At 37.3% G+C, this 288,358-nt stretch overlaps 2 protein-coding genes across 3 annotated transcripts; both read left to right on the forward strand.

The window, feature by feature from the left end:
* The first annotated feature begins 581 nt into the window (after positions 1–581).
* GLIS3 (GLIS family zinc finger 3) lies at positions 582–122,145 on the forward strand. Of its 2 annotated transcripts, none has more exons than XM_066569683.1 (9): positions 582–727; positions 5,163–6,279; positions 76,607–76,768; positions 78,184–78,294; positions 93,637–93,778; positions 103,505–103,664; positions 111,101–111,279; positions 117,723–117,902; positions 119,104–122,145. In XM_066569683.1, the coding sequence occupies exons 1-9, from the start codon at positions 597–599 to the stop codon at positions 119,238–119,240; spliced, it is 2,319 nt and encodes a 772-aa protein (XP_066425780.1). In that variant the 5' UTR covers positions 582–596; the 3' UTR covers positions 119,241–122,145. The 2 variants fall into 2 exon arrangements, with proteins under 2 accessions (XP_066425780.1, XP_066425781.1); XM_066569684.1 differs by having other exon boundaries at positions 103,508–103,664.
* A 58,462-nt stretch (positions 122,146–180,607) lies between these two features.
* Positions 180,608–282,497, forward strand: RFX3 (regulatory factor X3). Its single transcript, XM_066568965.1, has 17 exons — positions 180,608–180,803; positions 232,222–232,346; positions 239,936–240,033; positions 248,581–248,839; positions 260,749–260,823; positions 264,853–265,034; positions 265,594–265,713; positions 268,193–268,314; positions 269,554–269,666; positions 270,456–270,571; positions 271,153–271,307; positions 275,726–275,823; positions 276,093–276,242; positions 277,721–277,929; positions 278,901–279,054; positions 281,140–281,182; positions 282,088–282,497. The coding sequence occupies exons 2-17, from the start codon at positions 232,230–232,232 to the stop codon at positions 282,324–282,326; spliced, it is 2,250 nt and encodes a 749-aa protein (XP_066425062.1). The 5' UTR covers positions 180,608–180,803; positions 232,222–232,229; the 3' UTR covers positions 282,327–282,497.
* Positions 282,498–288,358: the final 5,861 nt, after the last annotated feature.

Consider the following 288,358-nt stretch of genomic DNA (forward strand, 5'->3'; position numbering starts at 1 on the left):
GCCAGCACTGCAGTCTGCATGCATATCAGAGTCTCCTTGCTTTATGCATAGGTAGTGGTAGGAATGATGGAAGGGCTTGCAATGGATTGCAGCTGCAGGGTTTGGTAGGACTCAGGGCACGGTGCTCTTCTGGCAACCTCCTTGGGTTCTCCCTTCCTGTCTTCTTCATAGAGAGATGTCCTTCAGCTGAGGGCTTTTTACCTGGGGTGCTTATTCTGGTGTTTTTCCATCATGCCTGGTCTTTAGCATATGTACTTCAGCACATGTTTTACACATGCATAATCTATCAATTCCCCTGTAGAATATTGCTATTTATGTTTTGAGAAGTTCTCAAAATTCTTGTGTGGGTCCCCTGTTTTGTCCTCATCCGAAGATTCCCATTACTTTCTGGAGTTTGCAAAGTGATGTGATAAAAATGAGGGAGTTAGATGACAGAGTTCATGCGATGCTACAATGCGAGTTCTGTGCCTCATCATGGATTCATGAGAGAGAAATACTAACCTGCTTTGTTTATTTTAGGAAGTTTTGGTTATGGACACAAGGGCAAATCCATTGGAAAAGGCAGTGGCAACAATGCAATAGTCACCAGCAATCCCATGACAGTTCAACAACTGAGACCTCTTTCACCTTCAGCGAATCAGCTTTCAACAGCATGCAGCCAGATCAGCCCTAGCTTACACAGGTCTATGGATGCTTCCAGCCTGAGTGCCTCTCCATCAGATACAAGGTCCTCAATTACCTTTTTATATTTAATACTTTAAAAGGAGGGGGTTTTAATTCTGCTGTAATCGCAATGCAACATTTCTGGTTATTAAAATCAGAAAATCATTCTCTGTTATGCCATGGGAAATTGAATTCCCTGCAATTTAATTCAGATCAACTATAATCATGCTTCATGTTTGGGTCATTCAAATAATGGGTGAAATTTGGCCACACAAAATCTGTGTATGATAGGATTTTTTTATTAAATAAAGGCTGTTTTATAGTCACAAGCTAGATTTTTGTACTTGGTATAAGAAGTGTTATGGAGGATGGAAGCAAAAATAGTCCACACATTACATCTCCATAGTGCTAAGTGTGCTGTGTTAGTGTCTTTCAAATAACATCAAGGACAGACAAAAAAACCATAAATGCTCTGCACATGTTCCTCTCTCCTCATTAAATGCACTTGCTTTCAAATGGCTTGTTTACCATCTGATAATTAATCAGAACAAGTGTCCTTGAAAATTTGTTTTCCTAGTTCTGTTATGTAGGTAAAGAAAACAATGACCACTTCCTGTTGCCTTTTTATATCACTACCCCACAGATAAACATTTATTAATTAATTTTAAATGCTTAAATAAGTTAGAGATTATGAGTTTGAGTTTTGTCAGCAAACATTAATTAGAGGAAAACAGGTTTTTGAGAACCACCCTATAAGTACATTAGGCACATACCTGGATGTTAAAAATAGAGTGAGAAAATATTCCAGTGTATTATTTTGGAATCTACATTCCCCATTGCCTATTGAGTTGAAATGTAGTTTTTATTTACAAAAGACCATAAGAGTCTTTATTCTCAAAGCAGTTTACATTTACTGTGTTGCTTTATTACAAGCCAAGAGACATTCCTGAAATAATTGAAATTGGCACTTTGCAAATGGAATAAAACCTCCCTTTACTCTTAAGATAATTTTTAACATTTCTGTCACTTTAATTGTGAAGACTGAGCCCCCTGGGAAAATATAAAAAATTAATTATGTTTCCTATGTAGACATGTCAGCAAAAACCATTCAGTGCTAAGATGATGACAAATGACAAATCCAAATAGAGATGCCTTTCAGATCAAATAAAACTGATGCTAGAAAAATATAATTACATACATCCAATTGTTACATACTTAAGTTTTAGGTGTGCCTATGTGGTTCCAAACACTGAATGTGTGGTTGGATGTATCATGTCAGTACTGAGTTATACAGTTTTGATTTTATTTCAAATAAACATTTACTAAGGGCAAACTCAAGTTGAAACTCTGTCAGAATCAAGGCTATGGTGTCCCTAGAGTACCTTTTAATGATTTATCAATGAAGGTGTTATAAAATAAGTTTATCATACAAAGAATGTCAATTTCAGCAGTTTTTACCTCAATTTGTTTGATAGGGCAAAGCAAGTTTAAAGTCAGATTCTAACTCACACTGTCAAAACAGTGTGGCGTTTTTTTTCTTTGTGTTTTTTGGGGAGGTTGGTTATTTGTTGTTCAGTTTTGAGCTTTTTTGGGTTGTTTTGATTAAATTTCTTGAACTATGAACTGCTTTTGCCTAAGTGAAGTTGCCTGGTTCTTCCTGGGCAGAGCGCTTTCTCTAGATTTTATCTCTCAGGCACTATGAACTGTGTTCTGGCAGCTCAACCCAAACCAGATTATTTGTTGAATTTACCAAAGCTGAAGTGAATTTTCTTGATTTTTACTGATGGAAGAAAGAAATCAGTTGGCAAAATGAGAGTTTTGCTACACATAGCATCAGATTCTGGTGTACAGACCATGGGGGATAAAACCTTCCCCATATTTTTTGAGTTTCTGCAGACCTGTTTTGGAGTATTCAGTTGTGTTGCATCAAACCAGATGTGTATGATAGGACTTTTTTATTAGATAAAAGCTGTTACATAGTCACAAACTAGATTTTTGTACTCAGTATAGGAAGTGTTATGGAGGATGAAAGCAAAAATAGTCCACATGTTACATCCATGCCATTTGCTTTGATGCAAGTCAGAAAAAGAGCTGGGAAAGAGCAAAGTGTTCTTGGCTAGTAAATAGAAGACCATAAAAAGAGAGAAAAACATAGTTTTCCCTCTTCCATGTTTATGTTCAGGATTCTGATTATACTCTCACATTGTGGCCTCTGTACACAAAGGGAGAATACAACGTAATTGAAAAGTAATCTCTTGTGAATGTTAATGAAAGATCTGGTCCAAACTCAAGCCGGTTTGGTTTACAATAAGCAGATGCACCAATTAGTACCATCTGAGATTCTGGCACCCTGATAGATCTGGTCCCTCATTTTCATATTAGGTGTATTTATCTTCCTCCTATTAGAAAACTACTCAGTCACAGTGTTGGCTGAATTTTAAATAAATCTTCATTTTTTAGGGAGCCAGAATTTTTAGTATTTTCTGAATTTAGATGCTGAAGTGCTGCAGCTTTTTCAGATTAGCTGGCTCTTACTTATTGTATACTTGAAATTCTGGGCCAGCTTTTTATTTTTGTCCTATTATGATGAGACTTTTAAAAACCAGTTTTTCTTCAGATTCACCAATGGATATGCCCCTTTGTGTTAGGCATTAATAGCTTTTTGTATGACACTGGCCATACTATACATCTGCTTAAAACTCTTGTCAGTATAAAAATAGACTTTTATTAATGCACAATTTCTTTTTCTTTATTTATAGAAGAGAAAATAAAAATTTAAAGAAAAAAAAATTTAAAGAACACCCCTACCCTCTCCTTGTATTTTCTAGGTGTGAATGGTAGCATGGAGAAATCAAACCTTACTTACTTGTCTTGCTGTGTTGAAAACTGTGGATCTGTATTTGGGGTCACAACATACTAGCATGATTTAATTGCCCTATAATGGACTGTCCTTTAACAAAGCCTGTTGACAACAGCCCAAACCAACTTTTTCACAAACAGTCATCCCTTTAGATCTACATGGCACACAAGGCTGGCCTGATAGAGCAGTCTCATTCTTCTCATTTCTCCCAATGCAAATTGTAGTCAGCATGCTAATTGTGGTTTCTGTCTGTAGTCTGTTTTGCAAGTGCCGTTTAAACCCTCATGGAGTCACATAAGGTCCATGACAGTACCCTGCCCTGACATTGAATCAGAACAGGACGTTTCTTATTCTGACACAGCAGATCAACCATGCATTACAGAGCAAGTATCTTGCGCAAAGGGGCGTTTAACCGTCTCTCCCATTGGTCACCACAGCAAGGTTTGCTGCTCTTTTAAGCTACATTTTCCCTGTTTGTGAGCTATCTTACAGCACCTGCAAACTAATTCCTCTCTCTCTCAGGCTGTGCCAAGCTTCCCCTCCAGTGTCCTTGATCCGTCATTGAAATTCTGTGCTTCTTCAAAACTGTGTTGTTAAAATAATAAACCAAATAATTAATTCTCAAAACATAAGATGTAGAGGCTTCTGGGAGATTGTCAGGTTTATCTAGATACATAACCAGTTCTTTCTATTGTAAGAGCTCCTTAAAAATAGAAATTTATATACTGATAGCACCACTAGCTGGTAGGAAATCCAAATCTGCCTGGGTGTGAACTGGAAACAAAGAAATAAATCCCGTTAACCTTCAGCCAGCATTTACAGCTATGACTCAGGGCCCTTGATGCCCCTTTTATTTCCTTTTTATCCCTTTCTATAGAAAACAATACTTTTAAGAGCCTATATATTGAGGGTTTTCAAGCTATTCAAAGAATATTTGCGGGGTAAAGAAGTTCCATAATATCTCTCTGAAAAATGCTCGATAACAGCAAGATTACACTTTTGTGAAAAATTTTGATTGCTGACTTGGAGGCAGATACCTCTTTAAATCAAATCTAGAAAACCTCTTCAACCAGTTCTCCTACATTACTCATTTATTTTGTTTGTTTTGTAAAGCTAGATATTGTCTGTATTTGTAAACTAGATATATAAAACTTCTGTATGGAAGTATTTGTATGTATTACAATTGACAAAGTCATTGTAATACAGGTTGAATATCCATTCTCTTTGGATTAGCTTTCTTTCTGTTTTTTTCAAGCAAAAATAATAGATGACTTAAATCATTATGGGTTTCATAGAAGGCAGGAACATAATGCTTTGGCTTCAGAAGTCCACATCTATTTACACCACAACTGATGAAAAGACATGCAATAATTTCTGCAGTGGTGAATCAAGAATCTTTACAGTAACTTTCTTTAAAAATCTTGAAGTTTTAAAGTTGGCTTCCTAAGTGACCTTTTTACATGTATATTGCCTTTGTATAACTACTGGTACATTAACTGAGTGTGCTAAACTTGAGCACCTAGTATTAGGGAGAGCTTTTCTCACATGAAGCCTTTCCTTAATTTTAAGCATGTGTGTGAAGGTAAAAGATCTACTTCTGAATTGTCTAACTGCTTACTTTATTATACCTTTATTTCAGGTCACTTTTGTCATGTGAGACTCTGGCCTCTACAACATTAAGCTTGTCAGAACGTCACTCCCCTCTGAGTGTTGAACAAGAGTGGTCACATAGGTACAGGACACTTTCTTCTGTTCCTCCTGACCATGGTTTACAAAATGGCAGTGAGCTGGGGGACTTAATAAATTTTTTGCCTGAAGCATCTACATCCAGTGACTCATTACCATCCTACCTATATGGCATGGAAAATAAGAATTCTCCTTACTCCAGTCCTTGCCAGTCCTCAGTCTGGTGTCAATCAGCCCGCTCCAAAAAGAGAGCACTCTCAGTATCTCCTCTGTCTGACAGCATTGGGATCGAGTTCAATACAATCATTCGTACGTCCCCAACTTCTCTGGTGGCCTACATCAACAGCTCCAGGGCATCGCCAGCAAACGTCTCTCCACAGCCTGAGGTCTATGGACATTTTTTGGGAGTGAGAGGAAGGTGTATACCACAAAACTGCTCTGTTTCAACTGCCCAGAAAGGCTTCCACATGGCGAATGGCACTGTCACTTTTCCAGGATATGTTGAGAACGGGAGAGGTGAGTACCAGCGGATGCAGCAGCTGGAGCAAGCCAGCTTGCAGATGGTTGCCACAAATAACATGGTGATCCAGCAGGGTGTGCTGCCCATGGACAGCCAAGCAATGGGCGCCCTGAAAAACGAAGAGCTGGGTGACTTCTCGGGCCCTACTGTTGACATGCCTCTTTCAGCCCTGGTGCTGCCACCGCCTCCTCCTCAAGGGCCGCCCCCACCGTACCATGCTCACCAGCGCCGGCACCTGCACAGCCTCCCCAGCCACGTCCCCGCGCTGCAGGCAGTGTCTCCTGCCCCGGGCGCCCCGCTGGAGGAAGATGGAGAGCTGGAGGATTTCAATGGCAAGCATGGCTGTTGCTGGGTTGACTGTGGGAAGCTGTATGACCATCAGGAGGAGCTTGTGAGGCACATAGAGAAGATCCACATAGACCAGAGGAAGGGAGAAGACTTTACCTGCTTCTGGGCAGGGTGCCCTCGAAGGTTCAAGCCATTTAATGCCCGTTACAAACTGCTGATTCACATGAGAGTCCACTCAGGAGAGAAGCCGAACAAATGCACAGTGAGTCTGAGTTCTGTCTTAACAACGAAAGGCTCTCTATTACTTAAGAAAATAGAGTGAAGTTGTAATTTTGCCTTTGCTTCTCCCATTTAATGGTGCACTTCTTGAACTAGTCTGTGAGAATGAAATGACTAGTCTGTTCCATCTTCCCACCTAAACAGAAAGGAAAGGTGTTTTTTAATTTGGTACATACCAACAGATAGGATTAGATGAAAAAAAAAAAGTGTTTTCTACATTTATAAACTTTTATTGTAGACTGCAACAAGTAACATGGTAAACCTTCATAATGCAAAACTGAGGCACAGTCAGTACTTAGGTATTTGCATGAAGGATGCATGCAGGAAAAGTGCTGCAGAATAAATGTCACAATTTATCCTGAGAGATTCTAGCATCATGTGACACCTTTTTGACTTTAGGAATTTTCAAGACCTTGCATAATGTTACCACAAGAAACTGAGAAGAGTTGAGCATTTTTTTAAGGCAGTTGTTTGTTCTACTACAAAAAACCAAATCCACATACCTGTTTCTATTAGTACATTAGGAATAAATCCCATAATAATTTTTGTTTTCACAGATTCCAGCAGTAACCATCAACCCCTGATGTTGTATTTTTCTAGCAAGAAAGATTTCTTAGGGTCACTGCAAATCAGTCTAACACATAGGTAGTCACATGGGTTAATAATCTGGCTGTAATCAGTTTGTGCTTGGTCTCTAGTGCACCACCTATAATCTCTGTAATACAGATTCTTGAATTGCCTTACATATAGTCTGTATTTTGGATGACCATGAGCTTAACCTTACTAAGTGCTTATTTAGTGTTGTCAGACAGCAACCTCAGTTTTGAGTCTGCAGCATAAATTATGATGAAAAATAATTCGTTGGAATAACCGCTGATTAAAAAACATGTTTACATGTGGTGAAATTTAAATCAATGCTTGGAGTCTATATCAGTGTATGTGTTGTTGAATAATTTTTCAGCATGATGTAGATGTTTGCTTGTAAAGTTAAGAGAAAAAGTTTGTTTCTTTTATTTTTTCAAAGGGCTAATGTTCTGCAGGATAGAGTGGATATCTTTCCAGATTTCCATACTGCATTTAAAGAATCTAGTAGAGATTGTGTTGTCATGCTAGAAAGGCTTTTTATCCTTCCCTTTTGTCACACCAGAGCCTTAACGCAGGCTCTCTGCTTTCTGAATATTGTTAAATTCCATAATATTATTTTTCTTCTCTCCACATATATTGGATCAGGGTATACCATTAATTTCAGTTCTTCCTCAAGGATTTCTCATCACCTTTATGGGAAGAGAGAGAATGAGGAAAAAAAATTACTATGAGTCAAGAAAGTATTTTTTCAAGGGAATATCACATGTAATTAAAGATACGAAGACAGACATCAGTGGATGAGTAAGAACAGACAATAGGATGAAGAAAGAGGGTAGGAATGATGAAAGAGCAATGAAAAAGAGTAAATATCCAAGAACCCAAGGTCTTTATAATAGAAGAATTATGATGAAGGATCCTGTAATACTGGGGAAAACACTGTGCTGGTAACACACTAAACTCCCTGCTCTCCCTGTTCAGAAAGGGTGCTTACAATGACCTCCTGATTATAAAGCCTCCGTGAGGCACCCTTAGCTTTGAAGATCATTCACTGATGATAAATAATGTGTGAGTGGATAAGGTATTTCCTATGATAAAGTTTTTGAGATTACTAAGCCAAAACTAAAGTGCACACCAAGTCTTGCTGTGTCACCAAAATATAAGAGGTGTCTAGATCAATTTCTCGAAGAGTGATTGTTTTTTAAAGTGTGTTTAATATTACTGGACTGAAGCAAGCATTGCTGGATAGCTCCAAGAAGTTTGTGTATCAGAAGCAGTGCCCACATACTTACCTTTCTTTCATGCTGAGAATTATAATTAAATGTAGAAATACTGAGGGTGATATGATAACCTTCATAACATGAGTGCAAATCTGGAACGTACGTCCCCTTTCTTGGAATAAACAAGCAGAAACGGCATTCTTTAGCACAGTTTGAATGAAACAACTTGGTGCTTTATCCCTTTACCATTTCACAAATGGTGCGAATTTGGAAAAACGTATTTGGCTTTCTAATGTCCAGCAGCCATACTTTCTTGATATATTTAGAAAATTTACTTCAGACAAACATCATACCTTTCTCACCAAGAAGTGAAATTTGCAATCATATCCATGCCATGTAAGGTTTCAAACTGAGTGAGGTATTTGAGAGAACATTTTGGGCAAGATGATAATGAAGAATGACTTCCAAATTAATAAAAAAATTACACTAAAGAAATCTGAAAATTTTCACTAAACCTCTACGAATTTATGCTTTTAAGTACAAAATCAAAACAATCAAATTTATAATCTTTTTTGTCCATCTAGAGTCTTTCTATAATTTACTTTCTGGTTCTAGCTGTAGCATGCCTGTTTCTCTGAAATTACTGAAACTAATAGGCTCTATGTCCACTGTATTTTGCAGTCTAGTAAGAGGAAGTCCAGTATACCAAACAGGAAAAGGGAAAAAAAGTGGCAAGAATACAACTGTTACATTAATGAACCAGATTTACTGTAAAGAATGTGACAGAAGTAGTAAGCCATGGGGAAGAGCCATCTTAATGTAATCTATCAAGATATCCTGTAATCAAAGGCAGGTGGTTGCACCTGTCATTGTACTGCCATCACACTCTAATCTTTGTGTAAGCATTGCACGTGTTGATGGTTCAAGAACAACAGTTTGCAAGACACAATGTTCTCATTGAGCATAAATTGCAATGGGTCCTGAGCAATATACTTGTCATGTCAATATATTTACTTGTCAGTGTTGTTTATCTCTGTACTGCTGAGCATTGAAGGTGTATTGTTACACATTCTGCTGTGCATCCCCAAGGACTGCTGTGATATACAGTGATCTTTACATCAGCAAGATTCATGAGTTTCGGTAATATTTAAGGTGAAGGTTACTTCTATGTTGTATTGTAATAATAGTAGAGATAACATGAAATTAGATACCCAACTTCATAAACTGAACTTTGTAACATAGTTTTATTCTTCTGTGTTATTGTTTTGTGCCAATGAAATCACGTACTTCAGAATAGACTTGCAGAACAGCTAGGATTTCAATACTTTATATGTTTATCCTTAAAACCAGAACCATGCTTATAGTTAAAATCAGAGTCAAGTGACCTCAGCATTTGTTTTGCCACATCTGAGTTAATATGTATTTATCTATGTAACAAAAATTTAGGGCAATTTTAAACTAAAGCTGCAAGTGATATTTTACTGTTTAGTTCCTGCTTGTTCTGGATGAGCTGTCTTCTTTGAGTCTGGAAGATAAAAGTGTTGAAGGGTAAATAGTAATCAAATATCAGCACATAAAAACATGTGACAATCAGGATAATCAGATCCGAACTTAAAGAATTTGTTTGGAATAACAAGTCTTTAAATAGTTGTAAAAATGCATTGGGCTCCCTTACTGATCATTAAACATCTTGCATGTTCTATTCTAACTTACATCACCTGGGAAGCATTCTTCTTTTCAGTGACCTGGTTTAGTGACTAAAAAAATTATTAATAACATAATAATAATAATAATAATAATAATAATAATAATAATAATAATAATAATAAGAAGAAGAAGAAGAAGAAGAAGAAGAAGAAGAAGAAGAATTTAGTGTCTGCTCCTAAGCTTCTTCATATAAAGTAGATATAGCATGTTCTAATGTGTTGTATTTATCTATTAATCTGTGCATTAGCTTGTACTTTGTCAGAATAAGTCAAAAAAGAAAAAATATGAAGAAAAGTTCATATTGAAGTGCAAGTAGTAAGTACAACAGTAGCTGAGATATAATCTGTAACATTTGATAGCAGTTATTTCACATTGGCATTTGAGGCTTCCACAGATTTTGTTTCAATTAGGAAAAGGCTGAATTCCCATTTAGCTGTTGAAACCTCAGAGCAGCAGTTGGCAAATGCTGACCTTTGTTCTCTTTGTCTCTACCTGTGAGCTAATTTTCTACTCAGGTTCCCTTCTTTTATAGTGAACATTTTTACTTTTTAAGTTCAGCTTCAATAAGAGCTATTTAATTAGTCTTATTGTCCTGCTATGCAAACATTAAACTTAACACACTCATTCTGATGTAAGCAGCAACAGCATGATGTTAGAGATAAGTTCAAAGCTCACATTTCACAGCTTTATTCAGATGCGCTAAGAATGCTTCCCCTTTTGAGTCTGTTGCTTTTCACTCTTGTTGCTTTCTGTAAACGCTGAGCTATGCTACAGCCTAATGCCTTTAGTATTGATAGTACTACATGACCACATTTTTTAGTGCAGCTATTTGATGTCATATAAACCAATAAAATTGCTAGTATTCCTGTCAGATTTGAAGCAACATCCATTTAACATTTGCTAAATAACCGAAATTATCCCACAACACGTCTGCAAATAATGTAAAAGAGAATGTATGTGAAAAAAAGAACATTAAGCTTAAAATACTTTTTTAATGCTTTTTTTTATGAGACACAAGCAAACTTCCTTGGGTGAGCATGAGTGCTTGGATGGATGTGTATATGTGTTCTGTTTGAAGAACATGTCCTTGGAAAATGTGGAAATTTTGATTAAAACCAGAAATGCATTGTGTAAAAATGATTGGGATTTTTTTTCTATCTTTAGGCCTTAGCATTGTGTCTTCATACGGTATCTTGTATATGGCATGTGCAAATATTTTGATTACAGTATATGCCATGTTTCTTGATAAGACCATATCACATCCTATATTGCACTGAACTCTTGATAAAATAGAAACTATAAAAAAATTTGAATTCGTTTTTCCTTATATGCTTGCAGAAGACCTTTTCACTATGCTAAAGTAGCATTTGAGCACTTTGTCTTAAACAATGTCACAAGAATGGTAATTCAATTGCTGAGTCAATTTGCTGAAAATTAGAAAGAGCTAAATTTACATTTGCCTGTTGCTGATTCTTTCCCTAACTCAGTAAACAAACTGAAACAGAAAGAGCACAGAAAAAGCAGAGACGTATGATTAATTAGACTATATCATGGTGTATGGATACAGAAAGTTGGGCTTTAGCTGTCTGTTATAAAGCTAAGCCTCTCTCTAGCTCTCCCAAGTTTAGTATTGCACTAATAGTGCAATATTAGTGATCTTCTTCTGGTCATGGTTATGATGTCTTAGCTGTTTAAAGAAAAAGTAAATTATGAATTCTGGGTGTGCCTCTCCAAACAGCTCAAGCTCATGTGATCACATCAGATGGCAGCTAGTCCAAACTAATGAGTTTTGCTTCTCGGCACTTGTACTAATGGCCTTTCAGTATTGTCCTTTCAGTAGGAAATATATACTGTGTTCATAGTTCAAAATGTAATGATAGGTGCTTTTTCTTTGGCTGCTGAAGATGCACAACTTGCACTTGAGTCCAGTGGGGACAAGAGAGCTTCTGGTACTCAGGGTACTGAGCCTCAAGAGCAGAACATCTCTTTAAGCAATCAAAAATTGCAGAGCAAGCTCCTTTCTACATGTAAATGATGACAGTGAAAAATGGTAGCCAGAGAGCCCGTGTTTTAGGTTTCAGAATAAAATGTTTATGAAACATCTAACTACTTTTTTTTTTCTTTTAATTAATAATTGATTTTGATGTTAAGTATTTGAATCAGCTTTTTTTTTTGCCTTTTGACTTATAGAATTGAAAAATTTAAAACAGAACTTGAATGAAATTTTCCAAACCGACATATTTTTAGTTTCATTGTAATCCAGAATATGAATGTGAAGTATCCCAAAATAAAAACGAACATTCCTGATTGCAGAAACACTTATGTTTGTATGGAAGGGTTTCTAATTTATTACCTCTCTGTTTGTGGATAGGCACAAAACCACATTTTATTTATTTTTATTTTCCTGGAGCATAATTTTAATGAAATATAATTTAGATATTTTTCATTGCTGCACCAAACTATAAATAAATGGTAAACTTAAAAAAATGAAGAACTCTTAAATTTCATATACATCAAGTAAGGAATCCTAAAACATAATTTACATCTACCAAAATTTCAGCTACAAGAAATTTGGAGGGTGTTTTGGTGTTGGGTTTTTTGGTTGGTTGGATTTGGGTTCACATTTTGCGTTTTCGTTTGTTTTTTAAACTTAGGTTTTAAACTAGAAAATTAGTTGAATTCAAAGCTGAGAGGGGTGGGGGGAAGGAGGCTAGCATTACTGTTGATGGTTTGGAGCATCTTTGTGTGAAGATTGGATTACTCTCCAAGTCATGAAATCTTTATAGGTAACTTCTGCTCTTTCCTACTAATTTTCTTTTGCCTTTCCAACATCCCTGTTTGGTTGGTGACTGGACCTCTATCAGAAACAGAGTCAGTAAACTTTGAAACTTTCCATTTAGTGATAGAAAAGGCTAACAATATCTGACAGGAAAACAGAAAATGCAAGTTATGATACGGTTACAATAGCAACAGACAGGGGTCTTTCCTAAAAAACATGATTCTGTTTTAAAGCAAGGAAGAGGGAAGTAGAGGGAGCTAGTTAATAGATTGTGCCATCCATTGCAATGTTACTCCTTCAGAAAGGAAATACAGCTTTACTTAAAAGTAAACACACTGTCAGCTTTATTCAGGTGATTGACACTGATTTCCTGAGGATTAGGGGTTTAATTAACGCTTCTGGTGTTCGGTGGAAAACTTCCCAGACATCTAAGTCTTATGGTATATCTGTGAACATAGGCTTTAAATACAAGTGCTGAGCATTAAGCTGCACAGAACAATTATTGGATTACTTGTACGAGCAGTTAGGAAATGGAAAAATGCCAAATAGCTTTTTCACTAAGTATGTTCAGTGCACTACATATGTTCAAGTAGGTTGAAAGCCAAACGCAAATGTATGCTGAAGCGTTTGTACATCCTGAGGCACTCTTTGACATTTTTTCATTATTCAGATTTAGTATAAGATACTGTTACTGGCTTAATTCTTGAAGGACTCAAGGGAAGGGACTGGTTCTGTATTAATGGCTAAGTTGCAAAGCAACAGTCTTATAGACTTCAGTGAGATTTGTCCAGGCAGAATCATGCTCAGTTCAGTGATTCCACTCATTTCTATGTCGTGTCTTGAACCACAGAGCCATTTAGGTGGGCCTTTAAGATCACAGAGTCCAGCTGTTTACCCAGCACTTGGGAGACCAGAACAACCCTCCTTCATTACAGCATCCTTTTGGAAATTGTAGAGAGCAATGACTGCAGCCTCATCCCTCCCGCAGCCACAGGAGCTGACGTGTGCTGGCCAGCCGCTCCCAGAGTGGCCCGAGGAGACCAAGAATTCCGCTACTCCCAGGTTCTTCGCAAGAACCCCGGGTAGCGGTGCCGTCTGTGGCATGGGTGGCGCAGGTGAGAGCGGGACTACGAAGTTGTGAGGCGAAGGAAGGAGAGAGCGGACACTCGTACGGGTGCCACGGCGCTTCATCGCCCCAGGCGGCACCAGTGACGGTGCCAGGGAAGGACCGTTCAGGGAGGCACCGATAAAGGGGATGGGCGTGACAGGAGGAGGATAAACGAAGCCTGGGGAGGAGCAAGGGACACAACTGAGCCAATAAGGATTGCATAGGGGAGGGAAAAGGCTCAGGAGGCAAATCATATCTTAAGTAAGGGATAACTGACATAGAAGGTTCTCGAAACAAAAGGGGGGTGGTTTACAATGATGGACAGGGAACCTGGGCAGCACCAGGAGGGAGGAGATAAACTTATAAGGACATAAAGGGAAGGACTAGGGGATCGGTTACCTTGACAGACAGGCCACTGGTGGGAAAACAAGGGACAAACAACTCAGGGACAAACCATTGTGAGGGAGGAACATGGGGGGAACCACGGATCAAACCATAATCTCAATTTATAAAAAATAACCAACTTTACAACAAAACCTGTATAAAACACACAATGCTACAAATGATGTCTCTCCTGAATCTCAAGCACAGTAATCCAAACACTGAGAAGACAAAATTCATCTTGATTCACTCTGATCCTTGAAGCAATTCTCTCTTACTGCATTATAGTCCCAATTAGCTTAGGTGGCATTTAGCAGATGCTAAAATCTTGTTTCCTTTTACAGATACCTACTTGCAGGGTAGGTTTCCAGAGAACTTGGACTGAATAAGGATTAAGCACTGTTCTGGACACGATTGTAGTATCTGATCTCCCTGTAAGTGGTTGAAACAGGCACCTTGAACAAGGATGATACCACATACAGCCAGTGCATCGGAGTGCTCTGTTACAGAAACATGGTTGCTGTTCATCTTAGGCTAACAGGGTTTGAATAACTGTTGAACAAACTTTTCTGAACAGGGTGCATGGAAACAGGGTGGCCTTTTTAGAGCTAGTCACTGTGAAGATTCCGTCTGTGTCAGTGTAGAGTGCTGGACTACTTAAGAAAAGCAAATTCAGAAAGGAGCTAGTGAGGATGCTGTTGTGTCTAGAACTGTAGTGGTCTGTTGTAGCATTAGGGTTTGCTAAATGTTTTTATAGCCACCTGGTGATTGTTTTCTGATAGCACTCAGAATGTTTATTTTTCCTGTCAATTAAAGACTGTTTCAATTTAGGGTTGACATTTTCTTACCGTTGTTTTTACGGATATACAGCAAATTTATTCCATGAGTATTCAGCTCTTGAGAATTAACACTCACAATTGCAGAGTTCAAGGTCACAAGTGAATCATTTTAGAGAAATGTCACTGTGGTAAGAAATTTTTTTATGTGTTGTTTGTTCATGAAATGTTGAAATGTAATCTTACTCAGCTGTCCATGAAACAATGTGCTTGATAAATAGAGTAGTTGTAAATAATTTCCCACTATCTCTTTTTCTCTTTTTGAATGCTTTCTGTTGGTCATCAACTGGCACAAGCTCAAGTCAAAATCACAGCATGCCTTTATGTTTATTCTCGGTATAATTCTATCAATATGTTAAAACAAAATTAACATTCTTTTGCTCTTTACTGTATTCTTTACTGTTAAACATTTGCAGAATTGCCTCCAAGGTTAATCAGATGTTAACATCAAGCAATACCACTTTTCTTCAAGGTCTGCTGTACTGTCAATGGATGTCTTTTCCTAATAACATTCAAATTTCTGTTTTAAGAAGTTGCAGCTATGCAAACAAGCTTATCTGGGCCAACAATAAAAAATAATTTATTTTAATTAGGAGTTATCACATAACAGAAAAAGACAAGGCTGCTTTTGTTCTATGAAAAGCCTGCTTTGCCTGCTTGCAAAAATGCATGGATTTCTTTCCAATGGCTTTACATAATTGGTATGACAAAGGTTCAGTCCTGTGATCCCTAAAGTTTCCAAATGATTCAGACATACTTGTCCAACTTTGTTTTATGTATTTGATGGTAATCTGTAAGTTGGTAGATGGCATGAACATGAGGTCTGCTTTGTTTGTTTAAAGGAGTGGGATAAGCATAAACTGAATTAGAGAATATTTATGTTGAGACTGCTGAAATTATTGAGACCACATTTTAAAAATGAGCCACTGTTGAGAAACAAGGTTGCTCAGCTCTGACTGTGTCACAAGGACTCTTGAGTTTTCGATGACTCGATAAATGTGGTCTGAATCCATTATGTAAATTAACAATGTGAGCTGCTAAGTTGTGCTGCTGATTTTGTGCCTGCACCAGTGAAGCAGGTCCAGTGTCACATAAGTTGTCAAGGAGACATACAGACTGAGCAAATACTGTAGGAATCATTATAATTGATAGCCCTGTGAGCACGGTAACTGAAAATATGCAATACCTCCCCAATCAAACTCAGGCTATTAAGGTTAGTTAAATGAATCTCTGTGAAGCCTGGGTTGGGGAATGTGGCATTTCACTGAATCAGTGGAGAGTTTGGCTCCAAATTAAAAGCAAGCTGTTTGAAGGATTGTTGACCTGCTTTAATTGTGGGAAGGTTCTCAAAAGTCTATGATGCAAATTTGTGAGAGATGACATTTTCTCCAAAGGCAGATGTTCGCTGGTTCTAGTTCTGATTGTTACAGTAGCTGAAACACCACTTAATGCAACACTCATCTTGAATACTAAGTCTGAATCATCACACATCTTGAAAAATGGTGATGGCCTCTTTGGACATTTATCTCCCATCATCCTTCAACTATCTACAGTGAAAACTTTTAGATAGTATTTGTAAGGCTTAGAAAACAGAAGAAATAAACTTATCATAGCAGGTTCTGTTTACTAACTTCAGTTCTTATACTTCTATCATCATAATAGTAGTGGAGTACCTTATTTTGTTCCTTTAGGAAAGGAGAGATGGGTCACTGAATCCATCAACATGGCTTTTGCAGCTGAATTAAGGTTAAAAAGTTAACATTGTGTTATTTTATATTGTATTTTGCTGGTGTGATAGATCCTCTGTTACCATCAGGCAAAAATGCTATCAGCAAGGAAGTGGTATGTCTGGACACTCTTTGAACCTGAGGGAGATAGAGAAGGCTAAAGTGACCTGAATAAGGAGAATTGTATGATGCTTATGTGGAGGAGGACAGTGATCATCCAGCCCTTGAACACTTACATGGCTGTGAAGTTCTGATACAATTTTATGTCTAAGATATTAGGAATATTTAAAGAGGAATGAAAGATAGAAATGAACTGCTTTGGTAAGGGTAAATGAGAACTTATTCCAGTGAAAATACAATCTTTATAAAGGAAGGAGAGTGAGACAAAATAGTGCTCTATTTCTATTCCCAGTTGACGAAAACGCTAGTAGGTTATCCATCTCTCTGGCATTACCTTGAGATAATGTTTCTTTCTTTAATAGTGTGTATGTGATATAACTGAGAAGCATGAAGCCTTTAGTGGCTCAGAGAATGCAAAACAAGCTTGCAGCAGGATGAGGCAGCTGCATGTTTCAGAGGAAATGGTGGAGTCATGTCTTGGGTATGAATACAGAGAGCATGTCTAGAAGTGTAGGGATGTTGAATATTTTTGCAACAGACTGCTTGTGGCAGAGGCTGGAAACATGCTGTGATGTGTTCTCTTAGATAACCTGCTGCTTGCATGTGGTTTTTCTCCTGCTACTTGTTTCTCCAGAGGATGAGAGGAAGGACATGGTTGAGTAGTTTGACATGTTGTCACAAGGAAGAGGAGAAAATTAGGCTACCAGGCTTTACCTCATGTGTGATGAAGACAAAACACGAATTTGAGGCATTTGTGTTTTATGCATACTTGAAATTTGCATTATTTTTCTCAAATTTTAACCCTTATAGACAAGATTCAGTCACTTTTGTACTAGTTAAAAAGATTTTCAGTCCTTGTACAATTCTGTGTAGAGGAAGCAGGCCACAACGCTAATCCTGGATATGTGGTATTTGGATCTATTCTGGCATGTATCTAGCAAGCTCAGAGTTTAGGAAGAGTCAGCTCAGTTCTGCCTTTTTAAGACTGATAGGTACAATGTTAGTGATCCTGACAGCCTACCTCCGTGTACGGATAAGCCATAAAAACAACATCATCTTTAAAATGGTGGAGGAAATCAAAACACAGTTATTTTGTTTTACCTCTAGAGTGACTCTAGGGAAGATACAAGCAAAATTCTGTTGATGCTTTAGAATCTGACTCATTGCTGTGCATTTGGTAAAGATGCTGTGTATTCCATCAGTTTTCATTCCTACTGAAAGACTTTTTTTTTAAAAAGCAAGCATACCCAAACCCTACTTTTAAAAATCCCTTTGTGTGGAAAGAGAGGGCTGAATTAAATAGCTTGAACACTCTAATTTTCGTATGCTACTTGGGGTTCTTTGCATTAACTTACACAGTATTTTGGTTTCCTTGGCCAGTAGGTTTCCCAGAAACTGAACAGTGCAGGTGCAGTAACTTCATTTCTGAAGTTAAATATGTTGGCAAAATGCAATTTCTCTAAATAAAATGGGGACCTAGTTTGCTGACAGGTAGCCTTTTCTTTTAAAGTTGATTAAAATCTTTACAAAGAAAAATGTTTTTAATTGAGTCACAGAGAAATAATTATCCATTCTATACATTCACAGTAGTTTAAATTTTTCAAGGTCATGATCCCATAAAACATTATGTCATTGCTGTCACACTCTCCACTCCAGTCACCACTTCAAAAACAAATGTAGAGGAAGAAAATAATTTAAATGTATTATTTTATTTAAAGTTGCACAGGAAGTTGTGCAGTATTCAACCAGATTAGAAAAGGCACATATATTTTGGGAAAGCTAAAATACTAAATGGAGCACATGTGTCCCTGTTAAGGAGCAGGCACATTTATTAATTAATTCTTTATCTTCCTTTAGTATCTTCATCTAGATCTGCCTGCAGGGTAAGATAAAGTGCTCTGTTCTGAGGTTCTGTCTTCTGGTTGTGATCATACAGGTCTGCTAGCAACTTTTGGTCATTCAAACTTGTTGATATGAAAACCTGAAGAGCAACTTCTTAATTTAGGGAAAGTATTATAGTTTTCTTCATTTGCTGATAGCATTATGTGCAAGATTTTGTTGTGTGAGAGGGTGATCTAATCTACAGTTATGGGCATTCAGTTTCAAATGATTGTATTCCCTGAGCTTTGCATGTTCCTGGCCCCTGCAAAGCCATGGTAAATCATAGTTTCTGAACACTTAGTCTGTTACAGCTCCTGAGTTCACAAATACATTTTATTTCCCTTTTGGAATTTATTTCCCTTTTGCTGTTTGTATACATATAATACACAATAATTAATAGTTAGTAATTTGTGAAGTGTTTAGTACCTTTTTGCTTTTCAAGTGTACCTATTAACTGTGTAAGAGAAGGAACTGTCAGATTTGTATAACATCCTCTGTGGGACTCAGTAAGCCTGGTCTCTAAAATACTTGTAGTTCACAGAATCACAGAACTGGTCAGGTTGGAAGGAACCTCAATGGGTTGTATGCTCAAGCAGGGTCATCCCAGAGCACATGGCACAGGACTGTGTCCAGACATTCTTGAATATTCCCCCATGAGGGAGACTCCACAGCCTCTCTGGGCAATCTGTTCCAGTGCTCAGTCACCTGCACAGTAAAGAAGTTCTTCATGTTCAGAAGAACTGTGCATCAGTTTCTGCCCATTAGTCTATCCTCTTGACACTCTCCCTTCAAATACATAAAGACATTAATGAGATCTTCTATCATCCATCTCTTCTCAAGGCTAAACAGGCCCAGCTACCCCAGTCTTTCCTTGTAAGAGATGCTCCAGTCCCTTAATTATCTTCATTCCCCTCCACTAGATCTGCTCCAGGAGCCCCATGTCTTCCCTGGGCTGAGGAGCCCAGGACTGGGCACAGCACTCCAGGTAAGGCTTCACTAGGGCTGAGCAGAGGGAAAGGATCACCTCCCCATACCTGCTGTCAGTGCTCTTCCTAATGCCCCCCATTGGCCTTCTTGGCCACAAGGACACTGCTGGCTCATGGACAGTGTGTTGTCCACCAGGACATTCAGGTCTTTCTCCACAGAGCTGCTCCCCAGCAGATCAACTCCCAGCCTCTGCTGGGTTATTCCCATGTACAGGACCCTGCACTTGTCTTTGTTGAATTTCAGACAGCTGTTCTCTGCCCATGTCTCCAACCTGTTGAGGTCCCTCTGAAGGGCTGCACAGTCCCCTGAGGCCCGCTGCTCCCAGCTTTGTGTCATGAGTGAACTCAATGAGGATGCGTCTCTCCCTTTATTGAAGTTATTAATGGAACTGGACCAATTTTGAACCTTGGGAGACACCTCTAGAGACAGACCTCCTAACAGACACTGTGACACTCATTATGACTCTCTGGGATCTGCTGTTCAGCCAGTTTTCAATCCACCTCACTGTCCACTCATCTAGTTCACACTTCCTGAGTTTATCTTTGAGGATGTTGTGAGAGACAGTGTTGAAATACTTGCTAAAGTTGAGGTAGGCAATATCCACTGCTCTTCCTTCAGCCCTCCATATACTTGTTTCATTGTGGAGGCAAGCAGGTTGGTCACTGTCAGGGTTTTGCAAAACCACTAGTGACCTTTGCTGTGAAGACTGGAATGACGTTAGCTTTCTTCCAGTCCTCAGGCACCTCTCCTGATTTCTACAACCTTTCAAAGGTTGTGAGCAGCCCCACAATGGTGTCTGCCAGCTCTCTCAGCATTCATGGATGCATTGCATTAGGGCCGATGGACTTGTGGGTATCCACTTTACCTAGGTGATCTCTAACCCAGTTGTCTTTGACCAGGAGAAATTTTTCCTTGCAAAATTCCTTGCCCTGGTTTCCTGGGCCAGAGATTCCTAAGAGCTGGTCTTGCTAGTGAACACAGTTGCAAAGAAGTTGCGCATCATTTTTGACTCATGTATGTGATTAGCTGCATATTTTGGTGAGAAAAATTTTGAAGTGTATTATAACTGATAGAGAAAAGCAATTGTTGAAAACTGGGAGTACATTTTCCTAGTGAATTGTGGCCTGGAATCACTCAAATTTATACATTGGTCCTTATGGTGAAAAAACCTGAACCTTAGAATAAATCAAGTGTTTGGTCATGCATAAGAACTTTTTGACTGATGTGTGAAAACAGAGGGAAGAGTAGGGAAGCAGCAAAGAGCTTGATCACTTTCCTTATATCAAAGATACCCAGGGCATTTTTATTGTGTTTTCTGTGGGGCATTGAGCATTTGAAGCATTGAGCGCAGAGAAATGCCCCTCCTACTGTCCTTGAAGCTGGCCTCTTAGGAAAAATATCATTATCAAGTGGAACAATTTACTGGCTATATTCAGGAGGTCAGGTGGATTTTGTCATACCATTGTTTCATTATTTTAGGGAAATTAATGAGATGCATCCTGATAAGCCTCCAGGTGTATGGTGCATGGCCCATACACCTATATCCCAGGGTATGCATCTTAGGAAATGTGAAGTTTTTACTCACTGGTTTTCCCTGAGTCAAGAGATAGTTGCAAATTGAATTCTTATGTAAAGAAACTGTTCAAAACATGTTTTTGTTAGTTTTGCTTCATATTGTGTATATAAACAGACATTTTGATTTTTGAGAATTCCATTTTTCTGAAAGCCTCATTTTTGCTTGTTATAAATATCTCTTCATAAAATATCTCTTGTGTAAAACATGCTGGCTCCCTTTACTACCTGTTAGAACAGCAAACTAAGTATCTCAGTCTTGGCTACTTGACAAGTGTATGATCTTCATGGCTTGTGGTAATAAAAATATGATAGCCTTACTGTGGATGCCCTTTGGTTTAAGTGGTGCTGTATCAGAATACCCACATGTTAAGGAGAATCACAAGTTTCTTTCCTATCTGTTATGAGGAATTATACTATCTGACGTGCATGACAGAGCATGAATTAGATTGCTAGAGGTATATTGCAAAGTAACAGAAGTTTGAGCCATTACAAAATAGTTAAGTTACAAGACTAAGCCTTTCATAGGTAATGGATTTCTTTTGAGAAATTTGGGTGATTCAGAAATATTTGAACAGAAATCAATCAGAAGTATCACCACACCCTGTAAAAATAGCTAAAGCTGATTCTGCTATGGCTGTAAGCAAGAGTCTTATCTGGCTAAACTTGTATCAAAATTCCAGCTGGTAGTGGGAACTGTATATTTTAAATGAAGCCAAGTAACAAAACAGCATATGCTGTCCTGTCATTTGACTTTTTCTAATAAATATGGCTGTTATTGCGTAACATACTTAGGTTTTTATACTAATTCTGGAGTATCTGCTTAACAGCTCTTCATTTATTAAGATATTAGGCATATATTTTCCCTTAATTGAACACCTGTCATCAACAATATAATAGCACTCTGAAACATGGGTACGCTTAGCATTTCTGTAAACACTGTCAAATGTTTTTAAAATGCCTTTTTAAGTCAGTTGTAAATAGAAGAAAATACCTCTATGTTTCAAGGGCTGATAACCTCTCAAAGAGAGATGAAAACAGATTTCTCACTTCAAGCAGGAGACCATTGATGGGAATGACAGCAAAATGCATGATCAAGTTTTCCTCACCTGCAGTGTAGAACAGGAGCTACAAGGCTTGGCTGACTCTGGATTAGTATTGATTGCTGACTTTTTTTAAAGGCATGTCTGCATTGTGTTTTGTCTGTTGAAATAAGCACTATTAAAGACCTTAGTTTGCAGTCAGTAATCTCCTAAAATAATTTATTTGCCTGATCCTGTTGCCAGATGCACTATCCAAGTAGAACCACCACTTTTTGTGGTGGCTAAAGAGACTTAGGTGATAAAGCAGTTTGTTACGTTTCTCTGCTTTAAAGTACGTTTATCTTGCTCATGGAAAATGTTAGTATTTTCTCCTTTGTTTGAACTGTACCTCTATGTTTTCAGTAATTGTTGTCTGTGACTTAGATCTCATTAGGATTATGCCAAGGTCACTGAATGGCATGTCAGCCTAATTACAGCGGCTTTCAAGCTGAACAGTTCTGACTCACAAACAGGAATTCACAGTTAGGTAAATGAACAATCTGAAATCTCCCAGCCATATGCCATACAATGCATACCTACATGCAGTAAGATGCTGAGTGAAGACTGTATTCCTTGGCTCCAGAGAACAGCAGATAAATTTAAAAAGTCCTTGACTTGAAATGGGACTGAGCACCCCAAGGGTGGGCTGTAAATTGCAGATTTTAGCTGCCTTATTTTAAACAGGTTAAAAACGAACAGTTTGTTTCCCTTATGTTATCTCAGCTGGAAAGTCTTTCAGCAGCAGTGGTGTGAGATGTGTGGTTCCCTAAAGGAAGGGCATCTGCTAGCAACAGAGTGACTTGTTCATTGCAAATAGTGAACTATTAAATAGTTCTAAGCTCATCACAGGGAAAAAAAATAAAGACCATGTATCAGGTTAAAAGTCCAGTTCTTAAAAAAAGGCATAAGCAGCCTGTACTCATTTGCCCCAGAAGTTTCCACATGTTGAAAACCATATTATTGATGAAAACCTTCTTATAATTATGTCAGAGTATGTGTCATTGAATATGTTTTTGCACTAAAATCTAATATATTTCTGCAGCTGAATGATTCATGAGAATTCTGTTTGCAATGAGATGCAGTTCCCGTTGTTAGTGTTTTGTGCTCTATGTTTTACCAAACTGACATCCACATACCTTATAAATCTGACTGCCATATGCTTATAAAATATAATTGGCTTTATTTTGTACTTCAAAGGTCATTGCTGTGGTGCCTATCTACAAAGATATCAGATGCATCGAATAAAAAATGTCAGACTACAGAGGAAAGCAGAATACAGCAAGAAATAGAATCTTCTTTCATGCATTCCCAAGTAGATACATCAATAACTTTTATCATTTTGCTTCTAGTCAGTGTTTATTCCGATTAGATAAGATTAACTCAGGTGTTTTTGAGTACAGGTGTGACAAGACAAAAGTGCATTTTACAGTTAAAAAAATAAAATTGTAGTGTACCTTTCATGTTATCCCTAAAGTTAAAATAACTGAAGTGTCTGAGAAATTTCTGTAGATAATAGGTATGGTCAGTTCTAATGGCCAGACCTAGGCAATAATCAAGGGTAGAGTTGCATGCTACCATCAAGTAAATTATGGTCCAGATCAAAGAGGCCAAGAAATTCACTCATTCAAAAACCTTATCAAGAGCATCTGGCATCCATTGGCTCAAAGCAGCAGTCAGAAGAACCTGGGCAAAAAATTTAGATTTGGGCTAGACTGGAAACCTAAGCAGTCCATGAGTAAATGGTTAAAAAGCAGTAGCTATAACAGAGAACTAAAGACTAGTGATTTTTATCAGAATACTGGGGCAAGATTTAAGATTGAGCAGTCAGTGAGGATCTCTGCTGTATCCTAGGGGGAGTAACCTGGTTGTTCTGGGCTACTCTGTCAGCTTCACGGTCTTGCCTTTCAGGTCCTGGAGTACTAATTTATGGAAGCACAGAAGTGGCCAAGTGCATCTTGGTTATTTTATTTACTCTGAACTGTTTCTAAATCAACTGTTCCTGATCAAAGAAGAACAATTGACATGTGTAATTGGTTGCCTGTCTGGGACAGATAATGTCCTGAAAGGGAAAAGAACTTCTTGAGAGGCTCTTAAGTTTTGTGGCAAAATATAGCTTCCACCTTGGCCTCAGTTATTCAAGATGTCTGAGAATTGTGCTTTGCTGCAGTGATTTGCAGTCTCTTAAGTGACTAGTTAGGGGAGAGTGAAGAAGCCCCACAGGTCATGTGCCTTATCCATTTTAGAATGTTGTGCACATTTTTGTGTATTCTGTGAGATGTATAGAGTGTGTATACTGTAAGTACAATTACTGAACATAGTAAAAATACTAGGCCATTTTAATGGAGGGAGAAGAATAAGACAGTGGCTAAGTGGTTTTTTTAACATCTAATTTGTTGAATTCATTCTCTCTAATTAAACTCCTAGGCTGACTATAGAATGGAAAAGACGAATCATAAAATAGAAGTAATGTGACTTTTAATTTAAAATGTGCATGGCTGTTGACGCAGATATTTAAAATACAGAATTTTTTCTAGTTAGTTTGAGATATGAGTTTTGAGCTTCTCTTATGAAACCAAAGTGAACCACTAACGCATGAGTCATTACAGTCTCTTTTATCAAGATACTATGGCTTGATTTAATTTTCTATGGAAGTACATTGATAGATGAAAAGCCTCACAATTACTTCAATACAAATTAAATAGCTAAACTCCTCGTTAGCACATCAGATATGAATGGTTATTAGTGAATATATTTTGCTATGGTTGACTTTGCAATTGACAGCAGCAGTGCTTGCATGTATAAGGATAATGGTTGACCCCAATCAGCTTGTATAGTCCACAGTGACCTGATGCTTCCTGGGAGAGTGATCAAAGTTCTGTGACTCTTTCTAATGCAAAGAGTAACTCATTATACTCCCCAGGAAATTCTTTGAAGATTTGGGATTTCTGTAATAAACCTGAAGCATGCAGAACAACCACTGTCAGAGGTGGTAAGCTGTTATTCCTTCATGATGGTTTTAGGAGACTAATACTAGTGTTCCATGGAGATTTGGGACATCTTCATTTATTTTACATTAATGTAAAAGTACACTACATTACTTACATTATTGTAGTAGTCTATATTTCAAAAATCTATGTTCAAAACTTGGTATCTCAGTAGTATCTTTCTGAGAGTTCCACTATGCAAAGGTATGTAAGAGGCAAGGAGAAGTAGCTGATATTCATTACTGTTTTCCTCCTCTGTGTTTATGACTCAGTGTTATGAAATATTAAGATAGGAATGAACATTGCTTAAGACAAAAATCTTAAATTCTCTGAAATATTGTCACTAGACCATTTGGTTGGACATGGTTGGCTCCATAATTTTCCATCTGCATAAACAGAATTATTTAGAAGTCATTGTGCAAGTGTTGCAAAGAACAGGATATAAAATTTTTTAGAAACTCTTCCATACTTTTAAAGTACTTAGATTGGCTAAACACTAGGCAGTACCAGATGATGACACTTGAGGGGAAGATCCACTGTACACCTCACATCACTGCAAAACTTGGGTAAAAATAGATTAATTTTTAGCATACATCATTTTCTCTGTCATTCTTAGAATTTTATATTCCAAGTGAATGGAAAATGGTCTCTCCTAGGAGGCAGGGAAGGAAAGTATTTTGAATAAAACTTTGAAGTTTTATTCATATGGGCGAAACAATGACGTTACAACTGCACTACATACGAGGTAGTTCAGCCCGGCTGCTGCAGCTACTCCTTGAGATCTGAAGGCAGCAGTCTTCCCAGTGGAAAGAAAGGTTCAGAAAAGAGATCTGTGGTCATTTGTAAGCTCAGGGAATGAGCACATCTCCCTTGAATGACCTATAAACAATATATAAAATTTGCACCCAGGAGTCATAGTCTGTCTGTCTCCTTGATGCTGCTTAACTCTCTGAGAGGGGTTTGGTGCCTCAGACTCTAATGAGAGTCTTTTATCCGCAAAGACTTCTTTTGTGTACCTCACAACCAAAACAAAACCAAACAAGATATACCATCTCTAAGTAAAATCTTGCTCACATGCTTGGAAGGGCCTGAAGACTATGTTAATAGTGCCATCTGGTGACATTTTATGTAGCCCTATGCTATTTTTGAGACCATTCTATATTTTAACTTTTTTTCTTCCTATTTATATGAAAACATTTTCAGACATTTTAATGAAATTATCTGGACTAGATCCTCAAACAGCTTTTCCTCTTTAGTCTCGTGACTGCTTTTGAGTGAGTTTTCTCCTCTTGAAGGCAGTTCTTTAGACATGGTGACGTGACAATGGATCGGCAAAGTTGTTTTGGCTGGGGATTCCCCATTGTGAGAGGGATCTCGGACAGTATCAATTGGCAAGTGCTATTAAAATAAAAAAAACCTGCAACCAAACAAAAAAAGTTTCTTGTAACTATTTGCTACAGTATTCTATTCTTCAATTCTATTTAGTCTTGTCCTGGTTCTAAGCCCAGGTGGAGATAGAATGCTGCAGAGCTACTTGCTCAGTCTTCCCTCTCCTTCCCCCCACCCCAGTGGAACGGGAGGAGAATCCAAGCAAAAACTGTGTGTTAAGACAGTTTAATAGTTGAAAATAAAGTAAAATACAGTAATAATGGTAAATTATTATAATGATAGTAAAAGGGGAAAAAACAAGTGATGCACAATGCAATTGCTCATCCCCCGTGGACTGTTGCCAGACCCCTCTTGCTGACCCCAGACCAGCCCTTTCCAGGTATCTCCCCCCAGTTTATATACTGGGCATGATGTTCTGTGGTGTGGAATATGCTTTAGGTCAGTTCTGGTCACCAGTCCCAGGTGTGCTTCCTCACAGTTTCTTTTGCTCACCTCCTCACTGGTGGAGCAGGAGACAAGGAAAAAGAATTCCTTGACTTGGGATAAACACAACTTAGAAAAACCCCAAACATCAGCGTGTTATCAGGGTTCTCATTCTGTATCCAAAACACAACAGTGGAACAGCTACTTAGAAGAAATCATCTCTAACCTAGCTGTTACAGTGCTGGATCAGTTCTGTGAAGAGGAAGCCAAAGAATGGATGTTTTACTCTGGTGGGATACATCAGCAGAGATGCACATGTAATCAAAGATTCCCAAGATTATAAACAGCACTAGAGAATTTGCAATGAAGACACAACATGAAGTTAAAACCAGATAAACTGAGAACCTGTGTGCTTTTAGCACATTTTTTTGCTAATACCTACTTGCCTTCTAAAGGTCTTACTTAAATTTGCAACAGCATTAAGATTAAAGTCTGTAATTGTACCACAAAGTGGAGAGAGAGGAGAAATGCCTGAACTTAACAAACAGATGACTGTTGAATAGTATTCCTTAATGACTTTTTTTTTCCCTAAAGGGTTCAGACCGAGTTATGTTTCCAGACTGCTGAGTGTGTATTATGCTCCAATGGTCTAAAAATCCCCACTTTAACATCTGATGGCATAAGAGCATAACCATCTGAAAGTATAGAAGGGGGTAGAAATTGCTCTTTATGTTTATATTTCTCCAGTATTTGAAATTATTACTCTCTTTAAGTGCATAAGGAAGGCTATAAATCTTTACCATGCCTTGAACAGGCCTGTTACTGTTAACATTCAGTGAAACATGAAAAAGTTTCACCAACTAGGGTTTTTTGTGAGATCGAGACTTCAGCCGATGTGCTGAGTTCTGAGTAAGTACTGTCTCTGTGATACAGGCACGATTCGCGTGTCTGAAGCAATACAGCAGACTCTTGAATGAGTAACATATTTTGAAGACCACAGGACAAAAGAGACATGTCTCTTCTTTTGATGAGAGGGACTTTATTTTGAGATGCTCTTAGTCTGTTAAACATTTAGCCCTCTAATGGGGACTTCTATACTTTTTGCAGTTAAACTTTGAACTAGTAATTTATAATAATTGAAATATCCCTTACAGAAAGATATCTAATCTTGAAAACTTCAGGCAGGAGGAATCAGTAGTTATGCTAATAACTCATTTGCATGATTAATTAAAATTCCATTTTTAAAATGTGCCCTTTTACTGATTTTTGTTTGTATAGTTTCAGCTTTTGAGCATTAGATTAATGCTTTTCTACTACTAAATCAATCAAATAAAGTAGTAAGCCTGGTGTCCTTTAAACAGCAAATACTTAGAAATACTTGCAAATACAAATACTTAGAAAAACTGAAGACCAAACAATAAGCAGTACATTGTGTTATCAGTCCTGTATGATGTAGCTGTAGAAAAACACTTCTCATGCTTGCTCCAATAGTGACATAAAATAAATTTCCCGAGGAATATAAAAAATCAAGCTGATAGCTTCAATTAAATAAAATGTGTGGGCTACAGTCTGTAATTAAGAAGAGTGTTTCAGTTATTCAGGAGGGATAAGTGTTTTCTGTAATCTGTCACTGCAGATATTAAGTTGGATTCTCTTTTACTTGCAATGGTGTTCTGCTGAAAATATTGGAACATCTGTCTAAATACCTTCTTTTTAAGCATGGTTTAGCAATGTTTTGTCCTTAGCTATTACATGAAGTTGAAATCTAATAGTTTTAAAATGCTTTCACCTCTGAAACAATAAAATAGTTTTTAAGTGTTTGTAACAGGTTTTAAATGTTGAAGGAAAAGCTAAATGATCCTGAGGTGTACTTGTAAACGGTGTCAAAGATACCACTTTTTTTTTCTATGTGCTGGAAAAAATTGTCTCATAAGAGAGTTATACAGGATATGTAGCTTAGTGAGATTTGTCATAGGAATGAAAAATTGCAAAATCTTGACTTGAGAGACTAAAAATGTTGATTCTCCGGGTCAGATCTCTAATATGTTGTTCATTGTTCTTGTAGAAGGTTGATCTGTACCATGGCAGGAGGTGGTATTTATCTGAAGGACAGGGCCCTTATCAGCTTTGCCTTAGCGTTCTCTAAGAGGTGGTTTAGTTTCTGTACAGGCTGTACTCACAGCCTGCCTGTGAGGTGGCTGGATCAGCATGGGGTCTAATTAGCACTATGGTTTCTTGGTAATCTTCCCTGTATCAGTCCCCTTCTGTTTCTAAAGTTGTTTGCTGTATCCATTGAGCCTACATTGTAGTTCTCTACTTGTGGAGAACTCTTCTCCACTGCCATTTCACCTTCCAACTAATTTATCTGTGACTTACATGATATTTGCATCCATAAGCATCAGTGGTATTCTGTTTCTGCTTAGAAATGTGGTGAGAGAACTAGGTGCTTTGAGAGATGGTTCTCTGTTCAAAGTTTTTCAGGCCACATCAGCATTCTTTATCCAGAACTGATTTCAGCATGCATAATCATTTCCCTGCTTCTTCTGGTTGATACAGGTGAACTAATCCAGATACTGCAGGAGAACAGAATTCAAATGGGAATCAGGTGGGTGGGATTTTAAGTTTGGGGACATTTTGACTTCATTTGTGCAGTTTCTGAACTATATATGGATATTTGAGAATATATCTTGTAATTATTCTCTGTGAATATCTGTCTCTGCTAGCACATTGAAGCCTTTGTGGGTCATGCTTAAGAGTTGTTTTTCATTTAGAGAAGTCTTAGAGTAGCTTACCAGTATTGCATATAGAAATGGTTTGCTACATTTCATACAAATCCCATCTCTAATTATGCACAATCGTAAAAAAAAACTATTTCTGAGCTGAGTAATTTCCAGACTTCCTTGACAAAACAGAAGGCACAAATTGTAGATTTCTGCTAGAACTCTTTGTAGTGCATCTACACAATTTACTTTTGCTAAGGATAGTCCTGCATAAAAATAGGAGCTTTCATCTTGGCCTTTCTCAGTTTGCAATGAGGGAATTAAATCAAATTTTTAAGGTGAGGTAATTCTTTGATATGTATGCATCCCTATCTCTTGTTAATGAGCAAGTAATTGGACACTTAAGACTCACTTCCTTTGTGTAGTATGTTAGAAACCAATGCAAAGATGACTAAATGCTTTCTGTAAACATCTAAGTCTTAGTATATGTTTGAGGAGGTAGAACAAAACTATGTCTGGTGCTAGAAAATGCTAGAGAGAAATTGAAATTATGAGAAGACAGACATTAAAATTTATTTAATATGAATCCAGGAAATTTCAAATAAGAATGGGCAAGGCAACTTGTGTAGTTCACTTCTTTAATATTTAATACTGCAAGCAGAGGCACTTGCTCTTAGGTATGGCTGCTTCATCTTCCAAAAAGAAAGAAAAAAACCCAACCAAATCTACCAACCAACCAACCAACCAAAAAAACCACCAAACCAAAACAACCAACCAACCAACCAAAAATCAAACCCAGCTAGAAAGACATGGAGGAATGAGTAACATACAAGGGAGAAAATAATGTGAATCTTGAGAGGAGTCAGAATAGAGTCAGACCTTGAAAAAAGGTTGCTTTCTTTTCCTGAAAGATCTTCCTTACCTAGAAGAATTGTCTTTCTCATCCCTGGAAGTGTTCAGTGCCAGTTTGGATGGGGCTTTTGAGCAACTTGATGCAGTGGTATGTCTGTACTCATGGAAGGGGGTGGACTAGATGATCTTTAAAAGTCCCTTCCAAAGCATTCTGTGATTTTATGAAAGGCGTGGTTGTTTCCAGTGATGCGTCTTACTAACTGAAGCATTGCAAAGTTTTTATCGGAAAACCTAATTGTTCTTTTTAACAGTCTGTTTGATTGTGTCCTCATTACTCTTTTTCAACTTTCTATGTAATTAAGCATACCAACATAGATGTACATCCTAAATATTCCCTTTTATTCAGTTACTACATTTATCTCCTGTATTTTGCTTTTTGTATCCTAGAGGATGTCTTCTTTCTTACCGGTTCTAGAGAGACAAAACATAATTTTTGCATAAGGGGAAGGGCAGTAAAAGCTGAAGGAATTTCTGTGGCACTGTTGGCATTTTGTGGGCCTCCTGCAGTGAGTCAAAAGGATAGAAGCAGGAATAATTATGTGCTTGTTCATGTGCAAATGGATAAGTATTTTTCCATGGTTCAGTTTCAGAGAAGCTCCCCTCCTCAGGATGTTGGGGCATGTGAGTAAAGCAGATACTTAAGTGTTTGTTGCAGCCATGGATAATCCTCTAAATAAATAGGAATTGCATAGTAGAAATGAACTATTTTCTTTGAAGATTGATTAACTATTTCTACTTATAAATTTTAGAGATATTCACAAAAGATATTCTCAAAAATTTTTGTAGTAACATTTCTGCCTGAAGACTTCTGAGGATAAATTAAGTGCCATACAGTAGGATGAAGATTTATGGTTTGACTATAAGTCTCTGCAAGGGCCACTCTTATACCAAGAAGCTGTAGTTGTCCCATTTGCATTAGCCAGTCTTGCCCCAACCCTGCAGCACTTTGATTTTCTGTGATTTCAGTCTAGGATGCATCTGGGGCACATTCTAATTTCTCAGATAGGAGCCAAGGTTTCTCTCCTGGATGAGAGATCAGGATCTGAGGAGTGCTCATCTACCTTTGGCAAAGCTTATTCTTGTGGTTTACTTTCCTGTTGGCATTGAGGAAGGACAAGTAATGCCTAAGGGTTTTTCTGCCCTGGGTTTTCAGCATCCAACTAAAGCATCTTTTAAGAAGCACTTTTTTAATCATAGGATCATACTCTTGCCTCCTGGAAGTGGGGGTAATTTCTGATAACTGAAGCTGGATGACAGAAATCAGCAGTGACTCTGGGTAATGTTGTATAATTTCCTGCATAGAAATTCCTTTATTCTGGTAGTACTAGGAGCAATCACTGTGTTAATGTGGCATCTAGCACATTATGAAGCCATCTAAACTTGTGTTTTGTATGCCCCTGGCTTACAGTGAAGCATATCTGAACTGTTGTTCATTCAGTTTTCCTACTTCCCACCTCATTCTTTGCTAGCTCAGACTAGGTGTGACCTTCTGTGTAGCACATTGCTCCTGCCCCCCAGCAGCAAAAAAAACCCAGCAGCAGGTAAGACTGCTTTCTCTTGCACATTTGTAGATAGTATATGCCAGTAACGTTCAGCCCTTAAATATGTTTTGGACCTTTTAAATTGAGAATTTTATAACTCTCTACTGTATCTAGATAGTCCTTTTTCTTGTTGAAAATAGAAAAAAAAAGCAGAAGGAGTGGAAAAGTAGGAATGGACATGAATTACAAAAATTCAAGTTTTTCTGAAGCTAAATGAACTTTCCCAATTTAAAGCCCTCAAGGAAACCAATGTAATCTTTGGGTTGATGAGATGAAGCAGTTTTACAATCATGTCTGATGGAAATGAATAATGAATAGGCCAGAGAAGGAACGACCCTTGTTCCTTCTAATGGATGCTAGTTCAAGCATGCAGAGGCAGCAAAATAAATATGATAAAATTCATCAGTGATTGGAATATATCTAGTATGGTGAAACATAGTCTTTTAGAATCTCTGTTTCTGATTTCTGATCTTCCATAATGGAATTTCTGTTTTCTGTAAGGATTTTACCTTTTTTTTTTTTTTTTTTTTTTTTAATGAAAGAAATGTTTATTCTGTTTCCTGAATGAGGAAAAAGATTCTGGTATTTCAAAATGTAATATCAAATAGTTGTTCCTTTGTTATTGGGTTGTTCCTTTATTATTGTTCCTTGAGTTATTTCTGCCATTAAAAGTAAATCTTTTTGTTGAAGCTAAATGCCATATCTGGTTCTCAAGGTCCAAACTAATGATATAAAAAAACAAAAAAACATTGGTTCAGCATGGAATCATAGAATTACTTGGGGTGGAAGGGACCTTAAAGGCCATCTGGTTTCAAACCTCTGCCATGGGCTGGGAACTTCTGATTAGACAGCTCAGAGCCCCATCCTGCCTCGTCTTGAACACTCCCAGGAATGGGGAATCCGCTCTGCAGCCACTCTGGGCAACCTGTTCCTGTGCCTCACCCCCTTGTACTAATTTCTTACAATATCTACCTTAAAACTACTCTCTTTCAATTTGAAGTCGCTGCCTCTTGTCCTATCACTATGTGCCTTGTAAAAAGTCCCTCTCCAGCTTTCCAAAGGTAGGCTACCTTTGGGTACTGGAAGGTGCTAAAAGGTCTCCTTAAAGCCTTCTTTTCTGCAGGCTAAATGATCCTGGCTGTCTCACCTGTCCTTGTAGGACAGTTGCTCCATTGCCCTGTCAGCTTAGCTGCCTCTTCTGGACTCGCTCCAACAGGTCAGCATCTTTCTTCTGCTGAGGGCCCCAGAACTGGAAATGGGTCACACAAGGGCAGTAAAAGCATAACAGTAAAATCAAAAGCTTACAAAGCAGAAAAATATATATTTGTGTGTGCAATAAGGGCACTTTTTTTTCTGATCAGAATATGCCCTTTTTTTTCGTAAACATTGGAGGGATACCTTTTTCAAAAAAGATTTTTAAAAGTCTATTCAATACAATGCTACTGCCTTGGGGAATGTACCCCAAAAAAAAGATCTGATCTTTTTTTTTGGGATCTAATCACTTTTTTTTTACTTTTCATCATTATTTCCTTTGTAAATAGATGCTTCATGTAAGACATGAGTAAATGGCTGAGCATTACACTTTTCATCAGACATTATCTCTTCTGTTATCACTTTTTCCAGTTTTCCTGACTGTTTATTTAGTTGTAAACCTCCATTGACTCATGTAATTAGAAGTTTCCTTCAGTGTTGACAAAAGTAATCTTTATTGCTTGGTAACAAGCTGTGTAACTCTCTTTTGAACTTCAAGAGAAAGAGGGACTGAAAAAAAAACATTTGTGGAATGCCAAAAATGGAAGATACCATAGTAATTACTTCAACAGAAAATACTCTTATGTATAATTAGATTATGAAACATCTCTTTATCTACATGATTTATTAAAATCTCACTTTGAGTCTCACTTCTAGATTTGGACTGCCAAGAATATTTCTGAAGGCTTTTCTCTAGTCCCACAGTCGTATAGGTACAGTGATGCTCCAGCTGCTGTTGTTTTTAGTCAGGGTTCTGAGCATCAGCAGTTACAGGCTTCCACTTCCCCAGATTCCATAAAACATGGTTAGTGTTCCTGGAAAGCAAGCTGGATTTAGCAAGAAGCCAGTGAGCTGTTGGGCTTAATTGTGTGGTAACCAGTCAGACTGAGTGCTGTGCCTGCCCAGGCTCCTGGTAAGTTAACCGTATGTATTTCTGTTTAAAGTGAAGCAGAACTTGTTCTGTTTTCAAGTGCACACTAGAATGTACAGCCTGTCAGCAGTAATGGAAAGTATAATAAAGTTTGCAAAATTAACTCTGTGGCTGGGGATGTAGAAGCACCAAAGCCTGATTTCTCTTTAATGTCCTCAGGAGTGAGGGATAGAGGGATATCTGCATGGAAGCCTGTGTCTCAGCAGAACCACTCAGATGTTATGAAAGTAACATTTTTCCATATGTCTTTGTTCTTGCCAGAAGTATATTTGAAGCAATGAATCACAAAGAAAACAGAATCACTTTCTCTAATGTTCACTGAATTCTGTATTACAAGAGGTAGTACCAGGACTACCAGAACTACTGCTGGAAGGTAGTAGCCATTGGGGGACTAGACATTATTTTTTCTCTGTGTGATTGGAAAGTAATCCATAGGCTCTCCTACCATATTAGATTTTTCTTATCAGTTTATTTAAGTTTCAGATGCTGTCTCAAATTTGAATATATTTGTAGTATATCAGGCAAATTTCAAATGAACTTAAAATGTATCTCTTAAAATATATTCTGAATAGCAACATCATGTGTAGAAACAATACTGATAGTATTTTTAAGCTACAAAAATGCGTACACTTTGGCCTTTCTCCAAAGCAAATTTAAAAAGTACAGTGAATGATCTCGGAAGGTCCTTTTGGATCACTCTTAGTAGACAGATCTTTCCTTGAAATAGCCTGAATAGGAGTATGCTTTCAAACTTGTTTTGTATGTTTATCATTTTTACTCGCCTGTGCAACTTCTTCTGTGCAGTTGATAGCAGCCAGAGCTCTTTTATTATACAGATATGGAAGAAAACTGCCATGAAGATTTGGGGTCTGCCATTTAGCACTTGGTAGGTGTTCTTGCCCTGATTTCTGAACTCCATTGGTGGGATTTCACTCTCCTCAGGAAGTTATCTAGGCTCTTCAAATTCTGTGGAGGGAGACACACGGGCAGACACAAACATTTCCAAAGGGGCCATTCATCTGACCCTAAATCAGTCGCTGGATGAGATGCCTCAACTTTTCTACAGTGTCTCTAATAACTTTTTCTAGGAACAGATGGTTAAAGGAGATGTTGGCTGCTGTAAACCATTAGCTTTTTGAAGTCACTTGTTGCTGTAGTTTTCTCTGAGTATGATAAAAAAGTAACTATTCACTGGACACTGCACTTACAATGCCCATACTCAGACTCTTGTAACTTCTTACCTCTCTACTGATGCTTCAGTCTTTTGGCAAAGGAAAAGCTAAGAGGAAAAGTGCTTTTCTATTCTAGTCCCTTGCTCTTCTAACAGAGCTCCCATCCAAGCTGGGATGAAAATAATCAGGAGAGATTTTCTTTCCCGTCTTTTCTTGGTCGTTGTTAGCTGATGGTGTGATTATCAGTTTTCAGCTGCTGCCAGCTTTTAGAACTTTTTTCTTAGTAATTAGAACATCAGATTTAGAGTGCTGGAAGTCTCAGAACAGCATTTACCCTTTTCTGACGGCTGCCAATGCTTACAACAAGGGCTAATCTGGGGAAGGCTGAGATATAATGTGAGTCAACAGCACATCAAAAAGCTCATTCTTATATTCTGATTCAGTCTGCAGAGGGGATTTACAAAGGGAACATTCAACCCTCACTGACCAGTTGGTTTGATACTTCTTATTGGTAACTGAATGGGGGCTTGCCTTGTTAAAAGGCATGAGCTCCTGCAGAACTGGGTAAACATCCAGCTCCTCAGAGTAAGGGCTTGATGGTCCCATTTCCTTTCCAGTGCAGAATAGGGATCAATAGCTGCAATGAGTAACAAGATACTGATTTTTGCTTGTTTTGCAAGAACATTTTTGACTTAAAATGTATTTCCTGTCTTAGAAATGTGGAAGAAGAAAAAATCAAGTAAAATGTGAAACAGGAAGTAAGATGAGATGAAATATTCATTTGAAAGGAAAATTAACCTAACAGGAATGAAGATAAAAGTTAGAAGCTTGAGATAAATGTCTTCAAATTAAGAAAATTCTATAATTAATGCAGAAACCAAATAGGTTTTTTAGAACATTAACTAATTTAGAAAAAAATATTAATTTATAAGTAATTTTCATGTCTTGTAAAATTTCTGATGGATTGGTTGTAAATTGCCATTTTTCATGTATCATTTCATTCTTTAATGTATATGACTTTTGCAAGTGTGTGTCTGTGGGGTAGATGGTTATAGGCTCCCAAAGGTTTAGTTTAGGATTTTTTCAGGGTCACCTTTTATAAGTTGACTGTAACAGAGTTTTTAATTACTGTACTTTGTTCAGATGTAAAAGGTTTTCTCTCTACATGTAAACATAAAACCCCCCGTTAAAAGCTCTGTGCAAACTATTTTCTGCAAATGCTGCATCCCTTCTAAATTGAGGGAGATGTTTATTAATTTGAAGGCTCGTATCTTCACCTACTTTTTGCGTCCAGTGGCATTTTTAGCTCAGGTGAAAAGAAATATAGGCATGATTTTGTTATAGAAATAGGAATTTTTACTTCAGGTAGAAACAGCTGGGTAGTTGCTTGCAGTTGGGGAAACAGTGAGGTTATTCTATTCTTGTATTACTTTGTCTAAGTATATTTTAGTCTTTTGCTGTTTGTCTAAACTAGTCAGTGTGTGAAAGTTTTGGGGTTTTCTATGCTTCTCACCATTTCTTTATGTGGAAAATATGTGCAGTTTATTTATACATAACTTCTTCAATTTTAATGTAGCAATAATTAGTACCCCATTCACAGGACTGGATTTATCTTCTGTCTGTCACTGTGTAATTCAATAACCAGAGAGTTAACTCCTAAGCCTGACTCATGAAATGTCAAATTTAAGTACCGTAATGGAAGAAAAGGTAGGGTGGAAGTTGCTTTTCTTTTATGGATTGGAAATGCTGTATCACCTGTCAGAAGAAGAAACCCCACATCCCCACTGGCACCAGAGAGCTGTGAAATTCCTTATTGAACCTTATTCCTTATTACATGGCTTTGGGCAGGTCCATAAGCATGCAATTTTTTGAGCTTGAAGTCCCATGGGCACTTGCAGTTCTGGGTGACAATGTGTGCAAATATTTGGTGTTGACAGAGCTGAGTGACTCAGCACAGTTTTCATTCTTGACTCCCAGTCAGGTCATAAAATAGTTGTCTTTCTGTCTGTTCCTTGAGGGCTCAATGAAGCTGGCATTTTTGGGAAATACCAGTCGTATTTGTGTCTGATGGAAAATATGATGGCAGTAGCTTCCTTTGGCTCACTTTTTTTCCCTGTGCCCTGCATGCAACACAGAAAGTCCAAAACTTAGCTTTGTAATTGTTAAGGTATTTATGTCCCTTGTTGAATTTAATACTAAGTGACTTTCTCAGTGTCCAATAATATTTTGTTTGCAAGGCAAGGGTTGACAAGATTCTGAGTTTTGACCGTGCTTTCAATATCCAATTATGCCATCTCTGACAAACTGCTCAAATTCAGCTAATGACCATTTCTGTGAAAGAAAAACATGCTACAGGATATCTGAGATCTTATTATTTTTAATTGATTAAATGCACTACTCTGTCTGATGTACAGCCTTTATGGCAGATAGTCATATTACTGCAAGTAAAATGCATGACAAATAGTAACCAAATATTCAAACAAATATGGGGTTTGTTATTGCCTAGGCTAATATATTTCTCTCAGTTTTACTAAGAGAGTGTGTGACTTTGAAACACCCAAAAAAACCCACTTCTGAATAAAACAGTATTTCCTGAAGAGTGAGAAAAAGCTCTTGTCTGTATCCCCCTCAGCACTCAAGACTAGATAACATGACTGTAAGAGCAAGCTCATGCTCTTTCTTCAACAATAGAAGTGTTGCTCGTTCAGAGCTGTAGCTATAGATGATATCCCAGAAAATTTCCAGAGCTTCATTGTTCACCACAGAGACTTAATCAATCCTTCCAGTGTAAGTGTTTCTGTGTTGGTTGTGCTATGTGACCATCTGCCATCTGGTGATGGGATTGTAATGGCTTTGAACAATGTCATAGTCATCAAAACCCTCAAAGAATATGACAAATATCGAGTGGCAGTATTGTCCAGTGTTTCACTTAGAAAGAAAAGAGTGATTTAGGACTCCTTGTGTGGGAGTTTTAAAGTATGTACAGAACCACATAATTTTCAGGAAGGATGGGCTGTGCTTGAGTTGGGGGCAGTATAGGGGATGCTGTGAGCCCACATTATCATCTTCTGCCTACATTTTGCTGTCTCTCAGAAGAATACTTAAGCACAGATTTATTTAGGAAGGCTTAATTTGGTCATCCATCCTCCCCGTGTTTAATCCTTTAAATGTGGAAAAAAACAAGCTGCAACAAGACATCTTTATTTCATATATTTTGCATCAAGGGGTAAAATGACATGCTAATTAAAAGGGTTTTTCCTGAGTTTCAGGGTGAACAGTTACTCACAGATTTGCTAATAGGGTACTTGTTTCTGAGGGTTTAACCTGTGAGTAGCAGCACAGAAGCACAAACACATGCTTTTGTCTTAGCCATATTCTGCCCAATGTGACTGGAGACAGGCTATGCTGGAGTGACAGGTAACACGGGGCCAGATGAGGAGAAGAACCAGAGGAAAAGAAGGAAGGGCGTTCTTCCTAGGAAGACACAAGGAAGAAGATCCTAGAGTGATCATGTCTGGCAGTCTCCTGTTGTGCACAGGGGTGCCACAGGACAGGCTGAGGTCAGGGCATGCTAAACACAGTAGTGAGCACAGATGCTGGTGCACCCTTGGCTGAGCAAAACGGCCGTTTGCACTTTGATGGCTGCAGAACTGTGCCCTTTAGGTTAAATGGGAGATTATCCTTGTCCCTGTGAAAAACTGACTATGATCCCAGAATATTTGTCCCAACTGCACCTCAGATTCTCCCATAAAAAGGGAAGGGGTGGCTGAAAGCAAGACTTAAATGGCCCATAACTCTTGAGCTGAGACCTGTATGCAGCTGTTTATGGGGTAAGGCTTTATTTTTGTATTCTAGCTTTGCAAACATATTTTGTTTAACTTAATTTAGTATCTCTAAGCTGTCACAAGAAGTACAAGCCAGTAGTTTACTACATATGTGTATGGAATTGATCAGTAGATATTTGATGAGATATTCATTAAAGTTAAGATAAATTGATGAAGACTAGTTACAACTAGTGTGTCTTATAGGATGATATTGCAATTGAAATCTAACCCCAAAACTTGACTTCTCCAGCATGTGCAATGCATTTATTTTACCTTCTCTAGAACTCTAGAAAATCACTCTGAACTTTGTAGTAGACCTATAGGTTCTAGGGGCTGAGTATTTCCTTATGTCTGTTGAAAGTCTAACAAGCCTTCATGTATCATGAGCTCTTTCCCAACAACTAAAAAGAGAAATAAAACCTGCAGGTTCAGACCGAAGTGTCAGAATTGAAGAGAGGTGTGATGTAAGAGTGGCATGCAGCACTGCATTCTTTTTTTTTTAATGTGGAATTTGTTTTCTCATCAGGACAGCACCTTTTAAAGGTTTTTCTAAGAGGTTTTTGGTGGTGTCTGTTTCAAGTAGGATAAATTAGCATCATACAAAGTTAGTGAATACTTACTTCTTCAGTGCTTGATTGTGATTTCTGTAGCACCTAATATTTAACCTATTTTGCAATTCTTAAGCCATCACAATCTTGCCAAACTCAGGGATCCTAACATTTGTTTTTCCTTAGCAGAGTTTGCACACATGGAAAAAAATGCTAGGAGTCTGGGCACAGCAGAGCCACAGCTTCAGAGGACTCCTCCTGGAAACCAGATTTGGGAAGGGAGATCTAGCTCAGGGTATGCTTCTCACATCCCCATCTTTGCCAGATATAGTCAGTGGTTAAACTGGTGTTTTAGTCCACACCTCTGTCAGGATAAGGCCCTGTACTTAAGTCAGGAATGGAGCTGTCTGTCTGCTCTTTGATCTCTCCTGTTGACTTTCCAGACCAGAGCTGTCATCTTACTCATGTTCTCTGCCAGACATAACTTACAGCAGCACAGTAGCTATGATTAGCCTGCTCACAATTTGTGGCTGAGGTGACAGACCTTATGCAGTTTAGCCAATATGATTAGGTATGACATGGAAATGTAACCTAGAAACCAAGAGTACATGTTCCTTACACAAACAGTTCAGTACAAAACCTGTTATAGTCTATGTCAGACCATTGCAGATATATGTTTTTGCCAAACAGCTGTACCTGAAGCTTAAACAAAACATTTGGAATTCAGTAAATTGAAATGTTTTTAAAGTTTTAAAATTTCTTTTCATATTCTTATTTAGATGTATAATAATTTTATAGATGATAGTTTTATAGAAAAATGCTGCATGAGGATATGGAAATAGTGTATTTACAACTGGAAAAATAGGAGTTTCCACATGCATATTTAGTCAGACCTGTTTATTCTTGTGAAAAATTTGTTTGGGTTAGCTGGCTTTGCCTAACTGTTTATTCTTCAGTTTTTCTGACCAGCCTGGTTGCAGCATGAGATACAGCAGCTGTGTTCAGAACATGTTCAGCATACAGGACTAAAACACAAAAGAGACCATCCTTTCTAACTAGCCTTTTCTATTTTCCTATCAGTGGTTGTTTTAAACCAAAATGTACCTGACTATAGTTAGCCCATATTTTAGAGTTTGCTGTGTGAAGAGGTCATTCATTTACCCACCCACACAGCAGGAATTTCACCCAGCCTGTACTTGAAGGCTATATTGAGGCTCCTGCTGGGAAGCATGGTTGAGAGAGAAGGCTGAGAGAGGCAGAGTCCTGCAGCCTCCCCACTGCAGCCAAGACAAGCTATGCTGTTCTGGAGTGCCCTGGGTCTTCTCATCATTTTAGAGGACACAGGTCTCATTTGAGATTTGATTTTTTAAAGAAAGACAAAACCATCCAAACAACAGAAAATAGAAGTTGGGTGTTTTGGATGTGTGATTCACTTCAGGGAGGCCAGTGCTCCTCTGTGTTGCTGGCAAGGCTGCAATCAAGCCTGTAATCACAGGCTGAGGCAGTGCACAGGCTGTGTCCCCTCCCACGGCCCTGTCACCTCGTCCCCATGCCTGGGTGATAGCTCTGGGGACTGCTGAGGTCCTTGGGGTGCAACTAGGCTTCCCAGATGCCGCACAGGATCAGTTACTGGGGTATATAGCTCTTGCATGAAAATCTACACCTTGCTATATACCTTTCTTGCTTCTGTGTATCATGTTATAACCCGTGCATGCTCTGGGCAAAATTTTGCAGGGTTGACTATGAGGTAACAGGCACTTTGTTTTTATTTGTGGCTGTCTAACCTTACACCCTGCATAGTAATGTAAGGAATAGGTATATGCTTAAAATTTCTCAAAATTATCAGCACAAATGCATAGATGAGACTAAGTTACAGTGCAGATTTCAGACAAATCCCTAGAAAATGACAAATTGCTTTTTCTAAGCTTTGTGAAGAACTCGCAGAGTTTGGATAACGCAAACTGGAAAACACTGAAGATTGGAAAAGCTCAGTTAAGCAACCTGTGTATACATAGTGCTGTTTGTGGGATGTCAGTACTTTCCTTGAACTGCTCATTCCATGCTTTGAGTTTATAGACAGTCATTATAGAAAGTAGCCTGTGTGATATGCTGGATCTCATGCCTTTGCCAGGCATTACTGCCCATTCATGGTATTTGAATTATAGCTCAATGACTGCTTCAGTCATGCTTTTATTTCTTTTTTTTAAATAAAATTTCTCCCAGCTCTATGAGTTTTCTAAATTAACTTTATTAGCATTTGCTATAAGCTCTTTTCTATGTATGCCTTTAGGTGTGGACTAATATATTAAGATCATCTTGGAGATCTGCAGTTCTCTGCAGTTGCTGTCCTTTAATCTATGATCTGCTATGACTTTGATTTCCACTGGCATTTTTCTTTAACCTTTAGAAAATCCTGTATCTGAGCTTGAGGTCTCTTCTGAATTAACTTTGGAATAAGTAATTATTTAATTCTCTAGAAAACTGCATCCTAACTGCTTGATCTTCAAATTACTGTTGTAATATATTTGAGGTTCTAATGTTTAAAATATGGGCCTTTTGATCTTGGAATACATAAAAATTACAGCTTATTTGAATCTCAGGTAGAGTTTTCCAGCTCTTTTACAGAAGATGAATTGTCTCCTGAGTGTGCCCATGGTTTGTAGAGGATCCTGTTTAGGGGTGCTGACTATGGACCCTTACATCAGTGAGTGATGTTGTACTGATTCCAGCTGTAAGCTGTTTGCCAGGATAGGTACTACTCACCAGCAGTCAGCTGCAGGTTCAGCATATCTTTGCTTCTCACAGTGTGATTCACAATTTATTATTGTAACACGTAAAAACTACCTGGATAAAGCCCCTAATAGCACAAATTTAGCCACATTCATAGAGCAGTCAGGAACAAAATATTACTTTTTATGAGGACTGCAGTGTAGAAAATGGGACTATAAACCTTGCAGTCAATTCTGAACACTGTCAGTGCTGGACTTCAACTGCAGTCACTTTTCACTTTTTCAGGGCTTGCAGGTAGCACCTGTGTTTGATCCAAGAACCAAGAGTTGGGAGAACCAAGGCTAAGAAAGATGAAGAAATAGGGGGTTTAATACTTTCAGATTGTATGCTTTGGTAAAATTTAAAAAAAACCCTAACAAAATAAAACAAAACCAGTAATCCAAAAACAAACCAAACCAACCAAAAAATCTCAATAAATCTAAAACAACCCAAAACCAGCCCACAAACACAAGCCAAACAAAATCTCCACTATTACTAAATGATTGAAGGTTTAAAAGTATGCATCATCACATTTCCTTATGCTGAAACACCACAAGGGACATCCACTCCAGTCTCACGCACCATTATAAAGTTATGTCACAGGGAATAAACATGGATATATTTACCACAGAAATCATAGTTTGCCAATCAAAATTGCCACTTTGTTGTCTACTGAAGGTTTTCTTTGTCTAAGGGAACTGCTGATCTGTCAGTCTCCCATCTGTGCCTGGGAAGATCATGGAACAGATCCTTCTAGAAGCTGTGCTAAGGCACAGGGAGGTGATTTGGGACAGCCAGCACAGCTGCACCAAGGGCAATTCCTGCCTGATCAACCCAGTGGCCTAGAGTGGGGTGACTGCATCAGTGGGCAAGGAAAGGGCTACAGATGTCATTTATTTGGACTTCTATGAAACCTTTGACATGGTCCCCCACAACATCTTTCTCCCTTAAAACAGTGAGAGTGATTTCATAAGTGGACTGCTAGGTGGATAAGAAAGTGGTTGGTCTGGTCAGCCAGAGGGTTGTGGGCAATGGCTCAGAGTCCTGATGGACATCAGGGACAAGTGGTGTCCCTCAGGGATCCATACTAGGACCAGTGATATTTAATATTTTCGTTTATGACATAGACAAAGGGATTGAGTGCACTGCCAGATGACACCAAGCTGAATGGTGCAATTGACACACCTGAAGGATGGGATGCCATCCAGAGGGACCTGGACAAACTCATGAAGTGAATCTGTGGGAATTTCCTGTGCTTTAACAAGGCCATGTGCAAGGTGCTGCACCTGGGTTGGGGAAACCCCCAGTCTCAGCACAGGCTGGGGATGAACAGATCCCAGCAGCCCTGCCCAGAAGGGCTTGGGGTGCTGGTGGGTGATGAGAGGCTGGACATGACCCAGCCATGGGCACTCCCAGCCCAGAGAGCCACACGTGTCCTGGGCTGCATCCAGAGCAGTGTGGGCAGCAGGGCCAGGGAGGGGATTCTGCCCCTCTGCTCTGCTCTGCTGAGACCCCACCTGCAGGGCTGCATCAGCTCTGGGCTCCCAGCACAGGAAGGACACGTGAATCCAGAGGAAAGGCATTCAGAATACTGGAGGGATTGGAGCACCTCTCCTGTGAAGAAAAGAATTTCAGACTGTTCAGCCTGGAAAAGAGAAGGCTTTGAGGTGACTTAATTGCAGTGTTCCAGTACCTGAAGGGAGCCTAAAGGAAACATGGAGAGAGACTTTTTACAGTGGCATGTAGTGACAGAACAAGGAGGAATAGCTCCAAATTGAGATTAGTTTAATTGGATATTAGGAAGAAATTCTTTACTGTGAGGGTGGTAAGGCACTGGAACTGGTTGCCCAGAGAATGTGTGGATGCCCCATCCCTGGAAGTGTTCAAGGCCTGGTTGGATGGAGCCAAAGCAACCTGATCCAGTGGGACAGGGGGGATTGGAACTAGATGATTTTTAATGTATGATCTTTAATGCCCCTACCAAAGCATCTGAGTTTTTAATTTCAAAAACTCTTTCTTAGAAACAAAAGAAAAATTCACTGAAAATGCATGGAGTCCTAAAACAGGCTAGTAATTGTATGCTTTGACACTAAGTGAAAATAGAGAACTTGACTCATGTACTTGGTCACTCTGGATTTAGTCAGACATTGGATGTTGAGGTAGGAAAAATCCTAATGGCATGAATAATGTGCCAGCAGACTAGACAGACAAGGAGGCAGTAGAGGTTATCACCAGAAATACGTAAATAGAGTTGAGATGAGAGTTCAGGAAAATACAGTGAGTAGATCTATGGATAATGCCCAGCCAGGCAGAATGATTCAAATGATTCCTCCCTCCCCAAATTCCTTCATCGGTGAGTCAGTCTGTGTAAATAAGGACTACAGCCAGACAACTGAATAAATAATTTGGATTCTTTCAACTGAGCAAAGACATGTTCATGACATCATCTGTGTTCTCAAATACCTGTTCTGTTATTAAAGGCTCAGCTTCATTCTAAAGAGCAATTTCTTGTGCTGGTTTTAGTTTATATGTGACCCCAGTACTCCTTATTAGAGGAGACTTATGAGTACATAGATATTGTGACTGTTCTTTGTGAAAGCTTCTGCTGCTTGCACATGATACATATTATAAGCATTGGAGCAATGTAGTCAGAACTTGAGTAATCAAGTCCAGAATACAAAACTGTCTTTTTTCTTCTCCTTTTTTGTTTTTTTTTTGTTTGTTTGTTTGGGTTTTTTTGTGTGTTTTTTTGTTTTGTTTTGTTTTTGTTTTGTTTTGTTTTTTGTTTTGGTTGATATCAGTAAGAACAATAATAAGGGACTTAGGCAGTAATAATGAACCATGTAGGAGCTTAGTAACATTGGCTGAGTAACAGATTTTTCAGGGAAAAAATAATGGTCTTCAGGCTGAATATCATTAAATAATTTTGTTGTGCTCCAAGTGAGACTTTTAGGACACAGGGATTTGTAGGTGGTACTACTTCTGTATAACCTGAGATACCATCCTTAACTTGGTCCGGTGATAATCTCTCCAGTTAAACACTGCAGTTCAAGTAGACATGAACTAGTTGAAAAACCTCACTCCTAGATACCAAGAAGTAAATGTACCATTTTGTGAATGATCAACAAAACCTAGACAATACACAAGGGCTGTGTTAGCTTTAGCTAAGGAATAGAGTACTGAAGAAGAGTTCTTGTTCAGTCCCCCACAAATGTAAAGCAGCTTTTCCAGGCCAACTCTGGCAGAAAAAAATCTAATATGCCACTCATTATAATGATATAGAAGTTTAACACAGCCTGAAGGAAAATGCTTGTGAAATACGTGTTTCTAAAAACACTCCTTGTGGTGGAGAGAATGAGGCAGAGAGTATGACTTTTTCACAGAGAGAAAAGAGATTGAAAGAACAGACCTGAAAAGAACATTAAAATGTTGCAAGATCACATCCTGCAGTTATCCATATAAATGAATATTTGGATAACTCAGCAAGAAAAATCTAGCTGACGAAGTAAAAATGTCATTTGGGTTAACTGAATCTATGGAAGCTAACCCTAAATGAGTCATTAATGTGACTGTGAGGATAAAGGTGATGAAATACTTTACCAATGACTACTATATCTTCCAAGAAATACAGATTTTTAAAACCATAATTGGATAGCTCTCTGAAAGATATGCCTGTTTCAGTGTATAATTTTCTGGTCTTGATACACAGGATAAAGATCTGTAGACTGCAGATAACCCAAATGGTTTTAAGATGTATGTAGCACAAATACAGCAAATCTGATACAAATAAAAGGTGAAATTTGGGATACGTAATATGAAGTAACCTTAAACAAATCCAAGATTAAACTGAACTTTTGATCCTTTCTCTCAACTTTTCTTCTTTTATTGTTTTCTTCTTTTTGCTCTCTCCTGTTTGGTAGAGAAAATGCTTCCCTATTGCAGTTTCTGTCCATAAAGAGAAACAGAGAAGATAGGGTCTGTCCTGAAGTGCATCTGAAGTTCCTGTAGCTTGTGTGAAAATTGGTAACTTGATTCAGTAGGAGCCTAAATTATTACTTCTATTAAGGGAAATGCAGTTAAAATGCAATCATTCAGATTGGTGGAAACTCCCTGTCTAGTCAGTGCCCTTTATTCCAACCTTGCTGTGTCATAGGTTGCTGTTTGTCCCACCAGTGGCAAGGGGCAGATCCCAGGAGAGAGCTGGAGTTGCAGGAAGGGCTGAAGAGGCAAGGCAGGGTGGATAGGAGGGGGAACTATAGTGATTGCAGGCACAGGAAATATTATTGCAGTACTGAGAGAAGGTAAGGGGAAGAAAATAAAACCTGCATGGAACGTCTTGAAAAATGAGAACACTTACTTACAAAAACACTCTACTGGTCTGCCTGTATGAGCAATAATTTTTTTCTGCTGTGCTGTTTACTCCACAGTCCGTACTCCTGTGCTCAAACAGGACACTTGTCCTTTGCACAATAGCTATTCTAATGTCTCCTGCTTAAATTGTTACAAGGCCATGAAGAATTACTCCTTTTTCCCCATGAAGTAATTTTTCTCAATTGTATGAGCTAAATACAACCTATGAATTGATGATAAGATTGTATAAGATTATAATTCTAGCCCAAGATATGATCAAAGATATTTTATCACTAAGCTTAACTATAGAAATTTATTGTGTTATTCACTTTACTTTACAAATTATGCTTCTAATTGAAATACTATTTACTTTTAAGCACAGAGTTACCCTTTTATTAGTCTGACAGTGGCAAACCAATTACTCACCTGAAGCAAAGACATTAGAACCTCAATGTCATACCATAAATATAATCTTTAGTTTTTCTCTTTCTTTATGATGAATAAAGTGTTGATTTGTGTGTTTGTTGAATGAATTAAATTAAGATGAAGAATGCAGGTGATATTTTTAAATTTTATACGCATTAAAGATATGAAACACAAGGGCATCCTCAGCTGAGGAGTTGAAAGGAAAAGCTACACATTTCAGCTGTTGGCACTGAAGCAGGTTAGTTTGGACTAAAGTCTTAGCTTTAGGTAGCTACTAGAGAGATTCTTAGGATGCTAAAAGTAATGTGAATCCAAACCTGATGCTTACAATATTCACACTAACATGTGTAATGTACCACCAACAAAGTCTTCCCAGAAGAGAAATTCCTCAGTTGCTTGGAGGTTTTTGTTGAGCTTTTTTCTTTAATTATTATTATCTCCTGAATGGGTTTTATACCATGAGTGGACAGAAAGGCCCTCAGAGCAAATGGATAGATTGCCTTTATTCTGTATAAATGGACACTGAAAAAGAAGAGCTCAATTAACCTATTAGTGTGAAAGAACATGTCATCTTGCAAAAGTTTAAACCTTTCACTGCAAGAACAAATGGAAAATTGAGATGCTTCTGAAAGTGGTCTGTAATTAATATGCTAGTCTTTTTTTTAATTACTACTTTAGTAAGCATTTTTAGTTATATATGCAGCTGTATTAAAATTCAGAGGAGTCTTACCACATGCTGCTAGAGGCAGAACAAATTATGAGAAAGTGCATTTTTGAATGTCATGTTCTTTTCTGTAAGTAAATAGAATGGTTCAGCAACAAAACAAAGGAATTAAAGTGTGCTAATCTGTAAAGTAGTAATGAACTCACAGATGAAAATTCAGAGTAACTTAGAAAAACCCCCAACATAAACCAAACCAGTTATATTGTAGTTAAAATAAAGATTCACTTTCTTACATGAGCCTAGTAGTACTGATTTTGAAAGCCAGGTACTGGAACAAAACTGAAATGTTTAAATGCTGATCCTTCGTGGATACCAAATGGAAAGCTGTTCTCACACATGGTATTTTGAGAATGACTGAATGTGGAGTCTGTTCTTATTCCAGGGCTGATTTTGCTAATCACAGTATCCAAGTGTAGGATGTTTGTACCAAAGTTAGACCTGTATCACTGACTTTTTCCATCCATGAAGACAGTACTCCATTCATGTGGACTGTTTGCACCCTAAGTTTGGTTCATATTGACCCTCTTTTTCCACAAATGCTTCATAAATATGCAAAAAAATAAAACCGTTGTGTTTCTCTTTCACTCTGTCTCAGTTATAGTCAGAATTATGTTAAAATGAAAACCCATCCATGATGTATCCTATTCTAATAATGACCCAGGAAATACACTGGAAGCCTGTGAAGGTTTTTTTTGCTGAGCATGACTGCAGAAACTGGTTGTGTTTATCCTCTCATGGAGTCTAAGTATCCTGACCAAAGAGTAAAAATGCTCTTTTTTCCAAGAACTCAGTATTGACATAAAAGATTAATATATAACAATATCATGTATTTGTATATAAAATTTATCCAGAAGAAATTATTTTCAAGTATATACAGTGAGAACATTACTGTGATTTGATAAGGTCTGCATGATACATCGCTTCTGCTGTCTGGTTGTACTTTGGACAGCACGGTGTAAATAAACCTGTTGCTTTCAAGTCCAGTATATTAGAAAGAAAAGCTGCAACTTAGCAAGCTGCTTTTAATACTATGACAATCACAACAAGGACCATAACCAAAAGTTTTATGGCAGGCATACCACCAAAAGAACCAATTTTATCTGTTCAGGAGCATGGGAGCTCATTCTGAAAAGTAATTTAAAGAATTATAGCAGAATCTGTGTAACAAGATGCTCACAAGCAGAACATGTAAAAGAATTAATCCGGTAACTTCTCAGGTACTTATTTAGAGAAGCTGTAAGATCTATTTCCATTCCCAGAAACAACTTGGGGGGACATTGTTTACTTGTAGTGCAAAGAAAAAGAAAGAATTTTAAGGATTAAAAAATCTCATTTGTTGAGCTCTAAAATTGTTTGTATCTAGACCTTAGTCAGATCCTTTGAGACCTGAAAATGGTAATGTTTACTTTCTTGAGAAGGTTCTAGTTTATGAATGTTAAAGTTGTGGCTATTCCTTACTCATAAGTATGATTCTGCTAATGGCATAAGAGCCTACAACAATTCATAAGAAACTTTAGGACAATTTATCCTTAATTGTAGTAGGTTTGTTTATTTGTGTTTTTAAATTTCATAAATATGCAAAGAAATCTGACCAAGAAATTGGAAGTGGGATGTTTCTATTGTCTTGATTATTCTATCATCTTAAATTCCCATTTTTCTGATATTTTAGAGATTTGTGGATGGGTTCCCAAGGAGCACTGTTGAACACCAGGTCCCACTCAAAAACTGTAGGCAGCATATCTGGTTGGGTGTATCTGTGAAGTATTTAGAGATGTGATGTGAATGTGGATACTTCCAGGGCTTGGAACTTAGAAATGTGGTGTCTGAGGGCTGCAGGGTCTCCAGGTAAGTATTCCCTAGGTTTTCTACCTCTGCTTAGGTCACTGGTAATAAACCATGGCTCAGGCAGTGTTGTCTTTGGCTCAGTTTTGCCATCTAAACACATCTCTGCAGTAGACATATACCATTACTTTGGGAATGTCTTTTCTCCAAATTCAGTTTAGAAAACAATTTAAACAAATCTAGTTCAGAAAGCAGTTGCTTTCAAATACTCAACCTGATAGAAGCATCTCCTGAAACCACTAAAAGAAAGAACCTTTTTCATAGAGCATTTTCCCTGGGTTTTCTCTCCCTGCCCATAAATCAAAAGTTTCCTCCACTCTTCCCCTCTTTACCTACATTGTTGCTCCTTTACATTCTTTGATTTTTTTCCTCTTTAGCTTTTCTCCTCACTGAAGCTTTTCCATTAACTGAAAAGCATAACATTGACATCTTTGCAACAGTGGTGTTTTTTGTTAGATATGTCACCCCCTTTTCTTTGTTGCTTACTTTCTTTATGGCTAGTACTTTCAGGGGCAGTTAGCTGCCCTTCTCCTACAGAATGAAGTACAATGCCAGCCCATGTTTTACTGAGCCACTGGGCAGTATATGCAGAAACATGATGAACTTACTTCAACTGTAAAACGAGAACTTCTCTGATGGCTGAGCTAGGAAGCTGGCAAGAGTCCATGGAGCAATCACGTAGTACTCATTGAAATTCACTGTCACCACTATGGTATTTAATTAGCTGAGTGGTTGGAAACCAGCTACAGGGAAGTGAGAATAAAATTCTGAAAAAAGAAAGCAAGAAAAAAGAGAACAAAAGAGCCAGACAGTCTGTACTGATTCAGACAGAAGATAGGGTCAGTAGTACTTTTTCCATTAGCCCATTTTCAATAGCCTTGATTACAGAACTTGAATTAAGAAATATTTCCTACTGAACTGGTACACAAACACTCCACGAATTTTTACAGAACCCTTCTATTCATCGATATCAAGTACAAATCATGTTATGATTATGAGTCTAAATAATACTGTTATTCTCTCCTGTTAAAGCAGAGACCCTCATTTTTCATTCTAGCTGAGGTGAGAGTTAAACTGCTGTTAAATAAGATGTCCTCATGAATTTCCCTAAGCTTGCATGCATAATATATGCTAGAAGTCAAAAATGTATTGTGCTGAAAGCATCTTTTTATAAAATTTAAACATTTAGCTTGCAAGATTATATTCTTTTATATAACTGATAACTTGAAGAACATTTGTGTTGTGATGTTGAATAGGCTAGGCTAATTTCAGTTTAGCTCCATCCCAAATGCTTTGTAGCTATGAAGCTCCTACAAGATCCTGAATACCCCAAAAGACCTGCCTAATGGATGAGGGAAAGGCTGTGGATGTTGTCTACTTGGACTTCAGGAGAGCCTTTGACACCATCTCCCATGGCATTCTCCTGGAAAAACTGGATCCCCATGGCTTGCACAACCTGCAATGTGAGGTTCAAAGCTGGCTGGATGGCAGGCCAGGAGAGTGGTGGTGAATGGTGCTGCATCCAGCTGGCAGCCAGTCACTAGCGGGGCTTCCCGGGGCTCAGTGTTGTGGCTGGTTCTGTTTAATGATTCTTGATGAGGGGATTGAGAGTATCCTCAGTATGCACACAGACAGCACTAAATTGAATGGGATTTTTGATCTGCTGGAGGGCAGGAAGGCTCTGCAGAGGGATCTGGACAGGCTGGACCATGGGCCAAGGCCAGTGGTGTGAGGTTCAACAAGGCCCAGTGCTGGGTCCTGCCCTTGGGTCACAGCAAGCCCAGGCAGTGCCACAGGCTGGGGCAGAGTGGCTGCAAAGCTGCCACAGGAAAAGGCCCTGGGGGTGCTGGTGACAGCAGCTGAACATGAGCCAGCAGTGCCCAGGTGGCCAAGAAGGCCAATGGCATCCTGGCCTGTGCCAGCAATGGTGTGGCCAGCAGGAGCAGGGCAGGGATTGTCCCCCTGTACTGGGCACTGGTGAGGCCACACCTCAAATCTTGCGCTCAGTTCTGGGCCCCTCACCATAAGAAAGACATTGATGTGCTGGAGCATGTCCAGAGAATGGCAATGAAGATGTGAAGCGTCAAGAGAGCTGCTCCTGAGAGGAATCTATGGCACCTTATGTATTCTCTACATATTTATTTTTCACTTGAATAGGAAAGTGTGCCTCTCAGCACATTTCTGTGTTCTATGGATTTCTTGGATGTTCAATTATATGAGTTCATGTTCAGTAAATTTTGCTCTTCCTTGTACCTATTTCAGATTACTTTGCTGGTTGTGACCAGAACTCTGCATTTTTTAGGTTTTAGTCTCTGTTTTGTGAATTAACATTGTTTATAATTTTGAGTTTTCAATTATTCACATTTTGTTTACTTTTGACTAATGATAATTACCTAAGAATTTGCATTTTCAACTCTGTGGTTTTGTGTGTGCAATTAGTGCCCAAGAAACAGGTGAACTTCATTGTGAGAGTAATTTTGATAATTTCAAAGGTGACAGCTGTTAGTATGAATTTACCAAGATTTCTATTCCTTAGGTTTTACTGGATTTGAATGAAACACAGCAGTAGGCTATGATTTCTGAGAAAGGAAGAAAAATTTGTCTAAGAAGTGAAACAGTGAAAAAACTGAATATAGTGCTCACAGCAAAGAGCAGGGTTATTACAAGTCTGTTCTTTTTTGTTACTCTCCAAAAGCTGAACTGTTCACAAAAGCATCCTTTACTGCCAGTACCCTGACAGCCACATCACAATATTGAACCAGATTGAAACAGACAGAGGTGAATCAAAGATATCCTGATGTTGTCCACAATTTTTTTGTGCCAAAGGTGTGGTGGTTGTGGTAAGCTGTTTCAACTCCTGATTTCCATAGCAGCAGAAAAAAGAAGTCTAAAAGTCTACAGAAAGCTATGGGCTTTTTTGTTTCCTAGGTCTGCTAAGCTTCCACAAATGCTAAAAACTTTCTTGAGATGCATGCACAATGTGTGAAGTCTTTAAAAGTGCCAAGCATGTAGTCACTTATGTGGAAAATACAATTCATACAGATAAGGAAGGTGCTTATTCCTAAAAAAATATTGTTAACGTGGCTACAAGCACCCTAGGAGGAGGTTTCCTACCTCCATGGTCAGCTTTTCCTGCAACAGGTGGGAGAATGATGATGTTTTCAGCCTCCTTGCATTCTATTTAATTATCATGGTCTTCCTCTTTATCAGCTCATGAACTACTTGTCTCTTCTTGTTCTTGGGCATCTATCTTCTCTTTGTCCTTTGAAACTCAATTCAGTCATGAAAAATGAAGTGGTGAGGTAATTTTAAAAACTTATTAAAAAACTCATTAAATTAAAAAGCATTCAAAGAAGTAAGTGTAAAATAAAAAGTTTTGAAACTTTCTGTATGAAGTAAGATAAAACAATTTTAAGTATGTTTTAGTAGCAGAAATGCATTTTTGAATTGTTACTTTTGACATATTCAAGATTAAAAATAACATTTGTTGCATTTTAGCAAAAAATTTAACACGTGTTCATGCTTTTCTTGCAAGCAGCCAAAAGAATTTTTAAAATCAAGATTAAAATTTACAGGCTTTGTTTCAAACTAACCAGTGGCCCCAGAAATAAGCATACTACTGCATCAAGTCTAAAGGGAGAGTAGGGGCAGTGTCCAGTGTGACATCTGTGTGAGGCTCTGGCAGGCTGTACCTGTCACTCAAGGTACTGTAAATATAAATTATTGTACCATGCTTTGTGTTTAAATAACTTACTTCACATGGAATATTTTGCAGCAACTAACAGGAATGCTGTTTGCTGTTTTTCTCCAGCAGTGCCACATAACTGTAATAAAAGATTTCTCAGTTCATTTTTAAAGAAATTGTGCTTTTCCAGAGACTGCCCAGCCAAATCAGGCTGAAAAATGAGACAGATTTTGCAAAACTCATCCACCTGTTAATAACCTGAGCATGCACAGCCATAAACCTTGGAAGAAACTGTTTCCAGAAACTCTGTGCATCTGTAGGGGGTCATAAAGATAGTGGTGGACAAGGAAAACCAAGAATATTATTCGGAGGGACAAGACTACATGTCTTCCATCGTCAGCACTAACTTGTGGAGTTTTAGCCCAATTTTGTCTGCTAAGTGCTGTATCTTTTTTCCATTTAGAGTAATTTTTAATATCTGAAATGTACCTGATCAAGAGTTCATAATCCTTTTCTGTTACTGGGCCCTTACTTCAAGTAAATACCCCATTGCTTTCTCATTAGAGGGAGAAAATAGTGATTTGTAATCCAGCTCTGTGATGTAGCTGGCTGTAATTAGAAAATTCTTATGAGTCTTTGATCTATTGCTTGTAACACAATGTAATTTGAGGAAAATAAGATGTGTAAGTTATTATAACTCAGTTTTTGAAAAGTTAATAGAGCTTGTTTTAGTAATGATTTTCAAGTAGTTTGACATTGAAAAGACTGGAAAAATATACACTTAATTTTTCAAGTAAAGAGACTGCAATTAATTTACCCTAGGCAAGGTGAAATTGTTTCAGTAAATTAGATCATTTTGCTATTTATGTCCTTGGATTTTATTATGTCAGACATATTAAATCCCATAAACTGATATTCCAAGAACTCACTCACCTGCAACCTGCACTCTAGTTTTCCATACAAAAAAAAAAACCCAAACAAAACAAACTAACAAAAAAAAGGGTTCTTTGAAGCCTTATAAAAAAATCTTGTCCTAAATTCCCTGTGACTTCCTTTACAGGTAGATAAAATACATGCCAGGAAGTCCAAAGTGATTCAAATTTATTTGTTTTTCTTTTTCCACTTCTTCCAAGGAGCCTCCTTTGGAATCTTGTTAACTTGTTTATTTCTACTCTTTAGTGCTAGAGCATTGCTTGTGTTTAATGTCTTACTGGGAAAAAAAATGATGAATGTTTTCAAGTTACATTAACCAGCATTCTCTTTGCATTTACAGTAAAAGAAAATCAAAATTAAAGTTTACTTGCTGGCTCCTAAAGAAAGCCAGAGAGGGAAATGTTGATTATCAAACATGAAAACCTATGGTAAAAGCATAGAATTTCAACATCTAGTGGCATTTTCATAAATCTTAATCATGTTGATCACTACTTTAAAGGTGATCATGTTGATCACTTAAAAAAAATTAAAGTAGAAATTAATACAATTGAAGTGGAAAATAATAATGAGATATGGATTCTGTGAGACACAACTGGAAACCCAGTTAATATTAGTATATTAACTTCTGTTTATACAGGTTAGAAGTGTATAAGTCTACCTCATGCACTGGAAGGGAGGGGTGCAGGAACAGCAGAGATCAGTGGGCACTGTGGCTGTTGCACTGGCCATGGAGACTGGGGATGAATCCTAATCCTACAGGAGTAACAGGCAGTGCTCCTGAACTGTGGCCTGAATATCAAATTGGTTACTACTTCCACTGCTGGAGAAATTATGTTGTGAAACTGGGATGTCCAGTAAGCAGAAATATTCAAAGAACTCCTAAATTGGACTTCAACACTTTTTGTTTTCCTCAGTTTTAAAGGCTGAAGACCTCCTTTTCAAAACCCTGTCATGCATGTCAAGAGCTCTTGTCAAGAGCTCAATATTTACAGTGGGTAGGTACCAAGTAATTTGTTTGCATACACTACCTGTATGACTCAATATTGAATGTTTTTGTTTTGTTTTGCTTTGTGTTTTTGATTTTGTTTTGTTTTGATAATAAAGCACATAGGACACTACCAAGCCAATAATTAGTCAAAAACTTAACTGAGCTTTGACACAAAACATTGTTAAGTCATGCAAAACATTGTTAAGTCATTGCATACAGGTTTAACCAGCAGAAATAACACAAAAACCTAGATTCATCATTGTCTATGGCTAGGTAGGAGGTCTAGAGAAGAGGATCTTTGTAATAATTTCACTGCATTGATGATGCCAGGGTCCAGCTTTGAGTGAATTAGAATTTCTCTGCTGATTTTTTTAAAGATTACTTTTGAGAAATTCTCTTTTGTATTTGGATGAGTGAAAACTTAATAACTTACACTGAAACCTGAGGATGAATCTTAGAGTTTCCCTGGAAGGAAAATTTGCAGACTTCTCATCCTCCCTCACTTTTTCTCCTTTTGTTATCATCTGTAGAAAGATACCTGACATTCTAAAATGCCTGTGCATGAAGCTGTAAATTCACACCCACCAGAAAGTTGATGAAAAGCTCTTCTGACCTTGTCATTTGCTTGAGGAGGCTCCACTTCAGTTTTTATAAGCTGAAAAATTGTTGGAAAGCATGTGACTACAAAGTACTGAGGAACAAATTTGTATTCCTTTGTAATACAAGTATTAACAAATTGAAAAAAAATCCAGACTACTCAGGCACAACCATAGATACTGTGCTTTTAAGACAGTGAAATGGCACCATAGAAAGCTTTTCCCAGTAGCTGGTGTCTGCTGGCATTTATTCTTCCTCTGTTCTGCTGGCTTTGAAAGTTGCATAGTAGCATAGGTTTCCCCTAGTCGAGTGCTTATTTGTTAAGGCTTCTTGCTAAAATACTAATGATCAAAACAAACCTACCTGATTTTATGGATGAAGGAACACTGCAACATCATAGCTTCCATCCGAGGTGTTGGTGGAGCAATTAGGAGACCATTTGGCAGCAGTATGCAGTTAAAGTTGGAGTCACCTTTGGCTGGCACCAGTACAATTCGGTGACCTTATCTCACTGATTTGCTCCATATATGTCAATCAAGTGAGAACAATGTTAAAAACACCATGTTTAATTAGATAGCAAAGTATGTTTTTGATTTAAAGGTCTAGTCAGCTGGTTTCATAGTCATAGAATGCTTTGTGTTGGAAGGGGGCTTGAAGATCATCTAGTTTCAGTCCCCCTGCCATAAACAGGGACCCTTTCCACTGGAGGAGGTTGCTCAAAACTGTATCACACTTGGCCCTGAACAGTGCCTGGAAAGTGCAAACAAAACTTCTCTGGACAACCCTGTTCCAGTGCCTGACTGCCTTCACAACAAAGGATTTCTCCTAATATCCAATCAAAACCTACCCTCTTTCAGTTTAAAGCCATTTCTGCTTTTTTTTCTTTTTTTTTCTCCTGTTACAATATGCCCTGGACCTGCAATCAGCATCTCTTTAAAGAAAATTTTTTCACTGAGACCTTTAACCATTTCTCTGTGCAGGTCACTACTAAATGATTGATAATCTAAAAAACTCAGGTCTAGTTTTTCTTCTATAGCTAAGAACAGAATGCCTTGTAAGCATGTCTATTTCTTCTTATTCATAGAATAGCTCATTTCTATAGCACATGTAATGAAAATGAATGCAAAATGCCACTTCTTCTAGAGGTTCTTTTTTATCTTATTCACATTATTTTCTCACTTGTAAAATTCTCTGCGTAACAGAGAACAGTAGTGTCTCACAACCCTTAACTTATGTTGACGTACTGATCCTAACCTTTTTCATTGAGGCCTTTATTCTAAATCTTTATATTCTGATTGGGTACACAAGCTGTGTTTTATTATTTAAAGTTATTCGTGTTCTTGTACAAACAGCACAAATATTTATGAATACACTAAAAGTGTGTTTTCCCTGGATAGTCATCAATGTTGGTTTGAAATCAGTTTTTATAAAAGTGTGCTGAAATATGTAGATTTGCAGAATGCTCAGACTGAATAGACATGTATTTAAAACTTGATTAGAAACAAAACTTGGAAACCCAAGTCCCAGTCTTTACATGTAGCTGTACTGTGCTGTCTTTCACAACTTTGCTATCTTAGTCAGCTTCTGTCCATTATAAGATTTATAAAGCATGATTTCTGATAGAAGCCAGATCCATACAACAGTTAAGGGGATAGTTTTGTAGAAATCTCTAACACTGAAAAATGTGCTTTATTCCCATGAAGAAAAAACAAGTGTGTTTCTACAGTGCAGAAGGTCAGTTAGGTGGAGCTACCTGACCTTGAATTTTAACCTGACAAGTCAAGTTCTGGGATGAATGACTACTCTGAAAAGCTACTATCAAAATGCAGTTTTTTCATTGCTGCTGTACTTCTCTCACTCTGCCTTCAGGAGTCAAGGGTCACAGATTTCTGGTTGAAATTATGAGTAATCTGAACAACTCTGATTCTTTCCTGTTGCTTCCTGAAACAGTTACATATTCTGGGCACATTAAAGGAATTCTGAGAAGATGACATAGAAGATGTCACATTAAAGGAATTCTGAGAAGATGACATTATTTACATGTGGATGAGTTATTGTGTACTTTTTGCATGGTACATTTATTCCTTTTCTTTCTGTCACCTATTATCATTCTCTGACACCTGTTAGTGATATAAAGTACCACTTAGTGTGGTAAAAATCTGCGTTTGGTGGGCTTAGTTCTTAGTTTTTCAGAAAATAAAAACCATATAATAATGGATTTGTTTACCTATTCTTTTTGATGAAAATCTAAAAAAAAAAAAAAAAAACAAAACAAAACAAAAAAAACCAAAAAAAAAACCTGCTTTGCAACTTAAGGAGCTGCTTTCCCAACTTAGAATCTTTGTGGAACTGTTCATATGCATTTAGCCATTATTTTTGTATTGAATTTTTTGAATTTTACTGCTTCAGGCTGCTAGTGGACAATTATAAAAAGTTCTATATGAATCTTTCCTGATGTAAACTAGGAATACTGAGTTTGGATATTTACTTGGCCCATTCAACACTTTGACTCTAAAATTTTGAGGTACCACACATGAGAGCAAGAGTTTATCTGGGTGTGTGCAAATGCTAACCATTAAAGTAAATGAAAAGAAAAAACATTTTTCCCCTTCCTCTATATATACCAACGCTTAAGATCAATGTTGATCCATTAAATAAAAATATAAAAAATAGTGTGATTTGTTTTCCATGAGGAGTACTTCACTCTAAAAGTGATCAGCAGTTAGGAAATATGAAGAGTTTCATACCCATTTCTTTCCCTAGTCTTATTTTCCCTCTCCTGTATTCAGATTGGTTTCACCCCTGCCTGATTTTAACAACAAAACTTGCTAGTCAAGGAGTGTGCATATTTTAAAAACTTTTGTCTGCAATGCTTGGCAAGTTGCAATATTTGTCATTTCCACAACTCCTCATACCACAATGACCATTGCCATTGTTTTTTTTTTCTGCCAGTGAATATAATAGTCCTTTTTTACAACCCTATCCCAAATATAAATTAAAATTAGCTCAATAAAATTATGTTAAGCATAACTTTTTATATCCAGGGAGAAGGGATAGAGAAGGCTAGGAACAATTTAAGATTCATGTCCAATCTTGGCTTCGGATACAGGGCTTTGTTAATGTTGAATTTGCTTTCTTGCTGAAAGGAGGAAAAAATCCCTTCTTGTCACCAGAAATTAAATACTGAATGACATCATTAGGACTCAACAGAATCCTGGGATCCTATGAAGCACTGCTCTGCTTTTCTTTTTTCTTTGTCTCTTTTCCTCTTCTTCTTTTGTTTTCCTTTTTTAAATGGGAACAATGATGTTCAAAGTCATTACATTGCTGATGAACCATTAAGTCACTCAGCCTTGTTTAAATAAGTGTATTTCACATAGACATACAATCCAACAACAGTTATTGTCTCTTAAAACTGGATCCTGTTTGCTGAGCTACATTGCATATGCCTGCTTTCATTAAAAAGATGTATTTCCAAAGACTTTGAAAAATAACTGCTTTACAAAAAATACAGAGAAAATGTGATGGAATTTGAAGGCTTCTAGGGGGAAAACTGAACACATCTTGCTGTCACTGTATTTACAGAACTTTTCTTGTACTATAGGGTAGCATACAGGTGAAGGTCCTGACTCTGCGAAGATTTATTTATGGGATGAGCTTATGGCAGGGCAAGTCATCTCAACTGAACCAAGCAAGAGCTCTTATGGTATTAGGAATAAAAGCCCTTCCAGAAGTGGTGCCTTGAATAGTTAGGAATGTGATGAAAGAAAATATTCCTCTGAAACTTCTCATTTATTTCTCTTCTCCTGTCAAATACCCTATAGCAACTGAGGGCATGGTGCTAACTCCAAGTTACCTTATTAATCTGAAAATAATCACAGCAGTGGAGGAGTGGGTTATGAATCATTTGCCACCAAAATAAAGGGATATGGATAATTAGGCCATCATAAGATTCTCACATCTTGTACTTTCAGTGAAGCAAATTCTAGGTATATGTAGGGGGTTTTATGACAGATTTTACCCCACTGTAGTAAATATGATCTGATATTAAGTATTAAGTGGTTATTATTACATCAGATGAGGAACCTGCCACTGGCCTGATTCAGACATCATTTGGGTGGCGAAGAATATAGAGAGAATTATCTAGTAATGATCTGCTGGATTGGGCTCAAACTGCTCTACTTCCAGCTGCTGTGTGTGATCAACTTTCCAAAAATATGGTCTGAGTCAGCTGGTAACTTCTTTCACAGAGTTTTCTTTCAGACTAAGTGACTTGCATCATCTTTTAACTAAAATGAAAACAACCCAATGCTTCACTATTATCCATGTAGGTCATATACTGCCTTCAACTATTCCTTCTCTTTAGCTGTTGAAGCTTTATTTTCTTATTCTACAAAATAATTAGCGGTGTTTGTTAACCTCAAGTAATTTAGTTGGTACTGTTTCCACCTCTCTTGGAGTCAGAAGGGCATGCTGTGGCATATGGTCAGGATGCTTGGTGGGCTCTGATCAGTAATTTACTTTCTTGTAATGCAAAGGCCTCTTTAGTCTGACACTTGTGCTGCTGTCAAAAGCAATGAGGGTCAGCAGTTGTGGTGACAAACTAGTTTTGACAAGCTTAATGACCCCAATAAAGAAAAGTCTGCAGCTTGGATAGCAACTGCAGGATAATTGGTTAGCTCAGGCAAACAAGAAACATGTTAAAATCCCAGATCCTCTCTGGCAGGCCAATTACACCATTCAACAAGAGGTGGAAGGTTGCCATTAGCTTCTAAAGTGATACAAAAGCATCAGTAGGCTGTATTTCAATCAATTTAGTTTGCTGTGATGGGATATCAGGAAACTGAAGGAAACAACAGCCTTTCAAACAGTGTTCATGCTATACATTGTAGAAACCAAAGACAAATCTTCATAATAGCCTTTAGACTTTTATGGACAATAGTGTCTTGCAACGTTGCAGGTAAGTCTGTGTATGTTGATTCAGCTAGATGCAAAGGACTTATTCAGGCTTTCCCTGGGTTTTCAGACTGTAGAGCAAAGCAACCAAATTGAAGAAATTAAGTAATGTAAATAACAAATTACCAACTGGCATGCAGTTAATGGAGAGTGTTAATGTTTGATCGAAACATATCTTTTTATAAAGAGAACACAACCACTATAGGAACATAGCCACAACATCAGCATCTCATAATTACAGTGTATGCTGTCAATGAACATCAAAATGTCACTGCTAGCAGAGCTAGCAAAAGTTATCAGATCTGCAGGCTTCTTTTAAGTAAACACTGATGCAGGCAGGAAAAGAATCCATATGGCCATCTTACCAGCAATATTATCATCACCAACATTCTTCTTCATTTCTGGGTTCTAGTTCCCCCTCTGAGTTGCAATGTTGAAAGTAAATAAACGAATCCCTCACTTTTTCTGCAAATTGTCAGTTTTCTAGGGGATGCACAAGTTTCCAGTTCAGTGCACCCTCTTTGAGTTATCTTCAAGGTCTGAAACTCAATTGATCTTCAAAGATAAACCATTCCAGTTTCAATGCTTTATTAGTATATAAGATAGAAAAGGAAGAATACAGATACCACAGGTGTTTTCCACAGTTCTGCTGGTATGACTGCAGACAGGAAGTGCTAAGTCCAGCATGATCCATCCTGAGCCTTCACTTCAGCTTCTTGGTTCTTCCAGATCTCTAAAACCATGCCAGTTTTCCCTCACTCTTCATTCCCTCCTTCCCACACACTCTTCTTGTTACCTGAAGGTTCTTCAGGTTGTTACCTGAAAATAATCAGGCCTCTCTATTTATGGAGTTATTAATTACAAATGCTTATCAAATTTATCAATCCACTTAATATATTTGTAATATAAATACCAGATTTCCTTACCCTGCCTTTGGACATCTGTCTAGCAAAATGGTAACCTTTTCCATTAAACTTACTTTGAAACAGGAACTCCAAAGAGGTGAAGTGCAATAAAGCTCTTCTGCTGTGTTTTTAACTGATTTTCTGGCATACATCAACATGCACTTTTAGCATTTCACTTGATTAGGAAATGAGCATAATCCAGGCTCAGAGTTAGTATTCTCTTTCAATTAGCTCATGTAAGCTTCATCTGCTATTCATTCCCAATTAGTTCTCATGTTGTGTACTTATCTGCTTTTTATCATCTGGCTTTGTGTTAATGGTAAAAACAATTAAAATAGAGAATATGGTTTGTATTGTCAGTTAAGAAAAACCAAGCACAATGACTTTGTTCAACAGTGCAAAAATAGCTCTGTTGTAGATTCTCTAAAACATCCTTTCACTGTGGGAAAAGATGAGAAAAAAAATGCTTAACTTCACAAGGATAGTTACTTACTGAGTCATCCTTTTATTTTCCTTTGATGAATTTTGAAGCTTTTTTATCCTTGTTCTAAGAAAATTGCACAGCTCATCCCTTGTGCATCTGAATCTGCAGGTATTTGGGTTTTGTGTTCTCTTTGGCTGTACTCACAAAGCAATAAAACTTAGCCACAGTCTAAAACGTCCTCTGGGTGTTCCACAACCAGTTGTGGTGTCAGACAAAACACTTAAATGAATCAAGTCTAGTAACTCACTGATTGAACACTTCACTTGAAAAAGGGCATTTGTACTTACCCTTAGCAATTATGCCATGTGTACTGATCTTATTTTTCTTCCTGGCCCTGTTTTGTGCATCTCATTCTTCTGCTTGGCCCTGCATGTTTTGGACTGGCTTCTCTCATCCTAGCTTTGGATTCATTCCCAAGGTGTTTTGCTTCTGTAAATCCTTTGAAGCTTCCCTTGAAAATTATCAATTTCATGATAGGAACAAAATCATTACATAATATTAACAAAACCATTGCATTTATCAAGGCTTGTGATTATTCCACTGACACCCTACATTTATTGCTGAATTCCTGTATTCACTCTTTCTTGCCCTTCTTCTCTAATGATCACCTAAGGTTTATTATAACTGAAACCTCAGTTACATGGTGAGAACCACTTCTGTGTAAGATGTGTAAGACCACATCCCTCAACTTTTTTATTAGCTTATTCCTCAACTTTTCCCATATTAAATTTTTCATTGTTGAACAGCTTTTTTGGCTCAGCTGAGGGAACTATTTTGCATTTATTCCTCACAGTCCCTTCACCACAGCTGTTTTGTCACAAGGATTTTGTTTGCATAAGACAGCATCTCAGTAGATGGGACCAAAATCCCCTGTTTTATGAGTGACTCAAACAAGTACAGGGATCCATGTAGTTTTGCATTACCTTGTCTTCTGGTTTTGGAAACTTGAATCTTTTTATACCATCTGTGTGGCAGAAGAAATAACCCTGTAGTGAGTCAGAAAATACTGGCATTGGCGTTTTCTTGAGCCAGAAGCTGTTGGCTGCTGAGCTCTTTAGAAAAAAAAATCATATTGTGCCCTAACCAGAGTTTTAGCAGCAGCGAGTGTGTGCCAGCAGCTCTGCAGAGCACAGTCGAGCTCCAAGCCTTGCCTGGTTGTTCAGAGTGTGTTCTGTGTACTCAGCCTTGCTCTGAACCCCAAGTCCTGCCCCTGGTAACCAGACACATCTGTTGATTTAGATATAGCCCTGCCTCCTTCCAAACCAAGGTCTAACCCAAACATTTGTGCTCCCAGATTCTGCATCACATTGTTATCTCAGTCATCAGCCTTAACTCACTGGGGACAGTCTGAGTGAAGTGGCTGCATTTGTCCTGAGCACAGCCATGGTCCAGCCAGGCTCGTGGCCCTACCCTGGCACAGCCATGGTCCAGCCAGGCTCGTGGCCCTACCCTGGCCAGGCCTTGCCTGCAATACAGCCCCAAATACCTTCACAGTGTGATTTCTGCTGACTCCAAATGTTTTCCGCTATCTGCTGTGAGGGCATGTCTGCAGGAGGTTCTGGTGCATGTAAATTGACTTGCAGGTCGTGCAGGATGTACTCAACTTGTTGGAACCAAGGGATGAACTTTGCTGGCATTAAATGGAATGTCACAAAGCTGTAAACTCTAGCCATTACATGAAATTCATGGTAATTAATTTCTATGTTGTTTTTTGGGGGGGGTTTTGTTTGTTTGTTTCTTTTTGTTTGTTTGTTTTGTTTTTTCTTTTTCTTGTGTTGAGAGGGAGGAGGAAGAGGAGGAGCAGCAGCCTGGTTTTCTTTCCTGTTGTATGTACATATTGATTCTTTGCATTTGGGTACACTGCACCTAAAGGAGGAAAATAACATCTAAGAGTACATATTTTCTTTTTTGGGCTGTTTTTACTGTCATGGGATCTCAGAAAAAATCTTTCCTAGTTTGACAAGGCACAAACAGGCAAGAAAATTTGGTGTCCTCGAAGGAAGATGGTGCCTATTTCTGCTATTGGCATTCCTTTTGATTTCTGTCTTTCCCATCAAATTATCTATTAAATCCTTTCATTTTAAATTCAAAGCATAATATTTAGATTTTAGTAAATGCTCCTGCAAAGAAAGAGTAAACAGTAAGCAACACTTATACCTTGTCCAACCTTTAGCCTCTTCCATTGGTTTTCTTATCCCTAACTCACACCCATCAATCAGTTCTGTTGGTTATTTTGAAAATTATTTTGCTTATGAAGCCACACCACACTGAAGAACTGCATTGCCATTACATGAATTCTTGTCAGCATCTTCTCACAGTCATAGGTTGTTTGCTTCACATTCACATGGCCTTCTGTCTTGCCCTTTTGAATCTGGAGAGCTTGCTCACCAGGTGGGTTTCTGTAAGCTCTCCTAGTTCTCTTTTTAATGCACAGGCTTATAAAATGTGGGAGTATTGTCTGAATTGTCATGAATTTTGAGATTTAGTTGCAGATAGTCAAAAGCATATCTTCCACTGAACAAATTCAATGAAGCAAAAAAGCTTCTTTCTGCCTTTATTCTTATTACACTTCCCAGCAGGGCAGAAGATTAAGGAATGCATACTCCAGATTCAAAAAGAATTTCTAATTTATGTTCTTTCTCAATAAAATACATGGCTTAATCCTTTCTTTAAAGCTTTATTTCTTTCTTTCTTGCCTTTTTTTTTTAACTAATTGAACAAACAGGCCCTAATTGAAGAAAAGCTGAGAGTGTTAAGCAGTCAAGAACAGAAAACAGTTACTGGTCTGAAAAGTGCATTTTGAATGTTGCTGGAAATTTTTATGTGATTTACTCATGGGGCAAGAAATAAACCTCCTTGACTGTTTCATATTGTGATGGACCCCTGCTGATTAAAATGCAAGCACTTTTGCCTCATTTTCCACAACTGTTTTTTTTTCTGTGAGTGGTTTGTGTTTTGCCCTGAAAAGATAGCTGTGTAAGTAGCTCTGCTCAGAACAGGAGAAAGTGAGGATTTTAAATGTTGAATTGTATTATTGATTTCCCCTTTAGTGGGGGACAAAGAGGGAAGAAGAGGTAAGGCTACATTGCTAAACAGCTCAAATACATTTCACTCTAATATTCTGTTTTTTTAGTTTAAATTACCTATTACATATCAGAGTGCAGAGGCAAGTTCTTGATATGACTTTTAGTCTTTGATATGACTAGTTCAGCAGAATCCTGCTGTTAATGCCCTTAAAGGTGCTGCAGAGCAATTCAGCCAGCTACATTATGAGTTAAGGCTTTATAATTATCTTGGCTTATGACCTAAGGATTAAGAAACTACTTGTAATTCTACATTCCTTGCATATTCGGAATTCTCACTGACTTTAGTGAAAGTGGGGTATATTTAAGTAATGCAGAATTAGGACCTGGTTATTATGACAGAACTGATTGAGTATGGGCTGGCAGTAATGCAGCCGTGCTAAGATTGTTTAAGAATTCACCTTTGCCCCATTTTAATTTGCTTAAGCTTCTGCTGAATAGTAGATCTTGCAGAGTTTGCTGGTCCAGATTTTTTCAGTAGCCATAGATACTAATCTGGATACTTTTCAGTAAAGCACCAATAAATCTGATCTAAAAGTAATGGAGTTGTTTTAAAAGTTCTGGAATTCAGAAAATAAGCATTAAATGTGAATTTTCTTTACTTTCTAATTATTTAGCTTTGGGGTTTGTGGAGTGGCTTTTAGGTATTACAGAGCATATTTTGATTAGTTATGCTTCCGAGTGTTCCAGTGAGTGCATTACAACTGTAACCCCAAATGAGCCATTTCAAGTACCAGAAAATGTTGAATATTTACTGATGTATATAGCCTTGAATGTATCTTCAGTGTGATTTACTTGCATACGAATAGTTAAAAGTATCACAAGGTAATATATTCTTGTTTGCTTCTTATGTACAATTATCAGGATTAAAACTTCTCATAAATATCTGTGAGATGGCATTATCATGGTAGAGGGTAAGTATTAAGAAATAGAGGTAGAAGAAATAAGTATGCTTCATGACTCTTTTCCTTAAGGATGGAAATTTGAAATTAGTAATATAGTTAGAGGATAGCCAAGTAGTTCTTATAGCTATGTATACAAGTATACTAGATGGCCATAGCTATAAAGATTCACATGTTATATTTTAAGGGAAGAAATCTGCTAAAAAGCAGTGCAATAAGTAAAATTTTGAAATACTACCTATAAAGTTTTGGTCACCATGGCACATTTGTTATAAATCATAATTACTGGCAGAGGTTCTGCCAGAGTGTAACAGAAACAGTCCTTTCTCCATTATGAACTGAGTGGAGCATGAATACACCATGAATTGAATAGTTTGAACTTAGTAATTCCATAAGAAACATTCTAGAAGCACTATCTCTTTGATGGAAAAGAGTCAAATAAATTTTGACATATGAAATTTGCAAAAAATTCTCTCCCCTGATGAGGTTGTTGTTGCATAATGGAGAATATCAGACTTTTTGGTGCTTGAAATCAAACAGTGTGCTTCCCATGTATACTTATGCAAGAGCATACTTTGAGAGAGGTGCTTCTCAAACCATTACATACTAGCACAGTTTAATCCTGTTATTTTCACTATTAGGTATTCTACTTATATGTGTAAAAATTTTGTTTATGTTGGAGGTTACATATGATTGAGCCAATTTGGGAGATGAAAATAGTGCAGCATGTATGTAAATATTGTAGTAAAAGTAAGAGAATTGCCTTTTTAGTATATGGTTTGCTGCATTTTTTTAGTGAAACTTAAACTTCTAAATTCAAGTCCATGTTTGGCCATGCAAATTTCCTTCTACTAATGATGCCACTTCCTGTATACATTGTGCTTTTTGTCTCAGGCGCTTCAAGCTGAACATTGCTTAATGCAAACAAGTAACACATTAAATTATGCCTTATGCTTTTGCTTTAACAAAATCACTTTAACCAGGCCCTTTAAATTATATCAGTGTCAGTTTGCCAAAAGTGGAGCCAGTCAAGTTGTTTTTTTTCCTGGCATAACAAAAGTACATCATTTCTTTGCACATTAAGTTTGCATTTGCAGAGATGTTCCACTGTATCCTGGCGTATTTTCTACTGTATCTTTGGCATGTTTGCATTTGAGTGCAAATGCTGCACTTGGGAACTATCAAATGGATCTCTTACTGCCCATTTTGCTCTTGACAGTGATCTAGTAGTTTTTTTAATTAAAAAAAAACCCCAAAAAACAACCCAAACTAAGAAAGTTAAGGTTTGACTATTTAAATAATAGAGTTTACCAAGAGACCCTGTGCCAGATAGCAGCTGGCCTTGTGTACATTTTCTGGGACTAAAAAGAACCTCATACCCTGATTTATAGAACACTGTATTGAAAGTTTTACAGTATCAGCTGTGAGCTATGCACCATAAGTGAGAATTTACTGATAACTGTCTTAGTGCTTTTCTGCCTATAGTAATCTTTATCTCTGAAAAAGTGGCAACTGGGTGTTAATATTTTCAAATAACTGTAAGAAAAAATACTTTGTTAGTGTCTGTAGAACAGCATGCATGTTTGTTTCAGTTTTTCAGTCCTGATATGAATGTTTATAAATAGGATAGGACAGGATGGGATGTAATGGAATACTCTTATTTCTATGATAGAAATAGATATTTGTATGATGTTATTATTTATAGAAAACAGAATGAATCATATATGATAATCTTGACATGGAGTATGGTGAGGAAGAATCCTCAAAACAGTTTATTTCCCATTTCAACTTCCTGGTTTCAGAGCTTCCTGGTTACTTATTCCTTTTTTCCCTAGTGTAATAGAGATCAGATTTTAGTCCTTTGTGAAATTCACAAAGAGCAAATTCTAAACCTACAGAATCTTCTCAGTGAGAATGTGATTTACACTACTGCATCTCCATATTTGAAAGCCTATGGTCTCAATTATAGTGTATCTCTGACATGAAATCCTGTAGAGAACAGAACCACAGAAGTGAGATGTAGCTACATACCTGAAAGGAAATAGCTGGTTTTTTAGCTGACAAAAGGTTGTTTAGTTTTTGCATGTCTATACGAAGGAAAAATTATTCAAATGCACAGGGCTTCTCTGGGGCTTAATGATAATAGTAGCTACCTTAGCAGTGAACAACTTTTAATAGAGAAAGCTGCATGATTACAGATGATAGCTTCAGTTACTTGAGACTCAAAGACAACCTTTTAGAAAAGCCAAAGAGGAAGAGAAAGAAAGGAGTAAAACCGGGGTGGGGGTAGGGGGAAAGAAAAAAGCAAGCACATTCTTCTAAAAGGAAGCAAAGAAAGAATTCCCAAAATGTTCATTTTTCCTCTAATAGTTTCCGTACCATATGGTTTTTGAATCAGTAGCAGCTGATGTATTCAGTAATAGTTCCTTTTGAAGACACTTGTCATAATATTTACCTTCTCTACAGCAACAGAAATAGCTTCTGAGGCTGAAATGGCCATGCTTACTAAGACTGATGAAAACAAGAGACATTACCATGGTGAATGAATCTCTTGACACCATTCTTTCAGGGATAAATAACATCAATTGCACTGTGTTTAATTTCAACAGAGATATTTGTATCCTTAGGCATAGTGTTACTTAGAAAATAAGGTTACATTGTGCCACAGATCTCTAGAACATGAAAAGTATGAAGGCTTCTGGAGATCTGATGTGAAAAGGAAAAAAAGAACATGTTACATTTATCAAAAACACAAGAATAAACAAGCCATCTGTAAAGAAATAGTGTGGTAGGCAGGGACAGTTACTTACTCACATACCTCTTCTTCTTGCACTGCAATTTGATGCCATCCTTTGTCCACTGTCCTAACAGACCTGACATCAGAATACCGATCTCCCTGGAAAGGAGATTAAAAGTAAATTTTATTGAGACGCTCAAATAATCTGTCTATATACAGAAATAGTCAAGTGTGTGCAGTGTGACCAAAAAAGTGAGAATTCTTCAAAGGGAATGAAGAAACTAGCCTCTCATGTGCATCTGTCTGAAAAAGTAGCCTGATTCAGTTTCCCATGTGAACCATCTGTCGATTTTTGATCTGTACTGATATGTCCTCTTTTCCATTGATTTCATTGCCTGTATAGGAGCATGTGACTCTTCTTAAAAATACCTAAAAAGATGGATGCATTGGAAAACAGAAGTCAGATTAGGATATAGTCTATTAATCTTGTTCAATCCCTCTACACACACAAAAAAGCATTATGTCATGCTGCTTAGTCAGAAGCTCTTAAAATGTGAGCCTTATAGTTGTGTGCACAGACTAGTCCCATAAGTCTTACATCTGAATCTACTCATATGAACTTTATTCTACATCTATTGAGTATAATAAACATGTTAACTTAGGGTAGGAAGTACAACGAAGCTAAATAACAAATTACTTTAGATTTTGTCATGGTCTGTAATTATCTTTTGTTCGCATTTATATTTATGCATGCTGGATCATAAAATTTAAGGAACCTACCAGAAAAACATGAAGTGAGGATATTGTGGTGAAAGGAACCTTTTTTTTTTTTTAAGAGGAATGAAAAAGTGAGTAATTACCTATAGACCAAATTGTCATTGAAAGACTGGGTAAAGAAATATCTCCTATAATCTGTGTAACACATATAAACATAATCTGTCATTATTTACTGGAACAATAAATTCCAAGACATTGAATAATTTCATAAGTCTAACGGTAAAAGCAAAAATAAATGCCAGGCTGTGCATGGTTTTGAGGAAAATATATGACTTTCTATAAGCTAGTGCATTCACCAAAGCATTCAGATACCACATTAATGTTCTAACACACCAATGTGTTCTGTTCAGATAGGCACTAAGGTGAAGTGCTGCTCTGAATGCTACATTTTCCCCATTTAAACACTTCAAGGGTTAAAAGCACAATACTCATTTTGCTTTAGATGAACCTGGGCCTTTAAATCTCAGCTGTGGCTGCAGCCTCCTTCTCAGTGAGTGCCTGATGTCAGCAGTTTGAATGATGTCTGACACTAATTATGTGCATTCACAAGATTGCTAGGCTGGAGAGTCTAGGGATATAAAAAGCTTTTTAAAAGGTTTTCACATGAGGTCTTACTCTCATTTTTTTGGAAACACTTCTTTTGCAGAGCGGCACCCTGCTAATACTGTTGAGGAAGGAAAATGGTTACACGGCGATTAATTAATGCTTGAAATGCATTGGTTTTGTTTGAAAGCCCTATAAGGAACAGCTTTTACATCTGTTTTTGTGATAAATACAAAGCTGTGGAGAGATACCTTGTCCTTGTCATACCACCTGCCTTGATGCTGACACAGAAGAACCTATATGGTCAGCATTTCAAAGCATTCAAAATTAAGTGGCAGATGGACATTGCTAAATAATTAATATGCCTTTTAGCTGCTAATGAATCTTAGAAAATGCTGCATGGCTATTGAGTAATTCAAAGATTTGTTTTGGGACCTTATGTATACACAACTCTAGATTTATTTTTTCCTAGATAGTTTTTAAGAATACCATTCCTTCCATTTGCACATATGCATTCATGTATGACAGCATTTCCTGAAATCTAGGAATGGCTTATATTTTTATTGAGATATCTCCCTTCAAAGTTTAAGATTTAAAATTTCTGCTTGTCATGCTTATGGTCAGTTTACAAATATTACAAAAGTAAGCAAGTCAAGCAGCTTGTCAAGCCAATCTCAGACAGTGATTTGCTTGCAAACCAGGTATGGATCAATACATTATATGAGTCAATACAGTGTTCTGGGGTAGGTGTCCCTCTCTTCTTCCAAGTAACAAATGTTAGAATGAAAGAAAATAACTTCCAAGCTGTGCCAGGGAAGGATTAAATTTGATATTAGCAAAAAATTCTTCACTGAAAAAGTTGTCAAGCATTGGAAGAGACTGCTCAGGTCAGTGGTAGAGTCACCATCCCTGGAGATAATAAGAAGACTTGTAGATGTGGTGCTTGGTGACATGGTTTAGTCGTGGATTTGGCAGTGCTGGGGTAATGGCTGGGCTCGATCTGAAGGGTCTTTTCCAACGTAAAAAAGTCCATAGTTCTATGATTTTAAGTTTTTTGTATTAAATTTTATTAGAAGGGCACATACTAGATGTAGAGTACTTCACTTGTTCTCAGAATAGTGGTCCTAAGTAGTTAAACAAAGTTTGTACTTTTAACATGGACTAGTAGAGAAACAGATACTGAGAATATCCCATTGACAGAGATGATCTCATTGCTTTTCCTGGATTATCGCATTATCAAAAGGCACATAGTAAATCAGCCAAATGCAAAGAAATGTAAGCAGAAATGAAGTCATATAGCTTATAATTACAATATGAGAAATTGTGCCTAGAAAAAAGTCTGAGTTGGAATTTAATCCTACCAACTGTAACCAAAACCCTCTGTAAAATGCTATGACTTAAAGAAGGCTAGGATGATCCTGGAATAAGTAAAAAAGGGAGTTTTATTCATGTTACCTGAACACCTAACATTGGTAGGTCTCCACTGAAATATTGATAATGTATTTTATATCCCAGAAGAAGAAATATATGTATTTTATATGCAGAAGTAGTCAGAAGGGGACCAAATCATATTGTGTGAGTTTTTAGAGCATGTGTCTATGTGGTCATGTGCAATCAGTCCTGCATTAATGTGGGTTTGCCATGCATTGACTGGCAAAAAAAAAAAGAGCTGAGTCTGATTTGAGCTGTATATCTTTGAAACTGCTGGTTTTCTTACCTGTGTGGATACAAGGGGAAAAATCCAGTCCCACAGTTATGGTGCCATGTATCCTTGGACACCACTGGTGTCCATTGCGCTTAATGAAAAAGAGGTATGGAAGGTAGAGATGTGTATTATTTTCTTTTGGTTTTTCATGGAAAGTATTTTTGCTAGATTAAATTTTCTTATCTTGTTGACCTTTTAAAATCAGTGAGGAATTTCTCCCCTCTGATATGTATCTTAGTTTCTGGGTGCACATTTTTCTTCTCATTTTGCATCATGAAATGTTCCCCATGACTGACAGGTTACTAAGCCAAATGAGCTGGTATTTCCCAACTCTGGGCATGCATTTGAACCACTTGGTTAATATGTCCTCTGTGTGTACTTAGGGTTGGCTTGACTTCCCCCAAGTCAGATTGGCAGAGATTTGAAGAGTTCTTCACTGCTCCATCAAGCTCTTGCCATATCAAACTTTCTGAGGTCATTTGGATGTAGCTCATGTGTTTCCCTATACCAGAGCCTTTCGAAGGGGCTCTCAGTCACTTTTGCTTCTTGCCTGAGACATGCATTCAGTTTTACTGAAGAAAAAATAAATTCTGTCCCTGAAGTATCTAGGTTTGTTACTGAGATTTTGTGTGGACAATAGCTAGCTCTTGTACATAGAAAGCCAGCTGCTGCAATTTAATGGTTATAGGCAGACTAATGTTTAGCAAAATCAAATTTAAAAAGGAAAACTATCCCTCTCCCAGTAAGCTTAGAGACAGACCAGATGAGGAACATGTAATTAAATGTATTCATTGTAATATCCCATAAATATTTTCTCACACATGACAATGGAGAAGGGAAATGCTGATTCTTCACCGTTCAAAAAATAAAAGATGATCCTTTGCCACAAACAGTGATGCTTAGAAATATTTGCAGATCACTGTATAACTGTTTCAGATGAAAAAAGATATTAAAAGCCAAAACCTGAGGAGAGTAACATTATATTGTATACTGGATTAAACATTTCTGTAAAATGAAGTATTGTTCAGGTGTCAGTATTTCTAAAAGTAATTAATTTCCTTTCATTTTTTGGAGGTTTGGAATCAATTTTGAAGGAAGTCTGAGAAAGCATTGTGTATAGGGAGAAAGCAAATACTTTTGATATGTATAAATTGTTTAAGAGAAGGTTAAATTACTTGATAACAGAAAATACCTCGAATAAAAAAAAGTTACTTTTTACATTGCTTATAATGTTAATACAGCAGAAGAATGACAAAAGAAAATATACTGCCTTGGTGCTGAAGCAAAACCTATTCAGACAGGAAAACGTGAATATATTTAATACCTGATATTATTAGATACTGGATTAAGAAGAAGCTATGTTGACTGTGTTTCACTTTTATATGAAGGCTGCATACTTTTCAGCAAATGTATCAGAGCTCAGACAGATGTCTGCCAGAACAAGTTCTTCAATCCTTGCTATACTAGTGATCAACTGAGATAATCAGAACAGTTCCTTTTGCAGAGAAAACTGACTAATTTCTTTGTCACTTGGCCACTGACTATCTGCTACTGAAGTACTCACACAGGCATTACCATGCTGTTCTACAGTTCAAAAGTCTAAATGTATTACATGAATTCCAGTAAGGGCTCAGAAATGCATGGTGCATCCAGCAGGGCTTTTTGTGTTGCACAGATTATTTTATATAACTTATGAAATTATATTGTCATTTTACAGGAGGGTTGTTTGGTATGCTGAACATCATCTCTGTGTGAACAAGGATGAACAGTGCACTCAAGAGAACATGAATGTTTTAAAGTCATAAAACTGTGATTTTTTTCTGTTGATATGCTTTACCATTCCCTTTAAATATATTGTTTCTTCCTTTTCATAATTGTCCTTATAAAAGCAGAAAGTAAACATGAACGTATTTTAAAAAGGACTTTAGGAAGTACAGAGAGGAATTTTCCATATGAGCTACTTAATGGTTTCAATTTGCATGCAGCAGTAAAAATAGAAGCTCAGTAACTGATTTCTGTATTGCAGTTTAGGAAAACATTGCACAATTAATTTCACGTAAGATTTGCAAAAAGTCTGGTTTAATCAGGATATGTTTGGGATTGTTAAACAGATTCAGAATGCCAAGGTATGCCATATACTTAAGTGACTACAACAGTTAATACCTTAGAAAACTATGAGTCCCATTTCTAAAACATTTATCAACTACTTGACTTTTTTTCCCCCATAAGTGATCCTGTCTTGTCTGCTATACTTTCACTGAAATATTTTTATCCAGATAGAAAGTATGTTCTGTGTTGTTGAGAAGATTATCTTTTCATTCCTTTTGTCTTAAGGACCCAAGGCTTTAAGAAATTTGATTTATAGAAGAAACATTCATTAACTGTTAGTAAGGATGGTTGTCTTAATAATACAGGCTTGTAGATTGTTTTGCTAGAATGACCTTTCCAGCAATACACATCTATATATTGCCTTGTTAATAGGCCAGACAGTAATTTAAGGCTGTGGGGGGAAGAGGGAACTGTCCTTTCTTCCAATTTATACTGAGCAATGCAGAAGTCTTCAGAAATAATAATTCTAAAATCTGTATGTTAAGATTCCCCAGTTCTGCTTACTTAAACATTTCTGCCCATCTAAAATTAATGGTAATTTTACAGCCATATAAATAATATTTACATGTTTAAATTCATTTACATACTTAAAAATTCAAAGTTTAATAACCTGCAAAATAAACAAAACAGAATCATGTTTCTACAACTTGTTCTTTGGTCTGAGTTGTACCCTATAAAATTAATGACTTCTTGAGATACTAAAATTATTCTCAGGTACAGCATAGTTACAGTCATTAGAATGTATGTTTGTTCTTTAATGATGTTAATACAAAATAATAACTTGTCTGTATAAGATAGGCTAATCAGTAGATTTCTTTCTCATTTTAACAGATGTGGTCTTGAATTATTTTGGTTCTTGAGGGTCATTTTTTGAAGGCTCAAAACTGAAAGAGTGCAATTTTATTAGATGTTAGGAAGAGATTTACTGTGAGACCCTGGCACAGGTTGCCCAGAGAAGTTGTCTCAGCCCTGAAAGCATTCAAGCCAAGGCTGGATAGAGCATTGAGTAGCCTGTTCTAACAGGTCTACCTACTCCTGGCAGGGGGGTTGGAACTAAAAGATCTTTTAGATCCTTTCCAACCCAAACCATTCTATAATTGCACAGCTTTTGTGATTAATTTCTTATATCCGTTTTTTAGCTCCCATGTTTTTATGCCGTCTCCACTCTTTACTTTTTCCTAGAGAAAAAGTGATGTTTTTATCAAGGCAATTTTAAGATATATTGGTGTATCTTATTTTTTTTATCCTGTAATATTTTCTAAAAATATATCCTTAAAAGCAAAAATATTTCTACTGTTGCAACTATGTTTTGTATGCATGCTAAAGCTCTGTAAACATAAAGGTGACACTATTTAAAAGCATAAATTAATGTTCAGTGATCAAAACTGGATAATCCGAAAAGCACTGGTTTGTTTTGGATAAAGGGATGGAATATAAATAAAAAATTTCATGGGTCGAGATATTTTCTGAAGTGCATGTGTAGGAAGGATAAATTACAATTATGGTATAGCAGGCGTGGTTCATCCTCTGTATCAAGCTTTAATTTCTTAAGCTTAATTTTAATAGTGCTGGTTTATAGGTAGTGTGTTATACTTTATTCTTCGAACTTGTAATGCTTTTTTTGCAGTAATCCAAAAGATGTGCTTAAAATTAAGTGATCCAAATTTTTTTCGTCTTTTTTTGAGGATGTTCTGTAGGTTGGGCTGGTTCTGAGAGATGCCTCTCTTATGCTGAGTTGCTAATATCCAGAGAAGCCTGGAGCTGAGACAGGGATAGCTAGCAGTAGTCTTGAGAACCCCACAGTGACCATTTTGCTCTGTGTGCCACAGGGAGGAGATTCAGCTCGTGCTGCCTTTCCCAGGCAGGTGCTGCACTCTCAGCTGGCTGGTCCCTTTCGGTCTCAGTGTGCCATCTGCAAAATGTAGGACATACCCTCCTAATTCAGCCACACGCAAGGAGGATAGCAACACCCACCCTGAGAAGCCAGGCCCTGCAGAGCTACCCAGCCATAGCTGGCTGGAGGGCTCTGCATGCCCTTTTACCCTTCTTTCTGTTCAGTGTTTGCTGTTGCAGTTTACTGTGTGTGCTTTCCTTCCAAATAATTTTTCTCTTTTCTAGTTTGAGGGTTGCAAGAAAGCCTTTTCCAGACTAGAAAATCTCAAGATTCACTTAAGGAGCCATACGGGTGAAAAGCCGTACCTTTGCCAGCACCCTGGCTGCCAGAAAGCATTCAGCAACTCCAGCGACCGTGCCAAGCACCAGAGGACACACTTGGACACTGTAAGGACACAGAAGTCCCATTGCAGCCCTCTGAACATTAGAACATCTGCTCCTTTCCTCCAGCTTGGTGGCAGCAGGTAGCCCATAACCTTAGAGGCAGAAGGGTGGACAGTCTGATGGGGCTGTTGGAGCTGCCTCAGAGGTGACCCGGTCATCTAAGCATGCAAGAAGATGGACCCAGGCAGGTTGATAAAAAGACCACAGGTTCCATGGTCTTTGCTGCAGGTAGAACAGTAGCTTTCTCCCACTTAGTTGATCTTTAGGGAAACTGAAGCCCTCTGCAATATAAGGTGCTTTTCTCTGGTGAAAAGTTAAAGGTGGAGCATGTACCAGAAAGTCAAGAGAGAAAATTATTTCATAAATTTGAAAATTTTTGTGCCAACAGATTGTCCTTGGTAAATTTGAGTGATAGCAGAGATTTGTTTTAAAACCTCTGTTTCAGAAAAGAAATGTTGTGTTTTCTCAGAGATAGTATCCAAAGGTCGGAAGTCCAGAAATACAATTAAAACAATGCTATTTGAATTTAATGGCTGTTTAAAAAAGTAAATTATCCATTTTGAATAGTCAAAACTATGGCTGGCAACTTAATAATTTGCACAATGTGTTTTCAGAAATTCTTTATAGAACATAAGTGAATTAATTGCTGAATAGCTACTTCCAGGAAACAGTTGGACCTAATGTTCATTTAATACTTAGTATTGTGAACCTACAAGTCTTCAGGCAAGACAGACAGCTTAGAACAGGCAATATGAGATATTTATATGAGTTAGATTTATTGGGCATTCTTTTAAGAAAACTATAAAGGTATTACAGGGTATTTTATAGGTATTTTTCTAAAATGAAATATTATTAGAAAATGCGAGCTGAAGGAGTTGGTCAGTACTTCACATTAAAATGGGGTTTTTTTGTGTAATACTTTTGAAACTTCAGTATTCAATGCTTGGTTGGGGTTTTGCTTGCCTTCTTTGTAATATAGTAAACTAACACTTTTTCTTGTTCTCTTTTTCTGAAGCGGATCCTTCTATAATCCTAAACAGTCTTTCCGGGCCTTTACTGCAGTTTCTTTACCTGATTCACTAAAGACTGTAATTTCTGATTAAGTCAAAGATTGCTCTGAGGGTGGAAAAATTGTAAGTATATCTAGCAATATTCCTTGTACTACTAAGAAAAAAAAAGGTAATCATGAAAGGTGCTGTAATGAAAACTTTCCTTATGTTTGTCTTCCTTTAAAACTTTACTTCATCCTTTCCTTTTCTAACAAATTGTGAAGCTTTCTGCGTGTAATAATGTACAATGTTTCTGTTCTGTAGTAATGTGGTTTGTAGCATCCCAAGGCTCAAAAAGTATTCTCTTGAGTTAAAATAATCTGTGACATAACAGTAACTTTATCATTTTTTTCCTTTTTTTTTATTTAGAAACCTTATGCATGTGAGATTCCAGGATGTACTAAGCGATACACAGATCCCAGTTCCCTGAGAAAACATGTGAAAGCCCATTCTTTCAAAGATCAACAAGTCAGGAAAAAGGTGATTTTTCTGCTGTCTTGACCAGTTCAAAGTTTATGTGAAGAAAGCAGTTATAATATTAGATGTTTCAATGCATCTTCAAGTACTTCGGTTGATTTCAGGCTTTAAATGATAAAAAAGAGTGAATAGATTGGTGTGGTTTGTATGTAGATAATTTCATCTCTGACTTAATGGTTTAATGCTTTATGTTTTCTGCTGTAGTTGCTAATCACTTAACAAACACAACAAGGCAAGTAAAAATAATTTTTGCAACATAAATTCTTGGTTTCAAATTCTGCCACTTGGTAAAAACACAATATTGCAAAATAATGGCCAGTCTCAGATGGAAGGATGGATTTTGAGGGCAGTATGTGGGACTAAGCTCTAAATTGTATTTCATTATTCCAGATACTTCCAATACTACCAAGATATTTCACAATGCTGATTCCCTGTGGTTGTCAAGTCCATGAATCATCAACTGTTTATATGTATAAGTGCATTTCTAAGGAGCTGAGTTGCTACCTAAGGAAATTCTTTTTGAGCATTTTCATCATAGCTCCTATTAATCACTAGCATAATGTTTACAAGGTACAACATAGGTAGTTACTGGACCTTTGTAAAGTTATAATTACTAACTAACATTATGCTTTGGTATTTGAAATATTTCCTGACAGTAATAATTATGAAAAATAAGAACAACAAACATTTTAATGAAGAATTAAGGTTATTTATGGATTTAATTAAAAGTGAAAATTGGCTTAATGCCAAAAAGGTAGTTATGAAAATGTGAATTCATCAAAAACAACCATAAAAATAACCATAAAAATTCCATGGTGATAAAGGCACAGTGGACTAATACTTCAAGTCCTAGGGATCTTTTCTGTTGAAAAGAATGAAACCCTTTGCTGTCACACCCCGTTAGTCATGGATTCCTTTAATATATCGTGCCTGACTGGCTTTAATCCTCTCTTTAACCTCCCTCTGCATACCAAGTGACATTATTGTGTCATCTTAAGTTGCTGACTCTCCAAGACTGTACCTGTAAATGTATCTTTGATGTTGCCTAGACTTAAATAGCAGGATGAAGTATATTTGTAAGAGTAGGATCTTTTGTGCTGTGCTGATATTTACACTGAGTCTTCACCCTGGATTCTGTAGATGTTTCTTCAAAGATTTGACTCTTTCCTTGGCTCTCTAAGATGGGATTATGCAATGGGATAGAGGTAAATTTCCACCTCTGAATTATTTTAAGCAACTTCTGTTGGTATGTGTCTATGACTTACCATAAAAGGCAAAATTCTTTTTCTGGAAATCTGTAATGCAGTCACTGTTCCCCTTCACTTGCCAACCCTTAGTTATCCACTAAATACTAAATTTAATTGGGAATCTGACCAGGTAATGGCATGAAATCCAATATACCAAGAAGATCCCAGCACAAATGGATTTATTAAAAGTAATTTATTGGATACAATAAAATTTCATTTACTCTTCAAAGGAAAGCAGAGCCATGCGAGAGTAAAGATAGTCATGCCCACTTTAATCATCTTTGTGTATTTTTAAAAATCATTCATAAAAATTAGGGCAAACATCTACACAAATACCATGCAAATATCTGGGAACAGATGCTGAAAATATTTAGTAAAACATTTTAGGTATAATCTCTATACATCATAATATTCTGTCTGTCATTTTAAAATATTTTGGTGGGGTAAAAAGCAGTGTTTGCTATCATAGTTTTAAAAGGAAAAATTGCTGACTCTGCCAGGATTTCATCTTTTCATTGGGAAGATAGATGCATTTTCATCTAAGGCAGGAAGTCACTGAATGAAAGCTCCCAAAATGAGAGATTAAAGTGATGCTGAGAGGAATGTTAATGTACAACATGCCCCTCAACTACAATTACTTTTGAAATGTGTTCTCTTTTTAATCTTGTTCTCATTTCAGCTTTGAAAGGACAACAATTTACAAGATGTTTTTGTAAGCTGGCTAGACAAGTAAGCCTATTTTCAGTGGCTACAATTTTTTGATTTCAGTAAAGCACAAATGTCTTTCATCTGTGAACTGATGGTAGTGTATTGAAAATGAAGAATCCATAGCTCTTTTAGTTTGTAAAAACTAAAAACCTTTATTGAAGATAATGAAAATGAAATTATGGAACATTTTGATACCACAGCAGCTGGATAGAAGCTTTCTAACATAGTTTTGAGTATTAGGGAGCAGGCAGTTGCTGGACACCTGGAGGATCCTGTCTCCAATTGAATGCCTGCGTGTCGGGTAAACAGGGTGTTATCTTACAGAAATGATCACATATGCATTAGCTTTCCCCCCTTACTGGATGTGTATGTTTTACTTTATTTTACATAGTCTCATCTCTTGTCAAAAGTCCTCATAGGTTCCTTGGGGTCTGTCTTCAATGTCCCATGTCCTCTTGGGCTGTTCCTCAGGCCCCATTTTTCAGTAAGTGCAATATAATTTTTTTCATAACTTCAGCTTTGTTAGCCTTGCAGAGCTGAGCTGGCATCCTGCTTGTGTTTTGCATGGGTTCTATTTGTGAAGTTACATCCTTAATCTATTTCTCCAAGGCTGTGCTGTTCTGTTCTTCTGTCCTTGATAAGAGTAAAATGTTGCTCTGTTCTACGCATATCCTTAGAATAATTTTACTCATTATCTTGTCCATATTTTATCATTAACAAAATCCAGATCCCATGCTGCTGAATCACATAAGCACAGTTTGGAGGGGGCCACAGTGGTCATCTGGTCCAACCTCCCTGCTCTGTCATCCCAGAGCACATTGCACAGGATTGTGTGAGACAGTTCTTGAATATTCCCAACGAGGGAGACTCCTTGGCTTCTCTGGGCAATCTGTCCCAGTGCTCAGTCACACTCACAGTGAAGAAGTTCTTCGTGGTGTTCCTGGTGTGCAATTTCCTGTGCATCAGTTTCTGCCTGTTGCCTCTTGTCCTATTGTGTGGCACTGGTGAGAAAAGCCTCTGACACCCTCCCTTCAGAGACATACAGTGTTGAAGAGATCCCCTCTCAGTCATCTCTTCTCAAGGTGAACAGGCCCAGCTCCCTCAGCCTTCTTTGTGAGAGAGACCCAGGGGTTTGAAGTCTGTATAGAAGGTCAATACCACTGTTATGGTCTTCATGAAGATCTATTTGTTGTGTAAGATAGAACTCAGCCTTGTACAAGTATGGGATCATTGTCTTTTCCATTCAAGTATACCAGGAAAAGTAATTTGCTACTTCTGTAGCAGTCATGCTGAAGAAATCTGTGTTTGTAAATCTGAAGAAAATATTTAATTCACTTTCAAATACTGAAGTGCAATTCCCACTGTGAATGGAATGGAATGGACTCTCCACTGGCTTTGTAGATCTTGTCATGAATATCTATTGCCTTTCTTAAAGGTTTTCTCTTTTTAAAAAGTGCATTTTCAAACAGATGAGAGATAATTTTAAGAGGACAAAAAGTTCTGAATTTGTGGAGCTGTTAGGCAAAGATAAAATCAATTTAGTAACATTGACCTCCTCAAGTGAACAATGCAGTGGCTATGCTTTTGGATAGTTTTAATTTTATCTATACCAGTGAATAACCATTGTCATATATAACAGTACTTTAAGGCTATCTGTCCTGCCAAAAAAAACCCCCTGAAACTGACAGATTTAAAATATTGTTTCTTTGAAATTAAAAGAAAGTGAAATAATTAAAGATACAGCTAGTAAGCTCCATCTTTGTGAAAAAAGGAAGAGATAATTTGAACAGTTGACATAAACAAGACCAGCTAAAGGGAATGCAAAGTCTTAGTCTGGACTTTGAATTGAAGGATGATTTATACCAAATAATTTCTTTATTCAGCTGACCAGCTTGTGATTTCTTGGCAGTTCTATGTGACCAGATCATGTCTTGGTACTTTTATTTAATTTATTTATGAGTCAGATATATTACTTAGACAAGCTTTGAACCCTTTGAATGCTTACCTGACAACTGTCTCTAAAAGCTGTCTGTCCTGTAAACCTGTACTATCTTAGATCATTTAAATGGGTCTGGAGGAACCTATACAAAGATTCAACTGACCAGATAGGTTAACACCTCAGCAGATACTCAGCGATACTCCTATGTCACTACTTACTTTCAGCCTAACACAGGAATTATGTTTATTTTCCTGGAACAAAAATTTTTGTACTCTCTCTGACAGAAATAAAATATCATAGAGGCATAGCTTCAGGAAAAGCGGTCCAAAGGATATTTCTGAAAATTATCTAGACATGATCAAGATTTTTACAAATTGTAGTTTACATGGTACATGTACCAAATCACTAAGGAATGGAGGGAGTGGTGAGACTGAAGAAGATAAGAGCTATGTGCTGGGCTTCTAGATTGATTTATTTCTTCCTACATTGGTCAGTAAATGTAAAATGATGTCTGAAGAGACACTCTCGAGAAGTTAGCAAAGCATTATCCCAATCACAAATCAAGATGGATGCTACCTATGATATCTGACTGGAAGGAAGTTTTTTCAGGTGTTATTTTTCTGTGCAGGAATAAAGCACAGAAGGCAATCAGAATTTCTCTAATCCTGGTGCTATTTATGCATTATTTCTTCCCTGTTGCATTTATTGCTCTTCCAAGATTGATGGGCTAGCAATGGTAGGAAGTTTTCGGAGTACTATTCCTGATTACAATAAGAAAAATGGTGATAGACTGCACTGCTGAGATGAAGCAGGCAGGATGACACCTCAGCCATATCCACTCCTACTTCACACTCTGATAGAGGCCAGTAGCAGGGCAGACAGTCCATACTAGGTGTGAAGCACACTCAAAGCAATGGGATAAGGATTTAAATCATCTGGCCAAAGCAATTACTGGCATTCCCTTTCCAAGTGGTCTCTGCTGAGCTTGATGAGGGTTCCCATCTGAACTGAGGGGGCTTTACACCTTGCTTATAAAGATGTTATAGATATTCTTCTTCTCTCACTGTGCAACCTCCATATTAGCAAAAAGGGAATATAAAATCCTCACCTTTAGAGGCAGATCTTAATAATTGAATTCTTCTGAAGCCTAGTTATTTTATATTCCTTTTCTATAAGTTCACTTCTTCTCTCTTAGAGCCCTGTAATACATAATGCATATAGAATATAGAATGGTTTGGCCTGGAAGGGGCCTTAAAGAAGATCTAATTTCAGTGCCGTGCCATGGGCAGGGACACCTCCCTCTAGACCAGGTTGCTCAAAGCCCTGTCCAGCCTGGTCTTGAACTCTTCCAGGGATGGGGCGTCTACAGCTTCTCTGGACAACCTATCCCAATGTCTCACCACCCTCACAATAAAGAATTTCTCCCTGACATTTAATTTAAACACACTTTCTTTCAGTTTTAAGCCAGTCACCCTTGCCTATCAATACAGTTCCTGAAAGAGTGTCCATCTCCAGCTTCCCTGTAGGCCATCTCCTCTCCTCTCCTCTCCTCTCCTCTCCTCTCCTCTCCTCTCCTCTCCTCTCCTCTCCTCTCCTCTCCTCTCCTCTCCTCTCCTCTCCTCTCCTCTCCTCTCCTCTCCTCTCCTCTCCTCTCCTCTCCTCTCCTCTCCTCTCCTCTCCTCTCCTCTCCTCTCCTCTCCTCTCCTCTCCTCTCCTCTCCTCTCCTCTCCTCTCCTCTCCTCTCCTCTCCTCTCCTCTCCTCTCCTCTCCTCTCCTCTCCCCAGCTTCCTCAGCCTGTCTTTGTAGGGGAGGTGTTCCTATCCTCTGAGGAAATTGGTGGCTTCCTCTGGACTCACTCTAACAGTTCCAGGTCCTTCCAGTGCTGGGAGCCCAGAGCTGATGCAGCCCTGCAGGTGGGGTCTCAGCAGAGCAGAGCAGAGGGGCAGAATCCCCTCCCTGGCCCTGCTGCCCACCCTGCTCTGGATGCAGCCCAGGACACGTGTGCCTCTCTGGGCTGTGACCACACAATGACAGCTCATGTTGAGTTTTTTGTCAACCATCACTACCATGTCCTTTTCCACAGGGCTGCTCTCAAACACTTTCCAGCCCAGCCCGTAGTATGGTATATAAACCTGTCCACCCTACAATGAAAACAAGAAATGGGAGAAAACCCAATTGTTTTAAGACATGATTTTCTCCTATTGAACAATATTTCTCTGGAACTAAGACATAGAGGTGTTTTCAAAAGGTTAACATGGGAATTTCTATAAGGTTTTGAGAGATTTTCTGGCTTTCTATTATGGGTTATGTCAGCAATTATGTTATTCAAAATAATACAGACCTCTTTGCCTCTTACAGAGCTGCATACCTCATGATAGTTCATTTTTTAATTCTTTTACAGTACAGTAGAAACAGGGTTTTTATTGTGACTACATACTGGTTTTACCACACAAGGGACAAAGCTACCAGTTTGCTTAAAGATTCTAGAAAAAACCAAAATTTTATACTAGTCTTTAGATTTTGTGAATTACACAAGAAGAAAACAGTGTCTGGGGATTTTTTTTAGCTAGTATATTTTGTTTGTTAATTTAATGACAGCTTTCCAACTTTTTCTTTCTTTCTTTCTCAGTATCTGAACTAAGCTTTTTTGCAACTCAAGAAACATGGTGCTTATTGTGTTTCTTACATGAATGAAATTATTTTTTTAAAATATTTTTCTAACTCAGAATGTTTAATTGATGAGGAATGTGGGAGCCAAGGAGGGTTAAAGCATTACACCACTGGTTTTTCAGGTCATTCAGGCACTAAGCTAATTACCAGTAACAGTTTCCATTATGTGACTATATTAATCTGGAAGACCTGCTCTGTTTGTGAACACCATCCTCATGCGGAGCAAACATACGACATATGACATAAGTGGCTTCTGCATCTTTCAGTTTTTGCTTGACCTTATTCAGAAATCTTTGTTCAGATTTCACTGTTTAAACTGCAGTCGGGAGAATGGGTTGAAAGAGAAGCAAACCTATTTTCTTGCTTTGAGAGCAGTTGAAAATAAGGACATTTTCCCTCATTTGTTCTCTATGACATCCACTTAAAAGATGTCACCAATGCAAAAAGAAGTGTATTCAGGGCCACGGGGTCAGTGAGCAGTGCCCATGGCAACTAAGAAACTATTCTGCAGAAGAAAATGCAGTAAGGAGTAAGTGTTTTAATCCCTAACTTCAATCCCTTTACTTCCTGTCTTCAGAATGAAATATAAATCAGACACCATGGCGTTCAGCAATTTTTCATGAAAGGCATGTTTGCAAAAAGGGATTATGAATGGGCAGCAGTGTTTAAGGAATTTAATAATAGAATTTGCTGGAAAACTGTTGAGACTAGGAGTGACCAGTTCTTTTGAGCGTGGTCAGTGAGACACAGGAAGAGAGGCTCTGAAAGCTGTGTACCCCTGGCTGTGGCTGACCGCCCTGTAGCGGCAGCGGAGCGTGCTGAGGTGGGATGTGCAAGGCATACTTCTCAAGGAACACCCATTGTGGGGGACATGCTTTGCCAGCACTACATTTAGAACTTTGCTCACCAGGGAGAAGGAAAAGTTGAAATCCTCCAGTGGTTTTCCTGGTGTTCTGACAGCTGTGGCTGTTTTATAACCAGGAGATTGTTGGTTCATTTTATTTATTGGTTAACGTTTGTTATTCCGTATACTGATTCCTTCCTGCACTTGGTTTCTGTCCTGACCTTATACTCCTGTGAGCTCTGGCAGTGTGACATGTTGAAAAGTGCATAAGAAAGAAAAACTAAGTGCTCTCAACCTTATTACGTTAACACCCGTGACAGAAAAAAAGGAAGCCAACCCAGATTGTCTCAAAATTCTATAAACAATTTCATGCTCACAGCATTTCATGTTCTTCAGGTCCATTTTTGATATCAAACAATATCCTTTTCTCTATTTCATTGTCTTCACTTCCCTGCAACTGTACATGACTATATACATGACTATACATGACTATGTACATGACTATATAGAGCAGAAATCTTTCTTCTGGTAGAGAGACTCCGTGGTTGGGCTTGGCAGTGCTGGGTCTACACTTGGACTTGGTGGTCATACTGGTATTTTTCAACCTGAATGATTCTATGATTCTCATTAGCCTATCCAACTTCAGTCTGGGCTTTGAAGGCACTGTCCTGTTCATTATGCTCCTTAAGCAACACCAGGGTCTGAGCAAGCAAGATTTAAACTGTGCACAGGGTACCTAGGAGGTTGCAGTTCAGCACCCTGATACCAGCATATATACCCTTCAAGTCTTTAGTACTGTCCTCAACAAGGGTTCCTGTTCCAGGGTGAGATCTCTGTGATTTCACACTGCTGGATCTGGATTTGGGCAGCTGCATTGGCAGGTGCTGATTCTGGAGTCCTCAGTACTGCTCCTGAAGCAGCCATATATTGGCCTCACTTGCAGTGCCCATTTGATGAGGGCTGAATTATGGCTCTAACAACAACAAAAAACCCACCCTGACACAGAAGTGCCCCACAGTAAATCAGAGACAGTAGAAACTCAGAAAGTTAGCAGTGCTAGCCTAACTAGCACTTCACATCATTGTCTTGCCTGATAAAGACAGCAGAACAGAGCAGCATTTTACTCTGATAAGGAGAATAGAACAACACAGCCTTGAAGAAATAGATGAAGGATGTAATTTAGGCAAACAGAAGCCACACAAAATGCAATCAGTATGCCACTGAGCTCTGCTGATGAAGCAGAAGTTATGCAAAACAACGATATTGCACTTACACGAAAAAGGGGGTCGAGCCACATAAAAAGGATATGGAACATTGAAAACTGCCAAAGAAGGTCCCAGAGAACCTATAAGGACTTCTGATAAGGTGTAGAGCTGTGTAAAATAAAGTGATACATAAACATCTAGCCAGTGGGGATAGCTGAAGAATGTGTGATTGGTGTGTACAATAAACACTCTGTTTACGTGATGCTCAGGACACTCAGCTGGAAGAAGGATCCCCTGAGTGACCAGCACACTGCACTAAAGAATGCCTGTTCTCTAATAGTCAAATCCATGTTAGAAAATTCCCATTTGGCTGGTATATATTGTGCCATGTAGTACACTAAACAGACAATTCGCAGACAATGAAAATGTACAGGAATGCCTTGAAGAATCTTCGCAAAAGTAGAAGTCATATGGCTGAAGGCTAATGATTTTGACCTCTTGAAAGCAGAGTAGTAGAGCTTTTCAGTTCTAGTCCTAGACTCTCTTCAAGAGATTATTTTGAAGAGAGTATTTTCATGTATGACCTGGTACATGCATGCATTTACGTTCAAATGGAGATAAATACAGAATTCAATATTTAAAGTGAAGGCCAGTGTTATGTAAAGGATGCTGCAGTTAAAGAAAAAAAATTACAAACGTATATTTGTATAAACAATCTTTCTGTATAAACAATCGTTGACGTTATCAATCTACAGATTACCATGGCAATTTTCGGTAATCTGTGATAAGGAGAAAAATATGTTTGTGCTAAATGCAGAACCTGGTGGATAAGTATGTGTTTATTTTACACATTTTTCTTCTCATGAAGTGAAAATTTACCAAACAGATGTATTTTTAGGACAAGGAAGCAAATAATTTTGCAGTAGAAGTGTTTTCTTTGTCAGACTGCATTTACTTGGAAAAATGGATGCTTAGCAATATTGTATAATAGCTATATTCCCAAATCAGCCTGGCACGAAACAGTAGGTTTTTCCTGCTTTTTGAATTGAACTGGTCAGCTATTAGACTGATGTTCACATATAAAATCAGCTACAAGCTTCTTGGAACTGCCTGAAAAAGAGGATGAAATAAAAAGGGCCATAGGTATAATTTGTATAACATTTCAGATTTGATACAACTTGATGTGGGATAGGAAGAGAGGTAATATATGTGTGTGTTTGTGTGTGGGTGTTTGTGTGTGTGTATTTGTGTGTGTGTGTATTCAAACATCTGTATGACTGCTTTTCAATTTTCAACTGGACTGTGGCTTTTTTGTTTATTTTAGAAAAAGGCCATTGCACTCACTCTAACTGTACTTCCCTTTTTTAAAGTAAGATTTGCAGGGGTTTTTTTTTAATTAGAATTTCCTTTCAGATCTGTCCCAGCTGCAATTTTTCCCTTAAAGTGGTCTTCTTGGTAGTCTGTATTGTTTTAGTAGTGATTTAATGCAAAATATTCCTCAAATGAGAATAATACTAACCAAAAGAAAACTCTCTTTTCTATACATAATAAAAGCAGAATTCATTTTAATATTATCAATCTTAATGCAACAGTGTTTTCCTCTTATAATATTGCTTTAAAATCAGAATTTCTTTTTGACTTGAAATTTGCCAAGGTTACCTAATTGTGTAGGTTTCAGGTCTTTTTGATTTTTAATGCAAGACACTGAAACACATTTTTTATGTGTTTTCCTGATTTATGCTAGAACATGAAGATGGAAACCATTTTTATATTGAACTCAAATGTTCAATATAGTAAAACTTTGAGAGTAGCAAAAGTAACTATTTCTTGCATAGAACCTAACGTCACTGCTGTGCAGGTGGGCTAGTTGAGCTTGATTTTTATTGTTTTTTCCGGCCAAATGTTTAATTGAAATGGGATCTAAAGGCAGGGAAAAGTAGCACACACACACACATACACAGATGCATATCTGAAAGCTGTGGTAGACAATTAGCAGAACATTTATTTTTAGAAGTCTTGCACAGATGACTCCCTGAAAACAAAGGGTACAGAGAAATCCCTTCTGTCTGCATTGCTTCATTGCCCCAAGATATCTGTAGCCTGCAGAGGCAAGAATTAGGACAATTTTTATTGATTCTGTGCCAGTGTCTGTTGTCAGAAAGGTCTAGTACTTTGCAAGAAAGTGCTGGACCTTGAAGCTGATCTTTGTGAGTAAAAGGATGATCTGTATCCAGCAAGAAAAACCATAATATGAGTAAATACTGTCTTACAGCATCGCTTCATAAATTTAAAATTTTCTAGCGGTGACATCTGTGTACTCTCAATGTCATGATACCAGCAGGACATAATTTTACTCTAACTGTACAAGTAAATATTAAATTACAGGTACTCCTACAGAAAAGTTAGTACAATGTGGCCCTGTGTAGATAGGTTGTGCTTTGCTGTCGCAATGACAGCTTAAATTACAGACAATGAAAATGAGGAAAAACTACCTACTTTGAACTTGACTTTAGTAAACTTAATACACAGACTATGTGAATAGCAGAAATTCCTCCTTGTCTTTATACACAAAACAAAAACAGATCTATAGAATGATTACAGTTAGTGTAAAAAATTCCTGTCAACAAAACATACCAGTATTTAGGGGGTTTTTTTGCTAGTTTTAGACATGGCAGACACACATCTAACCTGCATGAAAATAAATAGACTATAACTAATGCCTCACTTACATATGTAAATACTTTACTCAGTATTTACACAACATGCATATATATTAAGGACATGTTTATGTAAGCAAGACTTAAAATGTTATGATTTGATGAGATAACTGGCATGTTTGAATGACTGACAGTGTCTAGACTTTACTGAAGAATTAATCGAATTAATCTGAATACATACAGGCAGGTTTTGAAGTTACTGAACTTTTTTGTGTGGTTTAGGATTTCTCAAGCTATACTGCTTCTTTTCTTATAAGTGCATTCATAAACACACCTATCGTTTGTTCTCCTTGATGGTGTTTGACTTCTCTTATACAGGAGCAATGCTGAAGAAACTAGTCAGGTGGTAAATAAACATGCAGATCTCAAATGAAACACACATTAGTGAGAGAAAAATTTTTTAAATTATCTTTTCTTGTAAGGAGACATTTTCTCTGGGATTAAGTCATGCATGAAATCAACAGCATGCCTCTGCTTTTGAACTCGAATGTAATGAAATTGAAAACTGAGGAATGAGAATCTTACACCCTTCGAATTTTTTGTGCTTGGTTCATTTAATTTGGGTAATTACTTATTCATATACAAAATGTACAGGAGTAGAACGTCCATCCATTGTTCTGAAAGGCAGTTAACATTAGCTGATTTTCACATAAGTTAAACAGTTGTAAACTATGACTGAAATATTACTTGTTTTGTATATTAGAAAAAACTTCCACATTGTGATAATGGAAGTGCTTCTGTATTTCCAAATACAAAACTTCACAAGTCTTACCACAAAATTGAGCTATTAAATTCAAAAACTATTATTTGGACCAAATATCAAATACAGAGGAGTTTTAGGTAAGTAAAGCAATTGATTGCTAACTTGCACTTGGATCAGCCATAAATTTAGGTTACATTCCAGCACACAGAAGGTGGCTGTGCTTACCATGTCAGACTTGTCAGTTATTGATTTCACCAGTCAGTGAGGTAACTCCATGGCCATACAGTTCTCAAAAACAGATTGCCAAGTTTTCAGTCCCAGCATGATTGTACTGGTGCTCAGCTGAGTGATCATGAAAGAAGCAAGATGGTCATGGGGAAGTGACATATTTCTGTCACAGTGCTGGGAGATCTGTGCTGGGGTACAATTCATATAGAAGTCAAAGAGAGTGTCAGCTTCCTTTTATACACTTGGATGGTAAGTCTGCAGTCCAGGCTGGAAAAGAAATACAGTGTTGTTAGAAGAGAGCAAGAAATGGATGGCAGCAGTTATAGCTGGTCAATTATTATTTCTCCTTTATAGCTTTTTCAACTGAAAAAAAAGTTTTACAGTTGCAGTGAACGGTTTGTGGTTTTTACTTGGTTTTAAGATAATTAGTCTTTTCCTTGTCTGTTCTGTATTTCTTGACATACTAAAGAAGAATCATGGCCCCAATTTCCCTGCATTTGTCACAATGCAAGACATTGCTTTCAGTTAAAAAAATTAATTAAGTTTAAAAAAATTAATAAGTTTTCTGTGAAATATGTAAAACTATTTGACTGATATAGTGTGTTGGATTATGCCCTTTTGTGACTTGTGATTGTATTTCTAGAGCTTGTGATTGAAAATACTAAGCAACCATAGCCAATGCATGAAATAGGAACTATCCTCAGAAATCAGATCACAGCTGTCTCACAGTGTTTCTTTCTCTATTTTTGGTATTCTGTTGATGATCCTAGGTTTTCTTCATTTTTATAAGTTTTGAAAAGCCAGAAAATTTATGCCAGCACAGATTGTCATGATAGATTTGTTCTAAATACCAAAGGATATGCAAATGTAAGATTCCTGAGCAGTGCAAATTAGAAAAATCTGTAAAATAGGTGGTTGCATATTTTATTTTAAAATAATTACTTAATTCTTGTAACTAATGTGTAAATACTTAACTCTCATTTTCTTGTTTTTCTCGCTGTTTTATCTGTGAGTGCCATCTGATATAGAAAATGTATCTGTTTCTTAAAATAATTCAGACAACTTTACACAGGCATCTTCTGTGATTGTGTATTCTGTAGGATAGAATCCTGATTCTTTTATAGAAGTCATATTTTTCATATTATATTCACTTTAGATTCCATAGAAATTTAAATTCACATAAGGCTTATTGATAATGTAGTGTAAGGATTTGAATGAGGATATATTTGACATTTAATTTCACAAGCATTGAGTTTCATGAGAAAAAGCCATGTTACTAGTGATAGCAGGAAACCTAGCACAATTACTGGATAACAGCAGAAAATGGCATGTACCAAAGTGGGAGAAATGTTTCTGCTTACAACAGATTGTAAATATGGATAATAAACACAATCATTTGTCAGGGTATTTCTTCACTTCTCCCTCTTCCCCATCCATTCTCCCCCTTCCTACAGTTCTAGAAGAGCAAATGTACCTCACAGAGGTAGTGTACCTCTGGGCTTAATAATGGCTGGTTAAGTTTTTAAGAGAAGAAATCTCCAGCATGCAGAGTGTATGCATAGGTATCACATGCTATCTCCAGCTACAGGGTTGGGTGTTTAGGAGGTGCAAGACCAACTCTTCACTCAGTTGCCATGGTTTTACAGTAGTGCATATTATCAAAATATTTGGTATATTGAGTGTTTGTTGGTAATATTTGGTAATTTCAGTGTTTATCAGCATTTTGTGGCACAAGGGTCATCTTGTGGCAATGGGTCTTTTTATAGTTGCGTTAAGAATCATTTCCTCTTACTTTTCTTTCTTCATTTGCCTGGCCCTGAGGTGTTCAAGGCAAGGTTGGATGGTGCTCTGAACAGCCTGATCTAGTGGAAGGTGCCTCTGCCTGTGGCAGGGGCACTGGGACTTGGTTCCTTCAAATGAAAACTATTCTGTGATTAATTTCTGAGTATAATATGTGCAGAAATTTGTCTTTTGGTTCCTCTTCCTCCCCTTAGGAGTTGTTTAGATGTGCTAGGCTGTCTTCTAGTTAACTGTTACCTGCTCAGCCCCCATGGCACCAGACAAGAGAGGAGAAGCCTCAGTGGCCTCTGTGAGATTTTCTTCTTGGAAAAGTGCAGCACATCCAAGTGCGCTAGGTCAGGGTTCTTTCCATCATGCTGCACGAACCTAGATGACGTGACAGAATATTTATGGGCATCTCAGCCATTGCAGTAGCCAACATGCTTGTAAGCACAGACCTTCATTTTCCAGGCTTTTAAATGGAAACAAAATGACTTAAAGGAACAGACAATTTTTTTTATATATAACATTAACATCAGGCAGCAGATCAGGACAGGCATAAGCCCCAGCAGCCTGCAGCAGCATCCATAATCTGTCCTAAACCTCAGGGTGCAGTTTGGCAGTACAGCCACACCATCCTTGTTAGGGTGCTGCAGCCATGACAGAGCACTCTCAGTTCTGCAGTAATGTGAAACAAATATAGTCCTAGTCTGTTTAAGAATGGTGTCTCAAGACAACTTTAGTCCATATTGAAGTGGTCCTATTTCCACTTGCCCGTATATTACCTCTCCTAAGTGGTTGCTCCCAGTCACTCATTTCCAGTGTTATGAGCACCTCTGCTCTTCTGGTCCTATGGTGAGGCAGTTCAGGGCATTAAACCAGCATGAAAATATTTGTATCCATTATAGGACCCCTCTGCTGGTACAAGCATGTCAGACATTTGATAAATCTTCAATACTCATTATCTAGGCCACTCCTCTCTTTTGCAGTCTGTGACAAAAGAGCACTGAATCCTTCTGTCCAAGATCCTACCTGTACAAGTAGTGCTTGTCCTAAGTATAGTCTTGTGTAAGCATCTGGAAGTGTTTTCTTCCTCAGATTCAAAAAGTGCCTGCTAGATTGAAAGAATGGTATTAATGATGATTTAAAAGGGAAGGTTTCTGATTGTGCTCCATTTCTTTCTCTAACCTCAACATTTCTTCATTTTAATTTTTCACTGTCTTAAGATTTTTGTGATTATTTCCTTTCTTTTGTCCATGTCCATGTTTAGTTATAATTTCTCCTTTTTTATCTCTTGTTTTTCAGTTGCGATCAAGCTCAGAGATTGGCCAGGACATCCTGAATGACTGTCTTGCAATCCAGCCCCTCCAGCCAGTCCTGTCACCACAGGATGCTGTAGATAATACCATGGGACACTCCCCAGGGTCTGCTTGTGATATTTACCCAGGTATAAAATAAGACAGATAAAAAGCTGCTGTATTATTCCTCACTTAATATTAGGGATAACTTTGTAGAGTTAGCAATAGCTGCTTTGTATTCATTCGTAGCAATCCCAGCTATGGGGGAAGAAAATAAAATATCCAAAATACATTAAGTTTGGAACTGCTCACTTATAACCTTTTCTTATTATATAATAGCAACTAAAGGCTGAGACACCAGTCATGCAAACACACATCTGCATAAGTCCCAACCACAAAAAAAAAAAAATGCATTTCTCTCTACAGGCATAACATAAACCCATATCCTTTAAATATCAAATGTACTCTGAATGAATGTAGAATAGAATAGAATGTACTCTGAAATGCATATCTATCTCAGAAGAAGGATAGAATGTGAAAAGCAATATAAAAAAAGATTTTGAACATGTTTTTATGTTTTTCGGAGGGAAGGAAAACTTATCATACTATACCCATGAAAAGACCTAATACAACATAGATGGATATTTTTGTTCTATGGGCATTTGATTATGCAACCAATTTACTTCTACCATTCCTTGTAAACATCTTGAATACATTATTTAATTTAAAATCACAATATTTTTCCTCTGCCTTATTCATGGATCACATATCAATTTTTCAATTGATCTACATTAAGAAACTGAAATGCTGCATTATGAGTATAAATATACAATTGACTGTAAATAGACAATAAACACATTAACACTATGAATGTATGATCCTATTGTATTGTTTCAGTTAAATATCTGAGATTTTCCTGCTAAAATACCTTTGTCATACATGCCTACAATGTTTTTGTTAACATTTCAAAAAAATTTGAAACTATCAGTAAGTTATGAGTGATAATAAATCTTAAAGCTCACGAGGGCAATGGGCAGGATGTTAACATTTTTAATGCAATATTTTAGTAGTTGTGAGAGCCTCTGTTTTTAACTTTCAGGCAAAATGCATTACATCTTTTGTCACTTCAACTTTTAAGTTGAATAGAGAACCAGATGTAGGAAGTGAATTAATTGGCTTCATTTATGTTATCTGCAGTGATGAAAATGACATTATATGAAGTGGCCACTTCAATAGGTGGTTTTATTTTACTGAGAGGTTTGTAAAACTAGCAATTCTATTTCATGCTTTTGTCAAGGCTGCTGTGAGTCACACAATAGTTAGTGATGATGTAGGTGTATATGACAAAATTTAGGACGTTTAAAGCTGTGATTGATTGTATTCTAGTTTATTAAGTAGTTGGTATTATTTGTATGCTGTTAACTTTTAAATGCCTTAGTCTGAGTACAGACTGAGTGTGATATTTACTATGCGAAAGAAAAGGGAAATTTCAGATTTTAAAAATGTGATTTTGGCCAGAGAAATTCTGGGAACATGTAATTGGTTATAGTTGTTTATTTTACATTGTGCATTGAGAGGAAGTTGGATAGTGAGGAATGTTGGGATTTTTTTTTAATTATTTATGGTTTTACCAAGTGTAACATGCAAAACTGAGAGATAACAAAGACTCAGCTTTTCCTTTTCTTTTCAAGTTCCTGGACAGAATGGAAGCTGGGATGGGACAGTGTGTCAGATTTCAGAAACTGAGGATATTCTCACAAGAGATGGCCACAGCAATCTGTTGGGCACGCCTCCCCAGCTTCCAGGCTACCCTTGAATGTCCAGCTCTGTTTGCTGGGTCAGTCCCAGCACAGGCTGACAGTGGCTTGAACAAGATGCTGCCCATGACAAGCTGGGTAAAGCTGCTGCCTCCAGCCAGCCCTCAGCTGGCAATTGTCTGCCATCATGGTGTTTCATAGACAGCTTCTGAGACTGAGACATTACTTTCTGTAGTCTCATTCGTGCATTGTCTTTCAATACTTGATGTTTGCAGCACTACTAACTATGAGCCTCCTTTGATATAAAAATATATTTTGGTAGTTTCTTTCCTGGCACTGCTTCCTATTGTATAGCAATTTTTATGGTAATTTAATTTTTATGGTAATTAATCAACGTACTCTTATCAGCATTAATTTCTGTGTAAGTAATAATCTGCTTTCTCTTACATGTCTTCCCAGCTATCCATCATTTGGCAAAGTTCTTGTAGTTCTAGTCACTTGTGTTGTTTCACATCAGTTAGAGGGTACTATGTCAGGCATAGAGCAGTCTGTGTCACTCCATTTTGACAACTACTTGATCCAGTTGAAATAAATTGTTTCATTAAGGACTCATCAAGGATGCTGCAGGGTGATATACTATGTGAACAAATGAGATAAATCTGACAGGCAGGAAATTATTATATTGAAATGGCAACATGAAAATTATTCATGTCCAATTGAGAGAACCATAAAATACACAAAAACCTAAATGTCTTGCCTCAGAGAAGCTACCCTTCAAAATTCACTTAAAACAATGTTTTTTTGTAAATACAGCTTTGAGACTTTGGAAAAATTAAACACATTATTTTTACTGGGTACTGTTTGAGACAGCACATTAGCTGAAATGTCTCTGTTCTACTTTTAAAGTAGAAGGAGGAATAGATTTTCATACTTCCAGTGGTGCCCAATCAAACTTTTCTTACCTGAAGGTGATTTCACTTATTATTGATGCACATTTAAAGGTTTTTTTCTTGTAGAAGAATTCTACAGAATAAGTGTTTGAAAGCAAACTGTTAGAAATAGGTAAGAAATGCCAGAAGTACATGTTTAGATGCAAGTCCATTTTCACTCACATAGTAGAACATCTGTAGTGACCACTGTATAGTTTCTCAGTACTGATAAAATACAGAATCTATAGACACAGACACATTTAAACAAAGTGCAACAATAACCTTTTTGATTACAGATCTATTACTTGGAGTTAAGTCTTCAAAAGAGTTTTTTCTTATCTTGTAGTTTTTGTAACTTCATAGAAGAAATCCAAACTGACTATTATCTTATTAATACAGTGAGGTAGCATTACAGCTTCTTTGCTTAAAACTAACACAAAATTACATTTATGGGTCTAAAGCAAACAGACTAAGGGCTAAGCATTATGATAGTATCTAGGTTTAAATTTTGAAAAATACCTAGGCATTTTGGTTTACTCGGTTCACAGGATGAAGGTGAGAGCAATACGCTCATAATAACATGGGGATGATGATTTTTCCTGCTGTGAAACAATATGAACTTACTTTGTGTAGAGCAATCTGGAACCACTAAATCCAGAAGAGTCATAAATAATGCAGCAGAAAAAAACCCCATCTTTTTACTGTGCTGTTTGGATAAAACTTGACCATTTCATATTTATGCATAAGCCAGAATGTGTAATTCATTTATGAGTAGTTACTGAATATCACACTAAGTTCTGCTCCAGAGCAAGCAAAGGATCTTTCTAAAGCTTGTCAACTGCATAATTTTCTTTGCAAGTTGGAATTTAAAAATTATATCAATTATTTGAATGCTAAGTATTTTTTAAATAATGTCTTACACTATATTGTGAAACTTTGACCTAACTACTTCTATGTGTATACTACTTTCTGTGCTTTGCTTGAGTAACACTTTTCTTTGGATTTTTTCCCTGCTGAAATTGTACTAAGCTGGGTGCTCTGTGCACATAATAAGAAAAAATCCAATCCCTCAGGAATTTGTATCTAAGGTAACAATAGGAAAGTAGGCAGGTACAATAAGCAGGTAGAGGTTAAGGACACATACAGGAATAGATTAATGAAATTATTAATTAATGAAAGAATTTTATTAAAGAAATTGTCCTAGTGAGTCCCTAAGAGGTGTCTGAAAAAAGCAACCTACTTTTCTTTTTTAAAAAAGTCTGTTCTTTTCTTTAAAAATAGTTTTTTAAGGGTGATAGGCTTGGAAAATAGTTACAGCTCATTCCTGTTAGAAAAAACAAGAATGGGAAGGAAGAACTGACATATGAATGGCCCTTGCTGTGAAAAACAGAATTGTATTTGATGTGTAGGGAATGGATGCAAAAGGAGCAGTAATGTAGGACTACCAATAATGAAGAGGATCTCTGTTTTCACCTTTTAGGCTGAATTTAAGTATTGCATACATGTCTAGAGCTCCTGCTTAATGTGATGTAGTCACAGGTAGAACCATACACACATTACAGGGGGCAGAAAGTGTTAATAATATTATCTTAATTTAAGGAGGATAGTTTGCTTCCCTTCAGATTTGCCCTTTTATTTACCAGTTTTACTTATGAGTTTATAATTTCTATTTTGAGACAACTTCATGGTTCTCCAAAAATTGATGTAATGTTTGGGTACGCATTTTTAAGACCATTTACCAATGGACTGCTACAAACATTGTGGGCAACACGGCCACTTGCACCATTTGTGGTTCCATTCATCATGATGAGACTGAACTTCAGAAACTGCAATCCACTAAAAGAGAAGAAAATGAAAGGCAGGGATGTGATCTAGAGATGCCATTTCAGGAATGGCTTAAAATACTGGTCCAGACCCTGCTTTATTCTTCAGTACTTTAATGTTTTCCAGTATCTATGATCTGCCTATAGAATACCTGAAAAGGCATAGAAAAGCCATCAGTGCAGGTGGTCCATGTGAAAGGCCAGCTTTGGAGACAGACTTATTATCTTGAAAATGCAATTTTTACTTCTACTGTACTTCTTAATGCATGATGGCTTCTTGAGTTTCATGTTCTCTGGAGACTTCAGATTTAGAGATGAGCTGAGGTTAACGGTAAAACAGAAAATAGGTTTTTAATTTGCTGGGCTTACCACTTAAAACTTAATACAGCACATATCCACATATTCCTGGCTACAAAATCCGGTGGACTTCCTAGGGGAAGAGAAAGAGGGGAATATATGCAGGTGATGCTTACAAGTGCAAAAAATATTTCATTTTCTTCTGTGCAATAGTAAATCCGTTGTTTTCAAGGACCTCATAAATATTCCTTACAGAAATAGAAGGCTATATTTAGTAATTAAAAATAAAGCAACCTTGCAAATGTAGGTATGTAACTAACTGAGCTACAACATTAAACCTTCACACTGTCTTACTTTACATGGTAAAAGCTCTCAGCCCTACTCTAAATTCATACTGTCAATAATTAGAAGAGAGATATTTTGGTGGCAGAAATTGTTTTTAAGAGTGCTGGTAGTAAGTCTAAGATGCTCTTCAATTAGAGCATTTTTTTGCAATAATGCATAATTTGCAAATTTCTGCATTTAAATATGTTCCATGAAATTACAGGTTTCTGACTCCATTGAAAAATAACTTCTTTTTGGCCTTAGATTCTGTGACACTTTCAATACTACTTTTTGGCTTTCTTTTTCTTAAAGAAACCTTATTCAGGATCATCCTTTTCTCTTGCAACCACCTAAATTTTTCCTATGCATTGTGAGGGTACATGTGAATTTAGCTTCTCATAGAGAACTGTTTACAGAAATATTCTCATGGAAAATTCTTATGTACTGATAAATGGATATGTGATGAGACTCCAGAAAAGAAAACAAGACTCCTTCCTCTTTTTGGCTGAAACTTTGTCCCTGTTGAGGTTCACAATCTGAGGTTCATAGTCGGGACTAAGTTGGGACTAAGCTACAATCATCTTGTAAAAAATGTTGTAGCTTGGACTTTTTAAGGGATACAGAGGAACAGCACTCATGATTCTTTGGCTTTTATTGAGGTTTTTTGGATTTTTTTCAAAATATCTGAATATGTTTAAAATTTCTTTATAGGTTTTAGTTTATCCTGAATTGATAAGCCTTCTCGTAGCAACCCTTTTGTTACATAATCATAGAATGATAGAATCATAGAATGGTTTGCATTGGAAGAATTCTTAAAGATCATCTAGTTCCAACCCCCTGCCATAGGCAGGGGCACCTTCCACTAGACCACGTTTCTCAATGACCCATCCAGCCTGGCCTTGAACACTTCCAGGGATGGGGCATCCACAGCTTCTCTGGGCAACTTTATCCAGTGTCTCACCACCCTCACAGTAAAGAATTTCTTTCCGACATCTAATCTAAACCTCTTCTCTATTTGTTTAAAACCCACTTAAAACTAACATTTAATTCTACATCTTTGTGTGTGGACCCATATGGTGGTACTACAATTGAGCATGCTGGTTGTCATGAACATTTCACAGAATCACAGAATCTCTAGGTTGGAAGAGACCTTCAAGATCATCGAGTTCAACCCATGCTCTAACACCTCAACTGAAACATGGCACCGAGTGCCACATCCAGTCCTTTCTTACACGCATCCAGGGATGGTGACTCCACCACCTCCCCAGGCAGGCCATTCCAGAACTTTATCACCCTTTCAGTAAAAAACTTTTCCCTAATATCCAAACTGTATTTCCCTTGGTGCAGCTTGAGACTGTGTCCTCTTGTTCTGTCAGTTGTTCCCTGGAGAAAGAGACCAACCCCACCTGACTACAGCCACCTTTCAGGGAGTTGCAGAGAGTGATAAGGGCCCCTCTGAGTCTCCTTTTCTCCAGACTAAACACCCCCAGCTCCCTCAGTTGTTCCTCACAGGGTTGGGGTTCCCAGTCCCTCTCCAGCCTCGTTGCCTCCTCTGGACCTGCTCAGGTGTCTCAAGGTCCTTCCCAAACTGAGGGCCCAGAACTGGACACAGCACTCGAGGTGTGGCCTCACCAGTGCCGAGTACAGGGGAGAATGACCTCCCTGCTCCTGCTGGCCACACTGTTCCTGACACAGGCCAGGATGCCTTTGGCCTTCTTGGCCACCAGGGCACACTGCCTGCTCATGTCCACTCAGTTGTCACCAGTACCCCCAGGTCCCTTTCCAGCCACACCGTCCCCAGCCTGTAACGCTGCAGGGGGTTATTGTGGCCAAAATGCAGGACTCAGCACTTGGATTTATTAAACTGCATCCTATTAGACTCTGCCCATCCATCCAACCATTCCAGGTCTCCCTGCAGAGCCCTCCTACCCTCCAACAGATCAACACATGACCCCAGCTTAGTGTCATCTGCAAATTTACTAATGAAAGACTCAGTACCCTCATCCATGTCATCAATAAAGGTATTGAACAGAACTGGCCCCAGCACAGATCCCTGAGGACACCTCTGCTGACTGGCCCCAGCTGGATGTGGCACCGTTCACCTCCACCCTCTGGCCCCGGCCATCCAGCCAGTTCTGAACCCAGCACAGAGTGCTCCTGTCCAAGCCGGGAGCTGCCAGCTTGTCCAGGAGTGTGCTGTGGGAGACAGTGTCAAAGGCTTGGTGAAGTCCAAACAGACAAATCCACAGCCTTTCCTGCATCCACCAGGTGGGCCACTTGGTCATAAAAAGGGACCAGGTTGGTCAAACACGACCTACCCCTCCTAAACCCATGCTTTGCTCAGATTCACACCATCTAAATCAGGTATTTAATGGACTGAAAAGACATTGGGAAGGTATTTACTGCCAACACTTTGAACAAGTAACTCACATGTAACACAGCCTGAACCAGCTAGAAAATGTGCAAGCATGGCTTACAAAATACTTGCATGGAATGCTAATGATGGTTGTGGAAGAGAACAGCTACATCAAGACGAACAACTTTTGCTACCGTGTGCTGAACACCTGGTCATAATCCAACCTTTTTACTCCTGATCCTGAAGAGGTTAATTTTAAATGCAAATATTACAGTACTGGTAAACTAAGCCATTGTATATTTTTACACAGCTTTGTTAGTTTTTGTCATGGTAAAATGCAGGTTACCCTATTTTTCCAAGGAATAATTTAAATAGTCTCTTTTTATTTAGATAATCAGGGCTTTCCTTTGCAGTGTCCTCATTCATTAAATATTCTCTGTTCTTTTGCTGTCAGAATGTGTGCTTGGTTATTTTTCAGTATTTTCTTCTGTGCTGTATGTAAGATAAAATAAGAATTTCAAAAGTTCATTCCTTTGTTTTTATCTTCTGCACTTGTCCTGATGCTGCGCTGAGAGACAGACATGGAAAACGTAACTTTTGAGGTACATGAGCAAAGTGGGAAAAAAAAAATTCCCCTATCTTACTAAGAAAATGTCCTCGACTTCTTCTTTGCAAGTTATTCTGCTGTTTTAAGTGATGTCTCATCTTCCTGTGGGACCTGCCTCCTGTGTTCCTCTTTAAGGTTTGGGATGTCTTCTGCTGTCAGATGTCTGTCATCACTTGGGTTGTTATTAGGAGGCTCTGGTCCACAGACAAGTTAACAAAGAGCAGAGCCTGGCACCAAGGCACTCCTCCACCTTTGACCACCAACTCAACTTCCCCTAATCTTTGACATTACCTCTACAGCATCTGCATTGGATGCTTTTATTCACAAAGTGGTTTCCTGTCTGTCATCTTGCACTGTGTGTCATTTCCACCAGCTGAAAAATGTCCAGGGCTGCTCCTTAATGGGGCTACAGTATAATTAGACTCCTGAGCATTTTCTTAACTCTGTCTTAGCTTGGTGAATATCCAGTGTGTCACAAAGGTGGGCTTGTAAGGATCAATAGAGTCTTTCCAAGAACATGCTGAGGCTTTGGGAGACAAGGTGAATTTTCACCTTTTTGATCTTCTGTAGCAGAATTCATACTTGTGAATGAAAAATGATGACCTGTGAAATCATTTCCTTGAAGAGTGATCTGTGGTGAGGCTTCCTCTAATGCAGTCTTTCTTCTGCTAGGATTGCAGCATCCATGGACATATTTCAGCCTGAAAGGTGTTTTATTAGTGACAGTGCCCCTGGGGAGCTGGTTTAAACTCTAGGATTTTATCATGAAACTCAAATCATTAGCATATTCAACATATTCACTAGCATAATGTAAATTTTATAGGTAGAAATTTACTCTGTAACTAGGCCTGAACAATACCTTTTTTTTTTTTTTAAAGAGACAGATATGACAGACAAACAGGAGAAGTAATTTTTTTTCTCTTAGACAGACTATCTAATTCATTCTCTGGGTTCATAAAATATTTAAGAGGATGCATTTGTCTGCCAGTCAACATCAGCATAAGCTACTTGACACAAATGTCAGTAGAAATAGTTGTGTAACAGGATTTTCAGAGATACAAAGATTTATATTTGTCTGATTTAAATTTTTTTTTTAAAGGGGCTACCAGAAAATAAGGTTTTAGGATTTGGGATGAACTAATTAGGACATTTGAACAAAGTCCTACATTGCTTTTTGTTTAGTCAGTAAGGAAACAGGCAGGAAATTTTCCTTATTAGAAAAAATCCAAGAGAAAACACATAGAAAATTATTAAGCTGGTAAAGATGGTTTAAAATTTTTGTATGTATTACTGAGGAATCTGGGCAAATGATAGTAATAATGCTCTTCAATAAATTTGTAATTTTTATAGATGAGGGGAAAACGTAGAAAGCATTTCACACTTTATGAAACTGTTCTTTCTGTTAACTAGTTCTAAAAATACAGATCTTAGGAATATTGACACATCTTCTACAATAGAAGAGTATAGAAGATTTGCAGCCTTATTCAGACAAAAAATTCCAAGACAATGAGCCTGGTTGTGATCATTCATGACTGGTTTTATGGAAATGTCATTTGGAAGCAGCAAAGAATACTTACTTATTTTCATGTGGTTCTTCTTCTTCTCTTTGTGAAAACAACACATCAGAAAACCCTTAGTTTTCTTAGTTTCTAAGAGTTGGCACTACTGCTCGACAGGAGGGGTTATATGTTGGTGTTTGGTCATTTATCAATATTATTGTTGTTTGGTCAGTTGTCAGCATTGTTTCCTGCCTGATGAGCATTATTTCTCTCTTACTTTCAGCAGCTGTGATCCCCAGCACACAGATAAATCAAAGTGGAACAGCAGCTGGGGCAGTGTCCCTGTCCCACCCCAGCAGCCATTCTTCCCCAGGACAAAACATACAGGGCAGTCCTCTGCACCCTCCCCAGGTACCTCTTCTCACAGCTGCTGACTCAGAGAGGTAAGAGCCTGTGCTTCCCAGCTTGAGCCTGAGGCTGGTCTGTCTTCAGAGCTGCCAAGGTGGGGGGAAATACAATTGTTGGTAGGCACTGGTGGCAGCCCTGGCCTAACAACTGCCCTGGGTAGGGGTTTATCAGGAGGAGAGGTGAAGTGGACCATGTTATTCCAGTCTAAGAGGGAGATTTTCCATCCATTTCAGGGACTTGCTCCAGTCCCTTCTTGATCCCAGTGGAGGGCCCAAGCAAGGAAAGTGATACCAGCTGGCACACTGAACTTCAGATGACCACAGCCATACCTACAGTATGGGGGCCCTGAGATTCATGTTTCTGTTTACTTGTGGGAGAAGAGTCATATTCTGTCAATATTCTCCTAATACTAAGCATTTCTGAAGGAAGACCTTGCCTTTATTTTTTTAATTGCCCTTTTATGAAGAACAACAGATAATGAACAAATTTTCATTTCACTAGTTTTTTGAGTTTGATTTATAGTCAGGATTTGTTTTATGACAGTTATGTATATTTTTACATATGCTGGTTAGGTATGGTAAATTATATGATTTTAGATATCAGTGACACAAAAATCAATTGCTCAGATGTGTCTTGATTTTCATCATTAGACATTCCATAAATTATTTTCAGCACTCTTTCCAATGATTTAGATAGTGTATGGTACTATAGATGTAGAAATCTACAGCTCATTAAACCAGAAGTCTATCAAATCACAAGTCTGAAGAGGCCTAAGTAAATGTTTCTTAGTGGAAAAGTCAGGAAGATAACATCATCCCACTAAATACTAAACTGTCACTATCTGCTCATGGATACTTAAACATTATTTTTAAAATTTCTTTTTCAGTGCTCTAAGTGATAAATTGCTGTATTTCACTAATGTATTTCAGAGTATTTAATTTCCTTGAGTGACAGATATGACAGTAATTTGAAGAGTACAAAATCCCCAGTGATAAACCTGAAAACAACATTCACTAGATTTCAATTACTGGTAAATGAGCATAATTTCTTTGGATGAAAGCAATATTCACTCTGCCTTGTATCAGGAAGATAGGAGAACATGTGGCATCGAGAAATTAACAACAGGTGAAAGTACATTGTTATTTCAGACTTCACATGTGAATTCAGCCAGTTCTGGAGCCACTGGAAGTTGTTGAGCTTTTTGTGCATCAGTCTGAGATGGAGCTTACTGCCTCATGATCACTGGAGCTCATCTGCTTTGTTCCTCCCTTCCTCCCCACTCCTGCCCCCATGAACCTGGTCTTTTTCCCTTGTGCTGGCTCTGGCCCTCTGTGCTCACCTCTGGGACTGTCCATGCTCTCTTGCCTGACACAGAGGCTCTTCTCTCCCAGTATAGTTTTCTCTTCAATGCATGGCCTGTCCATCCATACCCAATGATTGCCAGAGCACGAGGGGATAGGCAAGGACACATTAACAGTTGTTATAGGTATAAAGGTAATTATAAAAGACAATGATCTTATTAGCCCATTTCTGAGGTTCTTCTGCTGTAAAACCATAGCAGAGGTGCCTAGAGTGAGACTTCCTTCATTCAATTCATTGAATGCATTTCATACATGAAGATAATAGAGTACTCTACACAATAATAAAAAGCTACCATAGTATATTCCTTTTTCATTTGTTAAGTGTATACACCCTGTCTAAAAAGGCTTTAAGTGCTAATTCCCATGTGTGGAGCTGCTTGGGGTTTAAAAAAGTTCCAGTGTCTTCACTTAGGTAGTGTGACAAATGGTAATTTAAATTCAGAAAAGGAAAAAAGTATTGCAGCAGTGTTGGTTTGATTACAATACATAGGGCAGAAGTTAGGGGAAATGTTTGAAAGAAGATTTAAGGCAGAATCTGTGTATTAAATCTAACAGAGTACACTTGCCTAGGGGCCTTGCAAGTAGGCTGTCACCTCACTTCATCGGTGTGATGAGAACAGTGAAAATGTGAACAAACCTTCAGCAGAGAAAGTGACAGAGATAGTGTCTTTAAAAGGTGTGAATCATCCTGTTTATTTCAACCTCACTGTTGAGAGGACTGCAGGATTTAGGGGTGCAAGCAGAGCATTTGTTGCCCTTCATTTCTAAAGACTCTTAAGGCTGACGAGAAGAACTTAGGGCCAGAGTGTTCAGTTTAGCAGTACCATTATGCTATAATAAGTTCTGCAACAGTAATTCTTTTTGCTTATTTGAGTGTGTGGTTATATTCTCTTTATGATTTCACTGTAAAATAGTAAGTAGCTCAGAGCTAAACTCCCAGAAGCAAAAGCATCTGCATAGTTCTACCCAAGAAGCCAAGAGTTCCAACCTTCACGTTACAAAGCCCTTTGTATGTGTTATACAAAGGGGGCTGCCTCAAAGAAGGTCTGTAGTTAATAGTGTGGTTTTGAAATAAGTACATCAACTTCTTGCCAGGCGTGGGGCACTTCAGAGGATTGCCTGAAGTTTTCTTTTTAATTTTCTTTTTAGTGGGCAAACAACACCTATAAATGACAAATGCTTGTGTCGGAGATATTGGTAAGGCTAACCCTGAACTTGAGCCATAGAATCACAGAATCCTAGAATAATTTAGGCTGGAAAAGACTCTTAAGACCATCAAGTCCAACTGTTAACCCAACAGTGCCGAGGCCACCACAAAACCATGCACCCAAGTGCCACACACACATCCACATGTCTTTTAAATACCTTCAGGGATGGTGACTCCACCGCTTCCCTGGTGAGCCTGGTCCAATGTCTGCCCACCCTTTCTGTGAAGAAACTTTTCCTGTTACTCAGTCTAAACCTTCTCTGGCACAACTTGACAATGTGTCTTCTTGTCCTGTTGTTTGTTACTTGGGACTTGTTGTTTCTGAGTTCCACCTAGCTACAATCTCTTTTCAAAGCAAACCTAGCAAAGTTTGGAATTTTTCTCACACTTTTTTTTTTTTCCTCTTTGCCACATTTGCAAGAAACTTAGTTCTCTGATACAATATAGGCACAGAAAATACTGAGAGATTTTATAAAAAGTTACATAGTCTCCCTCCAGGGAGTCTATGTATTGAGGTATCTGCTCACAGCTCTCTTCCTTAAATTCCACTTTAAATTCCACATTCTCCTTTCTTCTTCTCACCAAAGAGAAGATGAGGTGCTGGTCAGAGGATTTGTTTGTTCTTTCTACCATCCCTTCTTTCATCTAGATTTTGGTTTTCTTGCCCAAAATATTTCTGTTATGCAAGAAGATTGCATTCCTTAAAAAAAAAAAAAAAAAAGACGACAACGACAACAACAAAACAACAACTAAACAAAACAAACACAAAACTACAAACAAACAAACAAACAAACAAAAACCCCCAAAACCAAAGCACCCACAAAACTTGTGGCAGAGAAATCATTGGAGAGAAACATGCATCATAGGTAGGTAAAAAATTGAGCTTTTATTATTTTGGTCAAATGAATATATTCGTAACTTTGGGAAAAACATCTTATTTGTTCAATTTTGTTCCTGGCAAAAGGTATGCTTTCCTTAAATGTGTTATTAAAACATGTTTATTTGATTGTCACTTTTAAGTAGCCAGACTAACTTACAGTGCAATATGCTGGGTTTCACAAACTGTGTTACAAGAGAATGTTTCCTTCACTGACAGCAGACTGAGGATCTGTAAAGACACAAAGACACAGCATAAAGTGTGAGTTCAAAGAATGTGAGTTCACAGAAAGAATGTAAGAGCAGAGAAGGGATACACCATCTCAGATTTTTTGGACTTTTTTAGAAATAGAATTCAGGCATTCAGGAAGGAATGATCATGGATTTTTCTTCATTTAACGTTGTCCGAAAGAGCAGCAGTGTACAGGACACTGTTCGAGGCAGCAACCTCTTACAGGGAGCTTGTTCAGTCCTCTGTCCAGCCAAACCTTCAGCTCAGCCAGATGAAAGCCTGATCACCTTACTGTGTGAACTGCATAACATTTGGATATGTTCCCAAACTGCTGAAGCCCAGCAAAAATGACTCAGCCGGTTAAAAGAGCAGCAACACAATAAATAGTTTTGACAAGTTGTAAGAAGAAAACTATGGCCTCTGAAGAAAAAAAAATCAGGGTTTTCAGCTTTAATGTTCAATTTCCACTTCAGCAACATATCTATAGCAACCATAAAGATTCATTTTGTCTGAATGGTGACAAATGCTTTCATTTACATTGCAAAGTTGAGGGGAAAAAAAAGAAGAATGAAGACAGAACTACATCCAACTTAGTTACATAGTTACTGTCTCAAATATTTAATGTTAGTAGCAATTTCTGCCATAGTGTAGCATGGATTAATGGTAGTAAATTATGTCTTTTATATGCAGGTGAAGTTTCGTTTCTTTCAATATATGAAGAAAAATATTTTTAAAAAATTTAAAAATACTTGGTTGTAGTGAAATAAATTGAGGAGTTGCAAAGCACTTGGGTTTCTAGGTGAAGAAACATCTTATATATATTTTTGCTACAGAGACATAAGAGGTTGTTTCCCCACTCAAAAAAAGATTTATTTGTACGTGGCCAACCATGATAAAATAAACTAAATTAAAGCATTATATAAATACATAATTTATACTGTATATTATGACTCTTTGATTTTCCTCTTCCCTTCCTTTTCCACACATTTCTTGGGTTGTGCATGTAGTTGTAGTGACTGTTTACTGGGCCAGCTCCAGTAAAGTATGTGGCATTTTATGTGGCATTTTAACTAATCTCATCAAAACAGATAAGCTTTGGTAACTCATTCATCTTGCTTACAACCAAATCTAGTCATTCTCCAGCAAGACACTTTTTCACAGCTAAAATTGGAAAAGAAAGATTTTCTTGTGGCTCCAGAAACATTTCTGCTTGGATTTTACATCAGGCATAGGATAGGGCAACTTTCTGCAAATCTGGCTGGTTCCTGATTGAATTGACACCTGGGCTTGACTATAGTTCTTGATTACAGTTTCCAAGTGGTATACAAACTGGACCTGAGTGTTTCAGAAACACAATTAAATTAGCTGTTCTCTCAGGAATATAATGAGATTTGTTCAGAGATAAATCTGGGCTGTGACAAGTACAAGTTTCTCTTGTTAAGCAGAAGGAAAGAAAAAGTAGAAAGCTATAGTCATGGATATGGGTAAGCCAGGTTGATTTATAAATAATTATAAAGATCATGTCTACTAAAAAGGAGTCCTGTCTGCCTGTAAAATATAATGTATTATTATTGGGAGGATGCTTTTTGGATATTAAATCAAAGGTAAATCTGTAAAACTGTGCTTTCCACTTTCAATTTTGAAAAGGATTTTTCCTATTAGTGGCTACTGGTTAAAATAATTTTTCAGAAATTAATTTTCCTAAATTAATCCTGAAAAGACAAAGGATGATATTCCATGATTTTTAAAATAATCATAATATTTAAAGACTGGTTGTGCTTGGCTCTCAATCTCTGGCAGGAGATAGCAGTCTTTCTATGTGACTCCTATGCAAAAAACTAACTCCAGTTTTTACTCAGGAGACATATAACCAGGTAGTTACAGCACTTTTTAAAAACCTCTGATATTTTTATCACAATATAACTACTGATTTCTCTTTCTAAAAAAAAATTGTATCTTAGAATTATTGTGAAATATGTGCATGCTTTCTTCTCTTCCTCCCTGGTTTGTCTTTCAGTCTACTTACAGCAGTTATCTGGAACAATTAAATATTTGACACATTACTCAATGGCTCAGTAGTAACATTTTTATTTCCTCCATCCATATAACTTTTCTGAAGTAATATATGTTTATGAAGTTAATATCACATCAGCACCAGGACCATCCAAACCCTACCTAATATGCTTAAAAATGTGCTTCTCACAGAAAACTGAATAGGCAGGATGCCATCCAGAGTTCATCTTGAGACTTCTTACACTCCAAATGTAGATTATGATTCACCAGAAATGTAGTAAATACCTTTCAAATGAAGTCAAAACCACATAGAGAGAGCATGTGGCAGATACAGATTCTTAGCTGCAGCATAAAAGATCTCAAGTGACTTTTATTTAAATATAGTTATAACCTGTATGATGACCCTACCCAGAGGTGTTCTGTAGAGCTGCTACTTGAGTTGCACCTTCTGTGATATTCAGGGTGTGTTAAAAACTTCCTTGACACTTCTTTAGGAAAAATATGCCTTTATATTAGGGGAGGAAAAAAAAATTATCTAGTATATTGAGGCCCAGTCTCAGGACAACAGGGACCAGATTCATAGTTTAGAACACTGGCAGACTGTGTGAACTGCAGGCACTGATCCCTCCTAGCAGCCACAGAGAGAGGATCCCTCTGATCCCTCCTAGAGCACACAGAGAAGGGTATTCCTCCTCAGCAGACTTGCAGCTTATTTTTAGTGATGGAGAGACAGGCTGATCTGCAACAAGATTTGACATGTCACTTTCCACTCACCTTCTTGCAGAAATGTCATGGTTCTTTTTTGGTGCTTTGGTGCTTGGGAATTTTTCCAGCTCTCCTCTCATTGAAAAAAAAGTGGCCCAGAGCCATTCCAGAGCCATTCATTAAGTAGCCAGATCCCATCAGTCTATTGGCTGGTTTGGGGCACAAACAGAATCTCTTTAAAAACCTAGCTTTCTGCCTGCAAAAAAGATTGCATGACCTATCTTCAATGTACTTTGAGGTATGCAGTTCTAAGGAAATGCAGAAAAAAATCAATAAAAAGTTAAATTCCATAAAACTCTTGTGTAAAATCTTCAAAAGCATTGCATATCCTTGTGCTGCCAGTTATGACAGAGCTGTGCAAAACATAGGGGATGAACCTCTGTGGCAGCTGCACCACCAGATTTGTTCTCAAGCATTCTCTTTTGCCAGTCTTGTAAGTTTGTAGTTTGAGTCCAGGTCAACATTTTGATGTGGTCAGATTCTGGAAGCAATTTAACACTTGCCCTTACCTGCTTTATATTGACATCAGATTGTTTATTTTCAAAAACCTCTGTGTAACATACGAAGATTTCTAGAGTCTGAAACCTGGGCCCGAACCTAATATCTAACAACTCAGTGGCCAATGACCTGAACTGACCTCTCACTGTCAGTGAGCAAGAACAGCTATCTATTGATAAATAAAGTTGGTACAAAGGCTTACAATAAACTGCTGGCAGTGGCTCCAACATCAGGTCTCCCTTGAGGCATGTCCTCCAATTATGGCTTAGACACACACACAGAAGGAGTGGATTAAAAGTAGTTTTCCATGATAAGGGGCAATTCAGCCTGCTAATTTCCCAAATGTCAAGTCTAATGATACATCACCATTTAAAAATATGTCATCTCTATTTGGGCTGCACACTGTTATTTTGGAAGTCTGTATCTGTGCAAATAACTAAAGTGATCTAAATAAAGTAAAAACAATCTTTAGCTCTTATGTGTTGGAGATCTTACAATTTTGGGGTTTTGAACTTCTAGGTTTGTTGCTCCAGCTCCTTCTCATCACATCAGCCCCCACAGAATGTCCATTCAACATCCCATGATGCAGAGACAGACTCCACAACCTCCTCAGCTTCCACAACTTGCAGGGATGCCTCTGAAGACATACCAACAAGCAGAAAGCCCTTCTTTTCAGCCAAATGCCCTTCACATCCAGGGTAAGAAGGAAGAACCTTCATCACTGATGTCAGCTGTTTGTTGCTATTGCAAATCTTCAAATTAAATGCTTCAGGGATTGGCACTGATATTGTTAAGGTACTTTTCCTTGAAAGACCCTAGAAGGTAGCCTTCAGGACCCTGCCTTCAGACTTTGTTAAAATATTTACCTTAGCTGGTTGTTATTCATCCTGGTACAGAGTTACATGTTTCTCTTCATATTGATTTTCAGTGCTGTTCTTGACACAGAATGGCAAAAAATCATGGATGGCTTTTAATTTTCTAAAGTTATGCTTCTAATCCCTCCTGATTTAGCACGTAAGTATTAACTTGCTTTTCAAGAGGTAGGATATTTTTGTCCCTTGCACTTGTGGGGAGATGGAGAATTCTTCCTGTGTAAGCATGGATGACTCTTGCAGCTGTGTTCCCACTTGTGCTGTGTAATCAACATCTACAAGACCTCTCTCTCTCTTCAATCCTGTATATTTCTTCTGTAGCCAAAGAAAAAAATCATCAGCTCGTGGGTTGTTTTGTTTGTTTGTTTTTCTTAGCTGGTGGAGATTGAATGCTAATTACTTTAACATTTCAGGAGTGTGTTGACAGCAGTATTGTTGTTTCCTCTCAAGTGTTTAAATGTATGATTTGCCATACTTATAGACACAATTACATAGCAGACTGGACTTTTAAAGGTCTTAGGAGTCTGCTTATCGATCAGGCTTCCTGAGTATTATCATTGTAGATATCATACGAAACATCCTGGGAAGAGCAAGGTGTATTGGTTTTGCACAGTTTGATTTTTGGTAGCAGAGGGGCCACAAAGATGGCTCCTGTGAGAAGCTGCCAGAAGCTTCTACCATGTCCAGCAGAGCCAATCCGTGATGGCTCTGGGGATGGACATGCTGCTGGCCAAAACTGGGCCAAGGAATGAGGTTGGTAACACCTCTGTGGCGACATATTTGAGAAGAAAATCAGAACAAAGTGGGCACTTCTCTAGTCAGAGAAGAGAAGAGGAGGAGGTGAGAACATGTGAGGGAAGCAATATCTCAGCACCAAGGTCAGTGCAGAAGGAGGGGAGGAGCTGCTCCAGGTGCCAAAGCCAAGATTACTCTGCAGGTGAAGCAGCTGTGCCCCTGCAGCCCATGGGGATCCACGGGGGATGCAGAGATTCACCTGCAGCCCGTGGGGGATGTGCTCATTCTGGAGTAGGTGGATGCCTGGAGGAGGCTGTGATCCAGTGGGAGACTTTATAGGAGAGAGAGGGCCCCTGCTTCCAGGGTGGAGCAGCCTGTCCTTGGAGGACTGTGCCCCATGGAAGAGTAACCACACCACAGCAGTTTTGGGAGGACTGTCTGCCCGTGGGAGGGGACTCACGTTGCAAGAGGTGTGATTTGGCTGCTGCTCATGAGAGTGGACCCACAAAGAGAAGTTCACAGAGAACTGTCTCTCATGGGGGGACCCCACAGCCTCACAGGGGAAGAACTCCTCTCCCTGAACAGCAGAAGAAAATTTTAGTGATGAACAGACCAAAACCCCCATGTCCTGTCTCCCTGTGCTGTTGGTGGGAAGGAGGAGGGTCTGGGCAGGAAAAGGTGTTTCAAGACCTTATTTTACTTCTCATTATCCTCCTCTGATTCTGTTAGTAATAAATTTCACTTTGCAACCTTAAGTTGAGCCTGTTTTGCCCTTGAAGTGTTTTCTCTCAACCTTTATCTCACTCATGAACCTTTTGTTAATTTTTTTCCTTTTTTCCCTCTGCTGCCCAGCTATAGCAGGGAAGGGTGACCGAGTGCCTCTTGTGGGTGCCTGGCATTAGGCCACTGTCAAACCATGACACAAGGCTTCTTTTTTCTATTTTCTTCCACTGATGTAATTAGTCTCTCTCTTGGCAAAGAGAGGAAAGATCTTCCTGAGTTCCCAAATGTGAAGGAGAGAAAAGAATGTGCCAATCCTGTTACATTCTTCATATTGTACTGGCCACAGAGAAGCAGGATCTGAGTCTGAGGCAGGTGGTTTTCTCCACAAAGTAGTAATTCTTTACAGCACTGATCAGTACTAGAAGAACATGAAATTTACCAATGGACATAAGCAGTTATAGTTGGCTTTCTATATTCCCTGATAGACATTTCACTAATAATGTATAGCCAACAGAGTACAGGGTGAAATTTCCTAATATACAGTTCATTGTCAAATGACATACATGAAGGAACAGGTCCAGTAAATTCCTAGTGCAAGGCTTGAAGGGGTCAGGTTAGCCCTTCTATTTCCACAGTACAAAACATTTTACTTGATTCCCTTTTTTGTTGAACATTTGGCAAGAAATCATCTTGAAAGGCATTGAGACATTAAGGTCTGTCTTTCTGCCTGGAGCAGAAATTGTCTTTCAATTATATGGATGGCTTTACCACCTTCTTCCTTTCATGGCAGTGGGAGTTTTATGAGTCCTAGAAGTTGAGAGCACAACCAGTTGCTCCAGAGTAGAAGACTTTCCAATGAGTCCTGCCTCCCAGGGATTCAGAAATCACCCTGGATTAATTGCTACTCCACACAGGACTTGCACTGGCTTGTGCAGCAACCTTCATATCTCCTTGGGCATCTTCTCTTCAGGGCAGGCCAAAACAATGCTACTGTGTTCCCATCTCCCTGTCTACTGTCCAAAGAGTATTTAAAAGGACGAAAGATGTAGGTCATCATTCTTTACAAGAAGAAGGCCCAGTAGAGACCCTTATCTGAGTGAATGTCACATTTGAATTGAAGCTCTGTTACATGTCCAAATTTAAGATACAGTTTAATACTATCTTCTGAGTTGAATTTCAAGGGCTTGGACCTTAAACCTGTACCATACTTAATCCCATGTTATCATTACTGTGTCTGCTTCACTCTCCTAGGAAAGCTTATTGAGAAGCTTTCCAAAGCCTGTTGAAAACAGACACTGCTGACAGGAATTATTTGCACACAGATAACAGCTCAAAGTTCAAATTCTAAACAATTTTGCACTTAAAACTAGTAAAAAGACAATGTAGACTGAACTCTTAATTCTTTCTTTTAGTATTGAAACATACAGTACAGTGCAATTCAATACCCACAATGTGGGTATTAAGTGTTTTTTCAAAGATCAAGTAACCTATCATCACTGTACAAGGTATTTGGTCAGAATGTACTCACTCCAGCTTAAGCACAGCTGTCTCATCCTATATGCTACACTGAAAGCATTGTCCTGTGTGCCTTAAGGGCTTACCTAAATTCTCTCTCTCAAAAGCAGATGTTTGAAGAGCTTATGTTTTCCCAGTACCAATACAAGGATTGCTGTCTTCCTTGGTCAATTCATTGCAATGCAGAAAAACACCCTGGAGTTATCTCCACACGATACTATTATGTATGCAAGAAGTGGCTGTGAGAAGTTCTGTTAGTTTCTATCTCCTGCAGTTCATAACCTGCCTTTTCAAGATTTAAAGCGCTGTAAATATAGCCACTTCAGCTCAATCTGCTAGTAGACAATGGTGACAATCTGCCTCAGTATGTAGTCTTAAACTTGTCAGTTACATGTAAATTTGCTTTATCAAGGAAGAAAGAGTTTCATTGCCCAAAAGCTTTTTGAAGAAAACGAGTTCTAAACAGACACAATTTCTGAAAGCCTGAACATCTTAAAAGACCATGGTGATCTCAGTGCACTATCCTTTAGAGAGAAATATTTATGAGATGCAAGACTGACAGCCTTCTTATATCTAATAGCTACTTGTATTGTGAAATGTCTTTTCCTTGTAAGAACATTGTCTACAGTTCAAGCTTCATTATTTGTTCTGAGTGATTTTCAACATACACAGTAATGTCAGAGAGGGCTTTCTATTGCCTCAGTTATTACATAATTGACTAAATATTCCCTTTTCTTGCTTGTGAAATTCCCACTATCCTTTGCTGCATGGAATGTTCAGAATTGATGTTAGATGCCTCACTGAGCTGTAGAAATGAAGCTCTTCTTTTCCTTTCATTAGATTGTAGTATCTTTTACTGTATTACCATAAATCTGAAACTATCCTGACTTGAAGACTGGAACTTCCCAGCTAGATGCTTTTGTATGCCAATGTAATATGTATTTATAGACAGAAGACAGTGCAGGTGCTGGAAATCTGCAACAATTTGTCCAGCACCTGTATTGTATTGGTGATTCTTTTCAACCATAAAAAACTACTCTCATGAGAGGTGTCTGAAAACACAGGCACCTACAGTCCTCAGGCAGCTGCCAGAATATGGTATTGCTTGCTCTGAGACAAGCCAGAAGAGATGTTCTAGCTATGAAAGGAAAGACAGCAACAGAGGCTACTTCTTCACAGTAGAGAGAATTTATTGTGCTGTGTAATATGGAGTAAGGTAAAAGTTCTTTGGGCATGGGTAAAGCTAACTTGCTTTTAGATGATACTGTAAACATTTTTGCACTAGAAATCTGGTTGTTCTTAAAAATTGTGTCTGTAACTCTGTTCACATGTCTTTGTGAGTTAAGCTGATGGCCAGAGCTGTCTGAATTATGGAAGAAATAAAAAAAAAAAAAGCAAAGTATTCATTGAAAGAAAATAAAAAGTTGTCATTTCTTTAAAAAAAAAATATGTTAGTTTATATGAGTTAGCTATATTAGTACCTCTATTCAGACAGGTCTACTAGTAACAGCTATCTTTAAATTAAAAATAATAAGATTTTAATAAACAGAAACATTTCTATTTTTTCACATCTGAAAATCTGTCTGTTAGTACAGTATGTGACTTGGATCTCTCTTGTACTCTTCCTTTTGTTCTTCACAGCCAGATGGTACCACATGATTACATGGTGTTCGTGTAATTTGCCTACTGGACATGCAGAAATAGGTATATTTCTGCATGAAATATACCTATATTTCCACAAAGAAATGCTATCTTGAAGTGTTTCAGACCAAAGACAGCTGGAATTTTTACATGCCATAGAAGCAAAGACTACTCAAGCATGGCATATATTTCTGAATGTCAACTATAATGATTTTCTTGAGAAAATATTCTCTCTTTCTTGTGACAGGCAGAGAGATGACTGAGGACAAAATAGATGTCCATCAGAAACTTCCAACCATATGGAAATGATAATTGTGGCAGTCATTCATTACATATCTATAATGAAATCTTTGTCCACAACAGTTCAATAGGATAAGGACACTATTACAAATGTATGTGGACCACAACTGTATGAGTGAATTTGAGCTGAGCTGTCTACCAGGGTTTTTGGCATGAGCCTTCAGAACAAGGCTCTTTATGTTATTAAAAAACAAGAACTTCTTGCTTTTAGAAGCAATTCTTACAGCTTACACGTCTATCATATTCAAAAATATTTCACTTTCCTAGGGAAGTTACGCTGTCATGTCATAGCTGTTTGTTCTGTACCTTGACATCATGAATCTTGGCTGTAGTGTACTGATTCAAAGAAACACAGCTGATGTAACCTTGTGCATGTGTGTGTTTTAAATAGTTTAATAAGAGACAAAATTTTACATTCCAGAGTTGCAGCTGAAATGTTCAGTTGCTGGAAATTTATTAGCCAACCTGTTTGCCTTTTTTTTTTTGTTTTTCAAGTGCTGCATGAAACACAGAAAACTGATGGTACAGTTAGTTCCCTAACAGATATCTCAAGTATGGTCAGGGTCTGCTGCCTGAACTGGATTTGGTTTCATGTTATCCTACATTCACCCTTATTGCAGATTATCTTGGGCATGACACTGTGTGAATAAAGACACCAAGTTAGGATATTTTGCTGTGTCGTGTTGGACTCCAGTTCTAAGACTGGCTTGATGCACTGCAGATGCTCACAAAGACATTTAGAATAGTGATAAATAACTGAGGGGAAGAGAACCACATATGTTTATTTCTTGCTTATGACTCTCTGTTCTAAAAGATGGATAATTGACACTGAATTGTGAAAAGAACTTTTACCTAGGAAAGTGACACTACTTTTCTGTGCTCTCTTTCCATGACAAAATTTTTTTTCTCAGAGTCTCTACGTATGACTCTACTATCAGCCAGCTGTCTTGGCATCAATGATAGATCCTTGGATTTTATTCAGACTTTACGTGCGTAATCTTCTTTCATTTTGAATTTAGTATTTTCTTAGATTTTCAGACAGATGCACAGTGTGACTCTGGAGAATACCAGTTCAGACACAGGATTGTGCAGTACAGGGAGAAATTTCCTGAAAAATTTCAGCTTCTAGCCAGTCAGTTCCTCTCACAGGTCATGATGGAATCAGGATGTCCATGTAGTAGCAACCTGAGGAAGTTTTAGGGAGCATCATATCAATATGCTTTATTTGTTTAAAATTATTGAAGACCTGGTGATAGGACAGTTGAGGTTTTTATCATTCTCATGGCCATGGTTCCATATACTCTCTTTTTTATCTCTGTCCAGGTCTTTTTCTGATGGCCTTCTTCTCATTCTAGGCATTTATGGGCAGCTTCAGACTTTCTGCCCTCCGCATTATGCTGACACTCAGAAGAACATACAAGACAGTGTTTCTTGCAATATGGTTCCTCCTGTTGACGGCTCAGCTCTCCCATCAGCAGGCCAGGGAGGGCTTGGCATTTTCCATGGAAGTTTTTCAGATCATTCTGCTATCAAAGGTAAATAACAGCTGGTCACTCCATGTATGATTGTGTAGAGTTTGTGAACTTCGGCAGATATGCATGAGCTGTGTATTTGGGTGGGACATGGCCTGACAGATTTGACTTTTTACAAAGAGGAGAGAGTTTTCAGACCTTCATGGAGCAGTTGGTGTTGGGAGGCCAGAACTCGCCATGGGTGACAGTAACTACCGGCCTGTGTGCAGTCTGAACACTGTTGAAGGCTTCTCAAGATTATAGCCTGTGGGGCTTACACAGCCTCTGGTTTGTGTATTTGAGCTGAAATGAGGTCCATTGAGCCCTCTGTGATATTTGTGCAGCCACTTCTTTCCACTGCACATATTGTGGCAGGGACCTGAGATGATTCAAACTGCTGATTTTGCTTGGTGCATGTTTGGTTTTTATCAGTCTTGAATTTCATTTATTCATGTTTCAGTGACAAAAACTTCCTGGATGCACACTCATCTGTGTGCACATAACTTATCTGTGCCTAGATGGAAAGTTCTTAAGGGGCTTGCATGCTGCTCTGGAAGGCTGAAAGATCTCTGTGCAAAGGATCAGTTCAAGACAGTGAGCCTACTCTTAGTGCTCAACTAATGCCCAGGGCTTTTACTGTCCTTCCACACAGGATGAATCCACTTAACAGTTATTGTTCTTTGAAGTCCCTTTTATGTCTTGGTCCTTCAGAAGTGTATTGCAAAGCCAGTGCACCTGTAATTACAAAGAGGAATCTCACAGTATGTAAACATGTTATCCAAAAGATGGGAGTGTGTCTGCAAACAGTTATTCTTGGGCTTACTATTACCACTTGTAAAAGGCAGTAATTTCTGTGCCAGAGTCTACTTTATGGCAATATTCTACAATATTTTGTTGCCTTTTATCCTGTGTTCAATATGATGAAATGTGTTAAACAAGCATGAAGTTTATTTTTAAAATTATCAAAATTTTAACACCCATTAAAATGGGGAGGTTGGTTGCAATGAAATCTGCTCTACTTCAGACTTGATTCTGAGAGAACTGAAAATTCCTCCATTGGTAAGCAGTAAATTGTGTAATTAATTTCATACATATGTTGGCTTGTTTATTTTATTTCTGTATTTGATTTAAAACAATTTCCAGTTCTATGCATAAGTATTAGGACATCATTGTATAGTTATCCTACTTATTAACTGGGGCTTTTTTGTTTTGTTTCTTCTTCCAGTGTATGACTTTTCAGCAGGGTCTGTAGATATCTTTGATGATTCAGCTTGCAGCATGCCAGAGGACAGCAGTTTCCTACAAGTAAATGCAGTGGATCATTGTTCCAGCCAGCTTTCTCCTGTATACAGTGAAGGCTAAGTAATATGTATCTATTTACAAGAACTTGATTCTGTTTCATCTTGCCTTTCTGTTATTTCCCTACAAATTTTTTCTCTCCATGAAACTGCCATGTATGTATGGGGATATGACTAGATATACATACATAATGGAGAGGAAAAAAACAATTACCAAGCATTCTTCATTTAATCAAGCAGCCAACTGGGAAGGAGAATGTTTGGAGAAAGCAAGCTTTGCCAAAATCTTAGCAATTGTTTATTTTCTTCTCATCTGTGGTACAGCAACTATACTTTTAAAATTATTTCTTCTTTTCATTTCTCAAAGGGAATTCAGAGACCAAATAAGAAAACTGGTTGTTGCCTGTAATCCTTTCAAGCGGAATGGGTGCACTTGCAGAAAAACACAGCTTTAGAAAATTCCTTTTTCAAACAAGGAAAAGAAACAAAACCAGAGCATACTACAAACATTTCAAAGGCATAAAGTTTTTGCACAACCTGTCTGCATGTGATAGTTCCAAAGTTTAACATACACCAGTGTCCAAAAGGGAGAGAGGTAGACATACATATAGGCACTACTATTGGAGGCATTGGTGTGGCTTCTTTTTGGATCAAAGGTTGTTGGTAGAGAATTTCTTACAGGCCTCATGTTAGGTGTCCTTTCCTTCCCTCTTTATTTTAAGCCACACAATACAGCTATTCTTGTTTTCCCAATATTCATTCTGACCCTTTAAACATGAATAAGATTATTTAAATATACAAGAAGTTACGTGGGCTTTGTGGCTATTTAGCAGATCTACCAGATAAGCATAAATGCATTTTAACTTTCAGTTGCTTTTTAATTAGATTGTAGAGCATTGTTGCTGTCTGTGCTATAGTCTTTGCCAGGAAGGTTTAAAATCTTTTGTAGGAAAGAATCTTCCTTAAATTCCACATTTTTAAAAAAAGCTATCTGTACCGATTCAACTAAATTTTGGTTGTCCTAATCTTTTTCCATAACACATTTTCAGAAAGAAGAACTACTTTTAAGTGTACTATGATTCCTCTGATTACTTAGAAAGATAAAACTATACTGATTTGGTGGTTTTGATTTTTCTGATCAATGTCAGGCTCAAGGTCCTCAAATTTAGTCCAGGATGCAAGCAAATTGGGTTGTAAAACATACAAGGTTATGAGTTAAAACCAGTATTTTGCACTGGAGATGCTATCACTGTGATCCTGCATGCCTTGAGAACAGCGCTTACATTAGTAAGATGGAGTTTTTAGGTTTTAATTTCTGTTCATACATTTTGTGGACTTCTTAATGTGTAGTGTACATCATAATATTCTCGTGACCTGATAGACTAAGGACAGAAAAGTTCATCCTTGCAGGCTGGACCATAACTATGCTTCAGAAATAACTCTTCCAAAAAGATAAAATAAAAAGATTTATACAAACTTTTTTTTTTTCCTGGCAAACTTTTGAGAGTTGTTAAGTCCAATTTGGGTCAAATTCATAACTTAATCTGCAGTTATGTGGAACAGATGAATTTGTGTCCAGATGTTTGTGAACATTGGCAATCTTTTGAGGTTTGTATTCATGAAGTATATTCTTATGTGCAGTTATATGCTTAAATATTTTAATGGAAATATTTTCATCTGATACATAGAATATATGGATAAACCATGCACATAAATGAAGTACAACAAGAAGCAAAGTGACTAAAATGTAGCTAATTCTGTGCTAAATTCTTCCCCCATATATTCTGCTTCTCACATCACAAGAGAATGTGTCCCTCTGCTCCTTGCACTAAGAGGTCTAGATGTTACCATATGTGATTTGCATTGCATTAAAAGACAGCACGCATTCTTCACAGCTATACATAGGCAATCAAAAAGACAGTCCTTTTGCATAATGTGCATTAACTGCAAGTTTCACTTTTTAATAAAGCTTTACTTTTGTACTACCTTAAAGCCCATTCTGTGGTCACTGCACAAATGTAACTTGGTTTAGTAGGAATAATTACTCACACTGAACACTTTAATTTCAAATGTGTGGAATTGTGTTTTGTTCCACCAAAGTCAGCAAGGGCAGGATCAGACTACGTGTGGACACATACATGTACCTATATACTTCCATATATATAAATCCCTCAAAATTCTTTTAAGCACATGATTGTCTGAAATTTGTCCATTGCTGTTTACAAAACTGAAATATTGTTGCTGTCTTCAGATCTGTACCGCCTTGACTTTTAAACTTTTTGAAATATTTTTTTCTAGTATCTGAATGTACAAGTTGTTCTGTAGTGTTGAGAATTATACTTTTTGAAACATGCTGACCAAAGGGAAAGTGGGAGTACAGAATTCAAAAAGGGCATTTTCAGCTTGGGGGTTCATCATTTACATTTAAAAAAGGAAACTTTTGCTAGTCATTAATTCATTCTTTCACATATATATGTATTTACAACTTTCCATGAGCCCTAATCCTAAAAAGAAGGCCCTAGAGAAGAGTCAAATCAAACACATGAATATGGGCTACCAGTCTGTAAAAAGGTAGGCCTATGTTTACTTCTCATTCAGAGACAAAGAGGATTCTTCACTATTATTTCATTATTCTCTTTGGAGTTGGACTGACTTTGAGGCATCAGTTTAATCACTGAGGGCAATTGCATAAAAAGCCCCATTGTAGCTCATGTATATTGGATATTTAAATAGGGAATCCTGTTTGTCACAATAAAAAATGGTGCTTGAGAAAATACAATTTTGTGGGTTATCTGCATAACTGAGTTATTTGCAAATACTTGTGCCTCCGTGAGTTTTGTGTCGTTATTCTACTTGCTGTATTAAGTTTCTAAAGGGATTCATATCTAAGAGATGAAGTTATTTTAGACTACAGACATTAATCAATATTGAAAATAAATTATTTACAGTTATTCTTTTATACAATGTAACTCTTTCCCGGCTCAGTGGTCTATTTATATCTGCATTAGAAATGGTTCTACACTGGAGTTTAAAATACAGTTTCAAAGTGCGTCTGTACAAGTGGAAGTGTATGAGAGTGCACATGTGGATTTAAGGCTCCTTTTCTACATGTGTGGACACACAAACATGTAGGCATTGTGGTTTACTACCACCAGATGCTGAAGAGTGGCAGTGCTAAGGCCATCTATCACACTGTATATTGTTTTCAGCTTTTCTTGAAAAGGTGTGAATGAGTATAAAAATTACATTTTAACTGTTTATTCCCTGTTATCCCTGTGTAATTTTATAGCAGAATTTTCAAATAGCACTTTTTTCTTGTCTGAAATTTTGTTCTTGGTTTGGGGCTTTTTGTATATATATATATGTGTATATATATATATGTATTTCCTTGAAGCAGTTAAAGCAAAAGACCACAAATGAAAATTAGCTGAGTTTTTATTTAAGAAAAAGGAATCCTTTTGTTCTGTACAGAAAGCAGCATCTGTACAGAAAGCAGCATCTTGTGTAATATTTTTTACACAAAGCACTTTGGTGAGGAGAGAAAGTGGGATCATGTTTTTCCTAAAGGTTACAGAGTAATCTACATATTTATACATGCTTACATATATACATATGATCTTAATTTGCCATACTGTATATCTGGCTGATATACCTTGCTCTAAAGAAATGTCTGTTGTATGTCATGAAAAAAACAAAAATTCAAACAAGTTACACCTTTTGCTCTACCAGCATGTGTAGTTTTGTGATTTTTTTACAGTTATTTTTCATACAATCATAAGTTATTTTTGTCCTGTTTCATAACATTCTGTTTTATGTAAAGTGAAAGGTGTATGTGCATGGTACAAAATAAAACTGGAAAATTGTAATTCCATTACATTACCTATAGAACATGTTATTGTGAGATGCCTTTAAAGAGAACTGCTCCAGGCACTGTCGTTCACCATAAAACTACTAATATTTGTATGATTCATAGAATTAGAAAGAGAAATAGGAAACAAACTCTTGGAGATTTCTCAAAAAATCCACTCAACTCAGAGTTTTAAGTCTGGATTTAATGATTGTTTTGGTGAGGCTAGAGATTTGTAGAGATAAATGAATGCCTGGGTGTGTGTTTACACCCCAGGTGGAGACACAAATAAAAGAAGAAAATTTAATTACATTTTTGTGCTGTGATAATTTTTAATTTTTATGGGTTTCTTTGATCATGTGATTTGACAGTACAACATGTCAAGGTATTTTGCTTTTTTGGGTTATTGTTTCTAACATACTCAAGGAATTAAACTATGTCAGAGCACTTAATATAAGGAAAAGAGCATTTTTAAACTGCTTTGGACAAAATGGAAACAAAAGGCAGAGACAGAAGTTGATGCATGCTTATGTCCAAAATACATCCTGAAAACCCAACATGCTTAGGAGATAAGAAATTACCTCATACCACACCCACATATTGGACTAGAAATCAAAGGACAAAATACAAAATAAAATAATTGAGTGGAGAAAAATCCAGTTGCAGAACTGTAAAGAGACCTTTGAAAATAAAGGTCCTAGTTGATCTTACTATGAAATTATTGACATGGTTGCCTCTGTGTCAACCATGAGCAGACAAAAAACTACTAAGCCCACAGCTGCTGACACATATGTGATCCCATAGAGTTTTGCTAAAAATAAGCTTTGCCCAGTGCAATCTTATTTACCCTGCATCTTAATTTAATGTAGGAAATATGCTCCATGGTTTAGCACATGTTATTAGTGAATTCTATAAGCTACCATGAAGAACTGAGAGCTGCTGAATTCAAGTGTTCCAAAGTTCTTTTTTTTTTTTTTTAATGGAGAGCTCTTAAAATGAGAAATATACAAGAAGTATACAAGTTCCATATGCAGTGGAAAGTAACATGGCTCAATATACCTCAAAGCCATGTGCTTTTTCCTGCGTGCTTGAGCTGGACCAGTGTTTCATGATGTCCTCAAAACTATCCTATAGAAAAATAAACATTATTATGTCATTACGTGACAGGCATATTCCTCCAAAGAACAATACTTTCTGAATGAAAGTTATCTAAACTTTTTATTTTATAAAGTGTTGGTGTTTGGCGTTTTCCTATTTCAGAATAGAATCATTTTTGAAACATCATAAATTCTTACAAGATAAAAATTTGGGGGGTGGGAGAGATTTTGTCAATTCATTGTGTTCACTCACAGCTGTGAGTTCTCCCATGCAACTGTGCCAAAGCCCACTGTATTTGTGAATTCATATCTTCTCTGCCCTAATGGAAAATACTTCAATAAAGCTTTATGTACAGCAATCTCCTTCAATAGGAGGGGAAAAAATAAACATAATTCTTCCATTCTGAATATGTATCTACTTGTATTTACTGCACCTAATAACACAATACCTTATATTTGCAGATAAGAGTGAGGATGTCTATATGAAAACAAAACTGACCATTTTCCTAGACCATGTTCCTCAGGAAAATTTTTCCCATGATCCTCAAGAAAATACTTGTCCTTCAAACTTGCTGTTTCCTACCTTGGATCACTTTGTAACTCCAAGTATCATATATGTTTTGAATTCCCTGATTTTTAGACTGTGTCTGTTACTCACTGTAAATATGACTTCTTGAAAAGCAGTTTTCAGATTTTTCTCCCATAATGGATAGTCTTAAAGTGGACAATTTGTGCATGACTGTGTATACTCACTGCAACAAGAATCAGAATGGTAAAATTAATCTTACAGAATGAAAAATGTTAGCTCTTTTAAGGTTCCTATGTCTTCTTCCAAAATGTTAGTTTATATTTTTCCTTCACCTTCCTTAAAACTATAATGTTCTCATTTAAAAGCTAAGTATGAAAAATCATTCTACCACATCTTCCCATGCCATTTATAGATTTACAACCAAAGTAAATTTACACAGCAGTCAGTATCATTAATGATTCACAAACGAGATGGGTTAGTTCAGTGAACTGTAACAAAGAACACCTTTCTATGTGTCTAGTTAAACACTCCAACATTCCTTTGTTATAACTAAAAAATGCAAACCTTATGCATGATTGCAGCTAGGTACACAGGATAAAGCATTACAAATACATCTAGGCAGACAGAACAAAATATAACCATTTCCTCAATATTATACTTTTTTCCCTTTTGATCAAAAATTATCAAACATCAAACATCAATAAGTGGGCAAACTTCAAGCTTGGCTGCATGTAGATCATCTAGCTTCAGCTATTCCAGGAATAGACATAGTGAAATTGATTAAGCTCAGGGAAGGGTGAGCTGGCCTTCTTTTTTCCTGAAAACTCTGGCTAAAATCTGTTGGAAAAATAAAAGCCAAAGTGGCTTCTGCAGCTGTGACTGCCCTATTAGACTGGCAGCATTGTGATTTCACTTGTTAAGCCATCACTTTGCACAGCCCACAGTTGAAATTAAGCTGTAGTTTTCTTTGACTGGAAGAAGAGGAAGGATACTTTAATGGAAGTTATATTAGTAGTATATGAGGGAAGTTCCTAGAGAAAAAGTTAAAACACTAGTACTGAGCCAGCTTATCCATTGAAAAAGTTGGAATAATGTTACATAGCTCCATTATTGCACAAAACCTTTATGCAATGAGGAGTTAAAACAGTTCTTAAAAGAAATTGGAAGTTTTTACCCTGGAAGTTTAAAATCAGTGAAGGCTGCATTCCTATCATTCACATTTTTTTCCAACCCTTCTGTAGAAGCCTAAAAATGCTTGGTAAAATTTTCTAGTTCCAATGTCAATTTTCTCTTTTGTGACTTTGTTAAGACAGCCCACAAAAGCATTGAATACAGTAGCAGTTACCTAGGTATGTGTAGAAGAGAAACTGTATTAAAATTATTAAACTGATTTTAGGAAACCTTCTAAAATAGAATCTGCACAAAGCAGAACTGTGCAGATTTACTCAATATCAGAATTACTCAAACCAAAGCTGAACCAACATTTATAATAAGGTGATTTTACTCAACTAATGGAAATGCTGCTTAAAGGTTGAACCAGAAAGAATGGCACTCATATCCACTGTGGTACTCTTGTTGCTACACTTTTTTTCCCTATTCGCAGCTGTGTGTCTCAGATACTCGAGAGCCCATTCGATTGTTAGGTGCAGAGTTTGTGCTGGCAGCTGGACTTTTTGTTTTGGTGGCCCTTTTTCACAGAAATCACATGCTATACACACTGCTGAACAAACATAGTTTGAGTAAAGGAGGAGGAAGTTTGCATCTAGCTAAAAGGGACTTATGTAATAGTAGCTTCACTGCATTTACTTTAAACTTTCTTCTTTGATCCTTACCCCTAAAATGACAGTCAAGGAGGCTACACTTAATGGCTCAAAGGACTAAAAGAATTGATCATGCCAATTCTATTGTCCTTCATTTTACTTTCACATCACTATGTGACCTCTAACAGGACATTTACCATACAGGAACAAGCAGTAGCCAGAATGCTTGTCTGATCAGTTTTTCATGCCTTACTGATGAAGTTGTTACTTTCACTGCGTGAATTATGGCCTTACAAAAGTCATCACACACAATGAAGGCTGTTAGCAGATAAACAAGGACCTTAAAGGAAAAGATAGCTAAAAGGAACTTGATGCTCGTTTAGACCAAGGGACCACAAGTGCTGCTTAGTGATGCAAACTGGAGGACTCTGATGGCAAAAGGTTCACTGAAGCAATTGGAGACCAATTTGGCCCACAATTGACCACAGCCTGCACCTCTCCCAAATACACCTTCTGCAAAGGTCCGTGGTTTTGGTGACTCTCGCTGCTTGAGAATCCCACCACAGGAAGGATTCTCACAAAGCTGGCCAGCTGCATTTTACACTGGACTTGAAAGGATTATGGTTATTGGGCAACACCAAAGGCACTGGATGTCATTCTGGCTGCCTGTCCTAGAGAAAAACTGGAGCAGAAACCTGATGTAGGGCGGTTTCCCAATTAATGCAACATATAGCATCAAATTAATCCCCATTAATACTGTCCTGTTATTACTGCTGTATCTTTTTGTTTAGTGGGTTTAGCATACTTTTTTAAGGCTAAAATCAGTACTAAGAAAGGAGAGGGGAAAAGTCTTTTTTCTGTTGTTGTCTCTTCTATATTTTTTCTCTTTTGTGTTCAGAAAGTCTTCCTGAAAAAGCACAATAAACATTTAAGACATTTTGGGGCTGCATAAATGTGAATGAGGGTAAATTTACCCCTTTCTCTTTGCAGAAAAAGGTAAGTAGGAAAACTGATGTTGTATGTCTTGCTTGAGAATCATACACAAGTCTAAATTTGAATTTAAGTTTGGATTCAAAAGCAAAAATAAGTCAGAGATAAGTTCAGGAAATGCATCACTGAAGGAAATGTGATATGTGAAGGAAAAAATAAAAGCAGTCATAGTACAACATAGTATGATATATCTCTATATATGTAGAGAGACAGAGAAAGGTCATATAAGAGTTGATAAAAGCATTTTCCTTTCAAAGCTCTCAAAGTTTTTTCCTAAACCAAGAGAAGAAATGCATCATTCGCCTAAATTTTAGTTGCCAATGGCACTTATAAGACTATAGATTACATATTTTCAATCTAGGTAAAGCCATTGCCAACATAATCAGAAAGAGAAATCATTGCTTACTAGAAGGCATAGGTTGCTTACAACCTGGAAAACCTTACAGTGGTGGGTTTTGCCTCCTAATTTTGCCTTACCTTGATTTTATGCCCACTGCACTTAAAAGTCTTATTTCAATTCCATGTAAACCCTTGAGCAGATTCTCAGTGGCACTTTACTATATGTACCTGTTAGTAACAAGTGGCCATTTTCACAAATACTATATCATCATTTTGGCATGGCAGAGTTGTACATCCACTCTTCCCTGACACAACCAACTGCATAAACTATACTACAGAGGAGAATTTTGCATGCACAGATTCCTGATCTTTTATTCCTCTATTCTTTTGTCTCACATTTTTGAGAATACCAGGTATGCAGTCTTCCTTGGTATTTCTGTGGCACTTACTGAATACCCTGAGGTTCGTTTGTAAGACAAGTGTGCCTATGTGGGAAGTACAGAAAATCTCATCCCAAAGTCAGGAAGAACCTCTGTGATCTTCTCATCCAGTTTTTTGTTGAAGGGGGATAATAGAAAAGTCTATGAAAGAGTGACATAGAAATGTTAACTTTAATCCAGGCCCCATTTGAACTGAACAAGGAGTGATTATCCTATACAGTCTATAGTTCGAAACCCTGTAATGAACATGAATACCAAATCAAGCCTAGCAAGTGCCACACTAAAAGCTCATCTAAATTTCACATACTTGGGTTTTGGTGGAGAGGAGAGAAAAAGAGAGTAGTCTACTTCTTTAGCCTCTCAAAGCTGCTACTTGCTAAACTATGTGTAGGTCTGTAAATGTTGGAATTAATCCTGTAGCCTTACCTCATCCCACAGGCATTTAACAAAGGCAGTATTCTTGAATGCTGAATTTCAACTAATTATCAGGAGTGAGAGAAAAATGGGACAAAGAGCACCTGACATGATGCCATGTTAATAATTCACTGAGACATCTAGGATAACATGCTTTCAGTACAACATTTCATGTGCTCTAGAAACAGGCTCGCTCTTCTCAGCAGAGGAGACAGAGCACTTGCTGAAAAATGGCAGCTAATAAGTGTGCCACCTGTTTGTACATCATTTAACCTGTGTAAGTGTGTAAAGGCTTGTTGCAGCAGGGTTGTATTTTACATCAGGGTTGTATTTTACATGCAGGAATTGGGAGGAGGTTCTTTGCTTCTCTGAATCTCCTTACAGCCTCCAGTTAATTAATCCTGAAAAATGTATGTTGAAATTTCAAACGTGCATCTTTGCACAGTAAGAAAATCTAATGGTGTGCAAGGGCACTCCAGAAACGGTGAAAAATGTTGCCTGACCATGCTTCTTAAAGGGGTCACAATCTTAATGAATTATTTGAATAACATAATTATGACAGCCCCCTAAAATATATACGCATGGCATATCTTGAAAAAAAATTGAAAAGCAGAATCAAGTTATGCCCCAGACCAAATTCAGAGCAAAGATAACACCCCACCATCCCTGCTCCCCAAACTCTCCTTTATGAGTGTGCATTTTCTAAGTAAGGATACATTGGAAAGATGCATTGCCCAGATTATCTCCTGGACTTGCTGTCTTTCTACAAGGTCATCACCATCGGGCATCTCTGAAAGGAACAAATTTCAGTGTTACTCATGGTATTACAAGGTTAGCACACGAGGAAAACTCAGGGATATTGGTGAGCCTAACTCCTCTTCAGCCAAGGTGAGCGAGTTCTGTTATGGAATAACATGTTGAGACAGTAAGAGCTGCTATCTAAAATGCAGCAATTGAGTGAAACAATCTTGAGGATTCATCCCTTTTACCTTCCTCTGTATGCAGCAAGAGGAGATGCTGACAAAAATAACAGCACGTTCTGCCTGGGCTCTGCATTTGCTGAGAGATCTAGGCCCCACACCTGCCTGTTCCCTTGGGGTCACAGGTATCTAGAATATTCTTGACAATGTCAGGGAAGGTCTCCTCATGCCTTTTTGAACTCAAGGGATTCTTTGTTGTGTAAAACAATTTACAAGCATCTAGAATGAAGAACAAAAGTTGCTACTGGCCACTGAGTTATTTCAATACCAAAAAGTAAAATCAGCAAGAGGCATGTTTCAAGCAGCAGAACAACTACAAGCATGTGTTTCTTCTACTATTCAAGAGACTTTTTCATCTGTATTATACCAAGAAAAATTATGTGCACAGACAAAAGCAACAAAACAGAGGAAAAAGTCTCTATTTGTTTCAGAGCAAAAGCCCTGGTAACACATGTGGCAGTTGCATAAGACAAGTGAAAATATACAAATTGTTAAAAAAATCCAATCTTATGCCAACCCAAATAATGTCGTTGAGTCACAGAATTCTAAGAAACTGTGCCATCACTCCTGTAACTGCTTATGTGCCTCATTCAGTTGGAATGTGATATTTCTAAATTTTTTCAGTGTCTCAGTCCCATGCTTGACAACATTAATTTTGTTCCACTTCCTTTCTTTATGTTTGATAGTTATGGTTTTGAGTTAAGTTTCTCAGATTTTGAAGTAGTGTCACTCTGTTTCCATGGAATTAATTTTATGCTGACAGTGGGAATACACAGAATGCTTGTGTTTAGCAGAAATGGGCTGTGTACTTAATTGATGTTTGAAAAGTTGTGCTGATAAAAAGATTTGGGAAGTTAATACAATGCCTATGACACTGAAACAACAGTTTTTTGTACAGTGGAAAACACAGGCAAGCTTTAAGAGATACCTTAAAATGAGGATTTTTTTCTGTTCTGTAGGAAGCTGGTACTGATCAGATATGTACTTGTGGAATGATGGCAGTCATAATCCCACAGCAGTTTCTCTGAAATTCCTGGAACTAGATTGACATAACTCAGTATTGGCAGAGTCAAAATCAGGTATTCAGCCTTAGAAGGTGACTGTGCTGGGAAGTGCATGCAGATCCACTCCCTTGGAGCCCTGACTCTAAAGAACACTCTACTATAAAAATATTTAAATGACCTTTGGTTTTTAAGACAGCTGGTAGCAGGTATATTTTGCTCCAATGATCTCCTCTATGATGTTCTAGGTAACAAGAGAGGTTATAAAGAAACTACAAACTATTTGCAAGCAGATGCATAGAAATTTGTCATTGGTGTCACATTCTTTACTTTTCAAAATCAAATCTGCCACACATGTGGCAGCATAACGTGTCCTACAGTTATTCTACTAGTCCTACTGTGTTCACAGTCCTAAAAGTGAATGAAGTTAGAAATTTATTACTTAGCAGTCTTAAAAAGTGAGATGCAGTGTGGATAAAATGGTCTCATTTCCACAGTAAAACTACAGTGAAGTCGGGATGTCTTTGTTTGAAAAGACAGGTGTCTGCTAAGGAAGGCAGGGGCCTCCCTTGAAATGGAGAACATAAAACCCTTCCCTCCAAATTATTATAATTGAAATTAAGGGGCTGTCAGGCAATATCTATGGGAGTAGGAATAACAGTTCTTTATTAGGGAAAAAATAAAAATAAAATAAAAATGCAGTAATACAAAACAACAGAGTCAGAATACAACCTGGCACCCTGTTGGTCAGGATGTCGGTAGCAGTCTGATAAAATGGTGGCTGCAGTCCTGCAGAGACAGGTGTGGTTCTGTAGAAGCAGTGATCCTGTAAATGGGTGTAGTTTTCCTCTGAAGGTCCAGTGTAGATGGGCCTGGTCTTCCTCTGTACTTTTAAAGTAAACGCAATCAGCCTCAGTGTAGAGTTTGGTACTAAACTTCCAGTCTCTCACTTCCCACTTTTCATACTTGAGTTGTAAGGAAAAATTTGCTGGGACAGAGTTTGGTGTAGTAACAAACAACAAATTCAGAAAGACATTTTGAGTTTCCTGATTAATAGAGCTTTAAAATGAAGAATCCAACAGCTATTAAACAAGTAACAAATGAATCTGAAATGTTGCAAACAGCAGAACAATGGTTTATTTAAAAAAAAAACAAATCCAGTGGAAACTCAAGGAGATTCTAATTGAAGTGCTATTTAAAAGCTATTTAAAAGCTAAGAAACATAATTGCCATAGGTTAACAGTAAACTATCAGTCAAAGAAGTCATTTGGGAGGAAAAACCAGCACAAGTTGGAAATGTACCAATTGCAATGATTACCTTAAATTACAACTTCATGAATAAACTCATGATCTTCAATTCTAAGTGCATTACTGCCAAGAAACTAACTCAAGAAACAGATAGGTGTCTAAATCTATTTGAAAGAAAATGCCTCAGAAAATTACTTCTAAATCCATTTTGAAACCTTTTGATTTGTCAAGAGTTCAACACCTTACTTAAAGTTATGTAGGAAAGATGGTAAGGATATATAATTCACGTAAAAATTTTCTGCTGCATGTTTGCCAGATTGTTAGCAGTCACCTGAAGGAAATCCAGTACCGTATAGCATTTAATGAGGGCCACTATATGGCACTTCAAGTAAAGGACAAGCAGAAAATAGATGGCAAAATTCATAGCTGGAGTACTAAAAATCTTCTCAGCCTTCCTCTTTCTTTAAAACCTATGAGGAAACTTTCAAGCCAAAGTTATAGATTTCTAATGGGTAAAATGAATCCATTAGAAATCAGAGGATGTTATAATTATTTCTACTAATAACACAGGAGAAAACAAAGCCAAAATGAAATAAAACCAACAGCATTTTCTTGTAAGAATCAGCAAAAATGGTGAATGGGAAATAGTACAATGACTACTTGCTGTTTTGTGCTATCACACTTACTACTGCTGTTGCTTCTGTCTGATATCATTCTTTTCTTTTCTGTTCTTAGCTTAGCTAGCCTTCTGAGGAGAACCTTTTCTTCTATTCTTTTAGTATAGTTTTAATGTAATGTATATCATAAAATAATAAATCAAGCCTTCTGAAACACAGAGTCAGATCTCTATCTCTTCCTTCAACATAAGACCCCTGTGAACACCATCACACCCCCCCTCACATTTTTTTTCTACACATTTGCATATAATTCCAGCAATTAATTTAGAGACTGTTTTTATGCTGTTCCTTACAGTTATGTTGTTTCTCCCAGGCTAAAAACAAAACCCAAAATAACACCCTCACCCCAAAACCAAAACAACAACCATAACTGAAAAACCAGAAAAAATTACTTATATGAAAAATAAAGTTGAATAATTTAAAGCCACGCTTTTGATGGCTGTCAAGGACAACAACACTCTTAAAAACAATATAAAATTTCCTGTCTGAATGGAGTTTAACTAAGAAAGCTAAACATCTTTATGAAATGGAAAAAATGAGCAGAAGATCTAAACAGCATTATTCTATCTGCAGAGCAATTTCAATTGTATTGCTCTTATGCAAGGCATGGGAAGGTATGGTATAACAGCTGTTTAATTAGGAGGAGTCATAGAATCACAGCAAGCATTATTCACTGTTACAATCATAATTTTCTATTTTATTTTCCTTCCTTTCTCCAGCACAGAAACATTTGTTAGTCTGGGGAGTGCACAGGGAAGTACATACTAGCACACACATTTATGAGAGGACATAAATGTTACTCAACTTTTTACAGTTCTTCCAAGTAGACTGAAGAAAGAAGTGAATACTGAATCAATTACATCTATTCCAACAATGGCAAAGGATGGCAAAGTGCATTCTCATACTTCAAACTGTCAACTTCAGTATTATAGCACTCCATATTTAATGGAGTCTACAACATATCCCATTGTTATAATTTCATAGATAGCACTGATAGCAAACCAGTGTGCTACTTTTGACTCTTGCAGTTTCATAAATGAAAGACAAGTAAAGATAAACTGCTGTCAGGAAACAAAAAAACCCACAGCAACAAAAAAGAAAACACACACTCCTACTCCTTCTCCTACAGCAAAAACTCAGATGACCTGTATATTTGTAAATTAGGAATGTTTTGTCAATGTCTATACTTATGTTAAATGAGTATTAATGACTTGCTATATATTGCCTCCCTCCTAGGAAAGTGTTATAATCTAATGATTAGAGAGATGCCTCTGCCCAAATTAAGGAGCAAAAAAGACTATATGCCAAAGTCAATGGTACAGAATTTATTAATAGTAAATGTTAGGTGAAGAGAGAAAGAAATAGAAAAGAGAGGACAGTAGGGGGGAAGTGAAGGGAAGAGAGACAGATTAAGCAGAAAGATAATTACTGCCCCTGTGGATCCAGTGGTGTGCTGTTCATCCTCTTGTTCTGGTCTACTCAGTAGTGAGGGTGTCCCATAAAACAGAGTTCAAATGGGTTCATACATGCTCAGGTATATGTAGGAACACCCAAGCATATTCCCTGTGAGTGTATATTTGGGCTTCTATGGTCACAGATTTTATACTCTTAGCCACAGCAGGCAAAATCCTTTGGTGATATTTACAGTGTTTAACAAAGTTATGAGAGGCAGCATTTGTTTTCCCAAGTTATTTGTCTCAAAGGTGGTTCCAAAAAGTAATATTATGTTCTGTCTTTGCTAAAAGATATTTCTAATAGTTGCCGATTGTCAATATATTGAATATAAAAAGAGGTGAGAAGGGAATACTTTATTGAAAGTGACTGTCAAGAATATTGTGCAGCTAGGCTCAGAGAAAAACTATCATCCATTATACTTCTGATTCTGAGAAATGCTCTTCCACAGTCTGTATGTGAAAGAAGTTAATTTAAACTTTCTTAGGTCCAACAGAAGGAGTCAGACAGCACAGGCCAAGTCTGACAGACATGTTAAATGATGAAATACAGTTTTGGTTTTGCTGAAGACTGGCACTATAGTAAATGTGGTGAGTCTAATGCTGCAGCCTGGCACACATGCATTTCTGCTCCTTATCTGTAGAAGTTCTTAGTGCATAAAATGAGACGGGGAAAGATCTGAGATGTGTGCAGATGCACCAGCAGCTCATGGCTTCCTGCCTATCCCAACCACCACAATGGAAAGTTGCAAAAAAGGTAAATCAATTACTTCTCCTAGGTGAACCAAGAAAGGCCTGCTTACAAAAAGTTACCTATCTATTTGCTATGATTCTTCCTCAAGAGGCAAAATTGCTTGACAAGTGTATAAGGAGTATTCACACTACTTGAGCATTTTCCTCAGTGTGGCCACATGACAATTTTGAGATCTGTGAGATAAAACCAGGTATAAGACTGATAGCAAAACATTTTTCCTGGGTGTAATTTTGGAAGAGTCCACTAGTCTTCTCTTAGTGTTACTATTGAAGACACTTAAACTTACAAAGATGCAATTGTCTAGCAACAAAGAAGTATCAAAGAAGATAACCACAAACTCTAGACAATTAAAGGCATTAAATGTACATTAATTTGTGCTTTCCTGTTTGGGAGTAAGAGAATGTATTAGTTCCACGTATATAGTTGCTATGTATGTATATATACATGTGTGTGTGTGTATTTTGGAAGAGTCCACTAGTCTTCTCTTAGTGTTACTATTGAAGACACTTAAACTTACAAAGATGCAATTGTCTAGCAACAAAGAAGTATCAAAGAAGATAACCACAAACTCTAGACAATTAAAGGCGTTAAATGTACATTAATTTGTGCTTTCCTGTTTGGGAGTAAGAGAATGTATTAGTTCCACGTATATAGTTGCTATGTATGTATATATACATGTGTGTGTGTGTGTGTGTGTGTGTATTTAAAGCACAGGAAGGAAATTCAACACAGGTAAGATGGGGAAAACTGTAAATTCTTAGGGCATCATTATACACATTGAATGTATTTCATGACATGCCAATCAGCCAGAAACTGTATTTGCTGAACACTTTCTTGCTTTAACATTTAATGACACACATTTCATACTGAGACAAATGAAATCACATTTAGACAATCTATAATTTTTAATTTAAATTATCTTTCATTGCCCTTCCAACAAAGGGATTATCTGTTGGAAAATTTTATTGAAATTGGTCTCAAAAAATAAGTATATAAATGTTGGCATTTCAATCACTGTTGTTTTCTACTTCAGCTTCCTTATTCTTGACCCAGACTATTAAATAGATACTTTCCCAAAAAAAGCAGTTAGTATTATTAATTGTACAGATCTACAAATCCTTTATTGAGTTAGGAATGGCTGGTCTAAATCAATACTGCTGCATTAATCTCTGCCAAAGCATGTACATTTTCTGTCAGGTTACCTTCAGCTCACAATGACCATCGTGATGGTAAATCAGATATGTATTCTTGGTAAAACAGAGTACATTGGAGAATGAAATCTTTTTGAGATTTCAAAAAAGGCTATAAGGCAACTTATGGAACACACAGAATCTATGGAAACTGTTAGGAAAGAATATTTTTGTTGGTTTTTTTCCATATTTTAAGTATTCTTTTACAACTGACTCTCTTATGTTACTGCTTTAATAATTTCTTTTCATCTATCAAGCTTCTTATCATAAAAGCATTTGGAGATTTTAGCAATATATGCAGTCAAAAATACATATAAAGACCCAGATAAGGAGATAAAAACCTGAAGAGCCAAGCATTTATAAGGTAATTGTCATGAACGTGTTACAAATGGCAGCACAGAAGTGCAAAAAAGATGGACACAAAAATTCTCTCTCAGACAATGGTGTGGCTGTGCTAGATGTCTCTTTCCTAAGGATATTTTCTGGGAGTAAAGGCAACAGTATGTTTTATAACTTAGCTATCTCTAAATATTTGTGTCAATCAAGTCTCCTCTGAGGATTTTTGAGTGCCTTTGATCAGTTTTAGGCAAATGTGACACGGGTGTCAATGATAACAGCTCTTGCAGATGCACATAAAATAGAGCAAAGAAGAGAAAACTAATCAGCACTCCAATGACTAACTGTCAGGATGCAGCATGAATGCAGTTTGCCTTTAGAAACTGAAAACATACACAGAATATTTCTCATTACAGGACAAATTTTAATATGAGTGCATCTAATCCAAGACAGAGAATAATACAAGCATGAAACAGAAACCATAGGAAATAGTGATTTGTTGCTCATGGAGCTGGATCTTACAGAAATGTGGAAATTCTGAGGGTGGCTAATTTATTAGGTGGAAGGTACATTTTAAAGAGGACTTAGAGGTCCTCTGGAAAAAGACAAATCCATGTGCCACAGGTCTAGTATTTAGTCTAATGAAAGTGAGGTGATTACTAATACACCTACCATGGGAAGCAATAATGAAGTTGAGACCACACAGTAGGTTACAACAGACTTTTAGGCATGATAGAGTAATGCCAGCACATTTATTACTGTCTGAACTGTGGTTTGTTGGACTCAGATCTATCTTTATCTACTTTATCTATCCAACATTCTAATACACATGCTTTAATTACACTATCTGACTATCCCAGCCTTTTAGAAATCATTTTCTGTGCAAAAAAAGTCCTGGTTTAGGGAACTGCAATTATTCACGAGCAGAAACAGTATGAAAAGCACCTCAGACTCAGTCTGAGAAGCTAAAGTTGCTGCTTTTGCTACTGTCACCCAGAAATTAGCTCTCACTGACTCTGTTGTCAGGCTTGGATTAGGAAGTACATCCTAAAGTGCCTGGCAAAGTGAGTTAAACTGTTTCCAGTTTATGTCCAGCTGAAGCTGATGGAGAACATGCTTGATCTGATAATTCAGCATCAACAAGCTTGGTTCAGCAAAATATGTACTTCCTCTGTAGTGTTTTAGTGACAAAAGCCTACAGGTAACAAAACTCATACTGACTTACACTGCACTGTTTATCCCCACCACTACACATTTCACCCAGAAAAGGAGTTACCAGAAGTGTTTCATTAGAAAATATGTATCTGCTTTCTTCCTTGTTGCTGCCTTTTGGAGACATTATAAAGCCATCAGATCTGAAAAGTAACTTTTCTGCTGTCAAATCAGTCCAGAATTCAGAGTAAGATCAAATTTTTACCTAATGCAAGCATTGCCACTTTGTCCCATATTTGCTTTTACAAATACTTGCAAGGAACAAAAACTGTTATGGTTCCTATATTTTCTAACAGTCTCATTTACGCTATTCAGTAACAGAAAAATAATACCACATAAAAAAGACTCTTGAAATAAGTTGTCTGCCAAAGCAAACACTGTGGTCTTAGATATCTGAAATAAGTCTACAAAATGCATTCTATAGCTACAACAGACTAAGCCATAGAGCTGTAAGAGGGTGCACGAACATTTTCAAATGCCAAGTCCTGAAGAAAGCTGTGAAATGTCATCATTCAATTCACCTCAGCAGACAAAGAAAATCCAGACCTTTGATGACCCCTGCTGAATAAACTAAGCACTGCATTTAAATTATAACTCAAGGTGTACTTGGAAGAATAGTTCAGTGCTCACTATCATAAAAAAACCAAAGAAAAGCAATACAAAAAGGACTCATTCTTTTATGACATGCCAAAGAAAACAGCTTTTTTGCAGCTGGACTAGCACCAGACCTGAGAGATGTACAAGATAGTCTAACATCTTGAACAGGTTTAATCTAATGAACTGTATTCCTGCATCCATTAAAAAAAACAGTGAAGCTATCAATACTATATTTCTTTTATGACCCAGAGAAGAGGAATCTTTAAACAGTACAGCAATCACAAGGAGAATCCAGACACCCTTCTGCACTGTCTGACATTGTTTAGGGCACTGAGAAGGTTCCTACTGTTCCTTTCCACAACAGCTCTTTCTGCAAACACTCTGTGCTAAGCCTGTTTTAAGTTCTTCCTTTTGGAGTCATGTACTAATGATGGGAAGCCCTTCATCAAACCAACTCAATGACTCTGCACTTCTCTGGAGAATAATTAAGGGAGATGTAGCATTAGAGAATTATTTATCTCTTTTTCTTTAAATACACTAAGTCCTACAATGACTATGATAACACACAATATAAATTGCTCTTTAAAAGGACAGCATGACGTAGGTTGTTGCATCACAACAGCCATAAAAAACATTTGGAATTTTTTTACACTGGGTCTGAAATGTTATACTAATTTTTTTATATTGTTTTAAAGAAAGAAGCTGGAATTTGTGAATTAATTGCTAACAACTATTATTTCATTATGGGCATGCATATAAAGTAGAAAGTGTCTAACTTAGACATATGCGTAAAAGTTATGTCTGTTTTATAGCTAAGATAAATAATTTATTACAGGTAAGCAATGTATGTACAATACAGACCAGCTGTAGATATTTCTCTACCATTCCTGGTCTTCTGGCAGTGAAATCTAGCACATGTGTGGGAGGCACAAGATAACTGCAAACTTAGAGCTGAAGTGAAGGACGTTTTTACAACCCAATGAAAAGGGAAGCACTAAATCACCAGAGTTTAGACATTACACTTCTATTAATCAGGTATAAAATTTACCAATAACATTCAAACTATTGAACAGACTGAAGAATTTCTTAGTGTAGTGTGACAGTGTTCACAGGGGTTTTCAGGATGGGGAAGAGACGTAGATCTGACTCCACATTTCAGAAGGCTTGATTTATTATTTTATGATATACATTACACTAAAACTATACTAAAAAGAATAGAAGACTCATCTCAGAAGGCTAGCTAAGCTAAGAATTGAATGGAAAGGAATGAAAACAAAGGTCTGTGGCTTGGACAGAGCAAGAGCCAGCTCTGCTGTGAGTGGTCACTAATTCCAAACATCCACACGAGACCAATCACGGATCCACCTGTTGCATTCCACAGCAGCAGACAACCATTGTTTACATTTTGTCTCTGAGGCCTCTCAGCTTCTCAGAAGGGGAAAAATCCTAAGAAAGGATTTTCACAAAAAGGTGTCTACGACAGTGTAGTGTAACTTTTTTTGCAGGCAATTCTGAGTTTCACACATGGTTTAAATTTCCCATCTCTCTCTTCTCCATCATCTTAGACCTCAGTCTAACAAAGCCAGACAAATTTATTTCTCACCAGGAATTTCAGAAACGTTACAGAAAACAAACTATTTCCTGGAGAATCATGATATTAATCAATTTGTTTAGAAAAGCAGGACCTGAGAAAATTGAAGAGTCACTGCAAAAAGCCTGGAAGATGCTGCTTTCTTCTACCTAGCAGCTCTTTTCAGGAGAAGGAATGCAGGCAGAACTGGGAAAGCAACCATCTCTGAAGTGGCAAGATGAAAGCATATTCACTTCTAACTCTGCTGAACCACAGAATGTGGTGTCAGGACAGCAAGACTCCCACATTTCCTAAGGAAGCTAGGCTTGCTTTGCACATTTCTTCTAGGAGTTCATCAATTAAAGGAGGGCAGCTCTAGAGAACACAAGAATCTTGTATTTCTTCAAAACTTATTACAATACAGCATTTTGGTCTCTGTTCTAAACAAAAGTGGCTTCAGATTCAGAAAACCATGGCATCAAAAATTAACACTCAACCCAGCTACAAATATAAAAGAAACTTTTCTCCATTTGGCTAATCTGCCAACTTTCATTAACCGTCATGTGTCCTTCAGTCGTGAGGGACAACTCGGACCAGCCTGTGATACTATATATATATATATATATATATCTTGGGCTGTCACTTGAAATTTTAGGCTACAATTACATGTGATCCTGCTACTATGTGTGAAAGTGCTACAAGAAAACCCTGCCACTGTTCTGACGAACAAATCAATAACATAATATGGGTGATGAAGAAACCTCTTGTCACATTTAATGGTTGTTTTTCCAACCTAAATCAGTACATTATGTAACTGAGAGCACTGACCTAATAGCTAGCAGTGCTACTAACATAATGAAAGGGGAAAATAAGGGCCTCAGGAAAGTATCCTTTCAGTCAAAACACAAAACTGTGTTATCATGTGGTCAGTAGTTTAGGATATAGATACACCACAGAGAATATGCAACCTGCATAATTAATTTACATTGCTAGATATTGGGTCACCTGAGGATGCCTGTGAAATCAGTGAAAATACAGATCTTTGCTGTTTTTTTTTCTACTAGTAAAAAAAGGTAAAATACTTCCAGATACGTACATTGGAAAAAACAGAGGGATCCAAACAGTTCTCATTGCTGTCCTCACCAAAATATTTCACCACATTTAAATTAGGTAAGCATTGCAGCCTGATGGCATGAAATAAGGCCTTAAAGACTGGGTAATCCTCAACAATAAACACGTATATTTAGATTTGTATCTGTATTAGTCCACACATAAAAATTTTCTTTGTGCTCCAAATACGCTGTGATCTGACTGTTATATAGACTGTTATACAAACCAAAAACTGTTTTGAGTTTCTCTGAGTAACAATTTGATGCTTCTAGCAGGAGGACTTAATATTATCTGATTGCTTGATAAGACAGCCATTACCCTGAACAGACCCTAGGCAAGAGTTTTTTTGTTGTAACTTGACAGTAGGTTTATTGAATTAAATGTGTCTAAGATACAAGGTATTTGTGTCACTTCATATGGCTTGTGTAGATCAGTTTTAGTTTTTTCTCTTTGTAGCCTACTGTGAAAAGAATAATAGTGTTCCCTGAATTTCTTTTATAGTGTGCCCTTCTTGGTGAAGCAAAGTAGAATATTTCAATCACATGGACAATTCCTTTCTCTGAAATTTCTGAAGAATCAGAAGTGGCAAAAACATAATTTTTGCAAATGGAGATCTACTTATCTTACTAATTGCCAGCCATCAGGGCAGTGTGAAAGATCTGTAGGTGTAAGAAATTTCTCTGCCTGATCTCACAAACTGAAAGGGACACTGTCAGGCTAAAACCTATGTTTTAAAACATCTTTTATAAAAAACTTCCATTAAAAAAATCCCTTTTATGTGGACCCATTTTTGATGGGTCTCTCTTTTTCTTTTTTGTTCAATTATAACAATAAAAGCAGACCATGCAGACTCATTTTTGGGTGCATTCATTTTAACATGCTGTTTCACGGTAATACTTGTGGATATTGTGGCATTGATCTGAAATCTCCTGCAGGAATATGCTTTCTTTCAATGCTCTCTACTGTACAAAATGTTTACAAACATTTTAAAACATTAAATATAACTTATAATTAATCCCCATATGTTGATGCAGTTTTTTTTACAAGAGTCATTGATTATCCTTTAAACTAACAAAGAGAGAAAGATTCCTTTTCACTATTGTGACATATTTCATCCTAATTTATTACCCTAATGCCCCTCATTTTTGGTATCAGTTTTTCCTGTTAATGGTATAAAACTTGTACAGAGTACTTTAAAAGGATAAGAAAATGTTATTGAAAAAATATCCTAATTAGATGTTTGCTTCAGTAGCTGCTTTTAGTACAAAAAATTACTTCATGTGTTTTCCCTTCTTCCCCTTCTTTTTAAAGCTTACTCCCTCTTGTGCCTTTCTTAAAGTATCTGGAATTTTTTTACATACTACTTAAATGACAACAAGGTTCCAACAAGACAGACAAGCAATGCAACTAAATGAATTTTGAGGTATCATGATAAGATCATGATGATGACTTTTTTTCCTTATTGTCAGCTGCAACATTCTACTTGCAGCTCCAGGACAAAATCAAAAGTCAGTTGCAAGTTATTCCAAGCAGATAAAGTAAATTTGCATATGCCAAACAATACAGATGAGGTCATTGCTTATGCAACAGGCACCTTAATACTCACATGCAACATTCTTGGAATACAGATAATAAATGGTCTTGTAGATCTCTAGGACATTGTTATTATATACATCAGTGAGAGATCATCAAGTATGTGTTTTCATGTCATGCACGCCAAATTTTAAGTCAGTGTCCTCTATACATTATCTAAATGTTTTTCTGAAATCAACTTTGAAATTTGATGAGATTTTTTTTCTGAAGAAAAAACATTCCAGAGATGCAGAGCGATATTCCAGGTAGATGTTTATTTTTTAGGTTGGATAAGATCTTGAGCAACCTGGTTGAGTGGAAGGTGTCCCTGCCCATGGCAGGGAGAGGTTGGGACTAGATGGTCTTCAAGGTCCCTTCCAACCCTTAACATTCTATGATTCTATGATTTTGTGATTTAGAAAAAGATCTAGATTCAACCTTAAACCCACATAAATCATTCAATGAATAACAATGCTTTAAAATGTCAGTTGCTACCATTCAGGCTAGTTTTCATGAAGTGTAAACCTACAAATATATGGCAGACTGTATGCCCAGTCTGAGAATTCACTACAGACCTATAGACTGCAGAATGCCCCAGATGCCATTGGATCACTGATGTCCATTTATCAGTATTAATCTCTATAAATTTGACCTGCAAAATAATGGGAGGATGTGAAGACTGAAGGTACATCTCATGGGTGAGACTAAACATCTTGTTTGAACCTCCCATTAAAAACTTTTTATCAATGAAAAAGCAATGTTCTAGATTTTAGGAAAAAAAGCTAACCAAACCATTACAACAAATTTAGAGATATCTGTGTCTTCTGAAGGCCAAAGGTGAGGTGGAAAAAGCATAAAAGAGAGCAACGATATACTAGTATTATTGCTTTGTTTCACCCTGCATAGAATACAACTGGGTCCCAAATCACTTCACCATTGTTTTCTTCAAGAAGAATGAAAATTTAATTCTTCATTCTTGTTTCTCTTTTCTCTGGTGTCCCTTGAAGGAAAAAGGACCTTTTAACTTAGACATTGCTATTGCTTTATCACTTGTGTTTTTCAAAAAAACTGTTTTAACAATTCTATTTAAATGGCTGGAGAAAGGAGCCAGCAGGAACCTCTTGCAGTTTAACAAATGGAGATTCCAAGCACTGCACCTGGGGAGGAAAAACCCCATGAACCAACAGCAGCTCACCCAGGAAGGCCCAGGAGGAACCCGGGCCGGTGGTGAGCGCCCCAGTTCCCTGCCAGGCTCACTGGGAGTGCTGCCAGCGGGACACGGAGGGATCCTGCCCTCTCCCCTGCCCTGTGAGGCCACACCTGGAGTGCTGTGCCTGCTCTGGGCTCTCCAGCCTACGAGAGATGAGGAGCTACTGGGGAGAGCCCAGAGAAGGGCCACAAACACGGTGAAGGAGCAGGGGTTTCCCTCTCCTGTGAGGGAAAGCTGAGGGAGCTGGGTCTGTTCTTCCTGGAGAAGATGCAGCAGCACCAGACTCACCACAGGACCTGACAAACTGAGGGGTTTAAGGCCACCAAAAGACGTCTGACACGTCTGAGTGGGGTCTTTTCCCTTTGGGCTGTTTGTTGTGCTCGCCAGGCAACAGCCGGGTGCCAGAGGCTCCTGTATTCGCACACTCGGCCCAGTGTGCGGCCTCCAGCAGGACCCGGGCCCTGTCCTGGCAGTGCCCCACAGCACCACTGAGGGCTCCCGGCCACTTCCTCCGTCCCGGACGCCTCCCGCAGGTACCCTGTGCCACTGGCTGGGCGGGAGCAGAGTGGAAGGGAGATTTCTCCTGCCATGGGGGGCAGCGTGCCTGGGGGAACGGAGGGGGAGGCAGGTGTCGAAGGCAGCTGAGGGGCTGCTCGGTCACTTTCCAGTAAAGTCTCCTTTTCCTGCAAGGAGACCCTTCGGGAGGCCCCCGTCTCCCCTCTCTGCCCACGCTCTGGGCCTTCTCTGCTGCCCGGCTCCCCAGAGAAGCTCTGGCTCCGGGCCCGTCTCTCGGCAGCCCATGGCGCACGGTGCCGCCGAGGCTCTGCAGGAGAGCGGCTCCGCCGCGCCGGCCGCCTCGAGCGGGGGGCAGCGGGAGGCGGCGGCGGCCGGGCTGTGCCCCATCTGCCTGGGCGACCTGGACAACGCGGCGCACGTGGACACCTGCCTGCACACCTTCTGCTTCGCCTGCATCCGGCAGTGGGCTGCCGTGCGCGCCGCCTGCCCGCTCTGCAGGCAGCGCTTCGGCCGCATCCTGCACTCCGTCAGGGCGGACGACGACTACCAGGAGTACGTGCTCGGCCCGCCCGGCTGCCGCCAGAGCGCCGCGCCCGGCCACAACGCGCTCGGCCCATCCCCGCACCGGCGCTACCGGCTGCGCCCGCGGCCCCGCCGCCATCCCCCTGCCAGGACAAGGGGGCGGCCGCCAGGGGCCGGACGGAGAGCTCCAAGAAGCTCCGACACCTCTGCCCGATAGGCTCAGGGCAGCGCCCGGCCCGCCCCGCCGCTGGACTTGCCATCCTCTCGCACGTGCTGGGGGCGCGGCTTACGGCCCTCGTGCGCTTGGAATGAACACCCAGAGCATTCCCGGAGCACGCGTCTCTCACAACCACTTGGTACACTGCATATGAATACACTAATTCGGTGGAGGTGTTATTTCATCTCTGTCTCTCTTTTTCATTACTATTATTATTAGTCATAATAGTATTGTTATTTTTAAAATTATTAAAGTGTTCTTATCTCAACCCAAAAGGTTTATCCTTGTTTTTCCAATACTCCTCCCCAGTAAGGAGAGGGTGGCAAGTGGGTGCATGGATCTCAGTTCCTGGCTGGAGTTCTCCAGCTGGAAGAACCCCAGCTTTCATCGGTGCTGGTGCTGGAAAATCATTGGCTTTGGACACAACAAAATTCCATAAGCTTTTCAGAGCATGATTCCCTCAAAACCAAAGGAAACCACTTCAGGCAATGCTTTCTAACAGTACCTTGTTAGTGTAGGATAACAAAAGGCAGAATGGCCAGAACATGCTGCAAACTTCTTTATATAAATGCTGCAACAGAGCCTCTTGAACTCCCAAAGCCTTTCCTCTCCAAGCACCACAACATCGCTGCCTGTAGTAGTGGGGAACAAAGTGACACTGACGCCCTTTATGTATCTGAAGGAGATCACTTTATTGTAAAAATTGTCCCCTTTTTATACCTTTAATCTCTACCTGACATAACTGAAACCAAACCAAGACTTAACAGAATTTAACAGAAAGAAGGCACCCATTGGCTGGCTCAGCTGCTGTGCTGCTGTCCACACGTGCAATCATCCAATCAGCTTCCTAGTCGTACTCTGTCCACGCGTTTCTCCAGCCAATCACAATCTGACTTCCAACTGTCACTCAACTGACTCTCTCCTCACTCATAACTGCCTCGCAGCCCACAACCGACTTCAATCGGCCTTCTGGTGAGCCTAAGCAATAAGCACTTTAACAGTTATAGCCCCATATCCTGCAGCTGCCCAAGCTTTGTGGCCATCAGCCAGAATGCCTGACCTGAAGCAAAGCCAGGTCCATGGACACAGGCCACGCTGACAACCCTCTCCCTCCTGGTGCCTCCACACCCAAATGGATCCGGTCATTCCCCTGTCACAGCCCTCTGAGCCTTCCTCTGACCCTTCCCTACAGCAGCAGCCCAACTCCTCTGGCCCAAAGTGGCTAAAATGCAGGAGAGAGCTGGTTTCAGGCTTCACAAAAGATATACTGCTGGGGACCATCTGTTGACCTGTACCCCTTGCCTTGGTGTTTTTTGCAGAGCAAAGCTCTAAACTCCAAGCATCCCAGAACTTTGGGAGCCACCCAAGAAGCAGACTGACATGCAAGCAAAGCATATCTGTGCCAGGGGCCAAAACGTGGGTTCCCCACCCCTCTCTATCTCTGAGTCTTACTGGGCCCATCCCAGTCCCCCACTTTCAGTCCTCTCCCCAGATACACCAGCACCATATTTGAACATTTCTATGAGCTCCACACAATCCCCTTTTGCTGGGGCAGCCCCACAAACTCTTATCCCACATCCCACATGGTTCCTCAGCCCTGCTGGCAGAGTTCCCATTGCCAGTGAACCCTCTGCACAGCATTCCTGTGGGACCCATCTCCATTGGCAAGGAAGGGTCTGGAGGTCCTGGGGACATGAACATACAAATGACACTGGTGGTGTGCCCTGTAGCCAAAAGGCAAAGAGGCTCTGGGGGGGAGACTGTAAGTGCTGCCAGCAGGACAGGGAGGGATCCCACCCTCATTGTCGGGTTCGGCTCTGTCTCTGCCCCGACACGGGTAGTGTGGTTCTTGGGTGGCACGCGTTTTAAAGGACGAGTCTGGACTCTTCAGCTTTTCGGTCTTCGGATTGTTTATTATTTCTTATCTACAAAATTTTCTGTCTGCCCAACAGAGGTCTGATCTGCAAGCAGTCACAGGCACTCTCTGACCACCCACGGGGCGGTCATGTCTTTTTATACTAATATCTACGTACATAATATTTACCTTTATTTCCCAATGCTTTTCACCCATGTTAGCAAGTGCACCTTCACCATAAACCAATCCCCAAGTGCCAACATCACCACAGGAGATGGAGGACAAGAAGTAGAAAGAAGAAGGACAAGACACGCCTTGATCCTTCCATCTTGTCTCCATAACCCCCCTGTACCAAAAACCTTAAAGTCTATACTTCACCTTCTAAATGTGTCTCTTTTACACCTTTTACTCTAAAGTGATTCTCTTGTCCTCGAACTCTTGTTATTTCTGTGGATGGATCAAAATCAAGCCACCAGACACTTCTGGCAACATTCCAGGATTTTCGAGACCCCCAAGGGTTCTCCTGGCATCTCTGGACATTGGGAACGATGTGCTGAGATCCCACACCTCATGACCCTCTTCTCTGCCTGAAAAAATGTGCAAAATTCCATTGTGCAAAACACAAGATGAAGCTTTTTACTGTGGTGGTGACCATAGACTGGGATATTGTTGAATAAGTTGTCTATACATTTAATTGCCATCTTTATACCTTGGAAACAGAAGGTAGTCTTCTTCCCTCTACCTGCTCCCTAGGTACTTGGTTGTGCAAAATTAACTGGTCAAAATAAGCCAGGAACCAACTACTGGGCCTCTTACACTGCTAAGAACAGCTGTGAAGAAGTTATCACTAAGTACAGATTATCTTCTATAAAATATGGAAGAAAAATGCATTAAAACATAGCATGAAGCCAAATTACAGTTCTTGGAGGGTGTGTTGTCTCTAAGTCAATGTTGTCAACCTTATGTATCTAATCCTGCGTGGGACTCAGCATAAGTTCATGTCTTTACTTTGCAGAAAAATCTAGAAACTGACTCCCACATATCTACCTTCCAATGTCACCTTAATGCTACTATGTCTGGGCAGAAAAACTTTGTATACAACTTAGCACAGGAAAGTAATAGAATTACCATTTTGTGCTTTAGGCAAGTCAAAAAATATTTTTGCTTTAAATTCAGGAACTCTAATGCAATCACATAATTAGATACTCTTTTCAAGTTTAAAATAGCCAGTGATCTCTGTATGAGGACCCAAAACTAATTTCCTTCAAGTGAATATTATGAAGCTTCAGAAGAGAAAAAAAAATCAATGCCCAGAATTTGTTTGAAGTGATACGTTTTGTTTTTAAAAATGGGAACCCCTCCATATAGTGAAAAGATCAGGAGAAGGCATGAAAGATTAAGTGGCAGATGAGATAATAGACAAGATAATTGCAGAGCATTAAAGACTCAGATTTATTTTTAAGACATTCAAGTTCTATTTAGAAAAGCTTTTTGTTAACTTTTGTGAATCTCAAAAGAATTATCCTAACATGTTGAACAATAATAGGACTAATGGTGTTAAAGCATCATCATTTCCTATTCCAAACCAGCCTATACAGTAACTGGCCACAGAGTGTTTTTGCAGCACAAATAGAAGATAACAAGACTAGAGGAGTCATAATGCAGCAAAACCTCAATATGCCACAAAGAGATTTGTCGTGCTCTGTGCTGGGGTAAGTGACAAGTCCTGAATTTTCTCACTGAGCTACCATGCACAGGGAAGTTGAGCACACTTCCCCTCACAGGCTCACAGGCTCTCAAGCACCATTTTGTTTCTGTGGCACCAGAAAGGTCATGCTAATTCAGGGTGAGAGCTGAGCGTGTGAAAGCTAAGCGGACAGTTCCCTGAAACAGAGCTGCACTAGTTGGATAGAGATAAAAAGAAAAGCAAACATAAATCTGTGTTGATAAGTTTACAGGCAAGCAAATGTGTAGCTTAGCAAAGAAATAGAGAACTGATTTCTGTATTGGTTTGGTCTTGAGACTGTGGAGCTCTCTTGAGACTCCCCTGGTTTTATTCCACCTTTCTGATACAATGAATAAAGAAAAAAATGCTGCCTATTGTCAAAGCCATCTGCATGCCTTCTAGTGATATTACACTTCTGCATTTATCACATATTTTCAAGAAACTCCTAGACTCTTCTGTTTAGGAAACCTATTCTCTGTGCTTTTACAGAGAAGATTTTCTAAAGAGCTACAGAAAGTGCTTTCCACCTATATTTTTCATCTCCTCAGATTAAAAAAATATTAAAAATATTCTTAAATTATAATTTTAAATATATACATGGAAAGGTACATGTATTTTACATATATACTCATACATACACTTGCTTGTTGATAAAACTACATACATGCATAGATGTGTATATATTACACAAAGCTATAAATACTCATGCCTGACTAAACACTATAGATTGCATAATGTGGACACCATCGTAACATATGAGATGATCTGTTTCCCTTCTATTACTACAAGCCTGAAATGACACCAGAATATAAATATACGTATTTAAGTGCATTTTTAAAACTATGACTGACAAAAAACAATTCTACAGAGGTTTTTGAAGATGTTCTTAGTTCTATCATTACACTTACAATAGAGATTATTTAACCTTAGATAGTTAGTGAGTTGTTTCTGACCTTAAGGAAGTATGTGAAAATGTTTATTTGTGTGTATAAATTACAGGCAACAAATACTACTACTATGGACAGATTAGAGGAAGGAGCCAAATTCCTGAGGGTGAAGAAGTAAAACATGGGAGGTAAAACTAAAAGAAGACATAAAAATGAAAATCAGTATTTTATGGTTGGTGAAAGAGAGAGAAATTTCCAGAGTGCAGCAGGGCATGTGTAGGTAATGAAAATTACAGTTTAGTGACAGTATGTTTGCATTAGCATGCAGAAGAGCTGTAAGTGAAACATTTTGCTTTGCTCAGAGATAAAAGAATGTTGACATAATTACTGTTGAAAATTAGGATGGCAGCTGAGCCCTGAAAGACATTTCTTATTTGTGTGGATAGATTAGAAAGACCTTACCTCAGATTTCATTCAGGAAGTTCATTCAAACATACAAGAGTTTGTTATGGCAAGAATTTGGGGATCTAGGCATAACGCTGTGTTGAAGATGATGCAACATTATACACTTGAATAGCAGTCAGTGTGATCATTTGTTCTACAGGAAATAAAATGTGCATAAAGAAGTGCTTCTCTTCTGAAAAGCTTCAATAACAGTAAAAAAAAAATAGAATTACCATGGCGACAACGAACAATCTTACATGCCAACATGGAAAAAATAAAACAGGGAAACAAAACAGAAAATCAATTAAGAATTTAAGCGATGATAAACTGCACAGTTTATCATCACAGTCTGATTCTTTATCATGTATTTCAAATATGATTTCAGATTAAACAAACTATTTTCATGTTGCTGGTAGTTTAAAGATCCTCAAGAAACTGAGGCCAAACAAACTGGCTGTAAACAATAAAACCATAAAATCTTATGTCTTTTGTGGAGGGAAAAGAGGCAGAGAAAACAGAAGCAAATTGATTTTTACAAAACTATGCCGAAAAAATTTTTATACTCTCACTTTCTTAACATGCCAAAAAATAACTCACAGAAGGTAAACTTAAAAGTCCATTCTTTTCCTCTTTTCCCATGCTAAATTTTCACCAATTTCGGGAATTTCTCAGCAGTTAATGACATGATGATGTACTACTCTGAGTCTTTTTTAAGTTGGTAAATGAAACTGCTGTGGACAATAGACTACTGTCCTCATTTTCATTACAGTCCCTAGCAAGGGGTCCACATTTTCTACTGGAGCAGTATCTTCTGGGGCTCAGTGGACCTAGAGTAACTTATCTCATATTGTGATTTCATAATGAAAGAACATATGCCAACAGAAATTTCAGGTTCTCAAGACAGAAGAGGAAATAGAACAGTAAGATTGCACAAGCGAGGACAGGGATAAATAACTGGAAGAGATATGAGGCAGAAACCAAATGAGAAATATCAGGGTATTATTTTTTCACAAAATAGTGTGTCTTGGAAAACATGCTAATAATTATATCCTTTATTCACATAACAGGGAATTTTAGAGATCTGCAGAAGTGTTTTCTGTATAGATCAAAAACTAGTGACACAATTTGGTAAGTCTTGGTGAAAAATATTAATTAAACTATACCCCTGTATTGTTGAGCAGTAGTGTTAGCAGACTCTACACAGACAACTTCTCTGGGAAGGAGTAAAATTTTGTTATTTTATGTCTAGATCCATGTTTTTTTACATAATTTTGGTAATCTCCCTGTCTGTCATCAATCCTCCTTTCTAGAACACTCATTTATTCCTGTGTTTCTTGGCTTGGATCCTTTCTGAAATTATCTGAATATCAGCCATGAACCTGTGAAACTGTTTTAAAAGCTTGAAAAAAGCCAATGCTGTCTTACTCATCTGAAAAGGAAGACCTTAACTCAGTGAATTGAATGCATTTATTGCACAGTTTTACAACTTCATTACAGAGGAGTTTCAACATGGTTATGTTTACTCACCTAACAAACAATGGAACAAATTGTTTTGCCTCTGAGAGCTGTCATATGGAGCTCCTGAAGCTTTACATTTACAACATGTGTAATGTGTCTTGAAAAGAGATGGAACCACATCTTCAGTGGTAACAGAGAAATTCTAAGGGTCAGTTTTATACTATTGAAATACTTCTGACCTTGGGCCAAAATGACCTTGGGCTCTTGTGCTGAGCACTTAGTAAGTTTTATTCCAGCATAATAATGAAATAATGCACATAAAGCTACTTAGCAAGAAACATCAGACATGATGTCCTGTGTTAAAGAATAGTTAGGACCCTAGGTTCTGAGGCAGAGTTGGTTTATTTCAGCTTGAGCTGTGTGCCTTTGGAAAGGCATCAACCTACTTCTCTGAGCCTTGGAAACAAGTGTTCTCTTCCAAACTTGGTTTTCAACAGCAGCCTAGGTGGACCATTTGCATGCTAGCCTGACAAAGGTTGTGATACCTCTCTGATAGAAGTGCTGGTATATTTACCTCTTCACTGTTAAAATTAGCACTCCTAACTGCCACTGAAACCTATATGCAGGCAAAGCAGCTTTTTCTCATATCTGATACCAGTTTCTGTGTCAAAACTCCATAATTTCTCAGATATTGGCTGAAGTTACTCACTCAATAACATCTTCACTGCTGCTGCTAGTGAAGCTCTCAGGCACCTGTCCTCAAGCCATAGAGCAGTTTGCAGTTTTGATATTTATATATAGATTCAGTCTGAAAACCAGTCTTTTTCTACATGGAACTGAGCACTATTCTAGTGATAAAACCCCCATATTAGTTTTTACAGTCAGGCACCACTGTTTTTCCAGCTAATACTTACACCACCAAATCTGCCCCTAAGGTACTCTCTTGTTTCTGCCTTTGCATGTCTTCACTGTAGCACACAAGGTTCTCTTGCATGTTGTGATCAATATTCCACTACAAGTTGCTTTTAGCTGACTAGCCTTCTACTGGATATGTTAAGGGACTGACCAGTTTTTATCACTAACACTGGATAGGCTAATTTTCACTTTTGTAAATGTGAATCAAACTAGGGGGAAAAGCCTGAGTTAGTGAAAGGGAATACACAGGAAACAAAGTCAGCAAGGCAAGATGGTTTGACTTAGAAGTTTACTTTTTCTAAGTGAGTGAATTAAGCCAAATTATTCAAAATTCTGCAAAATCTGGGGGCAAGGTTGTGCCATATAGAATTTAAAAAAATACTTTTTGTAAGAATCTGGGATGCATGTGTATTTGACATCTTCCGTTCCCAGAAAAAGCAGAATAAAGGTTGTGTAAATTCATTTCCCATCCACTCAGTCAGTAGAAATCAGGTCAGCTCTACTTACGGCTGCATTAGCATTCAGATCAAGCTCACTTCACTCACATTTCCACCCAAACATCTCATTACAGCAGTCAGTCTAGGCTGTTCAGGGCACAACAGATATTTTCATCTTTTCCACATCTGGCCACTTGAAAGGTGTGCTTTCAGTTTCTCTGACTTTAACTAAAGCAGTTAGAAGCAGTCTTTGTAAGGTCATGGACCAAGTTTTGCTCAGAAGGTGTGACTCATCCACTTCCAAATCCTGATACTGTCCAAGTGTTGTTTGCCTCAATGGCATTGACCATGCAGTAGATATTGGTACTGATGTACCAAGTACAGTAATGTTGCATCAGAAACAAACCTGAAAAAAGTTTGCTTTTTCTTGAAAAATCTTTTGAAAGACCTTTGAGGACTAATATGTTCTAGGTTGTGAAGATAAATATTTGAACATCTGCAATACAGAAAAATATGAGGAGATCAAAAGTGAAGAGATAGACTTATGCTGTATCAGGAGAGATCACAGTTAATGTTGAATTGATATCTCATTTTAAGTGTGTTAGGGTACTGCTTTGAAAGATCTCATACTATCAGAAAGTTATGTTTTAAGTAACTGAATCTACAGAATGATTGAGATATCCTAGGAGAGAAAATACACCCCAGTGTTGACTGCTAGCTTTACAGCTCAGAACTTAGTTTCCAGTGTTTTGGGAACAGCATTTCCTCTGGGAAATGAGACTAGATGCCACTTTTAAGTAATCCCTCCACCATTAAAAAGCAGACAGACAGAAATGTCAGTAGGTGGAGCTGCCTTTCCTGCAGTCAATAGAGAAGTTTCTCTGCAGAAATTGCATTTGCAGGCACCCAGTCAGCTTTTCCCAGTCCCTGGCAGATGGTACTTGAACAAAATATGAACGTGCAAAAGTGCAGCTTTTTTACATCATGTTACCAAAGTGCACAAGTCAGGAGAAGACAGAACACAGAACTGACAATGTTTGTCAGCACAAGCTGTTTATTTTTTCTTCTTCTTGGTTTTTTTTTTGGGTTTTTTTTCTTTTGTGTGATCCTAGTCATGATGAATAGCATTATTTTACAGTTATATGCTTTTGCTCCAGAGCATCTTGTTCACAACAGTAAAACACCCTATAATTCATACTTGGACTGAAGGTAATGCTAATGTAAATATGTCTATTTTCATCATCTTCAGCGCTGAGGTACATGAAGTACATCTTTGCAGATGATAATCAGGCTGACAGTTTTTTCTTTCATTATTGTTCTAGTGAAATAAATATGCAGTTCATGTATTTATTACTAAAGAGTACTTCCACTTCATCTCTCAGCTTGAAGATGTACAGTGTAATGAGGGCTGTGATCAACCCATTGTCTTTATTTTAAAAGGAAGATTCATGAATCTGATTAACTGAAAGAATGATTGTGGTATAAAAATTTCTCAGAATCACTTATATGAGGTGAAGAATAATCATGGTACAAATTTGTGATACATGTCTGAAGATTGGCTTATGTCATATGAAGAATTTCATGTCTGCTTTATTTCTGAGGCCTTGAATAAGTATGGCAAGGAAGGTTCTCTGACCACCATCTTCAAGTTTGACATTCCTGAGTAACTGGTTCATGTTTTTTCACATGGCAGGCCACAACCCAAAACATTAATCTTAAAATGAGTAATTTTGGTTGTGAATGAAGAGTTAATGCTTGCCCTGATAGTCCTAGATATCACAGCAAAATCAGCTCCTCTGGATGTTTACAAAGCACACAGAACATACATCATCTTCTGATTTTATGCACGTCCTTATGGCCTTCTTCAGCAATCCTAATCTCCAATCTTTTTTCCAATATGCCTAAAAAAACTAGCTCATATATGGGGTTTAGCCCATATATGTCCAGGTGATATGCTGGACAAAGGTAGTCTGTCAAAATCTGTGAAGAATTTTTCTAGTTTTGTGGTAAGGGCAAAATGCAAGAAAAATTTTATTTTGTGGTTATGGTGAGGAAAATATGCACAGAATGGTATTTGATTTCACTGTGCTGGTAACAGGTGCAGTGCCTTTGGGCTCATATCTCTTGATACCTTTCTCATTTTAAAATTTCTAAAATAACCAAGAAAGACACTTCTAATAAGGACCTGATTTGCACATGCAGATGACAATAGGAGGTGCTTGAAAGCAGCTCTGAGCAGTAAGGCACTTCAGTGTTCATTAGATGCTAGAGAAGCATGGTTGATATATTTATCTTCAGAGTGACATTTAACCATTCATCTGACTGTAAGATCTTGAAGTAATACACACTCCATCCCCAGTTTCTGCCTGGCCTTCAGATCAGAAGGTGGGGACAACAATGCAAGCTATATAGCTTTGTTTACTTTTTCCTTTCACTTTGTCTCAGTGAAAGGAAAAAAGTCCTCCTGAGCTACAGTTCCATGTACATTGTCACAGGTAATGAGCACTGTTTTTATATTGTCTTAATCTTAACAATCTTTTAAAATCATATTAGGTTTTAGCATCTCTTATGAATGCCTCAGAATCAGGGCCCTTGCCTCTTTCAGCAAAGAATCTCTAGCCAGTGCTAATTTAATCAAACATCAAGAAGATCAGTAGTTAAATGGCTGATGATTCCTTCCAGCACATGAGATAAAAACTTTTGTTTCCATGCATATACCAAGAGTTGCACAATTTCAAAAAGTAACTTCTTTTCCTCATTTAAGCTTGATCCATCTGCTAGTTACTAGAAAAGTATCAACTAAATAAACTGAAGATGGTAAGTCTATAGCCTCAAAGCGTTGTCTTGACCAGGAACAAGTTTTGGTTTTTAAATTTATGTGGATAATCTGTAAGTGATATTTACTTTAATTTATTGCTTGGCTATTGGTTAAGGGTGTATCCTGGTGAACTGAGAATCCTGAAGTAATGGCCTTGAAACTATTAATCTAAGGCCAGCAACAATTTAGAAGAAGAACATGGTGGGTGTTTTTCTGTATCTTGCAGTTTCCTCTGCTAGGAAGAGGTTGGACCTTGCAGCATTGCCCATCAGCTGATAACAAGATCTTTTGGAGACATGGCCCAGTCACCTCTGTTACACTGTGATAATACAAAGGTACAGGACGTGTTTAGGCTTATGTCAATTAACATCTGTATTACTGAAGACTAATCTCAAGAGAATAAAGTTTGCAGGGTGTAATGACTACTGAGAGAATTTCAGATCAATAAATTTTAAATTAACAACACAAAAATGTTTTTTGCGAGGCAAAGTTGTAAAAAAATAATACTTTGTTCCTATTCAGAGTTGTAATTTTTATTTTAACAATTGGAAAAGCAGATAGGGAAAAGTTTGGAGCCCTTTATTCACTATTGTTCAATAGCCAAGATTCCTCTGTAGAGCTGCTGCCTCACGAAAAGTAAATTTTAAATGTGTATATTATATGTTTCAGTTTTATAATGAGAATTGTCTTAAACAAGGGTGATATTCTTTAATACCAGATTTATTTGCCTTCCTTCTGTGAGAGTTTTTGATATGGCAGGATTATAAGATCAAAATAAAGCAGTAATGTAGAGCCATCATGCTGAAAAACTTCAGATAAATTTCATGCTGATATCACATAGCAGCAAGGATGGGCAGAAGGAACAGTCCCATGAGATTTCCATTTTAGTTGTCTAGCTTTACTGCATTAATACAAAAGCCTGATTTCTTACTCTATATTCGTCTGCTTATATCCCACTTTATAGTGAATGTTTTACTACTATAATTACTATTACTACTACTATCACTTAAGGTAAAGAGATAGAGTCTCCTATCCATTGGGGTTTCTTACCTTTTCTTTATCATCACCATAAGTGGAGATCATGACATAAACTGAAAAAAAAGAGAGAGAGAGAGAGATTTGACAGAGAGGAAAGATAATGTTTACTCTTAACAAAACATTCTTTAGCTTGGAGTTACACATGCTTAAAAGTGTAGTGCGTTCCAACTGTAGCCATACTACTTCGCCTTACCTGCCATTAATTTATTAACTTTTGTCAGGAATTAAGTTTGTTCTAATGTATTTACCCTTGATTTTCTAAGTCTTCATGTCCCATGTAGAAGATAGATAATAATGTGAGTTTTCTCCACTTACTGTGAGCATGATCTTTGAAAGGTTTCCATAATTTCAGTTGGCATGTGTGATGCAGTAATTTTAATGAATGCCTAAGCAGATTGCATCTAGTCCTTTTGTATAGTTAGGAATAATTAACAGTAATGAAAAAACTATTAGCTAATCTCTCAAAACAGTTTTAGATTGTACCTTTGTATATACACATCCTCCAAAATGCCTCAGAAATTCTTTAAATTCCTATTACCTAGAAGTGTGTTTTAAGATCAGTTCCTTCTAAGATCAGTCCTTCTATATATACTGCACAGTATCTTTGTTGATTTAACCATTAGAAAAGTGTAAAATAAGTTTCAAAATTTTCATCACTGCTTTTTGAACAGGTAAGAAAAAAACATGATAAATAGATATGGTAGAACAGATTTCACCTAAACAAACAAATTTCAAGTAGAGCCAGATTTACCTATTCCTTATACTACAGAGTATATTTTAGAAACGATACCTATCTCAATATATTAAATGCACAAGAACTTCAGATTTTACCTTTAGGTCCCTTGTAACAAAGCTCAGAAGTATTATCATATCGTATAGAGGAACCTAATCCATGTGAATATGTTTGGGTTTTCAATATCAATTATCTAGATTCCCCAGTGAGGATTTTTACATTTTATTTAACTGTCTTTTTCAGACATACCTGTATATAGTGTGAGTGACTCTAACATGTATTTCTTTCCCATATTTAGTTTTGTTTGGGGATAGTTACATGAACTAGGAATAATATGGTGTGTTATGTAAAAAGTGAACACTTTTTATGAATATGATACTGTAAATTTTAATAGAATTGAAAATTACTATAAATATTTCAAGTATAATTCTAGAAACAATTACATATGTCCAGCAATAAAAGGAGTTATACTTAGGCAGGGTATACTTAATGACTAAGAAAAAAATACAATCTACTTTAGCTTTCTTTACAGAGGATGGATGGTGGATCATGCTCTGTTACGAATAAACCAGCAATCCCTAGAGAAAGCAATGGTTCCATCAGGCCAAACAAGGAGATTAGTAAAGGTTAAAGGAGATATTGCTTCACTTAACTGGTAAAGTTCCCAGTGATTGAAAAAGGGGAATATAATTTGCATTTTTAAAAAGGATTAAAAAGGAAGACCCAGGGAGCTGCAATATGAGACCCAGTCAGTTTCACCTAGGTGCCTGGCAAGATAGTGGAGCAAATCCTCCTGGAAACTATGGTGAAGTGTATGGAGGACATGGGAATGATGTTCAATTAAATCAGAAAAAATGATTGGTTACAGCCAACATGGCTTCACTAATGGCAAATTGTGCCTGTCTGATTTGGTGAGCCTCCTAATGGAGTTACAGCATTTGAAGATGGGGGAAGAATGACTGACATAATCTACTTGTCCTTGTGCAAAGCATTTGATGCTGTCCCATGCTACATCCTTGTCTCTGGACTGGGGAAACACTGATGGGTGGAACATTTGGTGGATAAGGAATTGGCTGGATGTTTCACTCAGAGAAATGCAGCCAACAGGTTGATGTCCAGGTGGAGACCAGTGATGACTTGGGTCCCTCAGGGATCTGTACTGAGTATTATTTAACATCTTTGTTGGCAACATGGACAGTGGAATTGAGTGCACCCTTGGCAAGTTTGCTGACAGTGGCAAGCTTAATTGATGCTCTAGGTGCAGTTGATATTCTAGAAAGAAGGAATGGCATCCAGAGGGACATTTACAAGCTTGAGAAATGGTCCAGTGTGAGTTTTACAAAACTCAATGTGGCCAGGTGTTAAGTCCCGTACCTGAGTCAGTCAATCCCAAACATGGATACAGTCTGGATGATAAATGGACTGAGAGCAGCCCTGCAGAGATGGACTTGAGTGTGTTGGTAGATGAGAAGCTCAGCATGAACCAACAATGTGCACTTGCATCCCAGAGAGTCAGCTGTGTTCTGGGCTGCAGCCAAAGCAGTGTGCCCAGCAGGGCAAGAGCGGGGATTCTGCCCCTCAAATCTGATCTCATAAGACCCCACCTGGAGTGCTGCAGCCAGCACTTCTACAGGAGTAAGTCCAGAGGGCCATAAATATGAGGGCTGGACCAAATCTTCTCAAGTGTGAAGACACGCTTGAGACAATTTGGGTTTTGGGACCATTCTTGTTCTTTAAAATATGCTTGCCTGAGGTTTTGTAGGATTAATGACAGTATTGTCATGAGGCTGTTCTGCAATGCGAACTCACTGGATGCAATGCCAGCTAGCTCACAGGTGCCACAGAAGACTGTGCAGGTCAGCTAGTGCTAGCTGGTAGCAACTAGTGCTTAATTGCTGCTTTCTGTTTTAATATCAAATCATGGCCTTTCCTCTCAAATACTAAACTAATTTATTTTATACTCTGAGGGAAATGAAATAAGGTCTCTCCTAATTATTTCATTACTGATTTCACTTCTGTGGCCAAACACTTTCCTAGCACATAAATTCAATACTAACTGTAACACAAAAATTATTGGAAAAGATCAGACACAGGCTGCACAGGTCCCCCCGACTTGTGGACCAATGGGCTGCTGGAGGGGTTTTGCCTTCTCAAGCTTCTTAGCTCCTTCTGTGCATTCAAGGCCAAGGCAGATAAATCATGAAGGCTATAAATCATAGCTTCATCTGATCCTTCTCCTTTCTGTTTTCTCAGACCCCCACCAAAGCCCCACTACAGAAAAATGGAAATACCTGTGAGAAACCTCATTGAATACATAACTCTGATGTGCTAGGATTTGTTGGTTGTACTAAAATCTCTCCTATGTGTCTTTAGCCATCTTCACCCTTCAGTCATTTCATGTCACTATTTCCTCTATTTCCACAGGAATGAAAGAGTAAACATGTATAATTTAAAATATAAAGGAAAAAAATCTAATTAAATTTGTGTATTGGCAGAAAATGAAATCAGAGTATTCCCACTTTTATCAGATTTTGCTTTGTCTACCTCTCATCTTTTGGTCATGCTTTGGCTTTTTTTAGATCTTTGTGTCAAAGGGACTCTTTTGACTGTTATGAATGGACTGTGGTTGAGTATTACTGCAGTAACTGTACTAAACCAAGTAGACATTTTTATTCTAGTGACTCCAAATACTCATTTCTGGGAAGCTAATGGCATTTAATCTAGCTGTGAGTGAACAGCAGGCTCCAAAGCAGCCTGTTGATCCCCAAGTCAAGCTCAGCTGATAAGCCATTCCCTTTACATCTAACAGCTGGTAATAGATGACATAAATCAGATGCTAAGGTAACCATTTAAACTTTAGTGAGCCCTAGCAGGGCTTCCTCCAATGTAAATTTATATTGTCTCCTGGTATGTGGAAATCACTTTGTAAATATTTTCTGTTCTGAGCTATTTTAGTGCTGTACTTTGGCCTATATAAATGCTGTCATTTATGTCATCCCACAGTCTTACATAATCCTCTTCAAAGAGAAATGGTTAAATGCTTCTTAGCTCCATCTTGACTTGAACTTAAAAATTCTATTATTATCATTAACTATCTTTATCTTTACTGTTATTATTGTAATGCACATGGTTTCCACCTGGACAGGTTCCAGCTTTGTCCAGGGCATTGTAGGAAATGTATATTATCTCCATTTGTTACTTTATTTATGTTAGCAGTAATGACAAGCCTTGGTGTGTATATTTTGGCATGTAACTGGTAATGTTCAGCAGTGTCCTTTGCCCACCCAAAAGTCCATGTGTTTCCATTACTTTCTGCAGGTCCAAAGTCAACCAGATAGACTATTTTTTCTCTAAAATTTGTATTTGTTTTCAAATTAAGTCATGTAAGCTAGTACAGTTCAGTGGAAAATTCAGACTGAAAAAATACTCATGCAGGTTACATATACATATTAACAAAAACTATCCCAGGTTTAGTTGATACCTTACAGCAGCAGCCTTTGAGCTTTGATATCCTGATATTGCTCTGCAAAACAAAGCATTGCTTGCCCCAAGTCAGAGAATTTTCATACACACATAGGTGTGTAAAATTATTGCAGAGTTGAATTTTCAGTAAAACAGGCATTCTCAGAAGTTAAGTTGATGCTAAAAGGCTTTCTGTATGGATTTTTTTTTTTTAAGTAAAAACCAATGTTACCAGGATTTGCTGTCATTCTGTCTATGAGGAGGATAGTTGATTTGATCAGGGGGCACTGTGAAATTCTGCTTAGAAAGTGTGAGAAGCAAAAGAGATGTTGGAAAATGTACACTAGAACCCTAAAGTGAGAAGAGAAGGTAAGTAAATGAGATGCGGGAATACAGAGAATAAACTGCAAACTAATTGGAGGCAAGATGGAATAAAATGTTGTAAGACACGAATCATGTTTAGAAGGATGAAAAGGCAGGTTGTTTGTCTTGTAATGGCTGGGGATTAAAGTAGTTGTCCTTATGCAGCTAGAGAAAATATCTCACACAAATTTAAGGCTACATTTTGACCTTTACACATTACTTCATTTTAGGTACGTGTGACTCAGGAAAAGTACTTGTCAAGGTAAATACAGGCAGAGCAAATATAGTCTCTTTAAAAATCCTAAGAATTTCAAACAGTATTTTCTGGAAGTAGTAACTATTTATTTTCACTTGGCTACTTTGGCAGTAATAGTTTATCCTATTAGTATTAGTATTAATCAATACCCATGAATGCCATTATAGGTATAAGGCTGAAAAAGCATTTCCTTACCATTTGTTTATTTCATATTTTTTCTTCAGTTTGAGATATGCTGTTACTTCTGTGAAAGTGGAAATTCTACTACTAAATTAATGTTCTCCTATAATAGATACCTTCTAACTAGTTTCTACATTAGCTTTCCAAAGGTAAAAATAGATAAAATGGTTCTAGCAGCATCAGGGCTATTCAATTTTAGGTTCCTACACAGTTTTGCTGGGAAGTATTTAAACATTTTGCCACATGTTTTTACCTCATAACACTGGCAGATAATTTTTTGAAGGTCTATAAGTGTGGCTATTTGGGACAAAGAGTGGGCTGATGGTCTGTATAAACACTTACCTGCCAGGCAGCAGGTGCGGCATTGCTTCTGGCCCAGACAAACAGGAAAGGTCAGGACAGAGTTTCCTAAGAAGTAGACACAGTAGAATCTGTGTCTTTAGAGGCTGAAAGAGCAATTAGCAACCTTGTTTTGGTTGGCATATTGTTTTGATTTGTTCTTTACTTTTTTTGATGGTGCTGGTCCCAGATACTGTGGCAGTATTCTTTTGTCCAGCTCTTTGGGGAAACTGACACCTTGACAAAATTGAACTATGATAGCTCAAAATGCTTGCATGGCATTATCTGGTGTTCAGCTTTACTACTTCCTTGGTGTTTTTCTAGTACTGATATGTGCTATATAAATATTTTAAAATACCAGAAAATGAGATTCAGTATTTCCTTCCTAACATGCACAGAGAACTTACAATCTGGGTTGGGGTGTGTAGGGATGATCTTTTCAAAGTTTTATAAACAGCAGAGGCAGGATTGACAGAGACCAACTGTGTCCTTAAGGGCAGTTTTCCATTCTTAAATATTTGTATGTAACGGAAGCTTGGTGCAGAAAGCTTGACAATTTTATCCTTAGTTTTCTCTTGACTGCTGTAAGGACTTAAATTTTCTCATACTTGAAAATTTACTCTAAGATGTCAGAATGACTTTTGAGAGAGTCTCCAGGGGAGGCTTCCTAAAGTGCTGAGCTAGCTTCCTTCCAACAATGACTGATTAGAAAAGGACTTGTGTGCTCACACAGGACTATCATACAGGAAAAAAAAAAAAAAAGAATATTGAGGCTACTTGCTGCAATAATGCACTCAAAATTTCAGTGCTTTTTTTTTTGCTTTCAGCATGCCCCACTGCCAGGCAGACTTAGTGGGGCAATGAAGGAGAATAATAGAATAATAGAAGGACGCTTTCCATAAACTAGCAGCCAGCAATGGTAACAGCAAGCTACAGTGCATCCTGTTAGCCCTGCAATATCACACAGGTACTCTCCTCTTCTGCTTTTAATTATTTCTGATTAGTTCTTGAATACTACTCAATCTCTGCCTTCACTGCAGTCACTTGTATTTGGGTTACTATTGTCAAAATGCCTCCTGCGAAAATATACATTCCAGTATACAAATGGAAGGCCGAAGAGTAGTGGATAAAGTCATTGCTTGGCATGCTACCTTCTGCAGTGGGTACATGCATCCTAAGGTGGTTCCCCAGATATTTATTCCGTATTGAAGCATAAAAAAACAAGCAAACACTGCAAAACCCAGGCTCTTTCTTTAATCCTTTTTTTTTTTTGGGCAAGTGGGCTCTTCTCTCAGTAGGACAGGAAGTCCTACAGTGCTTACATGCACCTGTGGAGGTTAGTTTTTCTTCCTCTCTTGTCTAGTTCTTCCCCTGTCTCTCACAGTGCTTATGAGATCTCCAGGGTTCACATCACATCTGTCTTTTCTGCATATACAGATTCCTTATCTAATAAAAAAGGTGTCATATCATGAAATAATTTTTCAGATAGGGTTGTACTTTAATTATCAGCATAAACTGGAATTTTTTTTGGTGAAAAGTGAAAAGATCATATTTTGAAATTAACTATCACGCTAAGTAAATTAATAACTATATAGATTAAATAAGCATGGAGCCTAGAGACTTAATCAAATGGGCCAGTACAAGAGAAATTGCTTTTCATGTTTTGATTAAGTCTATTTGAACCCTGACAAGAAAAGTGCAATATATATTGAGGGAAGAATCCAACAGAATACCATTGATTTTGCATCATATATTGTATTAAAAAAATACAAAATGGATACAAAATATGAAATAAAAAAATGGAGCTGCAATAATCTTGAGATCTCCAAGGAATTTACAAAAAAAAGAAAAACCAAAAAAACAAATCCCAATCCAAACCAAAAAAATCCCAAACAAACAAACAAAAAACCCAAAACCCCAAACTAACCCCAACCCCCAAAACAAAACAAAAAACCCAAAGTAATTCTAAAGGAAGAACTATTGTATGAGAACTTGCAAAAAGAAAATATTCTAGTATTAAAAACATAATGCCATATATTTATAAGGAAATTACATATTAGAATTAATATAATTTTAATAGTTTCATTCTAGAATCCTGTTTCTTCAACTAAAGTCCACAAGTAAACAACTTTTTTTCTGAAGGCAGCCTCTCCTGGCTCTTTGGGTTTGTAGACAGAGAATTACATATAATCATGTGTGAGTATTCTAAAAGTTGATAAGAGTCTAATTGGCTATGAATGACATGACATGTCATGACAGAATTATCTCCACTGCTGATTCTTTTAAGATTCCCTACAGAAAAAAACAGGTTGAAAGAATATTAAATTTGTGAAGTTATGCTTAGGATTCCAGAAATGCCAGAATCAAACTTTAATTTTAAACTTGGAGCTGCCTCAGTAGTTCATCTATTATGCCAAAATCTTTACATACAAAAGGAACACCAAACACCCTATCATTTAAAATCACCATAACATCTTTGCTGTCTGCATCAAAAGCAACATGCAATGCCTGCATCCTACTATTAGGGGGTACACAGCACAATGGCACCACGTACCAAAAGAGGTGAAGGACAGCAAGCTGCAATAGGCCAAAAAACATGTAACATAATGAATTTTGGTATGTTATTTTCTTCTTTCACTATCCTTGAACTTAACACCTACTAAAAAATTGTCTGTCAAAATGCTCATCTGCTGCTAATACTATTTCTTCCTGTCTGCTTTTTGGCCTTGTTTTAGGACATATTCTCTCCTTCCTCCTACAGGCCTCTTCATTCTCACTTGCAGAACCAAGTACCTTCATGCTGCTTTTCCTCCCCGTCCCAGGATTTTGCTCACAAACACACAATGTGTAACAGAAAGTGGGGGAATCAGAGCCTCATGGCTCTGCTGGTATCTGTCCATGGGCAAAAGAGATATTTTAGGCCCTTGGGATAAGTGATTAAGGGATCAGGAGCACAGGTAGTGTTTGTTCTCTCACCTGCCACTTGCAGGCAATCATGAGAGAAGAAACAGGAAGGTAACAGACTAGGCTCTGAGCTTGGCTCTGAGCTTGGTGTCTCTGGCAAAATTGTGGGTTCTCTGGTCATGCATTGGTTTACATGACATCAGGCCTGCTGGCAACAGATGGTGTACACCTGTCTCAAAGGAGGAAAAGGAACTTGCACAAGAGCCAACAGGACTCATTGAGAAAGTCTAGGGGAAAGGGATAAAACCAGGACTGCTAGAGATAAGCCTGGGGACAGCATGACACTGAGAGGTTGCTTGTGCAGCCATCTCAATAGATGTAGGGTATTGAGACCAGGCAACAGCAAAGACGTGTGGGCTGTTGATGCCTTAGAAACCAGATGTGCCTGAGAATGGTGGCATAAGCCGTAGAGCTTCTCTCCCTGGAAAGGTGGCAGGATCAATATCCCAAATGAACTGCTTCTACACCATGCTGCACACAGCATGGAAAAGAAATGGAGGAGCTGGAAGCCACTGTGCAGCAGGAATGCTATGACATAGTCAGCATCACAGAATCATGGTGGGATGATTCAGGCAACTGGAATGCTGCAACAGAAGGCTTTGAACTCTTCAGAAGGGATAAACAAGGGAGGAGGTAGGGTAGTGCACACTTCCTGTGTGCTAGGAAGTGTTCTGATTATGCTAATAATTGCTTAATAAGAACTTAATAATCGTGATGATGGCTTTGAAGGTTTATGGGTAAGAATCAGGGGGAAGGCCAACAGAGCAGATATCCTGGTGGGCTTTGGTTACAGACCACACAACCAAGATGAAGAGGCAGATGAAATATTCTGTAAGCAGCTGGGAGCGGTCTCAAAAGCATTAGATCTTGTTCTTGTGAAGGACTTCAATTTACCAGATGTCTGCTGGAATACAACACCCAAGAGATTTCTGGAGTGTGTGGCAGACACAGCTGTTGAGTAAGCAATCTAGGGAAAGCATTTGCTAGAACTGTTGTTTGTGAACAGAGAAAGACTGATGGGCGATGTGATGGTTGTCTTGGGCACAGCAATCATGAAATGACAGTTTTCAGTTCTCAGAGAGAAAAGAATGAAGGTCAGCAAAACTGCTACCTTAGAATTCTGGAGGGCAGACTTCGACCTGTTTAGGACACTGATTGACAGAAAGCCTTGGGAGGCAGTCGTGAAAGGCAAAGATGCCAAGGAAGGCTGGAAATTCTTCAAGAAGGAAATCTTAAAAACACAGGAGCAGGCTGTCCCTATGTACCAAAAGACAAGGTGCCAGGCAAGGCCAGTCTGGCTGAACAAGGAGTTTTAGCTGGAGCTCAAGAAAAAAAGATGAGAGTTTAAGCCTTAATGGGCATACAACTCAAGTGGACTACAAATAGGTAATGAAATTATACAGGGAGAAAATCAGAAGGGCCAAAGCCCAACTAGAACTTGGTCTGACTATTGTCATAAAAGACAATGAAAACTGTTTCTGTAATATATTCTCAACAAAGGCAGGCTAAGTAGAATCTCCATCCCTTACTAGATGCTGGGAGAATTATAGTGAGAAAGGATGAGAAAAAGGCTGAGGTAATTGATGGCACCTCTGCCAGTCTCTAATGGCAGGACAAGGTGTTCTGAGGGTACCTGGCCACCTGGGCTGGAAAACAGGGATGGAGAGCAATCCCTAGGCTGGAAAACAGGGATGGAGAGCAATCCCTGGAAAACAGGGACTGAAGCTCACACAATCCAGGGGTAAACAGTCACTGACTTGCTACACCACTTAGACACACAGGTCTAGGAGACCAGATGAGATGCAACCACAAGTACTAAGGGAGCTGGTAAAAGTGCTTGCTGAGCCATTTTCCACGATTTATTGACAGTACTGGCTACCCAGGAGGGTCCTAGCTGACTGGATTGTTACTCCCATCTATAAGAAGACCAGGAAAGAGGACCTAGGGAACTACAGGCCTGTCAGCCTGACCTTGGTGCCATGGAAGGGCATAGAATAGATCATCCCAAGTCTCATTATGTGGCAACTGTAGAGCAACCAGGAGGATCAGAGCCAGTCAGTATGAGTTTGTGAAAGTCAGATGCTGCTTGATGAACCCAATCTGCTTCTGTGACAGAGTGACATGCTTACTGGATGAAAGAAAGACTATGAATGTTGTATACCTGGACTTGGTAAAGCTTTGGACACCATTTCCAACAGCATTCTCTTGGAGAAACTGGCTTGGATCGGTGCACTGTACACTGTGAAAGCAAAATGGCTGTATGGCCTGGCCCAAAGGGTGATGGTGGATGGAGTTACATCCAGCTGGTGGCTGGTCACCAGTGCTGTTCCCCAGGGCTCAGTACTGTGGCAGTTCTGCTAAATACTGTTACTGATGATCTGGACAGGGAATTAAGTGCAGACTCCGGCACTGTATGGATGACACCAAGTTGGGTAGGAGTGTTGATCTGCTGGAGAGTGGGAAGATTGTTCAAAGGGATCTGGACAGGCTGGACCATGGGCCCAGGCCAGTGGTGTGAGGTTCAACAAGGCCCAGTGCTGGGTCCTGCCCTTGGGTCACAGCAAGCCCAGGCAGTGCCACAGGCTGGGGCAGAGTGGCTGCAAAGCTGCCACAGGAAAAGGCCCTGGGGGTGCTGGTGACAGCAGCTGAACATGAGCCAGCAGTGCCCAGGGGGCCAAGAAGGCCAATGGCATCCTGGCCTGTGCCAGCAATGGTGTGGCCAGCAGGAGCAGGGCAGGGATTGACCCCCTGTACTCAGCGCTGCTGAGGCCACACCTCAAGTCCAGTTCTGGGCCCCTCACTCCAAGAAAGACATGAAAGTGCTGGAGCATGTCCAGAGAAGGGCAGTGGAGCTGGGGAAGGGTCTGGAGCACAAGTCCTCTGAGGAGTGGCTGAGGGATTTGGGGTTGTTTAGGTTGGAAAAAAGAAGACTTAGGGGAGATCTTATAGCTCTCTACAACTCCCTGAAAGGGGGTTGTAGGAAGATGGGGGTTGGCCTCTTCCCCCAGATAACAAGTGATAGGACAAAAGGAAATGGCCTCAAGGGTGCTAATGGAGGTTTTGTTTGGATATTAGGAAAATTTTCTTCACAGAAAGAGTGCCCAAGCATTGAAACAGGCTGCCCAGGGAAGTGGTGGAGTTACCAACTCTGGAGGGATTTAGAAGGTGTGTAAATGTGGAACTTGGGGACAAGTTTAATGGTGAACTTGACAGTGGAGTTTAATGGTTGGACTTTATGGTCTTAGAGGTCTTTTCCAAACCAGATGTTTCTGTGATTCCATGTTGTTTCTATGTTGTTGCTCTACCACAATGAAAGGGTTAAGAGCACAACACTGTGAACAGTGGATAGCCTGAAAGCTAAATGGATTTGGCCTTCATAAGGGACACTGAATCCTTCCTACTAATGTGGCAACTAATCTTACTGTGATCTTCATGGGCAGTCAGGACCCTAGCTTCTGCTTTTGGTAGATACTGTATACTCACTTTTGCAACAAATATGTTTCAGGGTATTGAGCTGAAAATACCTACCTTTCCACCACAACTCCCTTTCTATTGCCTGGACAAGATCTGCACTAATTTTAACCAAATTCCTTCCAGTCTTGTCCATAGTAAAACCATGAACATACAGCTTTTGGACTGCATGCCAAAACTGCTTCTTGTGTCTCTGCAGCCACCAACCACAACTGACAGATTGTACTCTCTGGACACAGAGATATGTGTGGACATATGGACACAGACATATGCAACATATAATACAGTGTCATTAAATTCCTGGGTTTAAATTGTACTTTATGAACTTGTGTAATAGTTGTTTAGGTATCAGAGAAATAAAATATTCTTACCAAGATGCAGAATATGAGGATGCAAATTTTTTGATCTATTGGTCCAGTGTGTGAAACTGGAAAAATCTTCACACTTCATCATATTTCTGTCCTCTTATCCTCAAAAACTGTCTTTGTATTCTTTTGGATGGTATCGTTGTATCTGAATAGACACTGAATTTGGCAGTAAGCAACTTGCACAATATAGATCTTACTGTTCCCCCTACAGCTTGCCAAAAATAAAAGATAAAACATGCTACAGTTACTTGAAATAACTTCTAATTTGTGATACATCCACTTAATCATGGTCATTTAAAAACACATTCATTTAAAATCTTAAATTCTGTATAAGAGATGACTAAATTCAGAAAATATACTCTTGACTTTTCTTAAGAGTGATGTAAAGTAAAAATGCACTTTTATCACATATATTGTATTTAGATTCTTGGGAAATATGGTCCAAATACTGAAGTACAATAGGGTTTCTGTGATTCACAAAGATTATGAAAATATGTTAGTCATCATGACGGTGACAGTTATTTAGTGCTTAAAAGCACCAATATACAGCAACTATAAGGCCTGGAACAAGATGTGGTGATCAGAGAAAATGCTGGGACAGCTCAAAGAATGGGAGAAGTGAAATGGGCAGATTCAGGGTCTGCAGGAAGGACAAGCTGGGAAGGTGAGGGGGGACATAATCTTTTATGTGAGAGAGCAGTCAGGATGCATGGGCTGCTCTGGCCTGGCTCTCTGCCTCAGGATGGGTGATGGGATGGCTGGGTCCTGGTGGGTAAGGATTACAAGGCAAATCCTAATGTGAGGAGAGATGTTTATGAAGGGTTAGGAAGGGTTATGACTCTGATAAGGGATATGGGGAAAAAAACCAAAGCTTTCTACAGGTTCCTTGTTGGGAAAAAGAGAAGGGAAAATGTGGGCTCATTGCTGAATGGTCAGGGATCTAGAAGTAAAGGACATGGTAAAGGCCAAGTAGTCAATACCTTCTTCACCTCAGTCTTAAGAAATAAAGCTTTTCCAGTTCACTAAGACCACAGAGAAAGACTGGGGCAAGGAATACTTATCCTTGGTGGAGGAAGAGCAGGTGAGAGAACATTTAAATGTCATTAATATGACTCGATATTCATGCATTCACAGGACTTGACAGGTTGTACACATGAGTGCTGAGGGAATTGGCCCTTGTCTTTGTGAGGCCACTCTTGAGTATCTTTGAAAGGTCACTGCAAATGGAAGAAGTTCCTGAAGACTGGAAAACAACAAGGGCACAAAGGGGATTCATAAAACTACAGATTTATCATCTTCACTTCAATCCCAGGCTCAAAGGATTATGGTAGCTTGCACAAACACCACCTAGTGTGGAGTGGTAACTACTGATATGCTACAGGGACTGAGACTGAGTCCACTATTGTTGAACAATTGCATTAAGGGCCTAGAAGTGGTGGGACAAGAGTGCAACCTTAGAAAATTTGCAGATGATACAAAACTGAGATGAGTGCTGCTATGCAGATAGATCTGGGCAGGCTGGAGAAATGGGTCAACAGAAACATCAGGGAAAATGCCAAGTCCTGCACTTGGAGGAAAATAACCGTCTATGTCACCACAGGCTGAGGATCGATGAGCTGGAAAGAAGCTTTGACCAAAAAACATCTGGAGGGCCTGGAGGATGAGTAGACCATGAGCCAACATCATGCATTTACAGCAGAGGCCAACAGCCTCCTTGTCTGCATCAGGAAGAGTGTTGCCAGTAGCCAGGGAGATTTCATCTTTCTTTGCTCAGCCCTGATGAGAGACACCTGGAGTGCTGTGCACAGTCCTGAGCTCTCCAGCACAAGTGAGACATGAACATATTGGAGTGAGTCCAGCAAAGGGTCACAATGATAAAGAGATTGAAGCATCTCTCACTGAAGGAAAGGCTGAGAGAGCTGCGTGTGGAGAAATCTCAGGGAGATCTTATCACTGTATGTAAATAATCTGATAAGCAAAGTAAAGACAGAACCAGAGTCCTCTCAGTGGTCCCCAGTGACAGAAGAAACAACAAAAATCAAAATACTTAAAATTCCTTTCAAAAATAAGAGGAAAGTTTTTTTACAGTGAGGGTGACTGAAGGCTGAATGAGGGTGGTTGTGAACAGGCTGCTCAGAGAAGCTGTGAAGTCTCCATCCCTAGAAATACTCAAATTTAGTTGGATACACAGCCCTAAGCAACATGCTGTGGCTGATTTGTTCTGGGCAGGGGTGGGACTGTGTGTGCTCCAGAGGTGCCAACTAGCTTTGATGCTTCTACAGTTCTGGAGCTAGAACCTCATTTAGACCCAATGGTAGCATAGCACAGTAATAGGAACAAAGACTGGGCACACTGTGCTAATGTCAATATTCTCTCAACAAGAAAGAACAGGATCTGAATTTGTATTTAGAAAGCACAAGGGCACATGGGGTAGATCTGTAGTCTTTCATTCTATATATCACATGATTTAAGAAAACAAGACAGCACCTCAGAAAATTAAAAAAAAGAGGGTTAAGCCTTAAGAGGGATGAAACCCAAAATTTGTTTCTGCCCCTGTCTTCTAATGGCAGTCTGTGCCCCGTTTTTTGACCATTCACCTTGTGCCTTGAGTCTTGGCCTTTGCTATTCCTAGTTGCTGTGGCAGAGCACATAATATCCTGGGCTCCCCTCTGTTGACTTACCTGTTGTGCTGCCACGCCATGCTCCTGGCCTGGCAATCCCGTGACCCAGCAGCCTGGTGAGGAAGCTCTGCACTCACAGGATGTCCCTGCTTACCCTGGCCCACAGTTACCCATCAGATGGTCCTGCACAGCCCAGGGTGGCTTGCTCAGGAGACTGATGTGATGCTCTTAACAAGGAAGGATTTCACACCCATGTTCTTCAAAGAACTAGAGCTTGTTTCACCCCTTGAGTTACGAGCCACAGCTATGGAGCAGGTTGCTGGTTGCACCTGCCCTGATTACCATACTCTCACAAATAGTACTTCTGCTCTTCGTGCCTCCTGCTGCTTTAAACAAGCACGAGGCAGCCCAAGTCCCCCATCAGCCTCCTGGGGCAGGCCTTTTGGGCACTTGCAGCCCATGCTGCTTGACCACCATTGCTGTGACAGCCCTGTCTGCCTCCATTTCACAGCTCTACAGCCACCACTCAGGCACACAGACTGCCTTGTTCTGCTGTAACATCAGCTTCCAGGAAAAGTATCACGGACTCTGAAATGAGCTGGAGAACCCCACAGAGCTGCAGTCAAGTAAATGTGACTCTACCTATGCGTAATGGCACATACATTTTTTGAGTCTTTCTACATTATTTTAATTTTAGATGCTACTAAAAAGAAAATAATTAAAGCCCAAAATAGCAACAAATTTTAAGCTTTAATATGTAACAGATTTTGAATTTGACAGATTCGATTGTACAAATTAGGAAAGAAATGAAAATATACAGAATAGGCTTGAATAAATGTTTTCTCCAGGCTCACTGCAATGGGTAAAAAACTCTAGTGGAACTCTAGCCTTCAAAAGAAGGCTATAATGCCCTTGACTGTACACCACAACTCCCACTCATTTTCATAACATTGTATGTGTTTGGTTCGCTGAATCAACATACAAAGCCTTATATCACAAACAAGGGCTGTTGTTTACAGATGCCAAGCCTACTAGAAGACCCTAGATTGATCTACTCTAGCCCAGCCAGTGAGGAAGTATCCCCATTTGACTTCAGCAAAGGAGCCAAATCTATGTAAATAAGTGGATGATTTGGTTTATAATTGTATGCTGAATTTAAATTAAGATCTTCTAGGCATATGTTCTTCCGGGTGGATATTTGTATTAGAGAAGGTCTCTACTAGATTCTTAAATTTCATCTGCAGTATCACCCACTCATGGAGTAGGCAGTAGAGTTCTCACAAACAGTACTCTGTGCTGCATTCATTTACTACTTCAGGTAGTCTGAAAGTTGTTTTTCTGGAAAGGACAATGCTCACTCGGTGTTAACAGCAGTTATGAAGTCCCGCCACACTGTGATGAAGGCAAGGACTTGTACTAATTCTGCTGGACACCAGTGTGCAGAAAGTGGCAATTAATTACTTTATTTTTTGTCACTGTCTGTAATGGATTAATTTAATCAGAATAGATCAAGAGGATAATTCCATCCACCCATGCAAAGACTTTTCTGCCATTGTATTTGAGCATAAAGAAATTTTAAAGCCTCATCTATGGTCAGCCAGACAGATGAACACCTCTGGTGTCTGTACAAACACCACTGCTTAGACTCAGGCCCTGTGTCCGACATCACCACACCTACAAAAGTCATCAATTTGGCACGATTCCCTGACATTAAAAATTTGGAGCGAAATTATTTTTGCAGCAATTGTTTAAATTACTATTCCAACTCTGGTTAAACAACTGAAAACCCCCTGAATTCTATAATCAAAGGAATTTCTTTCAGGATTAGGGCTGAAAATTTTTGTAATTTTCTGAAAAGAAATACAGATTCTCAGTGGATTCTATAACCTCAGATTTTGCATGGCAACCAAACAAATCTGTATTTCTTTAGTTCAGATACAATGTGGCATAATATATGCCTACTAAAAGTATTTCACATTTTTAATATCAGATACTGAAGAAAAACAAATGTCTTAGGCTGCACCTGGGTTATTTTTACTCATTATAACAGGTAGAAGTGCTCTAGGAACATATCCCAATATAATTTTTAAAATAGTTACTGACACTTCTGTGTATGATACCTGTTTGTTAAAAACACAGTGCAGCCAAACTCTAAGCAACTTTAAATCATATGAGCACAGAATCATTAGGTTGGAAAAGACTTCTAAGATCATTGAGTCCAACCTTTGACCCATCACCACCTTGTCAACTCAACCACAGAACTTAGTGCCACATTTGGAAATTTCTTGAAATCCTCCAGGAATAGTGACTTCATGAAGTCCCTGGGCAGCCTGCTCCAATGCTTTACAACCCTTTCAGTGAAGGAAGTCCCCCTGATGTCCAACCTGAACCTCCCCTGGCACAGTTTGAGGCCATTTCCTCTTGTCCAGTTACTTGTTGCCTGGGGAAATAGGTCAACCCCCACCTGGCTATACCCTCCTTTCAGGCAGTTGTAGATAGTGATCAGGTCTCCCCTAAGCCTTCTTTTCACCAGCCTAAACAGCCGCAGCTCCAGCAGCTGCTCCTCACAGAACTTGTGCTCCAGACCCTTCCCCAGCTCCACTGCCCTTCTCTGGACATGCTCCAGCACTTGCATGTCTTTCTTGGAGTGAGGGGCCCAAAACTGAGCACAGGATTTGAGGTGTGGCCTCACCAGTGCCCAGTACAGGGGGACAATCCCTGCCCTGCTCTTGCTGGCCACACCATTGCTGGCACAGGCCAGGATGCCATTGGCCTTCTTGGCCACCTGGGCACTGCTGGCTCATGTTCAGCTGCTGTCACCAGCACCCCCAGGGCCTTTTCCTGTGGCAGCTTTGCAGCCACTCTGCCCCAGCCTGTGGCACTGCCTGGGCTTGCTGTGACCCAAGGGCAGGACCTGGAAACCTTGGCTCATGATCTAGCCTGTCCAGATCCCTCGGAAAAATCTTCCCAATCTCCAGCAGATCAACACTCCCACCCAACTTGGTGTTGTCCACAAACTTAGCAAGGGTACACACCTGACACCCTTTTACAGGTCACTGATGAAGATACTACACAGAACTGGCTCTAGTACTGAGCCCTGGGGAACACCACTGGTGACCGGCCACCAACTGGATGTAACTCCTGCACCACCACCCTCTGGGCCAGGCCACCTGGCCAGATTTTAACCCAGTAAACAGTGTACCAGTCCAAGACACAGGCTGCCAACTTTTACAGAAAAATGCCATGGGCAACAATATTGAAAGCTTTGCTAAAGTTCAGGTAGACAATATCCAGCAGCTCTTTCATCATCCATTAGGCAGGTCACCTGGTCTTAAAAGGGGATTGCATTGACCAAGTAGGACCGGTCTTTCCTAAATCCCTGCTGGCTGGGCCTGATCCCCTGGTTGTCCTGTATGTGCTGAGGGATTACAATCAAGATAATCTGTTCCATAACCCTCCCCAGCAGTGAGGTCAGACTCACCAGCCTGTAGTTCCCCAGATCCTCCTTACAACCTTTTTTGTGGATGAGCATCACGTTGCCTAGCCTCCAGGTCTGAGACCTTCCCATTTAGCCAGGACTGCTGGTGGAGAATTTCTTGGTGAGTGCTTCTTCCAGCTTCCTCAGTACCCTTCAATGAATTCCATCCAATCCCATAGAATTCTGAGTGTCTAAATAGCTCAGTACTTCATCATGTATTGCAGAAGATCTGTCTGGTTGCCCTCAGGATGAGTCTTACCATTAAAAACTGAGGCAAAGGGGACATTGAGGACCTCAGCCTTTTCCTCATCCTTGGTGATAATGTTTTCCATGCCCAATAAAGGATGGAGATTTTCCTTGGCCTTCCTTTTGTTAAGGTATTTATAAAACCACTTTTTATTATCTTTCACAGCAGTGGCCAGATTGAGTTCTAATTGAGCTTTTGCCTTTCTAATTTTCTCTCTACATGTGCCAATGACATCTTTGTACTCTTCCTGAGTTACCTACTTCTTCCAAAGGTCATAAATCCTCCCTTTTTATCTCTAAGTTACTAATTATACTGAAAATACTGATTAACATGTCAAGCTTCTGAATTATCCATGGATGTGGTACTACAGCATTTTAGTTCATAGTAAAGCTCATACACTATCAAGGCAAATCTATTACACTCCGTAATATGCTTTGATTCCCTTCATGATGCCATTTTCATACATACAAACTTCATATAGCTTTTCAAAACACTTTCCAATTGACCCATGGAAGGTGCATTCCATGAGTTCACATAACATGTTTTATTTGCTAATGCAGATGCAAGAGCCTCAGCTCAGTGATTAGGCTGCACCCACTTAAGTCCACCAGTGTATAGCAAGCACAGAGGTAGGAGTAGAAAGCTCTCAGTATGCACAGCTAAGGCCATACCCTGCAATGCTTTTCATGCACATAAAAGGCTAGGTGTTGCCAGTTTTACACATGCTCTTTATGATCAGCATTTATGATCAGTTCTTGCAATCTTGCCCCTTCCTCATTCCTGCAAATGGTGGTATTGCCCATGACTTGTTTCTCGGAATTATCAACAGTGGTCCACAAAGAAACCTACAGGGAATCCAAGAAAGTGCACTTCTTGTGTGGACACAGTTCATAGTACAAGGAAGACACCAAACTGATGGTCTACTAGTGATGTCTCATCAGCCACTGATGAGAGGACCAGCAGCAAGGACAAAATATAATTTAAGAAAATCAAGTATTTTCTATATGGAAAAGGTATCAACTTATCCTCATCAAAACCCAGGACTTGCAGAGCAGCATAGCAGTATAACAGAATGCCTAGGCAACCCTAAAGTGTACTGAGTCTCCTGCCCAGCAAAGCAGTGAGGCCATCTGTTCCCATCCCCAAGGTCAAACATGCAGACTGCACAGGCATTTGAGTCAGCAAAGGAAAGGGAGTCTCAGTTCCTCAACTATCTGGTACAGATGGATAGAGGAATCCTGATGTACCTGAATGATTAACAAGGGAGGTGGCTGTCCCCTTTACTTTGCTCTAGTGAGACTCCACCTGAAGTACCGCATCCAGCTCTGGAATCCTTGGTAAGACATGGACATGGAAGGACATGGAAAAGGAAAAGACATGGACCGATTGGAGCAGCTTCAGAGGAGGGCCATATGACTTAGACCTGGAGCACCTCTGATATAATGAAAGGCTGAGAGATTTGGAGTTGAGCAGCCTGGAGAAGAGAAGGCTAGAAGGCTCTTGGGAAATCTTATTGTGCCCTTTTAGTACTTATAAAGGGGACTTACGAGAAAGATTAACACAGACCTTTTAGTAGGGACTGTAGTGATAGGGACTGACCCTATGGACCAAGACAACTTCACCTAACCCTATACAAATCCCAAAATATTAGTAGGCATTTGGAGAACATGTACCACATATAGCTGGAGTAAAGGTATGCAGATCACCAAGTAAGAGGGAATATTCCCTCCATAAAGGGAATAAGCATAAAATATTCAAGAGACAAGTGAATGACTTGTTATGGCTGTAAGATAACAGAAGAGAAAGATTGTTATATGTCCTACTGTTTACCGGAAAGGTAAGGAATAACTAAGTAACTAACTAAGGTAGAATTGTTTAGCCTTCTGTATATTTACAACAGTATCCAAAAGAATCATGCCCGGCAAGCAATTGGACATTGGAGCGTCTGGATCTGCCTAAGTTGCCTATCCTTTAACATCAGCATCTATACATACCTCCTTTGCCTTTTTCCCCCACATCATGAGCACTCTTGAGAATGAAAATCACAAAAATCAATGGGACTAGACTTCCAAGAAAGCAAAAGGGCTTGTTTCCTGATATAACAGCTTCCAGATGGTTGGCTTTTCTTGATGAAAGATGTTGCAAATGCTAAGTTTATACATGAGTTTAAGGGGTGACTAGCGAAGTTTTTGGAAAACATTCTCTGATGTAGATGAAAAGATTATCATGCAGAGTTCAGAAAATCATGAAAATGGACATAGGTTGGAAAAGTTAAACAAGCAAAATGCACTTATGCTTCTTATTGCACTTGTCGAGGCACTAACTTACACTATCTTGTCCAGTAAGTATACCCATGGTCTGAATCAGTTGGATTGCTCCTACACACTTTTCTTTAGTAGATTGTCTTCGTACTGCTTCATAAGATAGATAGCTACTGTGTTCTTGACAATGAGGCTGGCAGGAATGACTTATGGTACGTTTCAGAAATGCAACAAATGGCAGAACGTATCTGAAAACCATTTGGAAGTGCAAACAAACTATGAAATGGACTTAAGTAAAAAAATGGGCAATGTTATGCGAAATTACTAGACAGGCTAATTATGACTTTATAGGTAATAGCAAACTGTGTAAGATTCTGTATTTTGGAAAAGTTCTGAAGGATAGCAATGTAGCTCTGTTGAAAATAAAACACTTAAAGTATTATAAATCTAGTATGAAAAAAAGGAATTCATAGGAATTCATGGGAACAAGAAATGGGATAGTTTTCCATTACCATTTGCAACATACAAAATTGCAGTAGAAATTCCTGCATATGACACCAGTTATTTTTTCAGAGGTGTTGAAGATCTGAATCTGGCAACAGAAAGTGATAATTTTTAAGGTACACAAGCAACTTCTGTCCAACCACCTCTTAGTAAAAAACATTGATTACATTCTGATTATTCCTTATCCACATAGAAAGGTATAAAATTACTTTGAGATATGCAGCATATTCTGCATCTAAACACAAAACCCAAGGCTTTTAGCAATACAACCACTTTTAATCAACACTGATTTCATATTTAAATTTGGCAGGTTGTTTAATGTCATTAGTTACAAAAATTCTATGAAGGGACTGAATGTTTTAGGGATTGTCTTGCAGCGAATAACTGTTGTATAAGTTTTTAAAAAAAGAGTTCATAAAAAATGAAGTCTTTGATAAAGATCAAATTGATAAAATGCTAGGATACAAATTTGCAGAAATTTATTTGAAATTCTTTGAAACAGATTCCATTAGGTCCTGACTGATCTAAGTGGGCATATCTGCAAATTAACTTCATAGACAAAAGCATAAAAATATTGAAGTGATTAAATAATCTTCCTGTAACAAAAGTAGCCACTTCCCTTTAACAAAGAAATTGATCATTTTCCTATAGACTGAAATGTTGCTATAAATTCAAATAGTCTCTAATGTACTGGCTCAGGGAAGATGTATAGTGATATTTGTAAGTATATTTTAAATTTCTGCCAAGACCTCGATTTGTTCTTTTCATACAGATAGACACATAAAGTTCCATGATTTCAGGAAGAAAATCAACATCCCAGTGCTTTTATCCTCCAACTTTACACATTCACCACAGCTCATCCTACTAAGGTAGCCAAGCACATAACAATGCAAGTGACAATTTACACAACAGAAAATATCCAGAATTAAAATACTTAATATCAATGCTTTCTTTAGCAACATAGATGACATGAATGTTGCTAAAGCTTTACCATGGAACTAGGTCACATCACTTTGGCAACAATTTTCTGGTAAAACTACTCAGTATCTGACACCTCTTTTTGGTTTTCCACCAAATCAAATAGTATGAACCTTGTTCATATGAAATTTAAAATTGTATGAAACACAAATCATAAAAGCTTTCCAAGTACAAGCTAAATTAAAGCATCCGTATTTGCTAGATAGAATGAAAGATACTTATCAAAACATCTTATACCTTTAATTGAATGCATTGCTATATATTTTTATTAAATTAGATTGCTTATAGTTGTGTCTCATTTTCATGTTTTTGAAAAGGTTAGTAATGTGAGTGTGACCTCTTAAAACACCCAGACATCCAATGAGGTTGAAGATCTCAGCTGAAGTTACTAGTTTAGCATCTCTCAAAAATCAGGTTCCACAGCAGAAATATCAAGACATAGCCTCAGCTGTAGAAGGGCTTTAAATAGTTTTATTAATTCAAGATTGTTCTGTTATAGATTTAGATCTCTGTCAATCAAGATCTTGTTTGTATATACTTAACCCTATTTCCCAGTATTTTTTAGTAAATAGTTGCCATAGCTTAAGATGGTTACAGAGGGCCCTGAAAATCAGAGTGAATCTACTAATGTAAGAGCAATTTCAGTTTTTTTCTGTAGGGACAGGTGGAGTAGAATTGGTTGTAGACCATTCCACACAAATGTCAGGTGCTCTTAGCAGGAGTATTAAAAAGATGTGACTGGTAAACCATAGGCTGGTAGAACATGTAGAGGACACAGACCAGTACATAGATAAAGGGGGAACTCCACAGTTTACATGGATTATAGCATTACTGGCAACACAGACTGCTGCCACTGTGTATAAAGCTTCAGAGATACTTTTCTGGTTAGTAACAGGCTGCAGATGGCGATGCACGGGACTACCGGGAGACACAGTAGCAGTCAGTAGATGCAGGGGCACTATACGTAGCCTCGACATATACACACCCACTGAAGGAACTTCCTGAGTTTGGCAAGCACTGGGACAGGCTGCCCACCGAGGTCCTGGATATCCCCTCTCTGAAGACATTCAAAACCCACCTGGACATGTTCCTGTGTAACCTGTTTTGGATGACCCTGCCTTGGCATGGAGTGGGGGTTGGACTAGATGATCTCCAGAGATCCCTTCCAACCCTGTGACTCTGTATACACCTGGAAGGAACAGATACAGCCTGTCAGGAGAGCATCCGGTTATCTCACTTAATGCTAACCTCCTTGGAAGTGTTTAAGGAAAGACTGGACGTGGCACTCAGTGCCGTGTCTAGGTGACATAGTGGTGTTTGATCACGGATTAGAATTGGCGACCTCAGAGGTCTTTTCCAACCCGATGGATTCTGTGAGTCGGTGCGCCAGCTGGGACAAGGGCCCAACACACGTACTCGGGCCAGAAGGCCACGTGGGCTGAGAGCAGCCCCGGGCACTCCGGGGCCTTGGCTCGGCCCCCCGCACAAGTCTGGGGTCGGCAGGGCTGACGCGAGGCCACCGGCGAGTCGGCGGGACAGGAAAGACGACAAGCATAGTGGCGGCAGCGCTTCCCTTTCCATCGCCACTTGCCGGCGACCCACTCCTCCTCCTCCTCCTCCCTCCTCGAAAATGGCAGCGCGGGCCACGAGCAGTGGGGGAGCGGCCCGCCCGCCGCCATCTTGAAGCGGGAGGGACGCCGGCCGCCGAGCCCCTCCTGCCCAGCCTCCTGCCGGAAGTGGCGTCAGGCGGCTCCCGCGCGGCCACACCCCCCCCCGCCGGGCCTCGCGGGGTCGCCGCATGCCCCGCACGGCGCCGGGCCCGCCGCGCGTGCCCCCCCCTGCGCGGGCCGAGAACCGGGCGGGCGCGCGCCCTGGGCCGGGGCGCCAGGGAAGCGCCGCGCGCCAGCCGTTACCGCAGACCCCGCCCCTTCCGGGGCGCTCGGCCGCGCCGCCGCCCCCGCCTCCCTCCGTCCGCCCGTCGGTCCCTCCCTCCCGCTCCCGCTCTCCTTTTGTGAGTTATAGCAACCGTTGCCTTGTGAGTCGAGCGCCATAGTCACCGTAGTCCTGGCGACTGTTACCCATCAACAACAGCCGCTCCGCTCCCGCTCCTGCTCCTCCTCCTCCTGCCGCTGCTCCGCACCCCCTGCCTCACCGTCACCCACCACAACAACAACAACAACAACCGCAGCCGCCGCCAGCAGCAGCAGCGACAGCGGGAGCGCCGCCGCAGCCCGCCCCGGCACAGGTGAATGCGCTCGGCGGGCGCACCCCGGCCCTCCCTCCTCCTTCTCCGTGAGGCATCCGGGCCCGGGCTGCGCCCTCGGGCTGCGCCCGTGCTCGCGGGGCGGCGAGGGAACGCGAGGCTCCCCGCCGACCCCCCGCGGCCCTCCCGGGAGCGCTGTGCGGTCGGGGGGAGAGGGGCGGCGGGCATAGACGGGGGTGTCGGGCGGGGAGCGGGGCCGGCCGCCGTGCGGGCCGAGGAGGAGGAAAGGCTGGGCGATGCCGGGGACGCAGGCACGCTGCGGGACCTCCAGGACAATCGCTGGGATGCGGTGGGTGTGCGTCTGAGTTGGGTCTCGTTTGTACGGGTCGGGAAATGGAGAAATCAGGGAACGCGCTGCGGCCGCAGTCAAAGGTTAATGGCTTTAAACCTGAAAAAAGGCGTAGGGTTGAGAGGAAAGATGCAGCCGGAGACAGATCCTGTAGGACAGCAAGAGCAGGGGTTGATTTCCCTCTTTCACTTAGAGGGGCCTTGTTCTGATTTGATTTGACTACTAAATGACTAAATGTTGCAGGTTTTTGTGAACTTGCTATATCTTTTAATGATACTCTCGTACTATCGATCATATGAACCCCCTTTTATTTTTTGTGCTGTGTCTCTGTGTAATTTTTTCTTTCATTCGTAATTAATCTTGCAGTTTGTTTTTGTGCAAGCTATATTTTCTTTGTATTGTGAAGTGGGGTTTTGTTTATTCAATACCCCCACTAATACATACATAGAGTAGCAGGTTGGGTTTTTTTCTTATTGCACTCCTTCTGCAGGGAATTGTTTTTAAATTATGCTTTCATAGTGACAGTGTAGCATGGAACAGTGCCTGTGTAGGTCTAGTTTATTGCATAGTGAGTTACGTTCGTGTTGAGAGTATCCATTTGTTTCCTTAAACTCTCCACGATGAAGGAAATTCAAGATACTGACTATGGGTTTCAGTGCTAAGCAGCGAAGAAAGGAGAAAAGAACAGTATGAAAAAGAAGTCTGTGTGATTTTGTTAGTGGTACTGCTTTTCAAGAATACTTTTGTGAAAGAGGGAATGGGCAGCTATTTACCCCTGAAAGAGATGTAGGAGGACTCATGTTATTAATGAGTATGACTTCCTTCTTAGTTTTAATCCAAAATGCTTGCTTTCTTCATCCATTTTGTGATTGCTTACTAAGATCTATCTTACTAAGATTTGTGTTGTCATTGATGTTGAATCATACTTCATATACTTTTTTAATTGTTTGTTTGGATGAAGTGAATTTTTGGCATCTTTTATGGCAATGAAACATTTAACATCTTAACATTTCCATACCCACTTCCACTCTCCCCTTCGACTTGTCAAATCATGTGTTGTTTTGGTAGATCTGAAGTGGTGACTTATTTATTTCCTTATTTATTTAGTAATATAATTAGGAAAAATAATGCTCTTGTTTTTAATCTAAACCCTACATATAATTGTGCATACACCTTTTCCAATTTATGTCCTTAGATATCCAGTGTAAGATACGGGATTTGTCTCACATTGGAACTACCAATGAGTGTGACTGGGGCAATTTTTTCAAGCAGGTATTAACTAAAAAAATCTGCTAAGTGGTGAGTGCATTGTTTGATAGTGATATTCCTTGGAGCAAGACATATTGGATCTTTTTTTAAATGTATTTTAATATTTCATAGTTCACAAGAACTTAGAAAATAAATTATTTTAGATAATAACCAAAAGCCCCTACATCATCATCTTTTAATTTTTTTACTCCAAGATGAAACCACTGTGTGCTAGTTTTTTAGGCCCTGGTGTAAATAAGTTCTAAATACACTAAGAATTTTCAGTGTGAGTTCTTCTTGGGTATCAGTTATATGGCACATCTAAGTCCTTATGAATTTGTTGTTAGTTTCTGTGATTGATTGGTTTTGAAATAATTCCTGGCATCTACTGTTGTTGAAAAGATGTCAGTTCTGCACCATACCTTTCTTGAGAAGCTCTCTTAGAGTAGGACAGAATACTGCTCAGGATGGGATTATTCCTGGGTATTGAAATCTGTCTTTGCAGAACATATATCCAGGCCACTGGGTAGCAAAGGAAAGTGTGTGCCTGTGTGTGAGACAAAGTTTCTGTTCTAATTCTGCTGGGTGATGTATACAGGTGTTTCTGAAAAATCGTATTAAAAGCACATGTTTTTGTCTAAAACCAAAGACCTTTATAGTACTATTTGGCTGCATTTTCCTTAGCCAGTGACTACAATTTGGAAAATAATAAAGAAGGTGTAATCATGCTTTTAATATTATGGACTTCACTGTGAAAAGTATTGACTCTTTATTCTCTCTGAGATACTGCAGTGATCACAGACGAGATCTGCATTATACATTCTGATTCCCTAATGACCACAGCTAACAAAATAGTTGGTGTTTATAATGCTAACTAGTGTTTAAAAATGACTTGGCTTGTGATATTTATTTATTTATTTATTTTATATCTATAGGTTTTCATGACTTACAGAGTGTGACTATCTAATTTTGTTTCAACATATTCCAACAAAACAGTAAGGATCAGGTGCTCTATTGTGTTACTAGTAAACTAACCTACATTATGCTACTTTGGAGAAATCCTTTCAGTAAGGTAGTGTAGGTAAAAGAAATCAGCGTCAAAGATACTGTCAAAAGCTGTTGAAGATTTTAAAGACATGTGCTTTATTAGATAATTAGGTTCAGCTTTGTTAGGTCTATCCCATTTCTTGTTCCTTCCTGACAGGGTATTGTTAATCAAAGACTGACTAGAGAAATAAATGTTGCACTTTATTTCCATTTACTAAACTTTTGAGAAGTCCAGCTGCTTTTGTTTGCTTCTCTTACTTGAAACGTAAGCCAGTGTCTAAAATGCAATAGTGGTTTATCATTGTAGTTCCTTTTAGTGTTGTAGCTAGTGTTTCTCATTTTCACGCTTTACTTTGAAAGGCTTTCTTCCCTCTGAAAATATTCTAGATTAGTTTTATTTTTTACGTGCAGTCTTCAACAGCTTACCACCTGCAGGTATGTGTCATGCCGAATGCTTAAAAAATGAATAGGCTTTAAAAATATATATATGACTATTAAAATGGTTTTTAAAAATCATTGTCAGTTGGAAAGGCATAAGACTGCTCTACAATACAGAATAAAAAAGGAGCTTTCAGTGGCAATGTTGTGTCTTGTAGTTGGAGTTCCATTTGAAAATTGAGCTCCTTGTCAAATTTATGTACTAGAATACAAAAAGAAGAATGTTTTGAAATTATCAATGAAAATTTTTTGGGTTTTTTTTTTCTTTTTTTTTGGGGGGGGGGGCAAAAATTAGGGCTGAAAACTTAATGAGGCTTTTAAAATGAATAACTGAAGTTTAAGACCTTTTATTTCAATTAGCCACAAGTTTATTGTCTATGTATTTTGCCTACAGTTGGTTGTCAATCAAAACAATACTTCTCTTTTCTCTCAGCTAAGACTTTGATTTTTAGATTTGGCTAAATCTAGTTTGTTAGGGACAGATGGCTGATTTAAACAGGTGTCACTTACATTTCTTGTGCCTTGTGTTGAAACTTCCAGAGGTTTACAAAAGAGCTTCCTAAAGCAGATGGTGATCTCCACTTCTGTGATTAGAAAAATGTACTTTTGTAGGAAATTATTTTCCTAGTTACTAGGTGTATTTTAATAGTTCGATGTGTCATATTAGACTTTATGCTTTAATAGTTAAAATGTCAGCAGAGTTTGAAATGTTTCATATAATACAATAATTTAAAATTTTTGTTTTCTCATTGGACTTTTAAAGGAGATGTGAATATTTTGGTGTGAAATTCAGCAGTTTGAGTGTGTGGATAGCTGTAGACCTAGCAGAAATATTGCTTGGTGTAACATTTTGTTCCACTACCTTATCTTTTCTACTTAAAGATTATTTCTTTTTGGAATATTTTTTAATAAAAATGAATTACTATTAAGAACACAAGATTAGTGCGAAACAAATGTATGTTTAATTTTATTTTTCTGGCACCTTGATGTATTATCATATCTGCAGGTTTCTTTTCTTGTAAAATTTTTTATTCAGTACTTATAATTTCCTCAATTACAAAAGATTTTAATAGGGAAGAATGAAATTGAAGTTAGTTTTCTAATAATTTTTGATATTTTTGTTTTCTAAGGACTCCTTTTTTCTTCTTTTTGTGTTGACTTTTTTATCGCCATGACTGGTGTTTATTATTAATTGTTTTCTTTTTCTAGCAGATGCACCAGAGGGTGCTGTGCTATTTGAAATACAAAAAGGAGAGAAAAATCCTAAAAGTTTGTTCATTGAAATGCATTGGTAAGGCATATGAGACTTGAATAAACATTACTGAAATTTTTACACTTTTCTGTGCAGTGCAATATAGCAAACTTTCTGTTTTGACAATATTATGTTAAAAATCATAGAGTAAATTGGCTGTTCTGGATCGGATTATGTCTGTGTATGTAGATTCACACACTTAAAATGCAATTTCTGTTCATCAAAAGAAAACAAACATTTATATGTAAATTATGTCTGTTTAACATATAGCTAAACCTATATAAGCTGTATACTTATTGAAGTACTACATGAATTTATGTGAGGCACACATGCATTTAGAAGTGACCTTTATTGTATATTATATTTTTCATTTATTAGTCTACATTCACATTTTATATAGCTAATTTGCTCATATGTGAACTCTTTTTAAAAAATGTATTGCTGTATATAATTTTTTTTTTCCTTTCTCATCTTCCTAGATGAAACTGAGGTGGGCATGGGAGGGTATGTACTTATGAATTGTAAAAAGGACAGGATATTTTTCTCCATCGATCAGTAGTTCTGGGAAAGAAAGCCACCAACCCACCTCCCCCTCACACCCTACCCCCCAAAAAAAAACCCTAAAGAAACAACAACAATCAAAAACCAAAACCAACAAAACAAACAAACAAAAAAAAACCCAACAAAAAACCAAAAAAAGTGCCCAAATCAGCCCCTACCTCTACATATTTATAAGTACTGAGTTTCATTTTAAAAAATTCTCTATGGATATATGAACCTGTCAGATTAGAAATTAATTGTAGTAACTTCTGTAGTTTAGTAATATCTATTTTTTTATCATACCCCATAAAATTAATAAGGTAATATTTTTTCCCTATGTGTAGTGGTTAATGGTGTCGAATTTAGTGTAATTTCTTTTTGGAAACATGCGAAAAGATGCAGAGTGTAGCTAGGGTAGTACACCTTAAATTGCTTCATTTTAGACACTGTTGCAAACAATTTAGTTGTTCTACCTGTTCCACTATTATAAATTGTTTGGTTAGTTAGGAACTTCAGTTCTGGTGTCCTAAAATCTAGAGGTAGTGGATGGAATATATTGTGAATTCTGTTTGATAAAGAAATTTCCCATTTTACAATACAAATTTTAGTGAGACTTGGTAGGTTAATTTCTAGCAATTTAGAGTTCCTCTTTGAATATCTAATTTATTTCTAACTTGTCTTCTTTAAATTCTTGCATGACATTCATAGCAATGCTATGAGAATGCCAAATATTGTACATGAATAAACTGAACTGAAGTGTACTTGTACCATTTATGATTTTATTCATTCATCAAAGAGAGGAAAGAGCAATTTAGCACTATTTTTAAAGGTCATTTCATTCACCCAGAGACCCAGTATTTTGAGTCCATCTCAGCTTCTTAGACCATCAGTGAGTAAACAGTATATTTAGTTCTTTCATTTCTTCTTATTAAAGACTGATTTCAATAAGTTTATAAGGCCTTTAAGGCAAGAACCACGTATTTAGATTTTGTTCAGGCTTTGGATGCTGCTACTACAACTAATGACTCAAAGCCATGTTTGCTGTTTATGTACCAAGTAAGTGGATTCTTCCTTCTGTTTTACTTCCTCATTATATTTAATCTAACTATGCCTTCTCTTACATACCACCTCAGGGATTTTTTCTAAACTCTGAAACAGTGTAGTTAAATCAAGCAACATTGCAAAGTAGAAATAGAAAGAGGCGTGTCTGTTAAAAGGTGAAGTATGTCAGTTTGCAGGTGGCATTGACTCAGATTATTCTACCTCAGTTAAGGTGTTCTGGGGTTTTGGGGTTTTTTTGTCTGATTACTTTTTTATGTGCTGTCAACTATACATCCTTTACAAGGATGTTATTAATGTTATAGATAGCTATTTATTTATTAAAAAATACATTTTTGGCTCCAGTGAACCAGTTTGTCTGCTAAATTTTCAGGTGATTCTCTAATACCTTTGGTCGGATTTTCTTCCCCTCTCCCCAAAAGTTCCTAAATCTGGGGTGGGAAGAAAGGACGGTGGCAAGCAGTCTTGCTTATATATCTCTCTAATCTGACAGTGGTATTGGAGGTTTATTGAATTTATGAAGTTTCCTTTCTAGTGGATTAGATGACTAGGACTGTCAATTTGTACTATTGTCTTTTGGTGTGATCTCTTGCAGATTATCCACAAAGCATTTTGAAATGTTGCTGTTGTACTGTGTGGCATCATCTCAAGAAAATTAGTCTTATCACTTGAGCTTTTTCTTCCTTGCATCATGGTAGCATTCTGCACTGCAAAGAGCTGGGAGTGAAATTAGCAGTGAAACTAACTGAGTTGAATGGTAAAAAGTAACTAGCATTATCTAAAGAGGACTTAATCTATTCATTTTTGGTATGGGGAAAGCAAAAAAAAAACCCTAAATAGCTGTAGTTCTCATGCTGTTGGAAGCAGCGGTCAATGTCGGGATTTCTGTCTTACATTAAATGTCTCATAAATTTGAAGACTTATTTTCTATTTAACTGCTGCAAAAAGTATTCAAAATTCTCCATCCTCATTGTTTTGTTTTCCTTGTAAGATATCTGCTGTATTCTTACCTCCTTATTGTTCTGTGGCTTGAGAGTAGATACATTAGTTACAGACTTAATAAAGGAAGAATAAATGTTTCCTACGTCCCGTTTTTGCTGATGAGATGCACGTTGCAGTTCTTCCATTAGGAAGGACATGTGGCTATACACAAAGGATTGTTAATTTGTCTTTCTAGTTAATATTTTATATATTGTGTTTATTATTGGAAGTCAGTGTTAATTACTTTGTATCCCAGAGAATTTAGAAGTACAATAAAAAAATAACCTTTCTTTAGAACTACTTTCTTTAATTAAAATCCCATTCTTCCTTTTCAGTGTTTTTAAGAAAAATAGTTATTGTAAATTGCCATTTAAAAACTAAATTGTCTCAAAATTTCTGATTGAAAAATCTGGAATAATTTAATGATCATCTGATAGTCATTTTACAGTTAAGTTATATAAAGGTGTTGTTTAAATGTATATAGTTCAAGAGACTATTACAGTCATTTATAAAATACATGACTTGAAAACTATTACAATACATGAAAACTATTTATACTTCTATAGGAAAGCCCAGCTGTTTTCAAGTTAAATTAGCCTTGGATAGTGAGGAGCAGTTGAGCTACCTGTATAGTAGCTGATTTATCAAATTGACTGTTAGCCATGATGTGAGTTGACACACTGTGGTAGCTAAGCTTGAACTATCATATCAACATTTGTATTTGTCTTTAGCATTTAGTTCACTCCTATTTTGTTTTGTCCACTCTATGTTAAATCAATTCAACTGAGTTGCAATTTGCAGAGGAATTGATAAATAACTCTTCCATATTCATTGTAGTGTTTTCCTGTCAGATTTAGTAAATGGAGAAGTGTAGAATCCAGGGTGTTTCTAATTCCTCACAGTTGAAACTGGGTAATATTAATAGCAATTCCCTGTAACTTCTAGGAAGTTTATTCATTAGACTTTCTGAAAAGCAAGGAAGCTCTTCTGTGAGCTACATCATCCTTACAGTTGTTTGGAGAGTAGAACCTGCTTAGTGTTAAACCATAGATTTAATGTAATTTATTTTTTGAGCTGCAAGTCTTGATTTTGAAGTGAGGCAAGAGTGAAGTGAGGCAATTAAGATGAGAACACAGCTCTTCATTGTCTCTTTCCAAGTGCTTTCTGATGGAAGGTTGTCCTGAGTTGCTCTGGCTTTCTCTAACTTTGAAACTCCTTTCTAGGGTAAGGAGCACAGTCCTGAGAGGGTATTGCATGGAACAGTAGTGAGCAAGTAAATGTATAGAGAGTTCAGTATGCTGGGTCTGTAGTGGTGTGGAGATGGGTATGCCTTAGGGTTTTGCAAACCTCAGGCTAGTTCACAGGTTTTGTGTCTGAAGTACCCTTTGCTAGCAAATTTAAGTCACGCTGAGGAAAGGTTTATTTGCAGTAACTCAGAATTAGAGATGATCGTACAAAGCAATAGCATAATTTATCATGTAAGTAATTATTCTGTCTTATGAAGCAGACCTTCCAGTGTTTTAAAAGTTGTGCGTTTACACTTATTCAGTTGCATCTGTTTGGTGTAATGGTTTTTTACTGCTGTTGTTTCAGGTCATTCAGATGATCAGTTGTGAAACACTATAAACTTAGGAACTTGTGTCGTCTGGAATATCCAGACTTTATGTTACTGTTTTATAGCCATACTTCCTGTGGAGGCAGATTTAAATTTCAGATATTAAAATTTCCTGCCATGATCTTGATAAGGGCCACTGAGTCAAATTTCCTGTCCTTAATAGGGCTTGAAGGTCTTCAGTATCTTCACTCCTTGGCCTACTTTAATATTTATTTCTCCTTATTGAATGCTGAAGAAACTGACATTTCTTGAATTCGGGGAAGAGCTGGACACAGGATCATGATTTCAGTGCAGTGACCAACTTTCATGACCTGATGAAGATGGATTCTTAATGCAGTCTCAAATCACTGGTTACAAGTTTGTTTGTCACAAACATATTTCAGGCAACTGAGATGAAGAGAAGTTTTAGGATTACTTTCCATGTGAAAGATTGACATATAAGGGCACCCACTGCTTGATTTCAGGATGAAATACTAGATTATTTGGCTAAGACTTGTAACAACTCAGTGCTGTAAATCTCAGAAGCTTTTAATGGCTTGTGTTCTAAACACAGATGTAAGTTTGAGATATTCAGAAGTTCTTGTGTCAGCATAGTTCTATTTTCTGTTACATGCTATGTAGGATGGTAACTCTTCATACACAGCTGAATTTCTTGAAAGCTCAACATCAACAGACCATCCATCTGCAGCCTACTGAAAAAAGGGTTAAACTGGAGCCAGTAGTTAATTTCTTTTCCTGTACTTAATAATAATTAATATTTTGAAAAACTACGAGCATTTTCTTCCCATATTTTATAAAATGGGAAAAAATAAAATGTCCAAGTCAGAAAAACAGGTGGATCTCGCTGATAGGAAAATAGAAGTTATGTTTTTGTCATCTGTGATAAAGAAAGCTGTGTATGTGTGTGTAAGTCTTGGTCAGAAATGCTTTAGTTTCTGTCCCAGAGTTTGTAGTATAAGAATGGGAAAGTAACAGATTTTGGCCCTTAAAAATGGCTTGAAGATGTAATTGTGTGTTAATAGGGGGAATTGAGATGTTGATTCATAATGTGTTACATCCTCTAATAAAATTACATGTGTCATCTCCATAAAACAAACTGCATGGTCACAAGTATAACTTTGTTTTATTGCTATGCTTCTGACCTCCCATTGATCTGTTCTCTCTTAATATTTAGATTTCATTTTTAAAAATATGTTCATTCCACATGAAGTACTTCTGTCTTCCACAAACTGATTCAAAAGCATTTTATGTGCTCTAGTTACAGGATTTAACTTGCTAGTATGGAAATGGTTAAGTTTACTGTAATGAAGCCACAATGATTTTTGCTTTCTTGTTTCCTCCTTATATATATTTTTGACTATATTTACACTACTGTTGTATAGTTCTATTGTTCCTAGCTAGCCCCAGTACTTTTCTCTACCCTGATAGACAGAAGGACAAAACACATTCCCGAAGCTCCAAGCCCCAGGGGTCGAAGGCCCCTATCTTGTCTTGGTTCTCTTTGGGAGCCAAGGTTCAAACCAGCTCTTGGAGACACATCTTCATAAATAGAGTTTAGTGCCTATCTAAGCTGGGGGGAATTCAGGAAAGGGTAGAACCAGGGGGAAGTACCTCATCATTTGTGCTTCTAATTAGGGATTCTTTTCAATTATGATAATTTGCTAAACTTATAAAACTGTATTCACCCTGTGCAGGATTGGTATTTTTACATACCTGCCCCTTGCAGGCCTCCAATAAAGACCAGCCTTTGTATTACCTCCTATACTAATATTGTCTCAAAGGTGTATTGCTCATTTCTAGATCTTTAAGGCATCAATAAAACCAAAGGAACAGGAGATGCTTAGGGTACTCAGTGTAGTATGGTGTGCAGTTTGCGGTTGGTTTGGTTGGTTGTTTGGGGTTTTTTTCCTTTAAGAGTGAAAGAAATGTGGAAGAAACTTTCATAGGAATAAGAATCATCTAGCAAGACATTTTATTTTAATCTGGATGGTTCAGCTTGTCAGATGGAGTTACTTGTGTTAGAACAAATGGTAAAACTGGTGGTTTTTACATCACTGACTGCTATGTCATTTCTGTATTGAGCATATTGTCTCAAATAATCTGCTAGCCATCCTTCACAGGGTGTTAGAAAGCTTGTCTTTTCTTACAGCAAACATACAGATTACCTATTATAAACATAGGTGTTTTAGTGAAATCTAGAACAAAAGTGGTCACTGAAAAAATACTCTTTTAACCTGCTTCTACAAGAATCTTCTGGACAAAAGAGAGAGAAATGCCAGTTCTGTGAAGCTCTTTAGGACTTCAGAGACCTGTAGCTGCAGATTGCAGGCTGGGGACAGAGTGGCTGAGGCTACAGGCTGGATGAGACCCTGAGGTCCATGGTTGTCAGGTAGCTGAATATGTGCAAGCAGTGTGCCTGTCCTGTAGGAAGGATAAAAAATGTCTCTTGGGCTGTATGGACACAGGTATAGGCAGGGAATTGAGATCAATGTTTATCCACATCTCTTCTGTATTAATTATACCACATTCACATGCATTTCTTGCTTTCTGTCACTCTTCTGCAGTTGTGGGAAAGATGTTGGTTGGAGTAAGTGCAAAGGGCCACTAAGATGGTCAGGAACTAGAGTGCACATCTATGAATAGGTACGGAAGGACATGGACTTGTTCAGTCTAGAGAAGAGAGAGTTACAGGGGTCCCAACAGCAGCCTTCCCTGAAAGTGCACTTCCTATGGAAGTGTGTGGTGAAAGGATGAAAGACAATCACAAGACAATTAGATTAGACACAAGGAGACCTTTTTTCCCCATGAGGACAGCCCGACAATGCACCTTGGACTAAGTGAGGTTTTGCCATTTCCATCTTTGGAGATTTTCAGCCTCTGACTGGATAAAGCCCTGGGGAGGTGGTCTAATGCCAAACCTGAACCTGCTTTGGGAGGGAAGTTGGGCTTGGCAGCCCAAGCTGATATCTATGGCAGCCCAAGCTATACTATAATTTTACTTGGGATTCTTGCTCTACAGCAGAAGTTCCTAGACGTGATCTAGTTTGACTTCTAGTCTTGTTGGCCAGTTCAGTTTCCTAAGACTGTATTTAAATTTTCACATCTGGAAGTAAAAGTGGAGGGATAGAGCTAGAGTCACAAAGTTGTCCTCTTGACATATATCACGAAGACCTAGATTGGGTGCCCAGGAGATGATCTCCTTAACAACACAACTCTTGGGTTCCTTTTTTCTTTGGTGTATTACATTTTTGTTATTTTGGTCCATTCATTCTACGACACTTCATTCTATGGATTCTGCAAACTTAAGTCTCGACATAGACTGGACTTCTCACATTTATTTATACAATATTTTAGATTGAAACCTTGAGACTTTTCACTGGAGTCCTGCAGAGGGAAAAAAATAAAAGCAGTAGCAAGAAACCAAAATTTTTTAGGTCTCTCGAGGAAAAGACAATGATGAACAAAGAGTTTTATGAAAGAAGAAGGGACCTTGGTTGAATACCTGGCAAAACCAAACCCCACTTGCTGATTTCTGTGGACATTTTTGTGTATATATCAAAGTCTTAATTTGCAGTTTTTAGTTCTTTTGTTGTAGCAAAAGAAAAGAATAAACTAAAAGTGGAAGAACTGCAGATGACATTTTTATTGGAAATTATTCAGAATTTTAAAATAAACTGGATCATTTCCTTTCTTTGTTGAAACAAGTTCAGGGGTGTTGATGAAACATTCTATATTTGGCTTACTGCCTGGTGATTTGTAAGTGGTGTTCAGTGTGCATAACAGCCAGCAATCTGAAGAGGGTATCAATCTTTTTTTTAATGAGGGTACCTAAAATATTTTCCGTGTAACTTGACTATATCTCTGTTCACTTTGATAAGAACTGGACTGTGTCCAAAAAAAAAAAAGGATTTCAGAAGGAAGCACGATCATTTTTGAGTGTATGTAAAGAGATGTTTGTTTTAGAAAAAGTATTTGCTTTATCATATAGCTACAGATATAAAATTAATAGCAATGATAGAAATCTAGAGCAAGGATCTAAAGAAGTATGTATTGCAGTAACTATTATTGGTGAAATCAGAAAAAATGGATTGATAATCAATGCTTCTGTTAACTGAAGTGGTTCTCTTTGGGGGTCTTTTGGTTGTTTTGGCTGGAGTTTATTATTATGGGACATTCAGATCCATAGCAAAATTAATGTGCTTTGATTTCTCTTACTCTTGTTTAGCACTGCTTGAGGGATAAGCACAAACATATGTATACATTACTAATTATGATAAATGTAGTCTTGATAATCATGGCAGTATTAGAAAGTAATTCCTTTATTTAAATGGAGATGTTTCATATCAGCTAATAAGCTGAGTTGAATGGAATGATTAAGCCTGGATAAGCAATACATTATTTACGATGTATTTTTATTTTATTCATAATATGTTAAACTTACCTCTGTCAAATTTGAGAATTTAAGTTAAGGAGGGGTGTAGGATTTCCATAAAGTGTTTCCAGTGAATTTTTTTCCAAGGAAAAATCATTTTTCTGATTGAATAAAGTACATGAATGCACAGTAAAACTCAAAAGTACCCTAAATGATCTAACACCATGACATAGTCAGTACCTTTTTCAAGTACGTCTATTCTAATGTGCTAGTATTTTAGAATGTTCCTGTCAAGTCTTGCCTGACTTTTCAAAGTCAGTGATTAAAATGAATAGCAAGAAATTCAGGTAGTAGAAATCCTGGTGGGCAAAACAAAGAGCTGCAGTAAGGAAAACAATAGAAATAAACTTAAACATATATCAAAATTTATATAATTAGTGTTCAGTGTTGTTGTGTCATAGTTTATATTTCTATTTTCCATATTATAAATGAGATAGCTAATGATATCTGTTTATTTTTACTGTTACTTGGCAATATGGAAGAGCAATGAAAGGGTATGTTATATAGTCGTATATCTTTATCTTAAGACTTAAAAATCAAATTCAGTTTCTGCTATTCATGACATAAATCTTGCATACATACTGTGGCTGAATGTTCTTTATATTTGAATTGGTTTTTTATTCTCTATAGGTGCAGTAGGCTGGAGCCAAATTAAAAAAAGTTACCAAATAATTATAAAAATCAGTTACCATCACCTTTTGTCAAACTATCTTTTGAAAGTAAAATTATTTAAACTTCCTGAGCATCAAGCTTTTTGTCAGATTATATGAAAATTTCCATTAGGAATGTTTTGTAACATTAGAAGCCAGAAAACAAATAAACAAACAAATATGCTTTGGATCCAATTGTGCAATTCTCAATATTCAACTTCTCAATATTCAATTTGTATAAGTACAATTACTGTAAACATAGAAATTAGTTAAATACACACTGTTGTACAGTTCTAGTCATTGTCATTGATTAATGACATTCTTTCCTCTTCTTTTTTACAATTAATTAATTTTCCTTAAATTTTTACTTTTTTATTATTTTTTATTTTCATTTATGTGTGCTGGTATGCTTTTCATTATTCTTTACTTCAGTTGAGTTTTACATTGTACTTAATTTTTTTTAACTCATTGTTTTTTATTTGAGGGCAAAAATGCCATGTTAGATAAACCTAGCTAAAATGATTCCTTATGCATGTTTTCATTTTACAGTCAATCTTAGCTAAGAGCTTAGAGAACTGTTTCTTTGAGAGAAAGCTAGTGATGACTAAAGAGGGTTTAATAATTTTAGGATATTGTTTATAAATAAATGCCTGTAGGCTGAAAATGTAAGTTGAAATGGTTTGTTCTAAGTCACACATGGAATAAAAATAAAATATTGGTATCTATCCAGGAAATACAAGCTGTGGCTTGCTAAATCACAATCTTTTCAGGTGCTTGGTACTGTTAGGTTGGAAAAGCAAAACAGAATGTGCTGTGGAACTGAGTGTCTTTTACAGTGAGGTCAACAAAAAGCCATTTGGAAGGGTTTTTTGTATGTTTGGCTTATAGGATTTTCTGGTGTTTTTGTTTGGTTTTTTTTTTGTATGATTTGTATGTATTTCAAATGTTAAAATAGATTTCATTTCATGCGACATCAAAAGCAACACTGGTAGTAACAGTGTCTTGTGAATAAATACCTGCTTGTGAAAGCTAATGTGTTGGGAAGGTCACACAGGAAGGCAAACAAAGTTATAATTAATATCTTAAATAATGTTGTCAAGTGTGATAGTAAATTTCAAGCATGTTTGGTAAAATAGTATTTTTGTAGTGAGAGGTTTTTTTGTTGTTGCTTTCAACATAATGCATTTCTTGTATATTTCCTGTGGAATTGCTGCTGCTGAATTCGCTCTTAAATTGAGTATAAATTTCTTAAATTAAAAAAAAAAGAAAGAACTTGGTAAACATATTGAAATTTTAGTTTCCTTGTTACAGTTACAGTACTTCAGATACATGGTTACAAAGCTAAGTAGATTTCTAAAGAGATACTTAAAATTCAGATGGTAGGGCAGGGTAAAGGATATCTTTAGGACATAAAGCAGTATTTTATAACGAGACAGCCTTCTTTAAATAGCTTTCTAAATTTCTAAGTTTGTAAATGTTCCTTTCTTTCTTTTAAATTAAAGTATATGCCAGTCTTGAGGTTTTTTATGTCAGCATTTTTTCCTTCCTTCGTGTTTATAAATGTAGTTCTTTTTTTTGCTGCTTTATTATATCATCATTAGTGACAGTGATATCTGCTTACATATATTTTGCAATTACAATTATTTTTTCAGTACTTTTCTGGAACTTACCTTTACTTATTAAGCTCTGCAGTTCAGTATCCACAGTTTGGCTATTGTTTTTTTTCCCCTGTTGTTGTTGGATGCCTGGCTTGGATATGGTTTAATATTTAACAATTTACCTGAGATAGTGGGGTATGACTAGTCTGCTAAGCTTCACACAGTGCTGACATGGTTGTAGGGATTGCCTACAGGTGCTGAGATTGGTTTTCAGGGACTGCCTGATTTTTTTTATTTCCAACAGCCACTTTGCTTTCATGTTTGCTAATCTCTAGCTTTCTCTCAGTGTGCTTTAGCCTGCTTCATGGCAATGTATACAGAATTGATATTTAAAAATATGTTTGGAAGAACATTCTTTTAGTCAGTTTGATGTAATTGGAAATAACTTGAATTGAGAAATTCAAAATCTGTTTCTTTTAACGGCTACATGAGAACAGGTAAATCTCCAGACCCTCTAGAAAATAACCCCAGTAATTGAGGAGTGGAATGCCTGAAGAATATCTTAAAACAAGATCTTGAGTCATTTGGGGGTTTGGGTGGAAGGGGTATATTTGTTGTTGTTGTTTCAGTAAATTCGGGAGCAGTTGTATGGACCATGCATTTGGTCTGGTCTAATTGTGGTGGTAGTGAATTCTATCCTAAGAATAGGATTCTAGAATTATGGGAGAACCATTACCTTCATAAGAAATTATACTAATGTGGAATTGTCTCCTAGAGCCAAGGGAACCTTCAGCTTGTACAATTCATCTCAATGGCCAGTTTACAAGCAAGTTATCTTCTGTAATAACGGATGAAGGAATCTTAGGCTCCTCCTTAAGCTAATTATAGTGAGATTCTGGTCAAGTTTCTTTTACTAAAGTGTCAGAGAAGACAACCAGAGTGTCTCACCAGACTGAAGGCATCAGGGCATGTTTTGTGTAAAAAAAACACTGATGTCTGCTAATCTAATTTCCTTCAGTAACATTAAAGTAAATATACTTACAGAAGAACATTTAATGAAAAATGGTGGATGGATGTAGCTTTGGATCTGTTCTCTTTGTCAAAGTCCTCCTTTTCTCTAGTAAATTCTTGGGCAACACAAAAGTATGTTACAAGCTCTGACAAATGCTGAATGCAGAACTTAATTTAGATAATCAGTACCTACTTTTTAGTTGTAAACCTTAGGTACTTTTACAGCATGACATTCTTCTCTTACTTCTCTAGCTGTATCTAGTTGTTGGTGTTGTCCAAGCACCCTGTCATCTTTGAGGTCATGATGTCCAGGCTAACATACTACAGTGATCCTTTTTTAATAAAATCATAAAAGTAAACTAGCAATGGTGGTTATACACAACAATTCTTTAGATTTATGGATTTGGTTAGAATGTGTTTCATTCTGGCATTTTGTTTTAGACTCTACTGGATTTGTGGCTGTCAACTATTCCAGGCTAAATCCCTCAAATACAGGGACTTATGCAGGTTTTTTGTTGTTTGAGTGTTACCTGACACAGGTGAAAAGTTCAGTTTTGCCTTTGAAATAGATTTTGCAAACTTAAAAATTCTGGAAAAGTAAAAAAATTGTACTTGGAAGAGTTTGAATTCATGAATGCATTCTGCTGATATTTGCTTTTTTACTCCCAATCATCTGAGATTTTTGTCTTCAGAACACACTTCATATTTGTTATTGTTTTCATGGTTCCCCTAAAAAACATCAGCCACTAAGTAGTACAAAGCATTTTGGAAAGGATAAACCCTAGCATTTCCTTATATTACTGCTAGAATCAATTTTGTGGCACTGTCTTTTACATCTAGATAACTGATCTTAACATTTCCAGTAACTACTAGGGCAGTGCGTTAATTTCTTACATTTGTACTCTTAGGAAAATAAATTTGGTTTGTTGTTTTTTGGTTGGTTTTTTTTTTCTGATATGCCTGTCTGTCTTATTCAAAAGATAATTAAAAGTTTCAGAAAAACATAGTAACAAAATAATTAGCTTGAAAAGGTAAGAAACCATAGATGCTACCATTGAAGAAGAGGCATTTGCAACTTACTTTTCACTCCCAACGTTCTATCCTATCCATTCACTCCTGACTGGATAGTCAGGCAGCAAATACTCACAATCTAATCTATAGTGTTGTATGGATCCATTTAAAGGACCAAGCTGGAGGAAATACTGCTTTCTTAATTCTGATGCCATGGAACAACTTGTTCTTTGATGCAGACTGGAACTGCCTCAGATAATTAAAAAGAAAAGCCATAATAATCAGCTCTTTTTCATGTCATTTCTTAGCCATTCTTCAGCAGATTTACAGAAATATTGCTGTAAGAAATTAATCTGTAGAGATTTACATAGATCTCTAATATGTAGAATGTGTAAAGGTGGCAAAGACACACAAAACTAGAACTCACTTGGAATCTGCTTAGAGGTTTGTTGGACATCTTTTGATATAGATTATAAATAAGAAATATTCTGCCATTTCAGAGTTAATTAAGTTGGTTTTTTTTCCTCCATGTTCCACATTTATGATCTAGAGTATGAAAATTGTATGAAAATGTATTGTTCTGTCAAAAGTTTATTATAAAATATCTTTGCAGAGCATGTTTAGCAACTCCATTATACTATCTGGTTAGTATGTGAAGGGTTAGAATTTGACAGGGTTTGGAGTTAACAGATTTTAGCTTTGCTAATTTAAATGATGGATTAGAGGAAATACTGCTGTCTGCTTTGTTGTAGTGTGCAGTGTAGGTTCTGTATTGCTTCTTTGTAATTTTTTGGAGTTTGTATTTGTATACTGTATTCAAACCTGTCATTGTAACTTTTTTTAAGGGTATGTCTGGAATTGGGGTTGACTAAGGAGAGTGTTAATCTATTTAAATAAACTGGTTAGAGCCATAGGAGCGGGCCTGTGGTGTTTTCAAGGCTTCTCAGCCTGAAAGTGCCGCATAACCCTTTTAGGTTGCATAGCAACAGGCTCCTAGCAACAATAATAGATTGAATTTCCAATAGTGACCAGGCCGGATGTAATAATAAAGCAAGAGTACTAACAGTTGTCATGGTTTTCTTTTCACAGTAAACTAGTGTTGAATTTAGGGAGATTCTGTTTCTCAAAGTGGTGAACCTCTTTGGAAAATGACAGTAATTTTGAAAATTGAGGTACCAAAACCCTGACAAGGTGCTTAAAATGAGTGACTTTGATGTCTAGTAGTTCAGAACATTGGAGAAAACAAAGAAACATTGAATTATTTGTTCACAAAGAAGAGTTAATAAAAAAGAGTATTTAGTAACCACTTTACATTGCTTTTAAATCCCAACTTCTTTTATAAACGGACCTGTACTGGATCTTCATAAAAACCCCTAGCTGTACTGATAAACATATTGTTTAGAAAAGTTAGGAAATACATTGTCAGTATACTGTTAAAAGGTAATGAATAAAACTGAGTAACAGATTTGTTTCATGGCACTAATCTGTCAGTATTTCAGGACCTGTTATGTGTGAAAGATAGAAATATATGGATAAGCAAGTGACTTGGAATGAGACAGAAATAATCTAATTAAATAGTAATAGTTGTAATTCTAGATGATTACATTTCAGTTTTAATATTTTGACCTGGCTAACAGTTGAAAATTGTAACACTGGTTGTTAAATAAAGACGTAGATTGACACTAGATTACCACCATTTTTCAGTTCCTGTATGTGGCTTTGGGATGGTGTTGAAGTGTCACTGTAGTATAGGCCAGTTACCTTAACAAAAAAGACAAATTAGTTATTTGTAATCTGCTATATTCCATTAATATGGCACTCTTTGTTTTCTGAATAGATGAAAACTGCTCTAAGAGTATAAAACATTCATCTTTAGTTACTGATAACAGGGGCAACTCTGGGGGCTGTACAATATTGAAGAAAGGACAACAGAGAACAAGAAGTTTGGCAAAAAATCTGTGTAGTCCATTGGGCTGTACATTTATCCTACTACTAAATTACAACAAAATGTAATGCATTGTGGCATGGCATGGCATTGAATGTTTAATCCCATTTTGTTTTAATTAGTGCTGTTGATATGCAAATTTATTTTCAGAATTTTCCATTTCATGTAAACATACTCTATTCTCATATTATTTTATTGTAAGAACAATTACACTACAATTTAGTGTAAGAAGTCAAAACGATTGTCTTTTTGTTTAACATCTGTAAGTTGAAAACTGTAGTTTGGAATAATTTACCAGATACCAATTCTGAAGCAAACATGTCATATTCTTTCTGTTTATTTTTTGTAGTGATGTCTTTCTTTTCTCATACACTAACTATGACTGAAATAACAAATACAAGTAATAATGTTGGTTTATATAATGTTAATGAAATGTTGTGGAAAATTACAAGATGTTTAAAAATGCAGAGTTTTTTAAATGGGTAAAGAAACAGGCAGAAGTAGTGAAAGCTTCCAAGAAAAAAGCTATATTAGCATTAAATGTAATTCTTGTGTGGAAGACTACAAGGTCTAACTAATTTTTTGGACTTAACTGCTATTTATATGCTACTGGAGTATGTATTATATTCTTTCATAAATTTACCCATGTACAATATTCACTCTTTGATGGTATACTGTTATTTATGCCACATTTATCTGCCAAGAAGAGTGAAGAATGTCAATGAGATGTTTTTCTGCTTAATTAAATACTTAACACTCAACTTAATAGGTCTACATCACATAAACATAGCTGTTAATCAGATATAAGTACAGAATGCTGTTTGTGCGTTGGACCTGAACTTGTGTGTTCAGTATCTCTCATTTTGATGCACCCTTGAAGATCTTAAAGTTACTTGTTTTGGAAAGAGAGGTGTAGGAAGCTACTGTGCAGAATTCCTGGGAATCAGACCTGCTTTTTTCTGGAGAGGACAAAGATGGACAAAAATAATCTTTGATGGTGGCCTTTTGAAGAGAGAGATGGAATTTTCAGGTTATTTAAGCCTGTATATATAAGATTTATGTATTTTTATATTTCTGGAAAGTAATTCTTCAGAATGCTCACATTTTCCTTTTTTTTTTTGTGAGAGTTTCATGATTGGAAAATCCCAGGCTGCCTAATATTTACAGATTTTCCTAGGTATTTTCCTATGTATCTGACAATTAAGAATCTAAGATTTCTGTGGTATTCTGAGAAAAAAATACTCTTGCCATTTTTCTACTAAATGCATTTTATGTTGTAGTAAATAGGAGAGCATCTAAATAGTATTGCTAAATATTACATACAGCTTTACATTATACTTTCATGTACTAGTTCTTTGTGCTTCATTTGTCTCATATTTTTAATAGAATTTTTGACTATTCTGAAAATGCTGACTATGATCATACAATCTTCAGTGTAGCCCTTGGGGCTACCTATTTCGTATTACTTACTGATGAGGAAGCTGTCGTTAAGGACTTCTCTTTTAAGAAATTTACAGATATATGTCTGAATTGCTGTCTCTCATGATTTAATTTTTGAAGCATACCAGAACAAAAAGCCCAGTGTTTGGAACTTGGGTAATTTCTAGGTCTTTCTAGAAGCAGAGAAATTTTTTGTTACAGTCATGGAAGGTGCCAACCTATAAAGCAAATCTTATATTTATTTTCTCTTACTTCATCATGGAATATAACTACCAAGCCAAAATCAGTCAGTATCATCAAGTTATTCATGCCTTGAGATAATATGCCATTCAGTTTTTAAATGAATATGAGAATAGTGGTGATACCACCTTACAGTCATTTGCCTCATTGAAATAAAATATATTAAGCCTCTAATCATTAGATAAATAATACTGCAATTACTTGAAATCTCAGTAGCTAGGCCTGTTTTTTTTGTACTGTAGAAGACAGTATCTTTTGAACTTGAAGGTATTTTGACATAACAAATGTGACATTAAAATCAGTGTAATTCCTTTGAATAATTAATTGACATGCAAGTGTTCTTATAAAAGTGGCAAATGTAGGATGTATCTGGTGTTGTTATTTCAAAATAGTATTATTTTATAACTGTAGTAATGCTCACTGTAAAAACATAGCATTATAGGTTCAGACATACATCAGTTCTTTTAAGTTTCAGTTCCTTAATGTGTTTAACTAGGTAATTTTATCAAAATTTATTAGCGTGTCAGTTGTGTCATGTATTTGAGTTTGGGGGGAAGGTGTGAAGGGGATATTCCCAAATGTATTCTAGTACTATTCAGCTTTCTTTGATGTTGTTGTTTTTAATATCTGAAACAAAACCATTGTAGTGTTGAAAAAATATCTTTTACCAGGTAATGATGCCTTAAATGTGGAGAGTTTGACTCCTGGCCTTTATTATTAGTCACTTCTGGCTGCACACTACAGTTCTTTCCTACACTTTTCACTTCCATTCTGTATTTCTTCTTCAGTATGTGAGACAGATGGGTAATGAGAAAAGCAAGTAGTTTAATTTTGAGATGAATCAACAAAATATCAAACTGTATGACTAAAACCATTGTAATGTCACAGTCTTGCATACCCTGCAGTGAGTTGGATCACAAGGGAGCAGCTGATCACTGTAAAAAATATGTTGCTATCAATGCTCTCTCTGGGGATTATTTAAAAATAGAAATGTGTAGAAGGGAGAATGGGGACTTGAAATGTCCAGAGAGTAATTGAAAATGAGTTCTCTAGAAAATGAAATTTGGGGCAGATTTGGTAGAAAAGGACAAAGGCAAGGTACCCAAGATACATTCTTCACCTTGGTTTTTATTGGTAAGAACCTGCTAGAGATGTTGCAGGTACCAGTGGAAAACTTGTGGATCATGGAAAGTTTTCCTTCTGTGGAGGAGTGTCAGGTTATGATGATTTAAACAAACATGACACACAAATTTCCATTGATTCAGGGAAAATGCATACAGGAGTGCTGAGGGAGCTCACCAATGCCACCAGGAGATCACTCTTGACTGTTTGAAAGGTCATGGTGGTCAGGGGATGTTCCAGATGTGGGGATGGGGATATGTGTTTTTACTACATTTCTGATCCATGCTTCTGCCTGTAGATAATTACCACAGAAATGCAGTTGTTTTATATATATTCTTACTGTAAATAACTACACAGTCGTCCACATGTGTTACTCCATTTTATTAAACCTTTTTTTTGTTTTTCAAATTAATAGAGATCTATGTAGTGTTCACTTTTGCTTAAGATTGTACTTTCTTTTTTGGTAGAATACTGACTAAAAACAGATACTAGCACTAGATAATTAAGCTATTCAGCTACCACTTTCAGAACATTTATTCTGAATGCAACATGATGTGATTTAGTTAAAATACTTTCAATGCTGTTTTGCTATCTGGTTTATTAAAGATGTTTTAGGATAGTATAGCCTCTACTAGTAAAAGACTAATGTAAGGAAGTAATTAAAGAATAGAATTGTTCATGGTGAGTTGGATTTCATTAATTTGGTCAGTTAAATGCCTTAATTAATTAAAAGAACTATTGAGCTAAATCTGAACTAAATGCCAGAGCATAGTGATAGTCTAGATGCTAAAGTTGCATAGAACTATTCCTTGCTTTTCATTAATGCTGGTGTAATTAAAAAGATGCCATGTCAACATTCCTATGGCTTTGTCACTGCATAACTTACTATGTGATCTGCTGTTCGGCAATGAGCTTATTCCTCATTATTTGCTTTTAAACAGGAAATCTAATTTTTGCAAATTATACAGTTGCTCTCAGTGTCTATTGTTCACCTGGGAATATTTGAATTAAAATGATTAGGTATTTGGGAATTTATTTATTGATCATAAATATTAGCCAGATCCTATATCTGTAGGAAATATCTCAGGACTCAATTGTTACAGTCAACAGTTTCAGTCCTACAAATGTGTGAATAATTCTTTTTGTGCTGTATATTGCCATTTCTTTACTACTGGAAGTTACTACTTCAGAGACAGGAAGGTTGATGAAGAGGATTGAATGGTTGAAAAGGCAAAGAGACATATCAAAGATCATGAAAACGAGTGTGGGAAAACAGTACTGAATTTAAAGATTCTCAGCTCTTAGACAAGGATCTTCACTGCATGGGCCAGGATGCCTGAGAGTTGTTTTGTTTTTTTTAACCTAGAGATTATGTAAGGAATGAAACATCTACTGGATATATTGAGATTTTTTTTCTATGCTTAAGTCAGTGAAATACTTAGGATATGCAAAACAGTAAATGGCTATATGGAGAATAATGTTCATTTTGTGTGTATTATTAGAGTCTAGAGCTTAAGAGACTCAGTTCTGCTGTGTCATGGTTTGACGCTGGCACAATGCCAGTGCCCCCATGAAAATATATGCTCCCTGGTATCTGCTGTGAGATGTGACCAGGAATAAGCAAAGCAGGCCCCCCACTTAAAAATAAAGAAAAGAAAACTTTATTAACTAAACTACAACTCTAAGTAACCAGAAACACACAGGGAAAATGAAAACTTTCCAAAAACATTTCCTCTTACCCCACCAAATTTCCAGTGCATCTGTCCCCCAAATCACCAACTCTCGGTCCATTACCACCTTTCAGACATTCAGTTCTCAGTTCATCAAGAGGAGAGGAGTCCTTCTTGTACCATGGGCTTCCCCAGGAAACACAGTTGAAACCTCGTGTGCTTCCATGTCACTCGTGGCACCGCCTGGAGAACATCTGCCGTCGTGACATTTTCCTTCCATGTCCAGTGCTCTCACCACTGCACATGGACCAGAGCTGCTTCTAGGGTCATCTTTTTTAAGGATGCTTTGTCCTGTACCAAAAAGAGCACAGTCTCACCTTTGGGACAGCTGTCCCCCCCCAAATTTCACCCCCTGGGGCCAAGGGGTCTCAACACTGAACCCTTTTGGCTCTGAGCCATTGCCTCCCCCGGGATGCAGTCTCTGTGTCACAGGAAACATGGCTCTGTCCATGGCTATAACAAGAAGAGTCCAGCTAAGGCTACTCTATCATTTCTTCCCACCTAAGATACTTCTCTACTCTTCAGACATCTTTCACTTGCCCAGACCTTCACACTTGCATATTTCCTTCTTCCATTTCATCTCTATCTCTCTTCTAGGAAAGGTTAGTGTTCTGCAAAGTTTTCATTGTCCAAAAACACCTTCTCGCTGCACCCCCCATTTCTTCTCCTTCTCTGCTGTGCTGCCAGCACGTTATCAAGTTTCAAGGTAGCAGTCACAGGCACAGGCTGTTCTCTTTCTCTCTCTTTCTCTCTCTTTCTCTCTCTTTCTCTCTCTTTCTCTCTCTTTCTCTCTCTTTCTCTCTCTTTCTCTCTCTTTCTCTCTCTTTCTCTCTCTTTCTCTCTCTTTCTCTCTCTTTCTCTCTCTTTCTCTCTCTTTCTCTCTCTTTCTCTCTCTTTCTCTCTCTCCCTCTCTCCCGGGGGGGACTGCCCAATGCCTCCTGGATGCCTCCTGGTGCTTCTACCACCCTTCCATGCCGGGGCCTCTTCACCTCCCATCTCTGTCCAGGGCCCGTCTTTCCTCACCTGGCCGAATGGCTCCCCTATCCCGCCCAGCAGCAGCAGCTGGATGGGGGAGAGATCCGAACTCTTCCCTGCCGAAACCCAAGAGAACTTCCCACGGGATTGCTCTGCTTTTTAACCTCTGTGTTCTCAGAGGCGTATCTATTGTCCCCAGTGGCCACACCAGGTGCCAATATTCAAATCTGAGCACCTGTTGGTGACTACAGCATATCCCAGAAAACCTACTTCCTCTCAAACCATGACATGCTGCTAGCTCTGAATTCAGCCCTCTAATAAGATCAATATAATCACTCATATATCACCTATTACAGGGTTGAATTCTAAACATTCTAAAAAGGGGTGAGAAAAGCAAGAGGATTAGTACATTAGTTGCATTTTGAAGAAGCTGGTTAGCATCACCTGAGATTTATTTATCATGTTGTACAGCACATGCCTTCTGTAATGATTTTGCACTTTTTCAAATCAGTAAATCTACTCAAGCCGTGTAATAAGCCACCACAATTTGTACTAAAATGAAGTTAGTAAGCAGCCAAAGTAGAGTTTCCATGGACTAGAACTTCTAGGATTAGCTGCAGCTTAGCAACATTCTTAGTGTATTAAGGACATATTCATAACGGTACTTCAGAAGCTAATGTAATTTTTGAAGTTTATGTTCATTCATGACTGTAAAATAATAGAGCTACATTGGTTTATCAGTTTGTCTTCAATTATACTGTTGGAGTTTACTGAATAACATCTTCATTAACTGAATTTTTAAAAGTAAGTTTCATAAGCTCAGTCACTATAGGGCAATTCTTAATGTAGTAGATAAATATGATCTGACCATCAAGTCAGATCTGACCAATAGTATGAGAGAGATAACTACTCAAAGCATTTAAAATGACATGTGGGTAAGAAAGATCATGCTAGTGATTATATTAATCTTCTTTACATTTCATTAATTTCAGATGTTTCATGTTTTAAAGAAATTTCTGCTTACTGCAACAAGAAAGATTTTTAAAAAAGCAAAATTAAATAAATACCATATGGCTTCAAATTCTGTATAGGTATCAGTCAGTCTCTATCAGTAATCATAAGAAGGTGGGAAAAAATTAGGTAATGGATTTCTCTGAGGCATGCATTTGGAGTTAAAAACTATCAGGTGTGTGCAGTATTTCTAGTAGGTGCTTGTCATAAAAACAAGGATTGGTGTCTCAGCCTGTTTTCAAATATCTCTACAGTAGCTAATTTTATTTATATGCACTTGGTGTTTAAGGTTTCAGGGAGTTTAAAGACTTCAACTTCCATGCCATTAGCTGTTTAAGTATGATTATGTAAATAATTGTTTTGCTTTCTTTGTACTGCTTCTGTAGTTATATAATTTAGATGCTATGGCAGTAGTGGTGATGGGCGTTTTAGTTAGGAAATGTTAATTTTTTATGTCTGGGGTTTTCTTTGACCTTGCTTGAAAACATGCAGACCCCTGTCCTGATTATTTTTTTAGGCTGAAATGAAATACCACTATACCAATGGTATACTGGAACAAAAGCTAGACAGCATTCACTGTACCAAAGATTTATCAGAAAGCCTGGAGTACATGAACACGTTTTTTAACTTAAGGGTAAGACAGAACACACTTTGGGAAAGAGCTGTGCTTACTAAACTGCATCTCTAGATACTAGTTCTTGTAGAAAATATATAGGAAGTATTCTTAAAGTGCACAGTTACAACATTATAATATACTATTTACCTAGTTTTCCACACTATAAAGAATGTGTAAGAAAGGCGTGTGAATAAATTGGTACCTGACCTCATTGTTACACCTTGTGTGTGTGTGTGTGTGTCTTTTCTGTCACCCTGTGGCCCGACTTATTTTTTCTAGAATGAGTTCTTCCTTTGTTTCCTGGAGAGGAACAGTTACATTTTTTCTTACATGGATTTTTATGCAGTTGTTTTCTACTAATTTTTGTTTTCTGAGCTGAAGTTGCACAAAACTCCTCCTAGTGTTTTAAATTCAGCATTAACTCTCCCAGGAACCTTATCACTTCAGTTTCTACTGTCAGTGACTGGAATTTCTCAAGATTAAAGCAACACGTTTTTTCTTCAGCTCACTTCGTAGCACATGGTGTCAGTTTAAAAACAAAGATGTTAAAAATGGCCAGGAGTTTCAATTTTCAGATTGACAATGTGGTCTTTTTCTCTACTTGGACACCTTTCTTTATGGACGGTTGACTGTTACAGCAGTTTCTAAATGGAAGATGTTTTTGGAAAATCAAATTTTGTGCAGGGGAATCAATGCATTTGTGATAGCAGACACGAAGAAGGGTGAAGCCAGCTGGTGACACCTTGACTACAGCATGGAGGATTGAGGAAGCATGTTGTAATAAGAATGTGCTGTAGATGGAGATGGAAAAGGATCAAGACATTCACTACAAGAATAGGGAAGGAAAAGTTTGAGAACTATTGCAGCACAGATAGGTTTTTATAAAAGATAGTAATTTTTAGTTTTTCAAAAATACATAGTAAAAACTAAGTAAGATTTCATGAAAGCTCTAGAGGCAATGACATCTGTACCTTAAACAGTTAGAAAAACGAGGACAGAAAGTACACTTTTCATTCTTTTCTTCCTGTCTATCCACCACCCCTTCCTTTGCCCTTGCTTTCTCCCCTTTTCTGCTTTTTTCCCTTTCTTATACTTTGCCAGACAAGAAACTGTAATAGAAGAACACAGTGAAAGAAGAGAGTTTTAAAGCTTCACTTCGTGTTAAGTGTCCTTAAAATACATACTTTAAAAAGACTTTAGGTTTCTCTTTGAAATATGAAATTAAATAAAAATTGAAGTATTTTCCATTTTTTTGTGCAATATCCAGCCTTTCTAGTCTAACGGCTGAATAATGCCACATAAAGTTTAAATTTGCAACCACTATTCTTGCTGTGATTTTTAGATTAAATTTTTTATACAGAATGATTCTTTACAACAAAATTTTAGATATGACAATCAGAAAATGAATATATTTATTTCATGTAGCATATGCATATTTAAAATAATACTGGAAATTGTTTATTAAAAATAAATTATTCTAGTTTTTATGCCTAATGTTTTCACTCTTTTGTAGATAATTATTGTTTTCTAATAACATCCCAGTTTCCAGAAAGGATGAAGGGCAGGGGGAATGAAGTTTGAATGTAAAATATATTTTAGCTTCTCCAGAGCTTATGTTGACATAAACAGGGCTAGGTCTTTTTGGTTGGTGTTTGCAGTTAATTAGCTTCTCTTCCTTAACAAACAAAGCAAATGGAGTCACAAGACACTTGTTACCTTTTCTGTCACTCTAATAATAATTTATGTATTTAACTTATGCAGGTTCTTCAGTTGTTTTTAGTGCTAACCTTCCTACATTACATGTAACGGAAGTGATAAGTAAAAGTTGCAAAACATATGTGTTGCAAGAGAAAGCATGACTGACACCTACATTCCTCTCTACAGAAAAAAAAGCAAGTGTGTGGTGGAACCTAAAGAATGTCCTAAATGTATAAACCTTAACACTTCAGGTTTCAGAAGTTAACTTTGAAAAATGATTGCTACTTTGGATTGCTTTTAGTATGGAAACAATTGTTTAAATATTACTTTGAAAACAGTGTTTTGTTTTATTGATTTTGTTTTTTTGTTGGTTTTTTTTTAATTTTTGACAGCAGTATCAGTAATAGAAATTACAGAGAAAAGAAAATTTATCTTATACTCTGAAATAGCATTTCACTCCATTTGAAATAAACCAATGTCTAAACTGCCAAATCCAAATAGGTAAAGTGGAAGACACAGGAAAAGAAACTAATATGCTAAAAACATACTGTTTTAATGTGAAATAATGTAGGATTTGTGGTTATACTTTGTGAGAGATGCCTATGAACTACAAAAATGTGTTTTTCTAAATTGAAGTCTTACCTCTAGAATCTGTCATGTCTGTTGAAGAGGAAAGAAGATCCAGAAATAGGGTGTTAATCTGAAAACTTGCAGTCTGTCCCTGTGTTGCAAATTCTGTGTGTGGTCCAGAATTAATTGTTTAGGCCTACATACCTGAAGGTGTTAATGAATGTAATTCTTCTTAGCTGATCCTTAGTCAGAGTTTCTAAGTATTAGGGGTTTTTTTGGTTGTGATATTTTTTCTTTTTTTTCTTAAAAGTGTAAGATTTTTTAACACACTGAGATTTAGCACCTTGAGTTTGTTGTGGAATTCAGAAGGAAATGTCTAGGATTTAAGAGATACCAGTCTTGACTTATCTTTTTTATTTTTTAGTACTTTTTATATGGAGTATTTTTCAATCGGGCTGAAGAGCTTTTATCTGAGGAAAAGAATATATTGGTATAAAATTGACAATATCCTAATCATCGGAGAAGAAATGAGGCTAAATTGAGGGCTAAAATTGTTTAGCATCTGTCAGTCTCCAGAAAAATGTTTTGTAACTCAAATGTTTTTTTTCTTTTTCTTACCCATTTATTTCACAAAGATTGATCCTTATCATTTGTCAATGCAAGAATGTAAATTGCTAAAATAATTTAAAAGGAGATTGATTTCCTGATGGCTTTTAGTCACTACCAACCACTATCTACAAACCAGTCCTTGCAGTTGTGTATCACCCAAAAGCTTGCTGAGATGCACTGTGTTCCATCCTGTAGGTCATTAATGAAGACATTAAACAGTACTGGAGCCACTATTGATCCTTGCAACTGGACTGGCCACCTGCTGAACTTCATGCCACTCGTCACAACCCACTCTTGTTAAATTCTGTTCAGGACTCTTTGAAATGTCAGTATCAACAAATACAGGTTTCAGAGCTTCAAAGACTTTAGTATGCATGCTTTCTAGTCCTAAGAAGCCATGAGTGGGGCAGACTCTCTCTTGGGTCTTAATGTTGCACTTGTATGCTTGGACATACTCAAAGTTGTGTGGGCCCTGGTTCACTGACTGGTTCATAAGGGTTGCATTACAGGCATTGCAATGAAATTCTTACTGCATGTGTTAGGTTGATTATAATCTTAATTCTTTTTTTTTGCAAATCTCATATTTCAGCACTATTTTTTTATTTTCCTGTAATGATAGTTATGTTCGAGATGACACTATAGTACCAGGTTTCAGGTGTATCCCAAAGTAACTGTATTGTGGTTTTGAGCAGGAAAGGAGGGGAGGATACTAAATCTTTGGGGTTTTTTGACACGTGAGACTGTAATTATCCAAATCCATTTTTTAAACAGATTAGACAACAATCCTTTCATTAACTTTCACTTTTCTTGCCTTGTGCTTTCATCAATAGTAGTATTCTTCCCTTTACTTTTATATTGTATTATTAATTTATTAGCTAGTTTTCTAATTTACTTAAAATATTGAGTGAAATTACATAAATCCTGCTCAACTTCCCCTATTTCTTATTTTAAATCTCTCTCTACAGCATGTGGCAATAAATTGCAAATCTGCATGGGTTTTAACTTTGAAAACAATTAGTCTCAATAAATTGCTGGTAGTGACCAAATATCCTATAAACTTGATGACAGAATCAGCGCTTAAGAAGCGATTATATTTTATTAAGGTTTTATTGTGCTTTTGTGAAGACCACTTCATGTTCTCTAGTCCATGAGAGAGGTTGCAGATTGTAAAGTTGCTAGTTGTGTTGTTTCAGTCTGTGTTTGTTACTGGTTATTACCTTCTTCCATTTTGTCAGACTGGTTTCTGGCTCTAATAAAATAGGGCTTCAAATAATGTGCTGCTTATCCTAAACTAAGACACAACAGATTTTTCTAATAATTTGCTTATCATGAATATACATCAATCTTCATGCAAAACTTAGACAATAACTTTTAAGACTGAAATGATGAAGTGCTAATATATTGTAACTTTGATGTAATATATTAACTCCTGAATGTACTCTTATCTGACATTTATTGCAGAGTATGCTAACAGTAACAGTTTATGACAGCCTGATAAAGGAAGTATAACCTTATTTGTTTGAGGTCATATTCAGCTTTTGCACTTTGTATACTGCTTGTGTACATACTTTCTGTTAAAATCATCCTTTTCTTTGGTGATACATATCGCTTGGGATTTTCTTGTTTGTTTGTTGTTGGGTTTTTTTCCTTTTACTTGCTTAGATATATCTAGAAACTTACTAGCATTTGTTGGAACCCTCATAAAAACAGAAAACAACAAAATCCATCTTCTTGTTAACCTGTGCAGCTTATCTGTATAAGATAATCTAATACACATCAAGGAATGCTGATGTAAAAAAAAAAAAAAAAAAAAAAAAAGGACTGTACTTTTGAAATGTAATTCATTTCAGTACCTGCAGCACATAGGAAGTTCTCTTAAGAAGACAGACTGAAATTCTTGAAAATATTAATATGCCCCCTAAAAACTATCACAGCTTTAGCTCACTCCTCCTTTTTGCCCCTGGGAGCCACCATGACTCATTTTAAAAGGTGCAGAATATGATGGTTAGACCCCAGCTGAGAACTAAGCACTATGAAGCTGCTCACTCACTCCCCTCTCCCAACTACTGTCTCCCTGCACCCATCCACTGCGGGGGAGAAAAGTTAAACTTCATCAGTTAAGGAAAAAACACTTCATTAATTTAAACAAAATATAATTTATGTTATCAATTATCAAATCGGTAGCAAATTTATGAAAAATTTAACAAAGATTTATTGGATCGATAACAAAAAATAGAATTTCGAAAAAGAACCACCACAGCCAAGACAGAGTCAGCCCCGGGTGCAGGTGCTGGGTGAACCAGGATCCGACTGACAAAGTGTCAGCGTTTCCCCAGGGGTTCACCCCGAATGCTTCAAGTAGCCAGCTTATATACAGTTTATTCTGCCTGAGGCAGAGATGACCGAACATTTCTTTGTGTCTCTTCACATGTAGAGCGGGATCCATACATGTGCAGAAACAGACAAAGACAAATCCGGAGACTCAGATGAATGTCTGAGTATCCAGGCAGAAGCTGTATTCACGTGTAGTAGGGTGATACCAGTTCCTGAGTACCGCAGATGTAATCATGCCCAGGTGCAGGTCTTCTGAGTTTCTTGAGACATTCCATTAATCATGGTCCAGGAAGGTCTAGATGCTATCTCCCAGGTGCAGATGCCAGGGGAAATCATCTATGATGGTCCAGGGCTGTCCCATTCATACGGTAACAGACCTGATATTATCTTAACGCTGTCCGGGAACTGGTTACAATGAGAATAGAACTCTGCTCCCAGCCAGAGTGGTCAAATGCTTAACTTTGGACCTTCACAATATTTTATGCACACATATATCTATCTATATACCATGAATTATCTCTACAATATATTACAATTTACTACTACTAGTAAAGAAAAAGAGCTTGTAGTATACCAAGTGGTTGTGAGAGACGCGTGCTCCGGGAATGCTCTGGGTGTTCATTCCAAGCGCACGAGGGCCGTAAGCCGCGCCCCCAGCACGTGCGAGAGGATGGCAGGTCCAGCGGCGGGGCGGGCCGGGCGCTGCCCTGAGCCTATCGGGCAGAGGTGTCGGAGCTTCTAGGAGCTCTCCGTCCGGCCCCTGGCGGCCGCCCCCTTGTCCTGGCAGGGGGATGGCGGCGGGGCCGCGGGCGCAGCCGGTAGTGCCGGTGCGGGGACGGGCCGAGCGCGTTGTGGCCGGGCGCGGCGCTCTGGCGGCAGCCGGGCGGGCCGAGCACGTACTCCTGGTAGTCGTCGTCCGCCCTGACGGAGTGCAGGATGCGGCCGAAGCGCTGCCTGCAGAGCGGGCAGGCGGCGCGCACGGCAGCCCACTGCCGGATGCAGGCGAAGCAGAAGGTGTGCAGGCAGGTGTCCACGTGCGCCGCGTTGTCCAGGTCGCCCAGGCAGATGGGGCACAGCCCGGCCGCCGCCGCCTCCCGCTGCCCCCCGCTCGAGGCGGCCGGCGCGGCGGAGCCGCTCTCCTGCAGAGCCTCGGCGGCACCGTGCGCCATGGGCTGCCGAGAGACGGGCCCGGAGCCAGAGCTTCTCTGGGGAGCCGGGCAGCAGAGAAGGCCCAGAGCGTGGGCAGAGAGGGGAGACGGGGGCCTCCCGAAGGGTCTCCTTGCAGGAAAAGGAGACTTTACTGGAAAGTGACCGAGCAGCCCCTCAGCTGCCTTCGACACCTGCCTCCCCCTCCGTTCCCCCAGGCACGCTGCCCCCCATGGCAGGAGAAATCTCCCTTCCACTCTGCTCCCGCCCAGCCAGTGGCACAGGGTACCTGCGGGAGGCGTCCGGGACGGAGGAAGTGGCCGGGAGCCCTCAGTGATGCCGAAGGCCCCAGAGCACTCTCAGGAGCTAGAACCAAATGCACTGGCTACTGAAGTGCTGTGAATTTATGGCTGTTTGCCCCTCAGTGATAACACGTAAGTCTCTGGGCCTGTGCCCCAACCAGCACCTGAGGAGGACAGCAAACATTCAAGGGTGAAAACCCTTGAATCACAGGATGTTTATCCTGTTGTGGTGGCTCTTTGAGCTTAGATAAGTCTCAGTCTCCTCAGGCCCTTTGCTTGTGGTAAGAAAACTTCAGAAGTGGAAAGTAAGCTCTGGAGGGCATCTCTTCTAAACCCCTGCTCAAACCAGGGCCACTTAAGAGACAGTTGCTCAGGACCATGTGCAGATGGCTTTTGAAAATCTTCAGGATGGAGATAGCACAAGCAGTTCTAGTGGTTTTTCAACCTTGCAGAAAAAAAAAAAAGTTTTTCCTGATATTCAGTAAAGATCCTCCTGTATTTCAGTCACAGGCTGCAGAATGGGTATCGGCTCCATCGTTGACTTCTCTGGGTTACAGGGGCGCAAACTTTGTCACCATTTTTTTTTCCACAGGGTTCAAGAATCTCTCTTCCAGCACCTGAATCACCTTCTTCTCCTTCTTCTAACCTTGATGTCTGCAGCATTGCTTGTCTTTTTCACGTGCTGTTGAATGGCTTTTTTTACCTTCTCTTGATTATGTTATCACAGGGGCATTGCCACCATTGGTGTTCAGCTCAGCTTTGGTCAGCAGTGAGTCTGCCTTGGAACCAAGTGAAAGTGGCTCTCTGTGACATGGGGAGAGTTTCTGAAAGCTTACCAAAGCTAACCCTGTAGCCCCCCTCCTACCCAACTGATACAGGAGCCCAGAATTGGACACAGCATTCCAAGTGTGGCCTCACCAGTGCTGAACAGAGGCCAGTGATGACCTCCCTTTTCTTGTCTTCAATACTTTGTGTAATGCAGCTGGGGATTTTTGTAGCAAAATACAATCTAGCTTCTTTCAAGGAGGAAAATTCAGGATGGAACCTGTTGTACATTTATATGTGCATATCGATAGTTTAAACATGAAAGTGTTTCCTTGGCACTTGAATTGCTCAGGTTACGTGGCTGTAGCATTGTAACGTCCTGCTGTAGCAAGGTTAAGTTTAAATATTTGGTGTTTTGAAGATGGTTCTGTTGAGCATATCGGGACTATCTTAGAATTAGTTAGAGACAGCAACTTTAAAAATAACTTTATAAATGTTTTTGTATTGTTTTTAGGTTAGGCAAGTATATGTGTATACATGTACATAAAGGTTGCAAATTATTTCTTCTATCCTGTAGGTCAGGAACTTACTTCTCTTATGTCTGCACAGAACTTCCTGGGTTTTTCTTTTTAATATTTTAATATTCTGTGTAATACCTCATTATATTCATGGCATGTAAAATAAATGAAATTTGTTTATATTTTAAAGCAAATTTCTGGTCCTAGAGCAAAGTCTTAACAGAAGGATTTTAACTTTGTCATATACACCTTGCACTGAGAACTTCAGACACCTTTCCTTTTATTGTGCTGTGTCTTGTTAGGTGGTAGTTGTATAATAGTTTTTTTGTGTGCACCATCTCTAAGTGAAAACCACGCAAATGCTGAATTATTTCTCTTGATATAAAATATGGCATATTTCAAAGTGCAAACCTAATGCATTTTTAAAGGTTTGTGTTAGGTGGGAGTAATGTGCAGGTAGTCTTCTGCAGTGTAGAGAACTTTTGTCCAGGAGCTTGAGGATCATGGGAAGGTGTGAGGAGACATAGGAAGGGAGAGAAGAGAAAAATAGCAATTTTTGTAAATATCACAAAACTGAGTTAAGGATACTGTTGTGGCTTCCTCTTATTCTAGGAGATACACCATCTCTCTTCTAGTAAGCAAATTAAAAGAAGGGAAGAATATTTCATTAGTATTTTGTTAGGTGTGGTGTGTGGTAACTGTGCAGCTTGCCCAGGTGTTCCAGATATGTGTAATTTGTACTTCATAAGGAAATTTCTGTCTTGTCTGAAGTATTTAAACACTGTAGTTGAAAAAAGTAGCCAATATGACTGGCTTCCTCATTGATTAGTGAGCAGCCTTGACATTTCAAATGTGAGTAGACCATTTAGATTGTACTTACTTACAAATATGTTGTGAAAATATAGTGGATACAGCAGGACTTGGAGCAAAATCTGTCCGTTTTTCAACTCCTGTAAGTATTGCCACTGATCTTACTTTGTATTTGGTGTGACTTGAACTACGTCCTGCCTTTTCAAAGCAGTTGAGGTAGTTGTGTCATTATCTTGATTCACCAAAAATGGAGAATTACTTGGGGGCATACCAGATTTGGACATTTTAACTGAGTAAGTGTTTCAATTATGGTTGTAGGGTTCTGTGGCTTTCTGTTTTTTTTTCTTAGAATGAAGACAAAATAAATACTTGGTTAAGTGGGCAATGTTGTTTACATAGAAATAACAAAATATGACATAATGTTGACTCATTTATAGAGAAGATAAATCTTGCAGTAGGTAGGCACATTTTTCTGCTTGGTATCAGAAACTTGAAGTACGATGTACAGAATTAGAGGGAAGCTGCTCTTTACCAGAAGTAAAAAATCAGCACTTATCTAAGCATGATGTAGTCAGTGTGATACCTGTCAATTCATGTCAGATATTAAATGTAAATATAATAGCTGCATTGGCATATGTGCTGTGAACAGTAACACTTCAGCAAACTTGTTTAAAACACACAGCAAATTTTGTGGGGTCTGACAGGTAAGTTTATTTTGCAGTCAAGGAACTTGCCTTACAATGATTGATAGTTTTTGCTTGCTTTGTTGAACTGTAGTAGAACTACTGGTAATATTTGTCTGTCCATATGCTAAATGAGTGGATAGTTGAGAGTAGCTCAGGCTTTCAGCTCTTCATGCTACAGTTGTTCTCCTAAAGTTACCAAAAAAAAAATCAGTACTGATTTGTTTTGCAGGTAAGGTAAGAACTATTTGCTGTGAAACTAGACAGACTTGGAATATTAGCTCTATAGCAGTAAAACGTTTTTATATTTAAAGGCAGTATATGTTTGTTTATCCAGTGCAAGGTCCAAGTGTTGGCATCAGGGTCCTCTCTTTCCATGTGAAAAGAAACCAGCATTGTAGCACCAGTGTAATTTTTACAAAATGAGAAAGACTCATAGTATAGGATGAAGCCTTGAGAAACAAAAGCTGTAAGAAAAGCTGCAGTAGGTATTGAATAGTTTTTTTCAGTAAGGATAACAAGCCTACTGCTGTAATGCTACAAGGATGTGAGCAGTGAAAGAACAAATAATTTTTGTGTCTCTTAACTGGAGACGGGGAGGTATCATGCTGTAATCCAAGCCAGGCAAATAATAATGTTGTGTATGGTGAAGTTTATTCTTAGTAAGCCAAAGTTATGTGAACTAGGAAGTATGTTATTTCTTACACCTGACCAACCATATGAATTAAATCTTACTATTTCCGTCTGTCAGATGGTGGAGAAATTTGTTTCTTATTTCTATTCTTATCTGAGAGCTGTCTTTTAATTGCTTATTTGTGAAGATGATGTACAGATCCAAGCTCATTCTTAACAGGAAATTTTCTTACGTCAAAAACCTACATCTTTTTTCTTATGTAAAGCGTTTTAAACTTCATCTTCCAGTCTGCTTGCATTGTTTTTGGGTTGCACTATTCTTTTGTGTACAACCACAGTGGATCAGATGCAGACTGTTGAACCTGGAACCATACTGTCAATACCTTAGTTTGATTTGAGTCCATTCTTTCTTGTAGTCAATTTGTCAGTTGCTGCAGACAGTCAGTATGTTTTTTTCACTTTTCTATGTACAGACTTCTTAAATGTAGGTGAACCTATCTGTGAGAAACTAAAACATTCCAGTTTTCCTATAAAAATCTTTGCACTTTTGATGCCTGGAAGATACCAGTAGGTAATAATGTCTAGTTAAGCTGAATATAGGTTAATAATATGGTAACTACTGATTTACTTGATTTTTTCCCCAAGATGTTCAATATTATCTCTCTAAGAAGAGATAAATGAGTTATGGGAAGAAGGTTGTTAGTTTTTCTTTAGGTTGAATTAAGAAATCCAAGTACTCTGCTTAAGCCTTCATTTTTTTATTTTTTTAATGAAGGTTTAGGTTGTCTTAGAAAAACTACTGGATTACTGATTTATTTGTGCTACAGCATAAGCATCATCTTTAGCATTTAGAACACAAGTCATCTGGAAGTTGGCCACTTCTAAGATTGAGTGTGTGGAGAGGCTATCTCAGAGAAACACTGGTGATCATATTAACCACTAAAAGTATTTGGATGTTTCTGAAGTTATAAAGGCATGCCATGAAATTAGGGAGGCAATTTACCTGTGGGTCTTTGTTCAGGAAATTATATGTATCTGAACTTTATAAACTTCTTTTATTAAGGCTGAACAAATCCTTTCTGATCTTCTGGTCTGCCTTTCCTTCCACATCAAATATATTTGCTTTTTTCTTAATTTCTTTTTTTTTTTTTTTTATTTTTACCTGTAGAATCCAAAGATGGATAGATGGATAGAGCATTTCAGATGGAGAGAGCATTTCATTACCTCGAGTCTAAAGTCTGGAACTGAGGCACTTGTTACAGTCAAATCTGCTGTTGGTTGTCTTTACTGAAAGGTTATATCAATCTACAGTTCCCATTTTCTTTACTCCAGTTGTGTCTAAATACTTTGTAATTTTTAACATGTCAACACTTAATATGTGTTACAGTGTATTGTTGTTTAGGGAGATCAGAAGGACTCATCTGAAACAAGTTAAAGTTATACATAATTAAAGCTATCAGCACAAATAAAATATATGAGAATATTTTTTCTACTACTATTATTAAAATAGAGAGTACATAATATGCTGGGATTTTTACCTTTTAAAAATTGCAGATATAAATTAAAATACATTTCACTCTCTGTTCTTTAAACAGTTTAGTCCTTGCAGATTCTTTTTGCAATATAAAGTAAAGTTATCAAAGTATCTTGAAAGATGGTTGTTCTACTATACCAAATGCTGTCAAGACAGGAACACTCTTAAGTAGTCTTAGGAAAAGAGAGGAATGTTATCCATTGATACACAAAATATATCAGATGGTTTAAGAGCCTACAAGCCTTCTGGTAAGTCAGAAATACTAAGCCACCAACTTGTGGTTGATCTAGGACCTGAAGTTATTAAAAATATTAAATTTTTTAAAGATTTTCCATTGTAAGTTCCATATTTTCAGGTTCCACACCTTCATGTAAATTATTTTATCAGTTTCTAGGTCTGAAAGTTTAATGTCCTTGAAATAACTTTAGAAATTTTTTTCAGTTTAGGGAGTTCAGAGGATAAATCTGCCTGGTGTTGTGCAGACCATGATGAGCAAGCTATGCCAATGTTCAGGGCTGACTGAGGCTTCAAGGCAGAGTTAATTACTCTGATGCTAAGGAAAAGTTTGCATGCCTTGCCCAGAGCATTCTGCATAATTTATGGCTGAATGTGATCAGTAAAGAAGCTTTGCACTGAAGCGTTCAGAAAACTTGGCTCTTTCTTCATGGTTTCATTGTCGGTGCTTCTGACAGAATACAGAAGCACTGCATTTTATTCTTTGGAATATTTTTAGGTTTAAATTCATCTGGCACCTAAATCCCATGCAGGTGCTCAGTCACTTCCTCATCAGCAGGATGGGGGAGAGAATTAGAAGGGTTATCCCTGTGATCAGTTGAGGTCAGCTGTCCTGAGTGTGTCCCCTCCCAGCTTCTTGCACACCCCAGCCTACTCACTGGTAAGGTGGTACAAGAAGCATAAAAGGCCTTGGTTCTCTGCAAGCGCTGTTCAGCAATAAGAAAAATATCTCCGTATCATTAATCCTGTGTTCAGCACAAATTCAAAACCCAATCCAATACCAGTCACTATGAAGAAAATTACCTCTACCCCAGCTGAACCCAGCACATTCCAGCCCTTATTTCCTGGCATTTACATCATGCTCGGGTGCCATACTACTCGGTATGATCTCATTAACCACAACCCGCTTTCCATTTGATGTAATAATTTTCAGTTTGATATAATACACAGATAGCATTCCCTTAGTCTGAGAACCACCTCAGCAAGATGTTCATAAAATGTCTGCAAAAGGTTTATTTAGTCTGTGACTTTGGGCTCCATCGGTTCTGGTGGTCATTTGGGACAGGGGGAGTGGTGTGTTGCATGGAGTAACTGGGCACCAAAGCCAGCTCAGGTCAGGTCCCTGCTGCACTGGAGCTCCTTCTTCTCTTCCATTGGTTTGGATTGTTAGTGTCATGGTAATTCCTGTAAGATGCAACTCAAATCATGGCTTACAGCAACAGTTTAAAGGTATATCAATTATGAGCTCTGTCCCTCACCCTTTTGGGCCAGGTTTGTGGCTCAACATTGCAGTGAACTCCTTCATTTGTTTCTACCCTGCCTACCAGCAAGGATTTCCTGCTGTGGTCCACCATGAACCCTCCATGGGCTGCAGAGAGACAGCATGTCTCACCATGGTCTTCAGCAAAACAGGCTGCTGGGGAATATCTTACCCATCATGGGGTACCACCCACAGGAGACAGTTCTCTACGAACTTTTTCAGCATGGGTCCTTGTCACAGATTGCAGCTCTTCATGACCTGCTCCAGCCTGAGTCCCTTCCACAAGGTGCAGTCCTTCAGAAACAGCGTGCTCCAGCATGGATCCCTCACAGGGTCACAAGTCCTGCCAGCAAACCTGCTCCAGGGTGGGCTCCTGTCTCTATGCATTCACAGGTCCTGCAAGGAACCTGCTCCAGCATGAGCGTATTGCGGGGTCCCAGCTGCTTTCGGTTATCCAGCTACTCCACCGTGAGGTCCTCCATGGACTGAAAGTGGATACCTGCCCCTGCATGGACTCATCCTTCTACTCAAGTTCACACTGGTGTTGCAGCCTCTCCAGTACAGCATCACATAAAACTGCCACAATGCCCTGGCCACCTGCCAGCCCAGGCACTTTGCCACGGCTTTTTTTAAAATGCTCTCAGGCACAACACAGTGAGGTGATCAGCAGCACAGCACTGCAGCGAGCAGCAAAGACAACAGGTGGCCACTAATGAGCACTAGACTCTAGTATTCAGTCAGGCAAGCAAGCTCCATGGCAAGCACAGGAGACTGCTCTTTACTAGCTAAGTGGCATTAGCTATAAATTTGGTCTAGTACATTTGAGTCAAATCTGTTGTTATGTTGAACTCTTTGTGCTTCACATTGGCTACCAAAAAGGACTCTTATGAATTAACCCCAGCTGCCAGCTAAGCCCCATGCAGCCATTCACTCACTTCCCTGCCACTGGGATTGGGAAGAAAATTAGAAAAGTGAGAAGACTCATGGGTTGAGATAAAAACAGTTTAATAGGGAAAGCAAAAGCCACACACATAAGCAGAATAAAAAACCAAGGAATTAATTCAGTGCATCCCATGGGCAGGCAGGTGTTCAGCCATCTCCAGGAGAACAGGCCTCATCACACATAATGGTGATGTGGGAAGGCAAATATCGTTGTTCCAAATATCCCTCTCTTCCTCCTTCTTCCCCCCCCCCATTTTATATGCTGATGTTGCAGCCATGTCTCCTCCCAACCTCCTGTGCACCCCCAGTCCCTCACCAGCATGGTAGTGTCAATAGCAAAAAAGGCCTTGGCTCTTTTTGTAAGCAGCTTGCTCAGCAATAACAAAAGCAGCTGTATTTTATCAACCCTGTGTTCAGCACAAATCCAACACATAGTCCCACTCCAACAACCGTGAAGAAAATTAACTCTATTCCGCCAAAATTACATCATGACCAGAGACTTCTTTTTTTCTTTTTCTTTTTCTTTTTCTTTTTCTTTTTCTTTTTCTTTTTCTTTTTCTTTTTCTTTTTCTTTTTCTTTTTCTTTTTCATTTCTTTCTTTTTTCTTCAATTAATCCTCTTTCAGTAGGAACATAAGCACGAGTAAGAATAATTTAGGATAAGAGGGTAATTTGGGAGAAAGGTATAAGGATAAGCAAGGCTTGTTTGGCTACACAGCTGCTAGGTGCAGAATGACAGATGTAAATGAGAATGATGAAGTTCATCTGGACACTCTGTTTCCTTATCATCTCCTACATTCCCTGCTGTTGACATCTTAATTATTTTCTAATTGCATTGTATTTCAGAATTATCTTCATTTCCAGCACTTTCTTCTCCACTTTATGTGAGTTGAACCATACCAAGCAGAGTCCCAGTTGCAGCTAAGGTGTGAATTATTGCAGCTATTATTTCTAGATAATTGGGACTGTTGTAATATTCTGAGAGACACTGATCAAATCTCCAAATTCCAGGCACACATTTTTTTATGCTCTACTTCTAGTCTATTACAAGCTAAGAATCAAGCACTAATCAAATACACTGGTCTTCAGGTTTCTTCTGAGGGTTGATACCTATTTTCAGACATCTTTCCATTCATCTGTTTCTTGCAAGTAGTTGCAGACTGTGGCATACAAGCCAATATGATAAAATACTGTACTTGTGATTTCTAAGTCATTCTTTTTAGGTGTCTGGGTATAAGATGAATAAGAATTTATTCATTTTTCTGCTTTAAGCAAGCAAGGTAATGTCTCAGAGCAAGAATAAAATGGTATGTTTCACAAATAGACCATCTCGGTACAGGGAAGGAAAGATCCAAGGAAAGATATGCCTCAGATGATGTCTCAGTCATTAGCAAAGTAAAATAGTCACTAACTTGTCTCTTGACATGCATGATATATATCCTTCTCTTACAAAATAAAATTGCAGGTTGAGGAAGACAGGAATGGGAGAAACTGGTGAGATTTTATCCATTCCATTCATTGTTTAAATAGATTACATATAGATATCCCTGAAGTAATCCTGCCAATATCCCAGCTCTAAGACTATTTGCATGTTTCCCTCATCAACATAGAAAATATTTGTCTTAGCTAGCTTGCTTCTTTGTTTTAAGGCAATCTAGTCCTTCCTAGTGGCAGAGTTATAATATTCTTGTTGAAGTCTTGTTCCTTGTACTTTCGTAGATAAAAGAAGCTGTAGCTTCTGTACGTAGTAACCAAATGGATTTCACATCTGATCAAGAAAGCCATTCTGACTTGAATCAGCAACAGTGTGGCCAACAGGAGCAGGGCAGGGATTGTCCCCCCATACTCGGAACTGATGAGGCCACAACTCAAATCCTTCAGTTTTGGGCCTTTCAGTACAAGAACATTGAGGTGCTGGAGTGTGTCCAGAGAAGGGCAGTGTAGCTTGGGGAAGGGTCTGGAGTACAAGTCCTATGAAGAGCAGTTGAGGGAGGTGGAGATACTCAGCCTGGAGAAAAGGAGGCTCAGGGGAACCTTACCACTGTCTATGACTGCCTGAAAGGAGACAGTGCAAGATGGGGGGCAGCATCTTCTCCCAGGAAATAAGTGACTGGACAAGGGGAAACTGCCTCAAGTTGCCTAGAGAGGTTCAGATTTCATATTAGGAAACATTTTTTGACTGTGGTTAAGCATTGGAATGGGCTGCCCAGGGAACTGGTAGAGTCACTATCCCTGGGAGTGTTCAAACAATGAGCAGACCTGGCACTTTGTGCTATGGTTTAGTGGCCATGGTGGTGTTTGATTGAAGGTCAGACTTGATTTTGGATATATTTTCCAGTATTAATGATTCTACAATTCTGTGGTAATTTATCATCATTTTTCAGAGCCTAAACCTGAGATGTTTAGAATATGTCTCCAAATAACTTTCAGTGTGTCAACAGTATTTTTCACTAGGATTCTCAAATCTCAGAGCAGTATTCTGTATCTTAGTAAAGAGAAGAGTATCACGCAGTAGAAACAGGAGCTGCAGAGAATATATGTCCAAAACTTGGTATAATACTGCCAGACAATGTGATACCTTTTTTAATTTAAACATCTACTTAACATATACATATTAGTAAATTTTTCTAGCATAAGTTTAGTTTTGTTGTGCTCTACTATCAAAACACTTTCTGTTAAAATAATTTAAAATTTTAATTGTACTGTAATGCAATACTTCCAGCAAAAATACAGAATTTCATCTTACTCAAAGGTGTTGTATACACAGGGTGCCATCACATAGTTATCTGCTTACTGTCGTATGTATACTAGGCACTTAAGTATTGTGGGGATTAGGATTGTATCAGTATCCATACTGTCTGCTTAAAATCATGTCAAGTATGTGTGAGCCTGTAACGCTGTTTCCAATGTTTTGAACTGCTTCAGCTTCTCAAAAACTGAAATATTAAGATTTATGCATCCTAAGTAAAACTACCAAAACTTTACCTATTTGGAATCTAATAATTTTGTGATATATGGATTTTGAAGCAAACTTTGCTGTAGTTCAGAATAAGGGAAAAGATGCCTCTCTTCATTTTCTTTTCCCATAGATGCACAATCTGGCATTAGAACTGTTGTTCTCTAATATGATGTAGCAAGACAGGATCATTCTGTTGAACCTTTTATTCTGTACATTTTCCAAAATTTAAAGATATTTTAATATTGAACCACTTTTAGTTTCTAGACTACTCTAAATAGCCCATTAAGAGCTTTCATCAGTTTTTATCCTAAGCCTTCTTTCATATCCAGTGACTGTAAATTCTAGTTTGGCAAATGATATTGGTGATAACCTAAATATGATTATATGATGTGGTAGGCTGTTATTGGGTGAAACCTATGTCTCTCCCTCTACATTCTCTTTTTTTTTTCTCTTTTTTTTTCCTTTCTTTTTTTTCTTAATTGGTATCCCCTGTCCCCATTCATAGGGGAACTGTATGTTGTCACCTGTCTCACCATCTGTTTAACTACTGCTAAGGTGATGGGTGAGGGAAAAAATTATCAATACAGCCATTGGGGCAATAATTGTGGCATGAATTTTTTCCTTCTTCTTGTACTTGGTGAGGATATGGCTAACTCTGAAGCATTTGAAAGTTGCCAGTGTATTAATAATACCATTACTTTTAAGTGTTAGGTTATGACATGGGTTAAAGCAGATCTGACTCTTTTCAGTGGTGCCCAGTGTAGGTACAAGAGGTGGTCCTCTCTCAACCTGAACTAAGGTTTTTTCTGTGAGGCTGACCAAAGATGGGCACAGGCTGTGCATAGAGGCTGTGGAGTTCCTATTCTTGGCTGTATTCAAAGTCACCTGGACGTGGTCCTGAGTAGAAGGTAGGTAGGGTAGCACTGCTTGAGCAGGTCCCTTCCAGTTCTCTGGGACTGTTCTGTCATTTGGTGAAAGTACAATAGTAAGAATCACAAACAGAAAATTTGTGACACAGAGGTGACACATGGAGAACATAAGCTATTTCTTCTAATACTGCTCATTCTGTTAATAAAGTAGATTTTTCCAGCTATAATGTTTTCACTTTTTCATTTTATGTTTTGATCTACTGAGTGGTCCAAATAAATATAGTCTCCATTTTGACATTACTTTTTCTCCCTTTATATTATTATTATTATTAGGTACATGCTCAATCTTTTGATGAAAGGACTGCAGCACAGTATCATACTAGAAGAAAAAAACCCACCCAAACACCCATAACTCACTTCTTAAATAACCTAGAGATCTCCTTTCTCCATAACTGTATAAGTTATGCAGATGCAAAAAAAGCTGTTTTGTTCAGGTGGTTCTCCTGCTTTCATGTTCTTCCTCAGAAAGTAATCAAAATACATTTTGTTGTCAATAATTTTGAAAGGTGTGAAGAAGTAGCATTATATATGTTAGACTTTATAATTAATTCTGCTGTTATCATTAGTGCCCTAGAATAAGATCTTGGCTCAAGCTAGAAATTTCATTTGATATTGTAACTATTATTCTGCATAGAGATATTTTTGGGAGATTGTGAACATGCTCATTCCAGCTCATGACAATTATGCTAATATAATAAAGACAGATGCCTCAGTATCTGAAAAGTACCTGAGTACTATTAAAGAAGGATAATGCTTCATTAAGTGTGAATTAAAAACCATAATATACTAGACTTAGCAGTGTAAATAGCAACTTAGAAAGCACACTAAACTTGTAAAAATGTTCTGTAATAAAATTCTTTATCAAAACTTGTTTCTGGTTAAACACTACAAAATACCATCCCAACAAGGAAGTTCCTGTGAACTTCATCCTAGATTCCTGAAGACATTTTTACTTCTGAAAAAAAAAGCTGTAAGGTTAGATAGCTAATGTCCCTCCATTGCTGCCATTCAGTCATGTTTGCTGTCCCAGCACATGACTGTCATCTAACAAGGTGATAGTTCTGCAAGTGCACAGAGGTCTCTATTCCTCATTTTTATTCAACATGCTGAGTGTGGGGCCATTGTATATGCCTTCACATATGAGCTCTTCAGACAGGCACTTCAGCATGCTGATTTCTGAAAGACGATCTGTGTGACTTCCTCATAAACATGCCTCTAAGCTACTTCCTTGCTCATATGCACATGCTGGAGGTGACCCTGCTTAAGCCTCATTATTTGACTATGTGTTGCCTTTCATTCATGTCACTCCAGGCCTTTGCTTGTCGAACTTGTCCACCACTCCTTCACTGGGCTGCTGGAAGATATTTTCTTCCCCATACCTCTCCTTGCTCCAGTCCCTTCCTACCAGGTCAACTATCATGCTGGCAGAAATACCTCTGCCCCAATTAATGAGGCGCATCTCAGGTCTCCCAAGTTGTTAACCTCAGAGAAGGCTCTATAGTCATTAAAAAAACAAAGTCCTGTTGCTAATGCCGGTTCTATACTCAAGTGTTGACATGCAATATTGGTGCCCTCTTCCTAACACCCTTTCACCCAGGATGAAGGAAAACACCCCTTGGACTTTTCTACTCACAGACTCTCTAGTGGACAAACTAATGCTTTAGAATAGCATAAGTGTAATTGTTTGATGGCTCGCTAGTTTTCTCACAACAAAAATTTTGAGAAGCTTTAGCCTGTAAGTAAATGTAATCTTGGTGCTAGTGTGTACTAATGGGTAAGGCTGCTGTGTAATACTGATTAATTTTCGAGCAAGAGAAGATACAATTTTGATGGTTTTGAAGGTAAAATTAGTAGGTAGATCAAAGTGAGAGTGTCATGAAGTAGTCATTCTATCTAAGCACCCATGTGCTGTGATCTCCTGGCAATATGGGATTTCATTATGACTGTTGTTGGCTAGTACTGTACCATTCTTAGGGATTTAGTAAGCAACTGATCATCAAGACAATGCTTTTTTATATTACGAACTTTCTTTGAAAGAGTTACCAGGAGTTTCTACTTGCACAGGTCTCTTCCCGTGTGCACCTCTGTATCTCACACTTCTGTTTGTTACTCTTTTACAGGGTTTTACTACTCAGAAGTAGTTCTGTAAATCCAGAGAGGCAGCTTCTAAACTTCATTCTGTGCCATTCAGTTAACTGTTACTCCTCCATAAATCTGTGACAAGCTGAAAAAAGCGTAAGGAAATTTGTATTACTAACTGCAGTATTTAGCAACTAGTACCAATACCAGGTAGAGTCCAGCTGCCTACTTTGGTATTCTCAAGAACCTTCGGAGAAGACAAACAATCAAATAGTGTTTTAGTAAGACACTGGGGTTCTAACATGAAATTACATTAGTATCTAGAAACTATTGTAATATTCTGTTCATCCTCTGTGAATAGCTTGTGTAATCTGTCTTCTGCTCTGGGGTAACACAACACAGTTATGAAGTCAATTATTCATAAAATTTTTGTTTATACAAAAATTGAAAAGGAATGCTTATGTGAAACTAATATATTACTGAAAACTGTTTCCATTTATACTCTTGTTCAGGAGCCAAGCATTCTGTATTAATTGCTGAAACAATGTTTTGAGTTTTCCTTTATAGTGAAACACATTATGTTGCTGCAAATTCTTAATTAGTATATTGGCTATTCATCATTATAAACAGATAAGATTTTGAGATTAGCTGTTTATTCTGACTATTAAAAGCTTACCATTACTGCATGTGATTACGAGATCTAGTTCAGTTTATCTTCTGTGATGTTTTGTTTAGGCTTCTAGAGGAGAAAAAAGAAATTTCCTGCTGCACTTGAAAGTAAATTACAGGCTTTCATTTTCTGCATTGAATTAAAACCTGCTACATTATTTGATCTAGACAATAAAGCATATGTAGTTGAACAAAACTTTGCAAACTCTGGTCACTTAAAAAAGTAAATTAGTTCAGTGTGAAGTAGTCCAAGAACAGAATAAACTGTAATCTGACACATTTTAACAATTCCTTTTGATAAGTATTAGAACAAGTTATACTCTTAAATCATTCTGTCTTCATATTTCAAGTCTCAAAAACAGAAGGATTCCAACTGAGAATTTGGGTATATTAAAAAATCTTTAAGAAATTTAACAGACAACATGAAACGGTACAGAATATATAGGAAAGGAATAATTTTCAGCTTTGCCTAAGTTCTGCCCATTATACTGAGGAAATACTAACCTTGTTGCATTCAGCAGCTGGGTCCTGACAGTATCTTTTCCCACTTGGATGGGATAATTAGTCTTCTTTCAGAATGTGGCCTTTTTAGGTTACATTCACATCGTGCAACAAGCACTGGCTATACAAAGCAATACCATTAACAGATGGGTGTGTCCAACTGCTTAATTAGGCAGAATAAAAAGGACCTTGCCAAACATTCATCTGTTGTTTGTCATACACCTGACAGTCCAATTAGGCAAGGATGACGTCTTTTCTGCTGTAATATTCGCTTCCTTTACTTAGGTGGAGTATCAGTGAAAAAACGTGAGAGTCTGCGTTTAGATTATTTCTTTGGCCTTAATCGTAGCCATCGGCCAAGCCCCTGCAGCCACTCGTTCTCCCACTGGTGGGGTTGGGGAGAGAATCAGAAGGGTAAAAGCTGAAGAGCTCAGGGGTTGAGATAAAAACAGTTTAAAAGGGAGAGCAGAAGCCAAACACAAGAGAAAGTAAAACATGGAATTAATTCAGTGCTTCCCATGGACAGACAGGTGTTCAGCCAGCTCCAGGAGAGCAGGGCTCTATCACACATACACACTGAGCATGATGTCACATGGTCTGGATTATCCCTTTGGTCTGTTTGGTTCACTTGTCCTGGCTGCCTCTCCTTCTGACCTCCTGAGCACCCCCACTCTCCTCCCCAGTGTGGCAATGCCAAAAGCAGAAAAGGCCTTGGCTCTGTGCAAGCCCTGCTCAGCAGTAACAAAAACACCTCTGTATTATCAACCCTCTGTTCAGCACAGCCCAGTGCCAGCTTCTGTGAAGAAGGTTAATTTTACCCTAGCCAAAACCAGCATTGTGTTCTCAATACTGATGCAATGTAAAGGAATTACACTGACTGCATCATTGATGTGATGCTAGAAAAACTTCCAGTAAACAGGAAGCTGCTTTGGTTGACTGTCAGACCATATCGTATGGCACCTAGAGGGAAAAATGTGTACAGTGTACTGAACTATAATAAAATTTTGTGTTTAGGATAGGGACTTAAACCAGAACAATGAAGCAGTCCTGGCTGAATGCCAGGTGCTTGCCAAAACCACTCTGTAACTCCTCCAGTCCTCAGCTGGACAAGTGAGAGAAAATGTGACTAAAAGCTCATTGAGGAAGATAGCAACAGGGAAGGATCACTCACCAATTACCATGACAGTGAAAACAGATTCAACTTGAGGAAAATTATTTGAATTTATTGCCAATCAGATCAGTGCAGAATAGTAAGAAATAAACCTAAATCTTCAAAAACCTTCCCCTCACTCTCCACTTCCTCCCAGGCTTTACTTTATTCTTGATTCTCTACCTCCTCCCTTCCAGCAGTGCAGGGAAATTCAGAATGGAGATTACCATCAGTTCTTCACACATTGTTTCTGTGGCTGTTTCCTTCTCAGGGGGTGAACTCCTCCCTCACACTTTTCCTCAGCTTCTGTGTAGGGACCCTCACACAGGAGATAGTCCTCCATGTATTTCTCTGTGAGTCATTCCTGTGGGCTACAGTTCTTAACAAACTGCTCCAGCATAGGTCCCTCACATGGGGTGCAGCCCTTCAGGGCCAGGCTGCTCCAGCATTACTTTCCCCTGGGGTCATGGGTCCTGCCAGCAAACCTGCTCCTATCTCAGCTCAGGTACCTTCTGAAGCCTGCTCTTCCATTGACATGTCTACAGGTTCTCTCACATACTCTCACTCCTTTTTTCTGTGATTGCAATGTCCTTCTGCCCAGTAAGTTTTTTTCCCCCTTCTTCAATATGTTATTGAAGAAGGGGGAAAAAAGTAGAGGAACTACCACTGTCACTGATGGGCTCAGGGCTCAGCTTTGGTCAGCAATAGTTCCGTCTTGGATCCAGCTGGCACTGTCTTCATCAGACACAGGGGAAGCTTCTGGCAGCTCCTCAGAGAAGCCACCCATGTAGTCCCCCTTGCTTGCTACCTACCCAAGCCTTGCCAGACAAACACAATATACCCATCTCTCCTTCCTCACCTGTTCTTTCTGAGCAGCCTGCACTACAGGCATGGGGTTCATCTCACCAAGTTTGAGTAATCACACCTAGGTCGTAACTTTCTAGCAGCATGGAGGCTTCCGACTCCTCCATATTTATTGTGTGAACATCCATTTTAATTGTTAAGATTTTAACATATAAATGTAATCTGAAGTTCTACTTCTTTATTCTTTTGTATGCTGATTTTTGTCAGGTGTGCTGGGTCCTGAAGTGCATCCACTGCTTAAAAGTACAGGGTTCAGTTAAGGTGAGACTCTGAGAGTCTGTTGATTAATCTGAAATTAGTTTGATCAAGAATTTATCAGGCTTTCTGAGTATTTAAGAAGATGTATTTAAATCAATCACGTGTTCCATAGGCATGGTTTCCTGGAGTTTAAACCAATAATGGTCCCAACTGGCAAGATCCTTGCCCAATTGCCTGACCTCATACCAAATTTACACACCTGTTTCCTGCTTTGCAGTGGCTACATTTGAATGCAAAGTGAACTAGAGACAGTTGGAGGGACGAACTGCAGAAACCCAGTCTTAAATCAGCTTAAACTACTGTGGAACCGAGCCTTGAAAGGAAAGTTTGATGTTGACACCTGGTTCTGCAGGAAGAACAATGAATTTTTTTTTCATACAGTAATTAATTCCTCCTGTTATCTAGTGGTATATCCCTCAATATTTTTGTAACAGTTTTGTCTAAAAAAAAAAATTGTTGAGTTTTTGGAGGAGCTAGTTATTTGGTGGTGGTGGTAGGGATTAAAGTTTCTTCAGTGTCAGCCATCTGGATTTCATGAGTTGAACTGAAAAAAATCATTTGCATAGGTCATTCTAAGTATGTATAATTTTTTTCCCATGTAAATCTCTTCTATTATGCATGATAAAGCTACTAATTTTTAGTGACAGTGGTTCTCAGATTGCCCAAGTATTTTGTAGTTAATGTAGATTAATAGAGACTGAGGGCAGTAAAAGTTTTCACAGAACATTTGGATTACAGACCAGTAATTTGTGTTTGTTCACCGTAATTGTTCACAGACACATACATTCTTCTGTTTTGAAGGTACCAGGTGAAGAAGAACCTGCCTCATCTGTTTATTAGTTTCACTGGTTAATCCACTGCTTTAAAAAATTTACAAAGAAAAGGAAATAAAAGACTGATTCACAATTTTGAATTCGTTTTGGTTTATCATCATTAAATTGTCATTTTGGCTGTGCAAATTTGAGGAATCTGCAGCTCACAATCTATGTTTCATATGAAGACGTCATTCTTGGTTGTCTTTCTGATAAGTTTTCTTTGTCAGGCATTTTCCTTGATTCTTGAACCATTTCTTTATTCTACCCAAATTTTGTTGTTTCCTTAAAGCATCAGGGTCATGATCATAGGCATTTGTCTACCATTTATATATTTCTAAATGGTTTTAGAGTAAAAAAATTTCTTAATAATTGCTCTAATGCTTTCTACTGAAGAAGGTTATTTGAGTGTTTTTTTCACTGTAACTTATTAAATGCTTTTCAAAGGTTACTTTCCAAAGTAGAGGCCTTTGTTCTGTGGCCTGCTTCAAGTTCAGCTTTGAATTTGAATGTATAGAGATTTTAGTGTAATTCAGTAAGACAGAGAAAAAATGGTTTTGAATGCTGACCAGTTATTTACAAGCTGAGAGAAGATCTGCTGCTGATTTTTAAGTTATTCCTAAAGGGACAAAGCTCAGATAAGTGACACATTTCTTCATATGTAAGCAAAAGATATTTGAAATATAAGTAAGATAAAAATAACATAAAACTCTATTTATACAAACACTTGTGCTAGTAGGGGGAAAAAATCTTTGGGCTCATAACAAGATTAGTATTAGCTAATTTTAAAATATTAATAGAAATAAGGGACAAATTAGTGTGCTAATGTAAGTGGCAAAATAAAAACATTTATGCACTAATTTTTGGATTTTATATTTTAATTTTATTCAGAGATCACAATGCAGACATCAGAGACTGGGGCAGATACAGGTTCAACTGTGACTTTACAGACATCTGTGGCTGGCCAGGCAGCAGTTCCCACACAGGTAGTACAGCAAGTACCAGTTCAGCAACAGGTATGTGGCTGTTAATTTTAAGATTGAAAAAAAAATCCTAATAATAATTCTTTACAATATAATGAAGAACTTGGTTTTGTGCAAGACTGCTAAAGGAACTTTTGCTCTGCTTTTATCAATTTTATTTTGCTGGAATTAAAATAACCAGGGAAAAGCAAGCTATTTTCAGGATCTGTTCCTTAACTAGAGCATCTGACAAGCTCTGATAGTACTCATACATGATTCTAGCTGTTATTTATTATATAATTCATGCAGTAGCTCACAGAAATTTGCTTTATGTTATTGAATATTTACATTTTTTCCTTTAAATAATGCACATGTTTCTGAAATTATTGACTATATAATTTCTTCATTTGTTTGGATGTCCAAGTAAATACAATACAAATGTAAATATGAAAAGCGCTGTTCTTTGTACTTCTAGGCTTCAATGCATGCAGATATATGCACAATGTCATGAAAGGTTTTGTGATATGACAATCAATAACTCATAATGTAAATTTGACAGGGAAGGAAGAAGATTTGTGTAGCAGCCAGCACAATGCACTGTTCTGTTACATGAGGTGGTTACTCCTATGCAGCACCCATGAGCTTTAGAAGAAATGGAGGCAGAAGAAAATGGGGAGCTAAAAAGGAAAAGTATTGAGGTAGAAAATGGGGATTCAGTGTGAAAGCCACGATAACTGTCTAAGACTTTTCCAGAAAACACAGAAATTAGCTGTCCGGTGATGGGTATTCTGGATGATATTTGATGTTTTTCATTAAAATCTGACTTTCCATTTTCCAAATCAGTAATAAGAGAACAAGACATATTTTATTAAACAGTGCCATTCATTTCTGTGCTGGTGGAGCGCTTCTCTCTAAATTAAACTCTTCAGCATTTGTTAAGTTCTTAAATTCCAGTGCATTTTCATATATGTGTTTCGCAGTCTCATACATTTCAGTTATATTTTTTCCTGTTGTGTAGACTCAGTTGTAGTGCCTTTTAGTTCCATTACTATAGTACGATGACTGATCTTAGCTACACTTTGTAGGAGATTTGTCTATAAGTCTTTTGTAAGATTTCTGAGTGAAAGACTATTTTCCTTTGTGAAATACAAAGGATAATTGTTTGATTTATATCATGGGAATTTTCCTTAACATATTTTCTAAAGTAATGCTGGTTGTCCATTAATAATGTTACATGTGTGTCAAAATATAGAAGCCAAGGATGAGATTTGGTTTTTCCTTCTGTGTTTATACCTTAATAAGACTGGCAAGCAGTATTTTTGTTGCCCTATCTGAGTGTGTAAAATTGTTTCTCATCACCTTTACGTACATCCCCTTTACTACTGGTACTTCTGAGTATCACCTTGTGTTGAATCCACCATCATTATACTGGAATATTTTTCCCTGTAGACATAGTAAATTATATTTTTCCAATTGACTCTTAACGCTGACTGTATAATCAACATAACATTTGAGAAAAGAAATAGAAAGGAACTGGGATTGAAGATCCAACAAGAATATTCGGAAGTCCTGTGCAGACAGTATTGCAGTGATTGAAACACGTATGTATGGGAGATATGTGTATAGAGAGACGATTAGATTATGGAAGCAGTGAGGAGGAAGGGAAGAGTGAAGATGTGACTATGGTATGCCAGCAGGAAATGTGATGAAGAATGTAGGTGGTATAGGTGATTTCAATTCCAGGGCTGAAAAAAAAAAAGAGCAAATTTGAAAGGAAGAGCAAATATGAAAACAATCACTATGTTGAGGAAATTGCAGGTATGATCTGTCCTGAGGAATTACCTGTGTATAAATTTCATTGGCATAAAATTAATATTGCCTCTATGTACCTTTAGTAGGAATAAGTCAATTTGCGTAAAGAAAATTAGGAGAAAGAGCCATTATAATGACTATTTTAATAAAGACATTCTTTTGATGGCAGAGGGAGAACTTATTATTTCTCCACATTCAAAATTACCAATGCTGAAAGCTGGAGAGAAGGTTTTAGACAAGAGTATATAAAATATGGGGGGTTTTTTTCTATGATTTGTAATGGACATGCTTGATGATTTCAACTGTATCCAAATTATGTGTGAATATTCAAATTTTGATTATATTTTCTTGTGAATGTATATTGCTAAAAACAATGGGACACTTCTGGGATTTTGTTAAATTCAAGGATACTGTAACATGAGTTTCCATGTATACAGAACAATTTGGTGTAAGCTGAAACTTACATATCATGTTTTGCAGTAATTTATTAGTACTTTCTAGTGAATAATGCAATTTTAGATTAATTTGTTTTTAATTAATATTAAATGTATAGTATTTAATTTTTCTAGGGAGGTTTCTGTTTCTGAAGTTTCTATTCCTATATGTATGTCATGTTTAAATGCCTGAATGCATTAATTTGGGCTTGATTTCATGACATCATGTTTCTTATATGCACAAAAATTTTCATTTTTTTCAAAATGAAATATTTTCACCCTGAAGAAGAGCAAGCGGAATAAGTGGAAGAGCAAACTAAGAGCCTTTTCTCTTCAGCTGTCTTAGTACTCAGGCATCCTGTCTTTTGAAAAAACAATCAACAAATTAGTAACTTTTAATATTTCTAGCTAAAACAAATCCTTCATTTCCATATAGCTGGTATTAATATGCAGCTCATAAAAGTCTGCTGTAATGCTCTGAGAATAGGAACAATAAAGGTACCATTTATGAAAACCTGGATTTTTCCTCTTGCAGAAGTGGCTTTAGTAGCAACTGGTTTCATGCAACACAGCAGAAGTCACTGTTGAGATGGGATAGAGGGGAATAAGAAGCAAAAAGCAACAACAGTAAGACCAAAATGTGGGAGTGTAATTAAATTTTGTTTAAATCGCCTAAGAAGTTCTCTTTGTCTTCTGTTTCCTTGAATAGTGGGATTTTTCATTAATATATGATTGCTTTTTCAACAGGCAGTCTTCAGTTCAGTGCAGTAAGCTTCTAAGGATTCAAAATTAAACTAATTTTTGAGTTTATGCCATGTGATATGGAAGAATTGGGGAAAGAAAAACTAAAATTAAGCTATTTTGTAAAAATATATCCATGCAACTCAAGTTGGGCAAAGCATTTCTTCACAGTCACTGAATTCGGTGGCCATCACAGTCACAAAGCATTCTGTCATTCATTAACTGGAGATGCAGACTTCTGCTAATCAAAATTGCTCCCAATGCAAAATCATGTTTAGCATATGAAACACATAATCATGAGCTGACATTAGCCATTATATAAATATGAATGTGCTTAGAATATTACAGCATGTGCTATTTATATGTTACTTGCCAAAAGTAATCCATACTAATGAAGGAAAAAATTATTTTTATCTCCAAGGACAGAAAATGTTGCACATACAAGCTGTTTGAAAAGACACAGTGGATAATTACATGTTCTTTTTAAAATGGAATTTAAAAACCCATATATATATATATATATATATATATATATATATATATATATATATATATATATATATATAGCTCTGTTGTTCTAGTCTTTGCTTAGTAGTACTTGGAACAGAAGCACTTTTTATTGGAAATCAAAGTTCACTCTTATATTTTGATTCATGCTTCAGTGTAATTTCAGCATTTCAGTATTCTTTTATATGCTTTATTTTGTTGACAAATTTTCATAGATAAAATATAACTTAGTCCCTCATTTGTTCCTCCGAGGTAGTATAATTAAGAAGACTTTTTTTGCCTTTTTTTTCTTCTTCAGCTAGTAAATGTAACTACACATGTATATTGAAATAAGTTTTCATTCACCTCTTGTTGTCCTGCAACATTTCAGCTGCTTGCTTCTGATCCTATTCCAGTTTTTTATTTCAGGATAGAGTCACTGAGGCAAGAGGAATGAAAGCTCTACTATCTGTTGTTATTTAACTCAAAAATTGCTAAAGTTTTTTGTTAATTTTCTGTTTTCCAGCCAGAAAATAATGAAAATTACCATGGCTAGTTCACCAATCCACCCTAGAAGATAATTTTTAAACATGCATACTGTTGCTGTTTCATAAATATTTTATTGTGTTTTCTATTTTGAGCCCATTTCAATTAATTATTGGAGAATTTTTTAATATAAGAAGGCCATTTAGTTTTAGGCCTCTGGAAAGCACTGCAAGAATAGTCAACAATTTCTGCTCTGCCCCAAAAGCTACGTGACTTAGCTGATACCACTCCTTTAACAGCTTAATAAAAGGTGAAAAGATAATGATAAATAAACAGTTGTGAAGAAAAAACTGACCTTTTTCATATTTTCCACAATTTTTCATGGTGTTTTGTTTCCTCCTAACCAACTTCTCTCAAATAATTTTGTGCTCATAGAGAGTAAATATACACATCTAATTTCTTTCTGTTGAATATTAAAAACAAGATTCAGAGGCACTAGGTTTAATTCTCATTAAAAATTTAAAAATTAAATAAAATAGGAAATAAAATTAGTATTGGAAATATCATACAACAAAGACTTTCATCATGGCAGAGGTTTCATATACAAGGCCATCCTAAAGGCTCCTTCCTTATTTTATTTGTCAGAGCTTGATAGGAAAAACATTTGCCTCTAACCTTCCCCACTCTAAAGTTCTTAGTACATCACAATACCATGTAGTGACTACAGTCTCCTTTGGCAGGATAATGAATTTAACTGTAGCAGTACTGAGTTTCAGAGAAGCTGATGCAAAGCAAGTTTTTTTGTAAACTTTTTAAATTACTGTATTAAAAAAAAATCAGTGGCCCTCTTTGTATTGAACTTCAGTGTTAAAGGAAAAACATTTTGATTTTCAAAAGTAGGTAAAATGTTTTAATACCACTGTAGCATATCCATTCTTAAATGTTGGTTTGAAAAACAAGTTACTTTCTATGCATAAGAAGTCCTGATGTTTCTAGTAGTATTCTGTGTTAGGCTATTAAAGAACTTAGATAAAAACTGCTGGAAAATTGAATTTAAGCAATGAAAGTTTTAATTTTAACAGATATTGGTATTTTGTTTCATGGTAAAATAAATTTTTGTTGTTCTTACTCCATATTAGAAGAGAAACACATTTTGGAATTTTTCAGTTTCCTGTCCAATAGACAGCAAACATTGATGCAGTGTGTATACACTTTGTCCCTACAGTATTGTCTCAGTTTTGACAGAAAGGTCTTGCACTGTACCGAATCTGATGCTTTTGAAATGGGTAGCAGCTTGTATTCAAGAATAATGTGAGGATATAAAAATGCCTTATATAGAAGGGGAACGTGACCTCTCTGTTTTAATGCTATGTTTGTACACAATGTAGCGTTCCATTTTACCAGTGTATGCAGGTTACGGGGAGAAAACCGTGTCTCCTTTATTAACAGCAAAATAGTGTGGGTTATTTTTAATATGAGCTAAGCCATATTCAGTATGTGTGAATACGGAGCAAAGTGCATTTTGGGAGTAGTTGGGTGAGAAGATGGAATTGATACTGACAACAGCATCATTTCCACAGTGTTTCCCCAGCTGTGCTACTGAGAGAGAAAATGGGGCATCTCCATTACATGCCAGGTGACAAGCTACTGGTTTTAGGAACAAAGCCCGTTTTCAAGATGTTTTCTCACAGCATAGGTCAAGTAGATCAGTTTGGTGTTCTGTAATAGACTGATCAACAATGACTCCCCTTCTCCCATTGATTGAAGGGAATAGAATTGACTCACCCAAAAGGAATAAACATGCCTAGACTTAAACTTTAAAAATAGCACAACAGTAAGTTGCATGTATGTTTCACAATAAAGCACATATATATTTTGGCCAATTATTGTGTGAGTGGGTCATTTTGTCAGAGTTTGGAAGATCTAAATTTTGAGTGGTACAGATTAATAACAAGGTTACAGTGTAACCTTTCTTACAGTGGATTTGGATCAAGCCTGTTCCATGAAATGATGATTTGAATTAATTTAAGTTATGAAGTCAAAAGTGATGGAAGTAGAAATAGTTTAATTTTGGGAGATGTTTGCACAATACAGCTATTTCTATTTTTTAATTCAGGGAATTTTCCAAGGTTGTAGTAATGTGCACAATTTTGATTAGAGTTTTTGTGATTACTTTTGAGAACTGAACCTTCCTGTTAAATAACTAAATATTGTTAGGACAGTTACCTTGCCTTAATAATTAAGGAGACATCTTCAAAGTATACTTTTTGAAGTTGAGAGATTGTATTTCAGGTGTATTTCTCAATTTATGTAATGATTCATATGGGAAATCATAAAAGTATAGATTTTAATAGATACCTTAGCCATCATATTCTGTCTTATTTCTGTTAGTGGACAGAAGCATCTGATTTTTCATCATGATAGTATAGCTGCATTCTAAACTTTGGCTGTTTTCTCTCTTTTTCAGACTTTGGGTTTTACTGTTAACCTAAGGGAAGGTTTCTGTAAAAATCTAGATTTTTGTTTCAAAGTCAGAGTCAATACTATGGAAAAGTAGGAAATGTGGTTTTTTGCAGAACTTTTTAAAACATAACACAGGTGAAAGTATTAGATTAGGATATTTTTAAAGATCTCTTGGAGGGGGTTCATCAAGTGCATGAAACCCAGACTGATCTGGGATTAGGTATTTGCAGTCATTAGAACCAAATGGTTTAGACTGAAGTAGCCTTATAGCAATAAATATGAGAAAAATTATTGTCACCTAATGTTAAATCTATTTGCTAAATAAGTGCATTGATACTTTCTTGATTCAATTCCTTGGGTAAAGTAGTGTCAATCTGTGAAGTAAGTCCTTTAGAAGGTTTTAGATTCTGGACTGCTCTTGGATCAAAACATGGCTTCTCTGAAAGCTGGAAGGTGTAAAAGTTGAAGTTCTTCATCTTTACTGTGGAAGAAGACAAAAAATTAGGATTGGAGAGAAAATTTGCATGACCCAAAATATTCCTACAATAGTATATGAATCAAAGGAGTTGATAAGTAACTGTCCTTAGTGATACATGTGAAGATAATCCATGCCTTACTGCCTCTTGCTGTTTAATTCATTGAAGTAAAACCAGTTGTGTTGGAATTTTTCATAGCTGATAATATTCTTGGAAAGGGGTTACTCAAACTGGGGGTTTTGGCCCATAACTGTACACCACAAAAAATACTGTATCACTGTAATTTAACTGCAGTTAAACAAGAGCTAAAGCATCTTAATGAGAACATTTATTTCTAAACTTACTGCAACATATTTGAGCTATGATTTTAAGGCTTGTACTGTTTACTACTTAAACAGAATAAGAAAAAGAATAAATGTAATGAAATGATACTTTCTTCTGTAGTAAATGTAGTTCTTCAGCTTGGTGCAAAACAAAGTTACACTTCATCTCATCTTTGTGTTCTCCAGTTTTGCCTTTGACACTGAAGATGTGTATGAGTGTGCATCTTCAGTGTTAGCCCTCTGTTCGCTGAACTTACAGCACAAATATTGTGTAAGAACAGTAATTTTCTTTGCTAGTGCTGTGATACACCTTTAGTAATTTTGAGAACAGAGGTATCCCAAATTGTTTAGAAGCCACTAGGTGCACTGGAGCATTGGTACTTCTTTATGATATCCCAAACTTTTGCTTTTCTTGTTTTCAGGTACAGCAAGTACAGACTGTGCAACAGGTACAGCATGTCTACCCAGCCCAGGTTCAGTATGTGGAGGGAAGTGACACAGTCTACACTAATGGAGCTATGTAAGTTGGAAAATGGTCAGAATTTTAATGTTCATTAAAATGTGAAGTTAAATACTTTCAGTTAAATATTTTCAGTTACATTCTATCAACTACTGTATATTAAATTAGAAAGAAAAAATATTCCATTGAGTTCTTCCAGTGTCAAAATAGTTTTTTGGATTAAAATGTGAATTCACACTATTTGTTTTTATTAAGGCAGAAGTTTTGTGTAAGTAGAATTCTTGTAATTGTTTTAGTTGCCCCCTGTACGGCATAGTGTTGTTTGAAAAAGTATTTTCTAATTCATGGATACGTTCTGTCTGAAAGACATATTGTATAGCTTCTGTCCTCAGGACAAAAGCCAGGGCCTTCTTTCTTCCTGGCTGCAATCCTAGTGGCAAATGATAGAAAGATGCAGCAGCTGTAATTACTATCTAGTAATTTAATTTCATTTATGTGTTTCATAAAATGAGATCAGGTTTTTTTTCCCAAAGGAATGAGGAAAAGCAGAGGAAGGAAATTAAGAGTCTCATTTGCTGCTTCTTTAACATCTTGTTTTCACATGATTGTGCATTTCCTGCTTTCCTGAACAAGTGTTTTCATCATCAAGTTTCTTTCTTCAATATGCAAGCTAAGTAAGACTAACAAAAAATCTAGATTTGATCTGGCCTCTGGACAATACCTAGTCTAATAACAGGCTTGGAGCAACACCACCTTTGAAATTGGCTCAAACTTCAAAGTAGAGTGTGTTGCTTGGAAAGGAGCTTCTCAATGGTATTTTTTCATTTACCATTTTTGCTTTCTAACTGGCTTTTTGAAGAAGTACAATTTAGAAAGCTTATTGATTGTCTGAAGATATTTATTGATGGTAATCCAAAAGCAGTTTAAAAGAGTAGTATTATTTGGATTCAGAGACTTTGGTTGCTGACACTGACAGTGTTCTTTGGTCATTTCTTCTAGCACATATTGATTTATTAATTTTTCATGTACTGTCTTCTCTGGTTTTCTTCTCACTTATAAATGCTAAACAATGTATTTTAAATATGCATTTGACTTCTCTGTTGTACTGATTTTGTCTGGGATAGATTAATTTTCTTCCTAGTAGCTAGTACACAGCTGTGTTTCAGACTTGTGCCACAAATTGCATTGATACTATCTACTGTGAAGAAAGTAACTCTACCCCAGCCAAAGTCAGCACACATGTAGAGCACCATAATGTCATTGTGACCATGATAGAACCTATTAGCTTCCAAAAGAGGTCATTCTTAAATATGCTATTTTTCAAGTTTCTCTTTTCATTACTTTTTAATTCTATGTGTGCTGTTGGGACTTCTGGCAGTTATAAAAAGTGTACTACACTACTTATTACAGTCCAAGGGAAAAACAGAAGCAGATGTCACTGACTGCTTGGTATGAACCTTCAGGTTTCCATTATTTTATTATATTTCTTTGTCTGAATCCCTCTGTCAATTGCTGCAAATCAGTCAATAGGATATAAAAGAAGAAAGCGCTTCTTAGCATGTGAGCCAAATCTAGATTGTTTTTCTCTCCTATAGAGATCTTACCTATGTTGTTGTGAGCAGCAATATAGTGGACAAGGAGTTTGTTGTTCAATCCTTACAGGAAGATTTGCCTTTCTAAAGATTGTAATTTTATTGATGGAGAAGGTACCCAGTCTGTGTTTCTACTCAGACTTTTCAAAGATTCTATATAGTGAAGCACATTTCCCATATACTTTTATACACCAGATTTTGGGTAGTCTTCCTATGATTATGTGTTTGATATATTTATGATAAATCAAAATCTTAATTATAACTCAAAATTGGATATAGGATGGTTCTGTGATCTATCAAGCAATAGTACTGCTCTGGCAACAGAATAAGAAGTCTGCAAATCATAGTTAGGCTGAAGACTAATTCATACAGGAATGAATCTCTGTAATAAATTGTCACAGCATGCCTGATGAAAGATTGCCTTCCACTCTGTTCTCATGAGACCTCACTTGGAGTGCTGTGTCCACTTCTGGGGTCCTCAGCAATTAGAAGGACATGGACCTGTTAGAGCAGGTCCAGAAGAGAGTCACAAAGATGACCAGAGGGCTGGGGCACCTCTCTTATGAGGACAGATGAGGACAGATTGAGGAGCTTTATTGTAACCTTCCATTACTTAAAGAAGGCTTACAAAAAAGGTAGGAGAGGGGCTTCTTTTACAGCCAGATAATGATAGGCTAAAGAGGCAATGGTTTTAAAGTAAAAGAGGAGAGATTTAGATTAGATGAGACAGATATGATGAAGAAATTCTTGGCTCAGAGGGTGGCAAAGAAGGTTGTCCAGAGAAGTTGTGGATGCCGCATCCCTGGCAGCATTGAAGACCAGGCTGGATGGAGCTTTGAGTAACCTGGACTAATGGAAGGTTTCACTGCCCATGACAGGGGGAGTTGGACTAGAAGATCCTTAAGGTCCCTCCTGACCCAAGCAATTCTACAATTCTGTGAAAGAATTATCCTTTATTTTAAAATATAGCACTTGCAAACTACCACTGACTTAAATCCATATACAGTAGCAACAGAGATGCAGTTACAATACATATCAGGAAAAAGTTACCTAATTCTTTGCATTATGAAACCAAAAAGTTTGTCAGGTTTCACATTCTTTGTCAAGTGTAATTGTTGTATTCCTGTAATACAATTCTTCCCACACATTTTATATCATGATTTGTCTACACTTAATAATTATTTTGTTTTATTATAATTGGAGGCAATATAATTATACAAGGGGTGTAGCCTACAACTTGTCACATACATTGTATGATATGAGAATATTTGAATTATGTTAACTGTATTTGTCTCTAGTTAGCAACAGTTTTGCTTGTCAAATATGTCACTCCATCCTGAAACAAAAGTGCATTGTTGTTGCAATGGCATGTACAGGCTTACCTGGCTGTTCAGAATATATTAAGACTATTATTGCTACACCTATGTTAAGAAGTCATTTGGTTCCACATACTAAATGTGAACTTTCTTCTTACAGATTGTAACAGATTAATAAAATGTAGCCATTTACCCTGTAGTTCTGATGCAGCAAACAGGATTTTAATTGCTGGGATTGTGCAAGGATTGATATTGCTGTTGGATCCAAACTGCATTCTTCACCAAATTGTACAATGATTTGTGGTGTTTATGTTGGCAAAATGCACCATTTATGCAAACCCAAGAATTTACTATTGCCTTAATTGAAATCTTAATGGTTAAATAAAGTAATTATTATCAATATAGTTGAAATCATTATCTTCCTACTAGTTACTAGTATTTATCCCTTTTTCTCTGACATTATCCTTTTCCTTTTACTATCGTTATGCATACTAAGGTGAATGGCTCCTGTCTGAGTTAGAGAGAGTTACAGCAATTTACCACTAAGACAAGTGTTATGTGTAGGCAATGTATGATGGGTGATGAGGGTGGCACAGTGTGTCCACTTGCAGCTATTTTTGTGTTCTAGCACAGTATATACCTCATCCATATCAGTGTATTCACTGGTTTCCATTTCCATAGTTAATCTGAATTTGTTTTATGTGGTCTGTTTTTGCCAGAATGGATACTTCTTCAATACTGTTATCCCACCTAATGGTTCTCTTTGCTACAATTTTGATCTAGGGTTATTGTTTATTCTGTACAGAATAGCTATTTGATATTAACATCTGTTAGAGCAATGCCTCAGCATTTTAATTATAGGTTTCATACCACACAATCATAGAAAGCTTAGATAAAATGGAAAAAGATTAAGTAACATTTATCTAATTGTTCACTAATCATTACTGGAACAAAACTCTAGACTAAGACAGAGAAGCCTAGACAAAGAGAGCCTGACAAGCCCAACTCCTGACGTCTTGCAGATTTAGTATGTACCCTTTGACATGTTCCTAACAGCGGCAATACCGTATTTCTTGGACTATAGGTCTGCTGTACTTAATCAGAATTTTAGAAATATGTAATTAATGTTTCTTTGACTGTCTAAATTACAGATCCTGAGAATAGAATTTGTAGAATGGCACCTTTGTTTTCATTTACTGTGTGCCCCACCTTGCCTGATTTTCTGTAGCTGTGCATTGTGTGTGCTTTTATTGCTTTGTTTCCATATGGAAAATGGTCTTGGACTGGATGTTGAAGATCTCAGTTCTTTTTTCTGGCTAATAAATGCCTCTCTATTATAATTAAATAGCTGTATCATGTTGTCTTGTGACAGTCTGAAGGTGTATGGCACTTCCTTTTCTTCCCTTTGCTTAGGATACATCACCACCAGTATCTGGCTATGGTAAGGCCTTCCCTCAGTATCAGACAAAGGATTCTGTTCTCTCTAATTTCTGTGAAGCTCTCTATTAGCTTAAGGACCACAGAATTATCCTAAAAACTTAAAGGAGTTTGAGGATATTGTTCTGACATGAAAGAATTTCTTTGTTTGGAGGTTTTATAAGGTTGAACACTTGTACATAGTGGTCAAATGAATTAGATATTTACATAGAATCTGATCATAGATGCAGATGGCTATAAATTATTTCCAGTGTGTGCATATGTGTGCTAAAAACTGAGGGAGGATGAGAACAAGTTTACTCTTTCTGTGCCATTGTTCTGGTTTTTTCTTTTCAGAATGTCAGTATCTTTGAAGAGACAGAAGTGTCTGTAAAAGTTGAGATCAGTAACATTATATTAGAGTCTGTAATGTAGGGTAAGACATTGCAATTGATTTGTGTGGTAATGCTGGCACTTAATGAAATTAATTATTTTCTGGTTTCATGTGCAAAAAAAAAAGTGTTTTAAACTACTTTTTACTACAACTCCATCTCTTTTATTTCTAACATTATATTTAGTAAATCATTATAAAATGTATGCAAGCAAGCAATGAGGCATAATGGGAAATGCCTTGGATTATTGTACCTTGCAATGCTAGTCTGACTCTTGCTGGTATTGTTAATTTCTAGTGTGGCATCTTAACATCAGGCACCTGCTCTGTGCTTGCTTAATCTGAATTCACACAGTGCCTGACTTTTTATTGCTTGCTCTCAGGGTAAACATGATCTAGTTTTCACAGCCTTCTGGAAATTAGGATACTGCAGCCTAACTACTTAGACTTTAAATTTACTTGTAACTGGTAAGCTTTCTTCTAATGCCACATTCTAGTAAAGCACTTCACAGTGTTTCAGTAGTAGGAACTATCAGGTTCTTTTGCATTCCTGCTATCACAAGCAAGAGTTAATCATCAATGTGTTCTCATAAAGAGCAAGAAAACTTTGAGATTACTCCCTGTGTGATTTTATATGCTGCTGTTAAAGAAGAGAAGAGCTAGGAATGCTAGAATGCATTTAAAACCTTTGCAGTGGGAAGGAACTGACTATGATATGTGTCAGGCTATTTAAGAAAGTATAATGTATTTGTGCTACAAGTGCTGTGGAGAAATAGAAGATCACTTCCTTATTTGAATTTATTTTCCTCTTTGCTGCAACTTTATTTTAAAGGGTTGTGTTACCATGTGCAATGACCTTAAAACAATTAAGTCTGCTTTCTAAAAACATGGTTTCTTAAAACTGCTTTCTAAATCATCTTATTCAGCTGCATTTTTAATTTCCAGATTGAATAATTTTGATTAAATTAAATGTCTCTTTGCTAAGTTGCAATCATTACTGCATGTAATAATAGTTTCTCTCACTTTTAAGTACACCATTGATCTCTGTTTTGAAAGGTTTGCTAAATCATCTCCAGTGATTGGGTGTTCTTCCAAAAACCTGGTTGGTTGTTGGACCAAACGGAAGAGTGTGTTTATTTTGGAGTCAGACCCATAGATGTGTGTCCCATTGATACACTGATACAGAGTGCTATTATAAGCAGAAATAGGTGCTCTGTTACAATCAGTCCTTATTTAGAGACTGTGTGTGATATAGCGGTCTACAAATGATACATATGATATACCTTAACAAGGTAAAAGCAAACATATATTTCATCTCCTGTTCCACAGCAAGTCTGTGACTGAATTCTCTTCAAAATTGGAAGCATTCTCTAGGATTTGCATTGCTTCCAATATTCAATTCCACTTTTGCAAGTGAGAGTTGTTCTCCTTGCATCTTTTGTACAGTGTATTTCCTCTAGCCATGTCTATTTTGCAGTATTGCAAGAACTTGCAGCAAGAACTTGCAGCATTGCAAGAACAATGATCTTATCCTTTCATTACTTTCCTTACTGACAGCTGATACCAAGATATTCCTTTCCTCTTGTGAGAGAAATTACAGTGTCAGTCACTTGGTGATCATTTCCATGAACTGTTTCCCCTGAGCCTACATCACAACATTTCCCTACATTCGTCCTCTGCTGCATAGCACTGTTCACAGATGTAAAGATAGAGGCAACATCCAGTCTGCTAGTGGTTACTGTGCTCATCACAAGATGAATGACCTCAAGGTGCACCCAGGGACACTTTGGTTAGACATTAAGAAAAAATTTCTTTGCTGCAAAGGGTGATCAAGATGTGGAACAGGCAGTGTGGGGAAGTGATGGGGCCACCATCCCTGGAATTGTTCACAAAACATCTAGATGCACATAGGGAGGGATGAAGATGGCAGCGTTCACTCATTTTGTTTTTTGCACCTTAACAACTCAGTAGAGCTTTCCTATGGTTTAAGATAAACAGTATCCCAAAGGTATGACAAGGTACCACAATGATACCTTGGCTTGAGAGAACAGATTAAGCAGGACCTGCATAGTACCTCAAATACATACATGGGTTATTGCAATACAAAGATCAACTGATTTTAACTTTCAAAAGAAAGGTTAATAGATTAAATATCTGTTTGAGCATTAGTCCCTCAAAGAACTATTTTGCTTTGTTTTCAGCAGACTGCAAAGCATTTCTTTTGGATTAGCTTCAAGGTTTTTTGCAGTTGATCTTGAGGCTTTTGAAATAATCAAAATAAAATGGAAAGTGTTTAAGTAGCTTAAAGAGGGGTAAGAGGGAATAGGGTAGTATGAGGCTTATGAAACATTTCAGATTTTGAAACTTAAGTTTGGAGATTCTAGAAGTCTCAGCAGGGGAAGAGAGAAACTGTTGTAGCCATAGTTAACAAAGCAAAATTTCTGACTTTGGTTGTTGATGAGGTACTATTATGTTCCTCAATCATTTAGAAGTAATGCTTTTCTGAAGGTAAACAAGAAATTATAATTTCTGGGTTTGTTGTTTACTATTTTATTGTTTGTTTATTATAAGTTTTCATAAATAAAAAACAGTAAATTGCCTTGACTTTTTCTCTATATTAATTTCAAAATAAATATTGTATAGATAAAGGGGAAGAAAAATCTGACTCCAGGTTCTTGCATATGTGTCTTGATCATCAGTTTATTGCATAAAACATGAGTGCTGCATCCACTTCTTGTGTTTCTGTACAAAAGTGTCTGGGGTTTTGTTGTTTGCTTGTTGTGTTTTTTTTAACTTGTTTAGTTACAAGCCATATAAATTGATAATGCTTGTGGATTACAAGAAATGTTACAGATTTTTATGCTTAAGTATGAAAATTAATGGTTGGGTCAGTTGACTGATTTTTACTTGTTATCATGCTTGACAACATACAAAAATCCAGTCTTTGAAATAATTAATTATATTTATTATAATTTTGAAATATATAGAGTTAAATATAAAATTTAGTTTTTGGTAACGTATACAAATTCAAAAATTATAAGTAGATTATAACACATGAAGAATAATGATTCAAAATAAGTAAATAAGAACATGAAAGACATGACAGAAGGTTTCAGTAGCTGAATAGTTTATTAGGGTAAAATGTTTTATGACATGTAAATGATTCACACTTGATAATTATTTTTAAAATGTTACTGTTGCATTCCTTTAACTTCTCTAATATTGCAATGTTTTTACAAGTTATAGTTCTGTTTGGTTTTATTTCTTGAATGCTTTTTTTATCATTACATTAATTCATGTCTAATTTTGAATTTGCCCTGTAAAAATAATGGCATTTCCCAAAATACCAGTAGATTCAGATTTTCAAGCTTCAGTCAAGAGCTTCAGTGAATTTAAAAACAATAGACAACAGAGGATTCTTGAACATTGGACTCAGTTAGCTGACATTTGTATGAATTGTTTGTAACTTTACAGACTACACATTATGCAAAACATATAGCATCCAATTGAAATTGAAATTCTATTGTCAAATTAAAAAAAATGTTGATGCAGTCAGAGCTTTGTAGATTACTTTGCAATATATTAATAATTAGATTAGCTTTATGTGCCTGCCTTAAATTTTTGTTGTTCCTTTCTCTCTTCCTCTTCATGTAAGACTGACATTTTTTCTATAATGTTCAGTGGATAATTGGCTTACCATTGACACCGAGTTAGTTATTTAAATCTTTTACTTGATTAACTGTTATTCTCTGAGGAGACAGGGATTGTTTGCCAATCTTATTTTATTTGATTTTTGTTTTTGTAAATCAATTTCTAGAGTTACAACATTACCCTCAGCTAAATGAAATACAAATAATGTATTTTCCTTTTCTTTTATTTTCTTTTCTTGAAGCCGATCAACAACTTATCCTTACACAGAAACCCAGATGTACAGTCAAAACACTGGGGGAAATTATTTTGATACTCAAGGAAGTTCTGCACAGGTGACAACAGTGGTCTCGTCTCATAGCATGGTGGGCACTGGAGGGATTCAGATGGGCGTAACAGGAGGACAACTCATTAGCAGCTCAGGAGGGACCTATCTGATTGGCAATTCAATGGAAAATTCTGGTCATACAGTGACTCACACAACGCGGGCCTCCCCAGCGACAGTAAGTATTTCAGACTGATGCAAAACCTTTGAGACTAGTCTCTTAGTCACTCAGATGTTCTTGCAGACTGACACGGTTTTTGTGACAGAATGCGTTGTGGTAATATGTTGTCAGAATAAGGACTACATAGTACTTTTTGTGAAAGAAGCACTATATTACTTATAAGATTTAGGAGTAAGAATACTGTGAAAACTTAATCATGAAGGCATACCTTTCCCTTGACAGCTTGTGAATAATTACATTTCATATGTTAAATTTAAACGTTTGTAATTTTTCTGAAAACATAAGAAAAATACAGTATTGTTGAGTGTAACTGTTAGATGTAAATGTTAAATAATGTAAGTTATAGATCAGTATATCTAACTTTCCTGCATTTAATCAGTTTGTTTGCCTGATATTAGTATAGTTTTGGTAGCTTATTTCAAAAAATTTCCCATTGTTCAGAATACCAAGGTAATATGTTTTAACACTTCATTCTTACTTATCTATGGTATGTCTCTAAATTGTGTTCAGATTAAAAGCTCTTTTGGGAATGTCTGACAGTGCTATGGGAATATGCATTCTGTTACAACTGTGGTATAGAATATTGTGGATACATAAACATGAGCATGGAGAACTTTACCTAAGAACTTACTCAATCAGCCTATATTTCAGTTAGGAAAATGGGTTTATACTACTCTTAACTTTGCTTCCCTAGGGAGTACTTTTACCTCATGCTTCTGAGTATTCTGGTCTGCACATAGAGATTTGAAAGTAATGGGGAAGAGAATTGTGAAACATAGGATAGCAGCAGTTTAAAGATATAGAAAGGAGATAAAGCATCAGTAATAATACAGATTCATCAATATTCAAAAAGGCAATAAAGTTAGGGGACTTAATTTTTAGAAATGAATGTAAAAGCATTGGATAATTTAGATGATCTGAAAATTTCTCTCCAATTTGAATCTTAAAGTGATTGGTATGAATAAATACAATTTTTGGTACCATGCAGGAAATTATTACTTTATCCAAAAAACCCATGCAGTATTATTTCTGGAAAGCAAAAATTGTGAAGAGTCATAATTCATGAATAGTATAACTGTCCCACCTGGACATAAGGGGAGCTTTCATAGCAACAGAGAATTTTGTACTTGAGTTATGAAAAAGAGTGTATATTAACATTTCCCTGTATTTTGCATGACTTAATAGAAGAACAGAGTTTCTGAAAAAAGTGTCATTCCTCTTTCAGATTTCAGATGCTTAACTGACTGTGAAAACAATTGAGGCTTAAAGGTATCCAGTAAACACAAATGAAGAGTAGTAGAGTTACTTTGAAGCTGAAAATCCTAGAATTATTTGAATTTCAAAACTCCACACTATATTTTGCAAATTAAAAACAGGTTTGATTTTTTTTTCAAAAGTTAAAAGTAGAATTCGCCAACCTTGAACAGGAGCTAAGGTTCATGCCTTCAGCAGCATTTTCCTCTTTCCCTGTGTGTCAGTAAAATAGCCTGTTTTAGTTGCGCAAAATAAATTCTATACTGCTATATCGGCTCATTGTTAAGAACAGGAGAAAATACGGCTAGTTAAACAACAATTACTAAATTGCATTTTGTCACTATAATAATTTCCTCTGTTTCTTAGTGTGTTATTTCTTCTGTATAGTATACTTCTATAAGAATGACACATTAGAGTACATTGGAAGTACATTTCTTGCTAAGGAAGTGGGACATAACATGATTTAGATAATAATTTTAGGCTGTGTTTCAACTGAAACATACAGGAATTAATTGAAACACTAAAGGTTTGGTTTAAGCTCACTTGAAAGCACCGTGTCTCTTTTAATTTTGCTAGGTGGCATAACTAAACTGAGTGAAATAGAGCAATGTAATACTTTAATTGGATTGCACCTTTGATAGATAGAGCTTGTTTCAGTTGTGATCCTCATTTGATCTTTACCATCATTACTTTTTTCATTCTTGTGTACAGAATATATTGGAGCAATCAAAATAACCTGTATCCAGACTGTTTTGCTAGAATAATATGCAGAAATTTTTTCCCAGTTTTGAATTAGTTTGGAGAATTTTCATATAGAGAAAAAGGATATAGAAATTAATAAGAATTTATTTATTAATATATGTGGTTATCACAAGTTCTCTTTATTTTCCCATAGAGGTACTAGTTCTGTTTACTCTTTTCAGCTGGTAACTTCACTTGTTTTGTCATTTATCACCCTCACTGATCAAATCATTACATTATCTAATAAGCAAATTATTGTATGAATGATGTTAACTCTTTCTGATACACTTAGTTTAAGTTAAAAGAAATGAAGAAACAAGAGTTTCAGGTAAAAAGTCAAATATATAAAATAGGTAAATTTTATTAACTGTCTTTTAGATAAATTGAATTTAAAATCTAATTTACTCTTCAGCTGGTAAGCTATTTGTTTTATGCAGATTTCAATAAAAGATAGGCTTTTAAACTTAATTTTATTTTCACTTTTTCTTTATGATTTAATATAATTCTGAGTTCTGCTTCAGAATTTCAATAAAGAGCTAATATTTTGGTTGTAATATATAATTTGTTTAATTTTCTGTTAAACAATCATACAAGAGAGCAGTCCTTATTAAGCTACAGCCTGCAGTAGCACTGCTTTTATAGCCAAAATATCAAGACTTATGCTCTCTCAAAACTATTCCAACATATATACAGTAAAAGTTTTTGTTGGTATGCATGAATAACTTTTGTTAACTTTTTCTTTCCTTTTTTCTTTTCCATTGGTTTCACTGCTTCTTTCCATTATATCCTTTGCTATGAAACTACTTTCTCTACATGCTGAAAAGGTGTTTTTTTTTGATAAAACCAGAAAGGCATTCAGATTATAAGAACTTCTATATAAGATGCTCAGTAGATAAGTAGATTTCCAAAATTATCATTTTCATGTGAGTATGTTTGTGGATTGGTCAAGAATGTGTGTGACTGCATTGAAGAAGGACTGATTTAGCCTAGCTGGATGTCTGTTTAAAACAAAATTGCATGTTGAAACCTGCATGAAAGAGTCATCTGTTTGGTTTACTGGCAGCTCTCATTAAATAGGAACCACTACATTTAAGGGATTCTCCAAAAAATTGGATTGATTGCCATGTTAATGAAATATAAATCACCTTCCATTTTTTCCCAATATGTAAACACCTAAGGATTTTTCTTGTGATGAAAAAAGGTAACCTAATTGCCATATTTCATAATATTACAAGGTTAAAAAATTCATACAGTTTCTAGTAATAAATTTGTTGTTATGCTTGTCTGTCAGTGAGAGGCTCCCATCTATTAGTCTTGTTTGCTAACAAGCTTTGTGACTGATCCTCAGTTTACAGTTGTCATTCGGCAGTCATCACCAGCCATAGGAGGTCTCCACTCATGCTGTTACAGAAAATCATCCTATTTCATTGCAAATCTAAATCTGCATGAAAATAAAACCAAAATTTATATGTATATAATGTATCCCCACAAAATATTAGTTCTGCTAGTAAACACAGCATGCAAAGGAATAACTTCAAAGGAAGGATGACACCTGATGAAAATATGTTGTAATTATTGGAGAGAAAACAACAAGAAGTAAGAAGACCCAATGCAAATACCATATCCTGATAATACAATTCTAGTGGAAGTCTTATAACTATTTCAGAAAAACTAGCACATCTTACATAAGGGCATAAAGGTTATAATTTGGATTTAAGTTTGAGGTGAGATTTTATGTATTAATTTCCTTCTTGGTACAGGAGTTTTTCCTCCTCAATTTCTTAACTTTTGTCGTAGTTTTAAGGTAGCTAAATAGATTTTAGCATAAAATAAAACATTTCTGATCAAATCAAAGGTGCACAGACTTTTATGCAAAAAGGATTATTAGATCATTTTGTCTGACATCATAAATAGGCAAGATATTTGTTTATCATTTCTGCAACTGACTACAGTGGCTTTTGTGAAAAAAGGGTATCAGGTGGATCTTGTGCCTTGATAAATCTCCTGCTTTGGTTTCTGCTTCAGGCTATGGAGCATCATGGCTTCTCTCCCTCTCTTCCAGAGGTTTCAGTGTAGCAATGTCACCAAAATAATTTGTATTTCTCTGTCCCTTTGAGTACCTTGCTGCTACACTGTAAAGTCTTGCATTGAGATTATGCGATCTTCATAAGAAAAGGAATGTGGGGAGAAAGGGCGAATGATTGCTACTAAGGTCAGGCACACCTACCCCAACTAGATTCTGGCTTCATCTGTCTATGCTCCTTGCTTCTCCTCTGATACAGACTGGCCTCATTGGCTTTTCGTGTGTCTTCCCCATGAAAGCCCTGTAGCAATTATAATGTTTCCAATTTTGGCAGTTTAATATTTATTTCTGGTATTTGTTTATCAAAAAACCGAGTTGTTGGAAACTTGATTTATTCCAATGCAATATTCCAGTTTCTGATTTGAAAAGATTTTAAGAAATGAAATTTTTTCATCATAAGATATCAAAAATAGGTATCTTTCAATGCATGGGAAGAATTTGTGTTAATTCTTTTTGTTTGAAAATGCATAATAAACTGGATGCCAGGAGACTTGACATGATGATGTTCTCAAAACAGTCTGGTTGTCAATTGCATAGATGCATCATTTGTGATGGACTACAGGTTTTCTTTGGTTTCGATTAAATAAACATTTGTCCTAATATGGCCACCCTCTCTGTCTAAGGCTGTCATGCCATAAATGTTTTCAGATTTGATTTTAATAGTAATCTGAGTTGAATTTTCTTTTTAGTTTCTCTATTTTGGTTCTCTGGTGTGAATAACTCTGATGTATTTACATGTGTTTTTCAGTGTTAGGTGGAATATATATGTTTTAGAAGTCTTTATGACAAGCTTGAGAACAGATTTTTATATGGGATTTTTTGGTTTGTTTTCCAAATGTGGGGAAAATGACCACAGAGAAAAAGGTTTAGGATATGTTTAAAGATGTATATAAGGTGTACAAATAACTGGATGATCTAGGGAAAAGATGGTAAATTAGTCAGTTTGACCCTATGTTGGAGAACTTCTAGCAAAGAAGATAAACATAGAATCATAGATTGTTAAGGGTTGGAAGGGATATTAAAGAACACCTAGTCCAGTGTCCTCTGCCATGGACAGGGACACCTCCCTCTAGATGAGGTTGCTCAAGACCTTATCCAGCCTTGCCTTGAGCAGCCCCAGGGATGGCAATTCCACAGCCTCTCTGGGGAGTCTGTTCCGGTTTCTTGCCATCCTGACAGTAAAGAATTTCGTCCTAATATCCAACCTTTGTTTCTCTCCTTTCAGTATGTACCCATTACTCCTTGTCCTATCACTGCAGTTCCTGATTAAGAGTCCCTCTCCCCCTCTTCACCTTTGCTGTAGGCCCCCTTCAGATCCTGGAAGTTGCTGTGAGGTCTCCACACAACTTTCTCTTCTCCAGGCAGAACAGACACAACTTCCTCAGTCTGTCCTCATAAGGAAATGCTCCAGTCCTCTTATCAATCTCATGGCCTTCTCTGGACTCACTCCAACAGGTCCATGTTCCTCCTGTGCTGGGATCCCAGAGCTGATGCAGCACTGCAGGTGGGGTCTGAGCAGACAGAATCCCCTCCCTGGCCCTGCTGGCAGCAGTGCTTTGGATGCAGCCCAGGACATGTTTGGCCTTCTGGACTGTGAATGCGCATTGTCAGCTGTTGTTGAGGTTTTCCTCAACCATGAACCCCAAATATTTCTCTGCAGGGCTGCTCTCACACTTCTCCACCCAACCTGTAGCCTGGGATTGCCATGACCCAAGTGTAGGACCTTGCATTTCACATTATTCAATTTCATGAGATTTGCATCAGCCCGCCTGAATTGTGTCAAGGTCCCCTGGGACCTGGGTAATAACATTACATTTGAAAATTTGGGAAGGAAAAGGTAATTGGATTTAACTCCAAGCATTTTTTATTTTTTCAGTCTGTGACTGCAAGGTGTGCTTTTTCTCCCTAACGACTACATGTGTTCTTTTATAATCACTAGAGAACATGCTGTATTCATTAGTCAGGATGCATGCTTTATGTACCTGTAGACTACTGGTAGTGTGCATTTGCAGCAGGTGTTTTGACCCGTTATGTATATTAAATTTTCATATTTACAATTTAATCAGGGGAGTTTTTAGAAATAAAAAAAGCTCTTCTTTTTCTAAGTCTTTAAGGTTTATCAGCATTCTTTTAAGGTCAGCTTTATGTAAAATAACGCACTAATTTTACATCTTTTTTTTACTTCTTCTTTTTCTGCATATTTACATTTCTTTCATTCCACAGACTTAAAGAAGCATCTTTCTGTCTATTTTCATAGTATTGTTTCAATATTTTGAGCAAAATTTCACAGAATCTGTTTGCAGGTGTTGCTACAGCTTTTTTTATTGACAGGAATGCAAATCTTTTAGATTTAAGTCTCCCAGCTGTACAGACTAGATTGGAGTTCTCCTCACATGGTCAATATAATTTCATTTTCAAGCTTGTTTCTTGTGAGCAAGCTTGTCTGCCTAACACAACCCTCTGGCACAGGTTTCAGAAAGCAATATTATATACATGAATACTCTGTCCTGAAATAGTACTGAAAGCCAACATGAACCATGCATGTTTGTGGCATCCTAAAAGGCTGAAATTGTCACATTTTCAAAAAGCCTGTGTCCATTTATCCTGTATTTTCAGATTGGTTCTGCCTTATTTAGGTAGGCACAATTGCCACAAGTACTTAGGACTTAGCTAGCTGTACCACCAAATCAGCCTTTCTTGTATACATATGATGAATTAGTAATTCCTTCATTATGGAGCATTGTGATAATAGCTGCTTTAGAATTTCACTTCCTTTAAAGCCTGAAAGGGTGAACCTTTGGAAATGGATAAAAAGCATCGTGAATGAGCGGTGCCTGTGGAAAAAGAGACAGTAGCTATCTTTTTTCAAGATGTTGCAACAATGTATTGAATACTAAGATACCACCTGCCTGCCCTGCTGCTGGTATACAGTGGTTTGCAAATGCAAACAGATAAAAAAAAAATTATAGGCTACCCAGATTATTCACTAAACGTCAGGACTTCAATTTCTGCACATTGTTTTCTTTTTTTTTAATTCCTCAGAGCAACTTATGATAACATTTTGTACTAATTGTGAAATTGTTAGTTGATCGTGGAAATTGTTAGCTGAATCATGTGGAAAAACACTGTTTCTTTCTTCTTCCTAAGAGGAAGGGAGTTTTTTTTCAAAGTGGGTTTGGGATAGGTGTTTGCTATGTCTGTGCTATATGCATCTTAGACTATTATGTGTCATTTCTTTATCTAGTAACATGTTAATGAATACTGAGACATAACCTAGCAAAAACAGTCAGTAACTTCCAAATCAGTAGATCATGTAAGGATTACATTGTAGATGCACATACTGGGATCAAACTGCTGAAATTTTTAACCCCAGGAGAATATCCTTATTCCTTATTGATTGTGTCTGAGTATATGGCAGTGTTTTAGCTCACTAACAAAGTAAATTGAAGAAATTCACAATCTATAATGCTCTTAATTTAGTGACTGCCTATGTTTGTAACTGTACAAACTGATTAGTCTTCCTACATGTAGTGTAACATCTAACATGGTTTAGTTGGAATTGCAGTGGGAGCGATAGTGTGTATTTCAGTTATCAGAACTTTTAAATAAATTATTTTAGTTTATTAAGACAAGAAAAGGGGGAATGTGTGACTGATCACATATTCAAATAAGTGAAATTCTTCCTATTTAACATATCAGATAAATATGTAGGAAGTTGTGCCTAGAATCTCTCACAGCTTATTGTTAAAAATGGAAGGGTATCAGTCTTCCTTTTGCATTTTTACAGAATATCATTTTAAATGTTAAAATTACTTTCATCTGTAAACAAAATATTATAATAATACACACTGTATTACCTGTGTAGTTATTCCATGTTTGTACTTAAGTGCTATTTGAATAGAGACGTACTGTTCAGTTTTTTACAGCCTAAATAAAAGTCCCTGGCCAGAATTTAGAACCTAAGATCTTGAAGGAACAGATCCTTCACTTAAGGAACAGATCCTTCATTTAAGGAACTTTTTACTTGGGTAGCTTCTATTTCCTGTACATGGGTGTCACATAGAGCCTCCTGAAAACCCAAACCTTTGGAATAGCAGAGTAGAAGAAAATAAAATATTTCAGCTGTGGGGGGCCTACAAGAATAATTTAGCCCAATTGCTTCACTTTAGGGCTGACCCAAAGATAAAGCAGGCTCTTAAAGGCTCTGTCCAAATGCCCCTTACACATTGATAGGCTCAGGGCATCATCAAGCTTGACCACCCTCTCTGTAAAGAAATGCTTCCTAATGGCGAGTCTGAACCTCCCCTGGTGCAGCTTTGAACCATTCCCACACATCCTGTCACTGGGTCCCAGGGAGGAGAGATCAGCACCTCCCTCCCCACTTCCCCTCCTCAGGAAGCTGTAGAGAGCAAGGAGGTTGCCCCTCAGCTGCTTTTCTCCAGACTAGACAAGCCCTAAGCCCTTAGCAGCCCCTCACAGGCCATGGTGTCTAGTCCTTCCACCAGACGCCTTCTTGCCCTTCTCCAGACACCTTCGAGGACCTTCCCATGGTTCTGAAATGGTGGAGCCCAGAGCTGCACCCAGCATTGCACAGGAGGCCCTGCCCTAACAACGGGACACACAGGGACAGTCACCTCTTTAGACTACCACAGCTGGTGCACCCAGGATGGGGTTTGCTGTGCCCAGGCTGGCATTTGCTGCATCCAGCATGGGGTTTGCTGCACTCAGGATGGGGTTTGCTGCAGCCAGATGGGGTTTGCTGCACTCAGGATGGGGTTTGCTGCACCCAGGATGGGGTTTGCTGCACCCAGGCTGGGGTTTGCTGCTCTCAGGATGGGGTTTGCTGCTCTCAGGATGGGGTTTGCTGCTCTCAGGATGGGGTTTGCTGCAGCCAGGATGGGGTTTGCTGTGCCCAGGCTGGCATTTGCTGCATCCAGCATGGGGTTTGCTGCACTCAGGCTGGGGTTTGCTGCACTCAGGATGGGGTTTGCTGCTCTCAGGATGGGGTTTGCTGCACTCAGGATGGGGTTTGCTGCTCTCAGGATGGGGTTTGCTGCTCTCAGGATGGGGTTTGCTGCTCTCAGGATGGGGTTTGCTGCTCTCAGGATGGGGTTTGCTGTGCCCAGATGGGGTTTGCTGCCCCCCTGGCTGCCAGGGTACACTGCTGGCTGCCACAGAGCCTGCTGCCAACCAGCACCCCTTGAGCCCTCTCTGCAACCCCAGAGCCGCCCCTCTCCCAGTTTAGACTCGTGTGTGGCATTTCTCTATCCCAGGTGCAGAATCTGGCATTTTGACTTGTCATTTTCATGTCACTGGTGATTGCCCAGTGCTCCACTCTATCCAGATCTCTCCCCTCTCTCTGCAAGGGTTTTTGTCTCTCAGGAGAGTGAACTGCACCTCCCAGTTACAGTGCCTCCGAGTTGGACAACATCAGCAAACTTACTAATGGTGCGTTCAACTCTTGTATCCAGATCATTGTTAAAAATGAACAGAACGGGCCCTAGAACTCAGTCCTGTAGGGCACCAATAGAGTAAAACAAGAAGCAGCCATAAGTTTTCAGAAAGGGCAAGTGAATCATTTAGTGTCTAAAAAATTTGTCTTCAAATCAATCATATTTTATGCTCAGAAATAGTTAAAGTAATTTTACAACCTATATGCAAAGAGGGTTTCTGGGATTGTGGAGACATCTGTCAGTTAAAGTTCATTTTATCAAAATATTATCTAAAAATGGTGAACAAAATAGTAGTGAAAACAATTTCTCTGTAAGCTTGTCCTAGTAGAATGTGTGGAGACTCATTTTTAATAAAGATCCTATTTCTGAGCTTGATAAAGTAATTAACATGTTTTAGTGGTGACCAGTGTTGCTTGGCTTATGTGATATACTAAAAGTGAACACAAATTGTGTGCCTTCAGTGGCCAAATTGTGTGCCTTCAGTGGCCATAGTCATGAAATCTACTAAAAGAAACTCCAGCAACAAAAATCTCCCAAATGATGAAAAGCCCAACAGTTACCCCCATAAGCCATGGAATCAATATGGCAGTGAGAAGTCAGTGTCATCTGTAATGCCACTTTTCGAGTGAAATTACTAGAGATGCCAATTTTTTTAGCAGGTTGGTTCCCTGAACAAAGAAGACCACAAGTTGCAGCAACAAAGTGAGAATAGGGCAGTAGTGGGAATGAGCAGCAGGCAGTGTAACCCTGGTGTACAGTACTGCTATGTGTAAGCACTGTGGTACATCTGACCTAACATTCAGATTTAGGTTTTAAATGTCTGTACACTCTCAATTCTTTGATTGTATTATTTTTTTAGGAAGGGAAACTCTCTGGCTACAATATATAGTAAACTGACCTTATGATGATCTTTTGACCTTGTAGTTTTTTACTTGAAGCATGTTTTTAAAATTTGATCTTTCCTGTGTGATTTAGTAATTTGACCTCAGGTTTTTTCCACTGGAGCAAGTCAGACTGTTAAAAGAAAGAACATTATTGCCAAGCAAGAATGTTTTTTTTTTACATAGTAATCGTATATATTTAATAATGTACCTTTTTTTAAAGACTTGCAAAGCTAGTATTACACAATTAAAAGAAATTGCTCCTGACAGCTAATATATTAAAATACTTGTCAATTGCCCTCAAAAAAAAGGAGAAACTAGTTTTACAGGTAAATTCAAATATCAGCTATAGTAGTTTTCCATTTCTACTATACAGAGAGTAAATTCAGCCAATATTGATAAATTATGTCATTAAAATGATAATTAGTACTGTGGTATTTGAAGTACGATAGACGGGGCTCATTAGGAATGTTTGCAGAGATAATTATAAGTATTTTTTTAAAAAGTTTAAGTGGTGGTTCCATTGCTTTCATTTCGGCCATTTATTGTAGCTAATAATTGTGTGCCTTTTCTTACTGTGCATTCCATTGTCTCTGTCATTTTCACTGTTGGTTTTTGCTCTTCTGGCCCCCCAAATAAATTACCCTTAGGTTTTTTCTTTAATGTTGTTTCCAAACTGATCAAAATCAAAATATCCATTGTTAATTAAAAGGAAAAGAAAGAAAATGGACATGAGAGTAACCATACATTTGAATTTGAAAAAAATCTACTTTGTATTTTCGTTATACTGTGTTTTCTTTTCCTTTTTAAAAGCAAAATTATTGTGAACAAATCTGCTTTTCCAAAGGCTGGATCCTGCAGTCTTTGTAACTCCTGACTTTCCATTTACTTTGGCAGCTGGGGATCTTCAGAGGGTACTGGCAGGAGTAAGGATTGATGTCCTGTCCCAGTGAAGCTAATGGTGTAAAGCCTATTGAATTACTTTGGTTTGGGATTTGATTCTGTGATTTCAGATAGTTAAAGTTTTGTTTCTAATTCAATTCTTATTGCAAGCTCTGCATGTTTCTTCCTGGTATAGTTGAAGGGAAAACTTGGAGGCCTTCCAGAAAATCATTTAGGGATTTTATTTATTTTTTTTAATTTAGTGATTATGTTTTTGTTCAATCTGGGTTATTTTTATTTCAATGCAGCTCACCAGTAATTCTACTTCTTTGAGCTCATTCTGAGCAGTTTGGAAGGTAAAATGAACTTTGAGGCTGTGATCCTGCAGTATACATGCTAGCAAAATTGGATATGTGCAAGGACTTTCTAACCTCATTGAGGAGGCTTGTGTTCACTGGGACTCTAGAATGAGGCCTTTTAATAAAATATATGCCCTAGCCAGGAATAAAGCAGGCATTTCTGTTGATCTGTAAGGAATCTGTCAAAACTTCTCTGATCAGGCTTTTTTACTATCCCATCTTGAGTCCTTTTTTTAATGACATCTATTATCAGATTGAAATGGCGATTGAGACACTGCAAAAGTCTGATGGTCTGTCCACTCACAGAAGCTCTCTTCTCAACAGCCATGTAAGTTGTCTCTTCTTCACATACACTCTCTCTTGCTTGTTCTGCATGCTTAGCCTGCCTCTAAATGTTTGTTTTATTTTATTATTACTTTTTGCTCTTAATCTTCCCATCTTAGTTGCTTGTAATCTTCTACTACACCTCCCATGGCTTTATTTTGTCAGATTAAATGTCTTTATGGTATATTGCAGAGTGTTACCTGTTTCCTATCCTTTACACCTGTGTTAGGATGAGTTAACACATTTGACTGTTTTGCGGGTTACAGTGTAAATGTCAAGCTAAGGTTCAATTAATTCTAAATAGCTGGCTTTTGGCATTTTAAATACAATTGTCTGCATCATAAGAACTGTGTACCATATACTAATTTTGTGGCATGTGAAGAGGAAGAGAAGAAAAAGCGCACCTAAATAATATATTTAGGTTATTGCTAGGTGTTTCTTCATTTATTCTGACTAGTGAGTTTATTTTGAAATTACTTATTTAAGAATCCTAAGGATCCTTCTGATGACCTGGTAAAAATTGAAAGCAGTGCCTTAATTTGAAGTACACAGAAATGTCTTATTCATCTGCCTTTTACTTTGTTCTTACGCTGCAAGTCTAACGTTTCATAGACAAAGCTAAAAGATATTTGGGGAAAACATGATCTCCAAATATAGTGATAAGTTCATTATATAAAACTTTAAAATAAAGGAAAAAGACCAAGTTCATTTTAAACGTATTATATAAATAATGTTCTTACTTTGTAAGTTGTTAGTCTTTCTGAAATGTTGGGTTTTTTTCTGTTGGTTCTTATGGTTTTGAATTTTGTATTTTTGCCATGTTGATTGGTTTTTTTTTCCTTCTCAGCTTTGCTTATTATATAAATTCAAATACCATTATTGCTTTACAGAAGAAATTGAAATTTAGTTTGCAGTCTGAAATGTAGAATATGATAGTAGAGATTATCCTTTGGAAATAAAATTAAAAATGTGTGCTTTAGAAGGTTTGGGTTTGGATTTGGATTTTTTTTTTCCTGTAGGGGTCTGGTTTTGTTGAACTTAAAAATGTTTTGTGGAGAATTTAGGCAAACTTTTTTTCCTTAAAACTAAAATTTAGAGGAAAACTGTATCATAAATAGTTACAGGAAATTATATACAGAAAGAAAATTTAAATTCCACCTTTTGTGCTTACAAAAAATTATTTTGAAGATAAAGTGGTATCAAAATTATTATTTAAATAATAATACAAATTATTGGACTAATAATATCAAAATGATTGTTTAAATGTAATTTTTAACAGACTGTAACTTTTTCAGGAATTTTTTAGAACTATCTAGAAAGACTTAAAACACTAGCACTATTCTAAGCTTGTGTTTAAACCTGTTAGGAAGTCCATAGTCTTTGTATAAAACTGAGAAAGATTACAAGATAAGCTGCAGTGCCTCTGTAAGCTGTGTTTCACTCATTCCTAGTTCTAGGCACTGTTCACAGTGTCTTCCCAATAACAGGATTGGTACAGAAGATCACAGTCTTTCCAGCTGTGAATACTTACCATGGTATTCGTGACTGTGAACACTTTGTGAAAAATACTGTGGTAGGGATGTATCTTTGACTCTGTGGGGAAAGAAAAATTTAAAACAACCCTTGTACACATTTTTATGGCAAACAGTCTTTCCTGCTTTTGGTCATTTTGAAAAAAATTTAAAATCTAGATCAAGCTTACAGGATGTTTTGCCTGTTTTTAAAGCAATGCTTATTGTCTTTAAACTCAAGGACAGTGTAAAGGAAGTTTAAGTGTAGATGTACACTTTGTCTCTTTAAACTTTTCTTGAATTTGCCTTCTAATGGTTTGGTTTGGCATTTATTAAGTAATTTGCTTAACAGATTTTAAAATAGAATCTAAATTGCGTTTTTAATTACCTTATGCACTTAGAAGGTGATAAATTAATTTGTGGAAATATTTCAGTTTGGGATTTAAATTTTCAACCTTTGATACCTCAATGAGGTTTTGTAGGATTTGTTTTCCTAAATACATGAGTTCTCATTTCAAGGAGTTTGTCATTTCTCCTCTGTTTTTTGTTTCTTGATGTATTTCTGCATGGGATCAACTTATTCAGCCTATTGATAGTTGCGTGTTTTATAAACATTGCAGATTAATTGAAATCACACTCAATTTAACAGATCTGGCTCTGTGAATATTTCATATCTTTCCCCATCTTAGCATTACATTATGGTCAGTACTACAAATTCATAAGCCACGACTCAAACCTGAACAATTTTAGAATTGTATTTCAGCTTGATGGAAAAGTGTTTGGGTTCTTTAAAAAGCTGTTTACAATAATGTTTGGATTCAATTTTCTCTTAAAATCATGAATTAACTGCATTTTTTCTTCCAGGCTATAATCTATGAAGTAACGATTTCAAGGCCTTGCTACTAAGTAACTCGTTCCAAGAGCAAAAATTCTAGTATTGCACTTAACTTTTGATTTGGCTTTTTGTGTGTTGAATAATGCAAGTTATGTTTGAAATAACATCTGTTAGAAATTCATATAATTAATGAAGTGCACTCAAAGTGATTAATAATAGATTAGAAACCATCTGGAGGAAAATATCTTTAATGCTACATACAGAACTTAATTGCAAAATAATTAATTTTTTGTTTGTCAGTCTTTTGGGATTGACAGAGTTTTTCCCCTTGGGGAAAGCAGAAGTACTTCAAGTTCTGTATCGTTCTGATTTGATTCTAGATGTAATAGTATATGACAAATGTTATATAAATGTATTAATAAAAATAGAAATGTAATAACAGATTTTCAATATGGATAGATTGCAACCACTGAAAGTTATAATTACCTTTGTAAGCCAAGACAGGCTTAGGTCAGATCACTAATGAAATAAGTTTAATAAATTCGCACAAAACTCAAATATTAACAATTATACCTTTTCTTCAGCTATATTTCAAAATGACAGATGCTTAGTGTGGAAGCACTTGTGAATGTTAGTACATATAAAACAATAATAAATCATGATTAACTGTACTTCTTCATTTTCTTTATTTGAAATGCAAAATTGCCTGCAAACCAAGCTAAAAATCTTATGTCTTGGAAGTATTTGCATCTTCTTTCTGTATTTTTCTATAGGTGAGAAAATTCTAGCGATCCATGACAAGTACTGGGAAAAATAACGAAAATGTTGACTTATCAAAAAACAAAACCAGTGAAATTTAATGTATTCTCAGACTATATTGGTTTTGCTATATTTTGTCATTTTCCTCTAATACTAAATCTAGGAGTATTAAATTGTCCTTTGAACATTTTTTTGTATATTAGCAACAGCTAGAGGTGTTTCATGAGTGTGCTGTACTTAGAACATGCGGTGATGTTACATAATGTCTCTTCTTGCATGTTTTTAATTATCTACCACAATTACATGAAAAGATTACTGTTTTTCCAAGAAACTCATTCTGTTCCATTTGGAAGTCAAAGGCAAGCAGGCTACAGCTAAAAGGGTTTGTATCCCTAATGATTCATAGACGTACCAATTATTTTCGATGTTACCTAGGTAGCTCTCTGACTTTTATGCAGTAGCTTTTTTTTAATCTGTATCCTAATGTTTTTTAACAACAAAGAGAAACAGTATCATTTTCTGGTTTTACAAGTACATTAATTAGCTATTGTGCCCAAGGAGTTTGTTTTCTGCAATTTATGTGTATTACATTCATGATTCCTTTATTTCTTTGTGGTACTAACAATTTGTCTCCAAAGCATAGATACCTTTATTACATACTGATGTGTGGTACTGAATCAAAAATATTTTAAGAAAAGGGCACTTTCCTGAGGTCACAAGTGCAATGAATTCTGCTATTCCCTGGTAATTGTGAAGATATTAAAGCATTATTGTTTAACTAACATTTAAAGACACTCTGAGGAAGAAAGTAATTTTTAATAGACCTGAAGAGTGGTTCCAACTGTCAGAAGTTAATGCTGTATGGCTACAATATTTTCAATAAAGTATATAATAGGGTGGGTTTTTTTCTGTTTTGTATGTGATACAGCTTCAATGGCTTTTAGACAACTATGAAACTGCAGAAGGAGTGAGCCTTCCAAGAAGTACCCTTTACAACCATTACTTAAGACACTGTCAGGAGCACAAGTTGGATCCAGTCAATGCTGCCTCCTTTGGAAAACTCATACGGTCAATCTTCATGGGACTACGGACCAGAAGACTTGGAACTAGGTTTGTGCAATTGAAATCCTGAATTATAATAAAAAATAAAGGTAATAATTATGGATAAGAAACTAGTCTGCTAGGAAAAAGAATACATAAGACCTGCATTAAAATACTAGTGTTTTTCTGTCAGTTCTATTTCTTCATGTTGAACAGTTCTATGCTTTTCAAGATGCTATTATAGTTTTATTTCTTCTGCTTTTGACAGTTAATGTGTTTATATTTTGGTAACTACACTTCAGATTTTTATCATTACAAATAAAACATAACTTTCTATTTGAAAATCACTAAGAATACTATTTGCCCATACTAGATAAATTGTATTTATTTGCATTTTATTTTTCTTACTGAAGTGGAGTGCAAGTTAGTATGCTGATAATATTTGTTTAAGAGAGTAAGTTAATTTCCCAAAGGTAGTAAAATGACACTCATGTAAAACAGGTATGACAGGAGAGCCAGACCTGATTTGTGTGTGTTGTTTTCCAGTCAATGTAAATTCTAAAGTAAATGTAAAGAAAATATGTAAAACTAGTGTTATTGCTCTTTTAATGCTTGCTCTTCCATAAAGGGGGAACTCCAAATATCATTATTATGGGATTCGGGTCAAGCCAGACTCTCCTCTTAATCGACTACAAGAGGACATGCAATATATGGCCATGAGACAACAGCCCATGCAGCAGAAACAGAGGTAAAGTGTGAAACACAGCTATTCACACTATTTCTCATTCATCAAGTCTTTTCCTTACATGGGCAAGTTCAAATTCCTGTTCAGCTTTTTTGCTGTGAAAACAAAAGTGTGCTGAATACCCAATTGATGTCAATGATGTCAGGCACCAGTCAAAGTGAAAGAATATTTACCTAGAAATTGTCATAAATTTGCAGAAAATAAATAATGATAAAATTACCTATAATATTAACAGATTCTTCTTAACTATATTGAATTCTTGTCCCACAAGATGAATAAAAGCAGTAAGAGCTTTAATTTCAAACATTCCTGTTTCTTTTCATTGTATCATTTTATGTTCATACTTCTTATCGGAGAACTTACAATTAAGTTGCTTGGAATTTAGTTCATGTCCCTGTGAAGAATTAATATGACCACAATGGTTTGCCTCCAAGTACATGTAAGTATATTCCCTTAGTATCTGTTTTTCCTGAGGAACCTGTGAAGGCTCAGAAGTAGTTGAAAACTGCGGCACAGGGCTGTACTGGTGTTGAAAGAATGTGGGAATATGCATATTAAAAACTATGTTAAACAGAAAATTAATTATCTTTGAAAGTTAATAATCTTTGAAAATTAATTTTGATTTTACTGGTGTTACTAGCCAGTCATATTGCCCTAAAGTAAAATACATTAGATGCATAATTTCATGACACTAATCAATAGAAGAACACCATCTTTAGAACACTTATTCCTCCAAAAACCTTCAGTTGAATGAACAGTTTGGTATAGCGTACCAAGCATATTTTGTGTCCTTGTACACAACTGAAATATGGAAAACACAAACTTTTAACTTCAAACTTTTTAAACTTTACCTTCAAACACAAAGATCATTTTCATCTGAAATGATTCTACTGTCATTTCCAGACAGTACAGATAATTTACAACACTAAATGGAAGCTCATGGTAAGATATATGGTCTTAACTGTCTTTTGCTGAGCATAATACAGGAGCATGAGATGTCTCATAATAACATCATGTAGAAAATGCTTATTACAAAAACCATGGCAGGATTATATAGTAAGGAATGATGATAGATATTTACAAAATATCCCAGCAAGCTTATTTTACCCACTCAATCTCATTCACTTAGACACTTCATTCACTTGCATTCAGAACTACATATGTGCACCAAAACATATGGTCTAACTAGAATTATTTCTGAAAAAATGATGCCAGTCAGCGAAACATTGTCACATCTCTTGTCTTCTTCGTGTTTCACAAAGAAAAAGTGATTTTGGAATTTCATTATATAACTGTTAGGACTGGATATTTCTTTTTGTATTATTTGCTTGATTATTTTATTTAAGACCACTGTATGTCTTACATAGTTCCCTTATTTCCCTCACCTAGATATGTTTGGCATCATTTTCTTAACTTTAAGTCAGTATGTTCCTTGATTATATAGCAACAAAATCACACATATGGCACTGTGTGCAGTTAGTGCACACTTCTGTGCCCCATGTTTTGCACTTGCACACATGTACCTGCACCAACATGCACCCAATTCAGGCTCAATTCACACCAATCCTAAGCTCTGTGGCAAGAATCTGTAATGGTGTTGATGATGGGTGGGAACTGCAAGGTACCATTATGCACAATAGGTAGCTGTTACATGGAAAGTACTGTGCTATAGAAGGTTTAGTATTTAACTTCAGTGTTTCATATATAACAGTATGTGTTCTTATCATTGTTATCCACATGTATTGAAAAATTCTAGCAGGATTTATTAAGAGAGAACTAAAAAACTGAATATTGTAATTTTCATGATTATGGGAATATTTCTCTTTTGTCAGTGTATTAATATTTCTAGTGGTTCTTTTGTCTTTTAAATTAGTGGTAAATTGCAGTCAATATACTTTTTTTCTAGGTAGTTATACCAATTCTACCATCTCTTTCAGACACATCTAGTTGAATACTTCTAGTTCTCTTCAGCAAAGCTGTAGACTGAATGTATGCCTCATTTTTCTTCATTCCTTTTCTTATTTTGGGAACCATGAAGCTTTTAGATTTGCATAACTTCAGTATCAAAAAGTGCTTGCTTTGAAGTCTTCATTAGCATGAGACAGTATTGTTGTTTCTTCTTAAAAGTCGTGAAACATTACCTTTGTTTTACAAAATTATGTCAATCTGTGTGGAAAGGGAAGGATTTGATTTTTTTTGGTATAAATTTGCTGGTGTTACAATATGCCGTTACTAAGCTAAATTCTAGCAGAAATTGAGAGTACTGCTGGAATATCACCTTTTTGAATTCTGTAATGCATTGTTAACACTCTGGCTTCCCTTAGTGTGTTTTTCCTTCTGTTTTTTACAAAGTAAGTAAGAATCTCCAAATTCTTTTGACACTTTTCCTGAAAATTTTATTTTGAGATGGAAAAATCAAACTCAGTGTTCCATTTATGAAGAAGTAAACAGAAAGGATAATTTTGTACTTGATATTTTGCAGGTATAAGCCTATGCAGAAAGTGGATGGAGTTGCAGATGGCTTCACAGGAAGTGGTCAACAGACAGGCACATCTGTTGAACAAACTGTAATTGCCCAAAGTCAACATCATCAACAGTTTCTAGGTACAAAAGCAGGCTTTATACTGCTATATAAATAAGTAAGATGAACTTTGTTTTTACAGTGAATATCAAGCCAGACAAGTAAAATAGTTACATCTGAAGTTATCATGCCCTCTGTAAAATCCTTACTCTCAACAGAACCAAAAGGCACTTAAATTACACTTTATGTAATTTAAGTTTTATGTAATATTTAATATGCATAATGTAAGTATAAAAGGAAAATAAGGAAAAACAGTGTGAGGTACACTTCATATTACATAAATATGAAGTTGCTTTGCATAATTATATTAAATGTGCATATTGAAATTCCTGCTATGAAAGTTGTTTCCTTCATGTGCATTACAGTGCATTTTATTTCGTGAAAGTTGGCATAGGGGGATGGCATTGCACTACTATGCAGGTTAGCCACTCCTGGCTGTTTAGAAAGGGTGTTCTAGTGTTTTGAGTGGAAAAAGACAAATAGTTTCATCTGAAAACTCAGGTCTTCAGGTCACGTTTTAAAATATCCAAATTGTGGATTTGTTGACCAGTTAAGCATGTATTCCAGTCACAGAAACAAATCTTAAATTTAGTTAATTGTTTATGTAAAAATAATCCTTGGCTGTGCAGATAGAGTGCGCTATTAGTGTAGGCTTATTTGGTTAGGATTTTCAGCCACCAAATCCTTTGGCTTGATTTTGCTATTACTAAAACCATTTGGAGCATAAGGGTAGCATTAAAATGTTTTGAATCTTCTTTTCCAGGTATCTTTCAGTCCAGTATTTTTATCTTACCATCTTGTCTCCCAGAAACATTTGTGGCAAATAGTAAAAGCACACATTGGCTCTACTTAAAAGTCTAGTAAATGTCAAGTAAAAATGTATATTGAGTTTATTAAGCCCCATCACACCTTGCTGCATGGAAGCTCTTCAGCTGAGTAACCAAAAAATTATTGAAGGATTAATTTCTCCTGCACTGGCTCTACATATTTTCTTTGTAATAGTCTGAAAAAGCATATGTTAGGTTCTCCATATATGTATACTATGTACATGATAGAGTTGTAATCTATTCTAGTATAATTTTGTATTTATTTTTTACTAAAAATTATTAATGTATTTAGTATTTTGGCATACAACAGGTATTAAATCATTTGCCCTTTGAATATAATGACCTTTTGGAATTTATTTCTTTGTATAATCCTTAGATTTTTTTTTTAACTATACTGTAACTGGCACTTCTTTCATTATGTTGTCATGACAACAGATGCATCTCGAGTACTGCCAGAGTTTGGAGAAGTTGAAATATCTTCTCTGCCAGATGGTACTACCTTTGAGGACATCAAATCACTACAGAGTCTTTATCGAGAGCACTGTGAGGTATTTCCTATAAACCATTTATTTTCAAAATTTTATGACTTTTACTGAAGGCCAGTACAGGAGAATAGTGTCCAATATATTGTAGCCATGATAGTGGCATGTGACTTTCCTCACAATATTTTACTTATCTCAACAAAAACGAGAGCAAAAAGGGTTTTCTGAATGATCCCCTTTACAGGGGAAAGAGTAATATGTAATAAATACTGAGAATAAAATGTTATTACATGTACATTTTTCAGAATGTTAGACTTTAGATTGTGTATGGAGATATTTGGTTTAGTCAACAGCAAGTGTAAATCAGGTTAGATTATAATTTTCTTTTATTTTTAAAATCAGTAACATTTTTCTTGTAGCAAAGAAACATTTAGACATTTAAACCACATTTGATACTTAGCAATATGTCTTTTAAAATTATTTTTGAAGGTGCTTCCAACTTAGAAGGCATTATGAGAAGGAGTAATGTGTCAGGTTTACTTTTCTATTTGCAGTAGCAGTAAATATTTTCTGTGCCTAAACTACTCTGATATGTTTACATAGTAAACATAGGCCATACTAGTTCCCAGAGGCTTCCATGCAAGCCTTATGCAAGTCTCTGTGCACAACAGTTTATAGTGCTGGATAATTTATGGGTATCAAAGATAATAAAACAGGTACCATTTAACTTGAGAAATATACAGTTTGCCTTGATTCCACTTTGTGATGAAGGAAAAGAGCTGTAGATCTAGTTGGAGTTGGGAGTGGAGGGATTCTGGATAAAAGACAATATGATCTCATCTTTCATTTTTTCAGGCAATACTGGATGTGGTTGTTAATCTTCAATTCAGCCTGATAGAAAAATTATGGCAAACTTTCTGGCGCTATTCTCCTTCTGCTCCACCTGATGGCACTCCTGTTAATGAACCAAGGTCAGTAAATGTTTCTCTATGTTTAATGTGTCTCATGATAGTGTAAATGTGAAATTATAAAAATCATATTAGTTTTAACATAGTAATTTTTTCTCCTATGATTATTTTCCAAATTAAATTTATGTTGTCTGGCAGTTTTGTATAGCTTGGGTGTATGCCAAAGGTCAGTCTTGAAACAGTTGTGTCATCCATGTCCATTTTGCAAGGACAGCTAGAGTGAAGTTGTCCCTTCCCAATATTCAATCCACCACTTCTAAGCCAGAAACATCATTCATATGTCTGCACTATTTATGAGCTTTAGGAGAATTATGGAGACATTTTTTAAATCCATTTCCATGTGAGACAACGTGTAAATAAGTTATATTGGGTGCAACTGAGATATCTGTGACACCTGTATAAAAAAGTACATTTTAACACCCAGGTTTTTACCTGCTGTAAATCATGTAATCATAGAAACTTTAGGTCAGAAAAGTCAAATTCAACTGTTAACCTAGTACTGCCATGTCAGCTGCTAAACCATGCCCCTAGTTGCCATAAATGCATTATCATGTATTAATTTGCTACATTTTTTTTAACACCAGCAATCTGAGCGAAATAGAAAGTCGACTTCCTAAAGCAAAGCTGATTACTCTGTGCAAGAATGAGTCTATTCTGAAATGGATGTGTAACTGTGACCATGTGATGTACCAGGCTTTGGTGGAGATTCTGATTCCTGACGTCCTTAGACCTATTCCTAGTAAGTTCAACATCTGAAACATTTTGTAAAGATTTTTCTTTAAGCATATATATGATGGAAGTGTACTTGTGCCTCATAGGACAGCTTAAGAAAAAATTCTGAAAGTTATACAAAATACTGTATAATTTATCCATACTTTTCTCATGCAAAGAGTTGTGCTGGGAAATGCCTACGACACATATTAGTCTTGGATTAGTCTGGAAGAGAACTGTGGTCTTTTTGATTCCATGTTTGGAGACGTGGTCCTTTATCCCTAACTGCTGAAATCAATTCTAATAATTGTTAAGGCTATGAAAAATTCCTACTCCAATTTATTATTCTAATCTACTGTTTTTCTGTCATACATCCTGCAGGAAGTAGTGAGTGATTGTCCAGTCATATCACCATTACCAGGAGTAGAGCTTTCTTTTCAAATTTAATTTTACTAGAATCTGTCATTGCTCTAGCAATGTATTTTTATGGCTATCTTTGGTAGAAAACAAATTTATGTGAAGTTGAACTTCATGAAGTATTTATTGTGTCACATATACTGTCCAAATGTTATACTGAAATCATGTTAGCAAGCCACTAAAACCCTCATAATTCCTATGTATTATCTTCTTCCAATGAAAAAAACCCACAGTATTTACTTCAAAAAGTTGGATTGATTTTTTTTTTTAATTAGGGCTGTAAGTAGTTTTGCAGGTCACAAAGCTATATTGTCATGCTGTGAACACCTCCTCTGTTATAGTGAGTCCAGCAGTAATAAGTGCTCAGTAAGAATATTTGGTGGTAGTACCTTGCAAAAAAGTTTTATTGTCTTCTTGCTTGCCAGTGGAATAAAATCAAGCTTTAGCAAATTATGTACAATACCAAAAAAAATTGAAACTGGAAATGTATAAAATACGAAGGTTTGCCATTTGCAATGCACATTTTACCTTTTGTTTAAGGAACGGGTAAGTTCTTGGTAGTAATTGGCATAATATGTGCATCTATATAGCAGAATGAAGGAAAAATGTTTTTGCAAATACATGCAATTATTGACAACTTTTACTTGTGTAAATTATTTTACATTGGTTTATATTTAAGGTTTTACTTCTCTAATGACAATACCATTAGGTAGGATTTTACTGTAATATAGTGTATCACCAACAATTAGTCAATAATAAAATCTCCCACAAATTTAATTATAACATTTAATAGGTTGAATGAAAACTCTCACTTGCAAAAGCAAGTTAATTTCTGAATAAAAAGGTGGTGCAGGCAGTTTTTCATTAAACTTGATCCTCTCCTTTTCAGTTGCTTTTCCTGTAAAGCCTGGCAGTCTCTAGAGAGATGTTTAAATGACAACATGCTGTCTTCCTGCTTTGCTTTGTAAAATGCATTGGGCATTGCCAATACAGGATTTCAAGAAAATGGGCAAAATCAATTAATATCAATAACTAGATGCATCGTGTCCTTTTCATGCTATTTCTTTCTTTCTAGAATTAACAGTCATATTTGAATAATTGATCCCTACTGTGTTTGACATTCCTGTTTTGGGGATGGTCATCAAACTGTTGGATTCAAATACCTCATCTGATCCCAGGACAAATTCATCTCAAGAGACTTTTTGTGAACAGTCCAGTGTTTTTCTGCTCAGAATTGCACTCACTGAGCTACCTTTAGAAGGCAGCTAACACATTATCTTACTTTATCCTTTTAGGACCAGCTAACTAAATGGCTTTTTTTTAGCACCTTTCCTTTAAATGGTGGGCCATCCAAGTTTCTTCTTCTCTGTTAAATGGTTCAAATATTACGATTTTTTAAACTCCCGCTTTTGAATAAAAGTATTTCCAGTGATTAAAAGAGACTAAAATAATGGGTTAAGGTTGAATATAACAAAAATGCAGCTGGGTGAATCATTCTCTGTGGGAAAATAGCAGTTTGTAGGAAAGTTTGGACTCTGTAGAGGTGCTGTTACTATCAATGCTTCATTAAAGGCATGTTCATGATTTTTTTTGAATAAATGGGAAGATAGCAGCAGCTGCTGCTCAAAACAGGGAAAAATATTAATTTGAAAAGGGCTTGAAGAAAGCCCTTTTTTTTGTTTAGATCTTTAGTATTTTTTCTTTTAGACAAGTCCTATTGTTGATACATATTACTGGACTAGAAAAAAAAGACTGTTGAGGAAAAAATTGTTTTATTTTTAACTTCTGTATTAAATTTATCAGCTGAAATATTTCGCACCCACAGAATGAGTGAAGAATTGCTGGGTATAAAACAGCAAATTCAATTTCCTAAGAAAGTGAAATGCTGTCCATTGGAGTAAGGAATAAAGAACATAATTATCTAGTGTCCTGTTATGTTTTAGAGTGGACATCTTGCATCTTCACATATGGCAGAATGGACTGAAACAAATTTGATTGTGAGTTAATTTCCATGATAGGTGGAGAATTTATGCAAAGTACATTTCCATGCCATATTACACAATTCCAGACAGACAAAATATTGAAGTACTGGAAAGACTGTAAGGCTCAGTTTTGTACAAGTCAGGGGGGTTTTGGTTCAGAAGTCAAGCTTTTTAGGTGCTTATGCAAATCAAACTTTCTGTAACTGCCATTGCCATATCCTTTAGTGTGTGACTAGGAACACTTAATGGTTTAGGCCCTTTGCACCAGGCTTATCATACGAAGATTCTTTGAAAGGGTTCAGATGAACTTACAAGTTAAAGGATATAGGTGCTTATGGTTTTGGTAATGGCTACATGTGTACTTAGGGATATGAGAAAAATTCTGTATTTAATATATCTCCAAAGGTCATTAGAAATTCATGATGGCTCTATACTGATGCTTGATTAGCTACTTTAGCTATTTTGTTTCTTCAGAACTTAGAATTCCTTTTATTTGTTCCTTTTTCTTTCTAGTTAAAGGCCTTTCTTAAGGCCTGAGCTGCTTTTCTGTACTTATTTTTAAAGGAGATCAGCATTACAGTGCTGCAAATAATTTTTTAACATATATATAAATACACTTGGGTAAAAAAGAGTCATGAGAACACTCGAAGTGAAAAAATGGTAATGTTTTTCTTAAATGTCTAAGTACTATTCATACAGTATTTACATTATTACTTCCATCTTGTCTGGTAGGTAAGAAAATGTGAATGAATACACAGTCAATTAGTAAGTGCGCAGAAATAATTTACAAAGCAACACAAGTGAACTAGGGGATTGACAGGGTTGAAGAAAAAAGCTTGTTCTTCACATGTAAACCTGATACTATAAGAGGGCTCAGCTAACACAGATATTTTGTAAGATCAAATTGTGATCAGCTAAGCATTCAAAGGTGTGGTGAATTATAAGAATTAGCAATATAGATTTTACTGCTTCTGACTGCAAGTTTAAAGACATGTGAAAAAGATATCACAAAAAATATAGTTTCTCTTTTAGTAAATTCACATTTCTGGTAGAAAGCTTTATTTTAAAAAGGTATTATAAAAAAAAGATATTACTTCCTTAGGTTTTTTCCTCTTCACTTTGGTAGTTGCTTTCATTCTCTAGTAGTCTTCAGAAACCTTTAGTTTTTTTCTTTTTTTTGCCTATTTTTTGCAACAGTTCAAGTGTAGTGCTGTTATGTCAATGTGCAAGGTTTAGGCATGGGAAAGCTGGGTTTCTATCACTCAGAAGATACGATTTTATTTTTTCCAGATACTCTTCCTTGGGACAATACTTCCTGTCCTCCTCTTTTGAAAAATTAAAATTTCTGGTTTTAGTAATGCAGAGTGCTATAGGGGTTTCTTCAGTATCTCTCTAAATCTGTCAGCCATTCAGCATTTCTGTGGATGCTATAGAAAAGAAACAAAAATGCACACAGATTTCACAGTCATTTGAATAATTTCACTTTCTGTCAGTGAAACACATTCCTATATCTTGCTTATTGATGATATCCTTAAGGACTGCATGTGAATGGAATTTATTCTTTAAAACTCAATTAAGCAACAGTATGACATAGTTTAAGATTAATTTGGACTTATTTGAGGAAACTGCAATATTCCTATAAGTGGATTTTTCCCCAGACTTTTGCTTTTTTGAAAGAGGTGTCTAGGTAAAATGGAAAGCTGAAAATTTGTGATGGAAAATTCCACTACAACTACTGCAATTGGTGTTGTTCTTGTATAGGAGTGCCCCCAACAATGCTGCTAAGTCACAAATTTCTTTGGAAGATTGTCTGGTGAGGAAGTCGGAATGTTTATTAAACCAAAAGTAAAAAGAATTATTACATTATATTATTAACACATTATTGTGTAAACTTTATCTCAGTGAGGTATTTTGAACCTAGAGTAGATTTGTCTAATAAATAAATGCAGCAGACCTGAAAGTTGGGTACAGAGCTCTGGGGATGCAAAGCGTTTCAGGATGGGTGTACTGCTTTCTTTTCATTCTGTTTTTATTCTCCAATGTGCAGGTGCCTTGACCCAAGCCATTCGCAATTTTGCAAAAAGCCTTGAAGGTTGGCTTTCAAATGCCATGAACAATATTCCACAGAGGATGATACAAACCAAGGTAGATGAAACTTAAACAACTATTCTTGCAGGGCAAACCAAGTGGGCAGTAGCATCTAAAAGGAGAAGCATTTTAACATCAATGCTAAATTTCATGTTTAGCATCAAGCATCAAGTAATGGCAGAGGAAGTAATATTATTTGATCTGCTACATGGTATAATTAAAATATGAGGACCCATTAATACACACTATTAAAATGAAAGTCAAGACTCAATCTGTAGAATTAATCTTTGGCGCACAATATTTAAAAATAATAAATTTCTTCATAGGTTGCCGCTGTAAGTGCCTTTGCCCAGACTCTGCGAAGATACACATCTCTTAATCACCTGGCTCAAGCAGCTCGTGCTGTGCTTCAAAATACTTCTCAAATCAACCAAATGCTCAATGATCTCAACCGTGTTGATTTTGCCAATGTTCAGGTAAAATTTAGTTTTGAATAGCAGGGGGTTTTTAATTTTGATTTCTTCTATGATTTTGAACATTATTGTAAGGCATCATTCGATCAAGAAAGACAAGTGCTAATATTTTGCTCATTCATATGCATTGTGACTCAGTCCAAATGTGACAGCTTATGCTTTAGGAAAGTCAGAGCTCAGAACCATTACTTGTTTCAATTTGCTCTCTTGAAATGCACATATTCTTCCAACTTCTATGCAAATGTAGAGCAAATACCTTCTTAGAATGGGTACTATGAATCGTGTCTCACTAATAGCAAAAATTATATTTTAGGATTAGAACTCAGTAGCGTATCTTCTGAATGTCTCTAAAGTTATTAAATGCATAGCATTTTCAGTAGAGACTGTCTCCATACATTAGTATTAAAACTCCATACATTAGTATTTTTTTTCTACGTGCTTCTGCCTAAATTTACAAGATCTCCTGAATAATGGATTAGATTAGTATGGTTGGAACCTATAGAGTATAAATTCATGTTTTTACTAAGCCTAATTTTTCCAGATGTTTTTGCTTGTCTGAGGAAAAATAGTTTTGTCCTTTCGGCCAGCAAAGTGAAAGGTTTCGGATTCTTGGTAGTTCTCTGTTTCTCTTAGTTGTAAAACAGTGTTTTAATGTACTTGTTAACACACTTAACAGAAATCTAGTCAAGAGTTCTTGACCAAAGATACATTATATTAAGTACAGTAATATGTTGACATGGATAAAGAGTCTGTGAATGAGATATTAACTTGGCTCATGACGACTAAAGTTTAAATGGAAATGGCTTGCAGTTAGTGAGCTGTCATTTTTTTCTCATTTTCTGAATTTAACAGTTAACTTTATTTAAACTTGGTAACACTGACTAAATTGCTGATTGCTGCATAGTGTGTTTCTCCACTTGTATGCAGCTTATGTTGTCTTTAAGTGATATGTAATCTATTACTGTGTAGAGTCAGCAAACAATCCTTGTTTGCATACAAAGTTTCTTTTATAAGACCAACCATATAACAGGATTTGTCTTTAAACTTAACTTCTTCAGAACAAAAGGAATGTTGCACTTGATTTCTCTCTACATTTTTTATTACTTTAGTCCCCTACATTTGACTCTTCTTCTTGCTTGTCCTGCCCAGAAAAAAATTACAAGATATAAGTATTTCAACAGAAAAATTACAAAATTGGAAGCCTTTTTTCACAAATGAATGTGGGAGACAGGAAACTTTTTTGTTTACATTGTTTGTTCTAATTTCTTTATTTGATGTCTGATCTTTCATGCTATACTTTTCCCACCTATTTGCTTTCAACAAAATTACAATAGATTTAAAATAAAAAAAAAATCTTAGTCTGTCTAGTAAGTGAGTCCAGTCTCTTTCATCCATTGAACAGCTTAACCTTTGAGATACAATTACCTTGTGTGCTTTGGCTTATGTATTATCAATTCAAGAGCTGCCATGTACTATAACAGGAGCAGGCTTCCTGGGTGTGCCAGTGTGATGACAACATGGTTCAGAGACTCGAAACAGATTTCAAGATGACTCTTCAACAGCAGAGCACTCTGGAGCAGTGGGCTGCCTGGCTTGATAATGTAATGATGCAAGCATTGAAACCCTATGAAGGAAGACCCAGCTTTCCTAAAGCAGCACGGCAATTTCTGTTAAAATGGTCTTTCTACAGGTAGCATTTAATAGATTTTAAAACATTCTAACTATTCTATTAATTGCTAAATTGTGCATTGTAATGAAGTTGATAAATCTAATATTAACCAGTGGTTTGATACATCATGAAAAACATGGGGTTTTTTTTAGAGGACTTCTGTTATTAACCTTGAACTCAGGGCTATCAGCAAATGAACAGGGACCTAAATGGCCCTAGTTTATTATTTTAAAGGCCATCTGAAAATGAATGCAGGTGTAATTTTGTCCAAAGTTAGAAACATACTATGAATTGTTTTGGTTAAAAAACTACGCAGTTATTAAGTCACTGTTTTTAGTATTACTTACTAAAACATTGTGGCATCAATGTTTATTAGATAAGAAAGGCAAAAGCTGTTTTTAATATATGAAAAGAACATTAAGACAAGCATTTCATGTTAGCTGCTTATTGAAACAGTTATCAGAGTAAACCTTGTTCTTTGAACCTGACTGTAGCGACTTCTTGCTGAAGATATGAAGACATAATATGAACACACAATAAGTCTATATTTTTTTAATTTTAAGTTTCAAAACTTTTTAAATTCTGGCAATTAAAAGCATTGCCATAGAAAGACTGACACAACAGATATTATTTAAGCAACAGTTTCTTTAAAAACAAATCGTTTTCTTGCCATTTTAGTTGTTTATGTTTTCAACAAAGTTTCTTTCAAGTTAAGTTTTACATTTGTTCAATTAGTGGTAGTTATGCATAGGTCAATACCAAAACCAAACCAGTCTGGTTATTTCCTATGTGGTGTTCAACAGTACGTTCTGAGAAAGGAGAGAAGCAAATGATTGCCCTTTCCTGGTCATCCCATTAAATCAGACATTTGAGGATAATGTTACTTTTGAGAATATTGGTTTTGAGGTGAAATGTCTGTCTACATGGGTAAATGTTAAAATGGCTGTGACATACAATACATAAACATATATATATTTTTTATTTTCAAATAGCTCAATGGTGATTCGGGATTTAACCTTGCGCAGTGCTGCTAGCTTTGGCTCTTTTCATCTGATCCGCTTGCTTTACGATGAATACATGTTTTACTTAGTAGAACATCGTGTTGCTCAGGCAACAGGAGAGACACCTATTGCAGTTATGGGAGAGGTAAGATAATATGTAAGAGACTAGATTGATAGATTTAGTGATGATTGGAGAAAGTGTTTTTGCACATTTTTAGGCATGTATGTAGAATGATCGGATGTTCTGCAGTATTACAATAGACTGAGTTACAAATATTTACAGTGGTTTCAAACTTGTTTAACTGGTTCATTGTAGGAGTATTAAAATAACGTTGAATTCTTAAAATCAGTTATTTCTAAATGAACTTACTCTTTTATGAATCTGCACACAGATTCATATGCGTAGTTTAAAAAACGTTGATCAACCTGCAGCCATTTTCCACTTTTTGAGATCTGAATATTTTATGTGAAAATAAAAAAGGGCATAGTAATAGGAAAATGTTACTTCTGTGGATCTGTTTACATGCATTTGCACACATAATTCCCACACAAAATGTATACCCTCTTTGACATAAGAAGTCTGGTTTACATGCAGAATTTTGGCTTGTACAGACCTGTCCACATACCAGTGCAGACAGAGAGGTTTGCAACACATTGGATTTTCATACAGTTGTTTCAAAGACTATTGGCTTATTAAAGAAGATCTAGAGTCTCAAAGCACAACTATTTTTTTATACTCAGCTATGGCATTTGCAAGGCAAAGTTTCTCTTATCCCTCTTCTTTTCAGTAGTTCATCTGGCATTTTATTTTGAGTGAGACAGTAAGGAAAGCATGAACTGTCCCAAAATAATAATGTTTCAAAGGTGCTGGAAAATGGATATATTTGAAAATATGCTAAATCATTAATAGGAAGGATTTGTTACATTTTTACACTTGCAAGTCACTCTATCATGTTCTGTGTTACCTATAAATTGCAGGTAATTTTGCTAGTTGAGTTGTCATTTTTCCCACAAGATATATTGATAGGCTTATTAAATATTATAAAGAGGTAATATACTTTCAAGAGAAGTTGGAAGGTGTCTCAGATTGCTTTGTCAAATTATTTTATATCATGTGTCATGACATGTTTCAGAAAAATTAAATAATTTTTCTGCTTAGTAGAAAGACCCACCATCAGTATAGATGCTCTTACATTTCTTGTCTTATATTTGCAGAAAGTACTACACAAGTATGCAGTTACTACATTTTTCTTGTCTCAGCAGACTTTACATGATAAAGACATAAATGTAGCATAGGGCCTCTAAAAAGTTTATGAGACTGAATATGGAAATACTATGAGGGAGTAAGTATTGCAAAATTTTTGGAGGTGAGGGGCAGAATAGAAGTAATACATGAAATGCATGTCTTCTTATGTTTCTGTGTATTCAATGGCTGAAATAAAATGAGGAAGTCCAACAAGCACTGTAAAACAGTATAAACTGGTTGCAGCTGAGAAAAGCCTTCTCGTACTTCTCCCTTCCTCTCCTGTCCTACCCTTGGACACAGGTGTTGGCAAAATTCTTCTGGAAAAGACTAGTATCATCATTTATGGCTAGAAATGTATCTATGTAAACAATGTGCTTTTCATTTGATATCCACTGGTGGCATTTTACTCTTCCAAATTTCACACAAGAGAAATGGAGGAAGGAAAGGGAAGAAGGTTTCTAACTCACATGCAGCTTCTTTTAAAAGCTCTGGATTTTGATGTAAATCAGTTAACAGGTTATAAACCCTTTCTCAGCAGTGCCTTTCATCTGCCTTCCAGGTAGATTAACAACACTGTGACATACTTCATTTTGCTCAAGCACAATTAAAATGGTGCCTGGGAAATTTTAAAGAGAGTTTTTTGTTATAATATTGGCAGTTCAGAATGAATATCCACTATAATTTATGGCCTTATAAGACATAGAAATAGCTCACTTCAAACAACAAAGGCCCTGAGAAGGCAATCTTTAAAAAGGTTGTATTTCTCCATTCTAATTTTTGAGGGTTTACTTAGTGATAATTGTCTTAATAAGCACAAGACTGAAATGGAATGAGAAATTGTTCTGCTATGGCTATGGCTGCAGCTAAGATCATGCATTTGAATGAATGCATCAAACCAGTGAAGCACAGATTTCCTACATCATAGATATTCTATGTCCACATTTGCTTAAGACTGTGTCCATTTTTTAATTGTTTATTTTGCAGTTTGGTGATTTAAATGCTGTGTCCCCTGGAAATATGGATAAAGGTAAGCATTTCAGTATCTCCAGGGTATAATTCTGTTCAGAGCTAATGCGTCTCTGAGCAAAATAAATCGTTATGTTTTAAAAACACAAGTCAAACAGAATTTAGAGCTGTATCATCCTATAAAGTGCATGTATATGCTGTATGGATACATTGATATAATACAATAGCTGTGCCTGTAATGTGCCACATGTAATAATGACTGGAATATCATAGGTTTGTTTTACAGTAAGAATATTTTGAAGATGTTTAGTATTGTCACAAAGAAATACTCAAATTTTTATGCAAATTTTGTTATATCTAATAGGATGCAGGAGGGTAACAGCTGTGGAAAGAAAGACAAGAATAAGCTTATGGATATTTAACTGTAGTGAATGTTTTGCTAAGTCAAGAAGCAGAATTGTATGCAAGTAGTCAGGGAAAAATTAGTTCCTTAAATTCTCTTCCTGCTCTATTTTGACATGCATTCTTATACTGACTACTTGAGTGATTTGGGGTGATTTGACCTCAGAACTCAACTAGTGAATATAAGAATGTTTGTCAAAATTTGGGGTCAAGTGACCACAACTCTCCTCGCCTCAGTTTCCCTATCTATACCTAAAAGTAACAACTCTTGTTCATCGTGTTTAGGAAATGAGACATTTTCCAATATGAAGTTAACATTATTTGTTAGACCTTTTGAGATTCCAGGCTTTTTTTTCACATTAAAAGTGTGTAGCTCAAGTGATGAAACCTGAATCTGTTTATCTATTTGAGATAACAGTTGACTTCTTTTCCATTAAAATTTTAATTTTCAGTTTATGCTTTATCAGATTGCTCCCCTGTATTTCAACTATTACGTACAAAATAAAGAGCCTTGTATTAGAAACTTCTCCTTTGTGGTAGTTACATGCTGGTTTGTTTGTGCAGATGAGGGCAGCGAAGTTGAAAGTGAAATAGATGAAGAGCTGGAAGAAAGTGGAGAGCCGCAAGCTAAGAGGGAGAAAACAGAGCTAAACCAGGCATTCCAGGTGGGCTGCATGCAGCCAGTGCTTGAGAGTGGAGTACAGCAGAACCTCCTGAACCCAATTCATAATGAGCACATTGTTGCAACTACTCAGACTATCAGACAATGCAGTGCTACTGGAAATACATATACTGCAGTCTAATGTGAAACTTCCTCTGGCCTCCAACACACGCCCCATTGCATTAGCTGTTTAGGTTTAATATGAAAAAGAAAAAAAAAAGAGAATAAGTCCGAAGGTTGACTGTTGTCAAATATAACTGTTCTGATCATTATTTTGTTGGAGTTGTTGAATGGAATGGGTGTATGTATTTTGCCAGGTCTGTTTAGAAACAAATTTTTGTAAACTAAATCATTTTACTTTGGCCACTCAATATGAAGAGGTTTCTTTGTATCAAATGCAAGGAAGATTTTTGCAAAGTTTAATGTTAATGTTTTGTCCTCTTATAATAATTTAATTTTTTTCATAGTTTTAAAAATATTTTAATGTTAATTATTAGTTATTATGCTGATTTCATATAGATAGGTTTTTAATTAGATGCACTTCTGTGAAATATCAAAAGAACTGTTTTCTTTGATTTACACTGGAGGCATACTTATTTGACAGCAGATGTATCAAATTTGTTATAAAAGGTGCTTTTCATCGTACTACGAGAAGACACTATTTTGATAAAATTGTGAGTATTCAGGGGGATTTTTTGTAATAATGCTGGAGGGTTGAGAAGATCTCCTCGTTTCTTCCTGTGAGGAAGAAGCTGTTTAAAGACAGAATTGTATCAGAATGTGGTAATCTGTATGGCATAAATGTACCTAATTATCTGAACATGATGTAAACAATGCAAGCTTCATTTAAAATCAACAGTTTCAGATATTATTTGCATACCAGTTCCTCTGTTTTGAAGACTACTGATTCTATAGGTGAGGCCACTGAACTGATGCTTTTGATTGTTCAGTGGCACTGTAGTTGTTAGAAACTGAAGCTAAAAAAGAAGTGACTTGATTATTGTTAATTTTATGTGTATGTGCTACTTATGCTGAACTGGACATACAGGAAAACATTCCATTTGGATGACTTTCTTCTATTCCAGGTCTTTTCCTACTAGTGGTTCAATCTGCTGCTCTTAGAAAAGATGATTTATAGAATGCAAGGAATGTAGCAACCTGCATCATTTTCCTTTCAAAAACATTTCCTTGTTGTTAAAGTGGATTTAAATTTTTACAAAAATTAGACAAGGCAGTGTAACTGGCACACCTCACTTGTACCTATTCCCAATTGTGTAGAATTTGAATAGGTGGCTAGATGGACCATTGCCATTTAAGAATGTACATCAGGGATCATTGTACCTCGGCTATTACATGGTGCCTTAAACAGAACTGAAGCTAAGACTTAGTACTTTCTGTTATTCTTAACTCTTAAATTAATTCAACAAGGTGTGCCTGTCATTTTCAAATTCCCTAAGAAGTAAGGACAGGTTACACAGCCTTCAAAAGAATAAAAGGATTTTTTTATTATTAAATAATTTTAATATCCCTCTTAGAATGACAATAGACCTATTTTTTCTCGTTTCTAGCTGGATTTCACTTTAATAGAAATAAAATTTGCTTGGGAATTTGGAAAGCAAAACTAGCTTTAATACCAACTTCAAATGTCAAAATAGATTGACCATAGTCCCAAGCATGATTATATATTTTCTAAACCCTTGCCTACTTTTAATTTTAAAAACTAAAAAGAAATAAATGAGCAGGTACATAATGCAGTGCATGTTTTCAATTTCTATATTTTGTGGTGTATCAGCCAGATATTACATTTTAATGGTTAAATAATATCAGTTTATAGAGACCATATTAATTGACATTAAAGAACTCAAGTTTTTCTTCAAAAACATTTCATTATGCAGACACATGAATTTACTACACTAAAGTAGAAGAATTAAATAAGAAAAAAAATCCAAAAAGTGAATGAGAACACAAAAAGATCAACTTTATAGGAAAGACTGTGTAAAAAAAAAAATAGGATTCTTTTATTCTGGTTTATCTAGTGTGTCTGGAAATGACTTTAAAGTCATATATACCAAATGGGAGAAGAGCATGTAAAATGGAAGTTTATTTATAGCAAACAAGTTTGTTGCTAGAGTTTACATATGCTCCAAATACAGCTGCACATAAACTAAATGTCCTAACATTACTGGTGCACAAAAAAAAATTTAATTCCTCTGCAGAATTGTGAACCCATCCAGCTCATTCTGTGTAGGCATAATTCCTACCAATGTCAGTAGATGGCTTTTGCCTCAGTAAAAAGTAAAAGTGACATTTATATTCATTATTTCTAAACTCATAAATGCACTGAATCTCATTTTAGATTTTGTTGTCACATATATCACTCAGTGTGTCCTGATTTTTCCTTAGAAATCAGCACATCTGTACCCTTCACCAAAAATGCTAAAACTAAGCTGTGATAAATATTTACTCCCCTTCATTGTGCATTATAAGATGTTTACAAGTAAAATAAAGTGAAATAATTCAACTTTTTTTCATTTTCAGCTTTTTTTAATACAGTAGTAGTTGTTTTAATTTTTGTGTTTGTTTGTGTTTTCTTATTCTTTCTTGGTTTAATGTTGAATATGTTGTTGCTGAGAAAAGAGTACAATTGTAAAAGGTAAATCTAGATTGCTGAATATAGTGGGATTTGAGTATCTTTCATTGTTTAGCTTTCCACTCCGCTCAGTTGTTAAATGTCATCAAGTGAAAAACAAAACTGAAAAAAATCTGAATACAAAAAATGGAGTGTATTTCATAGCTTCTAAAAACAATGAATTATCAAAACAAATTGGAACTTTCACAGGTTCAGAAAACTGACTGGAGTCTGTATTCTTACTCTTAAATTCTAAAGATTTTACCAAGGTTTTTTAGAGCAACTATCTTACTGTGTTGTAAACTTACAGATTTGGGAGTCTTTTGTTTTGTTCTTACTGAAATTTCAATCAAACGCTTAGATAAAACATTTTGCACACCCTTGCTCTTTAATAGCTGGGTTTTAGTACTTGTTGAAGTAGAGAGATGCGAATACCTCAGTGTGTATTCTGTAATGTGTAGCGTGCGGCTGCATTGCCACACCAGCTCTGACGTCTCTGGTCAATGCTATGGAGAGGTGTAGTGTGTGTCCACAGGGTAGACATTATGAGAGTTGACATGATTTATGTGTTTTATCTAATCTTGAAATGGAATCCAGAATAATTATTTTAGAGGCATTTCCCCCATTAGCACAAAATAGCACAGTGACAGTGTGGGGGAAGAGGTCTTGTTGAACTACCTTTTCAAAGCACAGGGCCCAATTTTCAAAAGTTTTACATATGTTAAAGTGTTTTGTTACATTTTCATCTTTCTTGTGGTAAATCAGTTTTAAAACATTTTTTTTTCAGGGTTTTTTTTGGTTTTTTTTTTTTTGCTTGTACTGTAGTATGCTCAAAGCACCTTCATTTTTTAAAAGTTCCATAAAAATTTGGAAAATAGATGTTAAATTATTTGCCTATAAAATGATGATTTTAAAGGCATTACTGCCTTTAGTTCAAAAAAATAGGAAAATTAAGTTCTGTCATTCAGGAATGCATAGGTCTATATATAAATTTAATTTAAAGCAAGGTATTTTTAAATATCTGAAACATTTTTTGTTTTATCTTGGTTTCCCTAGGAGAAATGATCTGATATCTTTATCATTCTCACCAACTGACATCTGCACTGTTTAGAAAAAAATCCATGTTAGAGATGTACTGCAATCCAATTTAATTCAGAATGCTTTTACAAAATAAAAGCAACCACTGAGAGCCATAAATGTACTGTCAAAAACCCCAGATTTATTAGTAATATAAGTATACAACAACAATTTCAGAGTTCAAAGTACAAATCTGAGAGAGCAAGATGAATTTCTGAAAATTGGGCCCTTGTCACACTAACAGGACATGCTCTTTGTATACAGTTTAAAGCAAATTGATACATGGAATTCTAGTATCTCTGCTAATTTGTTTGGTGATTTAACAGTGACAATAAAAACTGGAATAGAAGCATAAACACACAGTGCTTAGTTCTAGTACTAGGAAATTAATTTGATATGATGCCTTGCATTAACCCTTTGAGCATTGTAAGTAACATGATGGGAACAAAGATTTTTAGATAATTTAACTAGTTCACTGAGCATATACTTTGAAATAGCTTATAGTGTTGTAAATCTTTTTTTACTTATGTCTAAAGTAAATACTTGCATACAATATGGGGATGTTTTTTATTAATAGGGGCCTCAGTAGATGTAGGCAAAATATTCATTGCCATTTATATGTACTGTGTAATATAGAACAGTACTTCAGCTCCCTGGTTTTCATAACTGCATATATATATATACAAAGAAAATCAAACATGATTCTACAGATAGGAAGTTGTCTACTTTAAGATTCCTTTAGAAGATAAAGGTTCAGAAAATATATTCAGCTATTTTGAAAATTTCCTGAGATAGATTAGTATTGGAATACTCCAGTACTGTAAAAGAGAAATCTTTAGGATTAAAAGAAGGTTTAGTAATAATAAATTTTGCAGAATATTTGAGGTGTTTGCATTGAAATTTTTGGCAGTGTTTGTAAGAAACAGGAACAAAAAGTGCACAATTATGTTAATATTCCTTTTAAAACTCAGTCACTGCAATAATGACTAGCTAGAAGATGAAGGTATTTTATTAAATTTCACATACAAGGGTACAGTTTGGATGGCCCTTCTTGAATGTCAGAATTTTAAAAGCAACTAGAAATTGCACGAGCAAATAATTTTAAAAGCCCCTTTGTTCTTCAAATTAGTGCTTACAGGAACAAGGGAACAAGTGTAGCAGCAAGTAAAGATTCTTTTAACTTAGAGATACTGATGCCACCTTACTAAGTGAGAATACAGTACATTTTCTACTGGTTCCTTGCAATATCAGTCAGCAAACACTAAAGCAGCTTATTTAAGTCTAGCTGAGGGCAAAGAAAAAGGGTATCATTTAAAGTTATTTAAGGGAATTACGTCAGTAGTATAGTGCAAGTAAGTTGTAAACATTTTTAGTCAGTTAATGCAAATTAATGCATAATTAATTAACATAAATGCAATACTCAAAGGGTTTTAATTTAACAACTTTTTTTATTCATAATTTACTGTAAATGCTTCTGAGTTTGCATGCCTTGATCATTGCTGCTAGTGATTTTATGTGCCAGTAGACCTGAGTTTAATTTACCAGTTTAACTAAGAAACAGTAAAAGCCACTTACAAAGTGACTGCCTAGTGTTTGTTTAGAGTAAAATATGCCTTAGTTTGAAAACTATAATTTTAACTCTTGTTTTATTCTGATTTTCTTCTCCTTTTCCTGTTGAAAAAAAAACAAATTGAATTTTGGGATTGGAAGCCCTGAGTAGTTAAATATTTGGTAAGAATTATTCTTGGAGATTGCTCATTAAGGCTGAAATTCACTGTAGAAAACAAGGCCCAGAAAAAGCCTATGGGCATCAAATGAGCCTCACTTAACACTAATTCAGGAAGATGTTCTTTATATGTTCTTAAGCACTTTCTGGTTATGGTGCAAACATCTTACAGGAATTTTCAGTTCTAGATTAATTTTACTCTGAAATAATAAATGTCTTTTTAGGAGGAATTTAGACTTCAGAGGAGCAACCTTGAATGGATTGGGTTTTAACAGGAACTCAGTTCAATTCTTTTTGACTCACTGATGCCAGCAAAAGTTTTTTACACAAAGAATATTTAATGGGTTTCCCAAGTAAAGTTTCCTTCCATACAATATTAAAGTGACTGCCTTGTATTTAAACATTAAATACCCATTTTAAAATAACCCAGTTAAGCAACTTAAAATATGTTGGGAAAATATCACTTTTGTACCAAAGCAAGTTGCCCATTTCCACTCATACCCACTGAAAATTTGGATTTACAGTTAATAACCAATGAGGCTGTTAAAGAAACTTCGAGTGCCTTTCAAAAACTTAGAAAATTGTGCCTGAGGTGGTAAACTTTAATTAGGTTAATTCTAGAGCTACCAATCAGTAATTTTATCATCACTCAGGGCTTTCTTACCTTCTAGGAAACTTCCCTTGTTGCATTTATTTTATACTGTATTTTTTTTAAGTGCCATCATTTAAATTTCACTTAGTA

Source organism: Molothrus aeneus, chromosome Z (assembly GCF_037042795.1).
Source record: "Molothrus aeneus isolate 106 chromosome Z, BPBGC_Maene_1.0, whole genome shotgun sequence".
Classification (NCBI taxonomy): domain Eukaryota; kingdom Metazoa; phylum Chordata; class Aves; order Passeriformes; family Icteridae; genus Molothrus; species Molothrus aeneus.

What these genes read in the sequence shown, in the direction of transcription:
- RFX3 (XM_066568965.1), top strand. Translation starts at nt 232,230, where the DNA reads ATGCAGACATCAGAGACTGGGGCAGATACAGGTTCAACTGTGACTTTA. An exon ending in ACATCATCAACAGTTTCTAG is followed by an intron (nt 268,315 to 269,553) that starts GTACAAAAGCAG and finishes TCATGACAACAG; the next exon opens with ATGCATCTCGAGTACTGCCA. An exon ending in ACTCCTGTTAATGAACCAAG is followed by an intron (nt 270,572 to 271,152) that starts GTCAGTAAATGT and finishes TTTTAACACCAG; the next exon opens with CAATCTGAGCGAAATAGAAA.
- GLIS3 (XM_066569683.1), top strand. Translation starts at nt 597, where the DNA reads ATGACAGTTCAACAACTGAGACCTCTTTCACCTTCAGCGAATCAGCTT. An exon ending in AGAGGACACACTTGGACACT is followed by an intron (nt 76,769 to 78,183) that starts GTAAGGACACAG and finishes TTTTTTATTTAG; the next exon opens with AAACCTTATGCATGTGAGAT. An exon ending in TGCTTGTGATATTTACCCAG is followed by an intron (nt 93,779 to 103,504) that starts GTATAAAATAAG and finishes TCTTACTTTCAG; the next exon opens with CAGCTGTGATCCCCAGCACA.